Raw genomic sequence first — 288,358 nt, 5'->3', positions numbered from 1 at the left:
AGATGGTCCAGGAATCAGCGTGTTTTTACATGAGTAGAATGTGTCCTTTTATTTAAAATGCATTTCTGGGTTATTTGTGAGGCATAGGAATTCGTTCATCCCCCCCCCCCCCAATATAGTCCGGCTTCCCACAAAGTCTAAGAGACAGTGGACCAGCCCCCTGCTGAAAAAGTTTGCTGACCCCTGCATTGCACAACCCCCAATATGTCTAGACCTGTCAGCATAACCGAGTATCCTCTCAAACAATATTTTAGAACAGGTGCTATTTTTCCATGTGTTTACTGGTGATGCATCGCAATGAATAATAGAGAAGCCAGCAGGCAGAGGGGCACCTCTGGCGCACTTTCCTCACCAGCAGTGCAAAACATAAATCAAATATTGATAGAGCTTTAGTTTTCAGTTTCACTTTCCACAACTGCAAAGTTCAATAGTTTCTCATTGTGCCTTTCAGCAAGATGTCAATACTGTATTACTAGAGGGGGGGAGGGAATTCCCAATTAACCTCTCTGAAAGCCTCTTCTACCCTAGAGCAGTCTCCATCCCCATAGCAAACTGTAGATGGTGCTGAGCCCCAACTTCCACCAGCTGCAGCTAAAGGTTGACTGCGGTGGGACTTGTAGTCCAAAACAGATGCCTGAGAGCATTCATTTCCAAGCTAACTGCAACGAATGAACATTTCCTTTTTTGTTTAACACACACTGTGTTTTTATTCCCGCTTTCCTTGTGTAATATTTGGACTGTAACATTTGCTGTTATTCAGTGGAAACTTCACTGACTTTGTTAATATGGAATTAGGCCCATGGATTTTAGGCTAGTTAGCCTAATTGTTGTTGCTGTTGTTTAGTTTTTTAGTCGTTTAGTCATATCCGACTCTTCGTGACCCCATGGACCAGAGCACGCCAGGCACTCCTATCTTCCACTGCCTCCCGCAGTTTGGTCAAACTCATGCTGGTAGCTTCGAGAACACTGTCCAACCATCTCGTCCTTTGTTGTCCCCTTCTCCTTGTGCCCTCCATCTTTCCCAACATCAGGGTCTTTTCCAGGGAGTCTTCTCTTCTCATGAGGTGGCCAAAGTATTGGAGCCTCAGCTTCACAATCTGTCCTTCCAGTGAGCACCCAGGCTGATTTCCTTAAGAATGGATAGGTTTGATCTTCTTGCAGTCCATGGGACTCTCAAGAGTCTCCTCCAACACCATAATTCAAAAGCATCAATTCTTCGGCAATCAGCCTTCCTTGTGGTCCAGCTCTCACTTCCATACATCACTACTGGCTAATATCGGACCCAATAAGGATTTTAAAGCTAAAATCACCAAACTTACAGAATGGCATTTGCCAGCCTGGTAGTCTCATAGCCATGCAGGGGAATTTTTTTTTATTTGTGGGGGAGGGGGGATGAGGATCATGGCTGGGGATGGGAATGGATAACCGCCCTCTCCCCATGTGCCGCAGTCCCAACAACAATCCCTCTTCCCACACCTGTAATTAAGTAAAGATGAAAACCAGCTGCATGGTATACACCTTGTATAGTTAGCTTAAGAGGAGTTATCACAGAGGTGTACAAAATTATGCATGGTAGACAATTTTTTCTTTCTCTCATAACAGAAGAACTTGTTGTTTATAATTTTATAAAGTTCGAGACAAAACTGTCTTGCAATTCTTAAACTTGATGTTTAACTTGATCAGTTGATTTTCATATTTCTGGGTGGTTAGTGAACTGCAGGAGATGATTCTGATTCCAAAACAACAAAGTTATCAGTGTCACAGCAGCACTGCTCTGGGTGAAGAGATGCAGCAGCAAATATAATTCTGAGTGGAAATATAGCCAAACAAATTGTACAAATCAGCTAGTCAGACTGAGTCATCACATGCAGCCAACTTACTCTTGAGGTTCAGAATAACATAATAAGAATGTTTGCACATATAAAAGAATCAACCTTAAGAAATCAGATTCTGAATGTGTGTGTGTGTGTGTGTGTGTGTGCAGGAGTCTTGCAAACATAAATTAAAATTATATATCCCTTTTATTCCTCCTTTTTTTGCCATGCATGTCAAATCAGCAAATCAAGTAATGTTTACAGTGCTTCAGTTCTATAATTTAATGAAAGTCCTTGAGAATATCACATAAAGACTGGCATATTCTTTGGTTTCTTAATTCCATCTAGACCTTTTCTATGCACATACAGTGCATTTGGAGGAGCTTTGGGATCTGTCTTAGAGGGGGGAAAGGAATAAATATTCCATAAGTGAATTTTTGCTATGAAACTCATCCAAGTGATTAATCAAAATGATATGCTGAGACTCCCTGTTTATGGCTTCATATTTCAAGGGACAGAGTTAAATATCATCAAACAGTTTAGCATCTTGGCCACCAGACACAGAAATGACAGGCAGCTGCATCTGAATTATATTGGAGATGCACATGTAAAGGTCAGAGAAACCTGGTGACATTTGGAGATACATACTTACTGGAGACTATTTCCTTTGATACAGAACTAACATGTGTCCAGATTGAAAAACCTATTTGTTGTCTTATCCCACGATATAGGGGTTTCAGAAGGTTTCATCATTCTCTCTCTCTCTCTCTCTCTCTCTCTCTCCTTATTTGTAGACAATATAGCATTTCTATAGATACTATGAACAGGTTGTTAGCAAAATGTATTCTTCAAATTATTGGATTTTTCCGGGAAAGTGTGTATCTGCAATAAAAGGAGAAAAACCTGTTGGTACTAACAATCCCACATGGATGCTTTGAAAAATTTGCATGTATGAAGAGCACCCATCCTCCTGTGACAAGCCCTCAGTCTTCTTTGTGTACCACAAAGTCTTGGTTTAGTAGCCATATATCCATGTAAGAGAAGAACTGTACGTTGGGTATATACAGTATACAATCACAGGGATTTATGGAGTAGAAAGATGTGAATACTGTGAAGAACCCCTCAGGTGAGATGCATCTCCTATGCACAGAAACACTTGCTGGTACCTTGTCAGGTGTACCTCACTGGGGGCTGGGGAACTATTGCCAAGGGTGGGCAGATTTTGACCCTACAGTGAGTGCCCTGGAGTGTGATACTTCTTCCCTGTAAGAGTTATTGGCAGATAACTAACATGGGATAAATGTGTGAAATCCAGAACCACCATGCCAATATTATTGTAAGAAAGTAAGAAGAGCCTTGCTGCATCAGGCTAATAGCCCATCTAGTCCAGCATCCTGTTCTCACAAAGGTCAACCAGATGTCAGTGGGAAGCCTGCCAGAAGGAACTGAGTTCAGCTGTGGCAGCAGAACACAGCCATTGTGACTAGTAGCCACTGGTGTCCACCAGCTTTGAGTGTGCCATTTCAAAAGATGTCTTTTTGCTGCCAAAAAATTATGACACGGTAAGAATGATTCAAGGAATACAGATGAGAGTCACATCATCTGCGGACAACTGCCGCTCACCTTTTTATGATCGAACCGATAGCCTGATCCCTCCCTTGCCATTTATCACATATTACTGGAAGTTACTGAAGCAAAACCCTATTTAATAAGGTGGAAGCACTACTGAAAACATTTTCTTATAGGGAAGATAAATCCATGGGAGAATACACACCGCTTTAGGCCAATTTCCAGTTATTGGTTTGGCTATGGCAGTCATGTTTATAGGATATAAAGCCACTTTTTCAGTATACAAAGATCTATGCAATGATCATCACGCACAGAGTCAAGGGCAACTATAGCATCATCTAGATTTTTTCCTCAAGTGGAGATTGAACTGCACCTGTCAATCAATGATCATCATATGGTTGGACACAACATATTTAGCTGTGATTTGACACCTTGAAAGCAACCCCGCCCCCACAGTCCCCCGTGATGTGATGTGGTGGGTGCTGTTGTGACACCATGATGTCCTGGCATCGCATGTGTGAGCATTGTGCCTCCCTCCCCAAGCTGGATAGAAGCTTCCTGGCCTTTGGGAAGGAGGTGCCACACTTGAATACTCTAATTGACCAGGAACATTTAGGGGACAAGCCTAAATATGTGCCTGGCCTAGAGAACCAAGAAACACTTCCAGGCACTTCCCACTACAGTACTTCCTATATAGCATTGAGCCCATTTTCCTGCCCTTGCCCTCGGGGTCGTGTCCTTTGACCTACATAGCTACGAATAATCTATCCTATATTTGGGGGCCTCGGGCACCAGGGAGCGCCCCAAAGCAACCGCCCGAAGCAACCCATCCCGCGCCACTTTGCGCACAAAAGCGCAACAGGCAAGGCGCATTGGGGCGCAGGGGGCTTTCTTTTTCGGGTGCGTGTGTTTGTGATCTGGCTTCTACGTTCCCGATTCCGAGCGTAGATCCGGGAGGGTTGGCCGAGCAGGTGCCGAGAGCGAGGCATGATGCGGGGCGGCTGGTGGGGCTGGGCTCTTCTTGGGAAAACGCCCCTCCTCCCCGCGCCCTTCCTTCAGCTTCCTCCTCCCGGCCAACAAAACCGAAGACTAGCGAGCGAGAGGAAGGGTCGTGCTGGGTAATAACAATGCGCGCGCGGGGGGCGGGGGCTGCATCGGGAGCCACTTGCCGCGGCGACAGCAGCAGCAGCAGCAGCAGCGACGGCTGCCGCCCAGGGAGCCTTGATTGACGTCGACCTGCTCGCGAAGCGGCGCATCGAGCGCCAGGCAGAGCCAAACAGCCGCCGAAGCCACCGGCTGGCTCGCGCCAGAGGAGCACAAAGAGGCGGCAGCTCCATCTTTCCCAGCGGCAGCGAATCGGCCCCTCCGAAGAGGATCGCCGCCCGCCTCCGCGCCCTGTCTGCGGTCAGACGGCGCCGGCATCTGGGCAGGAGGGCGAGGAGGAGCAGGAGACCCACATGGGCATGTCCTTGGCTCGTCTGACCGCGCTCCTCGCCACTGCTTCCCATGGCAGGGAGCTGCCGTAGCTGATGGATGCCGGAAGGTGCCGCATTGCCTTGTGTGGCTTTGCAGCCTGCTTTGCTGGTGCGGATTACTTGGCTGTTCCCTTTTCGCCCCGGATGCCTTTCTCCTGGCGGATGGCTGTTCTGTTGCGAGGCGACTGAACCCTCTCTTGTCCTCGCGGGGAGCGGGAAGGGGGGTGGGGAGGAAAGGACCTGGAGGATATTTTTACCCCCTGCCTGAGAAGACCTGGGAGCGAGCGAGAGGGACATGCGACAGTCTTGCTGGTAGTGGATGAGATCACTGTGTACGTAGGAGGGGAACTGGGGTGGGTGGGGGGAGGGCGAATCCATCCCAAGCTCCATGGGCTAAAAGGGGTGGGGTGGGGGTGCAAATAAGAACCTCGGGTTTTTATTTTTTTAAAGAAGCACCCTTCAGCAGACCAGTTGCATGCCCTTAGCACCCTGTCACGCACTGACTTCTAAATCCACGAGGATCTGAGTTTCTTATTTTGCGGGAGGGAGGGAGGAAGTCCCTGGTGGAAACATTGCATTGCCACCTGATTTATTGATACAGCTCTTCTTGCTATCTCCATTGCACCAGTACCAAGGGTGAGATCACTGGTTTGCACAGAGGAGTGAGGTGGGAATATCTGAAGACAGTGGTGGTGGGGGGAGGGGGAGGAGAGAGATATCCAGTACTGATCGCCCCCAGCTTGGGGAAAGTCAGTGTACAGCGGCTGTTTGGCCTTCCTCTCTGCCATCATGTTGCTTTAACAGTACCTGCTGATCAGGGAATCTGGTGATCCAGCCAACATGACTAGTTAACCCAAAGGACAATATTGTGTGGGAGGGAGGCAGGGAGCACCATTGCCGGAGCCAGGCTATAAAGAATACCAGCTCCATCTACTTGGGCCGTGCCAAAGCCATTATTTCTGTCAATCAACAAGCAATTGCAGTGGAAGGATAGCAATTGGGGGTTCGGTTATATGCAAGGTATAGTTATACTGCAGCTTCGAGCTGTTAGTGGGTGTGGGAAGGGTGGGAATTTGAGGGCGAGGAAGAAAAGCAGCAGCTGAGTGGAGTTACTGTGAACGGGCCACCGTGGGGAAACAGGAGCTGAGCGGGTTGTGCACACTGGACGACATCAGGGTATTTGCTTTGGAGAGATTCATGCTGTGAGGCAAAGGAGCACCAAACTTGTCGGTTCTGGAAAGGGAAAGAAGGAACTCCCCCCTCTTTTTTTGGAAAGAAGAACAGACTTTGTGGCATTAGGGGCTGTCTCCCTTTTTACTTAAGAGGAGTATTGGACGGAGTGGCACAATGACTCATTTGCAGGCAGGCCTGTCCCCAAAGACGCTGGAGAAAGCCCGGCTAGAACTGAACGAAAACCCAGACACCCTGCACCAGGACATCCAGGAGGTGCGGGACATGGTCATCACCCGGCCAGACATTGGCTTTCTGCGCACGGACGACGCCTTCATTCTCCGCTTCCTTCGGGCCAGGAAGTTCCAGCATTTTGAGGCGTTTCGCTTGTTGGCCCAGTACTTTGAGTACCGCCAGCAGAACCTTGATATGTTCAAGAGCTTCAAAGCCACAGACCCAGGCATCAAGCAAGCACTCAAGGATGGCTTCCCAGGAGGACTGGCTAACCTTGATCACTACGGCAGGAAGATCCTGGTTCTGTTTGCTGCCAACTGGGACCAAAGCAGGTAAACATAAGCGTTTTGGTTGTGGGCAGCTGGGGTCAGGTGAGACACTTGCCATCGTGCTGCAATCTAGAAATGTCACCTCATCATAGCAAATTGAAATCCCATTTTGCCCCAGTGATGAAATGATGATAATATTCCTTTCCCAGCCAGCAGAATGCTGGGCGTAAGGCATCTTGTTTTGTCCTGAGTTCTCCGTGTGGCAAATTGCAGTTTTGATGATCTGATCCAGGTGTCCTGTCATAGTGGGGTGGTTTGATAGGTGTCCTTCAAATTCTTTCCAAACGCAGAGCTCAGAGACAGGGAGAATCAACATTCTTAGGTTCACATTTGCATTGGGCCAGGTTGGGCCATAAAATGTAGGAGAGGGGAACAGATGAATGGAAGCTTGTTCTTTTTGTTGGGATATTGTGGATCTTGGATCCTTCACTTGGAGGGCTGTCGGCTATGGCATTGTAGAGATCCTGCTCAGTAGGGGAAGAGGGATGGTCTTGATATACCACCTTTAATATCTTTCTGTGACAAGAGCTGTGATGCCTGTAAAGAAGCAAAAGTGTTGGCCGTTTGTCCTGACACTGACATATTTATCCAATGCAGTTTTGCCTGCTTCTGTGAAATAAGCAGTCAGCTGGGACACAAACAGAGGATGACATTCAGGAGTGCTCATTTGCATGTCAACCATAGTCTCCCAGGTCCTGGTCCTACACTATTCAACCCATAATTACTCATAATTTGCCCCAGTTTGGAGGTAATTTTTAAAGTGTTTCCCTCTGGTCATCTCCCATGTTGTAGCAGCAAAGCCTGAACTTCTGCATCAACATGGGTTGCCCAGAAGATAGAGGTACTTCTTAAGACAACATTCCACTTCTCTTGGTGTCTGCATGATGGAAATTACCCATTGTGATATATAATTTCAGATGATACCAATGAAATGTGGGAGCCAATCATAGTGGGGCAGAAAATTTGAACTCTGACTTGTTAATTCTACCACTTTGGTTCAGTGGAAGATGATGGAACTCAGCTGAGATAAGTGCTGCACACATGCTGATTAAGCACTCTGTCACAATGTTATTGAGCCCACAAGGAGCACCCTATGCACTTGATCCAACCCTCTTGCAGGTACCTTGGAAAAGCAAGGACTTTATCTCGGAGGCAAACTCCATGACTCCTGCCAGTAAATCTACTTATCCTAAAATTTATCAGATGCCTTTCCAGGCAATGAACATCAGTTGCTTAAAATGTAGTGAAATTATAATGCAAATGCAAAAGCAGTGTAGTCCTAAAAATATCTTGTAGCAGGAAATTGAATATTCATCACTAAAGAAATGCCTTTATTCTCATAAAATCCTGCAAGGCTCCATCAAGTCTCCAGAGCATGGAGACTTCCTGGCCCAGGCTGGTCCCAGTTTCCATTGTCTGGTGTGTGTGAGCACAGGCAAGGGACCAGCTGGATTCTCTGATGTGCTGGGGATGGATATAGTTTAGGGCAATGATGGGGAATCTGTGACCCTCTAAATGTTGCTGTACTGAACTCCCATCATCCCTGACAAGTGGCCACACTGTTTTGGGTTGATGGACCCTGGAGTCAAACAACATCTGTAGGGTCACAGGTTTCCCACTCCTCCTCTACAGTTAAAAGGGAATTGGCTATCAGGTCTAGCCAAGGCCTTTGCCCAAGGTTTTGGAGGGCAGGAATTACTAGGCATAAACAACCTTGAGTTACATGTTCTGTGCTGCGATTGTTCTCGTTTGCTCATTCTCTCATGTATATACTGAATGGATGGAGAAGGGAACAGAATTAGTGTGTGGCTCCATCTTCAACAGGAACAGTAAAACAACAAAATAGGCCTTATTATGGCATAGGTTTTCATTGACAACAGCTGTATTAATCAGATGCAGGAACTGAACTGAGACGGTAGGAGGCATGAGGTGAAGTGTAGTAGAAAATAAATCATACTAACCTAGTTCTGAATTTTCATTCAAACCCTTCCATTTATCAAACTAATACATGTAATACAAATGATTGTACATAGAGCAGAGAGAACAATACATATCTTGTCAAAATGACAACAGAAACAGAAACACAAGGAAGTCATATTTGCTTATAAGCACTTACACTTTGGGCGGGAGGCAGTTACACCCAGGAGTTGATGTTAAACACTGCCACCATTACAAGGTGATGGGGGGGGGGGTTAATTAAAAAGGTAAAGATGACATCATCAGGATGCTGGATTCTGTAGTGTCAGTTTTGAGCTTTTCCTGCAATTGCACATAACCATGAAATAGGCACAGCCCTGGTTAAAACCTGCTGAAGCATAATTTGTAAATTAAGCCTTTCCAAAAGGAAATTCTACTCTGTCAATAGTTTATCATTTACGCTGGTACAACCCCATGCTGTATCAGTGTGAAAATAACAGTAGCACAATCCTATATATCTTTGCTCAGAAGGAAGCCCATTTTGTGCATGTTGGGGATTACTCTCAGGTAAGTGTGCATAAGATTGCAGCCTCAGTATGTGCATTTACTTTTAAATATGTTTTGAGAGTTGGCAATGGTAAGAGTTAATTTTGCTTATAGCACACAAGTGCTACAACCACTTTACAGATGTGTAATTGTGTCTCTTTTCTTAAGGCATACAACATTTTAGAAATGGGATAAACAGTGGTTTTCTAACAGCATGCATAAATAGGGGGCATTAGGCACAGTTAAATTAATCATGGATCTCAGATTATCTTTAGAAATTAGTTATACACTACTGAGTACATAAATGTGACCCATGAGACACTATAAGAAAACTAAGTTTCAGTGAAGGCAGCTGGATATAAAACAGAATTTAATTTGCTGGCATGCTAATGCAAATTTTCTCTATGTTACTGAAAGGCAATAGTTCCTAATTTGCTTTTTCAGCTCTTGACATCCTTTACTATTTACCGTATTTGAGAAAACTTGAAGATGGAGAAGGAAGAGGTTACTCTTACTTAAATTGTGTCTAATTTTGACTTACAGACACCCTACAGTGGCCTTTGGGAAATTACACATAACTTCATATGTGGCAACATACATACTGCTTACTTTTAACCACTTGTTAAGCCATTGAAATGAGTTGGGTAAATATTTTATAGGCACTCCCAAAGTCAGCAAGTTTGAATTAGCTCTGAAACAAACTCTGGGGCTGGGGGATCCTGAAGCATATTCTCCAAACTCAGTTTGTACACAGAAATCTGAATGCATGTTGACCCAGTCCTCCCCGCTCCACACACAGTCCTCTCATGGATAGTTTTTGATGTGGTGGTAGTTGTAAAAGCACTACATTTCCTTCAATGAGATTTACAGGATTGCAAATTTAAGTGTCCCTCAGAACTGAGCACTTGGGAATTTTTCAGAATTCAAACTCTGAAATGTTGGCAAATTTCAAATTTGAGCAAAACTTCGTTTCAGCTCTACTTCAAACATAACACTTAAGTCCTTAAGGTCTATTTCAGAATGGAGCATGTGTTGTGTTTCATCACTCAGGAGAATACGTTAATGTAATCTGTCACGAGCCTGTGATGGAACTTCAAGTTTACATTCATCCGCCTTACTGTGCTGTCAACATAAATAACGATAAGGATGAGGTGAAATGTTGGATATTGCAAGTCTAGGGTGAATTTATGCAAATTGTTCCTTCTGTGGGAAGACTTCAATGCAGATGTCTTTCATCATAATTTGCTTGATGCTGCTGCTTTGAAAACAAAAGCTTACAATTTGTGATTCCTACAATGTATCATGGGGCTAATGGTTCAGATGTCTTAGCCAAGTCTGGAATCAAGACCTGGTATCCTAACACCAGTTGCTGGGTTTGTCGGCTGCCATTTACACTTTCCAGGACATTCTGGACTAACATAATGTTGGGCACTTCGGAGCATTGCTAGAAATTTAAATGCCAGCTCTCAACCATCCTTGCGCCTGCCCATCCATTTTCAGATATGCCTGAGGGATCCAGCAACATGAGAAGGGAGACACAGAAGGCATTTTGCTCATGCCTCTTCAAACCTAGCTTTGGCCCTGGTTTATCACTGAGCTTTTAAAAAAAAAATAATAAAAAAAATTGCTGCCTTAAATTGTGTCCTGTAGTGGATATTATTATTCATCAGTGGTGGTGCAAAATGAAGCTTCCTTATCTCAATGCCATGTAAGGCAAGGAGAAGGCCACTTAAGAAAACCAAGGTATCCCACGGAGATTGCATATTGACTGCTATTTTTAAGTACTTTTAATAGGTCTTTCTGGATGAACAGGTTCTTTAAATGCTCCGTTCTTTTTAAAGTTAATGGCTGCAAACCTGAAAACAGTTACGCTTCAAGAATCCAATTGACTTCCATGAGCTTTAAGCAACTCAACAGGGAGCAGGACTGCAGCCAGTATTGCTACTCTCTCTTGCTAGCTAGCTAATGAAAATTCCACAGTAGGTAAATCATGGAGAGGCATAGAGAAACATACTGAAGGAACATAGCTCAGTGGTAGCGCATACACTCTGCATGCAAATAATTCCAGATTCAATCCCTGGCATCTCCAAGTAGGTTGGGAAAGATTCCTTCCCCAAATCCTTGAGAGCCACTGCCAGTCAGTATGGACGAGAAAGGGATGGGAAACCTCTGGATATTGTTTGCACCCTGATAGTTGGCCAGCTGGCTGTGGCTGATGGGAGCGAAGTCCCATTGCATCCGGGGGGCCCTGGTTTCCAGACCCTTGAACCTAGTACAGTGGTACCTTGGGTTACATATGCTTCAGGTTACATACGCTTCAGGTTACAGAGTCTGCTAACCCAGAAATATTACCTCAGGTTAAGAACTTTGCTTCAGGACTGGAACAGAAATCGTGCAGCAGTGGTGCAGCAGCAGCAGGAGGCCCCATTAGCTACAGTGGTGCTTCAGGTTAAGAACAGTTTCAGGTTAAGAACGGAACGAATTAAGTACTTAACCTGAGGTACCACTGTACTAAGCTAGGCCAATGGTCTGACTAGGTGTAAACACCTTCCTGTGTGGATGAGGCTCAATGAGCCTGAACAAAGTGCTGGGCTTGCAGACTCTCCCCTCCCTTCCCCCTCTGCCTCCTCTGAAACTGGAGTAAGGAATTATGCTAAGTTTAGTTTCATATTCAAAAATTCTTGCCTTAGTGTTATGTACCAGCCAGGAATCCTAATTTAAAATACAGTATATTCTAGCCAGTTTACAAGAAGCCAACTTCAAAGCTTGGGCTATTATTAAGCTAGGCAAAGTTTGTTGCAAGCCAAGTAAGACTAAGATCAGACTCTTTAAAACTGAAACTATAAACTAAGAAGGGGGGTGGGAGTATACAAACCTGACCCTTCACTCGGACTCATTGAGACTCAGCCACATAGTTTCATGTTTCATACAAATATTGCTGTGTTGCAGTGTCACCCCAATCTTAAAGGTTTGTGTATTTATCTGACCACGTATAGTGAAGCTGTGATTGCCATACTTTATCATGTGCAAAATGGATACTTTGACAGCAGATTGCAAATAATATCTTTTCTTCTAGCATCGGAATATTGTTAGTTAGCTTAATACGATCTTGTCTTTGTTGGCAGGTACACACTGGTGGATATTTTGCGTGCCATACTTCTTTCCTTAGAAGCCATGATTGAGGATCCTGAACTTCAAGTAAATGGATTTGTTTTGATTATAGACTGGAGCAACTTCACTTTCAAACAGGCTTCTAAACTGACACCAAGTATGCTTCGATTAGCCATAGAAGGCCTTCAGGTAAAAACTTTTTTAAAGCATTACTCGTATATCTCCTAATCTTCCCTCCTCCTCACCGCAACCCCCTGCCCCCAGTTGGTGTGGTTCCATGCTAAAAACAGAACAAGAAGAATATAAATTCAAACAATCCAGTAATTGAAATGTTAGGATGTATATTCATTTCTCTCAGTTTGTGACCTAACTGAAGAATAATCAAGTGGTTGTTTATTTTACGGCTGAGAAACTGAGTCTCATATTTGATGGTTGCCTCAAATCAATCAGCTCTAAATTATTATTGAGGGAAGAGAAGTAACAAAAACTCCCAAAGGAGGCAGAGTTGGATTCCTGATGGATGTTGTGTGTTGTCCAGCCAAAGCAAGTTCCTCTTCAATAGTGGTATTAACTTTGGGATTCCCAAATGTGGAGTATAAGTTCATTCCCTATGAACTTGTTTGGAGTCGTCCCTCTGTGTTGTGTCTGTCTCACCTTCGCCTGGGGCACACACTAGTCTGGATTGCAGCAGCTGACCTCTTGTGGGTGGGGAAGAGCATCTAAATGCAGGGAGGTGGAGTCAGTGGCGGAGCTTCAAGCTCCGGCGGGGTGGGGCAGAGAACAGGTGGGGGCATGGCTGGCGTGCATCCTAGGGGTGTGGCATGCCACCTGCAGGGGCGTAGCGCATGTCCTGGGGGCGTGGCGTGCCGCCTGTGGGGGTGTGGTGCCCAGCGCGGGGGAGAGGCCAGCCACGATGGCCCCTCACCAGGATTGTTCCACCGGAGGCGGTGCGCTCCCCCCGCACCCCTGTTCTTCTGCCAGTGGGTGGAGTAGATGGCATTTTGGCCTCTTCCTTCTGTAACTCATGTTTTTTCACTGATATCTTTTCTAATAACACAGAATAAGTTGGTTGTACTAGTTGCTATGTATCACATGTAAGAAAACTGAAATTAACCCCCCCAACAAACTTATAATGTAATAGATGTGCTATATTAGGTTTCTGGTGTGTTGTGAGGAGAGAGACAGAACACATAACTGGATATCCATGCTTGTATGAATGATTGCAGAATTAATTTTACACTAGCCACACTTTGGCCACCGCAGGACTATGGAGATGCATTTCTGAGATAGTGAAGATCTTACTTTCAGTATGCAAAATGTCATTCCTATGCAAACTTCCCACCTTGTCTGTTTCTAAGCATTGCTCAGCACATGAGTTGAGTGTGTGTGTGTATTGCACAGCCCTGCCAGCTGCCACCATGGCCTTGAGTAATGCACAGTGGCCCTGTTTCATGTGGTGAATAAATGCTTCACAGCATTTATTTGGGAGGTAGGAAATTTGCTACTGGGACATTGACCGCTGTGGTGAAAGTAATGTCTAGATTGGCTAAAACATATCTTCATGTCCTCAGGATAGAGTTCTGAGGTGGCCTCAGTAGTTCACAAACCACATGGAGAGCTTATTGTTTGTAGTTTCAGGCTATACAGTAAACTGGCTGTCACCACACACCCAGTTCTCTCAATTTTCTACCATGTTTAGGAGTGGGGTGATTCTTGGCCTGAGGGCAACAGAAAATGAGTTCATTAGTGTGGTTAGAGGCACCACAGCACAATGTTTTCAGAGGCCACTATGCAGTAAATGGTTGTGTGATTCAACCCTGAGAGTTTGCTGATACCTTAATGCTTAATGGAGGTTGCTGTGAGCTTTTTCTTAGCCATTAACTACATACTTGATTAAAGTTATCTATAGGTTAAAGTGCTTCTCTTGCAATGTTAAATCATTGAATCATGGTACATAAGTGCTTTATGTTGTATTTAATAAATGCAAAACTATCTTCATTAAAGCAAATGTTTATCTAAGAGGGAACTGAATTTTTATATCCAAATATTGAGGTTTTTTGCCTCATTTCTTACTGCAGTCGGTTCTGCTTTTACTCGAGGAAATGCTTTCATTCCCTTACATTTCAAGCTCTGAAATGTTTTTATGACTCCTATAAAGCAAATGAGCAACCATCTCTATGAGCTTTTATGCGCTCTGATATTGCAGTCAATTTTAGCAGGGCCTGCCAGAATTTTCATCGTTCTTCTGTAGAGTTATGATCTAAAGCTACTTTCCCATGTCGATTCTACACCCAATATATATCAGGCTAATGAAATGGATTCACATGTCCCTGGACTTGACACAAGACTGTTAGATAAATGCCAGGTTGGTTGAGGAAATGAACATTTCTTTAGGGCTGGGGCAAAAATGACTCATTTCTTACCCTCATCCCTGAGTGCAGAAAGTCACTTTCCATTTCTGGAAACTTTAGACACACTTATTTGTTCTTCTGGGCACCATTTTCCTGCTTCTGTGCAGGAATGTGCCCATTATAGCACATTCTTCAGGTCTTCTAGCTTCTGCATAGAAGAACATAGGAGCAGAGCTGCACTCAGTAGCCCTGCCTCTAACATGATGCAAACTGAGAAGCCAGTCTGCTGGCATCCACACAGAGAGAGTAGATGTCTGTGGGGAAAGTGCCCCCCGTGCATACAGCTGGATGTACAAACATCTACAGATGTTCTCACTGTTTGCACAGATGTTGGGAGAGGGCTTTCCCAGAACACATGATATTAGGAGGGAGATACTACTTGGCCTGTTCCTGCTCCTGTGTCACTGCATGAGTGAGCTAGAATGCCTGAAGGGGGCTACTGTATTTTGCCCTGTTTGCCCACCCGGTTGTTTAATCTGGTTGGTGGTGGTAAGCCATGTGACATCACCATAGTATTCTGACATGATGATGCCACAGACACATTGAAACAAAATCACCCGAGCCCATAAGTTTAAATGACATTGTGAGAAAATCAGAAAGGAAATAGTGTTCCGGAAACAACCAGAAGACCAAAAGGAGCAGCATGGAAACAATGGAAATGTTCAGTTGGAACTTAAATCTGCCTCTTATGTATGTTGTTTTCCTCTTCCATTCCACATGAGCTGTGGTTACTCTTCCCTTGAAAATGCCCACCCTTGGAGTGGATAAAGACATCCCACAGGTTTTTCAAACAAAAACTAATCTAAGGAGGTAGACTTAATTATAGAGCAATCCATTACATGTCTACTCAGAAGAAGTTAGTCCCATTGTGTTTACTGTGGCTTGCTTCCAGATAAGTGGCTATAGGACTGCAGCCTTCAGTGCCCTTCTCCTGACACCTCACATGTGGATTTGTTTGGGGGTATTATACTTCCTTGAGATACATTGGAATTTGGCTTGGGGGCCGTCAGTTGTTCTACAAATCATCTGTTTGTTTATGTTCCTATTTATCAGTGTTAAAGCATTTTTGTACACTGCAATATTAATTCAGCAGCACCCACCAAAACATTTTAAGGAGCCATTCAGGACTCATGATGACTGCCCTGAATGCGCTCAAGTGTTGTGTTGGGAGGCCACTTGCTGAATCTGAATGAAAACCTTCAGGTGACAGTCAGAAAAAAAGAACATTTATAAACTGGTTCCTTTCCTTTTCTTGCCATGTGATGTGCACATCAGAAACTGGTCTATCTGAGTTACAGAGCAGGTTAGAAAAGTACAGATGGGAGGTACTGAAAAAGGAGCGTAACCAATAAGTACACACGGCGTACTTGCTGTCTTGATAAACAGCTACGCTATTTAATCAGTGGGATTGTATTTGCTTTGGCTTACAAGACTTTGCCGAGATCACATGGCAGCTGAGGAAGAAAAAAAACCTAGCACTCTAGTAAATTAATTGCTTTTACAGAAAAAGAAAAAAGACATAGAGATGGGTGGATGGGCGACTCCAATAGACTAGCACAGGCTGTTTAACACTAAGTACACCTGTATACCAAATCAGCCTGCTTAAAGATAGCCAACATTTTGTACTCCAGACGTTGCACTACAACTCCCATTATCTCTGATTGTTGTCCATATTGGCTGGGGCTGATGGGAGTTGGAGTCCATCTGGAGGTCACCACATTGCCAGTCCTTGTTCAGCAGTGACCAGATGGTGTTGGGTGGAGAGCAGTCTACAATAGCTCCTTAAGCTGCAGTTCTAACCCCACTAACCTGGAAGTGAGGTCCGTTGAGGACTTCTGATTGTGCACATGAGGATTGAACTGTTATTCCAAAAAATGGTTGGAATGCATACTGAGTGATTCTTTGGTGACCTTTTTTCCTGCAAGGTACAGAAGCACCTTGGTTGTGTGTGAGAGATAAGGGATAAATACATGGATGTGAGTCCTCCAGGATGCCCTTTTGTCTTGTCTCACTTTCTGGACCCACATGCATGATTTCCCTCTGGATGTCATTAGGCAATATTTGGTCCACCTCTACCTGATTACGTTGTACGGATGACATTTGAATTCCAGAAACAGTTCATGAGTTGAAAAATAATTTAATACAAGTGAAATGGTAGAGTTTGGTGCTCTTCTTTGAAGGACAGCTTCTTGTTTCATGGTTCTTCATTTTCATTGCTTAGCTCAGAAAAATCTTGCTCTTGGTGTAGAATGGTAAGCAGTGCCATTAATCTGATCAATTTTGGTAGTCGAGCTGCATAGAAAGCCAGATTCTGAGTGTTGTGATAAAGAAATATGGGGATTTGAACCCTGTTCTCTCAAAAACAACAGGCATGTTGGTCAGAGGTGAAGACTGAGGGCCACATTTTCTTCTAGGCTGTCTTATACCAGTGCTGGGCAAGGTGAGAAGTCAACATAAATAGATGCAAGAGGTCGAATGTTGGGCTTACGCTATGCTCAGTGCTATGGAGCTTGTAGAGTTGAGTCAGTATGGGAAAACTCATTCATTGTGTCTCCTTCTGCATCATAGGGATTATAATAAAGTGCATTTTCATGTAAAAACCTACCACAAGACTCTGAAGCAGTGCTTTTGCAAAAAAAAAGAAAGAAAAGTATATCAAATTGTATTGAAACTTTGTAGGTAACCTGGATTGAAAGTGTGGCGGCTCTACTGTTGAAACAAAAATCACACTGGAGCTTGTTTGTTTGTAGCAAATAGTTTTCAAATAGTGTAAAAGTCTTAAGCACTTACTGCTGCCTGAGCAGGGGACAATGAAGCCAGACAGATCTGATGTTGAGGAGTTCCACATTGTCGCAGTGGTCGTTACACAGGATTGGGCTCCCAAGTCCCCTCTTGCCCAGCTCCCGTGACTTTCAGGGATTAGTGAAGGAGGTCTTCTTGTTTGTACAGTGGTACCTCAGGTTACAAACGCTTCAGGTTACAAACTCCACTAACCCGGAAGTAGTTACCTCGGGTTGCAAACTTTGCCCCAGGATGAGAATAGAAATCGCGCGCCGGCAGTATGCTGGCAGCGGGAGGCCCCATTAGCGAAAGTGCGCCTCAGGTTAAGAATGGTTTCGGGTTAAGAACGGACCTCTGGAACGAATTAAGTTTTTAACCCGAGGTACCACTGTATTATTAATGCACCCAACGGCTAACAAGCCTAGTGTTTAAAAATCTGTCCCTGTTTCCTTTCCCCTTTTTATGTTATTACATGTAATTGGCCTTCACACATCGCTGAGCATTTCCAAGGAAGTCTGCTAATTAATTAAAGCAAAAATTACTTAATAGGGATCCTTTTAAGAACATACAGCTCTTCCTTGCATGAAAATATTGTGATGTTAATTAACACGTCCATAATTTCACACGCATAGGAGAAGCTCTGTGTGTCATGGCGCTTCGTGTTGTCAGTATAACCGAGTGAAGAACAGGGACTTGACACCATGATCCCTGTTCCCCCCTGCCTCACACTTCCAACACCCTAGCTACCGGGAATACTAGAATTTTCTTCCAGTTCTCAGGAACCTTTTTCAGCCCAAGGGCCACATTCCCTTCCATGCAACCTTCCGGGGGCCACATGCCAGTGGTGGGCAGGGCCAGGGGCAACAAATGGGAATGTGATTTTTGTTTCTTCACACACTTGCACACCCCTCCCTATCCTGCAACCAGGCGAGCAAGAAGTGTTCCAGCTGCAGAAAACAGGGCACTCAAAGAGGATACAAAAGCATAGCCAGTAAGGGGTGTGGCATGGGAACAAGGGTGTGGCCTGGAGAGAATCCCAAGGGCCAGACAGAGAGGCTTGGAGGGCCACATTTGGCCCCTGGGCCTGAAGTTCCCCATCATCCCTGATCTGCTTCCATATTCCCCTTTCCTGCATACAAGCATAATAACTTATCCCCACTTCTCCTCTCTCTCAGTGCTGAGTGCTTGGCATCTCCCGCAGGGCCAGTATTTAGTAGTTATATTCCCAGGGACTGATGGGTTATTTGAGAATTGTCTAGCATCATACTGATTCCCAGGTACCTCTCTGCATCTTGACGAGATTCATTTATACTTCCCCCTCACCCCTGACACCTGCTTTCCCGCCATTATGTTGTCCAGATAAGTTTGATATTTGAAAGCCTCCTTAGAGAATAGCATTCAGCATGATGCTTTGGTTCATGGATGGCTGGGACAAGGGGGCAGCCAGGCCTGTTCTGTGCTCTCTCTCTTTCTCCTTCAACTGGTTTTGCTGAGCTTACTGGCTTGTCGCTCACATTATGTCACAGAATCAAAGGCTAGAGATGAGCTAGGAGGTCAACACACTGAATGGATTTCTGTGAAGGTAGCAGTGTAGTAAAAGGTGTTTGTGTGCATGATCTATCTATCTATCTATCATCTATCTATCTATCATCTATCTATCTATCATCTATCTATCTATCTATCTATCTATCTATCTATCTATCTATCTATCATCTATCTATCTATCTATCATCTATCATCTATCTATCATCTATCTATCTATCATCTATCTATCTATCTATCTATCTATCTATCTATCTATCATCTATCTATCTATCTATCTATCATCTAACTATTTATCTATATGATCTATCATCTATCTATCTATCTATATATCTATCTATCATCTATCTATCTATCTATCTATCTATCATCATCTAACTATTTATCTATATCATCTATCATCTATCTATCTATCTATCATCTATCTATCATCTATCCATCTATCTATCATCTATCTATCTATATCTATCTATCTATCATCTATCTATATCTATCTATCATCTATCTATCTATCATCTATCTATCTATCTATCTATCATCTATCATCATCTATCTATCTATATCTATCTATCATCTACCTATCATCTATCTATCATCTATCTATCTATCATCATCTATCTATCTATCATCATCTATCTATATCTATCTATCATCTATCTATCTATCTATCTATCATCTATCTATCTATCTATCTATCTATCTATCTATCTATCTATCATCTATCTATCTATCTATCTATCATCTATCTATCTATCATCTATCATCTATCTATCTATCTATCTTCTATCTATCTAATCTATCTAATCTATCTATCTATCTATCTATCTATCTATCTATCTATCTATCTATCTATCTATCATCTATCTATCTATCTATCTATCTATCATCTATCTATCATCTATCTATCTATCTATCTATCATCTATCTATCATCTATCTATCATCTATCTATCTATCTATCTATCATCTATCTATCTATCTATCTATCTATCTATCTATCATCTATATCTATCATCTATCGATCTCAAATGGAAAGGATAGTCAGAGTGCCACATAATTAACATGTCTGTGTCACGGTGATATTTAACTATTTGAGGCAAAGTAAAAGGAGGGGGAGGGAGAAGGATATCCAGTTCTGGTTGCCATCCTTCTAAGGGAGCAATCCTAACTGAACACAATGGGATTTTCTTCTGAGCAAACATGCATAGAATTGCATGTTGTGGATGTGTAAATAAATCATGTGATAGGACTACTTTAAAAAAAAAATCACTTCAAATGAGGGAAGGGAAAATAGGGGATGTTCTAGGTGTTATAAATTGATCGTGGGTGGACTCTCTAGACAGAATCATTGTTTTTTACATCTTTGTTTGGAAACACATGTTGGGGGGGGGGAACTTGCTCTCTTTAAGGGCAAATTTAATGTTACACAAAGGCAGAAGGCAAATGCCAGAAGTTCTTTTTAAAATTATTATTATTCCATCTCTTTGGAAGTATCTTACAGCGAAACTAGAGAAATGCTAAAGCTGCAATTTAAATTTGAGTCACAGAAAATGTATTAGAAAAATAGAGCAAGTTTGTTTTTAAGAAGCTAAGCTTTCCAGTGTTGTCATTTGGTGAAGTCCTTTCTGGGATCTGCTGCATCAGATTAAAAACCAAAACCAAAGTAGGCACAGTGGTACAATACTGCAGCTCTTCATTTGTATGCTGACAGATGGGAGAATGTATTGTTCATGCCTGAGAGGGACAAGGAAGGGCTGTCTGAGTTTGCACTTACAGCAGCTTTCTCTACATTTTGAGCCTTTTTTTGTGTAAATATAGTTCTATCTATTCCCCAAAATGATTTTGTAAAAGGCTGGCATAGGCAATGGGAAAGAATCTGTATTTTATCTCAGCTATTCAATTTGTATTCATGTTTGTCTAAGGTAAACCTTCATTGCTTTTACTTGCTTGGTTTTGATATGATAAGGTATATAATTTTGAAAAGGGTTCCTGCATCTTTATCTTTGTCCAGTGACAACCTATCATCAAACACATCCATCCATGAACTCCCATTTCTTTTCAAGTCTATTGAATAGAAAGGGAAGTAATCATCACTCTTGTCAATGAGCAATTAATTACTATGGCTTGTTCTCCTGTAATGGCATAAAAAACCATGCTGATGACATTAACGGCTGTTATTCAAGCCAGGCTAATTAGCAGTTCTGGTCTAAGGTAATGTTGAGTTGCAACGAAAATCATGTCAGAGTAATGCTGGAAATATTGTCAGTTATCAGCATAGTTCTCTGTATACTTGGATGCCAAGCAGTTCCTCACTTAAGCTGACAGTTACCATGGTGAGCCTTGATCAGTTAGTATGCAAACATGCACTAAATTGTGGTACAGGAGAATAAACACAGATCTTAGATGCTTAAAGCAGGAGGCGAATAGTTGTGAACTATGTGAACAAAATTGCTCCATTTCTTTTCTTTCTTTCTAACTCATAATGTTTCCAAAGGGCAGCCAGTAGGTTCTTAAGATACATTAGAAAACTTGAAAATAGACAATTTTTAAAAGTAATCTGCCATTCAAACAACCCCCTGCTCTTTCCTGACTGCTAAATGACTGATCAAATTAGGCTTCATGTTGGTTCTAGAGCAGATTTTGGTTGGATTTTCTTAGCCATCTGAAGAAAAAGAGTCACCTAATGAACTTTCCACAATTGGATTTGCTGCTCTGGAGGCACCACACAGAGACCTCTCTCAATTGACAGTAAAGTTTGTAACCAATTGTAGGGAAGGAAATGATTTTTTTTTTAGTTCCTCCAAATCAAGCAAGCAAGCAGGTCAGAATTGTTGTAGCTTTGACCTAAAAGGCAACGTTCAGGCATATTGATTTCTAAAAAGAAAAACTGGAATCTGGAGAAAATGAGTGATAGGTTTCAAAGTTTGGTTTGATTTTCTTTGAAAAATACGAAGGACGGCAACATTCAATTTGTTCTGTTAGGGTTTATAGATGGGGGCTTGGCCTGCTGTCAGAAACTATGCGGCAATCAGACAATGCACTATTGGGGTTTTATTGCTATTTTCCTCTTCTGCTTTTCAGGAAATGGGGAGGAGGAGGACAGGTACACTGAATTGTTTTCTGGCCTGTTGGCAACCCTACTACAATTACATGGTGGGGGGTGGTTGCAAATTAGCCAGTCGAATAGATTGCAGATGGACTTGGTGGAGCAGAAATTATATAAATCTGTAGCAGGGAAATGACTTTGTAGAGCTGTGACTTCAGTGCTTAAGAAGCTGAGCAGAAATGTAGTGGTAGCAACAGAATCCAGGAAATATGCATAGATTAGGTGACACCTGGAAATAAGATTTCATTGTTGAGAAAATAGCTAAGGGTTGTATCCAATGCTACAGTTGCACTTGCTCAACAGACCTCGGCTTGTACAACAGAACTTCCTGTCGTCCCTCTCCCCTGCATTTCCTTTCCTCTCAAAATCTTCTCCAGAGCGTAGGCAGACCCTTCAGAACCTGTTTTGGGGGCACACAGAGAGAGGAGAGAAAGAGAGAGTCCTGTTGTGCAAAGAGAACTATGCATGTTCAGCACTGGACACAATTCTTAAGTACTTGCTTGTTGTTTTAGAGTACAACCTTATGCATACCTACTCATAAGTAAGGCCTTCTATATTCAGTTGGGCTTGCTTCCAGGTAAAAGTCTTCGGCTACAATCCTGTACCCCACTGCTTCTTTTTCTGAGAATATATTTATTTGTTGGTGCTGTTAAACATAGATGGTTGGACAACAACTCAGCATTTTATTGTTTCCCTCCAATATCCATTCACCTCGAAACATGGCCATGAAGGACACAATAAATCCCTCTTTTTCCTCCATAGGAATGATGGATTTTCTTTTGCTTTCACTCACATTATGATGACAAAAAGCCTCAATAATTTTTATTGCTTTGTGTAGGAGAGTAGCACTGAAGGAAACCTTTATGTAAGTGTAACAGAAGAATTATTTAATGACCGTATTATTTATTTACTAATATCTTGTGGACCCAGTCTAAGCTTTCAGCTCTTAGACTCTGCGTTCAAATGTTATGATTCCTACAAGAGGGTTTTTCTGTGTGTGACATATATATGATGTAGTTTATATAAGGGCATGTTAACCTGTCAGCATCCTCCGTTTAACAACTGCTGCTTTGAAAAACGACATAGTTTTCAAAGAGCTATATATCTACATTTATTTCTGTGAATAAAAACAAGCTGAAGGAGCTTTGTTCTATCCAGTATTTAGTTCTATTTTTGAGTTGCAGAACCCATTCAAAGACCTGTTGAGGTATTCTGTGTGTGGACACACACACAAACACATGAGACACACAGAGAGAGAACTTTGTGTACAAATTACTGAGTATAATTATTATAAATTATGTTTATATTTATACTTTTTGTTCTGCCACAGGACGCTTTTTATATGCATGTTATATGCATTATGAAAACCATCCATGTCCATTTGGGGATGAACACTTTTACGCCTAGATATTGGTGCTTTTGGTCAACCCCCACCCATATCTGTATAAAACCTTCATGATTAGAGTAAATTTAAAACTTGTCTAAATGCAAGATATTTCAATCCTCTTTAGTTCCAGTACAGATATCCAAATGAGGATGGTAATTATTTTCAAAAATCATTAAGAATCCACAGGGTCATTGCTTTCAGATATGGTGCCAAGACAATGTTTAGGCTTGGCAGTCTCCAAACATTCCCTCAGAGCTTCTTTGTTCATACAATATCTAGCAGTCATGTTTGCACCACCTACACTAATGCTGCAATGGGGGTTTCCTGCAGGAAACATATATAGCAGGGATGAGGAAGCTGTGGTGCTCCAGATATCGGTGGTTTACTGCTGCAGTCACCTGTGATCATTGTTTGAGGCTGGCGGGAATTGGAGTCAACACCTGGAAGGTCACAGGTTCCTTGTCCAAGATACATAGTGTGCAGGGCAGGTGTGCATCTCTAAATATTAAAGAACACACATTAAAGGAAGCCATGATTTGATGTTGCTCCCTTACACACGTCCACCATGCTCATTCAATTCATCCATCCAATCAACCTATTCAAGCCCTGAACAGGGTTCAAGATGATCACCATTAGATCTATGTGAGTTGGCATGTAGCATTAGCCTGAGGTTCTTTCATGTCAGTTACTTTGTGACTTTCATCAAACTTAACAAATTGAAATGACAACAACTGAGAAAACCTGAAAATTTTGTTTATTGATTGACCACTGGGCTTTCCACAACTACTCTTTGGGTGTCTCCAAGCGATAGATTTGTCCCTTAAAAAACTTGCCCTCACTAATGGGCAATATATTAATGTGATTAGATTTTCCTGTGAGGGTCTGATTTGTGAATGACGTTTCCAAAGCCAAGCGATCCTATGATAATGAACAGTGCATGACGCTCATGTTGTGTGAATGAGCTTGAAGAAACTAAACATAATTAAGTGAATGTTCAGCATCTGGAATAGTTTAGGATGAATTCATACTTGCACTTTCCAACAGCAGTAAATTAGTCCAGCATTAAAGTACCTTACTCTGGACTTTCCACACAGCCAAATCAGTAGGGAGCTGGCTAGCAATATAGACAGTAATGAGGTGAAACATAACATTGTTGGAGTTACTGCTGGAATAAAGTGATGCTGTTTGATTGCATAGATGCAAACACACAACCCTTGGTGATTTTCCACCTTTCCTTCCAAACAAGTTTCAGTATATATTTCCACAATAGAGGGTGATTTCTTTTGAATGTGAGAAGAGCTATATGGAGTGCATTTGTTAATATTTATTATTTATCAGGCATTTAGACAGTAGATTGGAACAGCTACTAATCTCTATAATTATGTATTTAAACAGCAGGCGATAACAGCTCCAGAACAACCATTAAAACCTGTCTAATCAATAGTGTGCAACTTTCTGAATGTTTACTGATTTAAAGCCCATAAACTTATAAATGTAATACTGCTGGGACAGCATTCTGTGCATTTTAAATTCAGGCGTGCAGCTGCAGATACGATCTTCAGACAAAATCTGTGCTGTTCAAATTGCTGTCAGCAGTTAGAACGGGCCACTCTGAATGCTTCAGGGAGTTCAGTGTGCCAGGAAAGTTGTTGCAGGATCACAAGGCTAATGGACATAGCCCATTTGTGTCTTCTGGGCATGCAGTTACCATCCAGCAGCCTTTAGATATCAGTCTGTCTTAGTTATGTGATTGGTGCATTTCAGCACCTCCAGGGCTCTGGACAGAGCAAGCATGGCTTGGAGTCAATAAGTGACTGCTGAAAATGAGCAGAATACTTGTGAATTCTAGTAAGCAGTTTCTACAAATCTTCCCCAAACCTAGGCCCTTATATCTATTTCTGCTGGAATTTGAATGAGGGCAAGAAATTCTGAGTAAACTTCCTTCCTTCCTCCTTGTGGGGCCCAGATTGATTCATGGAATTTCCCTCTCAGTTTTTGTCCATCTAATGGTTAGGCTAAGGATGCTAATATCATTAAGATTATAGACTCATGTAGCTGGAAGAGAATGAATCACCCCAGGACAGTACATTCACCAGCTCCCTATAATTCAGCTTTGTTGATCAAGGTGACAGCATGTCACATATAGGGGAAAAGGTGAAAATAAACGTGGCTGGAAATAATGCTAGCTTGTCACATCTTTTGTGCACAGGCCATGGAATATGGTAGATTTCAATCAACTTGACCTTTCTGAAGATTTCAAAAGAAGTACACATTTCTGGGGCATAGCCAGCATTTCACTTCAATTTATTGTGATAAGTCACTGCTGAATTTACAGTTCTTGACCCATTGTTCATTCCATTAAGCAAATGCAACCATTCCTAGTTGCCTTAAAAAAAAGAAAGTAAAAAAGTACACAGCAAGTTTTCTTACAACTTCAGGATGCAAAGAAAGATTACTTTGTTTATGTGAAGCTAAGGGAGGAATTTTAGACCAAAGAAAATAGCTCAAGTTGGAATCTAAGCTGAATTTTAAAGATAATTTTTGAAGGTGTGGATTGCTGCCATAGAATGATGTATGATCTCATTGTCTTATATGTTGTTAGTACTTCAGTTTTAGATGCGTCATGGAAGTAGAAAAGTGTTGCACTGTTGCTTCTTAGAAGAAGCTGAGACAAGGGACATTATTTTTTAATTCTATTAAATCAGAACATTGCAGTGTTTTGAATTGCCAACATTAAGTGGAGTAAAAAGATAATACTGCATTTGCAGCTTACAGTGCATTTTTGCTGAAACTACTTCTAAATATGCCCCTGCAAGCTGGAGGATATGTACTTGGCAAGCTTTAGTTTGACAATAAATTATTTCAGGAAACTCCAGCAGTAGGTAGCTTCTGTTTCTCCTTGGATATTTGAAAGGGATGGCTCAAGTGAGGTGGGAGTGGAACAGTACCCTGTACAATTGCTAGTAGATACTACCAGCATCAATTCTTTACTAAGTAGGGTATGCAGAATTACAAGCATAAATGGATTTTCTGTGCCTTCGGAGCGGAAGGGAAATATTAACTTTATACAGTCCTTATTCTGTCACCTTAAATTTATATCAAATGACTAATAAACACCAAATAAAACATGTCAATTTACTCAAGTCTTGATAGTTTGGGGCCAAAAATAAAAAAAATCACTGCTTTAAATCCCCCTTTATATAAGAAGACAGTTTCAGCCAACATTGCCTTAGATTCAGCACTTTGTCTGGCATTTGCTCTGAATACACCCTGCTGCCGCCAATCATGTGACCTTGCACCTGTTATTGACTCACTCAAGTGTTTGATTGCTGGCTCCTTTTGTCTGTGTATCTGTATGGAGGTGTGAAAATGACTTTTTTGTGTGACATGATCTCTAGGCTGTCTCAGCACCTGCATCCTCTGTCAATGGCAGATCGGCATAAGCAGAGTCAATTTGCATCAAGCAAGAGCAGTTTTGATTGTGCCTCTGCTTGTCATATGGCCTCACTGACGGAGGCTGCCTGCAGCTGGTGAGAATATGCCTCTTTTCTCCAAGGGCGGCTCTTGACTGTTCAGTGAAAAGATGGCAATTCTCATTCTGGGATTAAAGCCTCATCCTCTGGGAATGCTGATGCCGCAGATGCCATTTATTTAAGAGGAGCTTGAGCTCGCAGATCCCTTTAAGGGGCACTCTGGTGCAAATCTTTTTGTTGCACACTTGGGCATTGATCTAGCTCTGGTAATGTTATTTATTTTAAGGCATTCTGTGCCATCTTCCTGTCAGATATGACATTCAAGGCAGCTTATAGTTTCATAAAAGCAGAATGAATTTTTCAAAAAGCAACAACCCTGAAAACCACTGTAAGAACAGAGGCTGATGCCTAGCATGGGCATGCAGACAGGGTGTGTCGGGTGTGCAGTAGCAACTGGAAGGCACCATATATCTATTTATATACTGTGCCTCAGTCCTGCGTGTTTAGCAAAATACATACCAGCTCCATTCACATTCGGATGTTCATCTGTGCCCCACTGAAATGAAGTGCATCTCCTATCCAGAGCCACCCCTTTAACTGCCTGGAGATCATGTCACAATTTTTATGTAGGGTGGAGTAGAGATTAGGACTAGATGTTGCATTTTTTGTTTGCCTTTCCCATTAATGATACTGCTTTAAACAGCTGCTCCTAGATTCTTATCTGATGCTTCCAATTTATTTTGTGGCCTGAAGTATTTGCTCTGTTCTCCTTCTCCTCAGCATCTGCAGTTTTGCTGTAATTCATTATCTGGGTTGTATCCAACTAAGTCATACATAGACCCACTGAAACGAATGCACTTACATTAATCATGCCCACTGACTTCAATGGGTCTTCCCTTATCTCACCAAATTCACAGCATTTCCTTGACTTCTGCCACCTCTTACCATTTCTTGCATCGTCTGACCTCTTTGGGGTATTAACTTTTCTTACTTCAGAACCAAGAGAAAAACTCTAAGGAACTTCATAAAGAAAGCACAAATGTTCTCCCATCTTGAAATGGATGGAATGCCCCTAGCTTTTGTCTTCTCCAACGCCTCATTTATCTGAGCACTTCTTTCAACTGACATCATGCTTTCTGTGATGGTCGGGTTGGCTTGCTCTCCTAATACAGACGTTGCTTCTCTGCTAACTCTGCTCTTTTGCTCTTTGTCCTGGACTCTGATATAATAATAATAATAATTTATTATTTGTACCCCGCCCATCTGGCTGGGTTTCCCCAGCCACTCTGGGCGGCTTCCATAGAAACCAAAAACCCCACTAAAATATCATACATTAAAAACTTCCCTGAACAGGGCTGCCTTAAGATGTCTTCTGAATGTCAGGTAGTTGTTTATCGTTTTGACATCTGATGGGAGGGCGTTCCACAGGGCGGGCGCCACTACCGAAAAGGCCCTCTGCCTGGTTCCCTGTAGCTTTGCTTCTCGCAATGAGGGAACCGCCAGAATGCCCTCGGCACTTGACCTCAGCGTCCGGGCAGAACGATGGGGGTGGAGACGCTCCTTCAGGTATACTGGGCCGAGGCCATTTAGGGCTTTAAAGGTCAACACCAGCACTTTGAATTGTGCTCGGAAATGTACTGGGAGCCAATGTAGGTCTTTCAAGACCGGTGTTATGTGGTCTCGGCGGCCGCCCCCAGTCATGGATTAGCTGTAGTTTCCGAGTCACCTTCAAAGGTAGCCCCACGTAGAGCGCATTGCAGTAGTCCAAGCGGGAGATAACTAGAGCATGCACCACTCTGGCGAGACAGTCCGCGGGCAGGTAGGGTCTCAGCCTGCGTACCAGGTGGAGTTGGTAGACAGCTGCCCTGGATACAGAATTGACCTGCGCCTCCATGGACAGCTGTGAGTCCAAAATGACTCCCAGGCTACGCACCTGGTCCTACTGATGGCTCCCCACCCCCAGTAATAGACTCCCCAGTCCTCCCTGCCCCTGAGCCTACTCGCTTGATGTCATGGGCAGGCTGGATGCAAAGGAGTGGTGGGAGGTACCAGCTGGAGAACCCCCAAGGGAACCCCCAGGGGAAGAAGGCTCAGAGCCAGGAGATTGGTGGTGGGACAAGAATGGTCAGAGAGAGAAGAGGGGGCAGACTGGGAGGAGGAGGTGTCGGAAACATGAAGAGGTAACAGGATTTAGTGAGCAGGAAAAGGCGGAGATGGAGTGCAGTCCAGAAGCAGAAGCGGAGGCTGGAGAGGAGTGGGGGCAGGACTGAAGAAGCTAGGGAGTTTTTGTCTCCTGCTGTGACCATCTCCCTTCCCTTCCAGTGTTCCAGAACACGGAGAGGAATAAAGAGCTTGGAGCATGAGAGACAAGACAAAAGAGCCTCAGGTTGTTGGGGAAGCACCTGGGGGAGGGGTCTTAGAAACCAGTGGGAAGGTGGAGACTTTCAGTTCTTGCAGCTATTGGTGTTGCCCGCTCAATCTACCGGAGCCTGTCTTTGCATGCAGGGGAAGTTCCTAACTTATCCATGGTTTGAAACCCATCAGCTACCCTGGTCTAGCTGGCCAGTCAAAGCCATTTCCCAGGGTGTAGCCACTGTTGCATGCTGACAGCTTCTAGGGACCACAGATGAGAGCTGAGTAGAGACCAAGGCAGACAAACTACCCCAGAAGGAGCATGGCATGTACCCCACCAGAGGTACTACCCCTACCCCACAAACCCCTGCAATATTATCTTACATACTCTGTCCTGGAGTTTATTGGGTGTTCCCCTCCTTGCACAGGCAATACTGCTTTCACTGCTGAGAGCAAAATCCGCAGAGACCTGTGCTTCCTATTTATCTCTCTGTAAACAAGTGAGGTTCCTTCTTGCTGCTCTTACTTCCTGCCAAGTGTCATCCTGGCCTTTATGCCCATTCATAATTGCCTCCTTGGCGAATATCGCAGCGAACAATGATTTTGGTAGATTCCTTCTGTGGGGGTTCTCTTAGCTCGCTCTGAAGGGCTTTCCCAAGGGTAGCCCCCTCTTATATGGTTTCTTGCCACTTCTTCATGTTGCTCTTGCCTCTAAGCAGAACCGTTTTTCTCATCTGTTGTATTTACTTTAAAATGATTCCCAGAAAGCTTAGCCCTTCCATTATCAGGGCTTGGGGGGCATTCCTTTGGTTGGGTCCTCAGGCTACCAGCCTTTGCCAACTTGTAGTGATGGGAGTTCTCACCCAAAACATGCAGAGGCCATCAGGTTGGTGAACCTTGAGCTGAGGAGCTTTTTCTTATAAAAGGAGTCACATGAAAAGGCATACCCACAGAAACGTCAGGAGGTGTGGATAAATCTAGTTAGTTTATTCAGAAGACGTCATTTTGAACAAAGGTGAGGTTAAAAAAATTAAGCAGTTTTTTCTTGCAGATCTATCAATATCATGAAACACACGAATCAGCTTTCCAACTTATAAAACCTCATTCATCAGTAATGAAATGTGTGATCCATAGCTAATGAAATGTGTAGCAACAGCTGTACACCTGAGGGGATTGTAGAACAGGAACAGATCTGACACCTCCAACTAAACTCCTAGATTCTGGATTTTTCCATTTCTTTCATTGATATGCCCCCCCCCCCCCAGTCTGAAGGCATCAGCTGCGTGTTATGTCATTCTACGATCATGTCAACCACAGATCAACTTTATATCATAAAATAACAGGGGGAGAAGTGTGCTCTCATCCTGGGAATATGCAGTGACGAACTATACGGCATTTTAGTTTGAGGATTTAGTGGACCCATATTTAAAAGTTCACGAAGCTGAATGAGAGTTTCTGATTTGGAACTGCAATGCCCACAGGCACGTAACTCCAGAGAAATGATCTGTTGGTCAGTTTCATGAGTCATCATCGTGGATTCCTCAAGCCTTCTCTGAGTTGAAAACAAATCAGGAACACTGCTGGAGTCTACACTGTCATCATCAGCAGTGTGGTTGAAGATTTTGCATCCACAGCTTTTAGTATTGATAGAAAACAGAAAATCCAATAAACTAGCCATTAAGCTGCCATAGGAACAAAAGACACAGGTACTCCGGGTTTTATCCAAAGTACCACATTGCTTTCAGGAGAAAGGAAAAGAAAAACCACATGTGAAGATTAGCACTTGTAGACTGATGACCCTTACTGCATCAAACGGCTGATTCTGCTGTTTTATACTCTCACCAGGTAGCTTTTCCTGTTTTGCTGACCATGCATTCTGCAACTCAGGTGTTCTGTAGGGAGGGGGGGGGGAGAGAGAGGTGGATGATTCAAGAAGATAATAAAAGTCACATTTTAAACTTCTGCTGAAAAGAAAAAAAAGCAAGGCATTCCTAGGAATCAAGGAAAATTTCACATTTAAGTGTCTGCTTCACATTTAGAAAATGGGTGAAGGGTTTATATATGAGGGCTCCCATGTGAGGAAGGGCCATATATAATGGAATCATGAAATTATCATCAGAATATGTTGAGCTGAAAAGGGAAACAGTTAATCTCTTAGCAGGAAGTTTAGGAAAAAGTCAGTGGGATGATTTCTGAGAGAGGCCCTCAGAGTTGGGAAAACATCTTTGCTTGAATTGTTCATCTGAGAATAATCATGGCGCAGGCTTGACTGGAAAGCAGGGAGGTGACAAAGGGTACATGTCTACTGGATAAGAGACTTGGCTGTTAAGTTTGAATGAATATGATCCAGCCTCTTCATAAATCTTGACAGTCGGTCAGCAACCAAAATGTTAACCTGACTGTAGTACAAATATATCGTAGCATTAAAAATTCCAAGTGCTATATGCGTTGTTCCCTAATCAGCTCTTGCTGCTATATAGTTGTACATGGATTCAGCAATTACATTAAAGTGACATTTAAAAATCCATTGTTCCTTTGCACAATGACTGGTATAATTTCCCTAAGAGCTAGTGAAGTACAACTAGAATATTGCATGCAGATATGGTAAATAAGGTTCCAATCTTTTACACACCCAATATAATGTTTGTTCTGCACCTGCAAGGAATAGATCTTTTAGTGTATATTTGTATATAATAGATATTCATGTATACCGTATTTGATAGCTATGTATACATGTTTTTAGTGTATTTGCGTATGATAGATCTTTATGTATATTTGTTTAAAAGTCTGTTAATTTTATTTATATTTTGATAATTCTATGTCTACTTGTTTTTGAAGTCTGTTGATTTTATCAGTGTTTTACTTAAGGGACACAAGGCATTCTTTTTTTATTAACCGGTCAACAAATCTTGCTTTTAAAATAATCCCACTTTGCCAGGAACAACACTACCTCTTAGTTTGGTCTACCTCACTGTGTTGTTGTGAAAATAAATCAGACACTTCTTCTTTTTTTACACACACTGATGTGGTTATTATAGTGGTAGCCTAAACATCTTTACTTAGATGTAAGACCCACTGAGTTTAATGCAGCTTCCTCCTAGCTGATTAGTTTAGGATTGCAGTCTTGCTAGGAGAATGTGACATAAATAAATAAAGTTTAAGAGCATATCCCAGGAGCTGGGCATAGCAGTAATGTATGGAAATGCACACTGGGTTGAGGGGCAGTATATAGGCGTGTCTCCCCACTTATGTGGGGGTTACGTTCCCAGGTACTGTGCAGAATTGTGTATAGTGTGGAACACCACCTGAAAAGCCTGTAAACACCCTCTAAACTTCTGAAAACTATTGAAAAACTCTTTAAAAACCAGCAGCACTTACCAGACTGGCATGAATGGTGGCAATGATGTCTCTCAGCCTTCCTCATCACTGGAGGACGATGTGAAAATAACGACAAAGGGGGGTAGACCCAGTACCCCAAAGTGGGATTGCACTTGCAAAGGTTCCTGGGATTGCTAGCTGTTTTCTTGCTGTTTTCAGGCTGTTTTTGCCCTTTCCATGCCTTTTTTGCAGTTTAAACCTATTTATTTACTTATTTCCTGGCTTTGCATGTATTTGCTGTTGCACGTAAGTCAAACATGTGTCGGGGTGTGTGTGCCTGTACTGAAGCATAAATCTTTAAATAACTGAATTTATTACCTGCCAGAAAGGATATTCTTGATCATCAAAGCTCTGCTGAAACTTACGAAATTGCAGCATTTCTCTTGCTGCTTAAAATTAATACAAGAACTACAATATGTTGAGAGAAGGATGTACTTTAAGTGATAACTTGGAAAGATGTTGTAGACAGAGGCTATGATTCTACAGAGAGGATGGATAATTGTGTGCACAGGGAGAGGTGTATACATGGCCTGAGAGGGAAAAAAAAGTGAGAGGGATAGATGGACTGGAACGTAGATAGAAAGGTTCACCTAGGTTACATTTTCAAGATTTCCTTTTTTCTTTTGCAACAATGAGGCCTTGGAACTTGCATTTTAATATGAAAACCCAACATTCCAGGGTTTTAACAAAATCATTAGAAACCTGCCTCTCTGTACACAGATTCTGTGAGCTGCCAAGTAATGCAGCAGAGTCAAGTATTGCTTGTAAAATTGGTTTGCACGGTTACATTTTCCATTCTTTCATGTTTCTTTAATAGCCGCCTGTAGAGAAACAGCCAAAACCAATTTAGAAAGCAGTTCAGTAGAGAAGCTTTCTCCCTACATTTCTTATAGAAAAATCTCTCTGAGTGTGCAGCATAGACAGAGGTTCATAAATATTCTACAGTCACATTTAAAGAATACATAATGTAGTTTCAGCTTTATGATGTATTGTGAGTACTGAGTAAGTATTTACCTGTAAATCCCTCATCTCTTTTAATAATCTATAACATAGGAAAGCAAATATATAATTGTTAGACTGAGGAATGGGACAAACTACTGTGTTAATTTATTGAAACATTTATAGGTTCCCCCTCCCCAATCAAAGGCTCACAAGGCAGCTAACAACATATATAAAACAAGAATAGTGTTCATTCATAAAAGATAAACGAAAGTGAATTTGGGTACATGGATGGGGAAAACAACTTTAGATGGCAAATCTTGTATCTAGAATGAACATATTTGAACTGCTACCTAGCAGGCAAAATTGCCATCTCTTTATCTGAAAGATTGAGAAAGAGTTACTGACAGGAAATTGGGCATCTTGGTTATTGCTATCCTGAAATGAAAAATTGGAATTCCATTCTTTAAATATCACCTTACTTTTGTTCTTTGCCTTTTATGTTTAAAATAACGTGGCTACATTTTAGGATAAAGAATTCAAATGCCTTGCATTAAATGACTTAGGTGTGATAATTGCCAATAGAATATTGGATTTGGAGTGAAAAGGTCTGGATTCAGATTCACATTCAAGCATGATTGCACTAGCCGAAATCTCAGCCAAACCTACTGTACAAGGTTGTGTGAGGGTACACTTTGCGATGAGTCCACTAACCATCTTTTATATATATTATATCCTAGGACAGTTTTCCAGCTCGCTTCGGAGGAATTCATTTTGTAAATCAACCATGGTACATCCATGCCCTCTATACAGTTATACGGCCATTTTTGAAGGAAAAGACAAGGAAAAGGGTATTTTTCTCTTGTTTGTTTGCATGGTTTTGCAAAATTGTTCTTTGTTTCTAGATTGATCACTTTGATTGGCAAGCAACACAAGCAGTAGAGGCAGTGCCCCTCGTATTGAAATAAATTCCTTATGAAACACATTCACTCATTCTAAAACTATGTTTGCTTCATCATGCAATGTGCCAATGGGGAATGGCTTCTGTTGTTCTCTTAAGAGTTTTAACTTCCAAGATATTAGGAAGCTTTGCAAAATCGTAATTCAGTAATCATATTTTTTAAAGAGTAAGAACAATTGTAAATATATTTTATGTAAGAGATGAAACAGTGATACTAATAGACTTTAGCATCCAGATGATAACAGAGACTAAATAAATTCACCTTCAAACACTGTTCCTTGATCAATCGAAGCTAGCCCCGATTTTATAAGTTTTACAGTGCTTTAAAATGTTCTGAACCTAATGCATTAAGCATAGTTTAAAAATGCTGTGTGTAAGTTAATAAAGAAGCTGTCATGAAATGGGACATAATCAAATTGCCTGTGTTTTCATTTATGGGGAGGTACATTTTCACAAGGGACACGGGTGGCGCTGTGGGCAAAAGCCTCAGCGCCTAGGGCTTGCCGATCGAAAGGTCGGCAGTTTGAATCCCCGCGGCGGGGTGCGCTCCCGCTGCTTGGTCCCAGCGCCTGCCAACCTAGCAGTTCGAAAGCACCCCCGGGTGCAAGTAGATAAATAGGGACCGCTTACCAGCGGGAAGGTAAACAGCGTTCCGTGTGCTGCGCTGGCTCGCCAGATGCAGCTTTGTCACGCTGGCCACGTGACCCGGAAGTGTCTCCGGACAGCGCTGGCCCTCGGCCTCTTGAGTGAGATGGGCGCACAACCCCAGAGTCTGTCAAGACTGGCCCGAACGGGCAGGGGTACCTTTACCTTTACCTTTACATTTTCACAAATCTTGGTTATGTTGGGTGCAGCAGCATAATGTTATAAGTTGCCAAAATGTGAAGCATTGGAGTAAAATACTCCCAGGAAGCACCCCATCAATAACTGGACTATAGTATTTTGTACCAGCTGATACTTCTGAATATCATCTCTGCAGATGATATTCAGAAGTATCAGCTGGTACAGAATACTATGTTGACTAGTCAAAGTTATAAAGTCATGAATGGCTCATGTTAACTTAACATTAGACAAAAATATGACACCTGTGTTTTAACATATGGTGATGTACATTTTCACAAGAATCATAAATGGAAATCTGACCTGCTGGTTTAAAAGAGAAATGGTGGTTGGACTCTGGGGCATTGATTACTGCAGCACTCTGTGTTTTCATTGCCCATTTTCATCAGTCCAGTGTACCAATTTGTTTGATGTGGACACTAATCAAACTCCAGGAAAGTACACCAGCAGGAAAACCCACTCATACTGTATGTGTTAGGGCTTTTTTTCATCCTTTCCCCAAGAACAACTCTTGCACCACATTCATATGCTGCCTTTGAAATCCATAGGAAATTCAAAAGCAGCTTGAAATGACATGCTAAGTAGCACTATTCTTTGAAGGGAAAGAAAAGAAAGTTCCACTGTACAGGCTGGAGCTCTTGAGGGTACATGCAAAGGCTAGCTAGATGGCAGTTACTATCTAGAAGCAAAATGCGGTGTCCTGCTGTAGTCAGAGCAAGTGGAATTTGATGAAGGAAGAAAAAATAAATTCCATGACACACATCACAGATCCCACTCAGTAGGATATTTAAAAAGACCCTGGTGGGGTGCTGTGGTTTATCTTAGATTTCTGAGAAGCAGAGATGCTGTGTTATCCAATTCATTCTGGGTTTTTCTCTCCAAAAACACTGTAGTGTTTCTCAGTCATATGTCAGATTTTTTTATTTTTTAGTCTGGAAAATATGCTTGGGGATATTTGGGGGCGCTTATGAACCTTTGATTTTTTTAATATAAACACACACACACACACACACACACACACACACACACACACACTGAAAAGCCATCTTGCTGGATATATTTGCATTCTCCCTTCAGCTTCTGCCACAAAGTGTCAGCTGCATGAAACTTATTCCGGCATGAGATGCACTGGAAGTGGTCCGAATTTTAAAATTCTGCCCAGCGGGTTTGTATCCAGTGCTGTGTGAATGGAAGTCCACTTGTACCAAGAAGTATTTTTGCAACCATTTGCTTACACTAGCTACTTCAACCTAATTTTGGCAATCCTCCTTCCCTTTTGTACCCGCCTGCCCGACACCTCAGACCATACTTGAGAATGCCTGCCCTTGGAGAAGCTTTTCAGTGGGCACAAGAGACTACATTGGGTATGTGAACTTCTAATCACACTGGGTACAATCCAGTACACTTGATTTCTAATAAATTAGAAACCTTTAAGTGGTCCCAAAATGCAACATTCCTTAGAGTTTAGCAGAACTTATATACATACACATTACACACATACATTTATTAGCGAGGATCCATAGAATGAGATGCGTGCACTAGTGGGATTTTTTTTTTTTTACTTTTCCTCGTTGAACATCAGACATCCCCAACATAGCTGCTTTTTGAAAACCCTGCATGGATTTGCCTTGTGTCAGGAAGGACTGATATCCGCTGAAGGTGCTAGCTTGTAATGTCTTTGATTCATCCTTTTAACAGATATTTCTCCATGGAAATAACCTCAACAGCCTGCACCAGCTAATCCACCCTGAGATTCTGCCTTCTGAATTTGGTGGAATGCTGCCGCCTTACGATATGGGCACGTGGGCAAGAACGCTGCTTGATCACGAATACGACGACGACAGCGAATACAGTGTGGACTCATACAACACTTCTGCAAAAGAAGTCGAAAAGGACCTGTCTCCCAAATCCATGAAGCGGTAAGTTAGTCTGGCCTGTTGAAGCAGAAAAGAAGGGTGTAGACAAAATGATACCCTCCAGATTTTTGGGTGGACTACAATTCCTGACCATTGACGATGCTTGGATAGGGCTGATGGGAGTCAGAGTCCACAAAGTTCTAAAGGGCATGTCAGTAGCTATCTCTCATGTAGTTGATTTTCTAGACTGAATGACTTCTGCTGAGGGCCAAGTCAGTAGCATATGATTTCCTAGGAACATAGGAAGCTGCCATGACTCAGTCATAGTGTTGGTCCATTTAGCTCATTACTTTTGAAGCTGTCTGGCAGCAGGTTTTCAAGCAGTATTCTTTATCTACTTGGAGATATCAGGAATTTTATCTGAGATTTTTGGCATGCAAAGCATGAGCTGTGGTGCTTCCCCTATGTAATTTAGCCATTCCATTAAACTGTAATGCATATTGATGCAGTAACATTCGTTGTTTTGTATTAATGCATTTTGAAGTGGAAAAAGAAAACTCCACTCAAGGCAGCTTGCAACATAGAACATTACATTTTCATTAATGATGTAAAATACAAAGAGATCGTAAAAATATTGTCTGCCTCATATAATAAAAGCCTGCCAGAACAGAAAGTAGTGATGGACAGGGACCAAATGCACTTCATTGATTTGATTGACTATGTATTTCTATGCAACCTTCCATTCATTAGGAGTCCCAACGTGGCTTACCAACAATAAAGAACAGCCACAGCTATAGGCTACAATTACAATGTCTGGGCAATTTAGAGCTGACCCCACCAAGGCATATAATACCATTAACAAATCAACAATCACATGATCATAGGTAATTAGAAAACAATTATAAAACAGCAGCTAAAACACAGGCTAAACATTCACCCTCACCCCTCTGCACATACTGCCTCAATAATCATTTACTCTACTGATTGAAATACAAATCCCAGCAAACAAGAGGACATTGATTCAATAGAAATACCTACAAACAGAACCATACTGCAGCAAACGCCTTGTCTCCTACACACTGATCACAAAGGGGTGTGTTTGTGGGCAGCAGCCCCTCTATTGTTCCCCGAAGTCAAGCTCTCAGCAAGAGATTGGGATAAGCCCCCTCACAAGCAATCTCAATCCCAGCAACAAACAAAAGCAGTGATATCCTATTACAGATCTATAGGTGGGCTGTCCAGTAATTGGCAGAGGACACACCACATCTCTCTTCCCAGTAGCCACAGCTCATCAGTGTCCAGGCTGCTAGAGCTGCCAGTGAACTGGAATTAGTCCCCCCCCCCCTTTGCTTGTACTACCTGGTAGTCTAACAGCCAGTCAGAATTCTCTCCATCCACGTTTCATGCTCCAGCTGCTCACCACTATGGAATTCCTCTTTTGTCCCACACAGCTGTGCTTCCACACTCAGCAGGACACAGAGGGCGGCCTCTCCTTCTGATCTAAGGAAGCAGGCGGGATGGTGTGAAGTCATTGCAAGTCATGGCACTTTCATACCAGCCCCGTGGAGTGTTTTGTGATTCCAGATGTGGAGAACAACCCATTGGGACACAGATATCAGATATTATCATGGGGGAACCAAGTGAATTCCCCCTTCAGGCATTATGCTGGAAGAACAAAAGCTATGGAACTGAAACACGAATCCAGCAAAGCAAGTCCAACGAGATATGCCCAACTTGTCAGACATTGCTCATACACCTGTGCAAGCCACGCTGTGTGCTACGGAGTTCAGAAATTTAGGTGCCAGAGAAATAACCTGTCAATAACAGGTTAGACAGTATTGTTAGGAACTACATATGTGACTACATTATTATGCTGAGATCTGAAGCCATCCAATTCTACAACATCAGTAACAAATATTAAATTACATTTGAAGGAAGGACTTTAGAGAAAAAACAGCATTGCATTTCCAGTGACTGCAGTTTCTTTCGGATGAAAAAAATGTTAATGGAATGTAGCTGCATGAACTCTGAAGCTTTGTTCTCTGCTAGTTGACCAGCTTTGCTGAAGGAAACTGTCCTTGCTCAGTGATAATAGGGTGACATGTTTCCCTTTGTTTTGTCAGAAATATTAGTGCAGGCTGGTTGCCAGTCCATTTAAGTTCAAGTGCAAGGGGTGCCATGTGTCACTATCCCAAAGTATCTGTTTGAATCCTTTCTTCCTAAGCCCACAGCCTGAGCTCATCCACCCACTCATGTTTTTAATATCCTCCTTGGGCATTTCCAAGCCACCCACCAGAGATCTACAAACAATTTGTTTCATTAGTCAAGTAGATTAAGCTTTTCTGTTGCACCTCGGCTAGTGGTCAAGTTAATCTCAAGAAGCTGGCGCATGTATTGCTTCAGCCAAGAATCATTCTGCTCCATGGCTTTGGGGTAAATACTGTTTTGGGTGCCTGCTAATGCTCCTCTTGAAAAGGCCAAGTAGGGCCTCTAGGTAGCATGTGATGCCAGTTTCAGAGCATTATTAGCCAGATGGTGTGTTGGAAATATTCCACTGCCAGCAGCTTGCAGCTGGCAAGACTTTGTATGAAATCTAATCCCCTTTCCTCAGTAACAGGACGTTTTTACCTTACTGCTAGCACAAATGCATGGAAATCCTTGCTTGACTTCAGTAATAGCTAGTAAACCTATTTTTTCGTAATATTCATTGAATTCAGATATGTGTGGGTTTTTTAATCTGATATTTCTACAGTCAGTATTTTATTTTTATTTTTATTATTTATTGGATTTATATACTGTCCTTCATCACAAGATCTCAGGGCGGTTTGTCCACTTTGATCCATAGCAGTTTCACTTCTACTAGGTAGCTCCCATCCTGTGAATTAAGTTGATGTCTCTGCCCTCGCTCAGGACACATGCCCCTATAGACATCTGTGCACTGTGTTCAGGTATAAGGCCTTTTGAAACACAAAAGACCGGAAGGGAATTTAGCTCAATTGTGCTTGGAATTACTTACTCGGAACACTGGCTCTTCTCTGCTGGAGGGCAGACTGCTGCCTATTTGGTAGAGATGCTTTTGCCCCACCTGGAACACGATACTTTTGCCCAGTTTTGGGTGATGTCCCCTCCTGGTGCAGCCCCAGACCACACAGGAGCCCACTGACCTGCTGGGGGGCTTTGTGGGTACAGGGGGCTGCAGAGGAAGAGAAAGGTTGGTTGCTCAAGATGCCTTCTGTTTGCACCCACCAATGAATTCAATTCCATTTGTATAACTAATATTTCTCACATTATTTCAACACCTGACTTATTTCTGTATCCAAAATGAGCAAATTGGATGTTGAAGTGAATTAAAAGAGGTTCATTGATTTGTGCAAGATCAGAAGCCCTTAACTTCTATATGTTTTTATCATGGAGTAAGTGATCATGTAAACTTGAGGGTACCCAACAGAGTGCTCTCCAAATGTTGCTGGACTCCAAGTCCCAGCATCTTCACCCATTGGCCATTCTAACTGGGGCTGATGGAAGTTGTAGTCCACATCTGGAGGGCACCACCTTGGTGATCCCTGATATAAAGAATTCAGTGTTGTTCTCTTTGGTGAGTGGATCAGTTTCATCAAGAGAATGACACATGGATGACCAAAAAAATGTATTCTTTGTTAGTGTAAAATAATGATTGAAAGTGATTTATCTGTTAGCGTAGACAGAATTTGTATCTCAGGGTAGCATTCTGACAAACCTCAAAAAAATACATTTTGAATCTGTCCTGAGAAAAGTTTTCCAGCTTTCTTTAGAGGAAGTATGGAGAAGCTGTAGCCCTTTAGGCGTTGTTGGACTATAGCTGCCATCATTTGTGACTTAATAATGACAATTTTATTATTATTGGCTATGCTAGCAGCGTCTGATGAGCGTTGATTTCCAACAACATTTGGAGGGCTATAGGTTCCCCACCCCTGATATAGTGTGTGGAGGAGAGGCGTACATCTTTAAATATTAAATATACACTGGTTGTAGGTATCACACCATATTTCCCAAGCTATTTATTGGATACTGGCTAGCTTTTAAAAAATAAATAAATAAGTGAAGTCTACTTTCATTTGTCTTAATATCAGGCTTTTCTTTAAAAAAAAATACTTTTTTCCACAGGTCTCAGTCAGTTGTGGACCCTGGAGTGTTAAAGCGCATGGATAAAAATGAAGAAGAAAACATGCAGCCCTTGCTTTCTCTTGACTAACAATGTCTGAGCATCGAACATGAATTGGGGTGGAAGGTATTGCCTTTCGGCAACAAGCAAACCATTGGGAGGAGAATGTGTACCAGCCGGAATCCTATTTTTCATGTTAATGTAGCATAACATAATGAGGCAGCAGGTTTTGCCAGTCAGCCTGGAACATGCGAGCCCTGGGCTGGAAAACAGGGTGGAAAGGAAGAAGATGAAAAGGAGCAAATATCAATAATATATTCTGTTAAGTGCCAACCTGTTTGTAAATAGAGTCTATTCCTTCTCTCTGTATTTGTAAGTAATGGTAGGGATGTAGTACAGGAAAGGGGAAAAAAGAGTGGCTATTAAAATATGCCAGTTGAATGCACTGTAAAAGAACAAAAAGCACTCTGAGAAAAAAGAAAGAAATCAGACCTAAGTAACATTCATCCTTTTTATACAAAGCCATATTACACCTTTCATATGGACTGCTTTATTCTGCTCAAACATTTTTTCTTTAAACGAGAAGATATAGGGTCCTGCAGACATCATTGTAACTGGTGTGATGTTACCTGTCAATCACATTGTATTTCACAGACATTGCTGAGATTCATGATGGAAACTAGAAACCATATGAGAGAGAGAGAGAGAGAGAGAGAGAGAGAGAGAGAGAGAGAGAGAGAGAGAGAGAAAGAAAGAAAGAAAGAAAGAAAGAAAGAAAGAAAGAAAGAAAGAAAGAAAGAAAGAAGGTATAGACACAGGGAGCCAAGCACCTTTCTTTGGCATATAAAACAACTGGTTTTTAATCTTTTAATGCTAAGTTTGGGGTTTTGAGACCCATTTGGGTCCTGAGCATAAGGTGGGTCTCAAAGAAAGCACCTGCCTCTTATCCAGTCCCCATTTGAGAACTTGAATCCTTGACTGGATCATTTGTAGTAATGCTCAGCATTCCACACATAATACTCAGCAGCAACAGATTGATGCATTTCCAAACCTTACAAAACTGAAGTCTGAATACATATCTATATATTTTTACCACTCTCTACATATAACGTGTCATTGGTAGATAAGTATATGTAATCAAGGATTTATAAAAACAAATCATACCTATTTGGTGTGCTTAGAGTTTATTATAGATTGTATATTAAGACAATGTCATCGTTAACATAGTAAAAAATTAAGTACCGCATCCTACTTTGAGCAAGATTTAATTGTTATAAGTACGGTGTAGTACAATACCATGCTAAGGCCATCTTTTGTTTTGTGATGTAATTGTGTAGATGAAACATGTGCCATATTAGACAGAAAATACATTTTTACCTCAAAAGACCAAACAGTCCCTAAAGTGGACTGAACACGGTCAGCTGTAGTTTAGGGGTATATATTCATCTTTGATGTGTGCTGATATGCTTGTGTATTTTCGCCGTACATCAAGACAAGAATGTACCCTACAACTATACAGATCTCTGTCATCAGAATTTAATATGCCACTTGAACAGGAATGACAAGATCTCTTTCTCGCAAAAAAACCAAAACGTTACTACTGAACTCTTAAGGGCTCTGAAGAAATATATTGGAATTAATTATTGGATATTTAAGATGCCTAAGATCAGGCTTAATGCTGCGACAGATTGTGTTCCTATTGAAAATCTTCAGTTTCAAGACAGTAGAATGACTTGTTTGTTTTAAATCACCTCCATACCATTCAGAGAAAACCTTCAGATAATTTTTGGGGAAAGAGGAATTAAAATACATTCTGCCTGTACTGTCTTTGTGTAATTCAGATACTCTGTTGAGACACCATATGCATGTCTGCTATCATTGATTTCCACTGCAAGCTAGTGTTAAAATGATGTGAGGCTGTAGTGTATTCTAGACCACTTAATGCACTGCTGGATGCTCAGTTAAGATATTCTTATTTGGCTTAATTTTACTTTTCCTTATTTAAACTATGACAATAGTTTCTTTGCAGGCTAGAGCATTATGCTTGGTTACATTATTGAAGCATTCATCATTCTAATAACATGGTAAATAAGCAACCTATCTATTAAGCAGGGAAACCTTCATGGTGGGAACACTATGATGAATGCATTAACCAAAATGGATCTGTTTTGGACAGGAATGGCTTGTAGTTAACAATACCTATGCTTATCACATCCAGAGATCTTAAGTTGAAGGCTGTGGTCTTAAAACAATGACTGCCTATTGTATGATATCAATTGCCCTTGGGCCACCTCACTGAATAAACACTTAACAGGCAGCCATGGCCAATCTAGGCTATCTAGCATATGTGCCAGGACCAGCAACTGTATCTGGTTTGACCCTTGGTGGTAAGTAAGCAGCAGTGGCGTAGCGTGGGTTGTCAGCACCTGGGGCAAGAAAAGTAATTTGCGCCCCCTAACCCGTGGATTTGCGCCCCCTAACCCGTGGATTTGCGCCCCCTAACCTGTGGATTTGCCCTAACCCCAGATGTTGTGCCCGGTGCGGCCGGCCCCCCCTGCACCCCCCACGCTACGCCACTGGTAAGCAGCCTAACTTATCACAAGACTGCAGCCTCAGAGTTTTCCTAGAAATACAGCTGCAGCACCTTTAGCAACATCAGCTGTAAGAACATTGCATGTCTCTCCATGGGGCTCTACATCAGTTCCCATGGAGTAATTTGATTAGATATGTGTTCTTTCTCAATTGAAGCTCGGGTCTCTAACTTTAGAAGTTTCCTGTATAGCACTAATACCTTTTTGCATGGCTCCACAGGAATGAGCAAGCTGTTGAATGACTGGAATCCTTATGCTTCCAAACTGATAAGAGCTAGACAATTTGGAACAGAAAACATGCTAGGCAAAATGAAATGGTAATTTGTTCTTAGCTCTATAGTGGAGAAGCTTAACTGCAGGTGCAGACATTTGTAGCAGTGCCAGACAAGAGGACTCTGTCTTGGTGCAGCACACAAAAAAAGAGTCTGGTGTTGAAAACAAAAATGAAACACACCTGTAGTTGGCACCCGTCTGTCTTGGGAGACAATGGACCAGGGTTCCTTTACTGGTGAGATCAAACTGTTGGCAGGTTGCAACACTCACTGTGGCTGTAGAGACTGATGCGGGAGAGACATGCTCTGTTGCAGCTGGGGCAGATGGTGACATCCGGTTGTTCTGTTGCAGGTGCACCATGGTGTTTCTTCTCTCTGTGATCCTCCCAGAGATCATTTCTCCTATGCTATGGATACATGACTTGACTGCCTGCCTCCAGGCACTGCGGTCATCTGCAAGGGATTCCCATAGAGCAGGGTTCATGTTGCCAGACTTCATGTCATGCTCACAGACATCTTTATAGCACAGCATTGGTCTGCCAGTTGGCCTATGGAATCCAGTTAAGAGATCAGCTCACCTATTATGCAATTTCATCAAACCAGATTGGCAGCAACATATAATGCATGGCTCCGAAATTCTATGTGTGAAATGAATAATGGCATTTGTGGTACATCTTGAACTGTGTTGTGTACATAGATCTGGGTAGGTGGTGAATGAATGATCTTTCTGGTGGTTAGAGTCGGGAGATGTTGTGCCATATGGTATGTTAGTCGCTCCGAAGACTTAAGATTTGAGATCTGCCAAATGCATACAAGTTGATAGAGATAGGAAGCTCCAGGAGCCCTGGAATTATGCAGTCAGTTTCTCATTGTACAATAATATCCTGGCTGAGGCAGTAGGGAAAGAGCTAAGCAAAAGCTTTGTTGAGTGGGAGAGCCTGCTCACTTCATTATGGGCTACAGGAGCTATCCTTTCAGGACCATATGCATGCCAGTGTACCATCTGTTTCCCTATAAATCCTTGTTCTCTGGCAAAAAGCTTTTATTCAGAAAGCCGAGGGTTTTTCTGAGGGGGGGGGGGGATAAATGAATTCCAGCCTCAAATACTGTGTTTTGTATTGCTAGGGCCTGTCCCCATGATTCCTTCCATATATATGCTGTCATGAAATGGATTATAGGTGGGTCTATTTCATAGGTTGAATCACTCTCATTTACAGCAATAAAAAGATCTTTTTTCTTGCAGTGTCAGAACTAATTTGCCCAGAGTTAACATGTTCCATATTTAAGCTTCAGTCAAGTCAGTGGTGCTTAAGCCACAGTTGACAGTTTCTGAATGTACACAGACAGAACTGCTGCTGGTGTGACTGAGCATAGCTTTATTAATTCCACTTTACAAAAGCTGAATTTCATTAAGGCTGTTATCCTGGCCTCACTTACCTGGGAATAAACCCAGCTGAATTCAATAGGACTTACCTCTGAGTAGTCATGGTTAGAATTGCGGTGTAACTGACTTTTAACAGCACAATCCCATCCAGGCCTACTCATTGGATATTGGGTATAGAAAGTGGGTATAGGTTGGCATCTCTAAAGGTTCTTATTTTTGCAATCTTCATGAAACTTCATAAAGGAAAAATCAATCTTACCTCATGAAACCTCTGTATACTAAGTGGTTCGTTTTAGTTTTAGTTTTGCATTTGAATTCTTGTCTCTATGTGCAGTTTCTGAAATGCATCCCAATGTCTAATTCAGCTATTGCTGTAATGAACACTCAGATAGTCCTCTCAGGAGGTAACACCATGGTTTTACATAATTCAACCTCCATATTTTGCTGAAAATAAACTGATATGTTCCAAAGGAAGTACTCTTGCTGCACAAAATCGGGTCTTCAGAGAGCACCAGTAGATTCTAGGTGCACTGTATGTCCCATAGCCACAAATTAATTCAGCAGCAGATTTTCAGAGGTGGGTGAGGGAAATTAATAGCTTATTCCTAAGCAGGCTTCCTCCCTTTATGAATCCAAGAAGGCTTATGATGCCAGTAGAAAAAGTCCTTTAAATGAGAAAGCCAGCCCCTTTGATAGCGGTGATCTAAAGGAATATAGGACATGATAAAATCTTACTCAATTGAGCCATCCTTGGGTACAACCTCAGAAGCAGTTTAGGAACCTCCTGTATCTATTTTACATGTTTGCCTGAATTATAAACTAAAACATACTGAGAGCTAGATCCTTGGCAAAGTGATTGTTTTGAATATCACATCACGGAGCAGCCATGGCCTGGAGGTTCAGCACCTAAATCTCACATAAGAACACATGCTGCACATTTTTGTTACAGGACCAGCAATTTCACATTTGAGAGAACTCTTGGGGGGATTCCACACTGACCTAGTGAGTTGTTCATTTTATTTCTTAGTAAAGCCTACGACTTCATCTTTTGTCACCACTGCCTCAGATGCTGACTCCCTTCTCGAGAAAGTTAGTTCAGGCACAGGGATCTGCCTTACATCTTCCACAGTTAAAACAGATGCAAACAATTCATTCAGATTCTCTACGGTCTCCTTTTCCTATTTTAGCAGGCCTTTGACTCCTTTGCTGTCTAAACATCCAATTACCTCTCTGCTCCTGGTGTTTTTCTTCTTGGGGATTGTTGGGTTTAGCATTTTCAACAACATGCTTCTTAAATTATTCTGTTCCTTCCATCCATTATTGTCTACTTGCATTTCTTTTGCCAAAGTTTGCATTCCTTTTTGTTCTCATTTCGACAACACTTCCATTTTACTTCCTTGACTGCTTGTTACCCATTCTGGCATCCTCTTGGTCTTGGTGGTACCTTTCCCAGTTCTAGCTAAGCTTCTATTATTGTGGTTTTTAATAACCCCAAGCATTCTGGAGAGAATGGTAGATTTCTGCCCCTCAGGGCACAGCTGGGACCTCTGCCATGGCAATGATTCCACCCCCGCAGTGGTGGTCCCCAGCAGATATGCATATGTGCCATTCTGCCGCCACACCCTCCATCAACATTGGTCACCACCAATATGTGGGTAGCAGCTGTGTTAGGGACTATAGCTCTATTAGGTTGTGACTGTTAAATCTCAGTGCAAATCATGACTTCGTTGCCATTGTTTTTATTACCACATCTAGTTTATGTGTAGCAAAGGGTTTACTAAACCCCTTGAAACAAGGTCACATTTCAGCCTAAGTTAAGTACATGCTTACTGTCCTGAATGAAATATCTGAATTTTGACTGGCTCATGCCAAATCTCAGTAAAAAGACAGGCTTCTAAGAATACCTTTTGGTTTGTTGCCATCAACAGGCTTCTAAGATTTGTTAGAAGATTATGAGACCAGAGGCAGAAACTACAGCCAGGCAGTTTTGTGGGGTTTTTTTTTGGATTAGATGCTTGATAGCAACTGATATGGCATTAACATGGATGACAATATTAAGCATAAGTATGTTAACATGAAATCAAGCTAATGAGATGTCATTTCTTTTAAAGCTTTGAGATGTACTGTAAAGTGCCATATTAATGTGTATAGTAGTGCCTGTTAGATATATAAAGATGCGCAAAGCATTGCTTATCATATTGTGCTGGCATTATATCAAGATTTTTGTTGTTGTTTGTGTCACCGTTCTTCAGGTGAAAAATAGAAACTGAGGCCTAAATGCATGCAGATTTCAGATCTGTATTCTTTGCCAATTAATGTTTGAGGCTGGTGGAAAAAGTCAAGTGGTAACTTCCCAATTCTTTTCCTGAAATTGCTCCACGTGGTCCGATTGAGAATTAACAACACCCTAGAAAATTGTAGGAAACATTAATCATTGGCCCATCACATAAGGATGGTGGAAACGTCATCACAAAAAAGGGGAAATGCACCTCAGGGTAACTGTTCTGTCGAAAAATGGTGCAAATGTTTTCACAGAGGAAATGTTGGATGACTTGTCCATACTCTTAGTTGAGCACTGCTAGTCTGTAGTGATTAGAAGATTACTAATAGCACTGGCATTTGTGCTATTTTTATATACACATCTAACATTATGTCTTTTGGTCTCTGTGTGATGTGCAGCACAATCCTTCATATACCTTACTAAAAAGTAAGCTTCGTTGAACTCAGTGGGGCTTACTCTCCCAAGTAAGTGGATATGGGATTGCAATCAGAAGCACCTTTCACAGTCACTCTCTTTTGTGTTTTACGTCTGTGCTACCTGTTCATGTGACGTTTTTGACTAGGATGGGGTTAAGAATGGAAAGCGAATGATGCCAACAATTTACAATGGCTTTGTGTAGACCATATTGCAGCCAAGTTACCTAGAGCTGTACATGCTGGATTTGAAAGAGAAAGAATAATCTTTTTTTTAAAAGGAAACACTGGGCGGTTAATTCAGAGAGGGAAATGGAACTGATTATTTTCCAGTGTTATTAAAAGCCAGCCAGTTTTCAGATGAGGCAGCGACCACATTCCCATGTTCGTTTTTGACGAGAAAGTTACCACATAATGACATTACCTTTTCAATTTCACCTGGTGACTGTTCTTATAAAATGCACCTCCACATGGCGCCAGGTGGTATTTATCACATTAGGAAATGCTTGAGGCCTGCCAGGTGCCCCGAGGCGATATTAAATAGCAGGCACATTTATAAGAATGACCCTCCCTATGAAACTGACAGGGTAAAATTGTATTGTGATTGAATCTGGGAATTGGACCAAATCCATGTTGCTAATGAGAGTTCCGCTGAGAGAGATCTTTTTTCTTGTTCACTGTACTGACTGGGAAGAACGTATATTTATTGTACTACATTTGTGCCAAAACTGATCAGTATTAAGTACATGGAATAGAATGTTTCATATTCATTTATTCGCGCAAGACTCTTTGAAAAGTTGTAACAAACCTTTTCACTGTTTATATAAACAATATATATTTGAACAAAAATAAACAACTGAAGCTAATTAGTAAGGATGGCTTCAATTTTGTCAAAATAAAGCTTTGATGAAAAAAAATGGCTCAGGACATCTTGATTTTGTCTTAATTTTCATGGCTTTTTCCTTTTCTGACAATACTGAGAATCAACAGTTTTAAGAAAAAGTAGTAACCTTCTGATATGTTGCTTAGATGATATTAAATATAAACATCAGCAAATTTTTGAATTATTTTTGATCCAAACTCAATTTTTTGACTGGACCTTATTATATTTTTAAAAGTTGTTTGCATATCATAAATCTGAATTGCCTTCCTTCTAGAAGGAGCTCAGGGCAATGTACAATAAAAATCCCACCAGAACAGAAGAACGTATCAAATGAACAAACCATATACAAATAACTATACATTCCCTGGAGAAAGGGGAAAGAAGGCAGCATGTGATGTGCAAAAGGAAGAAGAGATTTTGGGGCTTTAAAAAAAATACTGCAGTGTTCTGCCTTGTCTAGGAACTATAGAACAAACTCTGCCTCCCTAGAAGGTGAAGCTATGGCAAACCTGTTGCTGTCTGTTGTCTTTGAGGATGGCTTTGCTGGATCAAATCAGACTCCACCTGGTCAAGCATTCACAAACAGAGCACATTGGAAATAAATACCATCTTCAGTTGTGTGTCTCCAGCCACTCTTAATCAGAAATGTACTGCCTTTGAACACAGAAGCCCCGTTCTGATTTATTATGGCTAACAGAATTTGTTTCATTGATTGCCCCAGAGCTCTAATGTTTTGACAGATAGATAATAATATCTCTCTATTAGCTCTTTGCACAATTCAATTTTTTTAACCACTATGTTTAGTTGGCCTGATCCACTGGGGCTCTTACGTTCTTAATCCAAGACACATTTTTCTCCATCCTTAATACAGTCACATGCTTAGCTGACTGCTTTAAGAATGTTGCTGATGCTATATCTGAATTCCTCTTTCCTTTAGGCAGGCAAACATTTAATTACATCCTCTTTACAACACTCATGTTTACATCTTTAGCATGCAAGATCAAAAGCATAAAGGTTGCCTATTTTACATCATGGATGTAGTGATATCCTAAATTAATTAGCTACAAAAGCATTTCTAGCTTCAGAGTTCATTTGATGTTCTCTCCAAGGATGAACCTCCTACCTACTTGCTGCATTAAAAATAAGAAAACTAGAACTTAATAATAATGTTTCATTTAAAATATGAATTTACACTTCTGAGAGACAGGACATATCTGCAGAACACAAGCTTAGGGCAAAAGTAGATGCGCAAAACATGAAATGTAAATAAACAGCACTCAGGTTTGGGGTTCAACATTCCTGGGGTTTGAAGGAGGTGAGAGGAAGAAAAGGGGATGAAACCTTAGCCTTGGAGTAAAGTGTGATCTTTCTCCCCTCTGGTTATCTCCCTCCCTCCCCTCCTTCTTGACAAGGTGTCTGAATGGGTTAACACACTGTGTACTAGATCTAGTGGCTTCCTCGGGTGCCTTGCAATCTGTGAGGGAATGGGGGGCCTTAAACTCTTTCCCTTTATTCAATCCACGCACCTGTCTTTGCCACCATTGCACACATCTTCTGTTATGCCTTTGGTAAGATTCTTTCCAGATCAAGTGTTGCATTCCCACTGTGATGCCCGAGTTCCCTGTTCCAGAACTCAAGGCAATCTGTACTTGCATAGGACTTTATCACTTTTGCCTGTTTCCTTGGGCAGTCTAGTTCAACAGCACCCTAAAGGCTCCAGCTGGAAATTCCCCCCGGACGTTAATTCTGCCTTTGAAATCTCAGATTCAAGCAAATTTCATTGTATTGCCTCATCTGCTGTTACTCCACAGCTTCTTAGTTGCAGCACTGCTCTACAGCCAGCTATGACGGTTGCTCCTGAACTTAATTCCAAAGCCAGTAGGTGGAGGAGAATTAACAGTTGCCATGGTTTATTTCAATTTTATTGGGCATTGTGTGTGTGTGTGTGTTCCCCAGCAAATGATGAGTCACCATGGAAAGAGTTCATTGCAGGTTGAAAGTTGGAAAGCAACCAATTTATACTGGAGCATATTTCTGTTCCTGAGTGTTGTGGTGGATCACAATGTCTTGCTGCTGCACTGAATTTGAAAGATGCATTATGGCAGCAATTACAGCACATGGCAAGATAATTTTGTCAGGAAGCATGATGAGGTTTCTGGGATGGGGCCATCTAAGGTTAATGAAGAAGAAATAGGTGGTGTCGCTAGCAGTTAAGAGGCAATTTGAAAAACGTGCCGGTGACACTGATGGGAGAGAGAAAACCACAAGGTGGAAAAGTCACGTATAGAACTGGGATGGAGGTCCACAGGCTGAATACAGCCCTCGGGGCAGGCCATGCCCCACTCCCAAGCTCCACCTCTCTCTGCCCCTCCTCCAATCTCTCCTTGAGAGCTTTTGTAAGTCTGGAACATGTCCTTGAACAGTGGCAACGCTCCTCGTTGCCTGGCTGGAGAGGTGCAGAAACCTTTGGGGATGGAATGTAGCCTACAGTACAAAGGAAAGAGCCACATGCACTTTAGCTTCTGACCCTGCTAACCTTTGCCTCTGACCAAGCTCTGCATTGTGTTGGGAAAGTAGCAGACATTTCTGGCGCTGATCCTGCACTGTGCTGAGCTCCCAGCTGCCTTGAAACCCCCCTGCCTTGGTAACTTGCAGGAGGGCAATGCAGTCTCACCTGCATCACACTGCTAGCTGCTATTAGCTACCATCAAACATGGACAGATAATAAGCCCTCCTCTTCCCTTTTTAATGAGAAGCAGCAATCAGGTAAGAACCATAAGATTCAAGTGTGGTTTCCTTTCCCTGATTTCTCTTGCCGCACCATAAATGTATCCTTCCTCATGTCACATATGAGGAATGGAGGGTGGCTTGCACATCCGTTGAACTCATTAACTGGCTTGAAAAGCTGAATACAAAATGCTAAGCCCCGTGGCAGTGTGTTATAATTGTGCTTTCCCACTGGGAACAGAGTTTAACACTTTGGGGCAGTCTGGCAGAGAGCCAGGGTGTTCTCTAACGAGGATGGTCAGAAATGAGTTACAAAAGAGGATAGAGGAGTCCCCAAAGATAATAGCTGAATAATATGAATCCAGCCATGACCTACCTGTGAATGTGTTAACTACCATAATAAATCTCCACCTATAGAACCACCTGGATAAAAGCAGGGAGTTTTTTTCCAGCTCTGCAAAACCTCCCTTTCTAATAAGCTGCCTGCAAAGGTTGGAAATAAAAGAGCTGCAGTGGTCCACTTCCACCTACCACTATGGCTGAAAGCTTCCAACCATTTCTCAGAGAAGCTGGAAGTTCCCAGGTTAAAAAACAGGAAAACCTAGAAAGGCATTGGAGCCTTTAAACTATTAGGGCCCTTTAAACTCGTCATGTTTTAGGTTAGGAGAGGGAAATGTGCAAGTGTACAAGCACACCTGGATTCAAAGCAAGACCTAGTGTCATACCTAGTGCTTTTCTTCTAGAAAAAAAAAGGCTGGTACCCACTATGAAGTTATTACAGTAAGTGCCACAATTTTAACCCTTGAGTATCTCCAGAAAAAAGCACTGGTCAAACCCTCTAACACATCAAGGCAAAAAACTGGGACATTGTCTTCTGGGGCCACGCTTTTTTGGGGGTGAGATTGTGGCACCCAAAATGGCCACTGTCCTCTCACGTGAAAGAACAGGATGTCCCAGTTTTCCCCAGACAGTTGAGGGGTATGCTGTGTGTGCAAGTCTCAATTCCTTCTTCTCGATTAGCTCTGTTATATTACTATTGACATCAAAGGAAATTTAGCATGCCCTCTTAGAAAGCAGTTTTATCATTGCTTCTTAAGTGGGCCTCTTAAATTTCATTTGAATTCCAAAGTGCTCTTTTACACATACATTACATGGCTTTGTACATACAACATTATATTATCATCCCTATATTGTAGATGGGAAACTGAAATGGAGAGAGTTGAACTCACTTAGTGAGTTAAAGGCAGGGGCAGGTTCTGAGTGGGAAACTTCTTGTTAACGCAGCTCTGTTGTTTACCCACAACACTATGTCAGCAGCACTTCTGTAGCCTCACCTCCAACCCCCATCACCCATGATGCCTAAAAAGGTGTTCCCCAAACTGGGAAGGCTTGTTGAGCATAGCAGTATAAGATGGTGCTTTTGGGGAAAGAAAGGTAAGTTCAAAGTGCCTAATCTATTGACAAGATAAAGAGATGAAAAGGAAACAAAGGTAAGTATCTAACTTTGTGTTTAGATTTTGTGAGTCACTATAAAATATGTCATAAAGCCACACGATTATTCCTTCGTGCTCATGTAGCAAAAGTATTGGAATACTGAGGATTTGGAAACAAGGAAGCAGTGAGGCCATGGATGCTGATATTACGTTGTTTTGTGTGTGTTATAGAAAGGCATTCCGCCTCCGCATTAGTCCTTTAATTGCCCTGTTACATTAGGTGCCTCTAAAGCAAGAGCAATAGTCCCACCAAACCTCATAAATATTAATAGTCCAGAAATAACTTTTAGGCTAGTCCCACATGAATGGCTATATTATGCAAAAGAACAGCATGCAAGCACAGACAGGCAGACTTGTGGGAGGCGATTAGAATGTACGAGCGGATCTATCCAGACATCTAAATCACATTTTCTAAATACCATTATTCATTTCAATTTCGGAGCTAGGATTTTTATGAGATTTATTGTAATTTGACTCCCCAGGTGCTAAAGAATTTAGAATGGCTGTCAGAAGCTGTATCTTTGGGGAATTGCAATCTCTAAATAACACTGAAGGGAAACGTGTTTCAAAGTAATGGGAATTACATCAAATATTACCTTGGTCCCTGCACAGCCCAACATTCATTAGCTGAAACAAACGTATCGCTGTGCTGTATTTCCCAAGGGGCCACAGAACCCCCAAAAGTTCTAGCAAATGCAACCCTATGAAGGTTGGGGGAAGAGGGAGATAGTGGTGGAGAAACTGCCGCTTCCTAAGCCATGCAGGGCTCATACCTGGCAGGATGGGGGGGGGGGGGAGACCATTCCCCCCTCCTCACTGTTGTTTTTCCCTTTTAGGATATTTTCCCTTCAGTTTGTTCCAGTGGGAGGGGAAATGTCTGAACCAGATACAAGGCCGATGTAATTTCTGACCCATTCTAGAGCCAAACTTGCCCCTGATCTGCCTCTGTCCTGGGACACCCAGTTTTGACCCTTAACGAGGGTGTGTCAGCAATGGCAGCAGAGTTTTATTTGATTGCACAGGGAAGGAATCCAACCACGGATTGCCCTCTCCATCTGCAGAAAAGGAGGTTCACCGTATCCTGCAACCTCTCGGCCACTCTTCATGGGAGCGCAGGATTGCTCTCTTAGTTGCCTTGTGTCAGAAAACAAGTACTTAGGGAAGGGTGGATTCAGATTTGCCTCCATGTTAAATCATAGCTGCCAACTTTACCCTTTTCTTGTGAGGAATCCTATTCGGAGTAAGAGAATTTCCTTTAAAAAAAGGGAAACGTTGACAGCTATGTGTTAAATAGATACCAAGGTGGAATGTAAAGATCATGTATGCCTGCCCTTGCAGCATCATGAGCATAAATCATCACAGAACGCAATAAAAGGGGTGGTTGAAGAGGCCCTTTGACAACCTGCATAGTCAGTAAAGCTTATTCTTAAGTTATCTGGGTGCTTTAGTTGATAGGCTGAAAATATATAAAGACAGCCAGGGCTTCTGTATCACTAATAGAATCATAGAATCACAGAGATGGTAGGGACCACAAGAGTCATCTGGTTGCACTGCTGGAATCTTTTGCACCACAAGGGGCTCAAACCCATGACTCTGAGATTAAGAGTTCCGTGCTCTACCGAGTGAGCTGTGAACCAACAGTGAATGTTGGTAGCTTCAGCTTCACTGCTGCCTGATAAGCTGGAGCAGCCCAAATATTCTCCTATACATCTACGCAAGGCAGAGGAACCCAGCCCATATTGGCTGCTGCTTGGTGTGGAGAATATAGGATATGGAGGCAGACACTTGTGCTAAACGGGGATCCCAAAGAAGTTTGGGTGAGTTTAAATATCAGAAAGTCCATGACAAAGAGCAGACCATAGCAGTTTAGTTGTGCTGCCAATGTTTGTGTGTGATCTTGCATCAAGTTAAGAGGAATTATTCACTCTCGTCAAGAAGGGGCAAAATATTCTAGAAAGAGTGGTACTGAGTGAGGGTTGGGAAGCCAAGGAACAGAGAAGAAAGGGAAAACCGAATCTCACATTTCTACTAACAGTGCAATCCTGCGTAAGTATACACAGTAGTAAATCCCACTGTGTTCTATGAAGTTTGTTCCCAAGTAAGTGTGCATAAAGTATGGCAGGCTACATCTTTGGCAGCTGAGCTTCAATGGATAAATACAGTGTTTGTGCACAAACTGAATTTGAGATGGACATGGCTCTTTCAGTTACTGGCATGCCTGTGGCTGCCAAGTCAATATCTTAGGTTAGTGTAAATGTTTGAGTGACAAGTACCCATTTGCACATGAATCAAGTATTTACAAAGATCCTGTTCTGAATGACATGGAAATATATGCCCTCTGTGTATGTCTTGGCCCTCTGCCAAAAAAAGGTATAGTTTCCTGCTGTGTAGGTACCGAAGTGGAAATGCGTGAGAGTTGTAAATTATAAAGCTCATGAATACAGGAAAAGGCAATCATAAAATGCATGGGATTCCACAGTTTATATCAAGTTTATGGTACAAATCAAATATATTTACTGGGCAACAGGTTTTATAAAGCTGAATAAAGACAAAAAGTCAACTTGTTCATGTCTGGCATCCTCAAACACTGTAATAAGGATGAGGCTAAAGAGGAAACAAATGTGAGATATATTGAAAAATCAGTACTAGTAGAGCAACAACCACCACCAGTAGTAGTAGTAGAAATAATTGATAATGATGAATTCTACTACTGTGGTGAATGTATCACAACTGGGTCATCATTGAGGGGAACCGTCAAATAGCTGAAGGGAGGAAGTTCCACTGCAGAGAAGGTTTTGTCCCATGTTGCTGGCAAACATATTTTCCCCATAAGCAGGATCACCAACAGGGCATCCAGTATATAAATGATATAAGCCATTCATAGAGACTCTGAAAAATTAACACCAAGTTGCATGGAATTGCATGAGGGCAGTGAAAATATCCAAAGCTCCCAACTGGCCAAAGTATTGGGAAATACTAGAAAAAGATGGAGATAACTGGAAATTGCAGAGTATGGAGAAAATGAGAGATAAAGTGCGAGATTGGTTACATTACGCTCAGATTAAGGAAGTTTTTAAACTTGACAAAAAGTTAGGGTTCCAGGTGGAGAAATCGAAGTTGGAAACGGAATTGTTAGAGCCTAAGACTAAGGTACTTTCAAGAATGTATAACTTGCTGTTAAAATGGAACACACAAGATGAAACGGTAAAATCAGCCATGATAAAGTGGGCACAGGACATTGGGCATAATATCATGTTTGAGGACTGGGAAAGGCTGTGGACTACTGGGTTGAATTTCACTGCTTGTAACGCTTTAAAAGAAAATGTAATGAAAATGATATATAGATGGTGCATGACCCCAGTTAAACTTGCAAAAATATACCACTTGTCTGATAATAAGTGTTGGAAATGTAAAGAAAATGAAGGAACATTCTTTCACCTCTGGTGGACCTGCCCTAAAGTGAAGGCTTTCTGGGAAAAGATATATAATGAACTGAAAAAGATATTTAAGTATACCTTCTCTAAGAAACCAGAGGCCTTTCTTCTGGGTATGGTGGGCCAAGGGGTGGTAAAGAAGGACCGAACATTCTTTATGTATGCAACAACAGCAGCAAGGATACTTCTCGTGAAGCATTGGAAAACACAAGATCTACCCACACTGGAAGAATGGCAGATGCAACTGATGGACTATATGCAACTGGCCAAGATGACCGGCAGAATCCGAGATCTGGGAGAGGAGACGGTAGAAGAAGATTGGAAAAAATTTAAGATTTACTTGCAAAAACATTGTAAACTGTATGAATGCTAAGCAGGATGCTTGATTATAAACAATTTGGCACCATTAAAATAGATGAAGTGAAGTAGGAAGATAGGTTAAAATGTAAGAAAAAACAATCTTTATTTTGGATAAACATTTGGTTAAATTTAATTGATAGTTAGACAGTAAGGATGGAAGTAAGGTGATAATTTGCTGGACTAATTTTTTTTTTAACATGGAAGGTAGGGGCGGGAGATGTGAGGAGGTCACAAGAAGATAAGTATGTTACGTTTTGTTATAACTTGGTTTGTTTATTATATTGTAACTTAAAAATTTCAATAAAATATTTATATATATAAAAAAGAAAATATCCAAAGCTCCCCATATCAGAATTGCTCTTCACTGCTTCCCAATCACTATAAAGTTTCATAATTCTTCACACATTTTTACAGCAAATGTATTTTAACAAGCATGCTCCTTAAAATGCTGCCAAACCCGTCAGTCTTACCCTGATGACTGAAGCATTAATTTTCAGGCGGAAGAATATTCATCTATTTTTATCTCATGGCCACTTGCTGTTTTGATTAACTTATGCTGTAAAAACCAGGATCCCTTATCCCCGAGATTATATTTGTCCTGGATTAAGGCAATTAAATGATAACGATGGTTTTGCTTTCACAAGGCTGCTGCTGACACAGATAAAATCTGACAGATCAGATCTCCGACAATGTAATGGTGTCACAATGGAAGCATTTCTGCTCCACTTACATCTGTGAGGAAAAAGCGACACGATTGTTCAGGAGGAGAGAGAAAAAGGCAGCGTATACTGAAGCACCCAATTAAGCCACCTCTTTAAGGCCAGCTTTCTGCTGGTCTGATATCCTTAGGCATGTTATCATAGCTTGGAACCTGTCCAGAGACATATGTGTTGCATTTGGAAGGCACCACACAGGTAAAATCAGTTCACATATGAGCGTGCAACATCATAGCAGCAGGAAAGGGCTTGGTCCCTTTCTATGGAGACCTATATCTGAATGCATCCATATTTCCTGAGTCTGATCTGTGAAGAGCGAAAGGCTGTGTTCACTCCACTCCATCATTGTTGTGATGGGTAGGGTGGAGGGAAGCTGTTTCTCTGAAACACTGTCTCAGCATTGGGGAGAGTGCCTGCAAGTGTGTGAGCTGCATGTGTGGGTTTGTGTGTGCTGAATATGTGGTGAGTGTGCATGTATTTGTGTCTCTATGGTGTGTGTCTGCACACATGTAAACAAACATTTGCCACAGTTATCACTGGAGGCAACCCTGGTAGAGGTGGCCAACTGGTTAAAAACAAGTTTTGCCGTCCCGGCCCTAAATTGTGATGAAACTTACCTATGGTTTGCTGAAAGGATCCTGTTTCTTAAACTATGGTTTGAAATTAATAAGGCCAGTTTGTTGAGGTTAATCTAGATCAGATCAGAGGTTTTCAGATCAGAGGGAGAGGGGAGAATGGGTGAGGTGAGGCTCATTTCTGCTTGTTCTCTAAATCAGTGTTCCCCAATCCCCGGGCCGTGGCCCGGTGCCGGTCCATGGATCAATCGGCACTGGGCCACCCGAGGAACTTCAAATCATTTCACTGTGGCGGGCGGCCGAGGCGCAGAGCATTGCGCCCTCTCAAGCCCGCCCATTGTGTGACAATAGCGAATGAAAATTCGCTATTGTTACACTGATGCTCCTCCTGGCCAATCAGGGAGCGGGTCCTCCCGCTTCCTGATTGGCTGAAAGGCAAACCTCATGCCATTGGCCGAGGAGGAGGTGCCACGGGAGGACTGAGGACTCGAGGTCGGAGACGCAGGGACTGAAGAGAAGCTGCCGTGAGGTAAGTGCATGGAGGGGGGGGGGACTCAGCTCAAAACAAGCGGGCCACGGAAAAATGATCAAACATTTACCGGTCCGCGGTGATAAAAAGGTTGGGGAGCACTGCTCTAAATGATAAAATATGATTTACCAAGCCACTACAAAGGTAACACATACATAGACACAGTAGCTCACCAGGCCCTGGAGATTTGAATTCCTTTAAAGTATCTAGGTGTTTCTTTACCACCTCTTTCCTTATCTTGAACTGCAGCTCCCTCCTTACAACATTTGTTCTGTTGGGCATTGCTTTTCTTTTGGGTGAAGACCAAGACCAGGAAAGTGTTGAGCAGTTCCACCTTCTCTCTGTCACCCAATAGCATTTCTCCATCTTCTCCATACAGAGGACCCTACCACTTGCTGGTTCTTCTTTTTGCTTCAAACATAGCCAAATAAACCCTTTAAATTATTCTTAACCTCTCTTGCAAGCCTGAGCTCATTCTGAGCTTAAGCCTGCCTTGTATTCAGCCTGCAACTGTTGGCTACCCATGTATACCCCTTCGCGATTTCCTTTTTCTAACATTTCTTATACTTGCTCTTCTGAAATCTCAGCTCATCTCCTTATGCAGCCACACTGGTTTCTTTAGATGCCTCCCACTTTTCTTTCTTGTTGAATTGTCTGGATTTGTGCCTTCAGTATTTCACCTTTAAGAAACTCCCATCCATCTTGGCCTCCCTTCTCTTTGATTATTTCTGACCATGGGATCTCATCCAGTAGGTCCTTAAGCTTTTTAAAATCAGCCTTCTTAAAGTTCAGAGTGCATGTCCAACTACATTCAGTTCCCTTACCTCTGTATAATGAAACCTAGGAGGACATGATCACTTCCTCCCAAGGTTCACAGTACTTTTACTTCATTAATCAGTTCCTCTCTGTTGGAGAGGACCAGGTCCAAGATAAATGATCCTTTGTTGCTTCTTCCACCTTCTGGGACATGAAATTGTCAGGGAGGCAACTGAGGAATCTGTTGGATCTTATATTCTTGGCAGAGTTTGTGTTCTAACAGATACTGTGTTCCAACAGATATTAGGATAGTTGAAGTCTCCCATGATTACTGTATCTCTCATTTTTGAATGTGTGGTAATCTGCTGTACGAAGGCTTTGTCCAAGTATTCAGTCTAGCTTGGCAGTCTGTAGTAGACATCCACAATTTTTACCCATATACTCTCAGTCTGCCTCTAAGGTCATGGATCTCTTCACAAGTCTACACATCCTTTACTTATAATGCTACTTCTCCTCCCTTCCTGTTTGGTCTATTCCTTTTGAATATGTTATATCCCTCAATTTTTACATTCCAGTCATGAGTCTCATCCCACCAGGTTTCAGTAATGCCTATTAGGTTATATTTGCCATCCTGTATTAAGAGTTCAAATTTGTCTTGTTTCTCACACTCTGGGCATTTGGTTTAGATAGGCCTTTGGTTTCATTCAAGAGGACTCATTTGTTTTCATTGATTGCATTAGGCCCATTCATCCCTCCCTCCAAAATATGTGTTTTTGTGATGCAGAAAGAATTGCAGCATTATTCTATTTTTCACACCACAGCAAATATATGGTATATTTATTTCCTTGCCATTTATTTCTTAGCAATTGTGATATTGCAGTAGTAGAACCAATTATAATACACCAGAGAACAATTTTCTCTTTGTGTTAAGACATTTGCTGAAATAATATAGAAAAGAAAACTAATGCATTGATTTCAATCTATACCGAAGCCTAGGTTTAAAAAATTGCTTCAATTTTAACTTTGGTGTGTGTGTGTGTGTGTGTGTGTGTGTGTATTAATGAATTTTGAAATATGGTTGCTATCTTAATTTATATAGACTACATTGTGGTAGTGGCTCTGTTTTTAAATTAATATGGCTCAGAGAGGACTAGAAATATTGAGTTAATTTCTTTTATCTCTATTATTTTATTTTGCTGCTCCACTTAGTTAACAGAGCTGATACATTTAAGCAATTAAATACACCAGTCAGTTGCATTCAGATTTTCTCTATGAATGGCTTCAATATATATTTCAGATTCTGCTCCCAATTTAAAAAAGAAGATAAAGAACAAGTTTTTCAGTCCCCTGGGATACAACCTATAAAGGACAGGTTCATGAGGTATGCATCAATTTATGAAACATATATTAGCTTAGGCATAAAATGCATGTTTGCCAATATACATAGTAGCTCTATTTCCAGTTTTGGTTGAGGTCTTCAGATTTAACAAAACAGGCATTGATTAGAGTGAATGTATTTCTATAAAACAAATACACTGTTATTTTGTAAAGGGTCTTGCAATCTAAAATTTGTTTAATAAATGAAAGTTATGAAACATAGTTTGAAGAAGGAACTGTCATCCAGCCCACACACAACATCCCTTTCAGTCTATGCAGTCTAGGTCACATTATGTCACAGGCTGACACATGATCTATCAGAGCAAAGAGTTCCAGATTCCTCAAACAAGCAAGTAAAGTGGCATGTTGTAGGAGAAGGCAACTTTCCATAGATTCTCTAATTAAGACTGGCTCCACAAGCACAACCTGCTACCTATGACTCAGCCCCTGTTGCTAAGCTCAGGACTCATTTAGGGTCATTTAGATCATCAATCCCAGCTGAGCTCCTTTGCCAGTCAGTGCTGTGGCATGAAGCCCATTGCTCTGGCATGAGTTCAGTGCTCTTGCCTACAGACCTGAATGTCTTGCCATTTGTATGTTGTGCTCTCTGCATCTGATCCAACATTATATCCCAGGCAACTGAACATTGATTGTCACGGCATCAGTTTGAAATAGAGATTCAAAACAGATGTTTACATTGCCCCCATATTGGTTATATCCCTCAACAATAAGAATCAACGTTTAACTATGATATCTGTGGCCAGCACCCTATTTGCTGCAGACTGAATTTTCTTTCATTGTAAGAATGGCTGATGGAAGCTTCCCTTGAAGACAAATAGCTACTTCAACAGGGGCAGGCAGAGGGAGAATTGGCAAAATGCTTTAACCCTCTTCCCACAATCCCAATTCTGCTCAGTTCCCCACCAACTGCTATTTAAAGAATAAAAACTCTGCATATTAAAGAGTTACACACATTCAAAATAATGTGCAGTTTGTGTTGTAATATACAGTTACTGACTTGCACTTGAATGCATAAAAGGGTTAACCTGAGCCCTGAGCTCAGTTTCCAGTTGGGAAGGGCTCAGCAGGCCACCAGAAGCATTTACCTCTTCCTTTCTCTCTGTCCTTCCTGGCAGAAGCTGGAGCTGCAGTATGGCTCACAGCTGAAAACAAACCATGTGAATGAAAAGTCTCTCTAAACGGAGATTTTTACCGCTTGCATCTTTCTGCATGATTCTTTTGTAAGGAAACAAAGTTCTTTCTTTTTAAGTCATTTGGAACCTTTCTTCTTCTTCTTCTTCTTCTTCTTCTTCTTCTTCTTCTTCTTCTTCTTCTTCTTCTTCTTCTTCTTCATTTTACTGCCAGTGGTTGGAGAATTGTTTGCTGTAACTCCTGGAACTGTGAGTAAAATTTTCAGATATTTGCAAAGCTAAGTGGCTGTGATTTATTCTAGCCTAAAACTTTTTGTGAGGAATACTTGTTTAAAGGTGGATGAGGGCAGATGTAGATCTAACCAAGTTTTAATATGCTTGGACCAATTGCCATTGTGCCAAGGCTGCTGTGAGACAGTAAGAATCCCTCTTCCAAACCTCTCCCTCCAATAGTTTGACCCTAAGTGATATTCATCCCCACTATCACCAACCCCACCAATTATTGGGGCTTGTTGCACAAATAGGGACTGGAGGGATGTGCATGATTGGTGGGGATCCTAAGTGTGGGGTTACTAACATGGAGACAGCACCATCACACACCAGGTTGTCTGAGTAAGCACCTTTCCCCATATATACCTCCTAGCCTACTGAAATTTATTTCTAAAGATCTGCTACAGAGTCTGTCAGAGTCAAGAGTGGTCAGAAACAATTAACAATTTTCCTAGTGGAATTTCCCTGTTGACTGAGATGAGATTCAACAAATTTTAGAGTACAGTGGTACCTCGGGTTAAGAACTTAATTCGTTTCGGAGGTCTGTTCTTAACCTGAAACTGTTCTTAACCTGAAGTACCACTTTAGCTAATGCGGCCTCCCGCCACTGAAACACAATTTCTATTCTCATCCTGAAGCAAAGTTCTTAACCCAAGGTACTATTTCTGGGTTAGCGGAGTCTGTAACCTGAAGCATCTCTAACCCAAGGTACGACTGTAGAGCTCATTTAGGAGTCTCTCTCTCCCCCCCCAGTTTGAGTAGGTTTAGTTGACAGCAGGTCTATCTGCATTTCAATCCTGCTGCATTATTTGTTGCTTTTCATCAAGATTGTTGCGTGATTGTTATTTTCATTACAGCTTTATTATTCTCCATTCTGAGAATGTTTTCATTGAAATGCAAAGGATATTGTTTTTCAGACACTACCACGACCACCCACATCCACACCCAACATTTGGGAAGAGTGCACTTAATGTTCGCTTAATGGATCTACCACCTAGAAGAATCAATATTCAGAGGAAGGAGATGGTCTGGTCTGTTTGGACCAAGTCCCCTATCTACTCAGCACCAGCACAACCATCTCTTTGGTGCAGAGATCCTTACATGTGGAGGCATCGATGGGCACCCTTTGAACTGAGCCAAAACAATTCTTTCCCAAAGCCTGTTCTAAAATGGAAAAGTTCAGATCACTATGTATGCATTCAGCTAAAGAAGGAATCTGCCCACTTCCAAGCCATGGCTTTATATCAGAAAGACAGAAAGAAATGCAGTTTGGCTTCAGCTCTCTATTTTTGTCTCTGGATTCTTCCATTATGTGCAGCTGAAAGTTATTTTGGTTTTGCTGTATGTCAGAAAATAACATAGCTCTCCTTAAGGGGCTTTGATTCTGCTTATGCTATTCTGGTGACCTTCAGAAAAGGAGGTTTCTTGTATTCAAGGGCAGAAAGCAATGTCTTTAGTGATAACACCAGCACATTATAGGATGCATGTGTGGCATGAAATGTGTGACTTTCTAATTGCAATTAAATATATTCAGGATGTTAATTGCAGCTGGAGGGCAAGACAGTTTGAAGGCTGCAATAAGGATTAGGAGCTAGGGCTGGTGGTGGTGGTGGGGGGGGGGGAGGAAGGCACTAGTGTCAGGGGTTGGGGGGAAGGCAGAGGGAGGTGAAATCCTAAGGGTTACAACAATAAAGACTTTATATTGCCCCCCCCCAAGATTCCAATTAACATTCTTCTTAGGAGCACCACAAGGATGCTTTCTAGTGTGCTGTGTAACTAAATTGGGGTTAGGGAAAAGAAAGGAAGGAGGACCTGATCTGCCTCCCTGTAATGCAAAAACAGCACAACCAGAGTCTTATGCCCTAAAGGGAAGAGAAGCTGATGGAAAGCAAGCTACTTAAGCGAAATCTGGAATTCTGTAGGTTGTAGAGAGCACTTTAGCTTTATTGTCTAAGGCAAGATTGCTATTATATGGAGGCAACTACCTATTGGTTCCATATAGTCACTGGAGTTAGGAGAGGTTAAGGGGAATACCTTAACCATTAGCCAGAAATCCCAAGGCCAGGGCTGTGTGTACTTAAAGAAATAAAAACCCCAACTCTTGCTGCAAGGCAGCCCAAAATGCAGTACAAAGAGGCGAATTCTGATTATTTGACCTAAATCTAAGAAAATAAGAAAATTTGCACACTTGATCTCACATTGCATACTTTGCTTTGCTTCTTAAAACTATTATTCATTGTTGGTTCTTGTTCTGTCACAGGAAGAGGCAAGGAAGTATGCAGGGTACTGACGTCCTGCCTTGCAATCATTGGAAATCTTATGCAGCCAGCCCTTTGGCTTCTGAAATGAGAGTGGATCCACTTACCTTTAGAAATATGTTCACAGCCATAAACGTCTAGAAATTCACTTTGAAATTATACACAGTCCTGCTGAAAAATGCATCTAAAGCAATGCCCCCAATCTTCAGGTGTTGAGTAGGTGTTAATTTTATTTTTTTTGTGTGCATCTTCACTTGAATGCAAGTTGAACCCTTCACATGATCAGGAAGCTTTCTTTATCAGGATCTTCAAATATTCAGAAAGTTCTGCTTGCATTCACATGAACATGAACAAAAGCTCTATTTGGACTTTTGCCACTCAACATGGGAAAGGTCAGGGACTGAGTAGGCTAGGTGATGTGCACCAGAATGTTAGAGGCGGGGCTTGAGTACATGCCTCTGTCCCCATATACCAGGCATCCCCAAACTCAGCCCTCCAGATGTTTTGGGACTACAATTCCCACCATCCCTGACCACTGGTCCTGTTAGCTATGGATGATGGGCGTTGTAGTCCCAAAACAGCTGGAGGGCTGAATTTGTGGGATGCCTGCCATATACAGTCAGAGCAGTCACATGCTCTGTCAAATGCTGAAACATGCCTTGGGTGATAATGGAGTCAAGTTTTGGTAGTATAGTTTGGCTTTTGTGATTCTGAAATACTGTACTCTTTCCTGTAGTACTGGGTGCATTAAAAAAATAGCCATAATTTAACTGGGCACCGTATGAAGAAGTGCTTCCTTATGTCTGTACTGAATTGATTGCCCCAAGTTCTAGGATTAAGAGAAGGACTTCTGCATCCACTTTCTACACACAGTTAATTGGCCCAACAATGGCCCATTGGAGCATGCAATAGGCACACTGGTGAGGAGGTCTCAGCATAAGTTTCCTTCCTTCTCCACTTCCCCTAAAAATCTATCTTGTTCTAGGGACATGCTTTGCAACAATTGTCTTGATAAGACCATAATTATTTTCCAGTGGAGACAGGAGATAAAATTATCACAGCAGTGTCCCCAAAGAACTCACACATACAATTAGTGTAACTATTAGGTGTGTCTGCAGTGTGCCCTGTGTAGAAGAGCTGTTGAGGCAGCAAATATTCATTTGCCTATCAGAGACATGAAGTGCCTTTGAAACCTGCATAACTGTTAATATTCTCAACAACAGGAAAGGGGTATTGGATTACCATTACACACAGCTGCAGTGAAATGTGTAGCTTGGCCCTGTTCATCCAAACTCAGGCATGTTTACTCAGAACATCACAAATGAAGCTTTCTTCACAGCAAGAAGTATTAAAGCTTAGAATGCATAGGTTGGAATGACATCAAAGAATACATAAGAACTATGTATGAATGTCCTTTTGAAGAATATGATGCTCTGAGAGTCCAAGTTACACTTCTCCAGTTGAACCATGAAGGTCCAACTCTTCCAAAGATCTAAAAACTGGGAATTAGAATGTCAGCTTTGGCACAAAACAGGTGAAACCTGTGGAATTGTACCTGCATCATAAATTGTCAATAGCACTGGTAGTATCTCAGAGATATTTCATTGAGAGTTGCTCCTCAATATCTTGGTATTTGCTAATCTTGTGCATCAAGATGAAAGAGGGAGGCAGCATAGACCCAAATACCCAGTTACCTGGACTATCTCCAAATCTAAACCTGTTTAGCACAGAACTGATCCACACCTTGCAAATTACCAGGATACCTGGCGGTGTTGCCCCATAAGTACAATGCTAGCAGTATTAGCAATAATAACATGCAGGCTTTTGTCATGTTTGGTGGAGGTGTCCTTTGGGTCTAATATTTGGATTGGTTCATGAGAACTGCTGCAAAATATTTTGGTGGCAACAGATATTAGCACAGAACTGGACATCTGTTTTATGCTCCAAAGGAATGGAATGGTTCTTTCAATTCCTTGCAGCTGCAGAAATGGGCACGCAACATCAGAGAATAATATTAAAATGCTAAAAATATTATAAGAATTATTAATATTTAGGAGAGTGGGCTCACAGAAAACTGGGCCACCCTACTTTCAACTGCAACAAGAGGTCCTATTTTAATTTTTCTCTATATTGTTACTTCAGGCAGGGTACTTTTTACCAACACTGAGATACAGACTTCAAATTTTCTTGCAGTTGCTGAGAGGCTCAGAGAATATTGTGTGTGAACCTGGAAGAAAACAAACAGCAAGCTATCAAAGTAAATAGCAGTCAGTTGAAAAGGCTGAATAGAGGTTAATTCAATTATTTAATGGATGTCTACTTCTGTTCTTTCCTTCGGGCAGCTGTGCTTTTGCATGTTCTGCTTTCCACTCCAGACATATCTCTTCAGAGTTCTTTCCCCTAACAGCAAGAATATTTCACCTTCCTTCCCATATACCTTAGTCTTCAGCATTATGACAGTCTTCCCATGCAGTTGGATGCCTAAATTTTGCTGTGCCCACTGGTAATGTGAATGACACATTCAGTCCAGTAAAAATGTAGGATTTTTTTTTTAAGTGGGAAGGTTTTTAAAATATTAGTGGACAAAGCTTATGAGCAGGCTGTACCTTTATTTATCAAATGAGTAGTTTTAATAATCTCATACCTTTGGCATGCAACAGGGCCTGAAATTTTGGGCAACTTATGCCCATCATTGCTGCACCTTCAGCTCTTGAAACTACTTATAAGAGGCAGGGTCTGGGTATCTTAACCAGGTCTCACCAGAGTTGTTGCATATTTTCAGACTGGGGTGGCTTGGACACACAGTCCAGTCCAAGTATAATTTACAAAGATGGGCCTCCTGTCAGTTTGCATTTCTTTGTACAGAAGGTATTGATCTGCTGTATAGAGATCTTTCCTATTTTATTGATTCAAGAGGGTTCTAGAAGCTTCTCTGCGTGATATAAGCTAGTGCAAGCTGGAAGTTTCTAGCCGACAAGCAAGTTTCTATTCTGCCTAGAAAGAGGCAGAAGGTTCTGATGTTTGGGTTATTCCTTCAGAGAAACTGAACAGCTGGTTTAAACTGGTTCTGTTATCTCTTTCACTCAAGGTCATGCTGACTATAATAATAGGCCAGAAGGAACTTGAGTTTCACTTTCTATCTTTCTTTCTGGTATGGTGTTCTGTACATAGTACAGCTTAGCGTTAAGGTTTTAGTCCTATTGTAAGTTATTGTAAGTTTAAGACTGCTGCAGCTGGATTTCTTATGGGCAGTGCCAATCCTCAATGTATGGATTTTTGACCATTATGCTCATTTGCCTTCAGTAGCAGTAAAGCTCTGCCAGATGAAATACAATTGCCCCTGTTGTATTTTTTTGGGAATCCTGCAACGAGCTACGTTTATTTTACTCTGCTAACTATACACTGGAATTTGCTCTGGATCAATATTGAGCAGAATTCTTGACATCTCCATCCTAAATCCACTGAAAAAAATCTGGATATTATCAGAGTTCGGAGGTAATTTTGTCCTTATATAACACCTTGCTCCAACATGCTGGTTAGGAGAAGAAAGACAAACCTGTTAGGGGTTGCAACCATTTTGGGCCATGGAGTTTTGAGAAAAATAGTTGCTGTGGTGCATATGGCAGAACACAAATGGTTGCCATGGGGATATGGCATAGCACAAAATGCCTCCCACATGTAAAAGAGCAGGGAAAGAATGACAAGAGCACAAAATGGTGCATTGTTGGTTTTTGTTGGAATATTTACTGAGACCTTTTATAGGCTCTGCAAGCAGTGCTGGAGTGGCAAATCTTGCTGTACAGTGCTGTAGGTGCAGCACTGCCCCATCCTATCAGAATGATGGAGATTCCTGTTCAAAAGGAAAGTGGACTTGCTTAAGGCTTTTGCTTCAGATTGCTTTTTCTCAGCACAGGACAACAGCTGTAGCAGTAAGGCTAATAGCTAGTTGACACTATGCACTGCACATTTACATGCTTTCCACAGCAGTTGAATGAGATGCTTGGAGAGGGGAGATATATTTTATAATGCAGCTGTCAAGACATTGCCGCCAGAAAGCATAACAGGTGACGTTATGTAAAATCCTATCCAGCTGTCAGATTTCGCTTAGATTTATGTTAGTTGGTGAAGAGATTGAAAGCAGTAATGGTCCTTCAAAAATAGAGGAAGAAGACCAAAGTTATATCATGGTACTGTGCATGTTTGTTTATTCAGAAGAAAGTTCAGGAGTTCCATGGGTCTTTCTCCCGAGTTATCTTTGCATAGGATGGCAGCCATGATGTTACATAATATGTTTGGGATAACATTGGTATGGGAAGGAATGTTCCACCATGTTGTGTTCTGGTTGGTTGTTAGAAAACGATTGGGGTATGTTTTAGGGGCTGACCAGAAGTTTAGAAGTTCACAGGAGGGTCAAATGTTTCGTTTAAGGTACTTTGAAGATATAAGAGTGAAAGGTGGAAAGAAGCACAACAGATTTTGGGAATCAAAACTGAAACAGCATTCTGCTCTAAGCTTGAACTATTGGAAAGTGTTAGCATGGTTGGAGTACTGTGGCAGAAAGAAGGAAGGAGAAGACCTCTAAGGGACCCAGGGAGGCAAATTGAGAAGTATTGGTAGGTTAGGGAAATGGTCCAGAACAGGCATAGCAATATCAGCCCTCAGTCACTCCAACTGAGCCCCCTGGGAGTGCCCTCAGAGCCACGTGTGCCATAGATCTGTCACATGCCCCTTAAACTAGCAACTTGCCACCAGGTACACTGGGTTTTTTTATCCCATTGCCATTGCTGAAATAAGGTTTCAGTCCAGTCCAGTCCAGTGAGCTGCTGTACATGGGTTGTGTGGGTGGATGGGTGGGTGCCATCTTGTCATATGCCTCAGGCAGTCAAATTTCTTTGGCCAGCCCTGGGTTATATAGAGAGATCATGGAGCACATAGCAGTGTAGATATAAAAACTTGTGATATTACATTTTGAAAGTTTATTATATATATAGTTTGCTCTGGATTTTGCTGTCCAGAGAATGCTTATCTGTCACAAACACTTTCTTTGAAACATTAGGTTTGTATAGGCTTGTTGAGGTTTGCTATTCTGCTTTTGCTAGGTTTTCCTTTAGCCATAAAGTGGCCCTAGAATAGAAAGGGGGGGGGGAACCCATTCACTTTCTGTCTTCTTCATCAATCATACTACGACAACCTATACAATCCATTGCAGAGTAAAAAGACCACCACTGTCTGACTGGGAAATGTAGCAATGGGATAAGTAATGCTTGAGAAATCAGTAGACTGTGACTAACTATGGCTGATGACTTTGCATGTCTCATGCGAGCTCTTTAGTACTGATGCCAATATCCACTGACACTTCCCAGCAAAGGCAAGGAAGAAGCCTTAATTTACATTGTCACTCAACATACGTCAATAACAATAACACAAAATTAGAAACAACAGTGTGGTCCGTTTGATAGAAAGCTGGGGAGACCACATGCAAACAAGAACAGGGGTTCTATAGCTTTAACAAATATATTTGATATGGAAGAGACTTTTTTTCCTTTACTTCATTTCTATTATTAAAGACTTCATTTGTTTTTCATTCTTAAAATTATATTCATTTTCTTATTAATTCAGTATTCTTTTATTTGTTTTCATTTTTACATTTCCTTGCCTTTCTCCCACACCCATAACATATTTTCCACTTCCTGCAGATGTGGTAGCAATCAGAACTGCAGCAGCCATGTTATTTAACCAGAATGCCCCAGAACAATGTAACAGACAAGGCATTGGGATGGGGGGTGTGGTGTGGTAATGGCAGCCACCACATAAAATGGTCTCTGCCTCTGTCTAGAATGCTGACATTTTTTCTCAGAACACCCCAGAATGATTAAACACTGGATATATTCTGGCAAAATAAAATAGCAGCTTCTAGGAGGCAACTGCTGAGAGGACATTGAGTGCTGATGGGGAAGGCAAGTCCACCCCTCCAAATGAGTTATGAATGGGTATGAATTGGGAAATGAAAGCAAACCCATATTGTTTCATAACATATTAAACTTGAACCAACAACAACAGCACTTTATAAAGGCCGTAGACCAGCGTAAGTAGGGAGGGGTACAATCACTTAAAATCGTTTAAAATTTAAAAATAAAGTTAAAAAAACTAAAAGGAGTATCAACAGAATACAGTGTGTGTGTGTGTGTGTGTGTGTGTGTGTGTGTGTGTCCATAAGAATCCAAAAGAGGGTAAGAAAGTCTAAAAGAAGGGTTAGAAACATCAGACAAGAGTGAAAGAGTGCAGAAGGCTAGTATATATAAGACCACAGCTGTCAGTCTACAGAGCACTTCAATACGAGTGCTCATTATATCTAGTTTGTGGCACAGATCATCATCCGTTGAATCTTGAGCGCTGCTGTGCAGAATCTGGCAACGTTGTATGTTGTAGCAAGATTGGAACTTGAACCAAGCAAACCCCATTCAACACAATTTTTTATTACTTACAGAACTATGTGAAAGGTCTTGCATTCTCTCAGGAAGGATAAGGTTGAAGCACCAGAAGTGCAGGATGGCTTGTGATTAAAAGAAGTCAGTTTAATCTTAATGTTATACTTAGCTTTTTACCTGGGTGCATGTAAATAGAATATGAGAATCAGAAAGCAGAAGGAAGCATATAAGAATGAGGGTGAGGGAATAGTCTTTGGGTGCCTCTGGATGGTACAGGAAGACATCAAGCTCATATCCAGATCTTTTGCAGATTGCAAATAAATGGATAAATAGAATTAAAAGTGTGGGGTGAACAAATACAGTGGTACCTTGGGTTACATACGCTTCAGGTTACAGACACTTCAGGTTACAGACTCCGCTAACCTAGAAATAGTACCTCGGGTTAAGAACTTTGCTTCAAGATGAGAACAGAAATTGTGCTCCGGCGGTGCAGCAGCAGCAGGAGGCCCCATTAGCTAAAGTGGTGCTTCAGGTTAAGAACAGTTTCAGGTTAAGAACAGACCTCCAGAATGAATTAAGTACTTAACCCGAGGTACCACTGTAATAAGGAAATGTGTAAATTTCCCACAGACAAATTAGGATGTTTAGTGTCATATAATCACTCCATATATAAATAAGAATGAATGCTTAATAAAAACTGGGCATGTGCAATTGTCTCCAGTAAAGTTCCCCAGAGGAGTTTTGCAAATTGCCCAGAATTGGCTTTTTAGTTAAATACATGTATAAGATATTTGTTCATGTGATCAAGAATACAAAAAGGATTGGAAAACGTTTGTAGAGTATTTTAAAAATCAGTATAAACAAATGAACAGATTAGCAGGATTTGAATAAATTCAGCAGTATAAGAGGAAGTAGGAGATAATTAGTAAGAAGTAGAATTTGGTAACTTAGAATACAGTGGTACCTCGCAAGACGAATGCCTCGCAAGACGGAAAACTCGCAAGACGAAAGGGTTTTTGGTTTTTTGAGTTCCTTCGTAAAACGATTTTCCCTATGGGCTTGCTTCGCAAGACGGAAACGTCTTGCAAGTTTGTTTCCTTTTTCTTAAAACCGTTAATACAGTTGCGACTTGACTTCGAGGAGCAACTCATAGCACGCGGTGTGGTAGCCTTTTTTGGGGTTTTTGAAGACTTTGGTGATTTTTGAAGCTTTTCCAAAACTTTTCCGACACCGTGCTTCGCAAGACGAAAAAATCGCAAGACGAAAAAACTCGCGGAACGAATTAATTTCGTCTTGCGAGGCACCACTGTATGTGGAAGAGAGGGAAAAGAAAAGATACCAGAGACGGAGAGGAAGGCAAATAATGCTTTTTTTTAAAAAAGGTATTTGTTTATGTGAATGTTTGCATTGGTGCACTTCAGATCTTGTAACAGTTGAGCCCCTATATGAGAAAAATAGTTTTACCTTGTTTATTATTACAATGCTAATGGTTATGTACTGGGTGGCGAAATTAACTAACTACATATTAATGTTTACATGCATATTGATGTATCCATTTCCACTAAGAGATACAATTTCTCACTAAATATTAATTGGTTCCTTTTGACATAATATGACATTGTTCATACAAGTAATTGCATTCAAATTATTGTTGCAGGTTGTTTTCCTCATTTTAAATTGAGATCAGTGATGCCAGTCCAATTCATTACCACAGTATTAGTCCATATTCAATACTAGGAACACAAGCTATATGGCTGAATTAGAAAAAATGAAAGTTTGGATTAAATTTTGATCCAGGTAACATTGGGAGATGGTAGCAGTCGGAATATGTTGGTCCCATAAGGAGAAGCACAGAATTAAAACTACTTGAGATTAAAGCCTGGGGGAGGAAACTCCACTTGGGTTAAATAGCTGGTGGGAAAACGTTAACACTTCCTCTTCTCTGCTTATGGTCATCCCTGCTTGAAGCAGCTTTCCGTGCTGAAAAATGGCCAATGGCTTATCATTTGTGCTGCAGAATTTGCACAAGATTGAGAGTGGTTTTTTTCCCCGTCTCTGATCAGAACACCAGTTGGCATCCTATTCTATTTTCCTATCCACATCCTCCCATTTGCTTTGTCTTTCTTTTAATTCCAACTCCCTGCCCTTGCAAAGTCATAGAAACATCTGATGTTTTTTAAAGTCACGAAAGGAAGGGGAAACAACATTCAAATGGCAGCGACAGAATGATGAAAAATGCAAGCTCTGAAATACTTGCTGGGGGGCAAGAAGACTTGCACGTGTCCCATCATCTGCCATGGCTGTGCTTAAACTGACTTTTGTTGCCATGCAAATCACAAACACCTCTTCGTCATAAATACGCTCTATTCAACCCTTTTCTTATTTGCCGAGTGGATTGCACAGCCTAGGACAGGGATTAAGTCACAACCATGGGTTGAGAAGATCTTTCTTTCAGCCTGATTAGTATTGGCTGTAGCCGTGCCAATGAGAACAAGTGCCTCTGCCACTGAAGGTGCATCTAACAAGGGCAGCTAAGGCAGAGGTGCTGCACAGTCCCCTTCGCAAGCCCATAAGAGTGATCTGCTTTGCAAATTATTACAGGCTCCACCCCTTCATCTTCTTCCACATTTTTCTAGGACCCCAGTTTGCTTTTCCCTCTGCTTCCACCACACCCCACATCTTTTTCTTAGGACTCAGTTACACAGCTGCAAATAAAACGTTTTAAATGTGTTTTAAGTGCAATATACAAATGTGACACTAGATGGTGATAGTGAGCTAAGCTAAATTCAATGTTTTTTCAAAACGTTTTTTAATAAAGCATTTTCACAGCGTTTTTTAATATGTGTGTAGATTCCACCTTAGACGTATTCGCTTTCCATTAGCTCACTTACTTCTGCTAGCACATCCTCTTCAATTTTTCTAATCATATAGGTAGCTGCTCTGCTGCAAGACCAGCCATGTTAGCCTGTTCTCTCTCTCTCTCTCTCTCTCTCTCTCTCTCTCTCTCTCTCTCTCTCACACACACACACACACACACACACACACACACACTGCATTGCAGTTTCTAGATGGGACACTTGAATGGCCTTGCATACGGAAGATATTCCACACTGAAGGATATGTATTGGATGCCTGAATATTTGAATGACCAGAAGTAGAATTTTAAATCTGATAAAATGTAAATGGTAATGGGGAATCCTCATACGGGGAGAAAATATACTTCAGAAGGCCAGGAAGTACAAAATCAGCATTTGTTTATTTATAAATGTTGATTTAATTTAAGGCTATTTGTCCCATATCTTAACAGTATTTAACATTTAGGGAAAGTATAACTATGCCTGCAAATACGAAGTATTGAGTTTTTGTGACAGTTTGTACCTAAGGCATGTTCTAATGCATAATTCATTTAAGCTGTGTCAGAGAACAAACTAGACCTAGAAAATTATTTCCTTAACAGCCTTTGAAAATCTAGAGTAATGCAAGGGGGTAAGACATGTTATTTGCTAAGTTCACAGTGGCTGAAATCTGTAATTGAATGTGCTTGCTAATTTAATTTCCTCTGCTTGTTCATGAGCAAAATAGCATCCTCTCCGATCTGCACAGATTAAAAGTGAAAGGACAGACTATTGGGGTGGGTGGGTCGGTTTGCTTATACCTTTGGAAACTAAAAAGATGTGTAGAATATGTAGAAACTCAACGAATGTGGACAGCTATAGATCGACATGGGTCCTTAATTTCAACATATGCTATGGTGGAGACACCCATTGAATGTTGACTGATATTCCTTCTCCTGTGGTCTGACAAACGTACTAGACTCACAGTGGCAGAGAGGTCAAAATGCCTGACTGTATCCCTCATGAAATGAATGAATGAATGAATGTTCATGGGCAAGCAGGGAGAGCATCACTGTTGAGGTTCAACCTCCCACCTGCCACAGCTAGTATTGTGCCAGAGGGAGTAAAAGTAGCAAGGCCGATCCTTCACTGTTGCCAGAATTGCCAAGAATATGAAAAAGTTCCTAGGGAAAAGAAAATAGAAAAAGCAAAGGGTGTGAGTTACCTCCAGAAAGACTGAAGGGAAGGACAGCAGTTGGCCATAAAAGTGGAATGAAACATTGAACCAGAAACTAGCAAATGGGTACCAAGTGTAAGTCATGTGGTTCCTCTGGTCAGTAATTATGGGGTTCCTGGGAATGGTAGTGGTTGCAACTAGGACTCGATAGTCAGAAAGACACCTCATTTATGGTGGCAAGTTATTACAGGTGGGTTCCTTGTGGCATAGTGTATGTATGAAGGTTTGTTCATGCATAGCCCTGATATTAATGACATATTTTTGGTGGAACACTGCAGTGTAGGCTGTCCCCGCCCTACTTACACACAGCCCAGTGGAGCATAAGGACGGCACGTGTTGATAGGAACTGCAGACATGTATTGGCTCCACACTACACATTGTGTAGTGGGTGGTTGATGGTTTGTGAGCCCTGGGCTTGTGTCACACAGGTCACACACAAGGTATCAGTTTCCCTTATCTCCTGTTTTCTTGCTCTCAGCTAGTCCTGCACATTTAAATTTGCTTTATCTCAGATAATGTGAATTTGTTTATTCAGACTTTGCATAGTCAAAGGGAGTAGACAATAGCAGGTCAAATGCCAAACCCCAAATGACCCTACATCAATGACCCTATATCACATTAGATATGTGAATATCCAAGCTTAGAAACATGAAGCAGTGTCATTCTGTAGTAGAGGCTCATCTATTAGGCTGAATTAGGCTGCCTTAAGTCAGACTAGTTCAGGTGTGCCACCAGCTATCAGTTTGCTCCTCCTTAGTCTAGTGTTGGTCCTTGTAAAATTCGGCAGGGAGAAGATGGAGGACAATTAGTTGGCTCCTCTTCTCATTGGCTTGGGCTCCACTTACTGCTGGTCTCTTAGCTTTCCATCCCCCCAGTCCTAATGAGCACAGGCGGCCACTGGCACTCTGAAGAAGATTTTGAATTATGAATAGTATCATTATAAGATAACGAAGCTGTATTTAACTAAAATAAATGGGAAGCATTGTTGAAATAATTTGCATTTTATTTAGGAGAATAGGCGAGGCCTTCTAAAATATGAATCACTGACAGGTTTTATAACATTGGGCAGTTTGACATAAACCAAACAGTGCATTTGTTTGTTAAATGCCTCTTTGGGTAAGTACAACCTCAAGTTTCCAAACAAGCATCTCCATCTAAAGGATGATATGCCCCCTCCCTCGTCCCCCCTAAAGTATCACAGAATTAATTACAACATTTAGGAGATGACAAAATATCTGCTATATCAAATATATTTTGAAGAACAAAGATATTAAGGAGGCATACTCTTGGAACAGAAACATTTTAGTAGTATGCCAAGGTGTGTACCAAATAACTATCCAGATGGAGAATGCATTCAAACACACAAAACAAAACAAAACAAAACAAAACAAAACATTTCCTGTCCTTGGTTAATTTTTCTTTTGAAGAGCCTTTTGGATGCAACCTTCATCACAACAAGAGCCTATTTCTTGTAGCCCACAGATATACAATAGTGAAATGAATTGGGGGTGTGGTGGGCAGGGCTGAAATGTTCTTTTGTGTGTGCGGGAGACTGTTTCTAATTCAGGCACCTGTAATCAACCACTGAGTGCCTACTAGGGCTAAATAATAATGCCCCATTGTATGTTTAAATTCCCTTACTATGAAATTAATCAGAATTTCCAAGAGAATGAAAAAGGCATGATAGGCTTGATGTCCTGAGATCTGGAGAAAGCCTTGAATCTAGTTGTGGCTTTGCCTCAGCAGAAAGTTCTGCTCACACAAGTTCTGTGTGGAAAACCTCTGGAGAGAATGGGTATGGAGTGATGACCTACAGGACGTACAGGGGGAAACCAATAACCAATAGTGATTTAACACTAAGTGCTAAGGAACATAGCATAAACCCATTGTGGGAGCTGCACAACAGCACTATCAAAACCTGATAGTGTGTCATTGTTTCTCAAAACTCAAGACCAAACTTTTCACTTTCTCATCCAGCTTATACTCAGTGTCTGCATGCCCTTCACTTTCCCTGTGCATCGTATCTCAAATTTTCTCAGCATTCCTCTCCCAACTTCAAAATGGTGATTTGTCCCCGTTTTCCCCCTCTTGCAGCCACTTTTTATGCTTTCATCTTATGACTCTGCTCCCCTCCCATTTGTAAAACATGTCCGCTTCTGTTCACTGTGTAATAATTCTCAGATCTTGTGTCCTTTTCACATAGCTTCCTAGCCATATTTATACTCTCCTTATTTACACACAAGTGCCTCTAAATCTACCAATTCCCACCATAGTATTTCTCTTTGCTTATGCTTGAGCTATTCCCAGAGTGATTCATGTAGTGTTGCTACTTTGGGCAACTGGGAGATCCATGCGGCACCTCATACACAGTGGAAGTTGTGGAAAACCAGTCTTAGGTCATATTCAAATGTTTACTTATCAATGTAAGAGAATTTTTTCCTGTTACCAATAGCTCTATTTTAATTTTATGTGTTCCTCCCCTGACCTTTCTTTCCTTTTCTTGAAGCTCTTAGAGTGCAGTCCTAATCTGTTGATGTTAATAGCTAGAGTAGGCTTAGAATGACACTTTGCTTCCTCTGTGCTAGTAGGGCAAAAATACTGCCGGGTTTCAGGTGATGGGCCACAAAACAGGGTTTTTCAAGGATGGGGGAAGCTTTGGATCTGCCGGATCCAGTCCCCCTATGGACTCCCCAAAGGGCTACATCTTTTGAATCCCTCAGGTACACCAGCACATGGCATAGTGAAAAGGTAAGGAAAAAACATCTACCACCTGCTTCTATCCTAGTCATTGTTAGCTAGCAGGACCTGATATGTGATGTCTGCTACTCCTTCCTGAACCCACCTAGGGATGCTGTACAAGTTGTCTAACAAAGCTTTATGCTTCTAATCCCTATCTCCTGTCAAAAATTTAACCATAACATATTTATCTTAAAACACTGGGACCTATATTTTCATGATGAAGATTTTGTCTTTTAACACCAGGTCTCGATGCATTCTGGTAAGCATAGTTCTTAGACAACATCTCTTGTAGTCTTTGCTCTCACACAAAAGCATATATATTTTTAGGAGTAAAGGATTTTGGCTAAAGATGTTGAGTGAAATTGTAACAATGCACACATTGAACATGACCCATGTAGAAAGAGACTCATTATATTTAATTCTTGGTGATAACAATATGAGCACGGACAGGAAATTTGTTTAGAGCTATACATAAACAAAGCTACTTTTAGGTGCCCCCCCCCAAAAAAATTCTCACACTGATAAGAATGTGCCACAGCCACTAGGAGACACGCATTTTGTTTTGCAAAATCCCTAGCAACAAATATACCCATCTTTCAAAGTTAAGTTTCTATGGATAAAACATGCAATTCAAGTAATGGTATATCAAGGTTTCAGATTATTTGGCTTTATGAAGCAACATTCAACTCGTCTGCAAAGCAAAGCAATTAATATTTCTGAGATCAAGGGCCAATGTCTGATTCATACCACTTTGACATTGTGATTAAAGCTAGCTATTTATTTCCTGGTCTAAGCCCTTCTGGTATTGGAAGGGAAAAAAGAAGGAAACCGGTTCTCAAATGCGCTATGGTACTTTCTACAGTTAAATAACACTGAGAAGGTGAAATCTTCAAAAAGCCCAAATTAAAAAGCTAAAAAAAGTTTTAACTGAAACTCGCAATAATGAGCAACAAATGAAATCCTCAGGAAAACTTTGGCTTAAAACAAGCTAAACTGGCAGGTCTTTGGAAAGCCAATTCATCTATACTACACAATAGACAAAGCTAAGAAAAAGAAATGACAGAACCTTAAGGTTTCTGTGTGTCATAAGATTGGAGGTAGATGCCATCCATCTACAAGAGGCCAGATCCTGCATTTGGGATCTGAAACCTCTGCACTCATTGTTTAGCATAGTTCATTCCTGATCTAGGTGGTCTGGTGACAAATTAATCTGACACCAGCTCTGCAATTTCACATCTTGATCAGGCACTGTTAAAAGTCTTGGTGTTTCTTATGAGGTATAAAGTATGAATTATTTCACCAAGCATGACATGATATCAAAAAGGTCAATCACTTTTGTATCTATAGATACAGTTGCATTGAGAGATATCAGAAGTGCCTTTTGCAGATACACTGAAAAGGCACTAGAGTTGTTGTTTTCCAAAACAACTTTGTTGGTTAAAGTTGTTATCCTTACTCATTTTACTTATCCATGGAAAAGTCTATAGCAAAGGAAGCAGTCCTGAAAGTCTGTACTTCCAATGAGCTATTCTTCTCACTAGGACAATTTACCATGTAGTTAAATTACTTAGGTCTCTTTTGATTTAGGCTTCTATCTTATACCCAGTGTCCTGGAAGTAAGCCCCACTGAACTCAGTGGGACTTACTTTTGAGAAGCCATCCATAGGATTGCATTACTAGGTACCAGTTCAACACATAGTGGACTTCCTCCCTTCCACTAGTGGCAGTAATTGGACTGTTATGAATTCCAGTCACTTCTAGCTTGACCTAGAGGTGAAAAAAAGAGATGTCCAAACATTGTCGTGAACTGGTCAAGTCTCTTAAGGCACAGTTTATCCGAATAATTGTACCTTCCTATAAAAATAAATGCCAGTTCTATGGTAATGTTATCTTCCTCCTGGAAACATAGTATACACAATAAAGTTTACATGTGTTAAGTAGATTTGTCTAAAGAAGTATCCTACAAACATTCATGAGGTTTGACATTGTAACTACAAGTGTATAACAACATAGACAAAACACAAATATATAGAACAACTTGTTTGCAAGGACACATTATTATTTACAGACTTACTGTGACTGACAATTGGAATAATGATATTCTGACATCCTCATCTAGACCAATATTGTGCATTTCATTTTGATGCTAAGAAATCAGTATCAAAACATAAAATGAAGATAGATTAGGAGTTAGATGTTCATTTCAAGTCTCCAAACTAAAAGTAATTAAGAGTGTAGTGTTTGTGGAAATGCAGCAAAACTGAGCATAATCTTACTTTATCTAATTGGGACAGTACTGCACAAATAAGACATATATAGCTGAGTACATAATTTGCTTCAATAATAGTAGCATAGTTTCCCATTGTATCTCTCCAGGGCCAAATAGTTACTGGTTTTTCCCATTTATACATTGTATGCTAACACTGAATATGATTTGGAATAGTTTAGGGATAATGCATATGAAAAAAATTAAAACACCACGTCCATGTCTAAAAACCCCTAAACCCTTTATCCTTCATTTAGTTCATCTCTGCTAGCCCAGCATATCCTCCATTTTTAAAAAGAAAACTGGGAAATAATTGAGTTTATCTTTACGGATACATAGAAGCAAATATATGGCAGGTTTTCATTGCATGCCTCCAAAGAGATCATCAGATTGCTATACGGTGTATTCTTTAAGGACAAAAGACAAGCTCCTGAAACAGAGTTATGATTCAGCAAATAACTTTGGCATTGATCCATTTAAATGAACACAAGCACAGATTGAGAATACTGTCACAAATTATTCTTCCTGTGCCTAAGTATTTTTGAGTGGGACATTTGTTGTAAATTGATACTTGGAAAATGCTTTTTGTTCCAACAAGACTTGGAAAACACAAGACGGAAACATCTGTAAGAACATCCCCCTACACACACACACACACACACACACACACACACACACACACACAACTTTACTTTTTGTCAAGTACTATTTCAGCACCATGCTTCCCTTCAGGAAAGGAGTACTTGGAGATTCTCTAAAATGCTGTTACATCTCCCCTCTTTTTGCCTCTGCTCCTCTGGAGATGAGCAGACAACCTTTCCAAGTGCATGTGACCTATTGGATCACATTTCTATGATCACAGGTGCCAATGGATTTCATGTGGCCCTCTGTAGAGGGCACAAAGTGCAAAATTGTCATAATGTCGCAGGTTGCGTGACTCTTATTGTTTTGGTGCCTTGGTCTTTGGCCCAGAGGTCTTTGGCTGTCCGGCCTTCCCTTTGTAGTCTGGAGCTGGAGTAACAGGGTGTTGGGATTTATGCCCATTGTATCCATTTACAAAGACACACTGATAGTAGCGGACAGCAGCTGGGAAGGAAAAGAAAAGAAAAAGAATGGTCATTAACATTTGATTTGGGTCACTATTGCATTAAAATGGCATTACAGTGGTACCTCGGGTTACATACGCTTCAGGTTACATACGCTTCAGGTTACAGACTCCGCTAACCCAGAAAGGTTAAGAACTTTGCTTCAGGATGAGAACAGAAATCGTGCTCTGGCGGTGCGGCAGCAGCCGGAGGCCCCATTAGCTAAAGTGGTGCTTCAGGTTAAGAACAGTTTCAGGTTAAGAACAGACCTCCGGAACAAATTAAGTACTTAACCTGAGGTACCACTGTAATTTGAGGAAACACAAAGTTTACCAAAGTGTAGGTTGACATTCCTACTTTACTTCTATACTGACTGTTGTTTGACTCTAACTCCCATCATTCCTGACCATTCGCCATGCAGGCTGGGGATCAACAACATCTGGAGGGCCACAGTTCCCCCACACCTGGTATATATTATATTCAGATAGCTCCCATATAAATCTATAATATTGTCAGGATTGACTTTCTTCAACATAGTTAGACCTGGTGCCATCACACCAAGGTGAATGATAACCGCTCCCCCCTGCAATCTCATCTCACCCATGCTTGTTTACCTCTACACAACAAATCCAATATTATGACCTAGAAATGACATGATCTTTCAAATCAAACTGAAATTGAACCTCACATACACCATTCTTATTTTATTAACAGAAATAAGATACAGTAAGAAAACATTCCAGTTGCAAACTCACATTTATCTTTCTTTGTTGCACTTAGATCAGTGTGTCCCTCTATAAAAAAAAGTAGTAAATGCAAGGTTCTTTAGTAAAAAGAAACTTAAAACAATATTTGTGTTTCTAGGTCAATGATGGAAAAGGGGAAAATATAAAACCAGCACTGTTTGGGTGATAGAAGGTATTATTATTATTATTATTATTATTATTATTATTATTATTATTATTATTATTCAGGCACTGCAGCGGGGTGGCTAACCTTCTCCTGAGTCTTACAGTCAGTTCCCAATTCTAGATCCAGATGACAGGATTGGGCTGATAAGTGTCTGAAAATATCAGGCCTCTAGAAGGAAGGCAGTATGTGAATGGCACAACCCCAAAACTATGTATTTACGAGGAACTCTTCCTTATCAAATATATATATGCATATATATATTTTTGCATAATAATTATTTGGACTTTCCATCATCTTCTGAAGTAACAAGGCTAAATGGAGTGTAACAGTATCCCTGGTTCCTGCAGCTAAAAGTATAAGCCCTTACCTGTATGTGTGTGTGTATCCAGTTCAGTTAAGCCTCTCCTCCTGCAAATGAGGGGAGGGGTTGTGGGCGGGAGCTGAGCTCCGCCTCAAGCAGGGGGCGTTAGCCCCCTGCCACCCACTCACCTGGCTGGCGCACCATGCCCACGGGCAAGCGCCCAACCACGTGCCTTGGAAGGGGCGTGGACTGCAGCTTAACTCGCTGCTGCGCCAGCCACGCGGCCCTCACTTCAACTGAGGTGATCCACTGCCTAAGCCAATACCTTTTCACTTGCTGTTATCAATAAAGTTGTGGCCTTTTCTTGCCCATTAACCTTACATCACGTGTCCGTCTGTTTTCATTCCACTACGTGGGGATCGGGTCCTCGAACCACAACCATGTATTATACATGTCCCTTCTCATCTGCTCTTGTTTATCATAGAATTATAGAATTGGAAGGGACCCTGAGGATCATCTAGTCCAACCCCCTGCAATGCAGGAAAATGCAGCTGGCCTATACAGGGATTGAACCTGCAACCTTGGCATTATCAGCACCATGCTCTAACCAACTGAGCTATCCAGGCCCTGTGTATCAACACAACCAGTCAAGTTTTCCAAGAAAGCTTTCTTCTTTTCTTAAATCCTTGTGCCATGCATATGTTTCTTGCATGATGCATTTTGAACTTGGGCACATACACCCAAGAAAAGATTCTCCATACAAGGGGGAACCTTTTTGTGAGTGATCCTGTGGTGAGGCTAGCCTTTGCAGCCCCACAATGCCCCTTGTGTTATTTTAGTGTTTGTGGAGGGTCACATGAACCTCCCTAAAGACACACATGCACAGGGACACACATTCTCACTCGGCTAATTATTGAAGACACACCGATGAATAATTGCCACTTTTCCCTACACACAAAAGGAAGCCAGGTAAGAATGAGGCGTCTGTACTTGAGCATAAAACATACCATATGAAGCTGCCCTGAACCTTCACTAAACCAATTAAATCCCTGCTCTGTTATGAAAACGCCATAAACTATTGATGCTGGTCTTCTTCAAAGTTGTTTAAAGACTGTAAAAAAATAAAATCAAGCCATAAATCTTGACTTGAATATAAAAAACTGTTATTTTGGCTAATTAGAGGCATCTCTGGGCAATTCCACCATGAGCAAAATATGTAATGAGTTATGTGTGTCAGAAACAGGTCACCCAGCAGACATTTTTAATTAAAGCAAAGTAGTTTGGCAGAAATGGTGATGCAGACAGGTTTTTCTTAAGAGACAATGTGAGAAAACAAAATAATTATTCATTTGTATTGACACGTTAATTGAAGACAGGATCAACATTATGGATGGAAAATTCAACCTAGTGCTAAGGCAAATGTTTCATCAGCACAAGGATTTATTGTTGCACAATGGTAAATGTCCTCCCTTTCCTCCCTGCCCTGCACCCCTGATTACTGACCCTTTATTTGGGTTAAGACATTTTCTAATGAAATCAAGCAATTTCAGTAAATCTATAGTGATGACAGGGCAGAAAACCTCCCTGGGCCTCTGCCTAGGCTGCAAAGTACTCAGCCTGGGCATTGGGAGTGTGTTCACCAGCTATTATCCCTTCTTTGAACTCTTCAAATGGTGTGTGAAGCAGACCACTGCAGCAGAAATAAGTTGACCAGGAACAAGGGGGTTTAACCAAAAGAAAGTGAGCTGTCCAAGAAGTGGGAGCCCCTGAGAAAGAAGAGGAACAGAAACTCTGCCTCCATCACTGACAAGCAAACAAACCCTGAAGTCAGGACTGGTAGTCAAGAAGCAGATCATGGAAGATGAAGATATGACAAGCAAAGGTGACAATACAGGCAAAATACAGGCAAGACGTCAAAAGGTGCTAAGACCTAACCACTCTCAGCACTCTTAACAAACTACAACTCCCAGGATTTTTTAAGGGAAGCCACAACTGTGTAAACTGGTATCACGAGTTGAGTGGGGATTTGAACCTTGGTCTAGTTCTACGTGCTAACCAATATACGGTCCCTAAAACATATACTGCTCCTTTGACCATATTACAGGGCTAGAAGGAGTCCTTGACTTTTTCTTTACACATTTTGTTTAATAAATTAATGTTTTATCCTCATTTCTGGGAAAAAACTGACTCATAAATTAAGGGTATCTTGGGGTGCAGCTAAACCTATTGATTTTGTCTTCATTTGGCAACCATGACAGGTTAATTATGGGAATGGCAGGTCTCAATGAAACATGGTTTTATTTGCTAATCATAACATTTGCTTTGTATTCTCTTTATATCAGGTCAGTTTTTGTTGCAACATCTAATTCATTGTGTAATATTATCCCTTGAGAATGTACTTTATGTGGTAACAGCTGTGAACCTTTTCACACAGCTTTTCTTTTCTTTTTGTTTTGTTATTTTATTTTATTCTTTATTTTATTCTTTCCAGATTTCTTTTTTTTTAAAGGAAGATGGAGGTCCAAAACATCTGGAGGGGAGCCAGCTGGGAAGTCTGGTTTAGATGCTACATTTATTTATTTATTTTCTTTCGATCCACACATACTTCTACAACCACCCTAGTTGTTCACTGGCACTACAGCAGGAAAAAACCCCTCAACCTCCAGGCCACTGTTGGCATATTTCAAGATGCTGGGGGAGATGATGAGCAAGTTCTACCTTGCATATAACAAAATGAAAGGTCAAAAATGTGCCAATACAATTCACCCACCTTTTAAAAATGGCAGTCCCTAGAAATACTAAATGTAACCTATTAGGTAGTGGGTTGGGGAAAGCCACCCGTTTTTGAGGAAACCCCATTATCCTCTTTTCTGTCTGGACTGGAGTGTGGTTATATAAGACTCTCTCTGTGTTCTTCTGATGAAAGGCAAACAGCATTAGGCTCTTTTGTGGGGGTTATGATGGAGGGACTTTTTTTTGGGGGGGGGGACGCTGTTCTTTACATGAGGAACACACACACACACAGCAAGAGGCAGGCATCTCCCTCCCCTGCTTCACTAATTGTAAAGGGGCTGCCATATTTGTAATCAAGTAGGCCAGTGGGCAATATTTAAAGGGTTTCTACAACGTAGAAGATGTACCTTTTTTAGATGATCAGGAAACAATAACTACCATTCTGGCCTACAATAAAATTTTGCTGGAGTCCAAAAAAGAAACGAGATTGTCACACCCTCCACACAGAGATATCCTCAGATATTTGCGCAGGACCTTAATCTAACGTTAATCTCAACCCCTATTTGGAATTGAAAATATGATTCCTGGTTGTGCAGTGTTTATACACGCCCAGTTTTTAAAGAGTGTTATTGTCCTCCATTTTACTCTGCCATAGGTTGGGTATTGAATAGATCACCTATGTTTGGGGTAGATAAGAACATAATAAAAACAAAACCAGGTCTAATCATTTCTTCAACATGCAAAGTTAACTAATTAGTCTTAGAGCCAGTAGAGGATTATATTCAGTACTGGTTTGCAAAGTGCAAAAAGATACACACAGATACACTCATTACCTCTCTGTGACAATAATCCCCATCCATTTAAAAGAATGAAAATGCCATCACTGGCTTGTGAATTGCATCATTAAGCTGTCATCTGTCAGATCTCTTCTTACAGTTTGTAAGTCTTACGTTTGCATTGCCCTGAACCTAAGCACTGGTATCAAAGTGGGTTGGAAATCTGTAGTTTTCTAACCCACTAGCCCCCTTCATGGATCACTGCCTTGTCGTGGCAAAGGGGCTTGAATAACTCAGAGAAGCTATGAGCTATGCCGTGCAGGGCCACGCAAGACGGACAGGTCATAGTTGAGAGTTTAGACTAAATGTGATCCACCTGGAGAAGGAACTGGCAAACCACTCCAGTATTCTGCCAAGAAAACTCCATGGACATAAAAAAGGAGAAGCTTTGAAAAGAAAGTGAGTTTCTCCAAGACATGCTCTGGTTCATGGGGTCACGGAGAGTCGAACACTACTAAGACGACTAAACAAAAAACCCACTAGCATAAGGGATTTAGTATGCCCAATTATAAGAAAAAAACCAAAATATATTGCAGGATAATAGGGATGAAGCCTCATGTATTTAAGGCAATTCAGTCACTGTAACATTCAATTACCTGCATCTTTCATTTGGTAGGGGTGTGCATTTGTTTCTGTGGGCTTACATTTTCTGTTTTCGCTACCAGCAAACTGCCACCAACCTTAGCAGCAAAATTCAGGAATTCTGTCGAAGCAACTGCAGTGTTCCATGCACCAGAAACCATTTAGACATGCTGGCCACATGATCCAGAAAAGCTGTCTGCAGACAAATGTTGGCTTCCTTGGCCTGAAAGCAGAGATGAGTGCTGCACCCCATAGTCGAATCTGATTGCACTTAACTGTCCAGGGGTCTGTACCTTTACTTTATTGGAAAGCCTGATTGACTGTCTGGTGTGGTCCACATGGAAACCACAGTGTCTAGAATTTCCCATTATTTCTCATGTGCAAGTGGCAACAAAACCAAACCCTTCGCTCTTCTGAAAATTAACTTCTTGTTCAAATCTCATAACAGAATAGCAGCATCAGAAGTAGTACATTTATATTTTAGGGTTAAAAATGTATTACATTTCCCGATAGGCCTATGAAGTTTTCAAGGGCAAATGACTCATTCTTTCTCAGTCCCTGACAGAATAAATAACAATATTTTTGATAACCCAAGTTGTGTTTTGTACAATACTGACATGTACTATATGTCACCTGAGAATCAAAGAAGTTTGCAGTGTTGTTAACCCTAAGCAGAACTTACTTGCTCTTGCAGCTTTTGAAATCTTGTCTGCAAAGGAAAGAAAGTTGTATGTCAGAGAGACAGAGAGAACTTGAAAGACAATTGAACAACATAACAGCCACCCTCTTTGCTTATTAATACAGGTTTTGATGAAGTTAACTCAGATGAATATATGAAGTTGTCAGGTAGTGATGATGACAATATGCCCTTGAACAACTTCTTTGATAATGTGATTGGAGAATGTTGCTTTGCCCAGGCAAACATCTAAGAAACCCTACTGTTATCTACCACGGTGGGTGCAAAGGGTAAACGTGTTTGAAAAAATGATAAGCTCCAGCAAGAGACACAGCTTCACTTGTCTTCCTACTTGCTACCTAATTCATTCATCTTTCCCTGGGGTGCAACTTTACTTATTAGAATAAAGAGCAAATGTAAAGCTCCAATTTATGCGATCTGCACTCAGACTGCAACTGATTCGTAATACTAATTTAAGAAGACACCTTTAATATGATCTAAACATGCATTAGGCAAGTAAAATGGCACATAGGTTGTTATGTAGGGCAAACAGTTGGCTTCTGCCACTGAAAAATGAAGAGAGCCATTGTTGTGAGTGGTGGGATCCTGGGCACGTACTGCACTTGGGAGTGATTATGGGGCTGGCAGATTGGCAATCCAAACTCCAAGTATAGATTCATAAACATGCACTTCATTTTTTTATTACAATGGAGTCCAACCTGCTCTGGTTGTAGCTCCCAGGTCAGCCAAACAACTAGTGACTACATCTCTTCAAAACCAGTCTCTCTTTTATGTACCACATGAACATTTCATTCCTCACAGAATGCTATGGGAGAATCCTGGATGTGTGTGTGTGAATTGCACCAACCAATAATCTATACTTTGGGAAGAGAAATGTGCAGTTAGGTGGATTTGTACTGTAAACAGCACCACTGAGGACTTCCTTCTTTTTCTCATGTGTTTTTGTAGGGTGGACAAAAGGGGAAAGAGGACACACTTTCTGTATTAATCTGTTTTGCTCACTAAAATCCATCAGGGATATAAGAAATCTGTTTATCTCCAACTGCTTCAATTCACATATGTGGTTAATAATTTCAAGTGAATAAAGCTGATTAGCAAATCCAGTAGGATCATGTGCAGGAACATAGACCACCAGTACAGTGCTGTCAAGTAACATGGGAAATCTTATCTGAGCAAAAAAATCTGGAAAGTAGGGGAGTGGTAGAGTTATCCTGGCCAACTGACATGACAGTAGAGGTGACCAGCTTGCCAAAGTAACAAACACTGAAGACAAACATGGGAAATCATCATGTATGATCCTTGGCTCAAACTGAGAGAAAGTTGTTTGTAAGTTCCATTGAATTCAAAACTAACATTCAATTATGGCAGATTATGCCCATTAATAGACAAGACCCATTCATTTTAATTGGATTTAAGAAGGCCTATTTTCTCTGGGTTGGCTAATGTTTATATGTTCATCCCTACTAATATTCAGCTTGAGCTGTACACATGTAGCCATTAGAGGACTGGGTGACTTTGGAAACTTAGAGCAAAAAACTGTTGATTACCTGTTGTCACATTGTGATGGTAGTGGGTTTCTTTTACTGCTGGGACTGTTAAGCAAAACAGAAAGATCCAATTCATTTAGATTCCCAAGGTCAATTTAGGCATTAAAGTTCCTCATTAAACCTACTATGTTTTATATATGTTGTAAGACGCCCAGAGTGCCTGGGGAAACCCAGCCAGATGGGTGGGTTATAAGAACAACATCATCATCATCATCATCATCAGTTGCATATTACCCTGTTAAGTCACATGCATTGTGCAGGTTAAAACAACAACAGCAATAATATTTCTGACGCTAATATCACATTTTGGTGCCCTGTTAAACACATTTTAATTTCTAAGAAATCATTGGAATTGGGCATTTAAACAACATGCTCAATTAAAACCAAAACACAAAAAATAAGGAAAGGGACATTCTTTTGGCAATTTGTGCAGGATAAGAGGTTCTAATCAGATACTTCACAAGAAACTATCTAAGCAGCATGATTCTATATAGATTTCAGGCCCCAGAGAGATCAGACTGGCCTCGACCTGAAGATCGTCACTTGTCCAGTTTTAATTTTAATTTGTTTGAATTAATTGTGGGATGTATCTTAATTTATTGATCGCTTGTTTTTATGCATTGTCTTACTTGTATGATGTTAGCCGCTCTGAGCCTGGCTGTGAGCCCGGGCGGGATATAAATAAATTATTATTATTATTTGTACCAATGTCTCTAAACTAGGGCTGAGCCCAGGTTTCATGTTAATCTTCATGCCAAAATCTGTATTTTAACTAGATCAAATCTTTTTCCAAACATGCCAACAAATTACCCAGAATCGGAATATGTTTGTTCACCCCCACCCTGACAACCCAGAGAAATAGGACTGTTGAGAGGGAGCTTTGTAATGCTACTGTTTAGTTAATGGCAGTAGAAATCTTAGAGCTTGCTAAAGCTTCAGGGAGATGAAGGGATACAGCTCAGGGAAGCTCCTGAGCCTTGGGAACTGTGAAGTCTCTGAGCTACTCTAGAAGTTGTAAGTTTCATAAATGCTACTATTAATATCTGACATTGTACCATCTTGTGAACATCCACACTTAACAAAGGAGGTCATCTGCAATTCTTCTACAATCTGGACATATGCAATCATGGTTACAATGTGCAGAATTATGGGGAAGAAAAAGCACATCCTGGTCTCTTGGAGCTATCATTCTTGGGTTAGAGAATCATTTAGAGATTATTGCTTAAGAGCAGAAAATGTTTCAATTGGCTGCTGAGAACTGAAAATTAAGAACATTATTTCTCGCCTTTTAAAAAGAAATAAATTAAGGGATGCATCCAATGTTATATTTCCCTAGCTGTCATCTGAAAATACTTATAAGGAATCCACCATGAAATATCACACATATCTTTCTGTTCTAGTAAAAATATTATGGGGAGTGCATTTGACAAAGCTCCCAGGAGCACCTCCAAAGTTGCTTCCTCACTAGAATCTTGTAGCATTTCTGAGGTGTTGCACTCCTTGGGTAATTAGCGGATAGTAGAATTTAAATGGAGCTTTTACAGAAGCTCTTTATGCAGCATTATAACCTATTTCCCCCCCTGATGAAGAAGTTTCTATAATGTATGCTCAAAGAAAGTCCTGTTGACAGGGCCTACCCACTTAGTGATAAAGAGCCACACTATTGTGTCTCATTCAGGATAGCTTACGTTTTGGAACATCACAACAAAGTGTGCCAAAAGCTGGGTTGGTCTGAATTCAGTGTGTGGAGATGGCACAGATTCATTTCTCGAAGCATTGGTTGATATGTAAGTTTTATTTGTGTGTGTTTTTGTGTAGCTGCCACAGGTTGGCACAGCACACATTTCCACTATATATATAAGATGTACAGAGAGATAATATTTTCTTCAACATGGAATGTAAATCAGCTCATCACTTCTGGGCTGCCATACGACCGATACCCATGCTTCACACTTCTTTCTACACACAACCCGATGACGGAGGGCGGATGACAGGCCAGATAATTCTTTTGAGTATACAGGCATAGAAACATGTGTGTTAGCCATCTCTGTTGGGTGAGTTCTGCAGGAGTTTGATTTAATTGCTTTGTAGGAAAGCTAAGCACACCCTTATTATTTTAGCTGAATATAATACTCTAGAATTTTGCTGTTCTTCCTGTCACTGAAAAGAAAATCCCACGAAATATAAAACCCCTGATTTATGGCTTACAAGATTTTATATGTAGCTCCTTGTATTACCTGTGACCTTTTTTTCTTTAAAATGTGCCTTCTCCACTTTTTTCCCTGTGTAGATCAAGAAGTGAGAAATAAAGTACAGTATAAGAAGCTGAAAATCAAAATATGCAATGCACATTGCTGATTCTTTTTTCGGGATGGGGGAATTAGCACATCTGCAATATAACGACCGTTTAAAGAAATCGAGCCCTTACCTTCTTTTTCCTTCAAAGGGGTCTCTTTTTTCTTGGCTGGGGAGATTTCCAAAGGCATAATGATTAAACCTTAGTAGCCTTGAATATTTGCACACTTTAGTTTTAAAAGCACCTGAAGGACATGTCTGCTGTGTCACTCCATCAGCAGTAGCAAGAGCGAATGTGACCAGCAGTGGCCTAGTTACTATATTTGCACCATTCTATGCCGCTCTATGGACATCCATTAAGCCATATCTCAAAACCTTCTGGAATACACATATGCTCTTTTTCAGGCTTCTGAGAACAGAGTCAATCATCTGTGTCTTCACACAAGGAGGCAGATTGAAATTAACAAAGGTGCAGTGCTGCAGGCACTTTTGCCATTCCCTGCTGAGAACAGCAGCAACTATCTGGCAGTCTGCCTTGGTTCATCCCCCCCCCCCGCCCCCACCAACCTGATTTGGCTCGTTTTAATACAGCTTGGTTCAGTGTCTTCTACAGCACAAACTAACTGCTAAGCTGCAAGCTGGGCTGCCACTAATCAGACCAACCTAGATCAAACTCCTAAGGAACTGGCGTGCCCAATCCTATGCAGAAGCAAATCCCACTGATTTCAATAGGACTTGCTCCCAATAAGTCTCGAGTTACATCTGCAGCAACTGTGAATGAATAAAATAAACTGACAGTTTCAGCCAAATCCTTTGATAAGGCAAGTCTAATCAGTTTTCATGGAGCTCAGTGGATATGGCAGTTTTTATGAGCTAAAGATCTAGAAATGCTAGGCTCCGTTAAGTCAAATGGTGAACCTGTTCTTATTGCTCAATATCTAAGGGGGGAAATGATGTTTACCTGCTACTGTGGTTTCAGCTGATGGTTCTTCAAGGAAGGTATGCATGAGTATATGGGAATAATAATAAAAAATTAGAAAAATTGGAAGGAAATAAGCGGAAGATCTTGATAATTGGATACGATGACACTTTTGTTAACATGTGCATGAGCTATTAATTTGACACTGGGCACATGACTTTCCTGGGTCCATGCATAAAAATATCACATTTTAAAGGTAAACCCCACAACCCTATGGGGTGTCGCTACCAAGCACATGTTTGGATTCAAGTCTATGTAATGCAAATCTTTAATAATGGGCCATCACAATCCTTTTCAGACTCAAAACACTTAAGTCAGACGTTATTCTCCCATGATATAATGAGGCATTGTTTCTGCTTTGGTACATATTCTGGTTTCACTGTGAACCTTCCATCTCTATCACCTTTCAGATCACTGGAAAGAAACAAAACCCAGCACTACCTTGTTCAAATACTTCTTCCAAAATAATCTTGGCATCAATAATGGCATTTCTATGATAATGAGATAATCACTGTTTCATTAGAAAAACATTGTCTCCTATTTTAGGCATCAAGTCACAACAGAACTTCTTTTAAAGCAATCAGCATGCATTAACAATTATTTTAATGTGAATAAAGCTTCTGATGTTGCAAAATTATCAACTCGTGCCACAGGCAATTAATTAAAGATAAATGGAAATAGGATGAATTAGTAATTATTTTTTAAAAAATACAGTGCTAATTAATTTCCTTGATTGCTATTATTATCTATGTGTAGATAATTTAGGGTTTCCTTTAAGTGCAAATATATTTGCATGATCTAGCACAAAGATTACAAAGAGGTTATAAATCCATAGTTAATTAACTTGATATATTTTGAAATCCTGCGCTACAACAGTATGTTGTTATACCAAGAGATGTGAAATAGTCACTACATTGATAGATTTAGTTGTATAAATATTTCTGAAGTTTCACCCTTTCACTTCACAGTGAGATGCTCAGCAAATCTTTAGTTAGATTGAGCCAGTAAAAAATGTTGGTTGTCATATCAGTAAACCAAAACTACATGAACACACTCTCTGTGTGTTTCCTAGGATAAGGCAGAACAAAGTACGCATTTTGTGGCAATGCATTCTAGACACCAAATTCTGCTCATTAAAACAAACATTCATAAGGATCGCTGCCATCTGCTGGCTCCATTGGGAATAGCACAGCAAGGATTTGCCAGAAAATTTTCACCAGTCATTCTGTTTTCTTTTTTTTCTTGTTTTGGAGCAAAGTGCTATCTGACCACAGTAATTCTCTAATGGATACACACTGTTTCTAACCCACTGGGCAGTCTGCATAAATCATAAAAAGGTATACCTACCAAGAACAGCAGCAGCTCATATTCTCTCACATAATCTATCCAAAACCCCGTTTAATTACATTTAGATTGCAGTGCGGCCAATTCTTCCTATTTTACTTAATATTGCTTTCCGCAAAGCAGTGAATCATTATACATATTTCATGGACTTTCATCGATGGGAATTGAATCAGGAGTTCTAAATCTAATCCTATGCTGTAGGCCGTGTTATTGCATTTAAATCTCGCCCTTCCTCCAAGGAGATGGGAAATTTCTCATTTTACCCTCACGTCAAATCTGTGAGGGAGGTTGGGCTGTGAAGTGGTCAGTGGCCCAAGGTTAGTGTTCTTCATGGGCAAGTGGGGCTTTAACACGAGATCTCTTTATTTTTAAAAAGGCATATGTATAAAACACCTCCTTATAAGTGCAAAAAGTGCAAAATATTCTTCTGCATGCAAATTGCATTTACAACACATGCATGCCTGCTCAGAAGCAGAACTCAGTGACCCTTCCTTCTGAGCAGAAATGCATAGGATGTGCCAAAAACTCGGGCGGTTGGATTCTGCATACTCTTTACTGCTACTAGCATTTGCTAAGTTAAGTTCTGCAATTACTACTACTATTAATTCTGGGACACGGGTGGCGCTGTGGGTTAAACCACAGAGCCTAGGACTTGCTGATCAGAAGGTCAGCGGTTCAAATCCCCGCGACAGGGTGACCTCCCGTTGCTCGGTCCCTGCTCCTGCCAACCTAGCAGTTTGAAAGCACGTCAAAGTGCAAGTAGATAAATAGGTACAGCTCTGGCGGGAAGGTAAACAGTGTTTCCGTGCACTGCTCTGGTTCGCCAGAAGCGGCTTGGTCATGCTGGCCACATGACCCGGAAGCTGTATGCCGGCTCCCTCGGCCAATAAAGCGAGATGAGCGCCGCAACCCCAGAGACTGTCACGACTGGACCTAATGGTCAGGGGTCCCTTTACCTTTACCTTTTACTACTACTACTACTACTACTACTACTACTACTACCCCACCCTTTAAACTATGCTTCCAGGGTGGGTTACAACAACACAATGTTAATATTAAAACACAATTTTAGTATTACACAATACTAAAGCCAATTTTAAACAACCCAATGTTACAGAAATGAGGTGGATCCTAAAAATATCAAGGTGTTCTTGCCAGAGAAATGAGGGTCGGGAGAGGCTTTTTTGCCAAGTTCCCTTTCCTCTTGCAGCTCCTAGTGTCACTCTCCACACTGTTCTGAATAGTAACCCCAATATCTGGAACAGATTTGGGGGGGGGCTGAAGGGGGATGGAAGTAATCAGTGAAATTGCTTCCTCCCCCCCCCCCATTTCACTTGTGGGGTCCCTCTGCTAGAGTCAGAATCTTCTGCTCTTCTTCTTCTTCTTCTTCTTCTTCTTATTTTAAATTTGTAAACCACCCAATACCCGCAGGTCTCAGCAGTAGCATAATTATCACGAATATTTCAGAGGAGTGAATAAAGAAAAACAGAGAATAGCTCTGTTACAATGCATGCAAAGTTAGTTTTCTATTGTTATAAATGTACTATGGCACATACTTTTAGTTTCTTTAGGCTTGGCTGGAAAGAAAAAGAAGAAAGAAGCATATGAGAACGGAATGAAGTGAGAGAGCTAATGCTGAGGTATAGGCCTTGGTTTGAACATACCGCACTGTGTATATTCTTGACATACATATTAGAATGTGGTGGTACCCTTTAGAAGCATAATTTTAGTTTGATATTTTAATTATTTATTATTATTATTATTATTATTATTATTATTATTATTATTATTATTATTTAAATAATAATTAGAATATCAAACTAAACAGTTCCAATAGCAAAAGGACTTTTAGCTGGGCAACAGAACTTCGTCTTTCCTCACTTGCCACCACATCTGGTCCTCCCTCAAGCCTCCAGAACAGATTTGGTTTTTTGGGTGGTGGTGCTGGCAGCGAGCTTGTGAGGAGAGGAGGGGGTTGGGAAGTTAAAACTTCTTGTGATAGTGGAATTGTTTGGATGGATACCACCCATTGTAATTATGATGGAAACAATCACTGAATATTTGCAGTTGCTCAGATACCTGTATTATTCACCTGATTTTTCTGTCCCACCTATACAACATTCCAGAGCATCTCTTGAACCCTCCAGAGCATCCTTTGTGTATGTGTGCAGGGGAAGCAGCCAGAAAAGGACAGCTGTGCAAGTAGAATTCTGCTCAGTATTCTCTGGATCTAACCAGATGCATCTGTTGTCACTCAGTGGTGTTGACCCATTCTGCTACAACTACCGGTAACTAAAGGAGTTGAGAACCTGACCAGAGTAGGGCTATGACTAGCTGGGCTTCCTCTAGCAGCCACGTATATCCTTTAAGCTCTAACACTTAAAGGGCCAATGAAGGTTTCTGATCAGGTTAGGGCCCATAACAAAAAACGGCCCTACAAATGGACCCATTATCTTTCCATCACCCAACCCCAACACCCAACTCTAATGGAAGGGAATAGCCGGGGGGGGGGGGCGCTATCAAAGCAGTCTGGATGTATTTTAGGTGGGAGCTTGTTTCTAATGAAATTGGAATGTGTCCTGTTTCAGAAGAATACTCTTAATATTTTGCATAGGTCAAATACAATTAGCAATTTTGGTATCATATATACCACGTGTAAAGATATGAGTCAAATGTGTAACAGGGAATGTTGAATTCATGGACTGTACTTTTATATGTGGTGAGACTTTGTAAAAGTGTCCAAAAATTGGTCTGAAGTAAATTTTGGAATATTCAGAATTACTGGGTGGATGATACAGATCTTTTCAAATAATCTGACGATCTTTCCAGGGTGTTACTCAAAGATTTGACTGCCTTTGTGCTCATATCCGCTAGGCTTTGAAACACTGTTTCTTTGGAAGTCCATGATAAACTGTTCTGAGAACTTCTTGTCTGACAACAGGTGATGTATAGAATTGCTGGGAAAACTTACCCATCAGCACTGTCTTTCCAAAAGACTAATCAAGCCAAATGCTTTGTATTCAACATGACACCTCTCTACCTGGTGAAAATCTGCCAGTCCTTTTTGGAAATACTTGTTTTGCTCACTCCTGTCTGACTTTCATCAGAAGAGTTTTTTCTTTTGATCTCCTAACCAATTTCTGTTGGGTTTAGTATTCCTTCCCTTGTTTCCCTCCCTTGTTTCATTGTTTAATTATGTATCAATCATTTTAAAGATATATGGTAAAAAGAGATTAAAAAGGGTTTGAATATAGAACAATCACCAAACAATCTTAGGTAACTGGTAAACATTCTCTATGGAGGTCATTAGTGATTTGATTAGAGATGGGAAAGCAGAATTCTCTCCTTATATGTGAACAAGCTGTTTGCTTGCTTGCTTGTTTTTTTGGCATAAATTTATGTTGAACAGGAATAATGCCAGGTGCCCAAGGACATATTAGTTTGCTGGATTAGTCAGCTCTCCTTCCTGCTTTGCCAAGTGACTGTGCAGCTATTACAATTTTCTTGTTTGTTTCTGTGTATCAAATGGCACTATTTGGAATGGATAGGAACTGAAAATAGACTATACATTAGGCGTGGAGGAGAATTTTGTTTGGTTTGCATTTTAAGCAAACCAATTTAATCCACACCTCCCAGACTAATGGAACATAATTATCCTTCAGATTTCACACTAGAAAGATTATGGGAATATTTCCACCAGCACAAGCATATTTACCTGCCAGATGGAATAATCTACCCCTATCCTCCCCCCATGCACTGTACTGTGAGTCGTCCCCCCCCCCCTTGAACTGATGGGGACACACACTGTGTGTAGGGTAAGCAGTGGGGGAATAAGTCCCATTGCACTAGCAGCACTCATTGTGCTGGCTCCCACTAAACAACTATTGAATCTGTGACGATGCATGTAAGGATAAAATGCATTTAGTGATGCATAATTTGGGATAAAATACACATTTAAATAAAAATGTATGTACTTTCTTTTAAAGTAATAGATTAACAGGAGTTAGAAATGAGCAGGAATGAAACTGAGGTGGAATCTACACACATATAAAAAACACTGTGAAAATGCTTTAAAAAAGTTTTGAAAAATACATTGAATTTGGCATAGCTCGCTGTCACCATCTAGTGTCACATTTGTATATTGCACTTTACAACACATTTAAAATGTTTTATTTGCAGCTGAGACCTAACACAGACTGGAAATCTTTCCGTGCTTATACATACCTGGTTTTACTTGAGGAACTTCTTTTTCATGTTTAAGGCTTTCTTGTTCTACAAGACAGAAGTAGCATGAAATAAACAAGGAGCCAAATTGTCAAATAACCCCTGTCATATGTCATGAAGAGGGTGTCACAGGATAACTGCAGGTCCCATCCCCAAATGAGCATGTACTGCTAGGATCATGTATAGAACTTCCCTATGCAGACTGTCCATCCCAATGTGTTGATGTCTAGGGATGAGCCCAGCACCAGGCCAGATATGGCAATCTTAAGATTCATGCAAGAAGGGGGCTTCTTTCTATTCTACTTCCTCTGAAACTAGATAGGACCCATTCAGGCACCAAAAAGACAATACTGTACTGTAGAAAAACCCAATATGAACATGAATTAATGCTAAAATATTTTAAAATATAAAGTTATGTATCCCTACACTACTCCTACCCAAAGCCAGTGGAATAACAGAGGAGGTTACATTACAGGAGGTGGGGGAGGGAAAGGCAGTATAACTTCTATAATCCAGATGTACATTCCAGAAACAGTTTACTAAAAGAAAAAAGGCAACTACTTCATACAAGAATTAGCAAAAGCTTATTTCTGTAAATGGAGCCCATCTTTCTATCTTAATGGGAGTACAGACTTCAAATACTTCTGTTAATCACCTTAATAGGGTAAAATAAACTTGTTAATTTTCCTTTAAACTCCAAAGCCTCAAGAACTGTAATGCATAAACAGTGGAGCCCCAACCATGGTTATGATCTAGAGAACAAGGAATTGTATAATGGAAGCAACTGGGCTTCCATTTGTGTGATAATTAAACTTCATAAGATAAGGGTCACATTACTCAAGGGAGATCTAAAGTGAATTGGTTCTGAGGAATCATAATGGATTGCCAATTAGGAATGGCATAGCAGTACTTTTTAATCAGAATGAATCTAGTTAATAAGGACCAGTGGAAGATAGATAATGCTGCTTAACTCCAAGCAACCATCAGCTGCTACTATAGAGAATGTTTATATGGCAAGGCCATAGTATCATACAATAATGGTTTGAAAACACAACATGTGTTAATAGCAAATAGATTTTTCCTACATATTTGCTTTCAAATACAGGTTTGCTTTCAAATTATCACTCAAATGCATTTGCAATTCTAGTGTTTTCAATATTATATTTAAAAATGCAGCAATTCAGATTCTGTCATGGTAAGATTTTCAAACAGAAAGAGGAGGGGAGTTATTTGAGCTGCCTTAAGAGAAGGATAAAAAATAGATTGATTTGTCAGCTCCAATTCATGACACAGTGGCAGAAAGACCCTTATAGCCCTGAGAGAAGAGGAACACCAGGGAGGTGGACAGCGTCATTTCATATTTAGTTTGAATTTTTGAAAAGTGTTGCATGGGTTTTCTGAAAGCACCAAAAAGCTCTTTGTCTATTATTGTGCTGTGGAAACCAGGAAATGTTATTGACGGGAGGCAAAATCTCTATTCCAACACCAGGAGCGTATAGTTCTGGGTCCTTTTCTGGAGCAGGCCAGAGGGAAAAGGGCTTTTTGTATCCTGCAGATTGCAGACCACTCTGCCCCAGGATGCCCCTACTTTTTAACATTTCATTTTATAAAGTATATAAAACAGATAGAGCAATCATAACAATGGATGAAAATTAAAAGTTGAGAAACGAAACTACAAAACAGGCACATAGAATGCACATGAGTTAAAATAACAAAGTCCAAGTAAAAACTATCAGTGTTATCAGATCATCAGGTATGGCTCCAAATTTACCAGGCTTGTGATGAAGACTGTATTGAAAATGATGATTCTGCTGTACGTGTCAAATAACACATTCCTTAAAGCTGCTCTGGGGTGCCGGGGGGAAACCCAAGCAATTTTGTGGAGAGAGTACAGGCAATAAAATCCACTGGAATTTGAAAGAAGGCTTGGCATAAGAAAAAACTAACAACCTCTTGCTTTAATATTCAAAGGAAGGGGCCCATCTATATAAAAAACATAAAGCAAGCGCCTTGTTTTAAGGCACATGACATTAGCACAAATAAACTTCAAAAACATACATTGACTTCTCTTTAAACAAAAACAAAAACTGAAAGTCAATGTGTTGGGGAGAAGGTGTTTTCTATTTCCCCCAGATTCCTTTCTTTAATTCCTTACTGAGCTCCTTTTGTTCTCTTCTCTAACACACTTGCCAGCTGATTGTAAGAACTGCATGCTGCAAACTGTGCACTCAGCTCCATTGCACAGCTGCGTAAATCCAACTGACAAGGCAGTTTGGATAGAGTCAAAAATATGAGGAAGCCACTGTTTTACATATTGCAGCTCTTGTCACACGTCAGCTGAATTCTAGTACGTTCACCATCATCCTCCGTGGCTTTAGATTGTACCTGGCAATTTTAATAGTGGATAGAAGAGACAGCACTAGCATATAATACCAGGGGCGAAATTGAGGCAAAGCAGCAGCAGAGGTTCAAAACTATTGCTTAGCACATGAGGAATCTGCAAGGAGTAGCAGTATTTATTTTATTGATTTTATATCCTGCCCGCATCACAAGTAATCACAAGTCACAGTGATTATGTTGTTGGACCCAAAGCATGATGCTAGGGGGAGAACAAGAGGACTAAGAAAACGGACTAAAAATGCTAGTGGGAGCAAGGTGAGATCATGGGCACTCAAAGGTGGGCAGATACCATGGGTATTGCATTCCCAAAACCAGGATTATGGAACATTTTCATTGACCAATCAATGGCATCTATGATCAGTGCCCACTCTCTTGGGGGCCCCAAAAAATTTTAAAGGAAAAAAAATCTGGATGTACATTTCCAAAATATAAGATAAAAAACAAATAAAATAAAACCTACATACAGCAACAGTGTTTTGTGTTGTGTAGGCTCCTGTGGTGTAAGTAATGGGTCCCGCCTGCTAGCTTGTTCCTTAAAATATCACTGGTGTGGTCATTTCTATATATAGGGTACCTACATTCTGCATGGACTGGTTGCATGGCAACCTGTGCAAATGCCTTTAGATACCTATTAGGTCAATAAATTACCATATAGCATTTTTCAATACAAAAAACTGTGACAATTTGTTGTTGACAAGGCGTGTTCTCCTTCATGGAGAGCACGTGTTGCGGTGGGGTCTGCTGAGCCACCCCTCTGTTACCAGGCAGGGTCTCTAAAGATGGCCTGGGGCAGTGATTGGTTCACTGGGTTGCTGGGGTAAAAGTTATGTTGCAATTTTGGTGGGAGGGGTAAAATGTTTAAATACTCTGCACACACCCTGGAGATTTCTCTTTGCTGTGTGCAACGGATCACCCGCCCACCCGCCCACCCGCCCTAGAGTAAGGGGTTGTTGCATTGACCTTGCTATGCCTGTCATGGGGTCGTCCGCCTTGGAGCGGGGGCCTGGTAGGAATTTGTCCATCTGGCAGATTGGCTGGGCCATTTGGTTTTTGCCTACTGCGTAGCAAATCGTCACAACTTGTAAGGTTGCGGTTAGGCATTTGTTATAAATTGGTGGAGGAGGGGTTAGGATAGGCTGGGCCTACCCCTCCATGGAGGGGTTAGGATAGGCTGGGCCTGCCCCTCCATGGTTGCTGAGGAAAGGGAATTCCGTTAAAGGAATCCTGGGGCTTGCCATCTTTTCGTCCAATCCCTGGAATGGGACTAGGGCCGGCAAGCCTTCGGGGAGCAGGCGGGTGAGAATTGAGGGTCTGTGACTCAGCTCCATTTCTCCCCGACTTGCTTTCCCCCGCACTGTCTTTCGGTGGTGCCCGGAAGTCAGTTCTGTCCCCAGGCGGGGGGACAGATAGTCTTAACCAATGCCTAAACAACCACTCACGGTTTTGTATTTAAATAAAGTTGTGGCCAAAATTATGCCAAAAACCTTAAACAAAAATTAAGTGTGCGTTGTGAGTTATTTGGGGGGTGGCTTGGGGACCTCGACACGCAAAGGGCCCCATTACCTTCAGTAGCTTAGAGCCTCATCATACCTAAATCCGGCCCTGTCTATGACACCTGTTCGTTGTTTTATTATTATTCTGCTATGCAATTTAGCAACTTACTTGGTGGTTTGTGTTCCACTTTCTTGCCTAGAAAAATACAAAGACAACAGTGAGCTACATTCATTTATAAAAATAAAGATTGCAGATGAAACTCATTTGAGCTTCGTAGCTTTACACTGCAATAAGAAGACGCACCGGGGGAGCATTTTGGAGACATGGTATAGCGCTGTTTCCATGGTGCCACATTGTGGTTGGAATTCCGTTCCCTCTGAAGTATGACGGATATTTGGTGTCAGCAAAATACTTCTTTGCCCAGGCCCTGTACAATATGTACAGCTATATGTGAAGTGACAATTGTCTGTCTGTTGCATTGTTAATATTACCGTATTTTTTGCACCATAACACTCACTTTTTTCCTCCTAAAAAGTAAGGGGAAATGTCTGTGTGTGTTATGGAGGGAATGCCTACGGTGGCATGCCTATGGATTTTCCTCCTCTAAAAACTATGTGTGTGTTATGGTCGGGTGCGTGTTATAGAGCGAAAAATACGGTATATCTTTTATGCTTTGGTTTTAAATGTTATATTTTAATTTATAGGGTGTTATGCACCCTCCATACTTCACACTGTGCATAGAAGGGCCTACTTTGGTGATTTTACAGCATGGGCACGTATGTAGCGACAACAGTGTGCTCATTAACACAATGCCTTTTTCCTACAATTGTGTGGGACTGACTCATGCCAAATCCTATCTCAGCTGATAGAGTCCAAATGGTGTCACGTGCTCTTAGCATATCACTACACAGAAACAGCACAAATGGTTGGTTGTGTGCACGGTTGGACAGATAAGTCTTTGTCAGCTCTGCCTGACAAAGTCCACCACGACTCATTTCTACATTAACCTGCATGGTTTATTTATGTTACAAAGGCACAATAAATAAATAACTACACATGTAGATGTGTATTTTTGATTGTATCTTTTTACAAAGTGCACAGCTACAAACATATTTTCTCTCAATATGGTCTTTTATCTGACAACTATATCTCAAAATTCTGAAAAGGGCACATTAGCACATTAATCTGGGAGGTGCAGATCAGGCTAGTTCTTATCAGAATTACAAATAAGTAATTCCCCAAGCATCCCAAGTAAAATGCCAACCACACTGAAATGGTTGGAGAATAAACAGGCATGGCTTAAGGATGAATTGATCCTTTTGCAACATGCAATATCATCCTATTACTTTGTCATACAACAGGGATTGTCAAAAACAAAAAAGAGACTCTCTTAAAATAATTGATTCCGGGCTCTTATGCCCAGATATTGGTGCCTGAAGCTCTATTTTTGAGGGTCTCTCTCTCAAGTCATCAGTTAGTACTTTTTCTATATATTCATTTCAAGTGTTTATAAAGTTGTGCCTTTATCAGAATGCCGGAAAGATATTAATATAAACAGCACCTTCCCCTCATACCCATGGACCAATGATTGGGACTCAGGATGAAAATCTTTCAGCCAAGTGAAGCATAGATTGGGAGGGCTAAAAACAGAACATATTTTTGGTAACTTGTCAGCTACTAAATCTGTCTGTCATTTAACAGAATGAATGCCTGTGTCTGTTGCACTTGTGTTCATGGCTGATGCACGCAGTGAAAGAAAGAGGATTTGTTAAGACACAGAATAGCAGCTATTCTAGAGCAGGAGTGGGGAACCTCAGGCCCAGTGGGTAATTGTGGCCCTCCAAACCTCTCCGTGGGGATCATCAGGACATTTCCCAGGTCACACCACTTTCTCCAGACCTACTTCACACCCTCCTTGAGTGTTTCTGCCTGCCTGTGGTGTGTCCTCAGGTAATGCTTCTTACTTGCCTGAATGGAGGATTGTCTGGGCTGTGTGTATAGGAACTATCCTACAGCACAAAGGTAAAACCCACAAATTAACTGCTCTGCCCACTGTTGCTTCTGGCTCTGCCACTTAATGGTATGCGGCCTCCAGAACGTTTTCCAGAAGGGAATGCAGACCTTCATCTAAAGAAGTCTCCCCACCCCTGCTCTAGAACCATTACTTTTATTCATAAGAACCTAAGGAGAACCTGCTAGAACAGGCCAGTGGCCCCCCTAGGCCAGCATCCCATTCTCCCAGTGACCAACCAGACTGTGACATAATGGGCTACACAGCTATTCAGATATATTTGGTTGCTGGTGCAGTTTAAAGAAAACGGCTTAATTTATTAATAAATTCTTTTTAGTTGTGCAATGCCCTCTGTCAGTTACTATGGCTTCATCAATTCATCATTGTTTCTAAACTGAGACAATCAGCCAACATTTCCCCCTCCATTCATCTTGGCCTTTACAACATGATCCACAAAACCAATTAAGAGCGTGCCAAAATAACTGAAAATGAAGTAAGACACATGTCGGTATACTTTCAAAAAGTATCCATCCAAAACATATAGCTACTAGATGAAGATAACTTTGTTGCAAGAATTTCAATGGTCAACAAAAATTAACACAGCTGTTGGTGTCTGGATTATTTACAGCAACGAGAAAAAGGACTTAACAGGGCACGAAAGGGTTTGTCTCTTGATACTATAATAGTTTTACATGCATTATGTCTATAAGTTGTATCTTATTATTGCAATGGCCACTGCTTAAACCAGAGGTAGCCAAATGGTGTGTTCGAAGTATTGTTGAGCTGAAATTCCCATTATACTTGCCCATTGGCCATGTTGACTGGGGCTGGTGGGAGATAGCAGGCAATGTTTGGAGGGTACCACAATAGCTATTCCTGTTTTAAACAATACAGTTGGTTTTGGATAAGCAGCATTATTATAATACAAATATGACTGAATAAAAATATACAACTGAGCAAAAATATTTTGAATGCTGGTGTCGCTCCATTGATAATGTCAGGCCCAATTACAAACTTGTGAAAAGTTGTGTCTACACAAACAACATGCACATCTAATTATAATATTGCTCTTGTCTATGCAAACATTATCATGGATGAGATTCTGTTGAGAAACTTTTGCTTTCAAAATTATTCTGCCACTTGGAAAATAAGCTCAATGACCCTACTGGGAAAAAACCTGCATGGCCAATTTGTGTATTGCACTGATACCACAGTATTTTAAAATGTCATACTGGTTGACAGCTAAGCAAAATGACATGAGTTTGTGAGCTGACATTATGGTAATACATTTGCATGACACACAACATGCAGCAATGCCAGGTCACCCACCGTTACATTTTTATTTTGGATAATAGAGGCTCACAAAATTGCTGCTGAGATGCTGAAGGTCTCCCATTAGAGAAATTAAGAACTGAAAAACATATTGTTAGATATATTGACATTTTCAAATTGAGATTATGCCCTTCAAATTGACCAGTGCAATGCTTTATCTAGAGGAATAATTCAGTCTGTAGAAAACACAAATGCTTTTTGTTAAATACAGAAGTATCCCATTACCTGCTTTAGGTAGACTGACTTCCTTTTTTATGCCAGGTTCTGAGGTAAAAGAGAAACAATTCGTTTAAAAGTCATAACTGCTTGCCATAATTCATTTTACTGTGTTCATTATTTCTTGCTTCCTAGATGTGATACTGGTTTTATATTGAGAAATTATCTTTAATTGTCAAGCATATTCAATATAAAAGTTGAAACAAGCAGCTCAGCTCATAAATCACACAATGAATTGAATCTTCACCACGCCCCCCCCCCCCCAATTATGGAAAGAGATTTGATAAGGTGGGGAATAAGCACCATAGCATCTATTTTCTTGTTGGGTGCCTACATGCTATGTAACATTGCCTTGGGTTCCCAGTTGCCCCTCCATTAGCAGAAGTGCTTCTCACATTCACCAGTGAAACCAGGGGGAGGCAATTTTTGCTGTCCTGGAAAGTCCCCCAGCCCTGATTTTTTGGAAGGCACGGGGGGAAAGGGAAGTTAGCAAAAAATATAAGTTGTGTCGGAGGGGCAACCCCAACCTTTACACAAGTTCCGCACTTGGGAAGTTAGGGTTAGGGATGTCAAAGATAGAAATAGGAGCAGAAATCACCAGCCAATGTTCACTTATTCGTCCAATGTCTAGAATTGAAATACATTTGTTGTTGTTACCACTTTCAGGCTACAAAGCTTGTTGCTTTCAGTTCACACACGTTATGCAATTGATTACTTCTTCCCACCCCCCCCCACTGAAGTTGCACTAGGTTTCCTTTGCATTAAAATGAATGGGATGGAATAACATAATGACAATGTAGGTAACCTGTGGTAGCTACCCCATGTCAACAGAAAGGGAAGCAGTTTTCCCAACCTTACCTTTCTATAAAAAGGTAAAGGTAAAGGACCCCTGACAGTTAAATCCAGTCACAAACAACTCTGGGGTTGTGGCACTCATCTCGCTTTACTGGCCGAGGGAGCCGACGTTTGTCCGCAGACACTTTTTCCTGGGTCATGTGGCCAGCATGACTAAGCTGCTTCTGTTGAAACCAGAGCAGTGCATGGAAAGGCCATTTAGCTTCCCACTGGAGTGGTACCTATTTATCTACTTGCACTTTGATGTGCTTTTGAACTGCTAGGTTGGCAGGAGCTGGGACTGAGCAATGGAAGCTCACCCTGTCACGGTGATTTGAACCGCCGACCTTCCTATCGGCAAGCCCTAGGCTCAGTGGTTGACACCACAGTGCCACCCACATCCCTTACCTTTCTGTACTGGAAGGCAAAAGTGGAAAAAGGGGTGGGGTGGGGGTACTCAAGCCAGCGGCACTGTGAAAGTGCAAGGTTGCTGGAGTAGCATGGTTGTTGACATCAGCTGGTGAAATCATCCAGTCAGCAACTATGCATTGCTCAGTGCTGGCTCTGACACCTTTGGCTTCCGCTACCACCTCATAGCTTAGAAAAGCAAGGTTGAGAATGACCCCCCTTTGTTATGACACCATGAACCGCTTCCACTAAATAAAGACACTAGACAATTTCTACAAAGAAATCGCCCACATCTTTTTGCTCATTCTATCTTCATATGCAGCACAGACCTGTAGAGAATGAAAAGGCTACATTGCAAATAGTAAGAAAGCTGTGAACCTTCTAATGCTAAATGTCTGTCACAGTCAAAGATGCACAGATGATGAAATACCTTTCATCTAAATAGCAAGGCTATAGCTGCATAGTGCTCCTTTGCATACTGTTATAAACTACATGGGAGGAAAAATAAGAGTGAATCTGTCTCCGTGGGTTTCTACAGGGCACTGAATCTTTATAGTCACCAGAGCTATTCTTTCTTTTTGCAAGGCCACTTTTAGACCCTATTTTGTAGGATCTGTGTGGTATGTCACTTATTATTGTTTTTTTAAAAAGAGAGGTCTAATAAAGCACAGCACCGCACACAAGATGCTTGCAGCCAATTTACACATAGGGGTTATGTTTTTCTGACAAAATGTCAATGTTCTGTCACAGACATTCAACATCACGGTGCACATTCAGTTTACTCTGGAAAATACTGTGTTCATATTATATAAATTCCAGCAGATAAAAATGACTGAGAGCTGGTTCATTGAAATCCCTTGTGTGGCACAAAATGGTGTGAAAAGATGCTTGCATGTGCCACTGTGTAAACAAGTTTACGTGTGAGTTGGACCTATTTGCTCAATATCTTTGAATTTCTCCGTCCCACAAGGATCACAGATCTTGGACAAATTGTACATATGTTCATAGGCATGAATGCTTGACTCACAAATGTGACATAATTTGTGAAGTGCCAGGTATAGATATTTCCATGGCCCAGATATTTCCATCTATTAGTAAGACCTCCCCTTCCCATGCTAAATGTCTCAACCTGCCCTGAGTCATAGAGTGACATAACTCCATTGCACTGAAAAGGGGAAGTCAACAATTCTTCTCCAGATCAGATTTCAAACTGAGCCAGAGAAGAATTTGGTGGGCTTGTAAATCACCTCTACTTTGGAGTGGGCTATAAGCAGGGGATCTCACCTAATAACATCAGTACTGAAAAGACAATATAATAAGAAGCTAACTTTTTGAACCCTCCTCACCACCATATGGTTATATTCTGGAAGAAAAAGCTTTATTTAAGTTGACAGAAAAGGAGTGTTAAAACATGGATTTGAGTGGGATTTTGCTTAACATATAACATAGCATGATAGTTACATTTCTGAGCAACTAGGGTCTTCCTTCATTTTTGCTGCCTCTGGGGGAAAAAATCCAATTGTCTTAGTTTACAAATATGGAAATGTTATGGTTTAATTAGGTGCACCCTGGGAAATAATATACATTCCAGCTTAGCATAAGATGCTTTAGCTGTTGCAGAATGGGTGCAACAGTGCTTTTGCTGGATTAGAATATAGCTAAAGTTGACCATGAAAGTGAAGAATGCAATATACTCCAACATCCACCATTTTTTCTATAATAGAGTCAGGGTAGCAGCTCTATAGTCAAAGTGGGTGGGCTTTTCATTATTCAGTCATTTTTGAGCCTGAACATTCTGTTCATCATAAAGTCAAAACAAGTTCATCTTATGATAGATGTTTCATTTTTGTGCCTTTAGTTTCTACAGCGAAAGCCCATTATGTAGTCCTAAAGTATGTGGAGAGGAAGACAGCTGAAGTTGATGTGTGGCTGAATGGAGGCTAAGTTGTAAGTGAGCATGCTATGTGTTTAGTGCTTACAAGACACAGAAAATGTGGTCTGGTGCCCTGTAACCAATAAACACATTCTACAGTTACACATACTGTGCTCACTTACAACTTAGCTGACGTGCAGTTCAGTTTCCTTCATTTTTATCGATTAGAGTAAAACATCCTTAAACTTTTGATAATTTCTCTGCTTTCTGTTGTGTGCGAATTTGTATTTGTCTAAACTCTCAGCAACAAAAGTAATTCTAATCTTAGAATAGTCCTGGTAAATAAATGAATAACAAGTTTGCAGCTATCAATTCTCCTCCATGAAAGAACTCATGAACTTAAAAAGGTATGCAACTTTACAAATAGCACCTTTCTCTTTGGCAGCAACTGGAGGCTTCACTTTTTCTTTTGCAGCATCTAGGGGGGGAAATAATAATTAATCCTGTGCTTACAAAATGTTTCTTCTCTACGAGAAGAAGTATGTGAATAGTTCCAAGTGTTCAGTTTTCAAACTTGCATTGTGAGGTTTTACAGCATCAGAGATCAACAAGCTCAGCTGTACTTATGAGATGATTATAATACCAGTCAATTCGTGTGCTCTGAATATTTCATTTGATGTAGCAAAATAATCTGGCCACATGAAGTGCCAATTATCAGTAATTCCTCCGACTAATATGGCTTTCCAAGCATCATAACTATCGTTGGAGGCCCAGGAAAGAGATTGGGTCAAGGAAGAAGATTTAAGATGTTTAATGTATACCATTTCCCAATTCCCATGGGGTTCTGGAGTTTTCAGGGTTTTCTTGTTTTACAGCATTTGTGAAGAACTACATTTATCCGTCCATGAAAGCAAGGAGCTTCCTGTCATGGAAGGAGAGTTGCATTTGTGGAAGGGGCCTTTCCATTCAAATCCATTCAATTCTCCTTCCACTTCTCTCTCTCTGTCTGTCTGTCTCTCTGTCTCATCCCAACCCCCATGTGTCGACTTAAGGACTTGCCATAACTGTGCTAATGCAGACTAAATATGTACTGAACGCAATTAAAAAATATGGGTCTCCACGCTTTCCTCTAAAGTCCATTCACGTCTCTCGGTGTTTTAGGTTGGAATTCTATATTTTGCTTGGTCAAGGCTAGAGTTTTGTATTTTCTACGTAATTACAGGGTACACCTATTGCATTGTTTTATTTTGCAGCAGCTGTCTTCAATGCAATTTAACCAAAGCTGGCACTGAATTTTGGCATTTAAAAATTGTCATGACCTTGACACTGCAATTATTTTAGCAATTGAATAAATAGCATGTGGTTCAAATCTTGCTAAATGTCATTTCCTGTTGGTGTTGAACCACTGACCTTTCACATGCCGAGATCAGTGATGCTTTGGTAGGAATAGATTGGGACTGATGTGTCGGAAGACGCAAAATCATTTTGGGACTTCCTGAATATCACTTGGTTGGAGTCAAAGAATGCTGTAGCTTATAGCAGCCCTAATTGCATCCGATTATAATCTGCTTGACCTGATATGGTATTTTAAATGCAAGCCTTCTTAAAGGCAATGAATAGGCAAATGTCAAGACAGATGAGCTTCCCTATATAAACTAAATGTACAAATGATCACATTCCTTGTTATCTCACATCCTATTGATACATGCAAATACAAGACTAGTTATGCTGGGTCAAGGCCAAATATTTATTTAGTAGCTTGGCAGCTTTGAATGGGACAAACAAATGAAAACCTGTAGAAGTTTTCTACCCATGAAACTAACTGTAACATGTGCAGAGGGAAGCCACAAATATATCTTAAGGTGAGAAGAACTGATATGACATAGGTTCTACTTATGAGTTGGAATGGAGGAGAAATTTGATTCGGTATGCATTTAAAGCCAAATCTATCAAATTCACACTTTCTGAAGCAATACACAAACTAAAACACAGCTATCCATTGAAGATCACACTTAACTGAATTTTATGATGCAGCTCTCCAACCAACCAATGTTTACAAAAATACATATATTAGGGGGAAGTGGGCATACAAATGAGGATATTAGTGAATATAGCATGCAAATATACATGATATTAGGGGAAAATCATTTCAAAAATGAGTACATTAGCCAGAGCTTCACATGAAATATGGGAGAAATCCACACCACTATGTTGATGAATTTTGATGAGGAATTTTTAAATCAAGAAATTGCTGATTGCTACAAAATGTGGAGAACTGAATTTAAGACTGGAAAAATGAGAAACTGAAATAAAGGAAACTGACAGTTCCTAATGCATGAGTATAATATAAGATTGGGAGATTGCAATGTAAGTGTCTCTTAGCGGTGAGCCTGGTGACACAGGGATTTTAAATTAGAATGGGAAAATGGAAGTCAAGGATATCTGGTCTTTTAACAGACGTGGGTGTTTAAATGGTTAGAGTGAGTGTTTTTTAGCCTCTGCCTTTATGAAGCCCTGAAGGCATGTCTGTCTCAATCACACCTTCACACCAACCCATATGCTGCTGTTTGACTCCATTTATGTTATATTTGGCTTAAACTGTATTTAAACCTCTCACACATGTGCAGAAATGTGCAGAAATGCTTACACTTAATTTGTGAAGAAATGCTTATATTTAATTTGGCTTAGTCAATTTTGGGTGAGCTATTTTTTAATTATAGTTTTGATTGCAATCATTCTGACTTACATCTTTGTTTTCGATTGCATGGCATTACCTTTGTCTTTCAATGCTGGGTGATGCTTTACTTCTTTTTCTTTGGCATCTTCTGAAAGAAACAAAAAGAACAACCCACCACCAAACAATTTTAAACAAATAGACTTGTTAAAATGTGTGTAAATACATATTGACCAAATGACAAGTAATTTAAGTGGGAATGAATTATTATGAGTGGGATCCAGATTGGCTGTTCTGCATAGAGCTCTTTCTGAAAAGTTCATTCTGTTTACAAAAAGCTCAGAGATCCAGTAGAAGTTCCTTACTGAACAAAGGGAGGAGAGGATCTTGCCAAGTCTGTCTTCCTCCTGCTGCCCACTTGTACCACCCCAGTGCTGCTCTGAAGGGTCCCCTGACCTTCTGGAGTAGCTTTTCAGGAGACAAAGGGGGGTGCAGAGGAAAGGAGGTATCAGTGCAAATTGCCTCCCTACCCCTTTCCTCCAATGCAAGTAGACCTTGCTTCTTCATTTAAAAACATTAAAAGGTAATACACCCAGAAGAGCAATAAAACAGTGAGGATGTCCAATTAGGTAGTTTCTGGAGAATTAGGTAGTTTCTGGAGAAGGTTCCATCTTAGGGAAGGTGATTTCTGTTGGATTCTCTGCCCCATCTTGCCACCTCCTGTTCTGGAAGGGCTACAGGGAAGCAGGAGTCAACAAAAAGAAAAATCATCCCCCCTTTTCAATAGGCACATCCCATGAACAGCATTCCAGTAATGAGAACTCCAGATCCAAGCTAAATTTCTTAAGAGGGCCTACTTAATATTGGGTTGTGACCATTAGCAAAGGTGGTACATTTGAACTTTGACTGTATATTTTTTTAAAAAAATATTCATATGTTTTTCCTTGATGTAAAAAACCCTCTGCTCTCATATACCATGCACACTGATCCTAAACACATCCTCTTCCAAGATTTCAAAATGAGCTAGTTTGTGCTGAGGGTTTTATTATTTTTCTTCTGTCCTCATGAAGAATAACATTTAAGTAGAGCATCCCAATTTATTTCTGGAAACTGCAATATTTAAAATCATGGACTAACTTAGCTTATCGATTCAGAAATTTTCTTATAACCACCAACAGGAAATATGCACTGCCATTACTAGGAAGAGCTTTATGGCAATTATTTCAAAGAAAGTCATGCTGATTACTTGATTTTAGGAGATCAAACACTTTTGGAGTCTGACTCATTACTGATGTTGCCTTAAATCCCAAGTGATCTGATAAACCAGAAAATCATGCTGGAAATATTTCAGAAGCTAATGTTGTCTGCAGCGGTAATTTAGCATTTGTGATGCTGTCTTACATGTGCAATACAAATGTGGCTGAAGAACTGGAAATAAGTGATCATGGCTAGCTCAAAAAGAGTTTATTTCGGTAATGAAATATATGACTTACTTTTTGCATATATATATTTTTAGTCTTTGCTTGATTACATCAGACTACATATATTGCCAGCAAACCTTGCTGAAGCTAACAATTTGAACTATATTTCACTTAAAATTGAAGTACTATGATTTAGGCACAAGTCTAAGCACATTTTATTGGAAGCAAGCACCACTGAAATAATTGTAAATTAGGTAAATCTTTTTAGGACAAGTTAAAACAGGAGATACATTTAATCAGTGCTTTTTTCTGGGGGGACGCATACCCCTAAATATTTTGTGAATCTAAGTTTAGCCTCATTGAGGGGCAGTATTTCAATATGAATAGGAAAACTAGAGTACCCCTAAACATTTTTTTTTTTAAGAAAAAAAGCACTGCATTTAATTATCACACATGGAACATCACTCCCCTCATGACTTTTATGGAAAATAAAAATCTAATTATCTGAAGTTTGCTCCTCCTGCAGGACAGGATATAGATATATGTTTATTTATATGCTCCTTTATACGGTGCTTTATATTTTGACTCGTATCTATCTGTCTATCTGAACATACTAGGTGAGATTCACCTAACAAGCCCTGTCACCGCAAGGCCTTCTGCTTGCACAGTGGGGTTCCCCTTTCTCCTCCCTCCGTGCCCTCCTCACCCCTGAAATGGGCTCAGTGGGGTTGGGAGAATTCCCAGAACATCATACAGGGGGAGGAGAGGGGGAAGAGTTCCATCTGGCAAGCTGCAACACTTGCAATGATGAGATGTTCACCATAACGTGACGTTGAATTATATATTTTTTCCACTTACCAATCTAACCATCAAATCTATCTATCTACAGTGGTACCTGGGGTTAAGTACTTAATTCGTTTTGGAGGTCCGTTCTTAACCTGAAACTGTTCTTAACCTGAAGCACCACTTTAACTAATGGGGCCTCCTGCTGCTGCCATGCCGCCGGAGCACGATTTCTATTCTCATCCTGAAGCAAAGTTCTTAACCCGAGGTATTATTTCTGGGTTAGCAGAGTCTGTAACCTGAAGCGTATGTAACCTGAAGCGCATGTAACCTGAGGTACCACTGTATCTATCTATCTATCTATCTATCTATCTATCTATCTATCTACTCATATGAAGTTGTGACCCAGATATTACAAGAGACAAGAAATATGAGATGGTTTATTCGTATTGTGTCCTTTTGCAGACATAAAACTCCTCGATTCCATGGAAGTTTCCATCAGCAGAAAAGGAGGAGAATTTTGATGATTTCCCCTTCTGTCTGCACACACACCCTGCACTCCCAAATCTGCTCAAGAGATTTGTGGAACAGTGTGGAAATTGCTCAGGAGACAGAAGGAGAATATGTGGATTTGCAAAAGTCACATCCTTACTTTTTGGCATATAGACCGCCTCCCCCATACCAAACAGGAAATCTATGGAAGAAAATTAGTGCAATGTGGTTTTTCTAATTGTGATGATGATGATTAAAAATCACAATTACAACTATCACACTGCACTTTTGAAATGTTGTTGAATTTACCTCATAATACGTGCTTTTTGTGTTGTGGGTTAGCAAAGGGATCAATTGTGTTATGGATAACTATGCTTCTTGCTGAGGCATACAGCATTTACTTGTTGTGCTTCAATTCATGCCTTATTTCTTGTTTCGGTAATGTTCAAGCTAAAACATTTGTTGAACCAAAAGACTTTTAAAAAATAATAATAATTCTGTGTTATTCTGTGGTTTGTTCAAAGAATGTGTTTGCGTTGATCTTGTTTCTTAAAAGGTAGAAAATGTGAACAAATAGTATATACAGGAAATGTTATTGCATAAGTGATATACAAGAGTCATAGACAATGTCATATGGCTTACTTGATTCTTTTGGTTTTGGTTTCTCTGCAAAAAAAAAAAAATAACAATCCCTCAATTCCCTTAAAGTTACTAAGGCATACAATTTATTGTTAGTTTAGGGTTAAGAATAATCTGTTTAGAAATGTAGCATTTGCAGAATAATTTAGTTGCTTCATACTGTTTCCTTGTTCACCAACACATAGCAAAAGCTCTTGAGCTCCTATTTCCTTCAATCAGATCTGACTAATTCCTTAACGCAGGTGTCAGCCCTAAGAATCATCATTGGACTGAAACGATGACAGTTGAGTATGATGGATTTCTAACGTTACCTAATGGCATTTCTCTTGGATGAAATGAAAGACCAAATATTTTTCACATAATATTTTATTTCTGTTATTGGTGGTTCATTTCACATAACCAATGTTGAAAGGAAAAGGTCACCATTATGGATGGGGCAATTATTCGAATCAGAGACACTAAACAAGGCGAGAGCCCTGCTCTGCTTGAATGCAGGTGGTCCCCTTTTGAGGCCAACACAGTCAGCCGCCCACTGAACTTGTCTGGATATAAATTGGGACTTGTGACCTGCTTCAACAAACATTTGCAGCTGAATCGTTCAGAAAATTAAGTCTACAAATCAGATCAGTTAAAATAACTAAGGCCAGAAATGTGGACCATGCCACAGGTAAATAGAATAGTATGGTCACTTCTCCATGAACAAAAATGTGGACAACAGCACCCACAGGTTTGTATAAAATTTGGAAATGCTGATTTATATGTATAGGTGCACATTTAGAAATAATTACCAGTACATAATGGTAGTTTCATTAGCAGTTTCATATTGGGGAAGACTGCATAGTATGGCTGCTTAGCCAGCTGTGCCAACTGCTGGTGAGGCTCTTTAATGATCCCTGTGTCCGCTTCTCAGTAGTGGCACCCACCCTGTGAAACACCCTCCCCTCAGACATCAAGGAAATAAACAACTATCTGACTTTCAGAAGACATCTGAAGGCAGCCCTGTTTAGGGAAGTTTTTAACGTTTGATGTTTTATCCTGTTTTAATATTCTGTTGGGAGTCACCCAGAGTGGCTGGGGAAACTCAGTCGGATGGGTGGGGTATAAATAAATAAACATTATTATTATTATTATTATTATTATTATTATTATTATTATTATTATTATTTTAAAGTGGATTTAGAACAGGCACCCATCAAACAGAGGACTGTCTTCTGCGAGGTAGGACACAAGGCCACCACAAAACTGAAGATGACTGAATGGATTAATTCCAGTCACTGCAGAAATATGATTAGTGACACAGAAACTGAATTTCATCAGAAACTTGATCCAGAATTATCTGTCAAGAAAGAATACTAATAGCTAGAGAGACAAAATCAAGATGGTCCACTTTTTGAATGTGATTTTATTCTTAATCGCTATGGCGCTCTCCTTAGATAACATCAGCTTCACTGAGTTTCTCCTTACCTTTCTCTACCACCTTCAACGGCCTATCTTCTTTCTTTTCATGTACTGCTGCAAAACAAAGATAAGGCTTTTGTAACACTTCCAGTCTCAGGAAGAGTGGCTCATGCAAGCTTTCTCAAAGCACTGAAAACGTTGCTGCTTATTTGAAAGCAACTGACATTATCCTGATATTGATCTAATCTACCTTTGTAATAAATGTTATAAAACTGTAGAGTTACCTTTTTTTGCCTTCCAATAAATCTGCAGGAAGAATGAAGCCTTGCACAGTTGCAAAATGAATCATGGAAAAGTCAGCTCTTTATCTTACCATTATAAATGCTGGTATAAAACTCTAATAACATAGGAAGCTGGCTTATGCTGAATGAGACAGCAGGCTCACTGGCTCATGAATGTCTACAATGGTTGGCCATGGTTGTCGGGGGTTTCAATCAGTTTTACCTGGCCATGCTAGGGAGTAAAGCCAGGACCCAGGTGCACCCCATACTGATTGAAGGGAGTGAGGCAGCAGTAAATCACAAAGAGTTGAAGTTAACTCTTTGTACTGTGCTGACCTCATCGCCATCTTATCCTTGCTCCTCTACCGCCCATACCCTGCTATCTAGTCTGCTACTGATTCATATGCTGGAGCATGGATTAAGGTTCCCACATGACACTATACACCCAGCTCCCAAAATTATTAAATTGCATGGAGGTCCTTTCACAAACCCATCCTATGTTCAGCTTGGCCATGGACTCAGTCCAAACACTATATATTGTATAAATTTAATTTTACTGTAAAATGTAAACAGTACTGACCTTTTGGCTTATGAACTTCTGTGGTCACTGTGAAATGAAACAGAAAAAAAACATTGTGAACATTTAATGGACCTCTAGGATTTATCCAAAACACTCTTGTTAGGGGCAGCTGTGTAAATGGAGAAAATAAATCAATAAAAAGCAACAGCTTCGAGTTGCTGCAACAAAGGTTTCCCTTCAGTTTTAGCAGAGCTTTCAATGCAAATCCTTTACTGGTTCAGGAAAGGGTTTGCATCAGAATTCCCTGCTAAAATGAAGGTGGTGGTGGGGAAAACATTCATTTTAGCAGCACCATGGAGATCTGGGTTGTGGAGCAAAAAAGCTCGTGCCATCTCTGCTTTAAGGAAAATGAATATGCTTTAAGGAAAAGGACAATGCTTGAAGTAGTAGGGCACCTGCATAGCCAGTGGAATGTCTCTGACACCTCCACTTTTTAAAAAGGAGCACTGGTAGCAAGCTGGGGAAACCCTTTCCTTAATACAGTGGTACCTTGGGTTACAGACGCTTCAGGTTACAGATGCTTCAGGTTACAGACTCTGCTAACCCAGAAATAGTACCTCGGGTTAAGAACTTTGCTTCAGGATGAGAACAGAAATCGTGCGGCGGCGGTGGCGGTAGCGGAAGGCCCCATTAGCTAAAGTAGTACCACAGGTTAAGAACAGTTTCAGGTTAAGAACAGACCACCAGAAGAAATTAAGTTCTTAACCTGAGGTACCACTGTACCTGATATCACTGCCAGGCTGAGCAGGAGTGGATTAGATGGACCCATTATCTGTCTCAATATAATGAAGCACGTGATATTACAAGAAGCCATAACATTATACTGTACATATATTTGGGATATATATTTAAATTTTAATCTCTCACCTTTTGGTTTATGAGCTTCATGTGTCACTGAAAAATTAAACAAAGAATTTCAGTGTGTTCAAACTACATATATACAACTCAGGGGGGAAGGTTGATAGCTCAGTGGTAGAAGTACATGCCTTGAAGTCCCAGGCTCAATTCCTATTATCTCCACAAAGGAGAGGGAAAAGATCCCTGTCTGAAACCTTGGAGAATTACTGCTAGTCCCGGTAGACAATACAGAACTAAATTATAGACCATTTGGTTTGACTCGGTATACGGCGGCTTCTTATGTTCCAATGTGCCATGGCTACCTGAAACGAAGCTCTCGTACCCAAGACCTCAAGAAAAGATGCTTTGACCAAAGGATCCACCAGTAAATCATCCCATTTGAAACTGGTGTATTAATAGTATTGAGGGCCACAATGTATACATTGTCTGTATGAAATTTACAGACAATTTTTTTAAAAAAGCTGGCCTGCTGGAAACACTGTGATGGGGGAAGTCATTGCAATGAACAACAGGTTATGATATTTGCTTTTTGGTTAGTTAGTTTTATAAATATTTTTATTGATTTTTAATTTCAAGCAACAAAAGTAACAAAACATATCCACACTCTTGCTGATTTGTTTGCTCAAGGAATTTAGATTCTACTTTTTAACATAAAAAGCACAGGGAACCCATGGTGGTTAGAATCTCCTCCAAATTATTTCTAGCCGGGTTCTCCATTTTAATCCACTAGTTAATTGTTGTATGGCATGCTGAATTTTATAGCATTTAGTTAATTTAAAATTTTAGCTTAGAGATAAAATAGGAGAGCATTCTGTTCTATGATAACTTTCCCCTCATGTCTTACCAGCTGCTTTGACAGGCAGATCCTTCTTTGGGAGCTTGGCTGAAACAGAAACATAAAAGGAGAAATAGTTGGTTATTGCATATCTGGAACAGGTACATTATCAGTATGTTTGAAGAAAGCAAAGATTTGAAAATATGAGCATATTTACCTGTTTCTACTGGCTTTTCTTTTTTGTGTGGTTCTACAAAGTTGGAGGAACAAAGCCGAATAAATTATTTCTATATTTTGAGGTTCACAGTGAATATTAGAACCATTACATAGAATGAGATAGCAGACTGAAATTGCAGAACTTTCAACTGCATTACTTTAGCACGTAGGCAGAAGGCCATATTTTGAATGTTGCCCCCATATAACCAACTTCTGCATGTAATAAATTGAGGAATGAATGAGCAGGCTATGCAAAATCTTTTTAATGTACTAGTTTACTAGATGCATGGAGTGGGCAACATTGAGAAATACCTAAATTGAGTTTAATTTTGTACTAGCAGTAGTTTGATTATGTCCTTGATCTAACATGGTAGAATGCACTCAAGCACTTAGTTGGATTCCACTCAGAAGTGGGGAATGGGTTTTTTTTAGCTTGAGGGATGGATAATTGTGGTGGCCATGGCCAGAGACAAACATGGGTGGGGCCTGAGGTAAAATGGGTAGATAAATAGATGTGATGTTTTGGCTCTGACTCCTGAGTGCTGAGACTCTTTTGGTTCCCCCAATGGTGTTTTTTTTTTAATGGGCTCGGCCCCCTAAATGTTCAGAGGGCATTCAGCTTTGACCTCTGGCTCTGTACGATGTCAGGACAATGCAGGATGTCATGCGAGCCATGTCAGGATGTCACGCGACACTGTATGCATGACATCAGGACATCACGTCGGGCCCCCTCAATCATGTTGAGAAGATGGCACCTCTGTTACAGCAGGTTACATTCCAACCATACAAAATTCAAAGGTTTCTACACCCAGCTGTAGAAACATTATCACAGTTCAAGGACACACTCCAGTTAGGTAAAAGGACTTATGGAACAGCACCAGAGAGGGATATGGCCTAGGGCAGGCACGTCCAACTCCCAAGTGACAGTCTACTCACAATATTAAAAAAAACAGGCAGTTTTCTACCTCCATTGTCACTGGAGGATAGACCAGAGTTGTTGAGCTTCTTTTAGGAAGCCAGAGTTGTTTTAGGAGGAATATCACTAAGGGTTTGAAGATCGACCAGGATCAACCAGGGCACCCTGCAATTGACCAGTGGATCGTGATCGACCTGTTGGACATGCCTGGCCTAGGGAAAGCCCTACGTTCCAGTTGGAGAGGCCTGGAGGGCCTTATGTAACTGTTTCTGTGTTTATTATTTTGAAATTCCTCATGTCATAACCTTTGATTAAGATCAAACTACGTGAACACTTCTCTATGAGCAGACTCTTATTCGTTGGGCTCACACCCCAACCTGCCACCAATGGCCTTTTACCTTCACACTAGGGGAAGGGATAGCAGGAAGGAGTGTGGGCCATGTGTGTACATGAAAACTGGCAAGAGAAGAGAGGATATTTGGGTGTCTGGTGAAGATATGCTTGCATGATCTTGAGGACTTGCTAAGCCAATTAGGGAGTTGTTTGTCCTTCCCCATGAGAGAAGCCTAAGGTTGTCTACTACGTTCAGGGAAGCTATGAACCAATGACTTTTTAGATCACAGCTCAGATCTTAGCCTGTATGCTAGAGTAACTCTGAGCTACCATTCACACACAGCAATAGACTAAGTACTTGGTTCTAAATAGTATACCTTGTTTGCAAACCAACCAATTCTCAACAATCTTAATGTATGTTTGGTAGCAGACATGCGCTTTAAATAACCTCTATTGTCAAAAACGCTGACATGTCATTTTAAAATCTCATCAATATAGTTTTGATGTAAATTCATAGTTTGCTGAAATATGCTTCAGGTTTTTTCTCACAGCTAGCTTGCTCCCCCTGCCTGATTCATGCAGTAATCTCATTGTTCAAGTAATGTTTTCAGTGTACTCAATATGATTGCTGAAAAACATGAATCATGGCATCACATCTGCCAGTTTCTTACAACTGCCCCTGACGACACACACATATGCTCCCCGTAAAATTATGATAGGAGTAAAGCTTTAAATGGAGTTTTGGGCAGACCACTATACATACACCTATGTCCATGTTATTAATAATTAGCGGGAACCAGATTATGTTGCTGAAGGTGCTGCAGAAAAATCTACAACACACTCTAGGCACTGAGGTTCCATGATGTCCAAACATGGTTTCTTGGAAACAGAAGCATTGGGATTTAGTGGACTCCACAGAAGGACCTCTGTTAGGCCTCTGCTACTCCCATGAGCCTGCACTGCAGTAGCCAAGGCCATGAGGAACTTTGGGAAACTTTGCCGTATGTGTTTCTGTACTGCAGTAGCCAATATGGTACCCACAAGTTGTTACTCAACTTCACCTCCCCTCAACCCTACCCAGCATGGCCACTGGTAAATAAGTGGGAAGTGGATTAAGGCATTTCTTTGAAATCCTATTCCCTCTTCTTTATAAGCCACTTTAGGCCACAAAATATGGGTATTTAAATTTTTTACAGTTCAGAGTTTATTTTATGTTTTGCAGTTTATTTTAAATCCTGTATCACTCATACAGTTTTAAATTAGATAATCCAAATCTGCAGCTTTGAGTGCCACAACTCTACAAAATTCATCTTTCAGTTTAGACATTTAATTCTTTCAAATTTTCACATTCAAATATCCTCACACATAACTTCATCGTTTCAACACTGAGGAATGAGAGCTTAGGCTGTAATCCAACCCCTTGGCTGGCAGCAGCAGGGCTTAATGGAACAGTGTCACCCTTGGTGAAGAGGGTCATATTGGACATGTTGCCAGATTAGACATCATGTGGCAGTAGCAAGGCTGGCTCAGAATCCAGCAGATCCTATGCTGGCCCAACCCCACCTCCTCCCTTCTTTGTTTTAGGGGATTTCATAGGCTATGGGCAGTGGTGATACCACCAGAGGTAGCTTCTGCCTGAGCACTGCTTGGGTAGGCAAACTGTGGTGCACTTTTGTTGGTGGGGATTTACCACTAGCAGAGGCAAGCCCCACCCCAGGCAGCACAGTTAGCTATTTTATTTTTATTCTTGCATTCCGGCAAATCATCTATCTTAAAGCAGCATGGTCCTAGAAAAAATTCACAAATTCTGGCTTATTTTTTTAGTAGGCAAAATATTAAAAAAACAGAGATTGGTTCGCATAGCCTCTGCAAGCCTACCTGCTATTGACTTCTTGGCAACTGGGGGGGGGGAGGGAAAAGGGAAATTGTTTATTTTTCTTGTATGTACCACAGTGGAGTTTTGTACAGTAAATAGTAATTGCTTTATAATGTAGATATAATTCTGCTGTAGGATGTCTTCATTCAGCTGAGAAACACATATACAATTCCCCTGAACATGCTTTAAGTGTTGATTTTATATTTCCAAAGGAAACATATACTTCAGAATGCAAGGTCTTCTTTAAAACAAAGGAATCATATGCTGTCAAGGAAGAGTAGTATTTGGACCCACAGGAGCCTGCAGTTGTTTCATGCTATGCTATCAAGGGAACAAACTATTAACGATAACTTGCAGTACATTTGTCAACTGCTATGAAGGCTATCCTGGTCAGTAAGTGGCGTGCTAATGAAGTCCCTTCTGACACACAGTGGTTAGATAAAGTCTGGGATATATCCTATAATGTGGAATTGACCCATCAAGGGTTAGTAAGCTTAGACAGGTGTTTATGGCTCATTTCTCACACATGGATAGGATTGCGGTTTGCTGTTCCCATTTATGATAGGGGAGGATTAAAGCAGAAATGCACTCACAGTACACATCATTGTGTGCACCATGACATGTGAATGCTGTCAACAAGAAGCTCTCCATATAGTCTTCGCTTTGCGCTTATTGATCACTGGCTGCTTTATAATAATTTTTGTTGCCATTAGGCTGACTGCACCCTTTTCAATTTCTGTATTAAAAGTTTTATAACTGCTGTTGAAGCCATTTGTTTGGTAATTAATTAATAACACAAAACTCTTTAAAACTTACTGCTAATGTCTCATTGTGTTGGGTAACACTGTATCCAGTATTTTGAATGAATCTATCACATTATGTGGATTGTGTGATATATATTGCTTGCAAAAACTATAATAAATCAAGTGTGTAAAAAAATTCAATAACGTTTCTGTCTTCCTTAACACAGGGGGAGGAAAATAACATTGTTCTGGTGTATTTCATTTTGGATTAAAAATGGTTAATTTGAGGACAGATAAGTACATCTCCCTCGAGGGGGGTATCTCAAAAATGATACCTCATTTGAAGCTCCACCCAATTCAGTCTTCTTCATTTTTAAAAATGTTGTCCTGACAACATGCAGGATGGACAAGAGGGGAGGTCTTCACACAACGCATAAACCAGGCATAGGCAAACTCAGCCCTCTAGAAGCTAACAGGACCAGTGGTCAGGGATTCTGGGAACTGTAGTCCCAAAACAGCTGGAGGGCCGAGTTTGCCTATGCCTGGCATGAACTGTAGGATTCGCTTCTGCAAAATATTGTGGTGACTACCAATTTGGATAGCTTTAAAACGGGTTTACACAAATCCATGGAGAACAAGGCTATTGATTGCTACTAGCCATCATTGCTGTATGCTACCTACTGGTATCGGAGGCAGTCTTCCTCTATATATCAATTGCTGAGGAGCACAAGAGGCAAGAGGGTTGTTGTACTGATATCCTGTCTGAAGGCTTGCCATGGGTATCTTGTTGCCCATTGTAAGTCTAGGATACTAGCCTAGATGGGTGCTTCTCTCTGCCCCAACCCTGCAACCAGCCTGCTTTGTCCCAGCCCCATTCAGGTAAGGTGCACTGACAGAAGGGTCAAGAGGTCTGCTCCATGGCTCTGCCCCACCACATAGGCTGTTATCATTCAATGGTCAGCAGCCCAAGTTGCTAAGTGCCTCTTTTGAAATAGAAAATACAAGGAAATTGTCAACAGGTGTTTTTTCAGTAGCTGGAAAGTCTTGGACTGTTCTACCTCTGTAGCTCAGTATGATGTGGTCTAAGTCTGTGGGTGATATTCAACCACGTTTCATTCACAGTTGGCCCACTGAAGTTAATGAACATGACTACATCATGTCTTCTAATTTCATCATGTCTACTCTGAGTAAAGCTTAGTAGAGTACCACCCTGTGTGTCTATGAAAAGGAGTGGGGCGGAGGGGAACTTGAGTGTTGGTGTCAGAACTGAATCAGAAGCAGAAAAATTATGATCCATCCAAACACGGCCCAAGAACTGATGAAGAATATAAACAATATTAAAATAGAAAAGTATAAAGAATTAAGTAGAAATTTTTAATTAAAATGGTATAGAACTCCGGCACAAATGGCGTATATAGTGAAAGGGTTTAGTCCCAAATGCTGGCATTGTGGTCAGGAAAAAGGACTATATTCACACATGTGGTGGGAATGTAATCTGGTTAAGGAATATTGGCAAAAGATTATAAAGTTAATTTCTGGATTATTTCAAATAAACATAGAAGTTAATAGGGATTTATTATTTTCGGGAATACTGGGAAATAACAAAGTAAAAAGTAATAAGCAAGAGTTGTACAAAATTATAATTTTAGCTGGAATGGCAGTTATTGCTTTGGGATGGAAAGAAAAGGCCAAATGGAATATGGAAATATGGAATGATTATGTTTTTGAATATGTACAATCAGAAATATTCACACAGATAGTGGCAGAGGATATATGGGAAAATAAATGCCAAAGACTCACAAATAAATTGGCATTTTACAAGAACTGGATAGAAAGAGGGGGAAGCCAACCCTAACATACAAGCTTGAATGAGCAGACTGTGTACATGGATAAAGATATGAAGAAGGAAGGCCTGACCGGGGGGGGGGGGGGGCTGGAGTGGGGAGGGAAGGGGGAAGAAAAAAAAAGGGGGGGGGAGTAAACCGGATGGTATTTTGAATTGATTTTGTTATGTAAGCCTATGCATTGTAGTATGAATGAATTTTGTTTTGTATTCTTTGTTTTATAGAATACATATAATAATGTTATGTTACTAAGCAAATTTAGTAAAACAGTAAAAGGGGGTGGGAAGAAGCAGAAAAATAGCTCTGGGCTCTGGAAGGCACTTTTGGGTGGGGCTTCCTCTCTGGGGATGATGAGGAGCAGTGAGATATGCTGCAAGTTATACAGTGAGTAGACTTGGGTGCAATACGTCTATTATAGAAACATTGTAAGTCTCTGGCGAATTCTTCCTCCAAAGGAAACTAGTCCCTGGTAAGCACTGCTACTGGAGCCTTCCACACTTATCAGAAAAGTTGTGTGTACATATAACATAAGTGAAGGATTTTCTTTCTTAACATGCAACACTTGTTATGACACATGTTAGGAACTACAGACACATGTTCATAGCAATGACACTGCACCATTATTCTTACCCAACACAAACCAAAAAGAACATTAACTTGCAGAACCCAGCAGATGGTGCTATGATGCAATGAAATGCACCATAACCAGAGCAGTTGATTGAATACATTGAAAATAAAGCAAGAGAAAACAATTTAATCACTTACCTGGTGCTGCTACTTTTACAGAAGCTGGTTGGGCTGCAGGAGCTTTTGCTGGCTCTTAAAATGAGAACAAATTAAAGCAATTACTACAAAGCATTCTACAGCAAAAACACAGGGACATGGGGAAATTTCAGATGAAAAAGATTGCCCTTAGCATCTCTTGCATAGGAGAGCAGAGAAAGAAGATTATTAAAAAACAAAGTGCCTATCTGCATTCTACTCAATCAAAGGCATGGAAAAAGTAATGAGCAAAAACGGTTATTTGGAACCACTTGATAATTGCTTTCATTAACAAATATGGTTTTACTATTGTATCACTCTGCGCTGCATCTTAGTACAGTAGTAGTTTTCTTAGCCACATGCAACATTTGCATATATGGCAGAAATAGTTATGGGGAAATGCTCCCCCAGAAGGAAAGCGCAACCTTCTGAAAACACACAGCATTAAGAGTTTCCAGCATTATTGAGGATTCAGGAAAAAAATACTACTACAGTCTGTTTCCTCAATCTCTAGCCTAGATTAGAGTCACCTGTGCTGTGCTAGTGTCAGAAACACATAGGTCTGTGAGGGTAATGTCACTGCAGCATGAAACAGAAGATGTTTCAGTTGCCCTTGTTTTAGTCACAGTTCTCTTTCCCTCTTTTCTTCCGCTGGAATACACGCCTTAAACAACAGGTTAAATAAAAAGAATCCCTTTCACCAGTCCCAGCCCTACCCTTATGCTGAGCGAGGCAGCTACCTTGGGCAGCTGATTTTGGGTGTCATGAAAGAGAAGCAAATTCTTTATTTTATATTATTTTAATTGCCTGGGAGGCGGAGAGACAATTGCGGGATTTTCTGCCTCTGGTGCCAAAATAACTTGACTGGCCTTGTATACTATGCATCCTCATGGCATGGGGTGGGAGCACCATTGGGTACTCTGCCTCAGGCAGCAGAATGCCTTGGGCCAGCTTGGCCATCCATTTTGTGAGGATGGAGTTAGTGCTAATAGCACAGTTCTATGCATGTTTTCTCAGAAGCGAGCCCCACTCTGCTTAACAGGGCTTATTCCCAGGTTGCAATAAGAACTGTTATTATACCTCAATCCGGTATAGGAAACCTTTGGGCCTACACATGTTGTTGAACTACAACTCCCATCATCCTTGGCCACTGACCATGCTTACTAGGGCTGATGGGAGTTGTAATTCAGCAATATCTGGAGGTATCTTCACACCATTATATTAAAAGGTAAAGGTACCCCTGCCCGTACGGGCCAGTCTTGACAGACTCTAGGGTTGTGCGCCCATCTCACTTAAGAGGCCGGGGGCCAGCGCTGTCCGGAGACACTTCCGGGTCACGTGGCCAGCGTGACAAAGCTGCATCTGGCGAGCCAGCGCAGCACACGGAAACGCCGTTTACCTTCCCGCCAGTAAGCGGTCCCTATTTATCTACTTGCACCCGGGGGTGCTTTCGAACTGCTAGGTTGGCAGGCGCTGGGACCGAGCAACGGGAGCGCACCCCACCACGGGGATTCGAACCGCCGACCTTTCGATCGGCAAGCCCTAGGCGCTGAGGCTTTTACCCACAGCGCCACCCGCGTCCCTACCATTATATTATACCTGTGTAAATAATGCAGAGAAAGGACTTTAATGAAGAGTCACTTGTTTCCCATGTAAGCCCCACTGAAACGGAGACTGAAGAACAGTTAAGCTTAGGCAAGTGCTTCCTATATGTTTAAGGTCACGGCATACACAGAAAAGCACAGATGCACAAGCTTCCCAGCTTTTCTTTCCAGTTCTTGACCACCAAGAACATGTTCAGCTAAGATCACAGCTGACATTTCATTCCCCATGAAAGCTCTGCTTTTTCGAGATGTTAGATTAAAAAAAATGAGGAAGGGAGGCAATAACTGTCAGTCACAAACAGGAATGCGGAATTGGAAATACAGTGTGAATTGATTTAGAATGGAAGAGGCAGCTGAAGTCTAAACATGTCATTTTAGAATTATAAATGGTGTCACCACCTCCTTATTTGCATCTTCTTGCAATTTCATAGCACTATCCTATGAATGCCTCTTCAGACATATGTCCCATTGAGCACAATGGAACCTGCTGTCAGGTAAGGGAATAAATGAGCGAGCTGTTTTTAATTTGAGTACATTGAATCACTATCATTTGGGTACATTGGAACAGGCTGTTTTAAAACTGAGCTATATAAAAAACAGGATGTACAACCATAACTAAAAACGAGACATACTTTTGAGGTCTTTTGTCAAAACAGCTTCTTTCTTATCTGCAAGAATAAAACACACACAGAGGAATTAGCAGTGGCATTGTACAGAATGCTATCACATATATTTACAAGTGATTTGATAACACAAATTCCCAAAGAACACATTTGGAGTCTTCATCCTTCATTTTGCAACACAGCACAACCTCAGGTAGAATGACAGCCAATAGGATTTATCTGATCATCACAAAAAGAACCATATTTATTGTTTTATTTTTTGCAGGATTCCTATTAAATGCCCTTTCTTTGATCAAAAGCAATAAAACGCCTAGAAATTTCAAGGGGAAACTCAATTATTCTTGGGTGTACGTACATTGCTCTCTGAACTAAAAATATTTCTGGGTTAATCTGCTGCCTCTATTAGCATGTTTTCTAGGAATCACTTCAAAGCATGCTAATTACCACATTGAGATGAAATTAATCATAAAGCAGCTTTCGGCCATGGGGGTCTGCTGAAGCATTCAAGAAACACTTTATAGTTGCCAGATATGGAAATTTTAAAAGGTGTCACTTGTAGTTGATATGAATCATTTATCACAATAATCTGCCATTACTGGAAGCTATAAAACCTGAATACACAGGCAGCATTATATGCAATACCAGATGTGAGCTACAATTAAATACCCCGAGCTCACTTAAAAATGTTCTGAAATATTGGGATAGTGTGATATATTTCGGATAAAGAATATATTTCAAATACCTTCTTCATAGCTGTAGTCCATACAAGTATATTTCATTGTTGACCTATTTTTCATACTTAATATCCTGATGCTCCAAAAGAGTCAAATAAGGAGGTGATGGAATACTGCATGAACACTCAGGAGTATTCTCTCTATCTCTATCTCTCTACATATATATATGAGGTTTACATAAACACAATAAAATACAATGGCATTTAATAAAATTTCCTTTAAAATAGATAAAAATGAGGTTAAAAACAAAATTATGTAGCACAAATAAAATTTAGCAGTGTTTTAAAAAATTAAGTCTACATCTCCTTTGAATATCTTAAATATTATCTTGGACTGTGAGTACTCCTCACTATACATTCATTATATGATCAGTTCCTTATTCAACATGCATTGTATCTATTGGAGAATGAGGATCTCAAGTTTTCAAAACTGACCCGTAGTGAGATACAACTATCTGAGCTGCAACTATGAAAAGAAGTTCAATCACAAATCAGATGTTTATAATGTTGCCAGGATTTTTAGTATGCTGCAAGCATTAGTAAATTACTCATCAGTAAGTCTCATTTCTTAATCCTTCACAGGTTTATAAAGTTTTGAAGTAGCTTCCTCTCGCTCCTGTCCAGTGATGTTCCACAAATACTGGAGAACTTAGCTGAATTCACATTCTGACATGAAAATAATATAACAATGAAATTATGGCTTGGACAGAGTAGCCACCTTTTGATGAAGGAATCAGCAGGCCACCAATTCAAGCAGTAAAACTGAAGTCATAGAGGTATATTGTACCTGACTGACAAAAACAGACCAGGATTTCTTAAAATAAGCAGTACTAGCGAAAGTAGTGAAACTAATTACTCTAAGAACACTGGCACATTTGAAAATAAAAGCAATGCTTTATGAGGGGATCATAAAAACTAGGAATAGTAGCAATAACATGAACGTTTTCAAGAAAGGCAAGCCACACATTAATGATAATGGATTAGCAAAATATCAGTCGTTTGGGCATGTAGGAGGAGAGAATTATATTTTGTAAGGTCAAGTACAGTTTGTCACTTTGCATCCCCCCTACACCCCCCCCCCAATTCTTACATCAAACATGATATTATTATGAACTCTAGAGAAGGGCTTGCCAATATTTTGGGGTCTGTGAACCCATTTACAAACTGAATAAACTGCAGTGGGCACCATTCACATGCCACAACTCTCTTCTATATCCCCCCAAATCCACCTGACACAATTGGACTTGAAAAAAGCCTTTTGTTGTCTAAGGAAGGCTTCTTTGAAGCATAAATTCAGCTGAGGGACAGGTGGACGATGGGACCCTGCAGGCTCCAAGGCATGGGAGTGAGGGACAGAATATCAGGACGAGGGATGTAAGTACTATCTACACAGTAATAATAAAAACAGCTTGACTACTTTTTTCCAGTTGGAGAACAAGTGGTTCTGGAAAAGAAATACTGTACAGGTAAACACTCTGTTTCTTCATTTTAACAAGCAAATATTTTGACAAACATGATCTGTCTATAACCGTGTGTGTGTGAAAATATATATATGAAAACAGAAAAGCTCAGTCTCCTTCTTTCAGCACAAGCCACTCAATTTTACCTCAGGCCTTGTTCAACATTCCTTTGAAGTAAACTAGCAGCAATACAGTAGCTGCAAATGACATCTAAACAACACACAGGGTGATAAAAACTAAAGCCCCCCCTTTGTGCCTTTCATACAACTATATCCCTAGGTGGTTTATAATAAACTGCTATGCGATACTGCTATTTTTCAGAAAATAGAGACTTGGAGCATTATTATTTTTTGCCTGAATCCTGAGTGAGTGTGAATCCCAGGTTTATGTTGCCAAGCCTTCACAAAAATGTTTTTCAGAATGTGCAATTTAGGACAATGACCGACCAACTTAGGCCATCTAGGACAGGGATGGGAAACCTCTGGCCCTTCAAATGTTGCTGGACTACAAATCACATCATCCCTGACTATTGGCAATGCTTGCTAAGGTTGGTGGAAATTGGAGTTCAACAGGATGTGGAAGGCCACAGGTAGATTTCCAACCTCTTGATCTAAGATTTCGTAGAAAGGCAACTGTCCAAGTAACTATGATGAGGTTTAACTGAACACCATTCCATTCCATTTCAGCTATCACTATAACATTTCTTTTGTTTAGTAAATAGCCATGGCCATGTCTCTCCTTCGCTATGCAAACTTGGGCCAAAGTGTTGACAGATAAACTAAATTGTTCAATATGTTTCTAGAAGATGAGCAAAAACAGGGAAATGTCTTTCTTCTTCCCTCCCTTGGTTGGAAGTTTGTATCAAGGGTTGCTTGCAGGAGTCTGGCAGTCCTCAAAATGGGTCTGAAAGACACACAGAAGACTTGCTCTCTATAATAAGGCATTGGTGTTTCCCCTGGAAATCTGATGGGGAACAATATCTGTTGGTGTTCATGCCAAGGACCTTCTGCCATCCAACATATATTGTAAATAAAACCTTGCATGACAGAACTCGTGTACAAAGTCCTGTACAACTTGGGGCGTAAGTACCTAAAAGGGCACCCCCCCCCAGTATTGACCATCTCAGGTCCTACAATCAGTAGGTGAGGGCCTGTTGATGGTGGTTCAACTGGCTGCTGCCTGGTTGCACTGATGCATGTCAGGACCTTTTTGGTGGTGGTTCCCCATTTGTAGAACGTCTTCCATGGTAAGATGCATCTGTCTCTGTCATTAATGTTAAAGAGGAAGTTAAAAACATTTCTGTTTGTGCAGGCATTTGGTAGCTGGAAGAGACATTCCTGACCATATTTTGAGGGGTGGGAACATTCCAGCTGTGAGTGGAACTGATGTCAGTTGTGGGCTTGGCCAGACCTGAAACTGAACAGTGTGCACCTGGCTTTCTCTCTCCGTTTCTGTCTCTCTCCTTTTTCTTTCTCTCTTCCCCTGCTCCTGCTTAAATAAATAAATAAATCTCCTGGCCATTCACACGAAATCAGGCTGAGGGCTATATGTGCCCCTGGGGCCACAGGTCACCCACTGTGCTGTAGAGGCTCAGGTGCTCTAATGGACTGGGAAAATAAGAACATAAGAGGAGCCTGGTGGATCAGGCCAATTGCCCATCTAGTCCAGCATCCTTTACTCACAGTGGCCAATGAGATGCCTGTGGGAAAGCCACAAGCATGATCTGAGCACAACAGCACTGCCCCCTTTTGTGCTTTCCAGCAACTGGTATTCAGAAGCCTACTGCCAGAATGCCAGACGCGCTAGAAATAAAGAGGCGCCATACAAGATATTTCACTAGGGAAGGAAGGATCATTTCCCCCTTATATTTCGAATCCATACAGTGCAATCTTACTCATACTTACTGAGAAGTTCCATTTTGTCCAGTAGAACTTACTCCATTGGAAATGTGCTTAGGATTGTGGCCTTACTGCTATTACTGACTTGCTGCAAAAATAAATTACTAATGAAATGACTGAAGTCTTTCCGACTTTCGGCTCACCGTCTACAAACCGATCAGTGGTTCCACTTACATGGTTATATAAATCTAGCATAACCACTTCCAAGTGCTTCCAAGAAACTAGATAAGCAGAAGGTTTCTAGATACAGTATGTCGGCCACATGTGTGAAATCATTTCCTGCACATTTGACACATTAATGGGGGCTTTTAAACCAATACATCATGCATGGATGGTACTTAACGTTCCATTTGCTGCCCCGAGCAAAGTGTCCAAATGTGTTAAAATAAAAGCAGCAGCAGGTGGCATACGTTGTCTGAAAAATAGCTTAGCATCTGAACATTTTAGTCAATGAGAGACCATTCTTCATATAGACCAGTCTTAAATAGCAGATTTGCCTGACTTTATATATTTGTTGCTGAGCAATGTATTTTATTTCTATCCAGCGATCTAAAAGCTAGATATCTATCTGGCCAAAGCCGAGGATGAACTAAAATTAAATCAAAGCCATTACATTTCCAAAGCAACTGTTATCAACTATACAGCAAAACTCTACATCCATGTCTGAGTGTATTTGAAAAGCCTGATAAGAAGAACTTGTTTATATTTGAGATTATGTTGTTGGGATGAAATCAAGGTTATCAAACATACATTTAGGGTTATTGTGGTGGTGGTTGGTTGGGAAGAGGCCTGGTTACAGTTATTTTGTTTTCAACTGGATTTTAATCGAATATTTTTCAGGCAAATTCAATCTAAAACTGTCTGTTTGGAGCTCTAAAAATACAGTAAGCTTTAAATTTTAAAATATAAATACAAGTGTATATTTTCAATGTGATTGCAGTGATTTGCTGCAATTTACAAGCACTCCTGTATACTTAGGCTATCCTATTCCCTGTAATGGAAGATGTAGCACTAGATGCATCTCTCTTTCTGCACTGGAAACTGCCCTGCAGTTACTGGGAAACCCCACTTGTGCAGAAGCTCCAGAAGTGCAAACGATGGACCATAAGAAAGGATCTTGATCTAAGCATTTGTTTTCCAATTAGATGCAGACTGACTGGATAAATTGTGATGGAGAAGCTGCTATTGTCCTGCCTTTGTCTGAGGATAGTAGTGGCTTCCTAAGAACTTTCAGCGCCCTTAACAAATAACAGTTCCCAGGATTCTTTGGGGGAAGTCATGGCTGTTTAAACTGGTATAATACCACTTTAAATATACAGTGCAGATGGGGCCTCTGTCTTCATTTACAGAACCACCATTTTTAATCAACAATAAGGATACTCAACACATCATAGCTATGTAAAAATGATTGCCTAGAACATTAGAAAAAAATAAGATTAGAAATATATCTGATTACTTTTTAAAATTGTAGTGATTTTTGCCTTGTTAATTTTTGTATTAATTTTATATGTGTTAATTAATAAAACATAGCAACATCCAGAAAGCTATTGCATATGACTCAAAGCAAGATGAGCAAATAGAAAGCCATTTCATTCAAATATTTTTATGAAAGAAACTATCTGTTATGTGACATTGACCTGTGTTTCTATTTTGCAGTGTTTACTGCTGCTTAGCTTAGAAAATCTTTAACTAAAAAGGAATGATTATTACTTCCCGTTACTCCAACAGTTACACAAATGGATCCTTGTATACTAGTGTTGCATGTAGAACCCTAAAACTGCACAATCTACAGTCAAGAAGATGAGGACTGAATTCCCATAATGTATTATCTATTTGATGCTGAGCTGGGCAAGTGTATTGGCAAGGCAGCGATGGCAATGGCTCACCTCTCTGAAATGGTATGGGAGAATGAGATGCTAATGTTCAATAGCAAGATGAAGGTCTACCAGGCTGGCGTGTTGAGCACACTGCTTTATGGAAGTGACTTGTGGGCAACTTACAAGCGTCAGGTGCAACACCTCAATGCCCGGAAGATTTTAGGCAGGATGCTTTTTCAAATAAGGATGTGCTCTCCCAAGTCCACATTCCCAGGATGTTCATATTCTTGTCTTAGTGATGTCTCTGCTGGCTTGGCCATGTCCATGATGTCCAAGATTCCCAAGAATGTGCTCTACAGGGAGCTGGCTTCAGGCACCAGGCCCATAGGCAGACCAACTTTGCATTACAGAGATGTCTGCACACATGACACGAAGGCTGGCAACATCAGCCCCGTCCTGTGGGAATCTCTTGCAGATAACCACAGTGCCTGGAGACATACAGGTTGTGTATGTATAGCAAAGATCAGAGGAGGAATGACCGTTGGGAGGCGAGCAGAGGGAAGAAATGCCATGGTGCATCTGCTGCAGCATAACTGGATGCCTTCATCTGCCCCAGCTGCAACCAAGCATCTCTCTCCCATAATACATCTCTCTCTACAGCCACAGCAGGTGCTGCAACCTTCCAACAGTTTGATCTCACTGCCAGAGGCACACTCCTCCATTGTCTCCCGATGCCAACAACAACAACAGTCTATTTGATATTTGCCACTATTGTTTTGTAAGTTGAAACTAAGGTCTTAGGTCTCCTACCAAGTCATGCACTTGCTTAACAGTTCAAAGCAAGCAGCGGGTTGCTTTATCACCACACGAGCTGAATGTAAGACCTTGCCTCAAGTAACAAAAGGATATAAAGAAGCCACTTGCTCAGGCAAAGTCTCATTAAAGTCAACAGGAGTACATCTGCTGAGGGTCTTCTCTGACATCTGTAAAATTTCAAAACTAAATGAAGTTTTGAGTTTGCAACAGGAGAAAGGATCTGTCTGATATTCTTTTGATCCAAAAGGGAACAAATACCTGCTGATGTTTTTTTACATTTGCAGTGGGCTTGATTGCTTTCTGCTAGGACATTGCAGCAGAATCGTTAAGAATTCTGTTATAAGTGTAGCGCAGCCTTTACTGTGCCCATTAGCCATCACAGAAGAAGAATATGCAATAATTATGGTTTTCAGTATATTATATCCCAAGCTGTCTCATTAAACCCACAAACATGCTTTGATCAGGCGGGAAAACATTATGAAAGATGTTCATTCTATGCCACAAGACTAGCTCTTCAGATCCTGCCTATCACATCTTTCCTGATTGTGTGCATCTCTATGCACAAACAGGGGGGAGTTCAATGCTAATCTAAAATCACTGTTTGTTCATTAGTGACTATTTAACTCAATTTTGGAGTGTACTGTCACATTGTATACAATAATTTGCCAAAATGTGTATTTTATGTGTACTTCAGAACTTTCACACAAGAGCAAGTATGACTAATACGGTTTCTACTGGTCCATTTTAGCAAGGGGTGTCATACACTCTCTTAAGTGCACTCTCTTAAGTGCTCAACCACATATATTTACTGCAATTATTTTCAAGAACATCTGCACATACCGCTAAGCCAGTCATTATACAACACTTCATAGAACTTAATAGCTCCAATTCATTAAAAAGAAAAAATGGAGGATGGCACTGCATGAAAAGGAAGAGAACTACAATTCCAGCTGCCTAAAACTGGGCACACATTGAAATAATCACATAATTAAGGATGCAATGGAATACCTTCCATTTATCTCTAACAACTTGTGTTGTTTCCATTGATCTCTCAAAGATGAGACATTATCAAATTCAGCAGTACATGGCTTAACATGCAAGAGCTTCAAAGGGACAAATTTCACATAGGACAAAATGGCGGAATTGTGGTTTGAACCACAAATTCTGCACCTGTGGTTTGTATTAATGCACATTAAAATGCAAAGTAAACATAATTTCTCCCCACTACTTGAAGGTACGCATGAGTAGTTTTAAAGACCTCTCTAGTCCTTTTCAGGCACAGAAAAGCATATGTGGGGGCTCAAACTGGATAGGGATGTGCCCATCCTACTACCCAGTTTGAGTCCATATATGGATGAATAGAGCTTCTGGAAAATTCAAATGGACAGGGACACAGATCTGAGCTACACAGTTCAAAAGGATTGTGTGATTCATCTCTTGCTGAGCAGTAGGGATTCAGGCTGCTGAGGACTGACTTACATGTTTGAAAGTTCCATCAGTACTTGCATGCTAACTTGAGGTTTGAAGTGGTACAGTCCAGCAGGACTTGCCAGAGTCTGGAAATGGAATGGTTAACTCTTTGTAGTCCTTGATAAGATTTGGTAGTTTTGTCCGAAGTTAGTAACTTGCTTCTAAATATTTGCAACCAAACAATTATGTGGGTCATCACTGGGATTTTTTGGTCATCACCTAGCTACCAATTTCCACTGAGAGGTGTGGTGTGTGTGTCTGTGTGTGTGAGAGAAACACTAGTATTTTGTTGTTGTGTGTGTGTGTGTGTGTGTGTGTGTGTGTGTATATATATATATATATATATATATATATATATATATATATATATATATTGCATTCCTATATCTGAAAGCAGAAAGGAGCAAAAGCTAGACAATGCCAGAAAACATCAAATGAGGAAAGCTTTGCAGGTGCAGGGGAAGAAGTGTGAAGGAATGGAGATGATAAGAGTGCTAAGGGCTAATTGTGAAGTAAGGATGAATCAGTCAGTAGTCCACAAGCTAAAACTCAAAAGGTAAGAGCATCAGTAAAAACAGATAGCCAAAATAAAAATTATGCCTTTTGTTGTTATTTGTTATCTCAAAACTTCAAATACCGCAAAGGCCTTAACCCAGTCTCCATTTCATGCTGAGCACTATAAGATATCCCTAATCATCAACTGAACTCCTTGATCTCCCTTCCTCATAAACCACTTGCTTTGGAATATAGTGATATTTAATAGGAAGAAAGCAATAACATAGGCAAATAGAAAAGCCCAAAAGAGAGTAATGGATATTTAGCCACAAGGGGTCACCAACATTTCTTTTGTGAACAAAATCAAATCTATTAACATAACGAAAGTTACATGAGACTTTAAAGAGGTCCTTTCTCGTCAAAACATCAAGAAGTTTAAAAATTGTCACAGGACTTTTTTTAAATGTGTCTATAAAGCAGAGTAACAAAGGCCAACTTGCGAGAGAATGGCTTGGCCTTTTCTCCTCATTTCCCATGTATCGGTGCCCTTTTGAAAGCTGCAGAGATTGGCATTTCAACATCACAGTATTGATGACAATATGCCTGCTGTCATGCTATGCAAAAAGGCAGCAGGGAATGCAAACACAGGCTTGTCTCTGAAGCCTGTTCTGTGCTCAGATGGCAATATGGTTGATCAGATATAGCCAATGATAGCCATGTATCTCCAGGTCATAGGACTTGTTAGGCCTAAGCTACGTAAACTGTTCACCATGTGATAAAGCCATCCTTGGACCACACCACTTCAGACTACAGCTCATGTTAATGAATGCACCCTAGTTGTGGTTGTTATATTTTTTTAAGTTCAACACTGGGGCTTTAAACCAGTCCCATAACAAACTGTTATCCATTTGTTTTGGTATTCTCTTCTTGTAATATGACCAGAAAGCACTCACTTAAGAAGATGGAAGAGATCCTTGAGCTCATGTAGTCCAATCCCATGTTCACAACAGGATTTATAATGCAGGTTGCAACTACTGCATCCCAGACAGATGGCTGTCTAGAGTGAAGGAAAGCCCACTATCTCCCAAGGCAGTATGTTCCGCTGTCAGGCAGCTCTTACCATTAGGAAGTTTCGTTCAATATTCAGCCCAAATCTGCTTGCCTGTGATTTCCACCTATTGGTTCTAACCCTGCCCTCTGAAGCAACAGAGGACAAGTCTACTCAATCAAAGAGTCAGGCTTTTGACAGTCGCTTAACACTCCAACAGCTGTGAAACAATCTGCCATCTAGACTAGCCTGTGCAACTATCACGCCATGCCCAGAGCAGTAGAAGGCTGGTCTATGTGGATTTTCAAATAGGGTTGTGCCAGATATTTGTTTTGCCGGTTATGTTTGTTTAAACAAGGCTTCCAAGTCAACAACAGAATTGTCTGGTGTTGTGATCGCTGTGTGTTTCCTCCAGACCAATTAGCACCATGTTTTTGCATTATTGAAGGTCAGAGGATTAATGTGTTTTATCTACACGAACATTTTAAAAAGCTAATTAACAATCCTCGGGTTCATTTTGTGTTGAAGAGTGAAACATTCAGTATTAGTTTACACTGCAGGAAATGAGAGTGAATAGAACGAAGACTGGAATAGAGTAAATACGAATGCAAATACGTCTCGCATTTAGAGGGAATTGGTTCAGTGATGCACCATGGATGAAAGAGCCCTATTTCTGAATTGGCAGAAATCTAAATATGTATTTGGCAATTAGAGGAACCTTTTAATGAGCCTGCAAAACAGTGACCTTTAAATACAGAAAACCAGAAGGCTGTATACAGAGAGGTTTTGAAAGGGTGTTGGCAAACCATTTTCTTTTCTTAAAAAAAATATATTTTAGGTGACTGCCTGTCAAAATAGTCTTATATTTTCCAAGGAAAGATGGCTAATGTATGAAATGCAAGAACTCATAGAAGCAACCAGCATATGTGAAATTTGGCAGGGCAGATAGCAGAAGAGGAGCAAGAAAGCTGTTATAATTGACTCCTGTCTTCACATATCTCAACCTTGGGAAAGAAATCAGTATTTTCTAACTCTTTCCTTTCATAGATTTTCTGTCTGTAGATGTCTCTGCCTTCTCAAAGCTAGTCTGTAACAACTTATGCTTTCCTCCCCTCACTTATATGAAAGCTCTTTCCTGCTTATTTCCCCATCTGTTCCCCCAGCAGAGTGTCCCCACTTCGCTCTTTACCTCCTTTGACCCCTATCTAGTATTCCAAGTCCAACACACTCCTGTGTTTGTGCCCTGGAAATTCAAAACCTCCTCCATTCCTTCCATCACACAGGCTTCGGTTGCTGCTAGTTTTTGCTTTGATAATAGTGCACAATCAATATTAAAGAGAACTCCTGCCAAGGGAGGCATTAGGGTAAAAAGTCTTCACAAAGAGACACAGCATCGCCTTCCTTTAGTTTTTTTCTTTAGCACAGATGTTGAACTGAAGGAGGTCCTCCTTTCAGCAAGCTGCATTTTTATTATTTTATTATCAGGTTCTGCCTGCAAAATGCTATATGAGGGATTAAAAAAAGAGAAAACAACTGGGAAATCGGTAGATATTTGTGAATGCAAGTGATATATATTTCATCAGTCCCACATTCACTCATTCATTCTCTCTCATCCTCCTCACAATAAAGCACAAAGACTGCACACCTACACACACTTACTCATGAGTAAGCCTCACTGAAATTAGTGAGTGTAACACAGAGAGAATGAACACACTATTTAAAGACTTGAGGCATTACCTATAAAAGTAACTTAAACACATGAGGAAGCCAGTGGAGATGAGTGTGAAAGATCCTAGGGATGTAGGACAATTCCAACAAAGATGGGAAATTAAGCAGAAATTCCTGGAGTTTCCAGGTTCATCTGTGATCAGAAATGGGAATCAACTGAGCAAATACAATTGGTGTTTGTTCACATCGTTGGCTTTTAGAAGTTCACAAATGATGCATACTTAATGGACGTTTAGACGTTTCCTTTATATTTAATTATATATTTATATTTTTTATTTAAATAAGTGTAAATTGTGTAATGGGTGTTGCATAGCTGACAGCATGACAGAAACATACTATTTGGCAGATTATTATCTGATGTATAATTTGACAGAAACCAAACTGCAACAGAATGGAAACAGTGCTGACAAATACAGGTTGGAACAGAAATCACTGCCTTCTAACACCCCTGCTAGCTCCTTTTGCATCCAGGGAGGTTACCTGAATATTTTAGAAACCTGGAAAACTTACAGGAGCCTCCACAAATGCAATAAGCTCCCTACTTCAGACAGCCACCCTCCACAAATAATAATAATAATAATAATAATAATAATAATAATAATAATAATAATAATAATAATATATTTGTACCCTGCCAATCTGGCTGGGTCTCCCCAGCCACTCTGGGTGGCTTCCAACAAAGAGTAAAAAATATATTAAAATGTCACACATTAAAATCTTCCCTAAACAGGGCTGCCTTTAGATGTCTTCTAAATTTCAGGTGGTTGTTTATCTTTTTGACATCTGCTGGGAGGGCGTTCCACAGGGCGGGCGTCACTACTGAGAAGGCCCTCTGCCTAGTTCCCTGTAGCTGCACTTCTCGCAATGAGGGAACTGCCAGAAGGCCCTGGGCACTGGACCTCAGTGTCCGGGCAGAATGATGGGGGTGGAGACGCTCCTTCAGGTATACTGGACTGAGGCCATTTAGGGCAACTGAAATGATGACAAAAGGGAGAGGAGCTAGTGTGCTTCTCCCCATTGCCTTGCTACTGAGACTGCCTTGATTCAATCTTATTCCCTATGCTACTTAACATCTATATGTTATTTTTGTGCTTTTATATTGTAAACCACCCTGTGATCTTCAGATGAAGGGTGGTATAGAAATTTAAGTGACAATGTTAATAATAAAAATAAGATGATGAAGAAGAGGATGAAGCCACTGGTTCTGTCACTAAGGGATTTGGGGAATGAGGTATTATTAATATGTGGGCTCTAATCCCCCCCATCTGAATCAGATGTAGAAATAGAGTGTAGACAGTATTGGGCAAGGTGGGCCAATGGTCTCATTAGGCTCAGTTTAAAACAGCTTTCTATGTTCCTATATTCCTAACTCTTCTTTATATAAGTTGTGTGCAGATGACTCAATGGGGACAAATCAATGTGCATGTGTCTGAGACCATGCCCTTGGCCTCCTCCACAGCCTCCATAATTAGATTTGATCTTCTCCACAGACCCCCAAATTGATTTACCAGCATGAGTTGACTGCACCGGATAATATGTGCTGATTTAATAGGCAAAGTTTCTTTCCTTTGGCAAAATCTTTTCAACAACCCATGATAAATAAATAAAAACTGTTAAACACAAGAAATATATATTCTGGAATATGTACCACAGACTCACAACTTGAATTCAGCTTTGCGTGCTTGGCTAATAATAAATATAATAATGATAATAATAATAAGTGGGTTGGCATCTGCGAAGGGGAAAAGATGCCAATTGCACCATCCATTGCACTCACCTTGGGAGAGTATCTGGCGGTACATGGAGAGTATTCAGTGGCACTGGTATGAGGAATCGGAGGTTCTGAGAGAGTCTGTTTTGACTATACACAATTTTGGCTTTAACCCCCATGCAAGTTGAGAGTTGATTGTATTATCAGCCATTAAACACACACACACAGTATCAGTCCCAACAAATACTTTGATTTAGCAACTGTTGCGAAAAGCCACAGGCCACAACACAATTAGAGTGTGGACAATGGCCTAACAAATAGACAAACCTTATTCCAACTAAGACACTTCACTCTGGCGACTCTGTTATCCTTATATAATAACCCTTCCATCTTGATTGGGTCACATCTTACCATGTCCCCCACTCTTACGATTAGTAGTTCTTTCATCTCTGTCTGCCTTTCTAATATATACACCAGGAGATGTCAAATTCCACAGGTCTTAGTCATAAGCACAACAGAATGTTGGGACAGTGGGGTGAAGTATTGATAACCAACAAGGGGGGGGGGAGAGAGAGAGAGAGAGAGAAGGAGAGAGAGAGAGAGAGAGAGAGAGAGAGAGAGAGAGAGAGAGAGAGAGAGAGAGAGAGAATATCTTTGTATTCAAATCATTGAGAAAACAATGACCTCTGGTTTTGAATTGGTACACAACCAAAGGGATGTAAACAAATAATTATTTAGCAGTGTTGCCCTCCAAGGGGCATGCACCAGAATAAGACAAACACTGAAGAAGTTTTAACGAGCTTCTAAGGTGAAATTTCTGTCAGAAGCAGCGTTTATACTTCTGTGTTTGACAGATTGCGTTCCTTTGTTTTTAGCAAAATGCTGCAAATAAAAACCAACAATTTATCTAAAAGAATCCCACAAACCATCTCAGGAAATGAGACCTAGTTGCTATGACCACACATTAAAAAGTGCAGTTTGTACTGCATTATCTGAAGGGTAAATGTGGCAAGAATTATTGCTGTATCAAATCAACAAAATAGAGAGAATTTATTTAAAGTGTGACATATATGCAGCATGTGTACCTAGAAAATATATATATATATATATACTACAGTTTATTAAATTAAGAAAAACACAGATCTGTAGGGGTGGCTTATATTGTGTTTTGGCAGATTCTTTTGGAAAGTGAGTCATAAACTGTTAGTAACTAAACAGATGAATACTTTTACTTTGTATTGCATAATTCTCTTCAAGTGGAATATGAAGGGCGAAAACTGCATTCTTACATAATATTCAGTCTTAAATACAATAAATTGTGAAATGTTGATTGTGATGATCCATTTTAAAAAGGCAGTACAGAATTGGAAAGGTACATTTTCTAAGTACTCATTTGAAAAAAAAATATGAAGCAGATTAGAGAAACAAACTAATACACCACTTCTACATCTAATTAACTATGAAAACTCATGCCATTATAGGCAAGTAATCCTGATCGTGAAGCTGAGGCTCCAATACTTTGGCCACCTCATGAGAAGAGAAGACTCCCTGGAAAAGACCCTGATGTTGGGAAAGATGGAGGGCACAAGGAGAAGGGGGCGACAGAGGACGAGATGGTTGGACAGTGTTCTCGAAGCTACAAACATGAGTCTGAGCAAACTGCGGGAGGCAGTGGAAGACAGGAGTGCCTGGCGTGCTCTGGTCCACGGGGTCACGAAGATTCGGACACGACTAAATAACAACAACAACAATCCTGAGCACATGTACTAAAGAGTAAGGCTCCATGAGGAAAGTTGTGCCTACTTCTGATTAAAGGTGTCTGGGATTTCTCTGCTGCTGCTTTCACAGAACACACAGAAGTAACTTTTGAATTTTGGGTACCTATTTAATGGTATTTTTATCCCTCTACCTTCATTTAGATTTTCCTTGGGGAGTTGCCAATCTGCCACAGCCGCACGGGAGAACCAAGGGAAGCAGCTACACTCAGTTAATTAACGTATATTGTTATAACTGCATTAGAAACTTGTGACACCAGATAGTGCTGTGGAGCAGTCAAAAATAGCCTATGGGATTTTACATTATGAGCTTTATGACGTATCTTCCTGTAACGTTTTTTTTTAAATACATGTCTAGATCCAGCCAAGGTCTTTCACTTTGAGCAAGGGCCTATTATTCCTTTTTCAGACTTGTGCCTTTTAGAAGCACATAGATGTGTGCATTGGTTAGATTATGTGGCTGAAACAGCTAGATAGTAGCACTTGCATTTAATATAGCTGTTTTCTGTATTCAATTCATTGACTGCCATTTGTATGGATTACAGTAAAATGCATTCTCCATGTCACTTTTGTTAAGAACTCTTATTATTTATGGCACCACGGTGTTTTGCTTCTTGCTGCTAGACTTACATTATTCCCAGTATAATATTTCTAGTAAGTCTCAACGAAAACATTACTATTTATTGATGTGAGCGTGCATTTAGAAAGGCAATCCAAAGGGATGATTCACAACTAATTCATATGTGGGTACAACTGTTGGAATCAAGAGACCAAGTTGTGGCCTTTGCATGGTTCCCTAGTGAGGCTGTTCCAAAGTCAACAGTTTGATGAATGCAGCTTAGTAAGTAAGCATTATAGTCCCTGGCATACTTTTCAAAGATATTTTAATCATGGGGAGGGAGGATCTCTGTACCAAGTGATTTTGCATAGGCCAGACTGAAATGGTTCACTGGGAACTTTTCCAGTGAATTTGGGAGATTCAGGGATGGATAAAACGTCTAGAAGGAAATGGGATTGTTTTGAAGAACCACTTCAAACTGCTGCAATCAGCAACCAGGTAGGCTGTCATATTTTCCCTGCAGAGGCAGTTTCAGCGTAGCACAACTGGTTCCATCGCACTGGGCAATGTGCTGCAGGGGGTGCCACAACAATATTGTAGAACAGAGTGTGAGAGGTGGGGGGGGGGGGTTTTGCCAAATTTTAGCACCATACAGGGTGCTGCTGAAATTCGAGAGCCCAAAGTCCACCACTGCTTCCAGAATGCTTCAGATGCAACAACGCTCTGTCATAATGTGGCATCACTAACTCAGGTACTGTTAGAGAAAATAGATGGTGGCTGTCACTGTTACCCAGGAAGTCTTTTTGGACAATTCTGTAAGGTTAGGAGAGAGTTCTGTTTCTAGATTTCAACGACAGCCTTTATGATTTTTAGCAGGATAAGGGTTAAATGGCTGTAGCAATGGTTTCAGTGGCATTTGTTTTTAGTGCTAATGTATTTTAAATGTTCCAGGTAACATCTAGCTGCATGGTTTTCAAATACTACATTTTGAGAGGCCTGAGCCTTTGTTGAGTTAAAATTCCAAATAAATGGAAGAACAAATAGCTCACAGTGCTAAACTCCTTTGCATGTAAATAAATATACTTCCCCTGCTTAATGAAACTTAAATCTGGGTAAATCATGTCTAATACTGAAGCTTATTATTGCTTAAGTGCAAGCACACTGTCATTTTTATTTTAGTTTTTTGCTTGTAAATCACAGCCATAGGCTTAGTAGCTATGGAGAGGCTGAATTAATTTGTCACGATTTTGGACTGGTGTGGAAAAAAAGAGCTTCAGTTCCACATAGGCAAACCAATTTTTATATATGCCTAGTAGCCATATTGTTATAAATTATATTATACTATAATATCTACATATGACATTTACATAATGTTACAAAAGCCGTTTCTCAATTAAATTTTTTGCCTTCTGGAATTTAAAATGCACTTTCAATAGCATCCTTCTTTGTGCAAGGAGCATGAGCTTATATCAACATATTGTAATGACTGGGAATGAATTTGTGTAGACACTCCCCAAATCTCCATAAGAGATCAGCTGCTGCAGGTATGAATGGCTTCCCCATTTATTGCAATACTGAAGGTAGCTCTGTGCATTTTGGGGGGCATACACATAGGAGGCTGACTCCAATTCTGCACTGAACAAGGAAGTTCTTAAGAATGCAAGAACTCTGCTGGTTCAGACCAGAGGCCTATCTAGTTCATCATTCTGTTACCACAGTGGCCAACCAGTTGTCTATGACAAGTCCACAATCAGTACATGAACACACTAAAACTGTCCTGCTTGTGTTGCCCAGCAACTGCTTTTCGGAGGCATGCTGCTTCTAATCAGTACTGGAGATTAATAGTAGCTAGTGGCTGTTGATAGCCCTATTCTTCCTGAATGTATCTGAATCTCTTCCACAATCATCCGAGTTGGTGGCCATTACAACATCCTGAAGTAGCAGAAGGAGCAACTGATGCAGTACTGCCTGAGTTTTTATGTTAGCTGATCTACTTTGGGGGGATTTAGATCCAGTCCTGAGATGACTATTTACACACATAAATTGAATTAGACTATGAAACCTTTGCTTTGGCAACTCACTCAAGGTAGGTAACATCAGTTCACCTCCAAAAACAACCATACTGGTTAATACATCCACTGACAAACTGACATGAAGGCTAGACACACATTTCACTCACTTAAGACAATGGACCATCAACCTCACTGCCTAACACCAAAATGTTATTATTTAAGTACCACAGAACCAAACAGTGTGGTGCTTATGTGGTTTTCAAGTTGACTGCTGAACAGCAAAGGCAAAACTCAAGAGTCATCTTCAATGATAAAAACATTTCAATGGTTCTAAACTACAGCAGTGTCAAAACTAAGAGCAGATGTTTCGCATGCAGAACCTGGCAGGACAGAGAAAGCCTGATGTCTAAAACCCTGGAGAGCCAACACCAGTCAGTATACCATAATATTGAGCTAAATGGCTTTACAGTGATATCTCTGGTTACGTACTTAATTCGTTCTTCAGGTCCGTTCTTAACCTGAAACTGTTCTTAACCTGAAACACCACTTTAGCTAATGGGGCCTCCTGCTGCTGCCGCGCCACCGGAGCACGATTTCTGTTCTCATCCTGAAGCAAAGTTCTTAACCCGAGATACTATTTCTGGGTTTGCAGAGTCTGTAACCTGAAGCGTATGTAACCCGAGGTACCACTGTATTCAGTATTTGCGGCATCTCCTTGGGGTCTTAATAATAAAATTAAAATGAAATGATCTCCAGGAACTATCAGCATAGCTGGTGGGTAGGATGGAACAATTTAACCAAATGCAAGTATTCTGAGTATATGGGAGGGAGACATAGCCTCTGCCGGTTCCTCCTAGTGCTCCCAAGGTAATCAGCACAGTTGAGACTGGCAGTGCTCAGCACTAAGTGCACAGATCTTAATCACCAGCCCCAGCTGGTGGATTCAGAGATCCAGCAATGGGCATTATGCACAGCACCCTTTTATGAATGAAGCTACTGTGCCACAAGAAGATGCACATGCAAAAGCTTGCATCTATATGAAATGTCGTTGCTGGATGTTTGCGGATGTCCTTGTAGCTAAAAAAGCTTAACATGTTTAAAGCAGCATGAATCTGTGAGCAGGTAAAGGTGAGCAAAGGGAGCGGGTGGCGCTGTGGTCTAAACCAATGAGCCTCTTGGGCTTGCTAATTGGAAGATTGGCGGTTCGAATCCGCATGATGGGGTGAATTCCTGTTGCTCTGTCCCAGCTTCTGTCAACCTAGCAGTTCGAAAGCACACCAGTGCAACTAGATAAATAGGTACTGCTGCAGCAGGAAGGTAAACAGCGTTTCCATGCACTCTGGCTTGTGTCACGGTGTTCCGTTGTGCCAGAAGCAGTTTAGTCATGATGGCCACATGACCCAGAAAGCTGTCTGTGAACAAACGTTGGTACCCTCAGCCTGAAGCGAGATGAGCGCCACACCCCAAAGTTGCCTTTGACTGGACTTAACTGTCCAGGGGTCCTTTACCTTTACCTTTTAAATCTGTGAGCACAAACATTCACATCTATTTCCTTCTGTTCATTAGGTAACTACGTATGTTGGTTGGTATTGTGCTCATAGTTATTCTTACGTAGGACTTGGCTTTTATGCTCATTATTTCATCTAAAGAACTGCCTGCATATGTCACTCTCCTAATAGAAATCTTCAACTGACACCTAGAAGTTATTTGTTTTACTGATTGCAAGCCTAAGCAGACCTGCTCTGTAGATGTAGAGGGTGTAGCAATTTTAAAATATTTAATACTATAAAACAAAATAAAGAACATATTAAAATGCAGTTTAGCTACAAAGCAGAAAACTAGATAAAAGTGAGAAGCATTTCTGTCAAAAACACTGAATTCATAACATTAAAAAAATCAGAATTTAATGAGCTCATAATTTACATACCTACCTAATTTAAACTTTTAATGTCTAAAAATGTACACATACAATAATGGGATTTCAGAGAAGAGAGTGACAGATTGATATTTCTTACCTGCTTTTTTAACTTCGGGGACAGCTGTCTTCTCAGGAGCTTTCTTTCTTTCCTCTTTTTTTTCTAAAAAATAATTAAAAGGAAGCCATTTTATATGCTAGAAATATGAATCACACACTTCAATGTGCATTCAACCAAGCACAAGGAAGAAAATGTGACATTCTCTGATCTAAATAGCTTCTCCCCAACTATTTTCGTTTCCTAGTCATAGAACAAGGTTCCCAATCCAGATCCCTCTGGGTCAGACTAGGGCCCTATCTGCACTATATATTTAAAACAGTACCATACCACTTTAAACAGTCATGGCTTCTGCCAAAGAAGCCCAGGAACTGTAGTTTGTTATGGGTGCCCAGAGTTGTTATGATTAGGAGACCCTTCTCCCCTCAGAGCCTCAGTTCTCAGATTTCCCTGGAAAGGGGGGTCAATTTTTAAACCACTCTGTAAATTGTAGCTCTGTAAAGGGAATAAGGGTCTCCCTGCTGAGGGAGGGAGAGGGAGGGAGAGGGAAAGAATGTGCATGCTGGAGATCCACGCGGCGATTCCTGGACCGTCCGCAAGCCGGATCCAGAAGGCAATTGGGCCTGATCTGGCCTGCGGTCCTTAGTTTGCTGACCCATGTCGTACAGTATGCTATTGCTGTTGTGAACACACCCACCCCAACTATAACTGGTTGAATAATATAATATAAAACAAGCACCTTCAAATAGCCCACCTTTTGGTTTAATTTCAGAAACAACCTTCTTCTCATGGGTTACCACCTCCTTTTCTTTTTCTACTTCTAAGAGACAATAAAAAGATGGCTTTGTGTAAAAAGGACCCCATGTACCATTTTTGGTTTCATAAAAGTTAGACAAATACGTCATAGGAGCAAAGGGGATGGAGTGTGTGTGTGTGTGTGTGTGTGTGTGTGTGTGTGTGACAGAGAGACAGAGAGAGAGCGAGAGAGAGAGAGAGAGAGAGAGAACGCTTCTGTATTCCACCCCAAGGCTCACTGGTGCTCATGCATATGTAGTGCTAAACCATGGTTTCTTGTTGCATCTTGGTTCCAAGTAATGTGTTTGTTTATTTTGAAATGTATATCCTGCTTTTCTTTATAAAACAAATGCAAAACAGCTTACAAAAAAGTTTGCAGAATACATAAAGCCCAGTAAAACAGTCCAAATCACTCAATATTTAAAGGCCTTAATGCCAGGTAGATGTACAGTACATTCCCAGGCAATACTACACAATTAGGTCAGCACTATACCCAAATTGCTTCCACATGCTTCCTTCTTTATGGGTGAAATTCAGCTGTGTCGATTCAGCAGAATCGACATCATCGTCAGAGCAAATTCCCTCCCCAGCCTCACTTAGTACCCCAAAATCTGCCCCAGAGGGTTTGAGGGAGCTATGGAGAAGATTTGGGGCATGGGGCTAGGTGTGGCAAATACAATGGGATGCTGCCACAAAGCTGCCCTCCCAACACTGGCATTGCTGTCATTTACTTGGATGGTGCAGGAGCAGGTCAGTGGTGAGGTCAGCATTGCACCTGTACATCGATGGGAGCACCGGATTGCCTCTGCTAGTCCACCCAAAAAGGCCTGACCTCACCACCACACCACCCACCCTATTCAGGTAAGTGGCAGCAATGCTGGGGTCAACAAGGTAGCTCCATTGCACTTCCCCTGCATGGGGGGCGGGCAGGGGGAGGAGAGGAAGGGGCTAAAGTGACTGCTTATCTGAATCCATCCAACAAGGCAAGTATCCATCATACAAATTCAGTTCAGTAATGATCTAGCAATGTCATACTTGTGCAGATAGCTTACCTTTCTTTTTAATTTCAGGAATAACTTTTTTTTCATGTGTTACCTTTTTCTTTTCTTCCACTTCTAAAACATGAATCAAAAAGTGACGATTTGGCTTTGCATCTTACGGAATTACAGTAGGCAGAGTTCTTTGAACATCAGGTCAATTAATTGCCACATCTTAAAACCAGAAACACCCTACCTTTTGTTTTAACTTCAGGAATAGCTTTCTTCTGTTGAACCACTTTTTTTGCTTTTTCTTCTTCTAAGGAATAAATGCAAAAGGCACTGTTTCACTGTGCATGTCTCACTTAAAATGTATAGTTCTTTTATTTTGAGGATCAGTTTCCACACTTGAGGAAAAATAAGAACTTAACAGGACCCAAACCCAGAAAGAATGCAAAGGTAGCAAATGTTACCTGGCCAAGTTGATAGCACATATCAACACAAGGGGCGGGATTCAACTAGGTTGTTGCATGTGTGGAATCTGCTTGTGCCATGGAACCTTTCCGCATTCTATTCCCGTGTCCCCTGAATCTGCTCTGAAGGGCATCCCCATGTGCATAGCCACTAAGAACTACTTTGAATTCCAGCCAATATATGCCAGGGCTGCAATTCAGTGAGGCATTTCCCTATTCATTTTAATGGGGGAAGGAGATGCCTGCATCCCCTTGCATTGACCAATCTGTTTCTTCCCTTGAATTTAATAGGACAAGGCAAGATGTCCAAATGAGAATACGGTGTGTGCATGGGGAGGTCTGAATCAGGTTGTGTATCCCCTGTGCTTTTTTTCTGGGAGGACGCAGGGGTATGCATACACCTAAACATTTTGTGAATTTAAGTTTGGCCTCAATATGAGTAGGAAAATTAGAGTACTCTATGCACTTGTATTCCAATAGGTTCGCTTATTGTTCAGGTAAGCAGTCATTTACCATGTGGTCTTATTGGAGAAACTAGACTAGCAACACTAGACTAGCAACACCTGCAACTTTTGAAAGTAGAAGATATTTATTTTGCATTATCCCCCTGCTCCCACCCTGGAACAAGTTTGATGAAGAACGTGTGTGAGCTCCTGACTCAGGCTTAGTAAACCATAGCATCTGGAGTGGTCACTGACACATTGCCAAAAAATTATAGATAAAAGAGACACAAATTTACATTAAAATGGCTTATGTATATGTATAGGTGTAAATTAAGAAATATTTACTATCCTTTTAAAGAGAAATATAGTATATCTCACTGCAGTGAGAAAGATATGGACAGTAACCTGTGTGTCTACTGAGACTGCTGTCTGAATACTAGTGGTCGAAAACCTAAAACACCTCCTCTCCTCCCCTTCTATGGTTCTTTAGCTTTTAAACTGGGCTTGGACTGGCCAGCCCTTAAAATAGAGTCAAATAAAGGAATGTCTTCAGACAGTTCTTCCAGTAGAGGACTATACCCTGTAAAACAGTATACATGCTACTCAATGTGCCAGAGTTTTACACTACTGGGCTGCAGATGGTACTTATATAATCGGATGGTCCCCATACCATTTTTAAAAACCCCTACATATAGAAAAACTAGGTGTCAAGATATAAACCAGGCCAGATTCCTTCTCCTGGACACCTAATTTCCTATGTGCATTTGTGTTGGGATAATGATGGTGTGGAGGCATTGGAGGTATCATGACTGAAGTAATATACTTTAAGCCCTGTTCATGCAACTGAATATGTGGGAAGAGGAGCATGGAATGCAAGAGGAAGTCCTGCCCCTGAATGTATTCACATCCATTCAATTAATCATGTGAACCTCCAGTGTAGATTAACACAGATTATCAGAAACCCTGTTTTTCTTTGTCTTCTCTCTCTCTCTCTCTCTCTCTCTCTCTTTTGCCGTGTGCCTACTCAAATGAGCAAGAATATGCACATAAGGTTTTTGCAGGGTTTTTATCTGTATGTGCAATACAATGCAAACCAACATAGAATACCAACCCAGCAAAAAAAAGGGGGGGCGTTAGATCCATATTTTCATTTTGGGATGTCTAGAGTAGCATAAGAAGGTGGCACAAGTGGCTGCAGGGAGGGGGGGGGAGAGAAAGCAGCAAATATTCTCATCCTCCTTCCTCCACAAGGGAACCTCCACTGGATCGCAGTGCCTTCCATGAATGGAAGAAGCCCTTTGCCAGATGGCCAATTTGGATCTGATCCAGTGTCTCCAATAAAACAAACAGAATCCAATAAAACAAACAGAATCTACATGCTCTCAGTATGCATTAGGATTTATTCCTGTGAGCAATTAATGATGCACAGGTCAAGAACTGAGCTTGCTGTTGAATTCCTGCTTTATTCATACACACATGTAGTGTATCTAGGCTAGTCATATGAAGAGAGCTTCAGTGAGAACTAGGTATCACTGATAACCTAAAAACAAAAGAAAACAACAATTTATACTACTTACTTATTGGCTTTGTAGTTGTCACATTAGGTTTTCCAACTGCATGAGCAAAATAATATAAATATTATTTAAAAAAAATATATAGTTAAACCAAGGAATAGAAATAATAAATTACAAAGGCTGAAAAAGCACAGCGTGTGCTCAGAAGCTTTAGCAAATGTGATTGAGAATATTATAAAACAGATATTTTCTCAAGAGCTAGAAACCACATAGTCATTTTGCATATTGCTTCCATAAATATAAGCAAAAACTATAGGGGAGGGTAAGGGATTGTTTAGAAACTTGACAGAATTTGCACGAAAACCAAATTGAATCTGCCTGTATGACAAACAATACAGTTCGGTGATATCTAAAATGCAATGGTATCTCCATTAAACTGTTTAGTCACATGAGTAACTCCTTCTTAGACCATTTTTCTTTTCACTCCACAGTGCATGGGCCAACTCAGGTTGATCAATTCAATCCACCACAAGTATATCTACAAGACAGATATATTCTGCATGTAAAAAGGATACTGCTTGGATTAAAAGTCCTCAAATCTAGCACCTTGGTATAAACCCATGACCTTCAGAAAGGGTCCATCGCTCTGTGGCAGACCAATGCAGAAGGTCCTAGGTTTTAACCCTGGCATCTCCAGATACCTCTGGGAAAAGAGTCCTGTCTGAAATGCTGGAGGGCTGCTGTGAGTCAGTATAGACAATACTGAGCTAGGTGGGCAAATGCTCTGAGTATAAGGCAGTTTCTTACACACACATGCTTGTTAAGGGATGCTTAATACAGTAAGCTCTGACTGTTTATGAACACCTGTTTATAAAATGTAATGTCTCCCTTTGTATGTCCAACAGCCGATCTGTACTACAGTGGTACCTCGGGTTACATACGCTTCAGGTTACATGCGCTTCAGGTTACAGACTCTGCTGACCCAGAAATAGTGCTTCAGGTTAAGAACTTTGCTTCAGGATGAGAACAGAAATCGTGCTCCGGCGGTGTGGCAGCAGCGGGAGGCCCCATTAGCTAAAGTGGTGCTTCAGGTTAAGAACAGTTTCAGGTTAAGTACGGACCTCCGGAACGAATTAAGTACTTAACCCGAGGTACCACTGTATTAGACTTAACAGCAACTACCAACTGTTCTGTGTATGACTGGATTTTTGCCAAGGCCCACTTCCCCCTGCAGCTCCCATGTTGCCTTCCATCCTGTTCTAGAAGATGCCTCTTCTGAACCATAAGTCCTTCCATGTGTGCAAGGACACCAGTTGGATTCCACCCTGTCTGTATAGTGTCCTTACATAGTTTAGTCACTATATGGAACTGGACAAGTTATATCTGGATGGTGTGTCCTGTAAGCTTTCATAGACCACTCCAAATACATTGGCAGTCCCAGGAACTTCTTAAGCTTATTCAAAGAAACATGATGTTTGGAGTAAGAAATATTATGCAATAGGTACTGATGTGGGAAGATTTAAAAACAAAACACGGAAGTATGATCTTTGGAAGTGTGGGAGAAATGTATTCAGCATTTGATGGGAACAGGGAATTTTAAGAAGGGCATATCGTGTTTTCTTACAAGCAAGTAGGCTGAAAAGAACTCATTCCAAGCTAAGTGTACATAGGCTTTGCAATCCAGGCCTCTTACATGTCTAGCCTCTTTTCAGAATCTTCCATTGCATTAGCCTGTCTCTGTCTCCCAAACATGTCATGACAGCTTCTTCTCCAAGCCTGACACCTCAGAGATGCATAAATGGGAAAAATAAAGCATGCTAACAGCCCACATAAAGAATTACTGGATCAAGGAGATTGCACACTCAGTTTGCCACAATATATGCAGCTTATTTAGGCCTTAGCAGCATTTCCAAGGGTGATCTTCTGTGATATCAAAGAACTGTTTTTAAAGTTTCCCAAACCGCATTTTCTTTTGCAGGCCCTATCCTACCTGCTACTGTGCAGAATCCCAGGTTTATGGGGAAGGTTCCTGGGAAATTGCCTGAATCAAAAAGGTGGTTTTCTAAAGTGAAATTTAACTTTTAAAAGTCACTGAGATTTATTTCTGAAGGAGTAAAGGATTGAAAGATGTGATGAGAAAAATAAGAAGGATTTAATGTTAAGCCTAAAAAGGTCAGGCATATTGTGCTGAATGGTCTTTGGTGGCTTCTGCAGCATCTCATGTTTTCCACCTGTGATGTCAAGTATCTTTTAAGAGATGGAGAGGAGGAGGGGAGTAAGAGTGCTGGCTTTCAGCCAAGTGTCCTTCAAAGTCGATTTGAGTGTAACAACAGCCTGTTGATCTGCTGGTGATGGGAAGCTCTAAATATAGCAATGCACTTGAGTTACAAGGCATGGTGTTACACAAATGAGACCCTCTCTGAAGAAATGCACTGCAAGGATCTGTATTTTCACACTTAAACTTCAAAGATGATACAGGTAGTAAGTCATATTAATGCTGACTCTGAAAGAGCTTGCCTGCCCATCCATCATCTGCAAGAGGAGGAGGTAAGAAAGGTGCTGAAAAAAAGCTATCCTCAATATGCTGTGTTGCTGGGGTAGGAGTGGGGATAACCAGAAGCAAAAATAAACTACGCAGGAGTGAATGCCAAAAGGGCCTACAAGGTGGTCTGGTTCACTTAAGTCTTTGATGCATCAAATGCTTATCTTTTGCTTCTTATCAAAATCCCTGGAAACCGTTATGGAGAGACTTTTGTGGGAGATATTTTATATATTAGCTCAGCTTTTGATAAAATATTGCTTTGAAGTTAGAAATGAAAAAGTACAGGAATATAGAAATGAAATGTATTACTATTAACAGAGTCTTTCAAAACTAATCAGCAACATGCTTTGTGTTTGAGATAGATGTCTGTCCTTGCACTAATCTATATTCATGCCAACTGCAACAACATTGTGTTTATGTGACACAGAGATATTATTAAGCATTACATAAATCTTTAAAACTCCACATTAAGACTATAATTCATTTTGGCTAGGTCAGGCCTATTTAACGGTGCAGGTACAGGTAGCTTTGTGCTACATGGTTTTGAACTTGATTTTGAGATAGAATTAAAGCCCTGTGGTTTGGGGGATATTTGTAGGAAAATACCACACATCACAAAGGTGCCCCTGGATAAGTATGATGAAAAATTTCAGAAGGATTGGTGCATGTTTTAAGAAGTTATGATGAATAAAAACAATTTGGGGGGGCTGTTTTCTGTCCAATAGACAAGACCCTTCCTTCTACATCCCTCCCAATGATTGGAAGTAAAAAGGGGAACCCTGAAAAAGTTATTTTCTAGGTGGACACTAGGCCTGACAGAAGACTACACCCCTCATTTCCTTCTCCACTGTCCTTAATTTGAGAACTTGGGAGTATGTTAACGCCCTCCCACCAGATGTCAAAGGGAAAAACAACTACCAGACTTTTAATAGGTTATTGTATTTTAGTGTTCTGTTGGAAGCCACCCAGAGTGGCTGGGGAAACCCAACCAGATGGGCGGGGTATAAATAATAAGTTGTTGTTGTTGTTGTTGTTGTTGTTGTTGTTGTTGTTGTTGTTGTTGTTGTTGTTGTTATAAAGAGGCAGTCTGAATCTAAGTTCTTTGGGAGGTCTGAAGCTCCGAGGCAGCCATGGGGCTTTGAGAGCACCCTACTTCCATTTGGCACACCTCAGAGATCATCTGTTTTGCCTCAGAAGAGCTCCCAATTCAGACCAGAACTGGGGAACCACTGGCACATGGGCCCACCAGACTTCCCCATCTGACCCACAAGGCCATTTTGGTCAAGCTATACCCACCTGCCCCTATATCTGGTATCATATATGACATCAAGTGTGGGGCAAGTAGAGACGAATCAGCTGACCGCTGGGACTTTGCCTGTACAATTTGATTTTAATCTGCACAGGCCAAAATGGGTCACCTGAGTTCACTGTGATGCCAGGTAGACAACCCTAATGACCTGACAGACTTGGCCCAAGTGGGAATGTGGGGGGTATGTCTCTGGCCTGCCAACCAGACCCTTTTCTCCACCCCTGACGTAGATATTGTTTGCATGCGGACATGCTCCTCACTGCCTGTCAACTCTCTCCGATTTATTATATGTAAAAATAGGGCATAATATGCACATGTACTGCCCATGTCACACTAAAGTAGTTTACTAGAATCCAAGCTCTGTATGTATCTTTGTACTAGTTTTTTTAGCATGAATTGCCCTGCACGATATGCACTACGCTTTCAATTCTTGTTAGCAATGAGGTAAGGGAAATTGCTGCAAATGTGAGCAGTACAATTATCCTGATATTTTACAAGTCCAACACTTGCAATAGTATGATTATATATGCATTTATCATCTCTCTCTTTTTCTTTTTTAAAAAATCCTTTAAACTTATGAAATAACTATTTTAAAACTACAGAAATATTAAGGCAATCTGCGAGCCTTTTAATGTAATTGTTAATGCTTTGAAATGCAAATTTCCCAATACATGCCATGCTGCCCCTGCCAATCAAAATATAAAATCAATCACTTTGATTTGCAAGAGAAAAAACTGTAGAATGACAAATGCTTGAAACAGCTATTGTTTGCTGTCATAGAACAACAGTCTTAGAGAACTGTATAAAGAAGCATGTTATATATATAATAAGCTTTGTCACACACATGCATATATACACACACACACACCACACAAATAACTGAAACAGTAAGCGACAAGACTGCTGTTCAGTAATGATACAATAGTTAACATATCATTCAATTTCAGACATTTCATTTGATTTTTATTCTTCAAGGGACTGTAGATTGATTGACTGAGAACATGAACAGCAGAGTTTTTATTCTCCATTCTGTATTACAAATCCACTTTGTGTTAGGCAACTGAGTCCCAGGGAGGTTTAAAAGTGTGCACTAAAAAAAATACTAGCAAACGGAATGCAAATTGCCTATAATATGCCAGTTGTCTTAGCTCAGGGATGAGCAAATCTAGGCTCAGGAGTCAAATATACTCCTCCAAACCTCTCTTATTTTTCCTTCAGGGCTTCTGCTAGGGCCATATTCCTCACCATCCCAGCTTTGCACCCTCCTTGGATATTTTGCCTGGCTGGAATGTGTCCTTAAACTCAGATAAAACCCCTTACTTGCCAAAATTTGGAATAGAGAGGGGTGTAGGAGTATGTGTAGAAATTGCCTGCTGCATGAAGAAGGGGAAACTTGAAACTTTTCAGTGACAGTCCTGTATCACGTGTGTAGCTCCCACCTCAATGCGCTCAAAGTCAGAAATGCTCTATTTTCCATGAAGAAAACTGTCATTTATCTCTCCTCTATTTTGTTGCTTTTTTTAACCTACAATTTTGTACGTCAGTTCAGCAAACTGTTTCGTTAATGCTCGCTTTCAAAGAAATAATTATCCTTCCATTTTTAATCATTATTTTGTTCATCTTTGCTCGGAGCTTTTCAAATGCAAAGTGTCACTCTTGTTCCAGAGAATACTAAATTTATATTTCTTGGTCTCTAGAGTTATTACTTGGTGCTCCATAATTCCAGACTATGCCCACACAGACTATCCCTATGATCCACATTTCTTTCTCAAACTTAAATGCTGGACTACAGCCCCAGACAACCAGCTCTACGCAACATGCTGTTTCTTTATGTCAAATTTTGTAAGGAGCTCATTTATTGCCTTCTTTTGACTCTCCATTCTTGAATAAATCCCACTGACTTCTGATAACTGAGTTCTTGGAAAGAAAATACGGCCCATTTATTTTTCTACAAGGCGCATGGATTCAGCTGTGTATGCCTCGTTCACCATTACTGCAGCTGCATGCATTAATTAGCTAAAACGATTGCGTACAGCCACCACTGATATGAAACATACATTGTTCATTCAATAATGGCTAAAACTCCTCAAGAAGATGCAGAAGTCATACTTCTCAAGAATAGAAACTAAATATTAATTTCATTACTTTTAAAACTTAAAGTAGTGATTACATCTTAAGACAATGTATATTTACTATAATGACAAACAGGTTGAAACAGCAGCATTCAGTTCCTAAAGGGTATGGATTTGCTAATAAGCACAGGAGGAGCAGAACAGTTGCATCCATCAAAAACAACAAGCAAAAAAATCTGCTTAACACCAGACAGTGTAAGGTTCAAACTGGGAATCAAGGATTGGTTTTTTTCCTTGCTCTAGCCATAAGCCAGTCTGTCAGAGGAACTTGCTTTTTGATTGGATAGATAGATAGATATAGATATAGATAGTGTATGTGTATAGATAAATGATCCTTTAAAACACGCTGATCATTATAAGAAAAGCATTCTGCTTTCATTTTCATTTTTAATGAATATTTAATGAATATTACAAAAACCAAGAATATTTTTCTTATTAAGTGGTATATAAATCTTCCTAAATAATTTTTTTAAAAATCAGAAGGGGAGATTTTCACAATGCTTCAACAAAACTTTATTACATTTTCCTCTTGCCCATCTTTCAAAGAGCGCAGGGGAGCGTATATGATGCCTGTCTCGCACACTCACACCCTGCGGCCATTTTACCCTGAGAAGTTTAGGCATATTGCTGCTGTGTAGGCTGCAAAATGAAGCCTTGGAACATGAAAGAGAATTGAGTAGCTTCACAGATATTACACAAAATTTAAAGGGAAATTGTAGGCAGAGAGTAGGCTGAAAAGATGAGGGAGATAACAGATGGAGTATTGTATTCAGTTCTGAAGAGCACAGTTCAAAAAAGAACATTATTGACAAGTTGGAAGAACTATGAGGATAATAAAAGTTTTAGAAGACAAATCACATCAGGAAACCCTGAAAGAGCTTGGTATGTTAGCTTAGAGAAAAAGAAGATTAAGAGGGAATATGTTGGTAGTTTTAAAATATTGCCAAGAAAGGAGAACTGTTTTTTCACTCTACCCACTGTGGACAGGAGAGCAATGGATTCAAATTAAAATGCGACAGATTCCAGTGAAGCATTAGGAAACGTTTCTAGCTACAAGGATGATTCGGCAAAAGAATAAACTTCTTTAAAAGTTGCAGAATCTTTTTCTTTTGGGGGGGCAGTTTCAATACAAATTTGAACAGGGTTGTCATGGCTTGCTATTTAGTTATGGCATGGGACACCTCTATTTCAGAACACATGTTATTATCGTCCAGGCAAACCCTATTATTTCTTTCCTGAAAGGGCACACTGAACAACTGCTTTCTGACTCAGGGAAATGGGGCTTTGTACTACATACAAATCCCTTCACTTCACAAAGGGTGACTATACTGTGCTCACAACATTGTCATAGTTATTATGAAGTGTAAAATATAATTGCAAAAAAATGCCCTTAAAATACGCTGCTGTCCTCCCCTCATCAGTAAAAATCTTTGAAGACACCTGCTGTCCAAAGGCCTATGTAGTCCAACATCCTGTTTCTCAAATTAGTCAATCAAGTGCCTCTGGGAATCTCATTAAACAGGACATGTTGACAATAGCCACAACCTAAATGTGGACCCTGGGTGTGAAAAGGTTGAAGACACATACAGGCTGCCTTCATGTAGAAAACAGTTCTATGACAGACGTTAAATGAGAAAATTGTATAAAGCCAGACACAAGGCCAGCCTGTTTTACAGTTAACCTATGAAGCAGCAAATGGCGACTGTTTTCAGACTGAATCCAATTGAGTCTATGCTGTCCTCCTATTCACAGAAGCCTCTTTGATCCAGCAGAAGCTTCTGTTAATGGAAGGGGGAAATGAGTGGATTTTTGAAAATTCACCCTTTCTCCTGTAGTCCCCTGTTTCACCTTCCACAGAGAGTTTCCCAACCCTCTGGAACAGATCTGGTGGTGGCAGCACAGGGAACTGCAGAAAGAAGAGGGGAATAATCGCCTTCCACAAGGGGTACTGTTGGATACAGCTCCTAAAACTGCCGAGAAAAATAATGTATCGATTGAAAAATATAGATGCTTAGAGTCAAGTGTAATTAAGTGGCACAAAACCTGCTAAAATAAGTAAATATTCAAGGCTGTTAATCTGCAGCATGCAGTCTAAAGCAATAGTCTTAAGAATGCAGTAGCAAAAATGAGTGAGGATCTACTTTTATAACTTGAACCTGTTTAAAACCCACTAAAGTTATTGGGTTGTTGTCAATACTGTGTGAGCAGAAGGCAGATTGTGCAAGGGTTAAGGCAACTGGAAGAGTCCTGTTGGAGCAGAACAAGGCCTTTGTAGTCAAGCATTTGCTTCTCAAAGTGGCCAACCTGATGCCTGGGGAAAGCCCACAAGCAGGGTGCTAGCACAGTAGCACTCTCCTGCTCATGATGCTACTCAGAAGCACAATGTCTTCGATCCTAGACGTAATATAGGCATCATGACTAGCTGCCATTTTCATTCCTGTCTCAGCTCCCTGTACTCCCCATGAAAAGTCATCCCAGAGTGGTGGAGAAGGAGAGGCAGGCAAACATTGTGGACTGTGTCATCTGAGGAATCCACCTGAAATTGGGTGGGAATCCTGCTCTACTTGATCAAGGTTCACGATTTTGAGGTGATTCCACTGCAACCTTCAAGTCATAGCCCACAATGTTCAGTAGAACCCCCCTAAACAGCCCTAGAGACTTTATGGGAAAGTCATACATTATGTGAGCTTCATTTTTGCTCACACAACACTGGATACAGTTCATAAGGCTGGCCTCAGTAAAAGCAGGGTTAGGATTCCCCATAAGAATCTATGAGTAATTTTTTTATGAACAGAAACTGAACTTGCCTTCAACATCGGGGATTGCAGGTGTCATTGCTGGGGTCTGTGGAAACCAAAGGTGAGGAGGCGGCCCTGAACATAAGACAGGAATGAGAGAGCATTGATGAACAAAGAAAACATTATTTCCAATGTAGTGCCTACTTAGGCATTCATGGAATGCACTTTCTTTTTAACAATCTCTGAGCAGCCTGGACTCTCTTCTGAATTGTTTGTGTTTATTACTAAATACCTATCAGCAATGGAATGGAATGGCAGAACAAACAAAACTCATCGGGTCTGTCTTTTAGATTGCTAAGCAAGAAATTGCAGAAGTTAAGTAAAACAGCAGAAACTTATTTTTTGAATTAATTGCTATGTAATATTTCTTCAGGACTAAATAACACAAAAAATATTTTTAAAAATAAATAAATTATTAGGTTTTACATTTTAGTATTCAACACATTTATCAAATAAACAAAGAAGATAGAATAAATAGAAGATAGAAATGAAAACAAAACCCCACCCCGTGACTTCCCTCAACTTCCCCTTCTGGTTCTTTAATAATTTGTTACTTCTGCTTGATTTCCCGCCCTTGTTTTTCATCTTTTAATTGCATACTCTTATATTTTTATTATTTTAAAACCAAATTTTCTTCAAATTACATCTTACATTTAATTAATTTTCATATTATTATCTCTTAACTTTTACCCTTGTTTTCTTAATTGTAAGTGTTTACTCAAACCCTTCTCTGAGTAAAGAACACAAAAGATCAACATAATAAAAAGCTTTCACATTCATGCCTCCTTTTATGAATGACAGTACACTTTCTTCTGCTTTTAACATAAAGGGCCAGTCTCATTAACCAATATCCAGTGGTATATTACGTATACTGTTCTGCCTAGAACTATAGCGCTATGATGATTTAATGGGCTGCTATGTTATGTTCAGATGGTGCGTTCCTCTCAGGACAGCTTTTTACATCACATAGAAAGAAGAAGGGACATGAATGAGTCCCACTTCCATTTATCACACTTATGAAATAATATGCAATGGAGAAAACTATGTATTTCCCACAGGTGTCCGTGCATCATTGGATCATTGTACAGCATGGTGGAATCTACACACATATTTTTTAAAAATGCTGTTACGTTTTGAAAAGTATATTGAATTTGGCATAGATCAGTGTTGCCATCTAGTTTTATTTGTAGCTGTATAGCTGAATCCTATGTCAGCCTGCCCCAACCTAGTGCTTTCAATACGTATTGGTCTCCAGTTCCTATAACCTCTCACCTTTGGCCCTGGTTGGGGGTGATGGGATGGTTGGGGGTGATGTTCAGGTGTTTGCCTGAATGTGTGAACTGTATCTGCGGACTCAGGATGGGCACCTACACACAAGCCTCATCCTAATGTCCCTGCATGCACCATGCGCCATGCTCAGTTCCCAGCCTTCTTGTGCTGAGCATGGGTCTTTTACTTGTGTTTGCTTGAACATGAGTAGAACTCTCCACAAAAGCTGGGTCTCCTGTTGCACAGCATTCTAGTCATGTTCAAGTGAGCTTGAGTAGAAGCCCCCTGTAGACCTTCACTGCTCAACAAGGAGATGGTCAGGAGGTGAAAGGTGTGTCTGATGGGTGTGAGAATTTAGCAATGGAGATTCAGTATGTGCCCCTCCCTCCTTCCACTGATAACAGTGTTTAGAAGTTCAGGCAATGCCTGAACACACCATATCCTTTGGGGCTTAAATAAAACAAAACTGGAAGCAACAGCTTCTTTCGGAACAGCAATCCATGGGACTAGAATATTCTTGCTCTCTGCTAGTAAATAGCTCCATCCATGCTTGGAGGGTAATTACAGTTAAAAAGTCGATTATTCACCATCCCACCAGCCCCAATTACATTTGAGATGTGTTGGCAGTCAGTCTGGCAATAAATAGTTCCTGCACCTGTTGGGTTTGTCTCATGAATCTTTCTGCGATGTGGTGCCCCCTTACTCCTTTTGTATTTTCTTTTCAAAAGAGATATATTACCCTTTAGCAATATTTTCATAAATATTGAAAACAGATGCCACTCACAAAAGGAATAGTAATACTTATGACCCAAACACCATGGTGTAATATGGATGCAGAGCTAGGACACTTTTATAGCAGAGATTTCTGCAGGGACTTTTAACAGAGTAGCAAAGTAGAACGTTTCAGAAGCTTTGCTTCTATCATCACACAACAATATTTTTTAATGCCCACATTTGTGGGAAATTATTTTGTAAATATACATTTTCAACTTTCGTTCTGGCATCCCAGCCTTCAGGACAGATAATGAATGAACAAAGGTGTGCTTTACATACAGTGGTACCTCAGGTTACATACGCTTCAGATTACATACGCTTCAGGTTACATATGCTTCAGGTTACAGACTCCGCTAACCCAGAAATAGTGCTTCAGGTTAAGAACTTTGCTTCAGGATGAGAACAGAAATCTGGCTCCAGTGGCGCAGCAGCAGCAGGAGGCCCCATTAGCTAAAGTGGTGCTTCAGGTTAAGAACAGTTTCAGGTTAAGTACGGACCTCCAGAACGAATTAAGTACTTAACCTGAGGTACCACTGTATTTTCAAAATAGATCTGACAGTTGATCTAGGATTTTAATCCGAAATTCCTAAAACTATCCTGAACACACACCAAGGCAATCCTATACACACTTACCTGAAGAGAAGAGTTTGGATTTGATATCCCGCTTTATCGCTATCCTAAGGAATCTCAAAGCAGCTAACAATCTCCTTTCCCTTCCTCCCCCACAACAAGCACTCTGTGAAGTGAGCGGGGCTGAGAGACTTCATAGAAGTGTGACTAGCCCAAGGTCACCCAGCAGCTGCATGTGGAAGAGTGGGGATGCGAACCCGGTTCCCCAGATTATGAGTCCACCGCGCTTAACCACTACACCACACTGGGAGTAAGTCCCACTGAACTCAGCAGCGCTTTCATTTGAATAGATATCTATAGGATTGCACTGTTTAATTCAATAGCTCAATCTTTAAGATAAATATTGCAAGGTAACCTATTTTACTTTTTTCCTGGACTTTTTTCTGCAGAATTTGAGTTGAGATTTGAACTGTAGAATTATATCCTAAAGGTGTATACCAAACTTCACCCTCATTCAAGGCAGATGTTTAATTACAATCAATTTAGCACACAGAAACCCAAAACACAGAGATGGAGGAAGGATGCTTATTTAAACCTGAAATACTTATGCTTATTTAAATGCTTATTTAAACCTGAAATACAGAATTATGGGAATAATTGTAGCCAATTTCATTCTAATATCCTAATGTTCAGCGGAGCTATCACATTATCATCAAACCCAACAGAATGCAGATTGGGCCACACTTTGCTTGGTGCATACTCCCCAAACCCATGCAAATTCATGCTTGTATTTGCATAAAATGCAAAACATGCAATTCCTTTAAAAATGTTATATCCAAATTTATTTTAAAAGCATGTATGTATCCGTTTTGGTGAATAAAGCTCCTACAAGAGTTTTTTGTTTCTGTTAATAACAGGAAAAGGCTGCATAGCTCAAGGCTGCATGCAAAAGATCCAAAATTCAATCCCTGCCAGCTCCAGTCGCTGCCAATCAGTGTAGACAGTAGTAATCTAGAGGGACCAATGGCCCTACTAGGTGGAAGGCAGCTTCTTATGTTCCTGTGTAATCAGAATACTATGTTCACTGGAGAATTCTAGAAGCTAATGAACCTCCCACACTTTTATACTTTGGAAAATTGCATGGAAGCTTGCAGGCGTTTGCTTGGTAAGACATTGCCACAAACATCACAAATGTTACCACTATAATATATATATATATATATATTAAAGTTATTTATTAATTTATATACAGCTTACACACCAGAATGGCTTCTAAGTGTTTTACAACTATAAAATCAATCATAAAATTCATACATAATTTATATACACAACCAAACAGTTCTATCCAAACAGCAAAACATAATGAATTAAAATACAAACAAAACAAGGCAGTTAAAAATGTATAGCAACTAAAATGGTTTAGAACAAACAAACAAAAAATAGCTGGTGGGATGCCAAAGCTGATGGCGCCTCTTGTATTTCAGCAGAGAGGTTATTCTGCAGTACTGATGCCCACCAGTGGAAAACCCACCTCTGTGTTACCAAAAAGCAATCATCATCAGGCCATAGCAAAGCTCAGAACTTTGTTGTTGCAGAGTTAAACCAGATGTCATCCAACTTTGCCACGGAGAGCTGCCTAAACCCATTCTAGAGACGCATGTCTCACATCAGAATACTTCTGAACACAATTCATGAGGAATTTTGACCCATGACTTCCCAGCTATTGCCCAAATCTTAAAAACGAGACTGGAAGGCTTTGAAAGCTAATGGTGAGTACATCAGAAGCAATTATTTGCACACATGAATTATTTGCTATAGGGAAGACTAAAGATGTCACCAAAACCTAATTACCTGGTTCAGAATACAAACCAAACAGTATTCTGTGCCATGCATTCTGCCATCAGCTGATCATACATCTCCCAATTAGCTGAATTTTAGGCCCTTATGCAAAAGCTCTGATGTTCACTCTGAAACTATCCTAGATTACTGCAACATGAAGTGAAGTACATATGTGTAGACTGTTTTTTCTTGCCCAACTCTTGTTGATTACTGTGAACTGCTTGCCTGGACCACCTTACCGATTCTTATATTACATGAGCATTTTTTCGTTTCAGTCCAGTGGCGTAGCGTGGGGGGTGCAGGGGGGGGCCGGCCGCACTGGGCGCAACATCTGGGGTTAGGGCAAATCCACAGGTTAGGGGGCGCAAATCCACAGGTTAGGGGGCGCAAATTACTTGCCTTGCCCCGGGTGCTGACAACCCACGCTACGCCACTGTTTCAGTCAAATGCATTTAGCTGTTTTCACTATTTCTATTATTGTTGTACCCAATCCAGATCTAGAACCATCTTTTATTCCTGTTTGTTTTGGGAGTTAGGGTGGTGCTTGAATTGCTAGGCACCATACTTGACAGTGTGCAGATATGGCACCATCCATGCGTACCAAAAAGACACGCTAGGAGAGAACTGTAAGAAAATAGATGAGTTCTCTCATGTCTGCATACCCCAAAAGCTAAATGCTCACTGAGGAATCCAGTTCCAAAAGGAGTTGACACATTGCTACATAAAACTCCTCAGACATTTCATATAATTGGACACCACATCCAACATGGTTCTTTCAAAGAAGGCAGATTACGTATTCAGCTGCAAATCACTGAATGTTCAGTAATCAAGTGTGAAGATATCAAGTGGACTATGGCAAGTGTGAACCATTCCAAGGACAGGTGAGTGACTTTCAGGAAAAGTTTTAATAAAGAAATTGAGCTAAAGGTTTTTTTTTGTGTGTTTTTTTTAAAAGAGTTTGATAAAAATTATTTAAAGCCCAATTAGTTTGCCCATTGCCATGCAAAGGAAATGTGATAAATTACACAACCAGAATTTAAAAAAAATTATGGAAGCTGATAAAGGGCTGATGCTCAGGAGGTTGAGTAAGCCAGTAATGAAAAAAGATGGCTGATCATTAAACTGCCACAGACTTCCCCAGAAGAGGACATGGTCTAGCACCTACAGGTGTTTGCTTTAGGGCCTGAGTATATAAAAAAAATTAAAACAGAAAAAAACTTCAACTTGGCAGATGCAAAAAGACCCCTAGGTCAAAATGTTTCTTTTGAAAGGGCCCTCTTCTATCCTGATAAAAGGCCTATCTTATGTTTCCATGTGTTATTAAATGCCTCTCTATTCACTTTGATGAGGAGACACAGAATAGAAGAGCTGAATTAATATTTTATCCATTCTTTTGATTAAATATGTTAAAGGGGGTATCCTAAGTCAATTTGCCCTCCCCTGAATAGGTTCAAAGCACAGTTTTAAATTACCTCACAACTATACTGAGAACTGAGAAAGTGGAATACAAATATCATTACAGTCCATGTCTAAATGGTCCTTGACATTAATGCCAGGCAGTATATAAGAAAAGGCTGACCACCCGCCACTAGTAACCCTGCTGTTAATAAGATTGTAGTCAATCAGATGTTTATTGGAAAAATAAGTGGTGCTCATTCATATTATAGCAGGACCTTGTGGAAAACGTATCCATTTAGAGCCTTTGTAATTTTCAACCATGTTGAAAGATCTGAAACCCTTTGGGTAATATCCCTAAGTCATACTCATAGCAGACCCATTGACTAACCACCTGATAACTCTTGCTATTTAACTCGGCACTGAAGCATAATTTTTGTTCTGTTATTCCTATCCTGCCTAATTTGCCTTAACCATGACAGCCCATCTTCAAAGCTAATGTCAACAGTGGCTGGTCCTAATCTGCTAAATACACCAAGCCTGAACCTACTAGCCATGATTGTCCAAGACTTGCAAAGCTAAAAAAAAAAATCACTCTAAAGAGAGCCTGTGCCTAAGAGGAGAAATCACCCACCTAGGTAAAAGGCTGCTTACCTCTGGGAGTTGTCATTTTTAGGGCCTCCTCAGAAAACTACCTTCCCTTCAGATAAAGATATTATAATTATAGTAACCTTTTATGTTCATTTCTAAATTGTTTGCACTGATTAATGCCTTTATCTTTCAATAAAAACATCATTTTCGGAATAACTCTGCAAGCTCAAATCTAACCCCACATGGCTACATCTTCAGGTAACGATAATGATCTTCAGAAGACCATATACATTGAGAATGCAGAAAGAAACCCAGCAACCCAAGTACACCTTCTTTAGTGGTCTTTCCAAGATGTCCACCTTGAGGATAGGAAGCACAATTTAGGGCTACTGGTTGCAGCTAATTACCTCTTTGGCATATTTCACAAATGGAGGTCTTAGAACCTACAAAATCCAGTAAAACAGGGGCATTCAAATCCTCCTTCATGGTCAGGTTTGTGACAGGAGTAATCAAAGGTAAAGCTAAGGCTTTGTACCCAGCCAAAAGGTGAATGCTGCTGATGTTGTCAATGTAGACAAAAAGCACATGGGGGCGGGGGAGGTACTTTGAAGGGAAGATAAGAAACCCATTCTTTGGTGTTGTTTGTTACTATCCAAGCAGAAAGAGCAGACAGGCAGTGCTGAGAAACATAGCTGGGTGGATGGCGTGTAGAAAGAAAAGAGCAGAAGACCAATAATATACTCCTGTTTCATGAATTGCAACAGATGGAAGGCCTATTCCCGAAGAATATACAATGACTGAAGAGAGGAGCTGGATTAGAACTGATACATGGAAAGTTAAGGCCTGGTAGAAGCCAAACCAAAGAGGGTACTCAAGTTTATCACCATGCTTTCTCAATGCATCATCTCAGTGCAATGGAACGAGGATACATTTGCAGATACTTTCTCCAAGAACATGAAGAATAAATGAATAAAGTTAACAGCCATCCACAATTTTGCTGATACAGGGAAGGCTTTCCCACCAAACTGCTAATACTTCTTAGTCTAGCTTCTCAGCTGACACCACACTTTTATTTAAATAATGGCAAGTCATAAGTTTCTGACTAACTTTGTATCACAGAATCTCAGCTTCTAACTATTATGCAGTGTATTCTCATGGTTTAAAAGTGGAGTGGTGGGTGAAAAACAAGGAACTCATAATTATGGCTATCTTTAGGAGGCTCAGAGTAGATACAACTCCCATTGCAACCCACTGTTCTGTGCAGCTCAGAACCAAGCACTTAATTAAAAAGATTATTGCTGATATTACAGTATCGCAACCTCTAATGTTCCATGAGGTCAATGTATCCTGGGGATGCTGTAATAGGACTGGTAAGCTCAGCTATAACAAGCAGCAATGCAATTAATCATTTAAATGTTTATAATCTGGTACACTTGCTATCTACCAGGGAGCACGCAAGCATGCTAATAGGATGACCCCTGCCTCCAGTATGAGGGATTAGATATTGACCATCAAAATATTCAGTATGTTTTGCTTGATTTTTTAAAAAAGAAAATATTTGAGCCACTGGTGGAGGAAGAGGAGTGCAGAGGGAGCTCACTGCCCCCGGCAGCACGATTCTGGCAGGGTGCCATTGTGGCTGCACCCCCCGCCCGTGCTGGTCGCCCCGGCTCCGCAGGCATCGTGCCACGCCCCCAGGACGTGCGCCAGCCACGCCCCCACCTGCTCTCCCCTCCCCCCCCCCGGTGCCAGAGCATGAAGCTCCGCCACTGATTTGAGCCCAACCTTTCAGAAAATTCCAGGCAGATTCTGGAAAAAAAGAATGGAGTACCATCCTCTTCCTAAACAGCAGGAGACAGGAATAAAGCATGATTGTGGACAAGTGAACACACAGATATATTTAAAAAATGCTTTATACCAAAGCAGACCCTTGGCTAATCTAGCTTTCTATTGCCTATTCAGACTGACAGTGGCTATTCAAGGACTCAAACGCCTTTCTTAACCTTGCTGTATGAGAGCCTTTAAGCTGAGCCCTGAGCCCTTGGACCTTCTGCATGCAGACTCTATGTCACGCAAAGACATTAACATGCTTTATTCCAAATCAGACCATTGGTCTATTTAGCCCACCATGATGTACTGGTGCTCTCCAAGGTCTCAGGTAGAAAGCTTTTCCAGTCCATTTTTCTTTTAAGTGAAGATCCAGTCACTTTAAAGTGAAGAACCTAGGTCCCTAGTGCAAAACCTGCACTCTTCTCTTGGGCTATTTGCACTGATCTAGAGCTAGATTGGGGCATTTATATTCTGAATAATTATATTAATATATTTTACTATAGGGAAGAAAGTTGTGAAGCATATTTAGAATGAGAAGATGAACATAAATGCATTTCATATACTGTATAGTATTGTTCCCAGTTGTGAGCTAATCACTTCAGATAATGATTGCTGATGGATACATTTTTCAGATGTATTTTCTGAATGGTGCACATAATATGTCATTTATTATTGTGCACTGCAGCCTTCTAGAATTTCAGCTTGCAGTTTACAGGATCAATTAGGCACTACTTGACATAAATCTTTTGCTCTGGTGTGAACTGTCAGCTTCACTAAGCAAATATAAATGAAGCTACCACGAAAGACCAAACTATTTTAAGTCATAAACCAAAGAGAGCAGGTGTACACAATGAAGACGAACTTTAAAAGAGCAAAGATTTGTTTTGAAGAAAAGACATAAGTTGAGACAATTGCTTGCGACACTATTTCTGGAGCTAATGTGAAGCAGCAGTGGTGAGAATTTCTATATAGCTAGAAAATATTCCGTGAATCCTAACAAGATGGATTTAATATGACAAGAAGATGTCATTTGATTCCCCAGGATTCCTTTCTCTTTGTCCCCTCTGCACTCCAGTGGCCTTCTTTGCTGACAGAAGAGCCCTAATAAGCAGCACTCTTCATCATGCTCACACTGCTCAAAAACGACAAGAGCCTATGTGCAGTACTGAAAAAAGACAGCATCTTTTTATGCAGTTGCCAATACTAGCTAATGGCAAGTTCACTAAACTGAAAAGAAAACACAGTGAGCAGGACTTCATTTTCAGGACTAAGCTATAAAAGTCAGGGCTGCTTAACTGGGGTACAATATATTAAGGTCATCATCAGCATCACGATCCCATCCTTCCTTCATTGAGCTCTGCAGGCATGCTTGGATCTTCCCCATTCCATCCTCAGAGCAGCCCTATGGTGTAGATCAGGTTGAGTGACAGTGGCTGGCCCTTGCCACCCAGTGAGAGTCATGGCTGAACAGGGTTTGGATCACAGGCCACTCTAGTTCTAGTCCAGCACTGCAACCGCAATACAACACTGGCAAGAGGTAGGAGAAAATCACACACACACTTCTGTTTCGGATGACATATCATTCTTTCTATAAGGAGCATATATATCTGTTGACAACTCACTGGTTCTGCAAACTGAGCAACTATTGTTAGAAACATGCATACATTTGGAGCTTGCTTCGGGCATTCACTTGCAGACTTGTGAAGGGGCTTTGCAGGGAACCTGTGGGACTAGCTCCACTCAGCCAGTGATGCCACACCTGCCAGCAACAGGTGATTTTCTGAATCTGAAGGAGAGCACCTTCATTACTTGCAGGGTTTCCAACACTGGGATGGGAAGCTTGTTGGGCAATCTCAAAAGATGGTGCTGGAGGACATCTATGTGATGCCCTGAACACTGGCCTATGTGGTTCCAAGAGGTTCCAACTTGCCCCCCTGCTATTTATTTAACATGAAGGAGTGTCTCCACTCCCATCTTTCAAGCCTAACACTGAGGTCCAGTGCTGAGGGCCTTCTGGCAGTTCCCTCCCTGCGAGAAGCAAAGTTACAGGGAACCAGGCAGAGGGCCTTCTCGGTAGTGGTGCCTGCCCTGTGGAATGCCCTACCACCAGATGTCAAGGAAATAAACAACTATCTGACATTTAGAAGACATCTGAAGGCAGCCCTGTTTAGGGAAGTTTTTAATGTTTGATATTTTACTGTATTTTTAACCTTCTGTTGGAAGCTGCCCAGAGTGGCTGGGGAAACCCAGCCAGATGGGTGGGGTAGAAATAATAAATCATCATCATCATCATCACCATCTACATGAAATTACTGGGGGAAATCATTCAGGGATATAGAGTTCAATGCCATCAATATCTGAGTGACATTCTTTGTCTCTCTCTCCTTTTCATCTTTCTCTAGGGAGGCTGCTGAAGTGCCAAACCAATGTCAAACTGAGCAGATGCAACAAACTGCTGCTTAACCTGATGAGGAAGCTTATCCTGTTTGATAGAGCTGATCCAGACATAGGGGTTCAATCTTTGTTGGATGGGGTGAGGAAATGTAGGTTCATATTTGGGAGGTTTCTTGGATCCAACCCTGACCCTGGATGATGATGATGATGATGATGATGATTTATTTATTTTTGTACCCCACTCATCTGACTGGGTTTCCCCAGCCACTCTTGGTGGCTTCCAACAGAAGAGACAAAAATGCAACAAAATGTCACACATTAAAAGCTTATTGTTGTTAGCCGCCCTGAGCCTGGCTTCGTCAGGGCGGGATATAAATAAATAAAAATTTATTATTATTATAAATAAATAAAAATTTATTATTATTATAAATAAATAAAAATTTATTATTATTAAATAAAAAAAATTATTATTATTATTCCCAAAATACTAATAGAAGAAGAAGAAGAAGAAGAAGAAGAAGAAGAAGAAGAAGAAGAAGAAGAAGAAGAAGAAGAAGTAGTTGTTGTTTGTTTCCACAAGATCAGAAGTGCCTTAACCGAAGTGAGGCTAGTATGACAACTGTGACTTTTGAAAACTGCCATTTTGGCATGCACCCATGTAGGCTACATAGGAAAAGTATTTGGAAATGGCAATTAGTCCAGAACACTGCCTGGGTTGTTATATTTAAAAATAAATAATGGTGGGCCACATATAGGGTGCACCTAAGCCCTTTATAGAAATAACTGCACTGGGTTCTAGTGGCTTCTAATTCATTTGTATTTGGAAGCAGAACATTTGAGGAAATCCTATTTCCATACCAGCTCTCTCCCCTCCCCCGCTATTCTATTTATCAGAGTTCTTCTTGTGTGCATCAGCATTCCCAGATGTATGCTTAGCTGAGATCAGAGAGAAGGTCTATTTAGTGACTGCACTCAGACTTTCCACCAGATAGCTAAAACCTATGTAGGAGAAACAGCAAAGAGTCTTGTGGCTCCTTAAAACTATTTATTTTTAAAAGCATAAGCTCTTGTTGGTTTCATCCCATGCATGAAGTGAAGTATTAATTGGCAGCTATATTTAGGAAGGCTTTGGGCATGTTAACAGTTTAAGATTCTGAACTGATTTGTGTTTTAACTTGCTACACTGGGGCTGTTTTTATCTCAAGAGGATGTCTATTCACACTAATGGCTACCTTTTATCTTGTTTGTACTCTGCTGCTTTTTGTAATTTTGTTCTTCACTTACTACTGTCAGCAGCCTTGAGAGGTGGGCTATAAATGTTTCAAACAAAGAAATCTTTGTCAAAAAAGATCTACAGTGCAGGGCGTAATATACAGAGATGTTTCTTTGCCCAAGCTCCACTGAACTGAATAGGAACTGGGTGCAGTTCTGCTACATTTCAATGGGGTTTGCGCAGAAGTACTTCCTGACAAATTGTGATCAAAAAAGGGTTGACACAAAGTAAGCCACTTTTTGATATTTTTTGCATAACTGAATAGAAATATAAAGAAACGTCTCTGGTGCTGGCAATTGTAATTACAGAAAGAATGGTTCGTGATAAATAATACCTGATTAGACTTAAATGATTCAGTGATTAAGTCTTAATTTTCTATGCTTCTCCTAGAATGTGCTTGAAATTATTCTGTATTATGCCTTCCCTTTCAGACAGATTTAAGAATGTGCAAAGAAATGATCTCAGCATGGTATCAAAGGAGGAAAAGACAAAATGTCAAACCAGCAAATAACCCCCAATTTTGTAATCTGCATCGGCCATCAAATAAACGAGAGCTTTGGCAAGGATACTGGAAAGCCAGTTAGCAAAGTCACATTTGGATTGGGGAAACCTGGGTAGAAATCTCAGCTCAACCAAAAAGTGATTTGGGTGGCCTTGGGCAACTCACCATTTCTCTATCTAAACTGTTGTTGTGAACATCAAAAGGAAAAATAAGCCCACACAAATTACCCTGACCTTCTTGGTGAAACAGTGGGATACAAATGTAGCGGCTAAATAAAAAACCAGGGCTTTGCAGTGACCACAAGATGTATCTGTAGCATTTGGAAGCAGCCTAACCTGTTTTAGATCCACAAATTGTCATTCCAATTTTATTTGTTACTCAGGTCTGAATCTGATCTGGTAAATCTGAAGCTTTGTTTCATTCCTGTTACCTATAATGAGGAATCTAAAAGCTGCTATAAGCCCTTTTTTTGTTTTCACGTAAGTGGATGAAACATTTAGGCAAAGTCCGCCCCCCCCTTCACCCCAAGTGAATTACGGTAAACCTGTAGGAAACATCAGTTTTAACTTACAGTCTCTTCACAGATCTCTCACATGCCATAGAAGCACCTTTTATAACCCATGTCTAACTGAGCCAGGCAGTAGCTTAACATGGAAGAATTTAAGTGCAGCCTTGAGCCTATTCATTTACACTGACTGCAAGTAATCAAAGTCAGCAACACTCTCCCATGGCAGGCAGCAACTCAGATTACTAGGAACTGAATCACCATGGGTATTTTTAAGGTCATATGAAAAAAGAACGCTCAATGAAATGTTTCTTTTAGAAGCAAACAAGGGCACATGTAAAATGTACACATATATACATTTGTTGTAAGGGAACCATATTTTTTCTTGTTGGTTTTGTGTGCATGACAGGCAGGAATTCAACGAGGCCCTAGGAGCGGGAAGGAGACCATGATGTGACTACACAGGAAACAAAATAATGATTACAGGTGAACAATCCTGTTTTCTTTTCTCCATTGTAGCTTTTGTGCAGTCTCAGATATGAGCTATATCAGAGTAGCATGCTTCCTTACCTGAAAAGCGAAATAGATAGCTTCCTGAAGAGAAAACATCAACATTACCTTGTTGCGTAGTTCCTCTCAAAGACAGCAGAGGAGGACCATTGGATGACATTACTCATATCGGACATTCTTTTACTCTCCACAAAGGAGGAATGGTAAGGTAATGGGTATTTGATAAGAGATTCTGAGATGATATTGTAAGACTCGTCTTTCAAACAACCACCACCACTTCCCCCAGTGCTAAATAAGATGCTGAATGTTTTGCATAGGTAAGAGGAGAGTAGTCTTCTGAATGCAAGTGAGTGAAAGTCTTTGTGTCATTTGGAAATGTGGTGGTGGGAGGGAATCCTGTATGGCAATGTCTTGCAGGTCAAAAAAAGTTGTATAGCAAAATAAGATGTCTCAATACCTCCCATGAGAAAATGCAAAAGCTAATTGATGTGTTTAGCATATTTTTAGAGTAATTTATCTGGGCTTGACTGTATTGTTGGGGTATTTTGCATTTTCAGAATTCTGTTAATATATTGGTATCCTTTATTATATCTTATTTAGTTATCTATTTGCACTTTTATAAATTTGTTGTATGCTACCTTATACTTTGGGGGGGGGGGGATATAAAAGAACAAGACAGTGGAAAGCAAAACACTAGGTTGTATCCTTCTGTATGTGCAACAGAACTTCCTCTCCAGCCCCCCCAACCCCCAAAATGGATACATAGGGTTACGGGAGGAAAGGAAATGGAAGTCCTGTTGCATGTGTGCAAATCAGCTTGTGCAGTCTTGGATAAATCACTAGAAGGAATTTATTTATCTTCTTTAAGTTCAGTTTTTACACAGCATGAAGAACTGTGAAATGCCCATAGTACAAAAGCAATATATTTAGGAGGCATTAATTACTGTTAACTTGGTAAGAATAAGCTAGCAAAAATAAATGGAAAAATCTACCATAATGGTGGAAGTAGTAGTATCTGGGTCCTGATATGGCGGAACAAGTTGCTTGATTTTTGCCAAGATTTAGGAGCTTCACTTTAGACATCTGGCACTGACATTTTTGGCTTCAATCCTATTGAAGGCTTCAATCCTTCAATCCTGGGAGCCAGCCCCATGAAACATAATGGGACTTACTTCTGAGCAAGCATGCACAGGATTGTTCAGTTTGGCCAGCTTTCTGCGGAACAGACATTCAAAGGTGCAATTGAAATCAATGAGACAAGTAGCTGTGGTGCTCCTGGATCATGAATAGCAACTGTTTTACATCTAACCACTACATTCATTATATAGAGGATCTGAGTTGTTTTCAAGTTTCTTCCATAATTTCCTTGCAAAAATTTTCTTTTAACAGTTTCCTAGAACATATTCAGTGAAGGGGCATACCTTCTTTATAAGTGGTCATGGCTCAAACATCAGAATCTCATAAATGGGCGTTTTGTCTAAAGATTATTTATGTTTCACATGGGCAAAAAGGCAGATTCTTTCTTCGCCATTCATTCTGGTGGTAAGCTCATCACAGAATACAGTTCATTAATTGATACATACCCTATGCACATGTTCAAAGCTGATGCCTGATGGAACTGATACCCTCAGGTACCATAAGGCTTTAAGTTCACTGACAGCTCCAGCATGCAAAACTATCTTAACCAGCAACCATCACAAATTAACAGCAGTGAACACTGGAGTGACCATATGATGAATATACTCATTGTGCTGGAGATCCCATTCTAAATTTTTAACAGATGTGTTTCATATGAACGTTTAACATCTGCATGTAACAAAAGGAGTAAGCTTAAATGTGGTGGGCTTTCTCATTTTCTTTACACTTTTGAAGATGACATAAAGAACTTTAAACCAAACCCACTCTTAACTTTACACATCTATCCCATCCTTTCTATGGCATAAATGCATGCAAAAGATATAAATTCCACGCCAATTGATGGTTAAGGCAAATGGTTTAATTCTTTCTTAGGTTTCCACTGGCGTCGCCTTTTAAATCACCATTAATCTCAATGCATGCAATTATAGAAAAGAGTATTAGAAGCTTTAATAATATAGCCATTAGTCGATATGCTTTATTTAAACTCTCTTTGCACAGGCTTCATTTCTGCTTTTAACAAATGAAAAAAGCACACACATTCCAGGAGCACAACAAAGCAGAAGCTCTCCGCGAAACAGAGAGTGCAATGATAGAGTTCAGTTCAAGTACCTGTATACAAATCCCCGTGCGAAAACATGTCAATCATATAACGACAGAATGCATATTGATCTAGCAGAACAGAAAGGGGGGGGGGGAGAGTAATAAGACACAGTTTACAGGTCTTTTTCAAATCAAGCACTAAAGAGAGAGCTTAGCACTAAAACAAAACCTTTGCCAGTTTTTCATCTCCTGCTCAAAGTAATCAATAACCAAACAGGTGGTGAAATTCATGTTTCTGTTCCTCTTTTTTTAAAAAAGTGAGCTGCCACAGGAAATGCCTTCTGGCTCTCTGCACAGTGATCCCCTGATAGCTCATTGCATCTAATCATGTAGCTGCCAGGACTAGATTTCAGAGGCAAATCTCAAATACAGGCAGATATTCTTACACACTGGGGGTGCTACTAGTTTGGAAGATCCCACCACAGCCAGGCTATTAAGGCAGGGGACTTCTGGCCCAGGGAACAAATGCTGCTCACTATTTATCTGGCTCTAGGGGTTCTCACCAGGTCACACTCCTTACTGCCCCTGCAGCACACCCTTCTCCAGTTCTCTTGCCTGGCTAGCACATGTCACTGAACTGTCACAACTGTTCTGTTTGCCTGGATGGAGAGATGTATGTATGGAACCTCTATGTGGCTAGGCAATAATCTACGGTACAGAGTCACATCTGTTGCCCCACCCACCAGTGGCATGTGGCCCTCTGAAGGTTGCCCAGTATGGAATGTGGCCCTTGGGCTGAGGAAGGCTACCTACCCATGCTCTAAGGGAAATAAAAATGGCCTATTTTGAAATATCCATGGGACGGGTTAAGGATCGTTCCTCAAACTTCTTACATTGTGATTTATGTTACAGTAAGCAACTTTTTTTATTTCATTAACTAATGACTTGGGCTATGCAAACATATAATATTGTTCTCTCTCTCTCTCTAGTCAATGTAGAAAGCCAGACAGAGCCCTGTCCTGGCATTTGCTCACATTATAAACTGGACCATGACATTCTGTGGACTGTGCCTCTCATGTTTTACATACAGCTTCCTATACACAAATGCATGCTCCAATGCAGGACAATGTGTTAAGAATGTCACATTATTGTGTGTTACATGCCATCGTTGCCTGATACTCATATGCCGGGTTATTTTCACTGAGCTGAAGAAGAGACCTGGCCATTTCCAGTATATATTTTAAATAAGTAAATAAATATGCAGGCCAATGCATATCATTTTCATTTTCAGGCACACCATCATTTTCAGTCTACAAAACACACACAGATTCATCAATGAGTATGCATGTATGAAAGAATGAGAAGAACTTACTGATACAGCAGGGAGGTGGGATGGGAGTGGGAAAGGATGCAGTAATCTGAAAGTATTTGTTCAGAAAACTAGCCAGCCAGCCTGCCTGCCCTGAAGTCTTAGATGAATTTTGCCCTTGCATCAGTGGACCCAAGGCTTCATGTGCTACCATAACGCTCCTGTCAATGGTCTGATTCATTTATCTAGCAGTGATAGGTGACAGTTTGGGAATCAGTAATGACCATTTGACTGTCAGCAGGCTTTGCAACTGACCATTTCAGAATAGTTTCAGTTTCCTCCTCTGCTACAGCTAGCAGCTTCCCCTTAGGCAGAATTTGTGATCCAGTTATATATTTTCTAAGCTTATGCAGGCCACTAAGAATTAAGCGTTCAGAGATGACAGAAAATTAACCGTATGATAAATTCATGTAACAGAAACGATATATTACTGATTCTAGTTCATTTTCATTTTTCATTCAATAAAACAATATGGGTTGGATGCAGATTTAGTTATGCCTGCATCCAGCCCTGTATTTTTTTAAAAATAAAAAATCTGCAGGTGCTACAAAATAAGTAAACAACTGTACTCAAGAGATGGAGAATTCTGGATGCTTAACTAAAGAATTTAGGTCAAGTTTATCTTTCTGAGCTATCACAGTTCCAGAAGGAATTTCCATTAAGTACTACTTCTGCACCAATCCCACAACATAGAATTGAGCTTCAGACAGCATAAGTAAAGCTTTGTGGATCACCTCCTGTGATACTAATCTGGAATAGCGATGTGTAAAACCACTGCCTTTAGTATCACTGATTTGTTTGAAGATGGGAGGGGGGGGACTCTGCATGTTCAAATAATAATAAGTAAACAAACCAAAGAGAAGTTGCACACATTGTGGCAAAGGGCTGGTGCAGGCCTGTTCGTATTTTGCATGCACTAATGCATCTGCAACATTTATTTTATTTAAAATATTTACACTCTGCACTTCTGATTGCTCACATCATGACTGAGATATCCAGCTCCAATTTGCAGTACCCCCTCTTCTTCCACAGGATGTAAGGAATAGCAGTAAATCTTATACACTTTACAGTGGGTCCAGAATCGATACTATATCTGTATGTGGAATCTGTTTTGGAAAACTACCACAACATTTGCAATCAGTAAGGATTATTTTGCACTAGCAGTTTTCTGACACAGCATTAAAATGAATGAAAATTGTGAATCAGAAGCATGGGGTGATTTCTAATATTTAAGCACACAGTCTAAATGACATGAAAGTGACTGGGGGGGGGGGAGTGAGAATCCCAATGTTTTGACAAACATTAAGTCTTAGATTGAAAATACATATACATGCCTGCTATGGAAGCCCCATTAAGTCCAATGGGACTTTCAAGTAACTGTGTGTAGGATTGCAGCACAAATGCATTTGCTCCTTCCTTCTGAACACAGAAGGAATGCCAGAGGAGTCGACAGACACCCTCGTATTTAATTAATTTTATAAATAATAATAGATTTGTAGAGTTGGAAAGGACCCTGAGGTTCAGTCAAACCCCTTGAAATGCAGGAAATCTCAGCACGTGGTCCCTTATCCAATTTGAAACCATACTGGATCCACCTTAGCTTTTCAAATATGCTAGAAGTTTTAAATAACACTTAACTGCAATAACCTCTAAGTGGCTTACAAGGATACAATACAAAAAAAAAGTAAACCTCAGTTAAAACTACAAAAACAAACTTCAGTTAAAATCCCTGCTAGATTGTTGTTTTTTTAAGAAGTATTCTGTAGGCACCACAAATTCAGTAGGGCGAGATCCTGTTTGACTTCAGGTGGAAACGAGTTCCATAAAATTGGACCCATAATACGAAATGCATGGCTTCTGGTGGGTGAAGACTGTGCATCTGAACCACAGCGTTTTGCACTGGCTGGAGCCTCACACAGAGCACATTGCAATAATCTAGTCTTGAGGTTAACTGAGCCTTGGTGTCCTACACCTCTGAAGGCACATTAAGCCATGACAGAGAGCAGTAGGCTCAGATGACCTGTCATATTCATAGCCCCATCTAGCCATGACTCAAACCAGTACAAATTACTGGTACTCAAGCTCAGAGCCCACTAGCTTTTTTGGTATGAGCACTGGACTTGTGCCTCCACATTTCTATATGAAGTATCTAAGAAAAAGACAGGCTGGGGGCGGGATGGGCTATGGAGAGTCAATAAGTCAATATTTCAAATAAAGCAACATTTTGCAATGTTTTCCTCATGTGCCACAGCTGAAGATTCATGTTAAGCAAATGCATCTTGTGGATGTAAATATCCTTGATTCAATTAAATCCTAGGAAGAAATCTGCAACTGAAAAGCTAAGGGTTTTGGTTTAACAAATGCCCAAACCTGAAACCTGCTGGTATTTGTTTTGTGCTCTACACTACGGTAAACAGAACAATTTTTATAAGTGCTGTGCAAATTTTATTCTCATGTATACCTGTTATCTTTTCACAACTAGTCATGCTGATAAATTTCTAAGGAAAGGACAATTCAAGATTGCAGGAGCCTACACGCCATGCTTTGTCGTTATTTTTGAGCAATTATTTTTTAGTTCTTCAATGACATGGAAACTGCAACAGCTTACAAATCACAGAGGCCAGGATGCCTAGCTGCACATATAAAAGATGTTCACTAAAGACAGATGCTTGAGAAAGACACAAAAAGGACAGACAGAAGCCTAGTGGGGAATTTTCAATGCTTTGAAACATATATTAATCCAATATATTAATAGCACCTCATTCTTTGAGTGAGCCAAAACAGTAATATCCATGCATCAGAGGAAGGATTGAAAATTTGAGGAGATCCTAAAGTCTGCAGAAGCACAAAATATATTTAGGGAAAAACTAAGTAGCCACACCGAAAACTGCTTAATGAGGATTGAACTTTCTCAGTGGGATGACACCAAAACTGGTGGGAAGAGGGAATGGAATGGAGAATCTTGAAAGGGCATGGCTGGCCGGCTGGCATCCTGAACAGGAGTTAAGGAATGGAATGGGTGGTCTGGCTGGAACTGGCCAGTGAAGTTGCATGTGGCTGCAGCTGGCAGGAGAGGCTAACCTGAGAGAGAAGTCACAGTGTACAGAAGAGCAAGGCAGAAAATGGAAGCTGTAGGGAAGCTAGTGTACTGCATCCGGCAATCATTCATAAAACAAAACATTCTGTACAAGAGGGGAGAATGGCTAGAGCAGGGACCCTTGTCTTTGGTGCTGATTTTAGCATTTTAGCCCTCTTAAACTCAGGGAATGCCCACTCACCAGAGACACATTTTTAAACTTGTTTCACATTAGACCAAAAGTAAAGGAGGCTGGCTTCCTAATTGGTGGTGTCGCAAAGGGACCTAGAACAGCCATGTTCTGTTCCCCTTTCGTTCTGGTTTATGAGGGAGGCCCTCTCTCTGCTGAAAGGTTTCTAATTCCTCCAACTCTCCTGATTACTGTACGGTCTCTCTCTAGCACCTACACAGCAACATGAGAAGAGCCCTCCTGGTTCAGGCCAATGGCCCATCTAGTTTAGCATAACACACCAGACACCCATGGGGAAATATGCAAGCAGAATACTTGAGTGAAACAGAACTCTCCCCATTTGAGCTTCCCACTGTCTGGCATTCTGAGGCACACACTGCCTCTAACAGCAGAGCTAGAACATAGCCACTGGGACTAGCAGTCACTGATAGCCACATGCCCCATGAATTTGTCTAATCCTCTTTTAAAGCCATCCTAGTTAGTGGAGATCACTACCTCTTGTGAGAGCAGATTTCATAGTTCAACTCTATTTTATCCCATCCTGAATCTTCCAATATTCAGCTTCCTTGGATGTCCCTGACTTCTAGTATTAGGAGAGATAGAGAAAAACTTCTTGCCCAACTTTCTCTACATCAGTTTTGTTGACCTTTGTCATGTCCCCACTTATTCGCCTTTTCTCTAAACTAAAAAGCTTCAAATGCCATAACCTTTCCTCATAGGGGAGTCGAGGAGATGTCTGCCACTCATCCTGGCGAAACAATTCAGGAGGAGCAAGGAGACCCACAGATCTTAAGAGAGTGGAATATTATATAGATGGACTGATGACATAGCTCCTTCTTTCAGCTAAGACTAAAGCCTTTCACCTCTTTGGTCTTATATTCGGAAACCCTTAGGAATGGAAGATGTGTTCCTTAAAGAAACATGTGGATTACAGAAAGAATCATTGGTCAGAGGAGCAACACATTAGCCTTCCCAGGCATTTTGGTTTCATTTTCATTTTAGATGTGCTAGAATCCAATGCATTCTTAACATTATTTTCATTCTCATGTGTTAGGGGTAACTCTCTTTTTTTTTAAGGAGTACATGTATGTATATGGACTGCTTTTAATTCACTGTCTGGATTTCTTTACCCATGCACTTCAGAGGTCCTCTGCTGCTGTCTGCTAGCATTGTTTACCTTTCTTCTCAGACTTTTCTGTAACCACCAGTGCTGTCTCTTCCTTTGCTTTGGCTTTGGCAGGCGCAACTGCCTCTGCTTTGGTTTCCTTATGCTTCACTTTTTCGGGTGCCTTGGGTTCTGGTTTTCTTTCCTTCACATCCTTCTTAGCCTTGTCTTCAACCTTTATGCTCTTCTTGTCTGTAGATTATATATATATATGTAAAAAGTCAATATAATTTTTTGTACCTGCAGGAAATGTATTTTTAGTAGCTCTTACTGTCCATGCTGCTTTATAGTTTACCATTGATTTTATGAATTGCATGTTGTCATTTGTATTAAAAGAAAAGAAAAATAGTCTCCAAAGAATTTTAATTATTCTCAACAAACTCCTGGACATATTGAAGAATAAGGAAAGGAAATATCTTTCGGAGCAACTTCCCCTCCTTTTTTCTTTTTCAGGTTCCACCTATTCTGTTACTGAATTATTATTTTTTAGACCATCCCCCCCCCCCAATTGCTATAAAGACAAGCATATTAACTTACTTTTGAAAGGGAAAAAGTAATCGACACATACTGGGAGACCCATGTCTATAGATATATTGATTTCTTGTTTGTTTTTTGAAAGCTAATTCTATCTAAACTTCATCAGGGATTTTGGTGCACGCAGACATGTACAGTACACTTATAAAACTGACAATGAATCAGTTCACAATTAGTTTCCTTTTAAATGCAAAAGTGATGTCTTATCATTTTTCAAAACTGCTGTTAAAATTAAGCCATATTTTACAGGAATCAGATTTAAATGACTGTGGCATAACTTTTGCAATAACAATAGCTTTTTAAAAATCCTATTTCCACTAGCAATTCCAGGAGCATTACACAGGACATATTTATTTTTCTTATGGGGTTTCAACTACATTATTATCATGTTCAGCTTTTCACGTTGCATTATATTCAACAGTAGCTCAGAGCACATGGCAAATGCAAATTAGTGCTGTGCTGAAACCTTTCCTCCAATTTCTCAAAACCCTTTTTCCTGTGCAAAAGGAGTTTCCATTTTTGCTGCCTCTTTCTTAGGGCAGTTTACAATTTGGGGGCATGTGGGGTTGAGCTCACCTCATCATTGTAAGGCGGCTGTGGGTGGTGTGTGTTTTTCCTCCTGGTCTGAAGAAGCCACATAGGGAAAAATTCTTCTTCGAGCTTTAATCAAAGCATAGGAAGCTGGGGAGATGGCTTCTGAGTGCCTGAGATAAGTGCACTTGCTGATTTCATATTTAAAAAAAATAAATCTTTCTGCACTGATTTCTTTAAAAGTAAAGAAGACTGCAATTTTAAAAAAAATATCAGGCACACAGCTGGCACCCTATCCACCTTCCTTTGCATAATGGAAAGCACAGGATTATCAAGAAATGGGGGCACTCAGGAAGGCTGAACAGTGCAGACCGCCAGAGATGATTTGTAGAACTGGAGAAAGGGCACTAAAAACCAACAACTTTTGGCCACTCTGCAACTAAGGTAAGTGAAAACACACACAAATAAACATGCATCCCACCCATGAGAATTCATCTGAAATTTTCCTGTCCCCTTTATTAAATTTTGATTGTATTTCCCCTCTGTGAATTGCTGGAGAATGGTCAAAAAATAGTGGGGAGATATTTTCAGCATAGCACCAGTGCAAATTACAGATGACGTGGAGTTCTGTTGCATGAGCAAAGGTAAGTTGTTTTCTCATACACTTCATCAGAAGCGGAACATACATTTAAATTCCATTTAACACCGAGGTCTCTAAGAAGATAGCTTGGGCCCCACCATTATCTGAAAAGGTCAAGGAAATGTAGGCTAGAGAGCAAGAGAGAACGAATAGAAAAGACTCTGGAAAATAAATGCTATGATTTGGCTGAAGAGTTTCTCAGAGCTAGGTCAAATAAGCTCACCCACTCCACCGTTTCTTCCTATCCTCTAAGGCTCTGGAGTTTTCTGGGCTTCGCCAATAGTCACCAAAAGCCTTAAAAATCTCCCTTTGAGATATTTGCTTATCCTCTTTGAGAAGCATTTTGCACCCAAAACTTGAACAAAATGTAATAAAACGTAAAACCATGTCATACAGTGCAGGAGACATCATGAGTCGATAATATTCTATTTTTCAAATATTCTCAAATTGGTGACCCATTTATGAATCAAGCTGAGGGGAATTCACCCATCACTAGAGGATGGTGGAGCTTTGAAGGAGGCTAGGTATCACCATATCTAATTAACTTAGGATGTTGGAGCCTTTGCCTCTACAGTATCCTAAAACCTGTGTGTGGAAATGGTGGTCAAGGGTGCATAGCTGTCAACTTTTCCCTTTTCTTGCAAGGAATCCTATTTGGAATAAGGGAATTTCCCTTAAAAAGGGGGAAATGTTGACAGCTATGCAAGGGTGTGAGGGCGAATAACCTAGAGCTGAATTTAGAGAAAGGAGAAGTAATGCCAGTGGAGAATGCATAGGCCTTGGAGGGAGTTAGCATGCATGTTCTGGATGAAATGGAAGTATCACCATCAGAACTTATTTTGAATCTATGTGTTCTCTTGGGTCAATCTCTACTCCTGGAAAAGCTGGTTGCTCTGATGCCCAGCGGTAAGTTTTGCAGGGCCTTCTTGGAAAGGGGTACTTTGTTGCATGCTTTTGCAACCTCCAGGACTGATTCTCCAGAACATAATTCTAGACACAGCTACTCAGACTAAGTCTCACGGTTCAGTTGGAACAATTCCCAGGTAGAGATGGACAGTTTCTCTCTCACCCATCTTAAGTTCCCTTAAATTTACACAAAGGTTTGTGCTCCCCTGCTACAAAAACACACCTGTGAAAAGTCCCAAGTAAATTCATCAGAATGGACAGCCATCAACATTAAGTGCATAATTCTCCTAATTTTATATGCAATTTTCACTCACATGTGCATTTTGATGTGCATTTTCTTTTAATATATCCATTTTTCTACAAGAGAACTAGATTGCAAGCACAAGTTTTGAAGGACAGCTGTGTTTCAGTTTGTGTATTGTTTTGGGAAGTGCAAACTAGGTAGGTTCTCGTTAAAATGTGAACTCCCCCACCCTTACTCCCAGGAAATTACGAAAAGGGGCTGCAAACTTAAATAAATAATTTTATCCTATTTGTAAGGGGGTTTTGTCCATCACAAACTTTACCAATCATACATATAAAGGCTGGAAGAAAATTAGATTGATGAGAAAAACCTAAAGCTTTTCTTCTTTCAAAATAAATTTAAAAATAGAACAGAAAAATGAAGAATAGAAATCGTCGTCCTCCTCCTCACAGCCCACTACCCTAGAATGTGTGTGGTAATTTTGAGATAGAAGCATCTTATCCAGGCATCTTTCCTCGCCTTGCTGTAGAAAGAAGTGAAACTGTCAGTGACAGAAACACACATAATCTGCTGGAATGAAAAAGTTGGTACAGTAAATAAAAGAGGGAAAATGAACGCCTATTTTTAGATGCTATGAAAGTCACAAACAAAGAGATGGTAAACAACCCCAAAAACATCCTGATCCTCACAAAATAGATAACTGATACGCAGGTAGAAAAGCTTTGTTAGAAACATGTCCCTGGAACCAATTTTGGAGGGGTAAGGTAAGGAAAAGGACAACCACCACCTCTTATACAATACCCACAGGATATTACCAGAAAACTCTGGATATTCCCTGTGTTTCCTAAGAAGAAGCACTTCATGAAATGGATATGCTATGTATTAGTACTGGGTGTGTGGGTGGCTGCTGGTGAGCTATGGACAAATGTCATGCAGCTGCTCTAAAATGAACACAAGCCCAGGGAAGGTTATTGCAAAACAAATTTGTTACGCTTTAAGGTGCCCCCAGGACATTTGATCATGATAGAGAAATGTGAGTAATGAAGGGATTAATAGTTCTTCATCAAAGCACAACACTAAGTACACCAAACCAAAAGTGTTAAATTCATGATGGGCAGAAAATACAAAATGGCAGCCACTGGTGAACAAAATGACAACTACTGGGAAGTTGCACATGAATTGGAAGCTGCTCATGAATTGGGCACCATGGACCAAGCCTCCTTGCCTTCCATTCTGCCACAGTTAATGACACCCAAAATTTGCTGCCTGATGTAGGCTGTTTTCACTGTGCCTCATGGTAGAGCCACTTCTCCATAAAATATAATGAGCATTACCTTTTGGGGGAAGCGGTGCTTTCTTTTTAGGCTTTTCTTCCTTTGCAGGTTTCTCTTTGGGGGGTTCTAAAAAGGAACAGACACGATACAGCACTTATACAAAAAATAGCAGCTGAAATCCATTTGTTTCAGTGGGTCTACTCTAATTTAACTGGGTACAATACTATTTACATTTTACATATCATCTATGAAAATCCACATGTGTAGTTTGGTCTATGTTATACAGTCTATGCAATGGCAAACAGCCAGGGATGCATTCACATACTTTTAAAAACAAACAAACAAACCAACCAAATCCCACCAATCAGCTGTTCAGGAGGGCATTGGAGGTGTGGATTCCGTGATTGCAATCTAACCTGAAATCTCTCCAAGGAGAGAGATCTCAGAATTTAAACTAAGTGTATAGGCTCAGCTACAGCTCATCTTTACACCTCTGTTTGACTGCAGTCATACATTTGAACTTCTTTTCAGCAGAGAGGGTTATTTGAAACAACCAGAAATTAAAGCTCAACACAACATAAATATGGATTATCACATATGCCTGTGCCACACAGACACTGATAATGAGAACTGGAAATCCTTTTAAACCCTGGTTTATCCATTGAAGTTATTTCAGACAATAGCTGTTTTGTCAATCGATAATCTCATTCCCTGCAGGGTATGAACTTTAACCCCAACTGGCCACTGCAAATACTGAAACATGATTATGCTGGAAGGAAAGTTTAAATTCGATAAGCTAAAATGAAAAATGACCGTAAGTGCTCCTGCAAATACCACATGTCCACTTGCCTTAAGCAAGTCATTTCCTTTTCAGGCAAATACAATGTAATTAGTTTTTCTTTAATTATCATCCATCAACCTTGGAAGTAGAGCACGAGTAGATTCTGTGCCTGGGAGAACCCTGTGTTTTCATGACAATTTCATGGAATAGTCATATAACGGGTACCCCATTATTTCTGTGGAATCAGTTAACATAACATTGGACAAGTTACCCCACCTGAATCTTAGAACAGGTATCATTTCCCTATCCCATGAATCTTGAAAATACACATGGGAACAACTTCATCATCATTTCCGTTTTCCAGATGGAGATCTGAAGCTGAAGAATCAGCTCAGTTCATTCTCTGTCATAGTTCCCATTCATTCCAATGAATGGCACTTGTGCAGGAAGCAATCTTGGCGCATTGGGCCTTTGGTCAATAAGGTACAATTCTAGCTATATGTAGATAAAAGTGCTTTTACTTTTCTGAGCCAATGTGAGGTATGCCCGTGAAGCCATGCACCTAAAAATGATTGACAGTGTGCACATGCATTGAAAACTTGTAATTTGTTACTCAAGTCCCTAAAGAATAAGGCAGTTAACATTTTACATAACACTTATCTATAAACAATCCGGCAATCACTAAATTAATTTGCATTTCCCCCCTCCCTATCTACTGCCACTGTTGCAACCAGGCTGGCTCATTATCTTATTTAATTAAAACCAGTGTTTCATATATATGTTTTCACCTCACTGGCCTTCCCATAATTTTGAAAGCTTGAAACTAATCAGATAGAGTTTTAGGCTTTGCACATATGAATTTTTAAATCTGAAAACAACTGCAAAAAAGTCTTTACTCCCTTGCAGCTAAAAGTGTTAGCTTCCTACGAAAAGCAGCATTGTGGCTTGATCCCCATATGGAATAGGAAGCCACCTGAGAAGGTTCGCCACCATCAACAGTCATTCATACAAATGAGATTTATAGCTACAGCAAATTCTGTTCCCAGCTGATAGGAGAAGTGTCCCTGTTCAGCAGCCTTGCAGCAAACTCTGGAGCATGAGTAGGCAAACTAAGGCCAGGGGGCTGGATCCAGCCCAATTGCCTTCTAAATCCGGCCCGCAGGCGGTCCGGGAATCAGCGTGTTTTTACATGAGTAGAATGTGTCCTTTTATTTAAAATGCATCTCTGGGTTATTTGTGGGGCATAGGAATTCATTCATTCCCTCCCCCAATATAGTCCGGCCCCCCACAAGGTCCGAGAGACAGTGGACTGGCCCACTGCTGAAAAAGTTTGCTGACCTCTGGAGTATGCAGGGTCAGGAGGTCTCAGGAGGAAAGGAAGTTTTCATAAAGCTAATGAGGTAGAAATCATAGATCATTCAGTAGGTGTCAGTCAGCAGTTCAGTCAGATGGGTGGGGTACAAATGATAAAATTATTGTTATTGTTATTGTTATTGTTATTATTTATTAGAATGTTGAACTAGGATCTGAGAGACCAGGGTTCAAATCCTCGTTCAGCCAAGAAGTTCACGGGGTGACCTTGGGCCAGTCTCTATCTCTCGGTCTAACCTACCTCACCGGATAGTTGTGAGGATAAAATTGGGAAGGGGAAGAAGCATGCATGCCATGTTGAGCTCCTTCGAGGAAAGGTAAGATGTAAATGTAAAAATAAATATAGTTCCATTGACTTTTGTTCGTGGAATGGGAAGAGGCACCAACTTACGCTTTTCCCCAGGCAGCAAAATGTCTTGAGTTTTGCCCTGGCTAGAGTGTCACACAATGGCATTGTTTCACTCCTCCCCAATCTCCCAACAGTGTGAAACTCCAGGGATCCCAGGCACTTACGCAAGGTCTGGTTTCCTCAGAATGAGGGACAGCAAAGACTGTGGTGTCATCAGGAAATGTGGTTTTTTACACAGATATACAACCTGAGCCTACTATGGAGGGGCTCGCAGCATTAACACCCCAAGAAGGTCTTGCTTCCCCCATAGTCATAGCTTTGGATTCCAGCAGAAACCAGGCATGGCTCTCACTCTCTGTCTTCTGCCTGAAACCTATCTCTAGTTTTTAGCTCACACACATGCCTTTTTCCTTCTCACCAACAGCCAGGTGCCCTCTGGCACAAAGCCACTTCTGTTGCTACCCTAATGAGCCATACCACCATAGGACTACCACCCCTATGTATGGCCTGGCTGTTCCAACAATTGAATCTTTGCTGGATCCAGGAATTAGGTGGGTCTCAGGCAGACATACAGCCTAACTCTCTGACCCTCCAAACTCACAACAGCATTTCTCTTCCCAGGGGACAACATGATAGGTTTGCCTACCATTTCAAGAGACAGGCCCTTTAGTGGGTCATAACTGGGGGCCCCCTCTGCCCCCCGGCAAATGTAGAGCTCCCTCTCAAAGTAGGGCATCATCTCTCCATATCCCTGGTGGTTTATTATATGAGTCAGAACTCTTGAGTTGCTCTTTATAGAATTCATGAAAAGCAGCGATTACCTTTGGCTTTCCCCATTTTTTCAGGTCGTTCAGGTTTGCCGCTCCTGTCAGGCTTTTCTTTCTTTTCAGGCTTCTCATGTCTTTCGGGCTTTTCTTTGTGTATCGCTACAAAAGGACAAGCATATTTAGGTACAAGATATAAAAACGGCATCTTGGTCAAATGGCACCATAGCACAATGGGGCTTTCAGACTAAGCTGAGGACAGATAGCATCCCACCCACACACCCCGGAACTGCTGCCTCTTACCTTCCCTTTATTTCAATGAAACTCTGGCATGCTTGCTGAGGGAATCCCATTTAAATGAATGGCTATGGCACAGCAGCAAAGCATAGGGGAATTTGTTCCTATCTCCTATCTATTACTGGGTTGACCTGCTGTTTGTTTGTTTGTTTAATATGGGAAAAGCTAATTATCATTGCCATTTTTTCACAACGCACTGGCGTTCCAGTATCTATTTTCCTGACAAAATTAACTACTGACAGCTAGTTTTAATTTTTAAAGTATATCCACACACACACACACACACAAATTGCTAAGCTACTAAAACACACACATATAAACCCCATAATATAAAACTGGCAGGTGTGGGTGCTAAGAGTGCCAAGAAAAACTGGCTGAGGGCCAAAACAGATGTAGCGCCATGGTCTTGAGGAATACACACACACACACACACACACACAATTTAAGCACAGGAGGAAAGCTCCCATGAGTGCCAACATAAACGTCCCTCCCAGGATTATCAGGAGAGAGTGCTGCGCTCAGGTTCTGCATATGGCTCCCAATAGGCATCAGGGTGACGATTGTAAGAAGAGGATGCTGGACTAAATGGACCGTTGGCTCTTCTTATGTCCCTATGTCCTTCAGGGGAGGCATTTTCATCAGGACCATATTGTGGGTGGAAGATTACCCCGCTTCCCCGTGTCCCATGTTCATGGCCCTGCAACCCACCACCACAGTTGTTGTCTTGAAATAAAAAAACACATTAAATGCATTTGCACATTTAGTATCATGTCTATTTCGGCCTCGAACCTCTTGCATAAGAATGTCATTTGAGCTTTTGCTACTATGCAGTAACAATAACAAATCATCTCTAAAAATGGCGGAAATGTCCTAAACCTGGGTCCAGTGCTTTCAGGGAAAATGGGTATTTATGTATTTCCCAGTCTGGCTACCTTTAGCAAGTAAAGATCTAGTCCAAATGACCAGTCAGGGAAGATTTTATAAGCTTGAAAAGAATCATAGACTTGTAGTGTTGGGAAAGACCATGAGGGTCATCTAGTCCAACCCCCAGCAATGTAGGAATCTTTTACCCAATGTGGGGCTCAAACCCACAACCCCGAGATCGAGAGTCTCACACTCTACCCCAAGAGTTGTTCCCATTTTCATTTTCAATTGTCTAAGCAGGAAAACAAAAAGGGTTTGTTGGCCAGCAACTTTTGTGAATTAGAATGGGGCTGACCACACTGACATCACTAGGATTTAGGTATCAAGGTCTGCAGCCGATAATTGCAAGAGATGGAGCTTTAGGTAAAAATCTATATTTTGCTTATTTATATATCCCTCCCTACTCACTCCTTCAGAATAAGAGGTTTATTTCGCCTGCTTGCTGTGGAGTGCTGGAAGCCTAGGGTAGATGCTTGAAAAGCAAGTGGAATGAGGGCGCGGGGGGGGGGGGGGAGCGGCACAGTAGTAGACATAGTCTCAAATGACTTAAATCAATTTCAGTCAGATCCTGATTCAGGGAAGCAGTTCAAAATGTCAATAAGTGTTTTCATTAATGAATGATCCTGTTCACTGCAGCATTATGGTGGTGAAAAATAGCATGCCATTTTCAATGAAAACTATTATCAGTGAGCAGCTTTGCTGGGGTCTAGGACTTTAAGAGAATAGCAAGTTGATACAAAACTGCTTTGTCCAACTATACCACATTAAAAAAGGCTAGCTCGGGGTGTGTTATTTTCACATCAAAGGAAAAGCAAGAGAGGAGGGCCGACTGTGAGTGCTTGTTCAAACCAAGCAAATGACGGATGTTTGTGGAGGCAGCTAATTACCCTCCAATTTTATTCTGGTTATTGTTTTTACACCCGCTTCTTAAGCACTTCACTTGACTGGAAATTAAAACCAGATATTGCTTCCTCTCTGCTGAGTCAAATGAAAGTACACAATAATGTGGCTTTCACAGAGGAATCTCATTGGTGCCACTGGCACAGTGAAGAACTGCACTCTCTGGCACATCGGCCGAGAAACACTAAAACACTTTCTCACTGGCCTGACTTGCAAAACATGATAAACCAGACCAGGACATACCAGAACAGCACACACATGTGGGTTAGCAGGGAGCTCACACCTGCTTTCTCCAGTCTTTTTTTAACCCTGTGGCATGTTGAGCTAGGCCAAGGCTAGGTCTAGTGTGTTGTCCAAACCTAGGCTCATGCTTAAGCTTGCTAACCACAAGCACAGATTCGGTTGACATGCTGAGCTCTTTCCTTGCTAACCACAAGTTGTAGTCAGGAATGAATTTTGGGTGCAGTATGTGATTAGCAAGGAGAGAGTGTAACCACATGCTTAGATTCAGATAACACACTAAGGTGAACTTTAGCTTAGCCCAACCTGGGAGTAATATATACCAGGAAAGAGCAAAGCAATTGTGAGCTCCAAGAGATCCAAGACTGTGAGCTCCAAGAGCCTGCACCTTCGCAGAAAGTCATTATTGTGTTGTGTGAACCAGCTCACTGTGTTGGAATTTGGGTCATAGCAATCTTTTATTTATAGCAGCTGTGTTCCTGTGGTTAAGGTCATCACGTTATCATCATTGGTGCCCACAGGGCAAGATTCTGGCGCAGGCATCCAGGGCCCCACTCAGCAAAATGAACAGGAGGACCACCAAGCACAGCAGGACTGGCTTACCACATTTTGAAGCCACACCCATTGACATCTGAAGAGGGACCATTTTGCTCACTCACAATACTTTCTCCTGTGCAGAAGTACAGGGGCACGTATGCACTGCAGCTATGTCCCTCAACTAACCACTTACCTTTAGAGATTTCTCTTTTTTCAGGTTTTTCTACTTTCTCTGGCTTTTCAGGTTTCTTAGCTTTCTCTGGCTTTTCAGGTTTCTCTTTGGGAATTGCTAGAAATAATAACACCAATATAGTCATGTATCTGAAATATACATATATCTTAGAGGGGAACACCAAATAATGGTGTCTGACTTGAAAACATGCACTCATAGGTTCTGTGATGTCTAACACATTGAGGAATAGTGACTTGCAGTACAATTGTAAGCATTTTTATTCCACACATTAATGCACGTGAACACATGCACACCTGCACCCTCCCTTTGCTTTACACACACACAAGCACACACACAAACAGATGGACAGACACACACTCTCATGGGTGTGCAAACAGACACAACTTGCTAACTACAATATTGTAATTTATATTGTAATTTAATGTTGTGAACTGCCCTGAGTTCCACAGATGAAGGGTGGTATACAGATTTAATTAATTAATTAATTAACAACTCCCTCACTTGCCTTCCCTCTCATTCAGCTCCCCAATCAGCTGTTGAATGGAAGAAGGCACACAGTTTTAACAAAGAGGATGAAGTTCACCATTGTGCTCTTCGAGTTGTTCCTAGCATTGCAGCCAGACAAAACAATTGCCCCTCTCCTTTCCATGCATGCTGTTCCAGGGGTTCTCCTAACTCTCACCCAAGCCAATTTCAAGGGTGATGGGCGTAAGAAGAAGGGGGGGGAGCATTATTGTACAAGTGTAAATCTGTGTGCAGAGCTTCTACTGACAGGAATGGTGAGGTGAATTCCACCTTATGATGCCACCATGTGCCTCCTCAGCCAATTGGTGTTGGGAGGAGCTGAAGAGTTCTCTAGTTGGTGTCTGAACACTGACAGTCGTTTGGCTGGCTGAGGAGAATGTGATTGCCATCTTGAGGTGCATGTTGTGGGACAGCTGGGCAACCCACAACCAGGCCCCAAAAAAGGTCTGTGAGGGCCACAGGAAGTAGGTTGCCCTTGTGTGTTTTATAAGTCTAACCTATTCTGCATTGGTGGTGGTGGTTGTCATTAGAAATTAGTTTAGCTTCAAGATGGTGAATTAGCAACAATGTTTCTTTAGTAAGTGTATCTCTTCAGGGAAATCTGCATTTTCAAACACTGCTAGCTCATGGCCTGCCACACAGAATTAACACCCACAGACAGCTGCCAGCTTACACTGGTATTGCTGCTGTTCCCTGTTTCTGCATTAAAGACATTTAAAAATCTTCAGAAGCTACTTGGGAAAATGCTCCCTCAGTAGGGGAAAGCAAGACTTTCCTGATAAAAATAACTTTCCCTTGAACTTAAGCAATATTCCTTATCACAAGAGAATGACTGGTGAGGGATGAGTCAGATGAATTTGGGATTTTAGGCAGCCTTTTCTTCCTTCTTGCAAAAGCTTCTGGCGGACAGCAGAGGACAGTTGTTGCATTATTCTCACCCTGCCCTGAGAATAAACTCCCAGATCCTAGATTTAGTTCCTCGGAGAATAATAACAACGCACCATCAATTTATAATGAGACAATAAGAACGTGCATGGAGTTTCCAGAAAGAAAACAATGGAGGGGGCACTAATGGCAACAAAGGAAGAATGGTCCTTAAATAAAAAAGGATGATTCTTTTTTTGAGAAGCTTTCTTCCTTTGCCTGCAGGAGCTTCCAAAACTCACCCCATCACAACCCATCATTTACATCCTCTGCCGTATCTCCAAGCCATTACCTAAGAGCATTTACACCACCACTAACCCAGCATGACACACTCTACTCCATGGGCCTTCTCCTAGTTCCATCCTTCAAGCCTGAATACAACCACCATAGCACTCCTTTGCCCACTCCAAGCGCTCCTTAACAACTGCCTGTTCTGGGCTCTGAAGTGCCACTTTAACATCCTAATTTTTGTTACTTGTGGCTTCAGGGACATTGAATCTAGTGAGTGGTAGTGGGTGAAAGGTGGAGAACCACTGACTTTCTTTATTTTGAAAGTCATGCTGAAGCCCCGGTGCGCTTCCATGGCCTTGCCCCAGAGAATATTCCATGCCACCAATCCAAGCGATGTCAAAATGTTTAATCATCCCTAGAATTTGAAGTCTCCTATTTTGGCAGCACCTGCCATTCTCAGATAAGCACATAGCCTTCAGACACGGCTCTTTCTGCGTCCTTATGAGGAAGTGGTGGTCACTGTTGTCCTACAATCCAAGATTAGCATATTGTGCTGTGAGGATGCTGCCAAGGCTAACCAGGCAGGCCTGGCAAACTAATTATAGCAATCCCTTATCCTATATTTGGTGGCAGGAAAAGAGATTTGCTCATCATGCCAATACATTCTGCACTTATCCACATCCCCCTCTGTTTACCCAGCTAATTGGTTGCACCAAGGAGACCTCGATGCTGCGTAATTCTTTTTGAAACATTTTTAACGGCAAACTGTGTAAATGTTACTGGTCAGTATAAGTGCAAAACTTATACAATTTTGGAATTGGTCCTCTGCATCACAGTAAATGTTTCCATTTTGGTTTGCACCATGGTTGATTTTAAGCCAGCCTGATATTTGTTTATTTATATTTGCCCATGGCAAGTTTTTAGTTCCAGCCTCCAAAAGAAAGGTCACTCTGTGTTCTCACTGCAGCTGCTTCTGTCTTCACTGGAGAGTGAAAGAGGCGAGATATTTTGCAGTGATCTCCAATGCCTTATGAACACAAGTGTCTGCAATGAAGATTAGCACCTATGAATTTTGCCTCATATATCTGGTTCTACAGGGGCTAGAGACTTGCTTTTCGAACATAAAAATGAAAGCCCAGATTCCTGGCCAGCCAAAGAAGCTAACAGGCACTTAATGCTGGGTTAGCAAGTCATATGACTGAGCTGAATGGGCTTAGAGTGCAGTCTAATATCCATTAGGGTCAGCTCATCTGGCCGAGCCCCCACTGAACTGGATAACCTATTGATTGGTGGGTAAGGCTTTTCACTCCCAGAGCAGATATTTGTGTGTTTTCAACTGTTTCTGAGGAGTTCTGCACATTCTTACAAACAGAACACACTGGGAATAAAATACATAGAAATCATCACCTTTGGGTGGAGGCTTCTTTTCAATTTTCTCATGCTTTACAGGCTTGTCTGGTTGGATTTCTGGAAGCAAAACACCAGTTAGTTCCTGGAAAGCAATTTTTAAAGTACATTGGAAAAACAACAGTGCCAGTTAGCTAGTGCACCGAATATTTGAAATTATTACCATTTTTATTTTGTATACCCTACTTTTTTCCATCCACAAAGATGCTGCTCAAAGAGGTTTGCAAATATAAACGCAACACTGATCCAATCATTAAAATACAAATCATGAAGATAGTGAAAATGGCCACAAAAAGTAAAACCCAGAAAAACATAAAGGATGGGCAGATTCACAGAAGAGGAGGTGGGCCTCCAGGTAGCCTGGTTACTTGAAGCCCAGTTTAGAACTTTACAGTATTGGTAATATCCAGGACCTTTAATTGCACTCGGAAATTCACTGGAAACAGAAAAAAGGGAAGAAAACATACAGAACATACCCATAATAATTTAAATAGAAATTATTACCTTTGGGTGGTGGCTTCTTTTCAGTTTTCTCTGGTTTTTCAGACTTATCTATGTGGATTTCTGGAAGCAAAACATTACTTAGTTATTGAAAGAGATACTATTGTCGCAGGAAGGCAGTGGAGAAAATACGTCAAAAACACATCAAAGTTACCTGGCTTAGAAATGAAACTTTTGAAATATTGAAAAAGAATATATATTGCCTAGACACAACAGTGTTCTTGATAGTGTTGCTGTTTTCAAAATCCAGTATTTATTCCATGGGGGCAGGGGGGAACAGTTCACTCTGTAGGGTCAAGCTAACAAGGAAGTGGCAAGGCCACTTACTAGGACAGGGAAGGGAAAGGCAGTAGAAAGGTAGCGGATGCACAGATGCTCCTCAGAGCCAATCCAATGCTCCGACTGGCGCATCCACACACCACAATGACAGTAGCGGAGAAAGGGGGTGCGGTGGGGGCAGTTCGCCCCGGGTGTCATCCTGAGGGTGGGTGACATTCGGCACGCTGCATGCCCATGACTCCCAAGCCTATCCCGACTCCTGAGCTGTCAAAAGGAAGGGGGAAGACCGCCAGCAAAGCAGCGCAGCTCCTCTCTTCCCCCGACAGCTCAGGGTAGAGTCCTGAGCTTTCGGGGCAAGGGCGGAGCTGCGCCGCTTTGCCGGCGTCTTCCCCCTTCGTTCTGACAGCTCAGGAGTCGGGGGAGAGTCGTGGGCGGGCAGCTAGCCCCTGTGTGCAGCTAGCCCCCCTGGGATGTGCGCAGCTAGCCCCACCCCCGGGTGCTGGAGCATCTAGCTCCACCTCTGCATACTGCCATCTCACACGCTCACCCAGTAAACAAATAATATATATATATATTAATGAATTTATTGTTTCATTCCATCCTTTAAATTTGCAAAATGGTGCAAGGATGAAATTGTGTGTTAGTGCAACTGAGCAAGATCTCTTGCCTCACGAGTCTTTAGCAGTGAGTTGCTCTTTACTCCCCCCACCAGACATTTTTCAGGTGCAGCCTCTTTTGAGCTCCCTGTTGATTTTATATCCAGGGCTATGCATGTAGAACAAACTCCATTGCAAATGACTACCATTGAGTTTTATGGGGCCATGTTCACAGAGAAGAGACAAATTCCTTTGCCGCTCCTAAGAGTCCTGATGTTCTTGGGAAAAGGGACTGATTTAAACCCACTACCACATTTGGGTTCCTGATACAACCTGACTGCTACTCAGTGGGGTCAGTTTTATAGCCGAAAAACAGCATCCCTAAAGAACTTGTAACATTTAAGGGGGGGGGAGAAATCACATCCCCCCCATCAGCTTCTTTTCAGTGCCTTTTTTAAACAGCATCTGCTTTATTCTCTATGACAAATAGCTTTAATTTTCTGCTAATCACATCATATCTTTTTTGCTGAGTTGCCAAAGCAGTTGTATTCTCATAGAAGACTTGCATGGCCAGTTGAAAGGATGCAATTTATCTCCATCAGAGAGGCATATTGTTAATAAATCCTAAATATTATGAATTCATGTTTAGAAAACTGACAGAATCCAGCAGCAGCAACGATAATCTCAGTCACCAAGGCAACCATCCTGATTCTCTATAAGATGACAGTACAGTTTATTAAATTATTGTGAGAGAGTATGTATTTTTAAAGAAGTATTTCATTGCTAAATTTTCATTAGCTACCAAGGAAATCCAGAGGGGGGGGATCCACAGCTTTCTTTTTACACTGCTGGTTTCACAGCAGTTTAGAATGTTATTTCCTTGATTGTGAATATCACCTTTTCTGATAATAGAAAGATACACATCACCTGTAGGCAAATAATTATTTTATATTCTCTAAGATGAAAAATCAATAACCTGTTCAACTACAATTTTAAAATATTGAGGAGATACGTTTCTGTAAAAGTTTAGCAGATCAGCATAGCCTTGCACTACTCCGTTTGGAATTCCCAAGCCACGGCACAGATTTTACAGATTATGATATGAAATTGTTTTCCACATGTTTCACTGTGTTGCGTGAACTGAGCCGCAGTAAAGTTCCTCCATGCGGCAGTAGAATTTCAACTACTTAAAAGCACCTGAGATCTATGGCTATAGGGCAGCATGCAAATTCAGTCATTCAATCAGTTAATTAATAACTCTCCCATTGAGATCAATCGAACTCAAAAGCACAAACATTGCTTGGATTATTCCAGTTTTTCAATACAAAATCCTGGAAGATTAGAGTTTGATTTAAAATGATGAAATATAATCTTACATTGACCAGCTCCTGCACCAATATAACATGATCTATTTAATTTTAAAGCTCATATTTGAGCATTTGGGGGTGAATTCTGACAGCAATATGTCTGTCTTGATTCCGTCATGTCAAATGCATATACCAATATAGGAAAAGGCAGAAAGAAAAAAGCCTATATTATAGAAGTAGTTTGGCAAGCAGTGATCAGAATAATTTTAGCTAACCATTGTTCCTCTCCTCTGACTGCAAAAGTGTTGGGGCTCAGTGAGTGGGAAATAACATCTTTAGCAATCTAATTAGCTTGATCCTTTTGTAGTTTTAACCACAGATTAACAAGGGTTTATCTCTATGCTGGCTTGCTGCTTTGAAGTCCTATTTTCTGTCAATTCAGGATGCTAACTGCCCCATACTGATGTCTACCAACCATTCAAATTAGAAAAGGATATCCGATTTTGCCTTCTGACATCCAAGACCCCATTCACCTGTCCTGTAGACATTTTGCTGCTGCCTTTTGAACCACCTTTGTTGCCATCACTGTTCTTGTCCCCTCGGTCTTCCAGTTTAGTCTTTTCAACATCTTCGGGGTGTTTAACAAATGGATAGTGAATGAACACAAGCTGCAACGCAACACTTGTGTACTTGGCATAAAAAGTCAACTTCTGCTGGCTTCTGTATGAAAAATGCATTGGCAATCAGCCAATGTACATTCTGTATTCAGAGCAAGCAAAGAGCAGGAGATAGAGGGCATGTGAACATGCATGTTGACTGGGCACATGAAAAACATGGAGCATCTAGAGGGTGAATAAGCATGCCTTTAGAAGATGAAAAAAACTAAAGGATGAGATTGAGAAAGAATGGGTGGAAGAATGGTGGTGGCAAAAATCTTTAAGAAACAGAGAAAAACAAAGACAAAGTGTATTTGTGTAGGTTAGCAGGGTTAATTTTGTGGTCCCAGTCACAGTGCCACCCTCCCCTAGGTAGTGACTAAAGAAAGGTGCAATAAAATAACCCAATCAGACAATGATCTGGATTAAAATGGCCATTAAAATGTAGGAGGAATTTGGCTCAGGCATTGGGTATATATCCATCCCAGCCTCCTTGAGGGAGGCCTGATACTTTTTCAGGGCCGTGTCAAGGATTATGGTTTCCCCAAGACACTGATCTACTGAGGTGACTGCCCTAAGGTCGCCACTGGAAGCTCTATGGCCTGTCTGCCCCACACTTGGCTTCTGGACATAGACTTTCACCAAGACCCCTCTAACAGTGTACCCTGATTACACTTCTGGTTCAGGACAGGGTGATGCACCACTTCACCCAAAAGCGACTGCACTGTGTAAGACACACACAATCAGCTTTTATGCGTTGACATTGCCCATCTGGGGGGGTCTCTGATTGGCCCGTTTTGAACTTAAGCTTTTGGCACTAAGTCGTGCCCTATGACCCTGCTGGCTGAGGAATTCCCAAGCGACCAGCCCACCACGTGTATTCTGGCTGCCAGGAATGGTAGGTGAGGGTGAGGGACCACAACCATTGCTCACCCAAGAAAGGGGTGAGCAGCCATTTTGGTCTTTTGAAGACACAGAATTACTTTTTTGTGTTTATAGCCCGTCAAATCTGATGTACAGTGGGCAGATCTGCATTCACGAAACATTCATGTAAATGCCTGTTATGACTCTAAGCTATCCTCCTAAACCATAACAAATGACAGAGCACCTCAACTTCCTGTAGAAACACACAATGCTATTTCAATATAGGAATTCAAAAAGCAGATAAGTTATTGGTTAAAAAAAAAAGAAGGTAAAGGACCCCTGACAGTTAAGTCCAGTCGCAAACGACTCTGGGGTTGTGGCACTCATCTCACTTTATTGGCCGAGGAGACAGCGTTTGTCTGCTTCTGCAGACAGCTTTTCCAGGTCATGTGGCCAGCATGACTAAGCCGCTTCTGGCGAAACCAGAGCAGCGCACGGAAACACTGTTTACCATCCCGCCGCAGCAGAACCTATTTATCTACTTGCACTTTGATGTGCTTTCAAACTGCTAGGTTGGCAGGAGCTGGGACTAACAATGGGCGCTTACCCCATCACGGGGACTGCCAACCTTCCAATCGGCAAGCCCAAGGCCACACTAGATATTTGAAAGGTCACTTGACATGCAGCTAATCCAGAGTCCCCACTACAAGCTACACTCCTCCATGTGACTCAGTATGATTGATTGCTTCCTTGTGTTCACTATCAGGCCATTCGGCTTTCCACAATATCCCACTGACATGATGGGAAAGCGACATGAGCTCCACCTTTGACTGGACTTAACCATCCAGGGGTCCATTACCTTTAGTTTTACACGCAGAAGATTAGAGTTTGTGATCAGTATATGCCTTCTTACTGCTGTGCTAGACGTAGTGTGCTAAGATCAAGCAGTTTGCTCTGTGTACCACAGTAAACAAAAATACTATGGCTGAGAATCTTAACTGTTCTAAAATATTTCCATTGCAGTCCTGGAACCATTATACAGTACACCCTCCCCGAATTACTTTACTTGGAACCACTGAGAAGCAAACAACCACTTTCAGGTCTTAGAAAACCCAGCAGCTCTGTGTTTACCAAAGAGATAGTCTGACTTTATGATGCATTCAAATACAAGTCTATTTTGTTTTCAGGAAGAGAGCAATACAGATTTATCATGGATTAAGGCTTTACTGCTGAGAATTTTAAGCGATTTCCCCACTGGGGTGTAGCTCTATTGAAGCCCTCAGTGATGAAAATATTAGTGCCAGCAAGTCAAACACATCCCTTCTTCTCCACAGCAGCAGGTGTTTTGATTTGAGAGATAATAGTTTTGATTATTTCTTTGTTGGGCAATAAGGCAAAAATGGGAGAACTGCATGAAAGTACTTTTGATCCCCCAAAGGGGAACAAATATCACAACTGGAGAGAGACCTGTTGGAATGTAATGTAAAAGTGCTGTCTAAAATGCATACAATATTATTGGAATGGGAGACAAAGGATGAGCAAGTAAAATCCTCAATGATACACTGGGCAATAGATATTGGTCATAATACAGACAGGGAAGCATGGGAAGGAATGTGGAATATGGATATAAAATTTACAGCATGTTATGATCTAAGAGAAAATTATATGAAAATGATATACCAATGGTATCCAACACCAGGCAAATTGGCAAAAATGTATGAATCTAAATCAAATAAGTGTTGGAAATGTAAAGAGTAAGAAGGTTCTTTTTATCATATCTGGTGGTCTTGTAGTAAGGATAAAGCTTACTGGGAAATGAAACATAATGAAATGAAAAGGATGTTTAAAACACTGTTAGTAAAAAAAACCCCAGAAGGGTTTCTTTTGAGAATTATAGGGACCGAACTACCTAAACCATATAAAAACTTATTCATGTATGCTACTATAGTGACAATAATGTTACCAGAAAACCCTATGGCCTTGGGATGGTTAAATTCAGAGCTAGCCTAACCATGTGGTGACATAAAGCAAATGTTTCAACTGGAGCTGACAATAGTGGGCTATAGTGGCAATAAGTCTCACCAGTAGTAGCAGTCAGTGTTGAAGGATGGTGGTGTTTTCCTGACCTGTCACTGCCGTTGGATACTTACCAACAGGGGGAAGGGTAAAACATCAAGGAGGTCAGCATGGTGAACCAGCAGTAGTACTGGATTGGCTCTGCTGGCGCATCTGCACTGCACCAACCTCCCTGCCACCTCATCCCTCCCTGTTACCCTCCCAGTACAGCACAGTGATGCTGGTGGCAGAAGGTCAGGTAAACACCACCACCCTTCCATGTGGACTGCTACCAAGGCTGCATTCACAGGACAGTTTATTCCATTTTCATGAGGTTTTCCAAATCATAGTAGAGCTTCCACACAATGTAAAAGCCTTTTGTTCTTCTGTTTCCTTTCTATTCTCATACCAGTAGCTATATCTCTCTTCCCTGTACCTTCCTTAAATTCCCATCTAATAATTCTGCATAACATAATCTCAGCATGTTGCCTTCTTTTTGCCTAGGGTGCAAAGAGAACAGAAATTTAAGCTACACCTCCTGTTTTAATTAAGCATACTGTTTTCTTTGACTGAACATGATAATTTCTTTGCTCAGGTGTGGTCCTTTACTCTAGATGTGCTGCTAATGGTATGGATGGATCCATGCTGGATTCATTTATGAAGGACATTCATTTTGTGTGTTTTTTTCCTGATGCCTGAAAGGTGGCCACTGATTTCAGGAAGCCTCCCCATGCACAGTTATGCACTACAAAAACAGTTATGCAGTCCTGCAGTCTTCCAAAATAAAAGTGTGTATATTTTAACACAAAGTGCTTTGCAAGAAGATTCACAAAATTGCCTTCCGGTGAGTAGTAGTTAAGAGGCAGCAAGCCCCCATTGCAGTCCACTGTAAAAGCAATTCACATACAAAAAGAAGCACAGTGCCATATGGAGATATAAAGAGAAAATCAGCTAAACTCTGAAAGCACTAAATATGCAAATTGGGATATTCTTTAGAGACGAGTGAATGGAATAACTAATTACCCAAATGGTGCCAACATCAGCCATACTGGCAAACTCTATAAAACCCCACAGGTTTCAGGAGAGCGTTGTGCTATTCTAGTGCTTGTATTTTAAGTGGCTCTGCAGTTTGAAAGAGGGATTTTGGATTTAGATAAGGATTGGTGTTTTTTGTTGGCTGGTTAAACAATTTCCATAAACATGAACATTACCAAAATGTTACTGCCACCCCTGAATATTATTTAAAGATTGTTGAAGTGAAAGGAGAATAAGAATTTTCAGTCCTAAGCAGGTGGACAGAAAGGGGACAGCAGAATGTCAACAAGGTGTTAACATTTACAGGTGTGTGACAGGCCCTGGGACAGTGCAGAGGCCGTATAGCATTAGATTTTGTTATGAAAGCAAACCATTCTCAGTAGTCTTAATGGCATATTAATTTTATTTAACATCTCCTGCCTTACACACAGAGAAATACACTTTTTCATAGAGCAAAAGATCAGAGGTGTGACTCTAATTCAGGAATGGGAAACTCGAGAGACATATTTCTTCTTGGGCAGCCTCCCAAATGGCAAAAGTGGGTGTGGCCAGACACACAGCGCTTTCCATCCTCCATCCAGGCAAGCAATGGGTATTATCACAGGACACATTCTAGCCAGGTAAAATCACTAGAGGAGGACACAGAACAGACCTAACGAGAAGAGTAGCAGAACAGGCCAGGTAGAGAGGATTGGCAGACCACATTCAACCTCTAGGTCTGGGATTCCCCAACTCTTCTCTAAGCAAGAAAGCAGATTCTCAAGAGATTAACTGGCAATGCATATCCCAGTACATTACAAATCCCCTGATCCTCCCTTTCCCCCACCACCCTGCTCTGCATCCCATTGCAGGATTCAGCACACATTGCAAATTCACTTGCAAACCCACAAACTCCAGATTACACTGCTACAAAATGGCAGCATTCTGATGTCACAAGTACCGGTGTTAGCATTCTTTAGTAAGAAGATCAAAAGCTAGGGAGAGGGCTATCATCATCATCAACAACAACAATTTGGTCCAAAGACCCACAAGGATAGGGCTATCTGCGGTCATTAACCATCTCCAGGAATTACATTTGCTACTTGTTTTGGATGTATGGAAGTGAGAGCTGGACCATAAAGAAGGCTGATCGCCGAAGAATTGATGCTTTTGAATTATGGTGCTGGAGGAGACTCTCAAGAGTCCCATGGACTGCAAGAAGATCAAACCTATCCATTCTTAAGGAAATCAGCCCTGAGTGCTCACTGGAAGGACAGATCCTGAAGCTGAGGCCACCTCATGAGAAGAGAAGACTCCCTGGAAAAGACCCTGATGTTGGGAAAGATGGAGGGCACAAGGAGAAGGGGACAACAGAGGACGAGATGGTTGGACAGTGTTCTCGAAGCTACCACACTGAGAGCCAGTGTGGTGTAGTGGTTAAGAGCGGTAGTCATGTAATCTGGGTAACCGGGTTCGCGTCTCCGCTCCTCCACATGCAGCTGCTGGGTGACCTTGGGCCAGTCACATTTCTTTGAAGTCTCTCAGCCTCACTCACCTCACAGAGTGTTTGTTGTGGGGGAGGAAGGGAAAGGAGATTGTTAGCCGCTTTGAGACTCCTGAAGGGGAGTGAAAGGCGGGATATCAAATCCAAACTCTTCTTCTTCTTCTTCTTCAACATGAGTTTGACCAAACTGCGGGAGGCAGTGGAAGACAGGAGTGCCTGGCGTGCTCTGGTCCATGGGGTCACGAAGAGTTGGACATGACTAAACAACTTGTTTTGGAAAAGATTTAATTTCCAGGTCTTTGCCTAGGCTTTTTGGTTTATGGAAATGAAAAATGTTGGAGATACAGAACACCCACTGGAAAAAAGTTATCCGGTCTTGATGTTCTTTTTTATTGAAATTGCTGGATATGTTGCTCAAGCAGGAAGCTCCAGATTCACCTCCAAGCATTTTGATGTGTCACAATATGTGGAAATGTCATTATTACAGCTGTGGGCAGGGGTGGGGTGGGTGTTATACCTTAACATTTGGTGGAACTGACTGCCATTCTTCATGCATTTACATCTTAATGATTTCAAAGAGTAATGGTAATGGGGTAATGGATTCCAATGGATAATGGATTTCATGAATCCATAGCACTTAATTTTTAAAAAGCTCTTTGGTCAATATTTATTTTTACTTTGGGACAGCAGTGTCAGAGTCTAAATGGCATCTCCTTATTTATAGCACAGCCCTATGCACGTTTACCCAGAAGCAATTCCCACTGAGCTGAGTGAGACTTAGTACCTAGGAAGTTAGGCAGGCTGATACAATAGGTATTAGAACACTGCAATATTTAAAAGAAATTACAATAAATAACTAGTGACTGTAACAAGCTTTTAAGCAGTGCTTGTGGCCTGCTTGTGGCCATAACTTTATCTATTTCTATATCTAGTTCTTTCTAAAATCATTTATCTCCTAAACATTATAACTAGTGAGCCACACACCAAGTGATGGGAATATGTAGGAAAATAATAATAATAATAATAATAATAATAATAATAATAATAATAATAATAAAAATTTTTATTTATATCCCACCCTCCCCAGCCGAAGCTGGGCTCAGGGCGGCTAACAACAATCAAAATAATCCAACATTCTAAAAACATTCATTATAAAATTAATTAAAATCAAATTGATGGCAACCATTAAGCAAAATTCTGTGCAGATTGCCAGAGGAGGGGATCAGGCTGCGCCCTGACCAAAGGCCTGGTGGAACAGCTCTGTCTTGCAGGCCCTGCGGAAAGATGTCAGGTCCCACAGGGCCCTAGTCTCTTGTGACAGAGCGTTCCACCAGATTGGAGCCGCGGCCGAGAACACCCTGGCTCTAGTTGAGGCCAGCCTAACCTCTCTGTGGCCTGGGATCTTCAGGATGTTTTTATTTGCAGACCGTAAATTTCTCTGTGGGACATACCAGGAGAGGCGGTCCAGTAGGTACGAGAGTCCTAGGCCGTATAGGGCTTTAAAGGTTAAAACCAGCACCTTAAATCTGATCCTGTACTCCACCGGGAGCCAGTGCAGCTGGTATAGTACCGGCTGAATATGATCTCGCAGCGAAGACCCCATAAGGAGTCTCGCCGCGGCATTCTGCACCCGCTGGAGTTTCTGGGTCAGTCTCAAGGCAGCCCCATGTAGAGCGAGTTACAATAATCCAGTCTGGAGGTGACCGTTGCGTGGATCACAGTAGCTAGGTCAGGGTGAGAGAGATAAGGAGTCAACTGCTTAGCTTGGCGGAGATGAAAAAATGCCGCCTTTGTTATAGCTGTAATTTGCGCCTCCATAGAGAGGGAGGTATCGAAGATTACACCCAAACTCTTAACGGACGATGCTGGCACTAATTGCACCCCCGCAAGAGATGGGAGTTGCCCCCTCAATCCCATATCGCCCCGTCCCAGCCAGAGGACCTCTGTCTTCGAAGGATTTATCTTCAACCGGCTCCCACGTAACTATCCAGCCACAGCTTCCAGACATCTGGTCAGTGTGTCTGGGGCCGAGTCAGGATGGCCATCCATCAACAGATAGAGTTGGGTGTCATCGGCATACTGATGGCAACCCAGCCCAAAACTCCGGACAAGCTGGGCGAGGGGGCACATAAAGATGTGGTGAGTCAGTCTGGGCCCCGCCCCCTGGGCCAGGTGGAATTAGCCTGAGGAGGGAGCGGCCTTCCCCAACTCACAGTGCGGCTGTATTATGGAGTTTGTGGATGACTGTCAACCCCACAACCTCTCTTCCCAGCTGGTTTTGGTCACTTTTATTTCCTTTGTTCCTCTCCCCTTCCACACTTGTTCTCCATTCCCTGCCTCATCAGATCAGTCTCTTGCCTTTTCCCACCTCCACTTCTATTTCAGCTGTGGCCTTTCCGTCTGAAGTCAGCCACCAATGTATATTTAAATATAAGCATAGAGATGAACTGTAGCTGGGTTAGAGGTAGCCCATCAAAATTTGGCTTTGCCTCCTCGCCCATTTTCTTGGCCTCTACATCCTGCAACTTGTCACTTCCCGCCCCCCTTTTACTGCCCTTGCCACCTGATAGGCCAAATTAAATATCTTATAGCTATTTTGAAATTTGCAAAATAGGCCAATTTAGCAATTGCTGTTTAGAATGCTTGGTCATGCAAAAATGGATATACTGGTTGATGATGTCACAACTGCCCTTTAACTCGGCTCCTAACAGTTTTAACAGTTCTCTCTCAGGCAAAATCTCACATGTTATCCATATATGTTATATCCACTCTACCATTGTTATCTTTCTGAAGGTAGCTCTCTTGCCCATGGCAGTGAAGCAGTTCAGCAGGGATAAGGCTGGGAAATAGATCCTCTCATTTTTGAACATCTGAAATTTTATGGTAGAAGATGAAACTAAACTAGCTTTGAAATTTGCTTACCTTTCTTTTTGACCGGTGGTTGGATTCCTTCTAAAAAGAGAGAGAGAAAAAACATACAGTAAGGTTAGTTTGCAGTTTAGGTATATTTCAATAAACTGTTCTTCTGCATTCCAGGCATAAGCTGTTCATGTGAAAGTAAGTTATATTGGATCCACTTCTGTATGGATGGAGGATGAGGTTATGCATTAGTGGCTACCTTTTGTATCTGAGACACTATGCTGAGAAACACAAGCAGGAGATGGCTATTGCTCTCACGTTCTCCACAGGCATTTGGTTGGCTACTGTGAGATCAGGATGCTAGACAGGATGAGCCTTAGGTTTCACCTAGAGGGGATCTTCTTATGCAGAGTCAGGGTACTAATTGCCAATGCTTTCTCTTTTACCATTAAGCATTGCTTTAGTATTAGTATCTCTGAGATAGTGAGATAGGAACTGATACCTGGGCACAGAAAAATATACAATAATGTATTAGGAATTGGCCAGACAATAGAACAGGGATGGGAAACCTGTGTCCCTCCAGCTGTTGTTGAACTCCAACTCCCATCAGCCCCTGCCAGCATGGGCAGTGGTCAAGGATGGGAATTGTAGTCCAGCAACACTTGGGGGCAGGGCACAGGTTGACCACTGCCCCTGCTGTAAATGAAGGCCCTATCCACCTATCTCAGCTTTACATTCCCATCTGAGGGGGGGGGGAATGCAGAAATCAGAATGGCTCCCCTTGTGATCATAGCTCTCTTGTCTGAAGTTTTCATGAAGGCGGGAGCTGAGCCACCCTCGCTCTGCTACACTCTCACATGTCGCTTGAACTTGAATTCTCATTGTTGGCTGATTCTTCCTACCTCATTCTCACTTCATCTTAGCTCAATAGATTCAATATATTACAGTACTCCTCTTCTGTGCCTTAAATAGTTGTGTAGGAGGGAGATCTTTTGGAAGCTGATATTTTCCTGTCATAGTACTTCAGGAGAAGTGACACTTGTTATGTTATACGATGTGTTATAGGGTTAGATCCAGACTCGCCTTCCATTCACAGAAGAAGGACTGAGATCCAGCAGAGGCTCCTGCTGTTCTTGAGGGTCTCCCAGCCCCCCACAAGAGTTTCCTTTGTTTGTTTGTCTGTTTGTTTGTTTGTTTGTTTGTTTGTTTTGAACATCCAGTGGGCTGCAGGGGAAAGAGGGGAATTAGTGAATATTCCTCCCTTCTTTTCTTCCAGTAGAGCATGGGTAGAGTTCTGGATCAAGCCCACAGTTTATTTCTTTGCTGGCATTCAGCTAAAAAAAATGTGGTATGTATATTCAAAATTCAAACATACAGCAAGCTATACCTGATACTACTTATTTTCCTTCTGTATAACAAGAAGAGGAGCAGAAGGCATGTCCTCTCTTGATTCTGGCAACCATGTTTCCTTTCCATCCCTGCTCAGTATATTGTATTGTGTTCTTCAATCTTGGATCCCCCATATTTTACTACAACCCAGCCAGCTTAGCCAGTGGTCAGGGGTGGTAGGAGCTCCAGTCCAACTACATCTAGGAACCCAAGGTTGAAGAACACTGGTATATTGCGTTGTCTCAAGGCCAGGTATAAGCTTTGAATGATAGCACAGGCATATTTTTGCGCTAATTTCTGTACCATTTAAATTGTCCCTCTTCAGCAGTCAGTAAGGTGTCCTGTAATATCAGGAACCAAGGCTTTTGGTGCCAATAGGAGGCTGTTCAATCTGATTGAAAACGGATCAGGAACCTTTACAGGCAGACTTTCCCAAATCAAAATGTGGGTTTGTTTTCATTTCATTCTGGTCTCCCCTCTGTTCTGTTAAGATAACAAGTCCTGACGACTTGAGCAATGAGTTCCCAAGTATTTCTGCCATGCTCTTTTGCTTGTCAGTCTGTGTATTTGTTCAAGGGACTTCGGGAAACAATCTCTCATTTTTTCCTGCTTCTTTGGGGCTTATTGCCTATAACAGCTGGAAAATAGGCAGAATCCAATATGCTTTTTCCTAATACAGTGAAGGGGGTGGAGGGAATCTGCTCTTGAATTAATAAATGCCAGGCTGCTAAAGATATGGGAACTCTGCCAGAAAAAACAAACAAACAGAGCAGTCTAATTCAGGTGTTGTTATTGCAGGTTAGCAATGCATAGGATGCTCTGAAAATGAACTCTAGTTGCAAACCCTTTGGAGCTTAGTAGCCTGGGTGCATGTATTGTCTCCATTAAGCAGTATCCCTTTGACACTCACATTCAGCAGTCCAGCTTGATACTCTGTGTGTACAGCACAGGAACAAACTATCCTGCATGCCAGGCAATGATTTTAATCTACAGAGAGGATGCTCAATTAGTAGAAAGATGTATGTAATTAGCAATAAGCACTGGCAGCATACAGCGGCATTGTTCCTGCCTAATACCCATCTAATCAAACAAAGCATGTGACCTTTTATAAAGATGAGCAAAACCAACCTTTTATTTTCAAGGAAGGCGCCACTTCACCTAAACCAAGAGAGAAAAGAATAACCAGATGAATAGCAGCATAATCATATATTAGCAATATATATATATAACTCCATCTGGGTTATCTTCATATTTAAATACACTCAAGCATTATGAGTTGGACAATGAAAATAGAAAGACTGAGAGATTTTTATTCTGATGCTTCTATTTTCATATGTAGATCAGGGAGTTTGTAGCTTTTTTGGGCTCACACATAATGAGAGGCTTAATGGGAGTTTGAACATTATACCCATGTGGGTCAAGATACATGTGGGTCACATACACTGGAACTGCCTCCCACAATTTCCTATTCCAATTGCACTCTTTGTGCTCCCCCAAAGGTACCACTCCCCCAACTCAGGTGGGGTGAAGTTGGATGAAGGGACTGCAAAATTCCCCATGTTTTTGGATCCCAAAGAGAACATTGATGCCTTGATAGCCTGAAATGTGAAACTGTAAGAACTAGTCATCGTGTATTGAGTCATCACATATTTCTTCCTAAATTTAGAATTACCGAAATCCAAACAGACCATATCCTTTTTAGAATGTAGAACAAAACTAAAAATAAAACAAAAATGTATTCCATGCTAACTCTTAAAAGGTATAGGATCTCTTTCAGATTCAGGGCTTGATAAAGTTAATCTCCCAATCCAGATTTTCTAGGAGGAGTTCATAATGTGAAATTCTTAAAGTCATAAAAGTAGCCCTGAAGTTATTGTTCTTAGCTGTCTTGGTTTTGATAAATTATGACAGGCTTTCTATAATGTTCACGTTTCCCTTTGCAAGTGTGTTTGCATTATTGCATTACCTTTGTGTTTATTTCATGATTTATACATAGTATGCTTTTCCCCAGAAGCAGTTTCTGAGATTAGACCAGAGCCTCAAAAGCCTATTGTTGATGCATTCAAAACTAAAAAATTAAAAATTCTATTTCAAGTTTGTCAAGGATTATATTGAGGAACTTCAGAAGTACACAACAGAATAGAGTCTAGTGTCAGCAAGACCTGCTGGTTAGTATTCACATGTAATTCTTATTTAAGAGCTCTGTGGTGGGGAAAACTGGGTACTACTTCAAACTGATGAATCTTATTTGGAGGAACTCATTTTTTAATTCCAGCTGGGTTTTAATGGTATTTCTTTTGAAGAGTGCTTTCTGAAGCTACAAAGGAATACAGTCATACCTCGAGTTGAATGCGCTTCGGGTTGAGCGCGTTTGAGTTGCGCTCCACAGCAACCTGGAAGTAACGGAGCGCATTACTTCCGGGTTTCGCCACTCACGCATGTGCAGACGGTCAAAATGACGTGATGTGCATGCGCAGAAGCGCAGAAGTGGTGAAACGCGACCCGCACACATGCAGTCGTGTCTTACATTCGGATCCCGTTTGCATCTCGAGGTACCACTGTAATGACTAGAATCACAGAATTGGAAGGGTCCATGAGGGTCATTTAGTCTAACCCCCTGCAATGCAGGAATCTTTTGCCCAATGTGGTGCTCGAACCCTTGACCCTGAGATTAAGAATCTTATGTTCTACTGGCTGAATAATAGGCATTACATACGTCACCTGTGACCCAAGTACCTATCCACTACAAAACTGATTATCTTTTGATGTTCCATTAACAGAGTGTCACAGTAGACTGCAGTCAGGGGTAATGCATTTTAATTACAATCCTAAAGCAATAGAAACACATGCCTACAGAGGCTTTTGATTATTTTGCCCAAGTTGCTGGCTATGCTTACCTGCATTGCAGGAGTTTTTAAAGTGAAATTAACAAAAGGTTTTCAAAAGTGCTAGTTATGTGCTAAGGAGTTCCATTAGAGTTGCACAGGAGACAACAGATATCAGCTTTTTACTTCTTCTGTTTAAGTATCCCCTGTCACATTGCAACAAAATAATCAAAAGCCTCTTTGGGCTTGCAGAGTTAGTTGTGCAGTTTCCCTGGATTCCGGCCAGTGTTTTTATTGCCTAGACCACAGGTAGCACATTAGAACTCAACCGCTATTGTCAGTTCCAGCCACAATGCCAACTACTGCTCAGTATCAAATACAAGGTTGGTCTTTGAATTCTAATGTATCCAGTGCCCATTCATTGCTCAAAGGGTATTCAAAATTAAGTAGAGAGCCTTGGGAATAGTTGCTACTGCTCCTTGAAGTTAATTCTTTGGCTGTATGCTTGCATTGTACTTTTCCAGTTTTTGTATAATCTAGCACAACTAGAGTTTTAAGTAAAAATAACAGCAACATTGTAATTCTGGCCTTCTTTCCATAAATGGAGCATTAAATACCATACAAGAGCTATTCAAATGAGATGCCAGCTGTCAGGCTATAGTGGTCACTTGGTGAATTCTTGCCTCTTAGCTATCTATTTTGCTTGACCCTACTGGACGGCAGGATAAGAATGCAGCTGTACAAAACCAATCACTTGAAAGCATCAGAATACCTCTTTCGCTCTCATCTTCATCTTCAAATATGAGGTCGGTCAATAATGAAAGAAAGCCATACACCCAGTCTGTTGTATCTTCCACTGCACCATGTACGAGTCTCAGTGGATCAGTGGTGAGCTTGTTTACAGATTGCCCTGAATGCAAAATATAAAGAAGAGAAGTTTGGGAAATAAAACACATTAATTTGACTGACTGATTTATTTTTATTGGATTTGATTTGATATGTTAATTAGATGTTCTTATTGGTAAATTTATAAACACTTTTTAAAAAAAATAATGACTGACTGATTGATAGCCTTTTGATTAAAAAAAGTTGAATTCTCTAAAAAGTTGACTTTGATGAAGCAATCCTAAATGTGTGGGTGCCTTTTCTTTTGCAGACAACAGATGTGATCCACAAAAATGTGAGCATATTTAAGGGCACCAATAATTTGCCCCTGGCCAAATATGCTAAATACACAGGCAGGTTGTTGCCTACCTGATACCACAGACCCTGTTTTGGATCAGGAAGAGTATCTTTAAAAAGTGAAGTGCCATAACAAATAATCTGGTTACCATATGACGGCTTTACTACCTCAGCTCAGTTCCTATAACCTCAGGGTAGCTAAGATCAGAAGTCACGTTAGTATAAACCCAATTGGCTTGTTGCTGAATTAGTGATTCTGCCATTGGAACTCAACTTCTAACAGATATTCTTCTTCAGTCTTCCAGGAAACAAACTTTCTTGCTTCCCATTCCACAGATGGATACAACCCGAACCAATTTGCTGTTTATTAAAATGTCACACAGATTCTATTTGCACATCTTCAGAGAACCAAAACTTTGGCCTAGACTAGAGGAAGCCTGTCTATGTATCTGGCATAGACTGGAATAAACCATTGTTATGCTTCCATTATTTGTACAATACTGTATAAAACATATGGAATGAAAAATAAAATATAATGAAAAACAAAATATGATTAAGAGACTTGTTAGTCAGCTGTGATACAACCGTGCAAAGGGAGGAGCCTGCAGAAGGCAGAACTGTGGTAAACAAAAGGGGAATAGCGCCAGGAATGGTATGTGAGATATATGCATGTACATACATACATACATACATATACAATCCTGGGTGTCCAGGTTGGTAGGTCAGCAATAAAACAATAAATCACCCAAGGCCAGTGAAGTTAACTCTTTATTCAAGGGAACAAATCACAGCTCAGGCCTAATAGTCTCAGCAACTCTTGCCAGGAGGTCTTGCCCCAATGAAGCAGTTGCGATGACTGAAGGTCCACACCTTCCCTCCACTCTTTAAGGCTCCTCTCCTGGTTCCTTCCCCAGCAGCCTTAGGCTTTGCCTTCTTGCCTCTTGTTCCTCTTTCCTCTTCATTTCTCTGTGTGTGCCGGGATACCAGAAGGGAGGAGAGCTGGGTGCAACAGGATGAAAAGACTTCTTCCACAGCCTGCCTGCACTCAGCTTCTGAGTCTGCACTGCTCTCTGCCACCACCTCTTCCTGCTCATTAAACCCTGTTGCCTCTTCTGCTCCTGACACCTCTTCCTCCCAGTCTGCTCGCTCTTCTCCCTCTGACCACTCACAGTCGTCCCACCACAAATCCCCTGGCTCTGAGCCTTCTTCAAGGAGCCTTGGGCTGCCCTGAAAATCAATCAAGCCCACTGAGTGCTCAAAAACCTTTGAGGGAAGTTCAGAGTGTTTGAAAGGAGCATTCATATCGCCCAATTGATGCATTTACTCACCCAAAGAGGTGGTGGTGGTGGGGTTCACTGACGGGAAGAGAAGTGATGGGGTGAAGGGTTGGGGTAGCAGGTGGGAAATGATTTTAAAGGTGAAGTCTGTAAGGCTTCTCCTCTTTCAAGCAAATTATAAAGGCAAAGTCATTTACTGATGGGGATCACAGGGCTTGTAGTTCAGCTCAATGATGCCCCAACAACAGAAGACATGGCCAGAATCACTTATCAGAAGTAGGAGAGGGGTGTATCTGCATCACTTGCTATCTCATCCTGTTTCAACATGGCTATTCTTCCCATCACCTTGTCCTTGGGAGAGGGGAACAAGGTAGCAGATGGTGCAGGGCTTGGAGTGAAAGCAGAACTGAAGTGGGGAGGCAGCTCAGTGTTGGTTGTGTGCCTGCCATGATACAAGAATTCAAGCAGGAGTGTTGAATTTTCAAACCCACCTCTAGTTTTTAGCCATACCAATCATCATCATCATCATCATCATCATCATCATCATCATCATTATTATTATTATTCTGCTCAAGCAAGGTAACCAAGTGCAACAGAAAATAGTGCTTCAGCAACTGCAGCTCTTCTTACATTTGTAACACCATGGACGTACTCTGGGGAGGCACCTGCCAAAATGCCCCCATATGCAAACTATTGTTGCAATATGTTGCACTTGGGGTTTCCTTCAAAAACAGCTCAGAATTTCTAGTTGGTTCAAAATTGGGCTACTGGAGCTGGCTGATGAATAACATTCAACTAGTACTTTTCCACCTACACCAGACTCATTTCAAAGTGTTTATGCTGCTCTTTAAACTCTTAAACAGCTTTGTCCAGAGTATCTCAAATACTGTCACCTTCCTGGACTCTTAGGTCATCTGCAGAGGCCCCTCTCAGGCTGTCCTCACCATTTAAGGTCCTGTTTGGTGGCAGTGGCACCTTGTTTCTAGAATGTCTTCCCTAGATAGGTTCCCCTTGCACCTACTTTATGATCCTCCACAGCACAGGTCTTGCTGCTGCCGTTTTTACACATTTTAGTTTTGTGTTGTTTTATTTTTGCTTTAATAGTTATAGTTTAATTGCTCTTCTTGTTCACCACCCAAAGGATGTTAGATATTGGGCAGTATGGAAATATTCTCATTAAATAGTCTTAATACTAGTAGAAATAAGTAATAAATTATAGATACAAGAGTCTGGTCTTATTTCCAGCAGAGGAGCAATATTAAACTCTGCAATTATGCACATACCGTTATCATTTTCTTTTTCACAATTGTGATACCTAAGTATTCAGAAAACCACATACAAATATGTTTTCTTGTTAACTGTATACCTAATGTTCACAACAAATACTAGTACCACCACTTCAGCACCTTAAGCTCCTTATGAATTAAAATATATACCACATAATTTGTGAGTTATTCGAAGAAAACCATAAAAGGTCCTCAAAAAGAGGTAGAAAATGAAGGTTAAAATAAAATGCTGAAAGAAGAAGTAGATAGATAGATGATAGATAGATATAGATAGATTGATGATAGATGATAGATGATAGATAGATGATAGAAATAATGACATATAAGTACTCTAATAAAATATGGCATAATGAATTTAATAATGTTTTAAGAACAGTGTTTGATATGGGTGCACAGTAATAAATTGGCTTCTTGCTGCCCAACAAATGGCTGATGGAATGGGAGGAGAGCCAGTCCCCACCCCTTCTAAGATAGGTATCTGATGTTGCAAACCTGACACACTAATTCCAAATCCAGTGTCAGGCTTCATTTGCAAATGATCTCAATAGCTATGATTCAACTCCAGAAACCATGTGCATAGCACACCTTTGTGCATATGGTACTTCATCCAACAAGAAAACACACACACAAAAGCCTGCCCAGTTCTACACATACATCACCTTTGATAGAATGCAGAGATCGTCAACACACTATGCCAGGTGTGGGGAACCTTTGCCCCCCCCCCCCGCTGTTGCTGAACTACAACTCCCATCAGCCCCAGCAAGCATGACCAGTGGCCCTATGTTGTTTTCAAGGGCATTAAAACGACTTTTCTTTTTTTAAAAAAAATAAGAAGATGGCATTTACGTGCAAATAAACCCTATCTATTAATTATATTTATACCACCCTTTCCCCCAATGAACTGAGAGCAGCTAACGTCTAATTCCCAGGTGTCTTCGGTTCAGCATTTGAACTGGATTTTTTCAACCATTCTCAGAGCTCAGTTACAGTGTACTTAAGCTGAAGTATTTAATGTGATTTAATGCCAATTCGCAAATGTACACATAATATTTGTTTTCTCTCCACGACGACTTCCCACTGAGTGTGCAAATTGACTCCATTTACAAGCATTGTGTTTGAAGTGCTATGAAAGTTTGCTTTGTGCTGCTTGACTTGCTATGGTTCATTCATGCATGCAAGCCCCTATTTAATTTTACAGTTATCAAATATAAATAAATGGATGTGTGACCCAGTCCTAATAGCTCCATTCTCTTCAATCCGACTACATTGGCTTAATATTTAAGTCTTAAATCTCCCTCCCGTTCTTCCTTAACTGCTTTGTGGATCGGCACTTGAGTCGGATTTACTCCTTTTACCTCAGAGCATTTAGTTCCCAACAATGTATACTGCAGCTTTATTATGGAGTTTCTATATAATTCCTGTAATTTGGAAAAACAAAAACAAAAACCCTTTGCAGCAGTTGTGCAACTCAATACGATCAAAGAGCATGACAGATATGTTTGAAACGTGGAAAAAAAATAAAATGGGTTCCTTGCCTCTAGGGATCTCAGCTTTCCCCACATCTTTGTCAATATCAAGTTGATGTATTCCTATGAGAACAAAATACACATGAAGTAAGAGTAAGAAGAGGAAAAGTTAAACCTGCCTTCCCAACCCCCTCCCCTGTTGGCTTCCCACTACCCAGTCCTTCTACTGCCTTCCCAACCCACCCCCCCCCCCCCAGGATTACTGCGCAGTGGGGATTAGGGCCCCACTTGTTATTACTCTTATGGGCATCCAGGAACACTGCAAAGCAAAGTGTCTGCCTGGAGCCATCTACCATCTTTATATCCCAAGGATACCTATGGGGCCCAAAGGCATTCTGGGAAATGAATATGATAGGGGATAGGGACCAGTGCTTCACTTTGAAATGATCCCAGCTACCCAGAGGGAGGGAAAAAAACCTAAAAATCAAAAGGAGTTTTGCTGGGCAGCAAGGATGGTATCTGTAGGTGCTGTGGCAGCAACAGCTGCTGCACTGGGAATCCCAGGGTAAGGCTACATACATTTTATATATGCCATTTTATCTATCCCCTAAATTTTCCTGGTGAATGCTACATTTCCAATCTACAGAATATTCCAGGTCAATTTTGAAGATACACTGAAGAAATGGGGAATTCAGACACAGGGCCTGTTACACATAGGAAAGCAGGGTCGTATTTCACGGCCTCGGTCCAGTATACCTGAAGGAGCGTCTCCACCTCCATCGTTCTACCCGGACACTGAGGTCCAGCACCAAGGGCCTTCTGGCGGTTCCCTCACTGCGAGAAGCCAAGTTACAGGGAACCAGGCAGAGGGCCTTCTCGGTAGTGGCGCCCTCCCTGTGGAACGCCCTCCCACCAGATGTCAAAGAGAACAAGAACTACCAGACTTTTAGAAGACATCTGAAGGCAGCCCTGTTTAGGGAAGCTTTTAATGTTTGATGTATCACAGTATTTTAATATTCTTTTGGAAGCCGCCCAGAGTGGCTGGGGAAACCCAGCCAGATGGGCGGGGTATAAATAATAAATTATTATTATTATTATTCAGTTGCAAGGTAATTGGAGCTGTTACATGTTATAAGTGAAGACCAATGGAAACATCTTCCACAATATTTGCACATTTCACCAGAAGACCAACCTCTGGATTTGGGCCAGGGAAATGCTTCCAAATTTTCCTATGGAATGAAATATTACATGCTATAAGGCTGTACAAAGTCCTTAACAGCTTGGGACCAGTTGACTTACAAGGTTGCCTTGGGCACTTTGTGTCTACTTGATAGCTTCAGTCTGTGGAACTGGCACTACTACAGGTGCCCTATGATACTCTGTGCACAGTTGTAAGAAATTATTATTTTAGTGTGGCAGCAGCTACACTTTGGATCTCTATGCCTACTGACATCAGACTTTTGCTGTACTCTTTCTAGTACATGCTTAAAACATTTTTGTTGAGGCAAGTCTCTCCAGAGACATAGATGTTGATGAATTTTAATCTCTTTTACTGTTAATTGTAATAGCTTTTAAATTTTAAAAATTGATCTAAATGATTAATGTCAATTTAAACTGTTTTAATTGACCATTTTATAGTTCTTCTAAACCGCTTAGAAGTTTTGTTACAATTAAGCTGCATATAAACTTTGTTATATACAATAAAATAAAATATGATAAAATAAGGTAAGATGACATGTTATATAGCTGGATCTGCAAATACAGGTCTATGCAGGTCTTTGTGGATAAAAGTTTATTTGCCTGATTCTCAAGGCTGGCTAGTTCTGCATTCCACATATTAGCTACATGAGATCCAGCCACCTTGGAAAATAGGCAAAGAACCAAGGAAGAGAATCATTCCACCTGAAGTTCCAGCACCTTCAAGATTCTTAATTGTCAAAATAGCTGGATGGTCCAGCATATAAGCAAGTTTTATCTGTCCCTTTGCTACCTCCAATTATCAGTACTAGATTAGGGCTGAAACAAACGCAAATAGACAAATTCACTTTCAAAATGCATTTGAAAGTCACACCACAAAGTTCACAATGCCTACAGAATCAACAAAGAGTCGCTTTAAAAACAAACCCCCCGTAAAGCAGGAATATGCAGTTGTCCCATAATGGGATTGAACCTGCAACTTTGGCATTATCAGCACTACACTCTAACTAACTGAGCTATCCATGTCTGGTCATAGTCAGAATTAGATCTGCCAGAAGTTCCATTTCTTTCTTTTTTTCTGAATTTAAATCAGACTTCTTAATTTTTTTTTAAAAAGAAGTAGATACCAACCCCCCCCCCCAATTAATTGCCAGTAAGTCAAGTCAAATGCAAGTTTAACATAGTATTTGAGCCATATCAAGCAAAATTCAAAATTTTGCCTTTAGAGAGCTTGTGCTGCCCATTTGCTGCAAGAAAATTGGGAATTTGCTTCGATTTTCTTTGATAAACACATTCAATATGGGCAAAGGTTTTCTTTATCTTCTAGAAATTGCTGTGAGGATTAAGCAATGCTGAATCTCATGAAACCCCAGATGGATTTGAAAACTAGTTCTCATGCTTATTATATCCAAATTGGATTAATCTGTTTCTTTGTCTGTGGTGTTCCATCACTGTTGCTGCAAGGACTGCGGTTTGGTCCAAAATGTGACAGCAAAAATGATTGTATATTCCCAAAGGAAACAGCCACACAAAACACACTTCTCCAACTCTGAATTATTTGTCTCACTTTTTCTTCCCAAGTAGCACAATCTTAAGCAGGTTTACCTGGAATTAAACTCCACTGCATTTAGTGGGCCTAGTCCACAGGTAGCCCAAATGATAACCGCCAGACACTGTGGACTACAACTCCAATTATCCCTGACCATTGGCTATGTTTTAGTTACTGAACTAGTAAGAGGTAGAGCCACACACTGGGGCTTCATAGTTTGAAGTACAACACACACGTTGCTCAAAATCCATAAGAAGATCTCAACATGAGCATTTCATATTGCTATTTTGCATTTTGTCACAAAGCAATTTTGTTTTAGATTCTACCACATCACCACTCGATGCAAGTCTAGTCAGTTTTGTTCCATTCAAGAATGCACCTCATATGTGTCAAACAGTTTGCCTGAATTCTCCATTTATATCGTATTAATACAAAGCTTTTTTAAAAGCCACCTTCTGCCACCTACCAATATACTTTTCTCTGTTTCTCTTTCTAGTCCTGGAAACAAAAGACAAAAGCCCCTAAAATCTTATTTATAATGAGAAATTAGAGAAATGTGCAGGCTTGATTTAGCCCACCACAGCACACAGCTCACAGATGTTCCCAAACTTTTGGATGAAGGGATCTGTACAATCCTGGCCTGACAGTGGCTGGAGAATCTGCCAACCTGACTGAACTAGAGCTAGAAGAAAGTCCTTTTTCTGGCTATGGGGAATCTGATGCAAGCTCCATATCCAGCCATACCTGAAGTCACATGGCCGTGGCAGGATGTGGGGGGACAGGTGTCTTACACAATGAATATCATTCAGTTGGGTGAAGCTTACAAAACAATCCTCATGAGAGGCTAAAGACAACCTGAATGGCAGAGCCATCATTGCATCTGAAGAACTGCTAAGTTGGGAAGGCAAATTTGAGGGCCCTGTGTGGGATTTGATCCCATGAATGCAAAGCCTCTGGTACTCCAGGCTATCTGGCTGAGGGGAGATCTATCTCTCCACCAATGGGAGCATTGCTGGCAGCAGCTTCCTATCTACTATGGCAGACTTGGCAGAACCTCCTCCCCTCCTTCCATCTTGTTCTTCGGCCATGATTTTTTACTTGGGTGTTATTTGTTTAGCTGTTTGAAGAAAGGTCATCCCTTGATGAGTATGCAAATTTCAAAACAAATCTAGAAATTCACAATAGTTCAGCACAGCCCTAATGAGTGCTCATATGGAAGCATGTAAATGACTAACAGATTGGTCTGTGCAAATTATTTTGCTTAATTTTCTAATTTTAATGAGAGCACAGTGGATTAAACCTTGGTCTTCAGTTCATTTCTGTGATTGTTAAATAATTAGAAGAGTCATATTTTAACTGGCTTTGGATGGATTGCAAAGATTTGTTTAATAATTGATTTTTTTCAATTATATGTGAAGATATCAGTATATTGAGTGCAATTAAAATAACTGTACAAATGAGGGTACTTTATGCAGACAGATTTATTTATTAGATACAATCTAATTCCCTAATAATGGCAAGCTATTGTATGTGTGAATCCTTTTAGACTAATTTCTGTCAGACATGAAAGATATTTAAAGCATTTCAATAGAGTGAGTACTCAGAAGCATTTTAGTAGAGCTCGCCTGCCTGCCTGAAATGAATATACAGTGTTTCACCTAATTAATATTTTGAAAGACTTACATCATTAATGGTATTTAAAAGAAGACCAGTGTATCTTATATGAACCTATTAAATTGAGTAGGCCATTAGAGCTATCCCATATCTTGCTTATTGAATTCCATTTAAGTACATGAAGAACACAAACCTTCTACATTTGAAAAACCCCTCAGAAAAATCAAAGGGTTTGATCAGATTAACATTTAAGGGAATAATCTGCTGACATCATCTCACAAAGAAAAATAATTCAACAGGGGTGTGTGTGTGTGTGTGTGTGTGTGTGTGTGTACATACACACATACACAAATTCTTTGAAACAACCTATGAGAAACATATATAGCATAATGTTTTCTGCTCTAGACTGTTTATAACTTATTTCTTATCTCTCTGTCTTGCCTGACACTGTAGTACCCCATCACTGGGAATGCAGAAGCTAACATCTACAGTATTGTACAATAAACTGATGGGAATATTCTAGGGGAAAGCTTGTACCTCCCACTTTCCCCAGGACACCATGTTAACCACTAATCATCTACATTTGCAGACCTAAAATAACATTCGTGATGTCAATATAATGGCAACCTCTGGATATAAATACCAGCTAACTGTACTGAATCTTTTAAAATTAGACAATATACTATTTTCAATTGTTCACTCCCACACTTAGCTTGGAAATAGCAGTCATTTAGTGGTTCTCAGAAGGACCTTACAAACTGTATCTACTTTGAAAGTGATTACCTTACATTTTGTAAGATATATGAGCCTCACCTGCCAGGGTTTTGTAATCTACCAAGTCGAACATGACAATGGCCACAGCTGACCAGGTAACAATGAGTGCAGCGACGAGTAGCCATGCTGCTGGTGAGCTGAACGTGGTGGCAAAGTCTTCTGAAACTTTCTTGGACACTTTCACATGTGGCATGGGGACTGTTCCATTCTTGTTGTCTATCACTGTAGTGGTGGACACAGGTCCTAAGAAACAGGTAAAAGAGATGATATAAATGCAGAAGTCTTGACAGTTGCACCTCCCAGCATTAAGGAAACATTTATACATTTGTAGAATTTAAGGCACAATAAAAAAATGAGATTTTGCTCTCAGAGCTCAACAATAACAAAGCTGTGGATGGAATCATGAGAAGAAAATTCAAATTGCATATATCTATAGCAGAGCTTGTTTGAAGGACTGGATCACCATGGCTTAGTTCTGGAAACTGCCTTCAGTTCCAGAACAGGTAGAAGGCTTTTGAGCATGAACACATGTTCTCTGTCTTGCCACAAATTAACAACATCTGCTCTAGTCTGTACATTTAGGAATATTGGGGCTAAGGTTCAAATTAAATGAAAATAAGTTTTATTGTACAAGCCAAAGGCCATGACAAAACCCTACACACACTGTCAGGAAAAGAAATAACTGTATATTAAAAATAGAGCCACTGCCTGAAATCTAGGGTTCATAAGCTGTAGGGCATGATTGCCTGGCACCTTTCAAGTCCTGGCATTTCTCCAGATTCTACTATAGTTTAAGAAATTAAGCACTGATCAGAAGCAGTAAGTATTTAACTTACAAATGGGCAATCTAACAGCATGCTATTATGTAAGTAAGTGCAAAGATAACTGAATTCTTATAACACGCTGATACAGCTGCTGTGTTCCATCACATTACTTCCACAGAAAATAAATTTAACATGGGGAAGATGTCTCAATTGCCCCTTGACCCTTGTATTTAACTAAAACCCTCAACAGAGTTTGATACCCCCCCAAAAAAATTCATAAAATGTTCATGATGCAAATGAAATAATGCCAAATGAAGGCTACACATCAACTTTATTTTTGACTTTTAAAAAATTGGACCCTGCCTTTTCTCTAAGGAGCTCAGTGTATTGTGGACTGCATTACACACTTGTATCTTCACAACAACTCATTGAAGTAAGGTTTGTATGAAAGAGAAAGATTGGCTCAATGTCACCCAGCAACCATCATGGCAGAAATTTCTACTCAAGTCTCCCTGGTCCAAGTCCAATGCTTTATTTGTCTCATCACACTACTTCTCTAAACATATACAAATCTAAAGTTATACATTTAAATGAACCTCCAGACTCTTGGAATAATAATTTTTAAAATCACAACACGTCTATCTAACTGGTAACCACCTAACTTCTTCCAAAATATGAGAGCTAGCTAAACTGAAGCTCAAGGCTAGATTTCAGCAAAATATAGTAAGGTAATGCCATATGCCAATTTCAAAAAAGCCATCGCCACCTGTCAGCTGGCTAAGTGATAGCTACATCTTTATGACATACTAGTATTTATCATACTTCCATTTTAGCAGTTAAGAACACTATATTCTGCACACAGTTCAAGAGTGCGGTAGTCTCTGGTTTCATTATATAATATTCCATGGTGCTAAAATTAAAATACTTAAAAGCAACAAGCAGAAGGGTACTTTCACATGTTTTTCTCTACTCTAACTACCCCAACCCCACCTTTTTGCTTTTTGTAACGGGAGTGGTGATGCCTACATACATCCACACGGTCTGCATCAGTTCTCCATTCAGTTGGCAATGCCAGCAGTCCATTGTGAGCCTCTGTGTAGCTCTGATTGGCTAAATGTTGTCGCTGTTGCCAGGATAATGACCAGTTTGAAGACCAGTAAGGCACCAAAGCTGCATCCAATCAGATCCGGCTATGTGACTTGATGGCAAAGCTTCTTAAATAGGCATTGTCATCACTCTGAATGATTTCTTTTGCCCTCTGTGAGCCACAGCTGCGCCATATATTTAAGGCACTCTTATACCACTTTAGATGATGCCTTCCCCTAAAGGATCCTGGGAGCTGTAGTTTGTTAAGGATGCAGAGGTGTTTTAGGACACCCCCTCACAGAGCTACAATTCTCAGAGCAGTTTAACAATCTTCTTCACCAAGAACTCTGGGATTCTTTGGAAGAAGCCATGTCTATTAATAAAGTGGTATACAAGTGCTTTAAATGTATGGCTGATTGGTTACACAATGATGTCAGCATTACCCGGATAGAGACTTTTGCGGTCTCTCTAAAAATGTTTTGGATTCTTCCAAAGCTTTTATTCCTGGCTTTAAAAGCTGCCAAGGAAGATTAACTATTTTCATATTGATAAAGAAGTAATCAACCCAACAACAATTATTTTCAAAGCTACAGAAAGCCCAAGAATTCACACTTTCCTACTGATCCATTTTAGGAATGCCCTAGTAATTGTATGTTTTTACATTATGCGGATTAATGCACTACCATTTAATAGTCTGCAAAAATATAGTACTAAAACAAATTCCGCATTCAAAAGATTGTAAGGTTGGGTACAGAGGGAAAATGACGAAGATGGTGTCCCACTAGAATTCAAGTGCTATTTTCACAGATTGCCTATTACCCTCAGAGCTAAAATCTTGGAAGCACTTGACTTTCTTATATTAGAAGGTGAGATGCTTATGGAATGCTTCACTATCAAATCCCTCCACAATTTTACAGGCTAAAATGTGAATTTACTTTTCTAGAAATGTTTGCTATGAGTACTGTTAGAATCCATGGCTCTTCCGGGCTGAATTTTTGAAGTGGGTAGCAGGTTGGGAGTGAAGGAAGAGGTAGTGGTGCTGCAGTTGTAGAAACCTATTTTCACATCTAAGGAAGTATCTTTACCTCTTTGTGTAAATAAAAGAATTTAGCATGCATCCTAGGGTTAAGAAGCCCTAGCAAGGCTCAAGTCCTCATGAAAATAATTTGATTCTCTGTTCAGCTCAGTATTTCAACATGCCTGCTATACTAGGGGGCGGGGAGAGTACAACATGGTACATATTGGGGCAGTAGCAGTGTGTGCTTCCAATAGGTGCCATAAGGTGGAGTCTATGGGAAAGGTAGGCAAGGTTTCTTTGGATACCAAAGGGATCATTACAATGCCCTCTATTGGCAGCAGATGCCTGCTGGTCTTGCACCAAGCCTAGGCATTCAGTTTTGACTGACAGGTATCCAGGAGGATCAAGACACCTTGAAGTCATGGACTGGAAGTCAATCTTCACAATTGGAGCTATTGTCCTTACAATCATTTGTGAAGATCACAGACTCCCTCAGTCTCGCCACAGAAGATTCTAATGGTTTTCAGAGCTGACAAAAGCTATTCTAATTGGCCTCCTTGTCAGCTCTGCAGTTCTAACCCATTTTGCTTTTGTACACAATTTCCCTTGTTCTTTGTCCTCTTTTCATCTCGCATTCCTTTCAAACATCCCAATGCTGATCAAGTGATTTGTTTTACACTCAAGATTTCTAACTTGTGATGTCGTGTAAGCCGAACAAGATTGGCATGCTACATAGCTTTTGCCACTTACATGAAATGTGGTCTTATTTATGAATGATGCATTTGGTTCATGAATACTGTCTCATATACTTAGATACAATCCATTTGCATATTTTTTTTTCTTTTCCATTTTAAATACATCTCTTATTCCATGTCCCTAAGCATAATTTTGATTCAGTCAAATTGCACCAGGAAGGAAAGTCTGCTGAGTAACAAACAGTTATAAAGATCTACTACACAATGCAAAATTACAAATCAGTAACATTACGCATTTAAAAGTTGAATGTTGGTGATTACGAGAGGTGAGTGTGCATAACACATTCTTCTTCTGCTGCTGCTACAATGGCTGCTACTATATAACAGTTATATAGGTCCATTGATGCCGGTATATAGCATTACCTAAACCAAATAACTAACGGTTTGAAAAATCTACAGGAGCCACATCTTATATTAAACATTAGGAAGCTAAGCAGGAAAATCTAGTGTTTTTCTGAAATTCTCCTGATCTGATTCGCAGCACCACCAAATTTTGGAGTTTCAAGCCCATAGAAAATAAAGGAACAGAAAGGGGCAAATCATTTCATTCCTAAGTAAACTCACCTGACTCCCCATATTTCTCCCATGGAATATCCATATGGTGTGCAGCTTTTTCCAGCTTCACTTCAAGACACAATAGGTTGAAGAGCAAAGGTGCTTGCTAGGCGGAGAGGTGAATCAAGTCTGAATTACATAGCTTGCATGATTGTTCTTCAAACATAAAAAAGGGAGTACTGGGGATAATTCAATTCTTTCCTCCTGTGCCTCAGTCTCAACAAAAAGCTCCCTTCATCGAAACTGTTATTCGGTATGGTAGGATACTCCTGTTGCCCTCATAACAAACAGCATCTTTACATGAGTATTTTTTTATATAAAAAAAGATGTAACCTTGTGCACAGGGCTACAAATGATTTCTACAACACACATCCTTGTTTATTGGTACCAACTGTTGTGAAGTCGTCACACTAAAAGCTATTATTAGTTACTAAAAACAGGGTTGGATTAATTGTTCTGCCGGTAGCACAGTGTTAGACTTCAGCTGAATTATGAAAGGTGTTATGTATTTATCTGGAGCTCGCAGTGTACTGGCTTGCTCATCACTGCAAGTTTCCCCTTGTGGTCTTCAAATGCAGGGTGTGCTCTGGGGGTTGATTTTCAGAATAAATACAGATGATCATTTACCAAGATGGTAACTTGCTAATGCTGAGGAAGTTATACCATTCACCAGGACGATAACTTGCTGTCATAAGGATATAACACTGGGAAAATATATATCATTTTGTCAGGCGGGGAAGTAAATCTCATCCATCTGGAGACAGAGCTGACTTGAGTTCTCACAAGGACTCCACTCTGTTCCCAGGGAATAAAAGGGAAAACTCAGCTCACCTTCCATCACATCTCCCATACATCCTCCCTGTAGTCAGGCTTGCACCTATCTATCATTGGGGCTAGCGGTTTTTGTTTTGTTTTTACCTTGCTACAGATTATAATCGGTTGCAATTATTTTGGGCCAGGTAAGAATTTTTCCTTCAGGTAAATCTGCCAACCTGGGCTTTTTGCCTACCTCATAGCAACTGTCACAACTTTAGTGGGTAGGGCATTGGGTGAAGCCTTAGTCATGGTTGAAGGGGAGGTTGTAAACCTCTGCCTGCATCTCCAAGGGAATGAGGTATTCTATTAAAGGGATCCTGGAATAACTTCTCCTCTCCAAATGCCCAGACAGGGACTAGGGTCATAGCATCCCTTCAAAAGGCAAACCACATGGGGTAGTACCTATTTAATGTATGTCTTGGATTTCCTCGCCACTGGTTCAACCTCTGGGAGAATCATCCAGCAGGTGGGCTGGTTGATACGGGTTATATACCCAACACCTAAGCCCAAACGCCTTACATCTGTAATCAATAAAATTGTGGCCTAATTTGAACCAAAGGATTGTTGTCATGAGCAGTCATTCAGTTACATTGCACAGAGCAGGTCGGCAGGCTCACATCTTCTGGGCATGCAAAAGTTACCCCCCCTTCCTTTTCCATTGATGGAAGTTTCTGCTGGATCAAAAAGTTTTCAATCAGCAGAGAACCATGATGCAGCCAAAGTTTCAGGTCTGAGAAACTTTACAACACTGTACAACAAAACATTAGTGTAATCCTGTGCTGCATGAGGGCCTTTGCAAATAAGGGGGTGAGCCATAAGCTCCAAGTGCCTATAATTAAAAGGACCTGAGGAAATGCGGTTGGGAAAACCTTTTGGCAACGATTGCCCATTAGAATAAAGTAGACAATACTAGGTTGCATGTTGTATATGGCAGCTTCACATGGTCATACTAATGCCTGCAGAGGAATATGTATTATGCTTCTGAGATGAGGGGCAATTCAGAATATGGTTTTATCTACTGCAGGATTAAATAGAAAATTGCACTTAACAATTGAATGTACAAGTTGTCATGTAAAATTATACACAAAACCATCTTTCCTACATAAAGGCCTAATAGGGCTTTGCATGGGAAAATCCTACACAGAAGAAATTTGAGAACTGAGCTTTTCAAGGCAGGGGACTACAGACAACACTCTTTAGAAACAGTTTCTGATCTGCTTATTGCCTCTGTCTTCTTTATTTTTAAAAGGCATTTGCATGAAAACAAGATCTCTCTTTCTAAAGAGTTCATCAGCTCCTGCTGCTTACATCCACCTGGAGTCATAATCCTGCCTTTGTGATATCATAATCATTTTCACATCAATATATTGTGAGGATTATGGTTACTTTAACTGAGAATGAAGCAGTGGGGACATCTGGTTTTTGTTTTTGTTTAAAAGCAGTATACTATTTTAATGCAAATATGTTTAATAAAAGGCCAAAAATGTAAACTGTGTGAATGTACTTTTCTTTTCTCCTAAACAGAATATTTTTCAATGGCTCCATAGTGCATTCATATCCTTACAAATTAAAAAGCAACAAAAACCAGAGATTTCCAAAACTTGATAGCTACCGTATGTCCGCATTATAGCGGGGGCAGGCAGAAAACTGATAAGGCTCTAATGGTAGATCTCAGTATAATGCACAGTAGATCATCAAGGATTTCTGACTCCCAAATATGTAACAATAGCAACTACAAAACAATGTTTGTTTGCTTTATTCCTAATTAGTCTGAAGATGAAGAAAGGCAGTAGTGGGGAGACCAATAATGGGTTTTTGTGATAAAATGACTGTGTGCTGATTCTGGTACCAAAAAGAATTTCTGCATGTGTTCAGAGGCATTCTCTGTCTTAATGCTAACTGCACATCCACCCAACACCCCCAACCACTATTTTACACCTGGTTCTGGTTGGTGGACATCAGCACTGTAATAAAAAGCAAAGTAGTTTTCAAAAGCTTAAAATCTGCTCATCCCTGATCTGAAGAATATAGGAAATATCTAATCGATGTCCTGTTTCCTAGCATGAAATAGAAGCATCCCATATCTAAATATAATTATTTATAGCCAGCAAAATTCTTGCTAGTGCAAGGGGACTTTCTCTCCACTCCTCCCCACACGTGCCCCATAATCAGCTTCAGGTGGTCAAGGGGACCCCCAGAACACTGAGTAGAGAGAGAGCAAAAGTGCAATAGGATAATTTTCAGAGAGGAGAAACACTTGCACTGGTGGAATGATCTCCTTAGTGCTATGTTGCACACAATCCTTAGTATGGCCCAAGCTTTCATGGACTCGAGCCAACTTTGCCAGATACATGGGCTTGAGTCCATAAAAGGTTATGCCTTAATAAATGTGCTAGACTTTAAGGTGCCACAACACCTTTAGATCATTTTTGCTGCAAGAGACTTAACATAAAACACCTCTCTGGAAAATTGTTTTAAAGCATTTTAGCCAATACCTCCACCAGGAGCTTATGGCCACATATATGGTACTTCTTCCCCCTGTCTAAAATAACTTTAAATCCCATGAGGTTGATAAGGCTAAGAAAAAATAACTGGCATTAACTCTCTAATCTATAAGAGCACAGTCACATATGTCTAAACCTCATCTATAACTTCCAGATGGCAAGCATACCACGGAAAAACGTGATCTGGAAGACTTTTTCCCCCCTTAAAACGATTGGAGTAGTAATTTCATGGCGCATTCAAAGGAGAATTTTAAAAAGCACGCTCGGTTTATTGTGAATGTATATGAAGATGAATACTGTTCCTATGAAGACATTTGGACCCCTCTTTTTATGCAACCGATTTTATGTAAGGGCTTTTTATGCGCTCCAGCTTTATTCAATCACTACAACTAGGGAAAGGGGATTAGCATCAAAAAGTCTTCAGACGCTATTGTTGATCCTGTCAAAACACTCTCGCACAATTGTGAGTGTATTGTATAGTCCCACACAATCATTTCTGCTTTAAATGACTGTGAAGAGAGCAAAGTCCTAAAGCCTAGGTTTCAAATACTTAAAAGAACATAATAGCAGGTTTTAGCGGGATACTATGTACACAGTCTATGTCATCTGTAGCTACATCACCTTTGGCAGGTAATCTCTGCAAAGACCACAAGATCAGCAGGATTAACAGTAGCTGGTCCAAGTATTCTTAATAGCACCTTTTCTCTTCAGCAGCATGAACTACTGTGTAGGTTTAAGAGAGCAAAGCATTTTTGAACTTTTGGATGGATAGAAAGCAGGGCTATACAGGGGGAAGAGAGAGAAAGAAATTCCAGAAGCCTGTGGTAAAATGAAAAGAGGCTCATGAATCCAGAAACAGCAGTGTTAAATGGCAGTGGCCACATTATTCAAACTTCCAACAGACCCAGCCAGCAGGGCCAATGGTAAGGGTTAACAGAAGTTACAGTCCAGTCAAAGTGGAGGGCAGAAGATTCCCCATCTCCAGTTTAGATGCCAGTATATAGTTGATTATGAAATGAAAAAGGAGAGTCAGCATTCTAGTTAGACTACATGGATGAATCTGTCAGTTTTGGTTTCTCTCCATTTCCTATTTTTTCAGTTCTTCACATCTCCGAAGAAATTTGTGGTTTGCTTTTATTTATTAAGTTTTTTAGTACTCATGAAAATTTGTCAGCATTTTTGTGATAATTTCTCTTAATATATATATTTTTGTATGCAGTTTTTACCAACATACATATTTGTAAGCAACTTTTCCTAACAGAATGCATTTTTGTATGTTACTTTCACTAAAATATGCACTTCTACACATGCTTTCACCCAGATGTAAACAGTTTCTTGTTGGAGGACTGTATTGCAAAATTCAGCAAAGTGCAGATTCTGAGCAATAACTGTTTTCTTTCACGCATTGCTTAAGAAGTAAGCAGGTCCTCATTAAAAAGCAAATGAAATTGAATTCCTCCCCCCAACATCCACTCTGTTCTTCAGGGAAGAAACAGAACTGATTCATTCTTGAATCCACCAAAGCAATTTTGCCTACTCAGTTATAGTGGACAAGATGAAAGTTTCCAAAACTTTGCCTTTTTGAACTTAAAATAACCTGCTGTTATCCTAGCTAAGTTGAAAATACTCTTCCAAAGTTTCCTTATTACTAGCACAAAACTTTCATAATAATAACTTCACCAGCCTGATAATATTATTCAGATCTTAATCAGTCTGTTTGATATTTATAATAAGAATCAAAAATCTACTTATTTATTCAACATACACCTCTGCATTTCACAGCCTACTGGATTGTGGTCATTCATCATGTCACCTTTCTTTATTCATTTCCTTTCCTGCTATATAAATAGTGCTGGACTTTGACATTAATTAGATAAGCAATAATCATAAAAAATGTGTACTTCCAGTTTTATTGAAACTGGGTTTCACAATACTGTTTTAGCCTCTCACAACTTACTGTTGCATTACAGATTTTACAGTTTACTTCTTTCTTTTCTTTCTTATTTCTTCAAAAGTAAAATAATTATGGGCTAAATCCAACCCAGATAATTTTGTAGCAAAATGAAGAGCTTTATATGTGTGGTATAAAATAAATTAACAGTAATATGGGCTATCATATCCACAAAGCAAAATAATCAGAGATTCAGTTCACAAGAGTACTCCTGTTTTGCCATAAAATTAACGAGCCATAGTCCTGAAATTACAATGAGCTTCTAAATATATGGAAAACCATCCACTATCTGCATATTCTCCAGAAATGTCACCTGAATCCAATGCAAAATAAAGTATAAAATAATGAAACCTTGATTCTCTGGCCATTTGAGCTAAAGCACTTAAATAGACTCACTTAGCTCCACCCAGAAATGAAGAGGAAGATTGAATGTGGACTTTCACAGTTGGATTCCATATTAAGCATGGAAGAAATATAGGGATTGAAAGGCCACTTGAGAATAGGGATTACTGGTAAGTAAGAAGACTGAATCATTGCATATTTCCTATAGACCCCCTTGAGTGTTAAGATCAGCAGTGGGGGCCCTTATAGTAGTTTTACCACTCTCAGACATTTGAGGGGGTACAAGCCAAGAAAAAGCATTCTCTATGGTAGCACCTTAGCTGTGGAATTCCTTCTCTGCAGAGCATCTTCACAATGTTCATTTTGTTGGACGCTGAAGACGTACCTCATTATCCTAGCCTTTTACACCTGACATATTTATTTTTGGACCCACCTTATCTTCTTGATTGTAATCGGTTTTGCCCACTTTTAATGTCTTTTTTAATTGATGTAACGTACCCTGGGACCTCACCGTGAAAGGCAAGTAAGAAATTAATGATAACAATATTCATTACTCCTATTCTTAGAAGAGAAAATTGTAAAATAAAGTGCAGCTAATCTAAAGAACATAACTTAAATGGATAAAAAGCCAGAGAGAAATATTTGCAAACAGAATGTACAGTGGTACCTCAGGTTACAGACGCTTAACGTTACAGATGCTTCAGGTTACAGACTCCGCTAACCCAGAAATAGTACCTTGGCTTAAGAACTTTGCTTCAGGATGAGAACAGAAATCGTTCTCTGGCAGCGCAGTGGCAGAGGGAGGCCCCATTAGCTAAAGTGGTACCTCAAGTTAAGAACAGTTTCAAGTTAAGAACAGACCTCCAGAACGAATTAAGTTCTTAACCTGAGGTACCACTGTATCTCTGTTTAAGAAATTGTTCATAAAGACCAGGTCATATATGTGTAACATGTTATGCAGCGAGTTGTCTTATGTTTACATAAAATACATACATTGGTGGAGACACATTTCATGTTGAAAATAGCCATGATACGTTGCACTCAAAAGGTCACGCCAGCTCTTGCATACTTAACACAGGTGTAATTAGCTCTTTCAACTTAATTATATGCTGCTCTCATCACAAATTGGGTAACTGTAAATTGCACAACTTATATGTCCTCGTAGAAACCATATACCTATTTCTGTAATGTAAGATCTTCAGAAAATTCAGAGCAGTTCATAATGTGTATCCAGATTTCATAGCTTATTATTTAGTTGCTCCTTGATTGAACAATTTAAAGAAAACCACACAATCAGCAGACCATAATAATAATGAACAATTCATTACCAATTTGATTTGCAGATAATGTCTGAGGGGATTGCAAAGTCTAGTTGTGCAGATAGGCAGAAGGGGTTTAGTTGCATATCCATCTTAAAAGAATGAGTAATGTTTGCTCAGTCTTGAAAAACAAGCCAAATGATTTCAAACAATAGGAAAATTGCAATTGTAAGGCATGGGCCCTGATTCAGATCAAGAGCATGTTCTGGATTAGAACCCTGTGACTTTTTCTTCAAAACAAAAGAAGCATGTCCCCACTTCCCCTCCCCTAGTATTTTTTATTGTAAACCGTAATTTGACCCTGTGATGTGACTCCTTTCCTCCACACCCTATGCTCTGCCTTGCCTCTTCCTTATGACATTGCGCTTGTATGGCACTTGTACAAAATTAAAAAATATATTTTAAAATACAGTTGAGTAGGTAGGAACAAGAAATTACAATTTCCCCATCACTTAGTTGTTTATAGGTTTAGATACACATGCTTTTATCGCCTCTCACTGCCAAATGCATTAGCTTATTCAAGCTGACAAGCAAAGGTATGGCAAATATAATTTTGCGAGGAACATTTTTTTAATCAGCTTTAATGAGGAAAGAAACCCCAACACATCACTGCCTTGAATAATCACAGAAAGAGTTACCTTAAATAAATTTATGCTAACTAAATATGATTTTGTAAACCCCTAGAAATCAAATCTGCATGCGTTTATGTGTGTGTTTTCCCTTAAGGCAGCTTTCAACATCAAAAGAATTTTTAGTTGATAAAATTGTTGTTGTCACTGTCAGCAGATCCTCTTCAAAATCAAATAAAGTAACACTTTTTTGTTTTGCTCTTTACAAGACAAAGGGAAAAAAACAATCAGCAGCAGCACTTTGGTAATGAATTGCTGTTGAGTGGGAGGGGGGAATTGGTCCATGCCTCCGTAATGTCCAGGACAGATCGTTACAATGAGTGTAGCAGTGGCGGCACTTGAGAAGAGTGGAGCAGCAAACATCTCCCAACACCAGCACCACACTCACTAAGAAAAACAGTGGTGAGGCTGGGAGAGCTACAAGTCAGTGGCAACCTCAGAGGTGTGCATTGCCCCAACGCAAAGCTATCTGGACCTCGCCACCACTTGGACCCAACCCATCAGGGCAAGTACAGCACTGTGGCTGTCCAGAGGCACTGCTGCTGCTCCACACACACTTTCTCACATGCCATTGCATATGGGGCTTCCTATGGGGAAAAAATTGAACTGGTTCAAGATACAGTAGGCAATAGTTAAAAGCCTTAATTCACTGCCAGTTCCCCTCTCCTACCCTGGGACTAATTCAAAGAGGTGGTTTTAACCTAAAGAGCTCTAAACACACTGGGACCATCATATCTTAAGTCTGCACCAGTCTGAACTTGCTCATTTGCAAAGATGTTCAACTGCGGCATGTCTGTAGGTTTCACCACCTTCTGGGGGTAGTAGATGGGCACCTCCTTCTGGGGGTAGTAGATGGGCACTTACAAGAACAGGGCCTTTCCTGTGATGGCCCCCAGACTCTAGAACACAATTTCCAAGCACATCCACACAGATACCTACTTTAATTTCTTCTACAACGAAGAGGAAACAATTATTTTCTCTCTCAAACCTTTGGCAGGATATATGAAGCTACGTTATACTGAATCAGACCATGGGTCTACCTAGCTCAATACTGTCAATACTGACTTGCAGCATCTCACCAGATTTCAGACAGGGTTCTCTCCCAGCTATATCTGGAGAAGCTGGGGACCAAATCTGGGATGTTCTGCTGATGATCTACTGCTGAGCTACGACACCACTACAGAAATGTCTTGTTTAATTTTATCTGCTGGTATGATTCTTGTTGTTGTTTCTATTCTATTGATTTTAATTTTTCGATTTCTTTGTCCTATAATGCTTGTATGATGCCTTGAAGACTGGTCACCAGAAAGGCTAGATATAGACAGACAAATAAATGCCTAAATTAAACTAAACCAATCTGTCCTATGCCTTAATCTTCTATCTATACCAAGCCAAAGCTTAACTCCCATCACAGATACATTCTGCAGTATTTTCCCTCCAGGGGCAACTGCAGCTGCTGCTGATGTAAAACTGTCTGTGCCCCATGAGAGAGGGGAGCTCCAGAGAATGTGTCAGTCCACAATTTTACAAAACTGACCCATCCTCGTCCTGATGATTTCTATGAGCCAAAGACCTCAAATTAGAAGTTGGGTGGATTAAGATGTCTATTTTAATGACTCCCTCCACTCAATGTCTGACTTCAAGCCAGATTGCTGAGAACTATTAGATTGCATTAAACGTCTAAGCATATGTCAGTTACATTTCTGAATACCCCAGAGACTATAGGCAAGATCTAGTGTAAGACTTTACTCGTCTCTTGATTTGTTTTGTTTTATGCCTGTGGCAACACTATTGTGGTATTGCAGCAGCATTAAAATGAATGATGAATTACTTTCATGTATCAATGGCAAAGACATTATATTCCATTTATGCGCCACAATGCATAAAATAAATAGTAGTAGTAGTAGTAGTAGTAGTAATAAAATATTATTTATACCCCGCCCGTCTGGCCAGGTTTCCCCAGCCACTCTGGGTGGCTTCTAACAAAAGATTAAAGGTACATTAAAACATCAGTCATTAAAAACTTCCCTAAACAGGGCTGCCTTCAGATGTCTTATAAACGTCAGATAGTTGTTTATTCTCTTGACATCTGAAGGGAGGATGTTCCACAGGGCAGGCGCCACTACCGAGAAGGCCCTCTGCCTGGTTTCCTGTAACCTCACTTCTCACAAGGAGGGAACTGCCAGAAGGCCCTTACCACAGTGGTCCTCTTCAGGAAGACAGGTTGTAACATGTGTGTCCCAACATTTTTGTGGTAATGTCACAGAAGCGGTCTTCTATGCATAATATCTTGCTCAATTATTTCTATTACAGCAACTAGATAAGCACTTCTCAGTTGTGGGCTAGGGACCATGGGTGGCCCTCAGCCCCCTTTCAGGTGGGCATCAGCACTGCAGCCCACCCTCCTTTCAGCTTTTTGTTTACACAGAAACACAAGAAGAAGAAGAAGAAGAAGAAGAAGAAGAAGAAGAAGAAGAAGAAGAAGAGGAGGAGGAGGAGGAGGAGGAGGAGGAGGAGTAGTTTGGATTTGATATCCCGCTTTATCACTACCCAAAGGAGTCTCAAAGCAGCTAACATTCTCCTTTCCCTTCCTCCCCCACAACAAACACTCTGTGAGGTGAGTGGGGCTGAGAGACTTCAGAGAAGTGTGACTAGCCCAAGGTCACCCAGCAGCTGCATGTGGAGGAGCAGGGAATCAAACCCCGTTCACCAGATTATGAGTCCACCGCTCTTAACCACTACACAACATTGGCTCTCAAGAGCCAGTCAATAGATCAATCTAGCTTAGTACTGTCAACAATGACTGGCAACGGCTCTTCAGAATTTCAGACAAGAGTCTCTCCCAAACCTACCTGGAAATGGTGGAAACTGAGCCTGGGACCTTCTGCACGTGAAGCAGTTGTTCCACCACTGTGTGAAAATCTTCCCCCAGATACCGGAAGCTGCCTTACACTGAACCAGACCATTGCTGTAGCCCAGCAACAGTTCTCCAAGATTTCAGTCTAGGGTTCTCTCCTAGTGATACCTGGAGGGATTGAACTTGGCACATTCTGCATCCAAAGCATGTGACCTACCACTTACCAATGTGAAGACCAGCTGTCCCCCTGCCCCCATGTACAGTATGTAGGCATGCACGGGAGTGAAAGCTGTGCAGGGGAGATAGTGAAAGAATGGAGAGGAAAGAGGAGAGGGGCAGGTGGATTGAGGGAGAAGACTAGGAGAAGCCAGGCTGCTACATGTTGTGTCTCCTCTGTTACACACAGACACACCAAAAGTGGTTCTCCTTCCTTCCCACTCAGCTGCCTGCCACCTCAGGAGAAAGGGCCAGAACAGGGCAATGAAGGCAATGTGAAAGACTTAGTACAGTGGTACCTTGGGTTAAGAACTTAATTCATTCCGGAGGTCCGTTCTTAACCTGGAATTGTTCTTAACCTAAAGCACCACTTTAGCTAATGGGGCCTCCTACTGCCGCCACGTGATTTCTGTTCTCATCCTGTAGCAAAGTTCTTAATCCGAGGTACTATTTCTGGGTTAGTGGAGTCTGTAACCTGAAGCATCTATAACCCGAGGTACCACTGTATTTAAAAATAAATAAAGAAGTAAATGTGGAATAGAGAAGAATGGAAGTTGTTGCAGGAAAGAAGTGGACGTAAAAGGAGCAGGGAGGAGGGGGGAAAGAGGGACATTTTTTGTAGGAGGAAACGGGTGCTAGTTACACATGAAAAGAGAAGGGGATAAGAAAAGAAAGGTGAATACTTTGAGCGGTATTTCAGCGAAAGGGGAAAGTAGAAAAGAAAATTCTTCATTCAAAACCTCTGCACTGACAAATTCTGCCTAAAATGACGTGGGCTCTGAACATCTGTTCAGAGCAGGTGAGCAGACTGTTGTTATATTCATGACCTGCTTGCAGGCTTTCCATAGGGATCTCTGTGACTACCATGAGGACAGGCTGGTGGACCAGGTGGGCCACTGGGCTATTTCAGCAAGCTCTTATATTCTTAGGAATCGTATCAGCAGAAAACTATTGCTGATACACACCATTGAGTAACTGGCTCCACTCCGCAGCAGCATTTTGTGACTGGTAGGCCTTACTTCAGCTTTCTCAAGTGGGCCCTGGTTGCAGAAAGTCTGGCATGACACCCCTGGGCCTAGATGGTACCTGTGCAGCTGTCAGTATATAACGAAGGGATAGACGGATAGATGCAACTAAGAATAAAACAAAAATGCATATCCAGCTTGTGAGACAGTGCTTCCATCCTCGGCATCTCCAGGTACGGCTGGGAAAGGCCACTATTTGAAACCCCCAAAAGGCTTTAAGTTTCACTGAAGACAAGGGAGCTAAATAGACCAGTGGTAGCATCCTACGTTCTAATGGTTCTTAGAAACCTAAATGCAATACACAGCCAGTGTTTAAATCTTAATAGATCTAACTACTTGGAACTTAAAAAAAAATAATTGGGGTCAATATATATCTTCCCAATAGCTTTGAAAATCTGGTGCAACCTATATGACAAAATTCACACTTCTCTGAAATGGAAATGTATTGCCACCAAAAGGCCTCCCATACTCTCCATGGTGCAAATTAACAGAAGTTGTAGCAGCAGATTGAGCCTACAGTGCAAAAGACACATTTCTTTCCCATCATTTATATCCTACCCATCTTCCAGTACATTCAATCATAGCTTTAGATTTTAAATTACTAATTGCAAGATTAAAGCAAAAGCAAATTAACAATGCAGATACTAAAATAACTCACCTTGTACAAATGCCCAACATATTTGTTTTAACAAAAGAAATAATACTTAATTACAATTTGTTTTACTCTAATTAAAGATCATGGGTAAAAGCCTCAGCACCTAGGGCTTGCCGATCGAAAGGTCGGCGGTTCGAATCCCTGTGGCGGGGTGCGCTCCCGTTGTTCGGTCCCAGCTCCTGCCCACCTAGCAGTTCGAAAGCACCCCCAGGTGCAAGTAGATAAATAGGGACCGCTTACCAGCGGGAAGGTAAACGGCGTTTCCGTGTGCGGCTCTGGCTCGCCAGAGCAGCGATGTCACGCTGGCCACGTGACCCGGAAGTGTCTCCGGACAGCGCTGGTCCCCGGCCTCTTGAGTGAGATGAGCGCACAACCCTAGAGTCTGTCAAGACTGGCCCGTACGGGCAGGGGTACCTTTACCTTTACCTTTAATTAAAGATCACTCAGATATGACACTTTATTACATTTTCCAGAATCCCCCCCCTTTTTTTAGCAACTGAATGCTTGTGTCCCTCCATGTCAGTTTTATCTAACGCAAACAGCACTCCCGTTTTTCCAGACATTTTTGAATTGCTGCTTCTCCCTTGACCCACAAGCAGTTAGAATAGGAATTACAAAGTCAAACTGTCTACAGAGCTGGCACATTGGGAATGCTTTACAGTAGGGATCAGCAAAAGGATGTCTCTAGAGCCAAACAGACACACAGACTCCTTTCTGCTCAAATCTATCTTGCCTCTGGCTTAGCAACTCATGTGTGTGTGTACTTGTCAACCCACAAGCTAGAATTTGGTGGGTAGAGAACTGTGTTCTGACAATGGGACTTGCCAGCATTCTGCTTTAGGAAGCGGGTTTGCATAGTGGTCCACAATCTTCTATAAACATAGCTGCTGGCATAGGAGCCAACTTCTAAAGGCAGAGTTTACTTTGCCCCCCCCCTAAAATATTTGAGGGGGCCGCCTCTGCCCCCCCCAGTTGATGGCCATTGCCATTCAAATTGTGTGGGTGTGTGTCACGTCTTGTGACTGATTATGTGGGGGCAGGGCTTACCTGCCCTCCCCCATATTTAATTCAAGTTGTCACTTGAGTAAGTGCTTGCCACTTTCTTCCAAATCTATTCATGAATAAAATTAATAGCTTCTTTCTTTCTTTCTTTCTTTCTTTCTTTCTTTCTTTCTTTCTTTCTTTCTTTCTTTCTTTCTTCAAAAATGTCCATAAACCTAAGCCTCCTTGAGTCAGCAATGCAAAAATAAGCTATTAGAGTGAAATAACTTTAAGTATTTTTAATGAAAATGACCTGTCCCTCTGCCCTCTTGCCGCATTCTTGCTTTTCATCTGCATTTTCTCCCACAAACACTATGTAGGTCCAGGAGACCTCTGATGAAAATATATAACTGCATCAGCTTTATTATTATTATGCAATGCTATTAGGAAATGTACTATTGACTATGAATATGAGCAAAGGTTCCTGGGCTCCATTAATTTTGCAATCTTTACAAAGAAACAGATTCAGTCCCTAATAATGCTTAACACAAATCCTCTTACATGAAGCATATTTTGCTTTCATATTTAATTAATAACGGCAGTGACTTGGGGCACAGTGCCTTGGTTTGGTGAATAAAAAGTGCACAGAATATTATCTGAGAGACTTTTCTTTATATAAAAAAAGCACAGTAATAAGCTTGGGGAAAGAAAATGGAATGATCCACAATGGAAAAGGCTAGTGTTAGATTCCATTGTAAAATTGAATATTTGATTTTTAAAAGCCTGCATTTTAAGGGGGGGGGGAAAGATTCCCCTTTTTCATTCTGTTGGATAAAATGTTATTTGTATATATTAATGGTCAGGACATATTAAAATTATTCATGAACTATTCATATTTCCCAGATAACCGTTTCTTTATTTATAGGTTCAGAACTCATTCTTTTTACCCGCTGCTTAGGCAAAGTTCTCAAGGGACTCTAAAAGTGTATTAATTGCTTAAGGCTTCCAGGATTAATATTGTGTAGCCTTGTACCAAGAACTGAACTTATTTTCAATTTGATATGACACATTATGGCACAGTCTGCTATCTTTAAGTCTTGATCATATCTTTAAGTTACTGTCTCTCGGTGGTTAGGATCCCAGTGTTTTGCTCAATCTACTTCATCCTGCACTGGATTAAATATGGAGAAATGGGACGGGGTGGAGGGGCTCCTGTTTTGAGGGATAGTCCTGTCAAGTTCTGCCCTGGGAGGCACATTTTAAAATTAAGGTTTGCAAGCCTATGCACATTAACTGACAGCAAATCCCATTGAACTCAATGCGACTTACTTCTCAGGAGACATGAGTAGGATGGCACTGTAAAAGTATCCCATAACTGCTAGGCAGTAAGTCAGCCAACACAGATAAGAGAAACAGAGAGATAAGGGCCTCTTTACTAGGGAAAGACATATCTGCCCATTTTGGTTTCACTAGGTTTTTCCAGTTCAGCTCCCTACATTTCCGCATCACATTCTTTAAAAAAGTTCATGAAATTCCATGTGCATTTTAGTGTGATTTCCCCCTAATGTATGCAATTTTGCCCAACATATACATTTTTGCAAAGCAAGTTCTCCTGATAGAAAGCATTTCTGTATGTTGCTTTCACTAATATATGTATTGCTATGCATGCTTTACCCCACCACGCATTCTGGTACACATTACTTGGCTAGAGAACTGCATTGCCAAATTCTGAAATGTGTGGATCTCAAAAAATGGCTGTGTTTCAGTTTTCATTTAAAGGGGAACTCACCTTATTCGCACTTTCAGAAACAATATACTAACTGAAACACAGCCATTCTTTGAGATTCACACATTTCTGAATTTGGCAATGCAGTTTGCATGTTGTTTCTGAAAGTGCAAATAAGGCAAGTTCCCCTTTAAATGCAAGCTGAATTCAGTTTGTACCTCATCACTTGTCTTCACACTCTACTTTTTTTAGGTGCACACATCATATTTTATGGAACAGGTTATTTTTAATCACTAACCTAAACATGTAAAGTTATGAGCAGTGCAAAGAGTATGTGATCATATAGGAGCCTACTCATCAGAGTATTTCCCTGTGGAAGCATAGAACTGTAGAGTTGGAAGCGACCCTGCGCGTCATCTAGTTCAACCCCTTGCAATGCAGGAATCTCAACTAAAGCAGAGTGTGTGCTCTGTGGCAAACTCAGCTTTGATGTTCAGCAATGTGTGGAAAGGCACATTGTCAACTTATAGGTGCAAAATGGAATTTATGAAGCAGGAAAGACAAGGTAATGTGGTCTCTAAAAAAAAGTTCTTCAGCAGGTGAAAGGCAAATTCAAAGAAAAATAAATCTTATTCACAAATGTGGGTGTAGCTCCTACAAAAAGCATGAGCACCAAACAAGAAGCTAACAAGTTATATATATATCTATATCTGCAACGTTCAGTTTTGAGATGCTTTATTTCTCCTTACTTTAATCTCTGCACTCTCTGCCTAAGCGAGCATTGCTGAGGTTATGTGACCAAGGCTATTTTTAGAGGTGTATGATGATCAAGCTTTACTAACTAGTACAAATTCCAGCTGCCGTAGAAGAGCAGCTTCTTGCCTTGAAACTCGCCCTACAGCAAAAACTGCAATTCCCTAGAAGCCAGAGATCATGCTCACAGGCTGAGTCTATTAAAAAATGTCAAGGCTGAAATCTTTTTTATTTCCAGGCAATTAGAACATCAAGATTGTTACAGTACCTTCTGCTGTAATCTCTGTCATAATGGTGACGGCAAGGAACACACTGGTGAAAAAAGTTAAGTTATACTGGCAGCTGAGAGGATGTGACCAGGGTCAGCGCTGACTTTTGCAGGAGACGTCAAATTGAAGGGTGGGAAGTCCTCCACAGTTCTGATTTTTCTTTGGGGGTCTTTTCTTCTTCTTTTTGAGCTATCTTCTTAGTGAAGCCCTCCCTCCCCACCTCCCAAGACACTAACCCCTTTCCCAAGGCAATGCTTGCAGCCCAGACTAAAGTATCAGCTCCTTACAAAAATAGCCGTGGCTCTCATCAAATCTCTAGCGCGGCTTTTTTGGCATCCTAGGCACCACGTTCAGGGACCAACTCTTTCCTTGTTTTCTGTAAGTGTCCAGACCCAAATAAGACAGCAAAGCAGGTAAAAGCAGCAGCAGCAGGACAAAGGAACTGAAAAGAACTGTTTTAAGCCCCTGCAGCTTCTTAAATATTATTACAGTTCTTTTGAGGTCTGGGTCACAAAATATGAAATATAGACTTGACTGTAATCTTATCCAACCAAGCTCAAATGTATTCTTAGCACACTCTTAGCACATTCTTTCCGGGCCTTATTTGGGTTGGGGAGGGTGCTATGAAGGCAGCCACAATGACTAAAGAAGAAAACAAACCTAGGTAAATTTCACCCTGTTAAATTGCCCGTGGACACTTAAAATCACCAAAGTACACCATTTTACCCTCTGCTGCTTCTTTTTTAGTTGTGGCTGTTGCATTAGTTCATAAGAAGAAGCCTGCTGGATCTGACCAAGAGTGCATCTATTCCAGCAACTTAATCCTTAAATCTGTGAGCCTGCATATTTAGAATGACAGCGTATAAGCTTCTAGTATGCATTTTAACAAGCGTTTGAGCAGTCAGAAAAATATTAAGCAGTGACTTCTTTGAGATTCAAGTGCACTTATGCCTAAGGTATTTTGTATTAAAAACATGGAGTTTCAAGGGTGTTAATAGATGCATACAACTCCTTATTAAAATACAGGCTGTCTAGTGTTCAGCTTTTAAGCTTACAAAAGGATCCCAGGTAGCTAATAAGAATTTGCAAAGGTATTGTCCCGATACTCTGGAGAGCCACTGTGGTCAATGACCATGCTGGACTGTATGGACAAATGGGCTGATTCATTATATTGCAACTTTATATGAGTTTTGCAGAATTAGAAAACTTTAGCTGGATCCTCTATCACTATCTCCTTTCTGGCAAAGAAGTCGGAGGTGGCCCAATACGATTATTACCCCAGTGGCATAGTATCTGCTGCAGCACTAGGGTGGCCATGTGTCCTTATTTGCAGAGAACAGTCCTCTGTTTGAGGGGCTTTTAACATGCAGCCCTCAAATGTCCAATCCAAGTTCAGTGTAAAGATAAAAAACCCTACAAAGATAGGCTGGCAGGGGCCTTGAGTTGCCCATCAGCTGTAAGCACCTAGACGGTAGACTGACGAGGCATGCAGGTAACTTCGTCACAGTTATCTGCTCTATGGGAAGATATTTCTATTTAAATAAGAGCAATCATTTCTAAATTTGCACACATTGCATGTGTATTTTTGTGCAAATGTGCACCCTCTTTTCTGTCAATGCACTTTCTCTTTTTAATGTGGTATAAGTGGTTTTCCTGTCTGGTGCAGCTTTTTCCTCCAGGCCATCAAGAACCCTGGGCCCTGGACCACACAAAAGAAGCCCATGCTCCAGCATCATCATCAGCATCATTATTATTACTACTACATGATCTCACATACCATAACATACTGTATTTTTTCGCTCCATAAGATGCACTTTTTTCCTTCTAAAAAGTAAGGGGAAATGTCTGTGTGTCTTATGGAGCTAATGCGTGGTCCCTGGAGCCGAATTGCCCGGGGGCAAAAAGCAGATCGTGCTCTTTTTTGTAGAAAGAGGGAAGGGAGTGTTGAAGCAAAGCCGCTGATCAGCTGATCAGCAATCCATCGGGAGGGGAGATAAGGGACTCTAGAGATAAAGGAGGCTGCCGGGGGGGGGGGGCGGTAAAGACAGCAAACTTGAAAGGAGAGGAGACAGGAAGATTAAAGCAATGAGGAGAGAAATTAGAAGAAAGAGAGGAGCAAAAAACTGCTCCAGCTAAGGAAAAGACACTAAGGCAAACAAGAGGGAAGGGGGTGTTGAAAAAAAGCCGCTGAGCAGCTGATCGACAAGGGATTGGGAGGGAGATAAGGCCTCTAGAGATAAAGGAGGCTCCCTGGGAGGGGGGAGGTAAAAGCACATGGATCCTCAGGATTTTTGCACTGGGTCACCCCAAATTCACCATCAGATCACATAGCATGCCCATGGCTACAGCCTGCATGAAAAAATCACACATCCACTGTTTTGTGGGGCCGCAATGGCACAAAAACGTGGTTACAAAGCACGGATCCACATGGATTCTCAGGTTCTTTGAATTGGGCTACCCCAATCTCCCTGTCAAATCACATATCATGCCTGTGGCCACAGCATGAACCACAAAAATCATACATCCACTGTTTCATTCAGAATATTTTTTCTCTTGTTTTCCTCCTCTAAAAACTAGGTGTGTCTTATGGTCAGGAGTGTCTTATAGAGCAAAAAATAAGGTCTTTCTTTCTGTATTTTATTTCATTTTTGTTAACTGCCTTGCTGAAGGGCGACATGTCAATCTTTAAAATAACTCATATACATAAATGAGAGTGCATCATCTGGAAACTGGGTTAACTGGTTCCTCCAGCCCAATACAGTACTTCTAAAATAATTCAGTAGTCCTGTAAGGACCATTGCAGGCTCTGTTCAACTGGAATAACATAAGTTGCAGCATATATCAGGGGCACCAGCAGAGAATGCCACCTGTTTCACTGGCTGGAGCGTTGGAGTGCTGCTGCCGCTGCAGTGGTAGAGCAGGCTTACAGCATCATTACCCTTGCAGGAAGATCATAGTGACATGCTCTGGCTGCTATGAGTTCTTTCTCTCTTCCATCCCCCCACCCACCTCTCTTCTGGCAGAGAGAGGACTCACGCACAGAAGAAGGCAGAGGGAAGGGGATCAGCTAGCTAAGAGCAAGAAACGGGCAAACACCCAGGAGTTTTTTTTAAAGGCCATGCTATCCTTTCTCCCACCCCCAATCCCTGGCAATACCTGACTGCTTAATGGAACTCTGGGCAGGCATTCCCTTCACTGTAAGGGACCCTACTTCCTCTTTTAGCAGTGTAGCTTGCTGACCTTTCATGCTGTGCAGCCAACATTTTGAGTGACGGAGCCCCACGCAAAAATACATGTGCATTTAATTATCTATTTAAATTCTTATTTTAAGTACACAGTTAAATGAACACCCTGTTTCAAAATAAGCATCTAAAGACATTATTTTGAGAGATTAAAAACTTCTGAGAACCGATTTGCAACATCTGAAGAAGTGTGCACATTGGTAGATAGCTTAATTCCATGCTTTAGTCTAGGAGGTACACATCAGGTCATTTGATATATATATATAGGAGTTTCAGGGGACGCGGGTGGCGCTGTGGGTAAAAGCCTCAGCGCCTAGGGCTTGCCGATCGAAAGGTTGGTGGTTCGAATCCCCGCAGCGGGGTGCGCTCCCGTCGTTTGGTCCCAGCGCCTGCCAACCTAGCAGTTCGAAAGCACCCCCGGGGTGCAAGTAGATAAATAGGGACCGCTTACTAGCGGGAAGGTAAATGGCGTTTCCGTGTGCTGCGCTGGCTCGCCAGATGCAGCTTTGTCACTCTGGCCACGTGACCCGGAAGTGTCTCCGGACAGCGCTGGCCCTCGGCCTCTTGAGTGAGATGGGCGCACAACCCTAGAGTCTGTCAAGACTGGCCCGTACGGGCAGGGGTACCTTTACCTTTACCTTATAGGAGTTTCAGAAAACCAAATTCCTCAACCACCCTTAAATCAGATTAGGTTGGATCCTAGAGGGGGGTGATTATATGGCTGGTGGAAGACAGCTAACAATTCAGTCCTAAAAATACAGTACTGCTGTAAATAGGTTGATAAAATAACATGCACCGAGTGCTGTGGTTATGCACATTCATGACCTGCTGCATTACACTAGCATCATGAACTGGTTCTGAGTGTTATGCCTGACAGCATCAGTAACAGAAGCAGCATCTTACTATAAAACTAAATTCTTGCAAATCACAGATACGGAATATTATTTAAATAATCCGATGAAACCTTTCTACCAGTTGGGTCTCCTGGAGCAGGAACAGCTGATGGGAGGCTCAGGATCCCAAAGATATTCTGTCCACCACTGGAATCCTCATGTCCTGGTACAGGAATTGAATTACGACTGACGTACAGAATGCAGCCTGGGTGATGACAAACTCTGTGGCTATTGCCAGCACAGGCATTTCAACCCTTGGGTGAATTCTTAACACCCCTGAAGATAAGGACATTTTTAACCATCTCCTTATTAAAACTAATGATTACACTGCAACTTGGGTCTGAGACTTGTAAAAGTATTTGGCTTTTAGGTGGGCTGTTGGGCTGACATAGTGTAAAATTAGTCACATACTTATCTTTAGTTTCTGAGATGCAATTAATGCCTCCAGGATTCACCATCCCGTATTTGTATATTGCAAGTAGAACCATAAGTAAATGAAGCATGTGTGTGTGTGTGTGTGTGTGTGTGTGTGTGTGTAGGCATGGCAATATCAGCTTCTCAGCATTGCAGTATATCACCAGCCAAACATATATGACACTACACCGCAATGTTGACGAAACAAGTTGCATTGGCCTCAGCCTGCGAGGCGCTGGGTGAAATTGCCACAGCTCTCACCACGGAGCTGAGGCAGTTTCACCCCAGTGCCTAGACTGGGACAAGGCAGCTTCTTTGTACGGCTCAGCTGGGGCGTGGGAGGGCTCCTGATCCCCAGCTGAGCCATCCCCGTGCTCCCCCCACTTGCACGGGAGACAGCACCAGGCTGGGGTATCCTTTAACTGCTCAGCTGAGGGGAGCAGCAACCGCACACTTCTCAGCTGAGCAGTTAAAAGATGCAGAGGGAGGAACAAGCTGTATTGGTGTCTCGCCGATGCAACTTTTTTCTGCCTCTGCACAATATTAGGGCAGAGTGGGATGGCAATGTTCGCAAGAGAAAGTCACTAGCAGAGGGACTCAGGAGCAGTGACAGTTTCACCAGCGATATGCCGCTGAGTGAAGCTGACATTGCGGTCTGCTCCTCATACTGGTCCTGGGTGATATATTGATATATCGCCCAGGCTACACACACACACACACACACACACACACACACACACACACACACACACACAGACACCCTTGCAAGGAGCTTAAGTTAGAGAGAACATGGAGTTATCTCATTTTAATCTCCACTAAAGATCTATTTACATTAGGTTGAGTCATTTGTGCAGTAATCTGATCATTTTTAAAGTGATCAGAGCTGATCATTTTTGCCACATCGGATTCTATAACCATTACCTGCTAATCACATTTCTGTAACTTCAAATTATACCACCATCCAAAGTTATATAGAAATCAGGAATGATCTGGAACTTATGGTACCTGAACATTTAAATAAACATATACATATTTTCAGAGAAAATTTATGCTTTTAAGATAGACAGAACTACAAAATTCACAAGAGCAGGAAAGACAGACCTTTGTTATGACCAACCAGTGTTCATTCACTGAAATATGACCGATTTCAGGATACACAGAACTGTTCCTCACAGCAGATATATGCCCACAGAGTGCATTGTAAGCATTGATAACGGTATTATTTTCCAAATATTAGTTGAGTTGTATTTCAATATATTATTGAAGTGTTATTGTAATATTGTAATTTTATATGCTTATATTTTGTTCACTTTCTTGAGTGGAATTGGTCCTGAAAGGTAGTTAATATGTATTTAAATTAAACTGAACTATTCCTGTAGATTCTGTGTTTATGGAGCAACACAGCCCTCTCTTTTAATCTAGTGGATGGCACCCAGAAATCAGCAGTCAATAGTCTGAAGGCAGAAGATGTGGTTTTGTTCTACTGAAGCTAGGCAGGCCTGGCCCTGAAAGTGGCCTTGGACCCATCTGTATCCCTCTGGCGAAAGAGCAGGATTTAAGTGGTGAGGGAATCTGTTAAAGTCATTTTGTTTCAGAAATAGATGCAGGTGACAATGTGAGGTGCTCAAGGTTAAAGCTGAAATTGCCAAAGTCAAGAGTCCACTCTCACTTTTGTATTGAAAACCCTAAATGGAGAGCCTATTTTATTTGGCAAGTTGTGGTCTTTGCAGAGTGTGAATGGGAGTCGTGAATTAGCAGATCCTCAGTGTCTCAAGGCAGCTGCAGCTGTTCTGAAGGAGGACAGTGAATAAAGGGCATTTTAAGAGAGGAAGAGAGAGAAAAAGGAGGGGCTAGTTCCTTAATGGCCCTGTCATTCAGTTTGGCTTATGTATTAGTGTCCCTGAACAATATGTCACCACTTGTGATTGTCAATCAACATAAATTCTTGACCACACTCCAATACAGTCAGCTCTCTAATGCACTTGAGCATTTTATAATATTGTGGTCCAAAGAAACAAATCTTTCTTTTTCTGTTCCTCATGCCCATAAAATTCCAGTTGGAAGTGTGATACCAAGATTTCAGAAGGAAGCAAATAAAACCTTTAAAAAAATACCCAGCTTAATCTAGGAACACAGAAAACTAAAATTATGTAGTGTTCCAACAGACAGGGTAGTTTAATACTATATCTTAGTTACAGTCACAGTAACCCTATTAAACAATAGCACTAAACTCCTATTAAGGTGTAAGGAAGAGCCAGGCTGTTCTATTCATCTGAACTTACAAAAATTATTAACATCCACACAAATGTAAAATATGGTAATGTAGACTATTGCCTCAGAGTTGGCACACTATCTGCCTTGCTGGTGAGGACCAGCTTGCATGTATAAGGAGCACTGATTCTACAACACACACCCATCTGAAGCTCCTTAACTATGTATCAGATAACTGAAGCAAAACTAGTTCAAATTTTAACCAACATTCATCAAAGTATTAAATTTTATTAGCATTCAGTTGTATCAATATTGTATCAATATTCAGTATGCAATAGGCATACTGAAATTAGACCCATTGAAATTGATGGACATGACTAACATAGTTTATTAATTTTGCTGTGTCTACTTTGAGTAAAATTTAATTGAATATAGCTCATGATTTCAGACAACCCAAACTGTAAATGTAAGAAATTCATTAAAAGATCCAACCCTATTTTAGTTAGGTTTAAAAATAAAAACAAACATTGTAGCAATATCAATCCAAGAGAACAAAAGCTTCATAGTAGCTCACAAATAAAGGCTGTATCATTATTGCGTAACAGAGAAACAATACTTTGAGCTCAGGGAAAAGTTCACAGGCAAGATTGTTTCAGAGTCGTTATGGTTGTGCTTTTTGTGACAATGTCCAGAGTGGCCAGATATTTGGAAAGTGTAAAGACATTTTTGAGACAAATATTTTCATTTCATTGCAGGACAACTGCTACAAATCAGGATGTACCAAATGCACAAATATAATGCTTTCAGAGGACATCTGCACCCAAAACTAACTGGTGTTTTTATTCATGACTGTTTACAGTCACTGTTTTCCCTCTCGGCTTCTCCTTCAATCCTGTTTTTACTGTTTTTGCTTTGCTACGCTGCCATGTAAGGGAGCTTGCCAGAAACCTTGACAATGACTCTATTATCCCTCCCCAACATGAACAGAACAGGAAACCCCAAGTCACTGATATGACCATGTAGTCCAATGCCACCTGGTGACTAAACTATATAGCATTATCCACAAAACACAAGATCATCAACCTAGGGATCACCTACTGAACATGAATTACAGTGGTACCTTGTGTTATGTACCATCCCCCTTACGAATGCTGTGGGTTACGCACTCTGCTAACCCGGAAGTAGATCCCTCTGTTGCGACCTTTGCCCCGGGATGCAAGTGGAAGTCGCGCTTTGGCGGCGCGGCAGCAGTGGGAGGCGCCATTAGTGAAAGCGTGCCTCATGTTACGAGCGGTTTCCTGTTACGAACAGACCTCCCGAACGGATTAAGTATGTAACGTGAGGTACCACGCACCTCAATGCCATGCAACCAGACGGACTTACTACTATGACAACACCACCAAGGAAAAAAACAAAGTCCCTTTGTGAAGACCATTCTTCCAGTATCACAATGCTCTCACTGGTCAGGAGAAGTGTGGTAGAAATAGGGGACATGGAGGAAAGGGGAGCATCAGTAAAAGCTGGACCACTCCAGGCACTGCAGACATTTCATGTCCCACGATGCTGTGATAGCATTTATAACTGGGAAATCAATGGTTTGGGTGATGCAGGGTAAAGGAACTACCTTTTCATTCCTTTGGAAAACCATGCTTAAATAACATGCTTATGGAGGAAAATTAAACTATAATGATGGTTATGAAGTATTGCCACTCTCTCCTCTCTCCTCATAGCCTTCATTTATTTTCCTTCCTTGCTTTGCTCTCTTCTCTTTCTTTTTTATTGTTGTGTTTATTGCTTTTTTGTGTATGAGAAAATGAAAATAAAAACAATTATAACAAAATAACTGTTTCCAAAAATCTCAGCTAAGCCCCAATTATAATTTCCACAGTTTATATATAGACTTTGAACAATTATTCAATTTTATTGACCAGCTAACCTGTTCTTCCTTCACACCAACTTCCCTTCTCATTTATCAGAACTAGATATTTTCCTTTACCCTTTGTTCTTTCTGGTTTACATGGGCTTTGAGCTTATTCATATGACATTATTCTCCTGTTACTATCTCCTATTACTATTCAACTTGATTAAGTTGGAGCAAGGTGATTTTACTAGGTCAATTCCCTATGGTGAGAATTTCATTAGAAAGTGCCCTCATGTGGTGAGCAGTAGTATTTAACACATTATGTTACAACATGAGGTCACAAATCGAGGGTTCTTTTGTTTTCCTTTTTTGCTCTTTACTAGATATAATATTCTTAGATCTGTTGATTGTTATTCTTTATAAAGTGCATGTACTGCCTAAAAACACTTAGCACATGGGCACAGTAACAAAACAAAAAACGTATTGTCTTCTGCATATACTATATAATATTCAAACATTAAGTTTGATTGTGCTGTCTGATAATCACCATAAGGAATATTATTGCATATATGTTTGCACTACGAGCTGGAAGGACTAAGAGGAACCAAACTGTGAAAAGCATGGCCACCTCAATTGGGGAAATCCTTAAAAGGCAGGCTAGCACTATCTCCAGCAACTGGGGCATTTACATGGGTGTAAGATTCATGAAACTCAATGGGGCTCACTTCTCAGTAGACAATTTCACTGCACCTTCAAGAGCAAATGGAGGGATTTTTGTCAGGAAAATTGCCTGCCTGCCACAATTCTGATCATGAGAGGGGATTCCACTGCTATTTCTCAATAAACCAAGCCCAGGAAAGACTGTTTCAAGTAAAACAGCTATCACCCAAGGCAAAATTGTATATCCAATAGCAAATTCCCCAGCAGACACCTCTACTTTCTTTTAAATCAATGCCAACACATACAAATTGTAGAAGGCCTTGATCAGGCATACTCACATCTGAATTTGCTAAATCCATGCAATTGCCTTTCAACCAAAGTGAAGCTGTACTAACAGGCACTTAGGTTAGGATGCCATCACAACCAGTACTAGCTACCTTGGCAGACACTTTGTTCAAATATAATTGCAGCTGGCATGCACAAACCTGCAGTGACTGCGGCAAGGACAAAGCTATAGCTTTGGTGGTGTGAGTTGATGTATAGCAAGTACATATGTGGTGAGGTATCCATCATTATCCATGGAATGCAATTCTACTAAATGCAAAGGTATCACTGTTTCCCTCCCCCATCTGTTAAACCTTTTGAAGCATTTCAGAGTCTTTATTTAAGTGTTTCCAGGCAGAGGGCCTTCTCGGTAGTCACACCCACTGGGTGGAACACCGTCCTATCAGATGTCAAAAAGATAAATAATTATACAACCTTCCGTAGACATCTGAAGGTGACCCTGTACCAGGACACTTTTAATGTGTGATGTTCTGTTCTGTTGTTGTAGTTGTGTTTTTGTATACCCTGTTGGAAGCAGCCGACAGTGGCTGGGGCAAGCCAGTCAGATAGGCAGGGTACAAAAAGTAAATTACTGTAGTAGTAGCAGTAGGAACAGAAGTAGTAAAACCACCACTAAGTAAGACTGTTGCTCAACATCAGAATGACATGGAGAAAATTCATCTGCTGCTACTTCATAAAATATATTAAGCTGGAAGCGCATTTTAAGAATCCTAAATGCTTTGACAGATTTGTGAGAGGAAAAAACACCAAACTCGTACAAACTACTTTTCAAGTTATTAATGTTGATGATTTCACTAGTAAAATGATTATATGTATAATTTTTGAATATATAAATAACCCAGTGATTTGAATGAACACTTTAGCTTTAAAAGAGCTTCTTTTTTTAAAAAAAGGCTTTTCAAATCAAGTAGGTTTTTTGTGTTTTTATAACACAGTGGAAAACGAAAATAAATTAGCACTAAGAAGCTGTTAGCTGTTATTCCCAACCAAGCCTACACAAGTTGCAATGCAATCAGTATTGCTGATGACAAACAACTATCTCTCACAAGCTATCTGAATCAGGAGAGGCAGTTCAAGTGTAGGAATGATACCTGGGAGATGGTTATGGGCTGGATGTGAGTCAATGAAATGAATCCAAAAATGGTGGTGGTGGTGGTGTGTGTTGTGGGCTCTTTGGTCTGGAGAGTAAATAGATGACTTGCTTTGGAAGGAGGAGCATTCCTTTGGAAAGATCAGGTTCACAGTTTAGGGGTACTCCTTGACACCGCACTGTTGCTCAAGGCCAAGGTGGCTTCAGTGGCTAAGAGAGCCTCTTTCTGACTCCAGCTAGTTCAATTACAGAGACAGAGGCAGCTTGGCTACAGAGCTCCATTCTCTGGTCACTTCAAGACCAGACTATTTGTAAGGCACTCCATGAGATGCTGCCCTTGTGCATAGTTTGGAAGTGGCAACTGGTACAGAATGCATTGGCCAGGGTCCTGGTGGGCACATACCATGTTGGCCTGAATATAAGCCTCACTTTTTTTACCAAATTCTGACCATGAAAAGTTAAAGTGCAGCTTAAATTTGCAACATTACAAAAATTGGCTTTCACGATATCGCTGCTGAAACAGATATACAGTAAAACGGGACGGGTGTGAGTGCCTGTGGAATTTTAAAGGAGCGGCTTGTATTCAGGTGCAGCTTATATTCGGACAATACGGTACTATTCCAGTTCTTCAAAATATGCACAGGTTGCTTGTATGTGTCCTAGCCCAATTCAAGGGGCTTCCATTGATGTACAAAGCCCTAAACAACTTGGCACCCAAATATCTGAAGAAAATCCCATATAGACCCGCCCAAATATTGAGATCTGTAGGTATTTCTGCTGCCCTGTGAAGTTCACGGAGTGGTAGTGGCGTAGCGTGGGGGGTGCAGGGGGGGCCGGCCGCACCGGGCGCAACATCTGGGGTTAGGGCAAATCCACGGGTTAGGGGGCGCAAATCCACAGGTTAGGGGGCGCAAATCCACGGGTTAGGGGGCGCAAATTACTTGCCTTGCCCCGGGTGCTGACAACCCACGCTACGCCGCTGCGGAGTGGTAGTGCATGAGACTGCCTTTCCTGTGGTGTCCCCCAGGGTGTGGAGAAAAGGAAGTCTCAGCTTCACATTCCACAAATGAAGTTTGATGCACATCCAACTGATACTAAATGGTTTAAGTCTCCAAATTACACCTAAGTAGTGAAGCTGTGGAAATATTCTAACTTGGGTCTTCTGGAAGTAGGCCTCTCGATCTCCCTGATAGCCCAACGCTATAGCATACATAGAATCAAACGAAGTCTGTGTTTTCCTGCATAGCACGGAAGCCATTCCTAGTTTTCAAAGAGAATAGATCCTGAGCAAATTTCAGCAAGTCCAGGACACTTTGGTCTAGAGAACACCTCTAGAGATGTTTTTTGGATGCATGTTTGCTCAATGTGTCTTGTTTCCTCAGGATTTCATAGAATGTTTAATTTATTTGTTTAAACTATAAAGCTTAATGAGGAAAATGAGAAAGATCATTTGGAGAGGTTTGTTTTTTGTCTGCACCTGTGGAATGACCTGCAGCAGTCCCATTCTTCTGGCAAAGCAAAAGTGGTCTGAGCTACAAATGCAGCAGAAAAATGTAGGAATGAGCTCGTAAAGGTCCAAAGTGGTAGAATGGACTATACCATGTCAAACTGCAAGTGGTAGAATCATGTTTATTAATGTCCTTTAAAAAAAAAGTCCTAAAAGTGAAAAATGAAGACAGTAAGGAGCAAGCTGGGATAGCACCTTTATCTTGCTGTGCTAGAGTTTTACTTGCATGCACATTTTAAAATTAACCCCTTACCTAGAGTCCAATTTGAAATAGCCTTTTCTAACACCTCAGGATTTTTCCATTTATTCTGCTGCTTGCGTGGATAGACTAAGTCAGTGTCCAAACACCAGATAAAAATGATAAGAGCTCCAAAGTTAAAGTCTTCACTTGTTTTGGACCACAAATGCAGAAACCTTAAGTACTCTGTTCTTAGTATACCATGAATTGTCTCAAACTAGCTAAGGTTATAAAACAAGACTGAATAAAATACTTGAATGAAAAGCACGTATGCTCTTCAGATAAAAGATGAGACTCTAGAATAGTGGAATGAGAATTAGTTATTTGCATCTCTTTCCCGTCATTACTGACCTTGATTTTTAAATTAAAACCACAGTATGTCTTCTGATTAGATCTGTAGATGGTCCAACTACAAATTGCAGGCAAATGGAGTTTAGTTGAAGACTCCTTAGGAGAATCCAGCTCTCTCTGGCAAAAAATGCTATTGCGCTTTGCCACTCGGATATTTTGTCTGCAGCTGCCCAAAGTGCAATTATTTCTTTGTGCATACTCAGGCTGCTTTGTTGGCTTTGCCACTGCAATCAGGGCAATAGGAGAGCACATACCAGCCAAGCAACAAGGGACTTGCCCTTGATGTGGATCCATGGCAGTTGACCTAGCTGCTGGTGTCTGTACCTGCAAGAGGCAGAAATTAGCTGGCATTCACTTCCCAGCAATATTGATCTAAGTATCCCCCATGCCCTCTGGGAAACCCTTTGCTCCTTGAAGTAAGACTGGGCTCCAACTGAGGAGCACAAGCATTAACAACTGTTTGTGTATTGTGCTTTTGGTTTCTGTTTCAGACAACTGTTTGTGTATTATGCTTTCAGACTCACCTCTGCACTGAAAATCAATGACCGGGTACAAAGAACATCAGGCTGATACACTGAATGCCAACAGGGTTCTGAATGGCAGTCAGGGATGGCATGACATAAATAAAGAGCAAATTTTTTCTCTCTCTTTCTCTGCAACATGCCGGGAGTCTCTAGTGATACTTTCCACCCAGTATGGAATTATGGGTGCTGCAATTTCATCTAGCATAGCACTCCCATGTCCTTATAAGCACCATTCATCCAAGGCTGCAAGACAAATCTTGTGCATCTTTGTGGGGCCCTGCAATTTAGCCACTTCATCATCAGATTCCTCTAGGGCAAGTTTGCCTGTCGTACATTTAAAAAATCAAGCCCATGTAGTCCAGTTTGAGGAATGAGTTCAAAATCTTCCCCATAACTTGTAATATCCAGAATTTCTTTTTTAAAACTCCTCTTTGTTTGCTAGTGGGGGCGGGGGGAGGTCTGTAATTGCCTTTTTGTAATTCAAAGGAAGCTCAAAGTTCCCTTATCCCAAGGCTTTCTAAAGAAATCTATTTTTAAATAGCAGCGGATCACCTTTCTTTCCAACTTCAGAAAGACCTACTAGCCTCAGATTTAATATTTTTTCTCGCTGTCTTCCAGAGCTACATATTCTTGTGAGCTTTAACAGCAAAAGATTGATTCCAGAGAGTCTGACCTTATTCTGCATTATATCTACAATATCACCAAATAAGCTCTCATGCTCAAAATGTTTTGGGACATTTCATATACACCAGTTGTTGGCATTTGTTTGTAATTAGTGCATTTAAAAAAAACAAAACCTTAAAGGCAGTCAGTAGAGACTAACTGGGTGGAACCTAGACTGGGTGGGGTGCCTAGGAGGTCACATATGGGCAGCATCCAGGAGGTCCCTGTAATGGGATGATGAGCTGCTTGTGCGTAAAATGCAAGTCCCTCAGAGTTTGGTCAAGTCCTCAAACCTCTGCCTACGACGGAGCCCCTCCAGCATGGCTCCGTCAGTCGCTAGCAGAATCCGAAAGTGGTCTCTTACGGAATCTCTTCCAGCATAAAAGCTCCTTAACGGAAACACGTCTTCTGGACTCTCGGTGTGACAGTTTCCAGTGAGGAGTGGGTGTCCCTATAGGAGGTCTTGAAACCTCCCCACTGTTTTCGCTGGAAGTGTCTCTGAGCCATCCCTCCGACTCACTTTCCCCTGGAGCCCCTCCTCTCCCCCTGCTGGTTCCCTCTTCAGCTGCTAAGTCTGTCCCAACCTCAGGGAGCCCTTCCACCTCCTGTCCTTCCGATGGCAGTCCCCTGACATCCACCTCCCCTCCAGGGCCCCCTTCACCCCCTCCCGTCCCCTCCTCTATGGGCGGTGAGGAAGCAAAGCCCCTGAAAGAACCTCCCTCATCTTCCGAAGTCTCGAACACTTCCCTCCACCGGTTGCTGTTCCTGGTCCCCAAGTACTCCTCGTCATCGGAGTCAATTCCTTCTTCCAGCTCCGACTCCGTGAATCCTTCCAGTTCCTCCTCCTCGTCGGTGGTGCCGAAGTACTCCCTCCTGAACCTTGCTACAGGCTGAGGTTTCCTCTACCAGTTCTCTTTGCCCCTGTGCTGGTCCCGGGGGTAAGGTACCGTGGGTGTAGCAGAGTCCACACAAAGAGGGGCGAGATCCGATGCAGAGAGCCGGGCGGGGAACAGGAACGCTGGAACAGAAGGCTGAGCAGGTAACAGGAACACCGGATGGTCGGGAACAGGAGGCCGAGCAGGGAACAGGAGTACTGGATAGTCAGGAACAGGAAGCCGGGCAGGGAACAGGAGTACCGGATAGTCAGGAACAGGAGGCCGAGCAGGGATCAGGAACACAGGAAGGTCCGAAGCCAACAACGACGTTGCTCCCGCAACCTGGGGCCGGGCTGACTGGGCTTTTATCCTCTTCTAAGGCCAGGGGCGGTCCCGGCCCCCAGGAGCCCCGCCTTCTCTGGCCTTAAGGCGAGCACTCCTCCTGGGGGCAACCAGTTCCCTTCGCCTCTCTGCCCTAAGCCTCTGCAGATCAGGAGAGGCCGAAGGGTTACTGGGCCCTGGAGGAGGCTCATCTGTGGCCACTGAGTCATCAAGCCCCTCTGGGGCCAGAAGGGCTTCACCTGGGGCCAGCTCCTGATGCACTGCCACAGGTGCAGGCTCTTCAGCATCTAGGCCTTGCCCCAGTTCAGCCGGCCCTGGAGGCGGGGACTCCTGTGCGGGCTGGGATTCCTCTGTTTCATCCTCCGAATCGGAATCCCAGGCCATCACAGCCCCACCAGTGCCGCCCCACACACCCAGCGGTCCTCTGGGATGACATGTCTCTCTTCGGTTGCCCCCTCCCCCTCCAAATACTCAGGTTTGCGTGAGAGAGCGTCCGCCCTGACGTTTTCTGGGCCTGGCACGTAACAAATTTCAAAGTGGAATTTGGAGAACTCCTCGGCCCATCTCACTTGTCGTTGGTTGAGCACTCGTGCTGTTCTCCAATACTCTAAATTCTTGTGGTCTGTGCACACTTGCACCTTATGTTGTGCACCAATCAATAAATGCCTCCATCTCCGGAACGCTTCGTGAATGGCGAGTAGTTCTCGGTCATACACCGTGTAGTTCCTCTCGGACTTATTCAGCTTCCGCAAGAAGAAGGCACACGGTCTCCACTCCGACTTACTCTTCCCCGGTTGTAAAAGCACCGCCCCTACCGCCCGGTCTGACGCATCTGTTTCCACTCTCATAGGTTTTTGTAAATCCACATGCAGGAGTTGTTCTTCCGAAGCGAACGCCCTTTTCAGTGCTTCAAATGCTCGCTCCACCTCCGCCGTCCAAACAAATTTCTTCTTGCTGCTGAGACAGTCAGTGATGGGAGCCGTCAGGTGGGCAAAGTTCTTTATGAGCTTTGCACATCCTTCTTCGTTTTCGGTGTTTTCCATTCCAGTACCGCTTGGACCTTGCCTGGATCCATGGCCAATCCCTTGTCTGACAAACGGTACCCCAGGAATTCCACCTCCTTGGTATGAAACTGACACTTCTCCAGCTTCACCCACAGCTGGTTGGCTTGCAGTTTGCCCAACACCTCGCGGACGTCCCTCACATGCTGCTCTTCATTCTCTGAATATACCAACACGTCGTCTAAGAAGGCTACACAATTCTTGTAGAGCAAAGGCCCCAGGACGTGGTTCATAAACGATTGAAAACACGCTGAGCCCGCTTGTAGACCGAAGGGCATAACGAGATATTCAAAGGCCCCCAAAGGGGTGAACATGGTGGTTTTCCATTCATCCCCCTTCCTTATTCGTATCAGGTTATACGCCCCCCGCAAGTCCAGTTTTGTAAAAATCTTTCCCTTCCTCACCCTGGTCAAAATGTCATCAATTCGGGGCATGGGAAAAGCCAGAGGTTCTGATACTGCATTTAGGGCCCTGAAGTCCACTACAAGCCTCGGTTTATCTGTGTTTTTTTTGTCCACAAAAAACACTGGGCTGCCCCCCCCCACCGCTCTGGACTCTCTGATGAAACCTCGCTTCAGGTTTTTGTCAATGAACTCCCTTAACTCCTGCATCTCCCTGTCTGACATGGCATACAGCTTGCCCACTGGGAGTTGGGCCCCAGGGAGTAGATTGATTTGACAGTCAAAGGGTCTATGCGGCGGCAGTTTGTCTGCTTCCCTTTCGCTGAATACGTTGCTTAGATCAGCGTATTGTGGGGGCACCTTCCCTTTGTCCGTTACTTCCGTCCCTGCCAGGGTGGCTCTGGCCCCTTCCGGAGCCCTCCCCTCTTTGCAGTGTTCTAGGCAATGCGCTGACCCAAAGGAGACCACTCTCTGATGCCAGCCCACTAGCGGATCGTGCAGCGCCAGCCAGCTCATCCCCAAAATAATGGGCGCTCCTCCCAAGGTAGCCACATTGAACGCTATTCGTTCGGTGTGCCTTGCCACTCTCATTATCATTGGAACCGTCTGTTGCCTGACTTCTCCTCCCAGTAGCTCCCGCCCATCGATCGTGGTCACCTGCAAGGGGTTACTTAAAGGGACAGTTTGTATCTGGTGCTCAGCTGCAAACTCCTTACTCATGAAATTACAGGAGCTGCCTGAGTCCAATAGCGCCTTTATCTTCAGTGGGTGTCCATTTGGCAGCTCTAGTAACACCTCTATTACTAAAGCAGGTCTTGGAGGTTCCGGCGTGGGCACTTTTACTGCTCTTTGGCCTGGCTGCTGTGCCCCGACGGTGGCAGCCAGGCGTTGGCTTTTACTTGCTCCTTGCCTTCCTCCTCCTTTTCCCCAACAGCTCCCGCCATCCCTTGCCATTCCTTTCTTTGTGGGCAAACTCTGGCAAAGTGACCTGGCTGTTGGCAGAGATAACATTTCTTGGCGCTCTTCCCCTCCTTCTTCCGCCCTTCACTGGGATTTGAAACTGCACGCGCGTGTGCGCGCTGTGCCAATTTCCATCGGCTCTGCCGGCGGGAAAGGTGGCTCTGGAATCTCTGGAATGCGGAAATCCCTCCAGCGCCCCCCTTTCCCTTCCCGCTTTTCCAACGCTCTCGCCTCCTGGCGTGCTCCTATGGTCAGCGCGGATTTGGTCAGCTGGTCCATAGACTCTGCCCTGGGCGCCCGGGAAAGTTCATCTTTCACCGCCGAAGAAAGCCCTTCTTCGAAAAGCATTTGAATGGGCTCTGCCGATAAATCCCACCCCAATTTATGGATCAACATGGTAAACTCAGTCCAGTACTCACGGACAGATCGGCTCCCCTGTTTGCAAGCCATTAACTGTCTGCGCACACTCCCTGCTCAATGTCGCTGGAAAACATCAGGTCCATGGTGCGAAAAAACTTCCTCGTGTCCTTTAGGATCTCATTATTCACTGCCATCAGGGGTCTAACCCAGTCCTTCGCCCCCGATTCGAGATGGCCAATCACAAAAGCCACTCGCGACTCCTCGTCGGGAAAGTCATCAAACTGCAGATTGAGAGCATATTGCATCTCTGTCCTAAAGGCGTGATAGTTCCTGGGATCCCCCCCAAACTTCTGCACCAATCCTGGCACATTTCGTGCGAGCGGGGTGGTTTTTCCCTTTTCTGCATCCTGAGCCCTCCTCTCCTCGAGCCTCGCCGTCTGCAGCGCTAGCTGGACCTCCAACACCCTGTACCTTTCTTCCAGGCTTGGACCCGCTCCAGCTCCTCCTGCTTCTCCGGTTTCGGCTGGGTTGCTCATGATGCCTCCCCTTGCACAAGCTGCTTTCAAGGACTTTCGGATTGCTGTAATGGGATGATGAGCTGCTTGTGCGTAAAATGCAAGTCCCTCAGAGTTTGGTCAAGTCCTCAAACCTCTGCCTACGACGGAGCCCCTCCAGCATGGCTCCGTCAGTCGCTAGCAGAATCCGAAAGTGGTCTCTTACGGAATCTCTTCCAGCATAAAAGCTCCTTAACGGAAACACGTCTTCTGGACTCTCGGCGTGACAGTTTCCGGCGAGGAGTGGGTGTCCCTATAGGAGGTCTTGAAACCTCCCCACTGTTTTCGCTGGAAGTGTCCCTGAGCCATCCCTCCGACTCACTTTCCCCTGGAGCCCCTCCTCTCCCCCTGCTGGTTCCCTCTTCAGCTGCTAAGTCTGTCCCAACCTCAGGGAGCCCTTCCACCTCCTGTCCTTCCGATGGCAGTTCCCTGACAGTCCCCATACTCCTTTCTTGAAAAAGTAGCCAAAAAGTAGCATAGCATCAGCTTCCAGCCAGAAATTCTGGGATTAGTAGTCTCAGCCCTAGTCCCTGGTAGAAACAAAGAATGCTCTACTGGGATCCTGGGAGAGCTCTCTGCAACCTCCACCACTGCCTGTACCTTCCCGGATATGCTCTTGGGTTGGGGAAAAGGGGGAGAGGACTTGCAGGATCCAGGTGAACCAAGAAGAGAGAGAGAGAGAGAGAGAGAGAGAGAGAGAACTTCATAGACTATCTAGCATCAACAATGTACTTCCCATGCATTTCAAGCCCCCAGAAGCCTCTGTTCTGGCCTGCCCTCAATTGGGAAAACTGAGTTCTTTAAAGGGACGCGGGTGGCGCTGTGGGTTAAAGCCTCAGTGCCTAGGACTTGCCGATCGAAAGATTGGCGGTTTGAATCTCCGCGGCGGGGTGCGCTCCCGTCGCTCGGTCCCAGCGCCTGCCAACCTAGCAGTTCGAAAGCACCCCCGGGTGCAAGTAGATAAATAGGGACCGCATACCAGCGGGAAGGTAAACGGCGTTCCGTGTGCTGCGCTGGCTCGCCAGATGCAGCTTGTCATGCTGGCCACGTGACCTGGAAGTGTCTCCGGACAGCGCTGGCCCCCGGCACCTTGAGTGAGATGCGTGCACAACCCTAGAGTCTGGCAAGACTGGCCCGTATGGGCAGCGGTACCTTTACCTTTTAGGTTCTTTAAAAAGGCTCAGAGTAAGAGAAAGATGGCCATGCTGGCTGAGCAGAGACCCTATATTTCTCTGCCGCAGCCATCTTCCTCTCTGTGTTTTTAAATGCTGTCTCCAGCTCCTCAAGAAAAGGCCACAAAGGAAGGCAATGCTTTCCCTATGCAAGCAAGTGTCCCCTTTCTCACAACCCATCGTGTCACAAGAAGAAAGATTTGCTGCTTCATGGTTGCCATTTCTCTCACCCACCCTAGTTTTACAATAAAAGCAAAGGGCTTTACAAGAAAGAAAACGTTTTTGCCTTCTTGCCTCCTCAGTGAATAGTTGTCCTCCTGAGCGATGGTCAAAAAAGAAAAATGGAAGCTAATCTCTCTCTTTCTCTCACTGCTACAAGCATATGAGATTAAAATGAGCTCGCATACTATGTGTCTTTCTCCACACATACAGTTTTGACAGAGAAATGAAGTAAATAAGTTTACCACATCCTGGGCTGCAGGTGAATTGTGTATATCCTAAATACTTCTATTCAATTGCAGTTTTCTTTAAAAACAAATCTAGATTTATAAGCTTTGCTGTTGCTGCTGTTGTTCTAAGTAATTAGCACTCATAATTGTCAAAATAACCCTCAATTGCAGAGTGTCTGGATGTCTGAAAAACCCAAAAGCAAATAAGGCAATTCTGAAATGATCATTCTCATATGTTGTTATTGTAAGCCTTCCAGAGAGCTTTGCTACTGAGTGGCATATAAATGCTGTTAATAGCAAAAGCAAACACACCAATATTTCCCAAGTTCAATTTACCATTTTGAAGAACTGTTACGGAATGTTTAACATTTAGGCTCAGCCCAGCAGTTTGTAATCTTAAATTGTAAAAGGGGGCTTGTTACATGATGGAACATCTTGCACAGCAGCCATCAATACTATAATATTCTGTAGTCTGCATATGTAGCTATGTTTGGACGTTGGGGGGAAAGGGTGTGTGTGCATGAAAACAGCTCATGACACATTTCTTGGATAGCTCAATTCCAAATTATTCCAGCCCGATTCTTCAGTTTCATTTATGAGGCTGAACTTCCTCCTTTGCAGTATGCAGAGTTTTTGCATACTAATTAGACTGCATCCCACCAAAGGGCCCTATTAACCTACTCATGCTGCATTCTAAAGTAAATTGCTTTTAAACTCGTCTTTGCTGTAGATAACAAATGATGATAGCTAGGGGTGTGTTATAGCGACCCTTTTCTTTCCAAATTCCTTTATTTCAGCTCTATGTTTTAAGATATCCACAGAAAACCTATCAATGTCTTGGTTATCCTCGCTTTCTTGAACAACATCTACACATGTAACAATCCTTGTTATTTTGTCATCACAAAATATCAATTGCAAACAAATGTATATTATAGCATAGGGGTGCGAAAACCATGGCTCTCCAACTCTCATTAGCCCTAGACAGCATGGTCAATGGTCCAGGGGGATGATGGGAGCTTCAGCCATGTTCCAGCAAGTGGCCAGCCATGCATGTCAGCATTTTACATGCGAAAATGCATGCACACCATCACAATTGTTCACACCATGGTTAGATAATGTTCAGTCAGCACTGAATATATCAGTTACCCTGCAACTTTGAAGTGAGTCTGAAGCCACTTCACTGCAGTGATGAAAAGGGGCTTTCTAGGAAAAAAATGCCAAGGTGAGAACAAAGCTTTTGATTTTCACCACTGCTCTTTGCAGCCTCTGAAGATAATTATTTAACCTTGTATTAATCAGCACTGTATTTCCAACTGCACCTCTTTTCCCCGCCTTCTGTGACCAGCATGCATGTGAGGGTTTGTTGTTTTTTGTAATAAATTTCATCCAGGTTTTCAGTATTGCAATACAATACAAAAAAGGAAAACAGATATAATTTAAAACAAAACACACAAATAGCAGGCAGAGGCAACTGACTCGTCTGGAAGATATATATAGTGTTACGAGTTTGTGGGTGCTAGACAGCCTACATTCCTGGAACCAGCACATGTTAGAATTTAATTAAGGCTCAGATTGTTAAAATGCTGGGTGAAAGATCCATGTGTATTAAGTTGGGTACTAGACACTTATTGTCCTGGAATCACCAGCTAATTAATCCAGGTTAAGGTTCCTGCATGAGGCAATAGCCTGGGGAATGAGCTATTAAGACTAAAAAGGTAAAGGTAAAGGACCCCTGACAGTTAAGTCCAGTCACAGACGACTCGGGTTGCAGCGCTCATCTTGCTTTATAGGCCAAGGGAGCCAGCGTTTGTCCCCAGACAGTTTTTCTGGGTCATGTGGCCAGCATGACTAAGCCGCTTCTGGAGCAACAGAACACCGAAACCAGAGCAGCGCATGGAAACACAGTTTACCTTCCTGCCAGAGTGGTACCTATTTATCTACTTGCACTTTTTGGCATGCTTTCAAACTGCTAACGTTGGCATAAGCTGGGACAGAGCAACGGGAGCTCACCCCATCGTGGGGATTTGAACCGCCGACCTTCTGATCGGCAAGCCCAAGAGGCTCAGTGGTTTAGACCACAGCGCCACCCACATCCTGCACCACTTGCATCCTTAAGACTAAAAAGGATCAAATGAACTCTGTGTGAGACAGTAAATGGGAGGGGGCCCTCCCTCAACTCAGTTACAAGATAAAGCCAGAATTTAGAGCTTAGAGTTAGGAGTTATGTGACCAGGAGAAGAAAAGTAGCAGGCAGAGCACAATGACTAATGGCTGCTTAAATCTAGGGCTGCACATATGGAAGAGGTAAGGTCCTCTTGGATTGTTGATGCTGTGAACCTCCATTGTAGGCTCAGGTTGTAGATATGTATAAGTAAACCATATATCATGAAGACACCAAAGTCTCCGCTGTGCCCCATTTCCAAAAAGACAAAAACAAAAACCCATGACCCCTGGGTAACCCCTGGAACCTTGCACCACTGTGAGGATTGGGGTGGCATGCAGCAATGTCACTGAATAGAAATGAGAGGGTGCAAATGTGAAGGAAGAAGTCAAAGTGCAGTAAGTCTTTGCTGTCTTGCAGAGCAACCCATTCAGGAAAAACTCCCCCACCCAGCCTGGACTCCTGGAAGAAACAGCAATAACTTTTCAAAGAAAATACTGTGTGGGTCATTGAAAATATGTGAGTAAAATGATTCCCCAGCCATTTATATTTAAGTTGCCCATCACTAGATTTTCATTCAGCTTCTAAAAGAACAACCCCCTGCAACAGAGTTTATTTTTATGACTAATAAGGAAGCAGGAATTGGATTTTTTTTATTATTTGAACGATCTCTTGCTTTTTACCAGTTGACCATGATAACTTGAGATATTTTCAGCTTCCAAGCAGCAAAAAATGTATTTGCTATGTTTTCAATGCAAACTGTAATTTGGTGCAAGTGTTTAGAATTCTGTTATAAGCAGCAGCCCATCTCACAGATCTGCAGTTCCTGAGTTACCCTGGTGAGAATGAATGACTGTTAAACAAGTTAAGTAGAAATCTGTGATGTAAATATGACCTAACGCTTCCAATCTTTGTTGCAAAATCAACTCATATAAAAGCTAATGGAAAAAGGAAAGCAGCAAACGAAAGTAATTACAGGTCCCTTTTCCAGCACCGTAGCTTTGCACTGGGTTACGCACACAATTTTGCATTTCAGGGCTCAGTGTGAAATTAGGAACAAACTCAGCGCTATAGCCAGTTTCCAGGAGATAACATGCAGTTGCCAATCTTGTTAAGCAAATCCTTCATATCTAGAACAGCAGCTATAAATAGCTTTTGACTATTAGTCATACGTTTCCATATAGATTCCCTTTAGAGTTTATATTATTCCAGCTCTATACATTATCTACATTAACATTATGGATTTTGCCATCACTAAAAGAAGATATGTAGTAACCACTATTTCAGGAAGCCTTCTTGCAAAGTCTGATATGAATCAGGACTAGTAGTAGTTCAGTCTCCAAATCTGGTTTTCAGTGCCAGGAATTGCCTCTTGAACACATGCATTTCAGCAAAATAGTACCCATAATCATGTAAAAACAGCTTTTCAATAGCACCAAGTTAACAATACTCATTCCTTGCATTCCCAGAAGTGGCAAGCCTTTCTTTTTATTCATTCAAATAGTATTCACATTTGAATGTATTAAGTAAAATGATTAATAAACATTACAGAGTGCATCACAAGTCAGTCCTAATATCTTGATTTTAGGACCAGAATATATGATGGGGAAGTATCTAGAATCTTCCTGTATGTTTGCCAGTGTAATCAAGGTATTTGTCCTGAATTCCAGACTCCAAAACAAGTGACAGGCCTTCATCAAATTTCTAGACAATAAACCTGGGTCCACCAAACCTTCTAGGATGAAACTAAGTGGTCCCTCCCAGCTCTTCCTTCAGCTCTTGGACCACAAGTAATCCTAGTTTAGTCTCAAATTGCCCTGAAGCTAATAGAATAATTAACTGATGATACAAAGTTATTTTATATCACAGCTTGATCATTTAGGCAACTGAACAGGCTATTTTACACTGTGTGAAATGCAAAGTCATGACACCTCTGACTGCTTTGTCAAAGCAGCCAAGTTAGTGCTGTCTAAAGATTCAGTATAGAAGGCTTGTGCAAAACTACTGGATAGACCAAGTGATAGCTAGGAGGAAATATAAAAAGAAGTGGGAGGTTTGGGACTAGCTCTCCTAAGTATAATGCTTAACAAACTGTGGAAGTTTTGTTTTCATCTCCCAGCCTCACCCTTTCACCAGTGCCTAAGAGAAGGGGTTTCCTTTTTCCTAGAACAGTGTCACTGAGGGCATGGAAAGGGCTGACTGATGTTGCAGCAGAGCAGGGATGGATAGAACTCTCCAGTTGCTAAAACTGTATTTGCTATAGAGGAGCAGCTGGTGTGCCCTTGATTGCCACAGCCTGAATTCAGTGGGACTTATTTCTGTGTAGACATGGTTAGGATTGCACGGGAAGAGGAGGGGTGCAGGAAAATACCATGAATTAAGTCCCTCCCCAGCACACTTGTACAGGTTCACAAGGGTTCTGAAAGGGGGGGGGAGAGATAAAACTGTGGACATATGGACAATTCTCCTCTCCCACTTTCTCATCTAGAGGTGCTGGCTCTGCCTTCCTCATTATTATACCTGCTCCCCGAAACTTGTAGAGATGTAACAGCCCGAATAGAGGACTCTCTTGTACTGGCAGAGACTCCTCACACATCTTTAAAGCATTTTCAGAGCTGTGAAATGTACAGGGAGCATCCCCCAATACAGAAGTCTCCTCACTTCAGGCTGTTGAACTCCAAATTGTGGAGGTTTGGTAACAATGACAGCAAAGGGGAGCAGAACTAGCACACTTCTGCCCAGATGCCTGCCCATGTGTTTCCTCTACAGTGTACGCTAAGGATGAAGGAGAAAATCCAGGTGAGCCTCCCTGATTTGCACTTTCCAAAACAACATGAGAACCCAAACATAAGCATCCTTTGACATTTCCACTTCTTTGAATTTTGCAATGCAGTTCTCCAGCCAAGTAACATGTACAAAAATGTGTACACACACACACACACACACACACAGAGAGAGAGAGAGAGAGAGAGAGAGAGAGAGAGGGCTAGGGTAAAGTGTGTTTAAAAATGCATATATTAGTGAAAATAAAATTAAAAATGCATTCTATTAGGGGAAATTGCTTTGCAAAAACGTGTATATTAGGCAAAATTGCATACAAATGTGCATATATATATATAGGATAAATTTGCTAGTGAATTTTCGTGATGACTTAAAAAAAATGCAGACTAATGTGGAAATGTGGAGAAATGAGCTTAAGAGAAACTGAGGTAATCCAAAACTGACAGATTTACCCATCCCTACTCTATACTGAAAGGCAACGCCTGAAGCTGACTTAGGTTAGGAAAGAAAGTGTGCCACAGACACCAGCAGGGGCTCATTGATCACTGTGGAAAGATATGGAGGACTGAAAGCCTAGGAAAATAGGCAATGCATGATCAACTACTGATTATATAGTTGTATTTACTGTTGTTGTGCTTTATTATTACTAAAATTAAAAATTGTTCATAGAAACTGAAGTGCCTTTGAATGGAGCCCTTTGCTCTCCCCCAATATATGAGAATCAAGTGAAATGTGTTCTTGGGCAGAAAAGCAGCAATTTCCGTAGTTGCCAGTGAATATCAAACAAGAGTTTGTGTGGTGTGCTACAGACTGTAAGCAACATCAGATTAAAATTATAGACGTGGGCGGTTCAGTATGGATGCAATCTACCTCAAAGGGTTGTTGTGAGAACAAAGGAAATAAACATGCCAAGCGCTTTGTTTGTACACTGGAAAGTGCTAGAGAAATGATTTGCAATCATTTAGGCAAGCATGACTAAGCACTCAAGTGCCTCCATTCGGTGCTAATGGCTATTATGTGCGTACTTCCCCTGAGCCTTGGTTAACAATTAAAGTTATGTAGTTATTTATGAATCCTCAAGAGTTTAAGAAGTGGACACTTATGGGTTTAGAAGCAACACAAGAGTAAAGAGGGCTAAGAAATAATTATTTCAGCATATCAGTAATTACAAAATTGGCATTTCACTCTACAGGCACTGTGAAGGAAGGAAGGGGGGAAGCAATTACGAACGTCAAGACAGTTGTTGCTAGAAATAACATTGGAGAGAGGTTAATGAAGGAAATTTCTTAAACTGTAATGCAGGCAGATTGTTGTTGAGAGTGTACTTTTAGAAAACAGTGGGCGGTATCAGTGGAGAATGTGATAACAGGATAGCGGTGGGAATTCAATTTGGAAGGAGCTGCCGCATCCTCCATCTGCACCTCTATTAAAGAAAACCCATTTTAAGACTGTTGACAATGAGAAACTCATAGTTGTGAAATTCAAAAAAATACATATGGGCAAGAGGTAGACATCCCATAGGTTGAACCACAAAGGGTTTTTCTTCTTCCCATGACAGATGGCGAGAATGTCTGCATAGTTCGTCAACGATGGTGAATCCATACATATCACAAATCAGATCTAAAGTAATATTCTGACTCAAAATATTCCGAAGCATTTTGGTAATAAGAAGTATGTTTATTGTTTATGAAGTGAGCAATTAATTTTGCATTTTCTTGTGGCTACCAGATGTTCAGTTGCAGGATCTGAAGGAAGCTGTAGGGGCATGAATAAGGAAGAATGTCAGAAACCTTTGCCTTGTTGGTTTCCAGGGTTTCGAAACTCCCTTAGCATTCATTATTTATTTGTATTTTTTCCTACATTCTCTGAGGGTAGAGGAGTAGAGTTGGAAAGAGAAGAAGGTAGAGCATAAGAGTATCAAATGCTGGGGGGGGGGTGCCAGAGATTTTGCTGCAAAGATCTAGACACACAAGTTGGAAACAACAAACATACAAGAAATGTTTTCTGCACACAATGCAGGATTTACTTTGAGGTGTAAAAACATGAGCCCTCAACATAGGATAACTGGTGGCCATTTCCTATACCAAAATTGATCCCTTGTAGAAGTGAATACTACCTGCACATCACCCTGACAAATGGGCCTATATGTTTTACTTCTACATGAGTGGCACACCACCAACCATCGTGGTTTCCTGCTATGTGTACACACAATTAGACTCATCTGCAGTTATCACGCATATTAAAAACAAAGTTTCAATTCTTGGAGAAGGCCAAAAAACTGGCATTCCTAGCACTGCAAGCCCAGATCAACTAGAGCAGTGTTTCCCAACCTTGTGCCTCCAGCTGTTTTTGAACTACAACTCCCATCATCCCTGACTAGCAAGACCAGTGGCAAGGGATGATGGGAATTGTAGTCCAAAAACAGCTGGAGGCACAAGGTTGGGAAACACTGAACTAGAGCTAGGTTCTTGCAGGTTAGGTCTCAAACCCCTTGTTGCCAAGGCGATGGTGGAAGGCAAGTACCTGAATGGGATTGGAAGAATCATCTCACTACTTGGAATAACTGCTTCACCTCCTTCACTCTACTGGAGCAATGGTCTGCGAGATTGCATATTGTTTAAGCATTGCCCTTCTCCACCAGCTTTTTCACCTTTATGGTAAATCAGACTATTGGAGAGGTGAGCCCATTATTTTAATGAATCACAATCAAATCTGCATTCCCTCCCATCCTATTCTCATACATACACCATTGATTAGTATAATACAGAACAAAATACATTGAAACCTGGCAAGTTCTTCCCGCCCCATATTTTAACATTAAAAAAACATTAAAACATAAGCTTCAAAGAAGCTCCCTCAATTTAAATATCAGAAAGGAGAAAAAATAATTAAGCGATAAAATACCAGCAAGGCAGCTATTACAACATGATAATAATTCTCCAGGGTGTTTTCAGTGGTCTCTAATCCCAGCTATAAATAGCATAAAAACAAATACTGAAGCTTTCGTTTTGCATTCCTTTTCTGTTTTATAACTCTGCGATGCAGGCAAAAGGATGCAAGATGGTGAACGTTTAGGATGGTCTACAAAATGAGCAGTAATGAAGGTAACAAGGTTCAGCTGCGCTTAATGAAACCCTTAAAATATATTTAATTTTACCATTGTTTATCTTACATTTCAGATCAAAACATACACAAGACTACTGTCTATCTGTATGCATGTTTTTCTTGGAAACAACTCACAATGGGTTTCGTTGAAATTGCTTTTCAATGCTTTTCAATGCTTTTCAATGAGTATGTAGCCTTACAGTCCTCGTTTACAGAAGGACTCTTCAGAAGACCTATTGATTTCAATGGGGCTTACTCCTAGGTAAGTGGGTATGATTTGATTGCAAATTCTGTCCTTCTTGGGAATTTAAGAAAGTTTCACCATTTTGTCACTGGTTAACCACATAGATACTAAGGATTAAAAGGACTGCTGCTAATATTTTCTGGATGTCTTTGTGGCAACTGTAATAAGAATCTTGTTTCATATAGCTGGACAAAATTGCTATGTAGTTTTCTTATAGCCACTAGGTTAGATAATGGTTGCTTGCTCCTAAGTTCTGTTTAGGACTTGGAAAGGGACCATGGCTATGAAATCTCCACTCTTGATTGTCACCATACCTGCATAACAAATCAGCCTTTGGCTCAAGTCTTTTTCACATGGAGGGCTCCCATGTGTTGAGGCAGGAGCAGGGCTTGTTCTTATCCATGCCTGATATTGCATCCCTGGGCTAGTCCTGCCCTCCAATGTCTACACATTGAAATGGTGTCTACACATTGATGTCACCTAACGTGTGAGCAGCTGCTGATAAACAAGGGCTCCACATGCATGGAACACCTACACAATTAGGAATCGGTTTCCTGCTTACGCAGTCAGGACACCGACATCAAGGTTCCTTTTCAGACATCCATACTCATTGTAAGGCTAGCCAACATTGGTGTTGGGCCAAGAACACAAGTCCTTTATACATGAGTGCTTTGCACATGTAACATGTAGCCCTAAACAGGGCTACAAACAGTTAAATAAGTGAAGCAGGAATGAAATAATCTCTGTGCACTTAGAAAAAGAGGATTAGACAGGTATTACACCTGCTACCTTTACCTACAAAATTAATTGGTTTAACCTCCTCACCTCAGGCATCCCTACTGCTGCTGAAATTGAGTGATTAACAGAGCCATTATCTAATTAGTGGATGATTTGGCTAAACTATGGCTGCTAGTGGTTTTACTTAAAAACAAAGCCTGTGACAGTCATATTTGCTCTGATAGGTATTGTTCATAGTCCCATAGAGAAACTTAGTCACTTATGAATGATCTCAGCTACTCAAAATCCCCAGTGTGGGGGACTCGTTTTGGTGTAGGCAAACTCCATTTGGATTCAGGGAAAAGCTAAGCCAACGTAGCAAGTTTTGAAGAGAGAATTGAAAGTAGAGATGTGCTTCAGGAGAAAAAATCCACCTGCTGGACCTCTTGGTGGCTTTTGATACAATCAACCATGGTATCCTTCTGGGCTGTCTTGCTGGGATGGGACTTGAGGGCACTGCTTTACAGTGCCTGTCCACACACATACCTATGAAAACGATTTATCCAACAACCTAAATGACAAGAAAGAAAAAAATTCCCTTCAATCTGCACTTACTGTACTTCCCTCCTGAAGGAGATTCTTATTTGCCCAAAAGTGACCAGAGGAACTGAATAGCTGTCTTATATGGCCTGGTAGCACAGCATTAAATATGTGGTTTTAAAAGTTGGTTTCAGAATGGGTATGGACACTGTGTGTTCTACATCTTTAGACATGGCATTAATAGTTTTACCAAAGAAAACGAACAAAACCGACACGACTTCCTGCATGATCCTCAAAACAAAGCCAAGCATTGTGTTGTATAGTAGGTGTCATCAGGAGATTGACATCTGTGTCTGTGATTATGATCTCAGAGACTCAGGCTGAGACAGAAAGCCACATTTCAGCTGCAAACATGTAGCAATTACCATGAAATGAAGTTCCTGGCACTTTTTCTTGTTTTTCTTTTTTTCTTTTTGCTAATCACCATGGAAACCTGTATTTGGTGGATTCACCCAGGAAACACTTTAAAGCATTTTAGGTTTTATGACTGAACAGTTTCTTAGAAGTATGATACTGCAGCCTTGCATTTTTGGCCAATAACCTTTGCATATATCTAGTGGAACTAAACAAATAAATATTGTGAATGCCCCCAATTGCTTCATACTTTATTCAGATTACAGAGGGGAGCTTTATCTGAATCAGAATTTCAGATTCAGAACACTCGTGTACTATGCTAATTCCCCCCCCCCCCTATTTCTTTTGGGAAGGCTGAAGGTTGTCTCTTTCTCCCATCCATCAATTTTATGCTAAATCTAAATGCACATTTCTTACTTTTTAATAAAGACAAGAAGAAATGGCCTTCTCATCTAGAACATTATTTGGAAAAAGTATTGCAAACCTGGAAATAGAAAGAACTGAATTTGTATTGAATATGGTCTTTCATGTCATTATCAGGAGCTGTGCATCCACAGAGGTGTCTATGTGGCTATTTCAGTCACAATTTTGGCGGTTTAGCAAGAAAGTCTGTTTGCTTCCACTGTTGGATGAAATTTAGCAGCATTCATTCTGCACACATCTGAATCTGTGTTCTTAATCTTTTGTATATATGTATATGCTCATGTACTTAGATGCACATAAATATGTATCTATGCATATGTGACCAGCAACGTGGAGAACTCGCCTGGGCAGAATAAAATTGTGAAATGGAAGAACTCAGAGGAAGTAGTGTGATTCTGTTTAACACAGAACTTTATTTGAAATAAAGTTAAAAATACAGACAAGAAAAAAAGACAAAGATACTTAATAATACCAATGATTTCTAATAAAGTGGGGGGGGAGAGACTCATTGAGTAAGCTTGTACCACAACTGGGGTGATATAACCTAAAGACTATTGCCCATTGAGAGAGTCCGTGTAATTTATATATATATGGTTGAAAGGTGATCAGAAGCTTAAAAGACTTCTACATAGGAGAAAAACAGTAACACAACATCTATTGTTGACATAGATTTTACTGCTTGTTGCACTTGCTGAATTAAGGAAGTACAGAATCATGATGTCCCATTGTGCTGTTGGGAAGCTTCCAAGCGCATGACTTAGCTGCTGTACTGCTGTACACAATTGTTTAAGAAAGTCTTTATGCAGGAATTCAGGATTGTTAGGTTCAAAGTTATGAGAAAGCATAGTTTTAGTAGTTACCTGCAATCTAACGTGGATAACTTTCTAACAATAATTAGTAGCTATGTTCTAGATTCTAGAACATTTGCACTGTTAGACATTCTCACTCCAAGTGAAATTATGAACAGACTAATCTACACCTGTTCCAACAATACTAACTATAGATGCATTAGTTATTCTTTTTAACCATACCCAGTCAGGTCCCAAGTTAAATAGTTTGATGAATATATGACTTCGTTACATCACATGAACCTTTAGAATAATCTTTTCAAAGGACTTACACTCTTGCACATGCCACCCAACAAAAATCTAAAACCATTGCTATTCTTTTTACAGTGAAATACAGTGGTGTCTAAATTGAAATTACTACTAGCTAAGCATTTAGTATTATCAGCCAAATAACAGGTAAAGTGTAGCAGCATCATGATGTCTGAGTGTTCCTAATATGAGAACATTTGCATAGCAAACCAACTGGGATTGCTATACTGTCAATCTATGCACCTAATAAGGGTTTTCTTTTTGTTTCAGAATAATTATGTATACAGAGATTAATGCTTAAATAAAAACAAAAAAACAGAGACATGAATTGCCATACTAACACATATTCTCTGAGAGGCACTGGTAATCTAAATTAAGTTCTATAGGGCAAAATCATATTTCCCTGTAGATCCGAATATCAAAGGAAACTGTACTTAGACGTTGCATAATGTTGACTCTTTTACCCTTGAGACAGATGTGATTGTCTTATCATTAGTGAGGAAACAGCTAGCCAGTCAGTTGGTGTCAATCAAAAGCTACAAGACATTCACAAATTAGTCCTTATTGATATATAATGATATATGAATCAAAAGCAGGAGAAGGAGCAATTTGTCATTCTAACAGCCAGGTTTCCAATTAGCCTTTTTAGCTATTATTTGCTGCAGATGCCATGCATTTTTTAAATAACTCAATGCATTTTAATTGAATATCAAAAATGCTCAGAGGATATTATATTAATCCCTACCAAAATCTTTGTTTTTAATTTATTAAAGGAGAAGCACTTCTTCTGTGTATTAAACAGAATTATAAAAGGGGACAAAACACTCTTTTCTGATGTTATTCTGCACCTAACTTCAGGAATTACTTTGAATTGCTGTGATACTGGGGATTGACCCTGGAGATCAGGCAACATTTTAGGACCCAGTTTTGAATGTTGAGTGGCTGCTGGCAGGAGTGTGTTGTGTTCAGGAGTAGAAAGCCATTGTTCTCAATGTTATGACCATAGCTTCATTTTTGAAGGTATTACAGATTTTTCTTGTAGCTTCTTTTGCTGGCCTCTGGACATCTGTAGGAGTCGATATTGAGACTAGACTTGCTAGCTGCAACAGATCCATTGAAAACGGGAACTGCATGTAAGGCACTGATGCTGTGCCTTCTCAATCCCTGTCCACCATGACTGATAAAATCTAGCAGGAGGGCATTGACTGGATGGGCCCAGAGAGTGTTTAACGCATGCTGTCAGTTGGGGACACCTGAAGGACATATTTCCAACAAAGTAACAATGAACCAGGGAAGGACACTGACAGTGAGACATGGTAGTGCCAACAAAGCACATCCAATATAATATAGAGAATGATCTGTTACAGTGGAAAATACCCGTAATTTTGTTTGCATTTGTGGAGTCTTTATCCAAAATGCCTAAATCAATATTTGACCAATATGCTTTTCTGTGAAGAGGCCATACAATAAATCCTTCCTTTTATTCCCAGCAACAGAATAGAAATGGTGTATTCCCAAGAACTTTAAAAACAGGTAAGAAATGAGACAAGACTAATGAGACAAAACTGGAATGACTGGTTCCTTTTTTACTGAGTCCTGAAAATGCATAAATAATTCTCCCAAAACTGGGTTGAAAGCCACAGAAAGGAGGATAGATAGTTAATGTTTTCTGAAAATGATTCTTCTGTTTAAGCTATACTTTATTTGGATTGTGGCTTCAGATCAGCAAACCTTTTGATCCTTTTTATTTTTTAAAAATGCAAACTTTCTGTGTGTATTGCAACAGTCCAGTAATCCTACTTAAATTATCATGAGCTGGTATTATTGTAAATTCTAGCTTTTAGAGTTTCATGTCTCAGCTTTGCAAAAGCACACAGAGTTGCCATTTCTTCAACAACTAGGACTCACAAACTATGGAAATTTCATTAAGAAATCTTTGGCATGTTTTAAAATCAACATAATGCTAAAAGAGAATGAGATGCATATATTTTAAATTAAAAAAATCTGACTAAAGCCTAAACTTTTAGCCACTGAAATGCATTAAATAATTGCATGATACTGTTGAATAATCACAAGTGGGGGGGGGGGGAATACACCAGATAAGATTTGTACAGATGGGGATCTTGCATCACTAGGAGAGATTCAAATTTTGGCAAGCAGGGAGATTTTAGAATCACTTTCTCTACTGTGAAATGAAACTTTGGAGCAGATTCCACTTACTGGCACTGCTGGCAGAAGCCTGTGCAAGGACTTGCACTAGTGTTATGGGGCTTTCCCCTCTTCTCCTCCCTCTACACACTGCCATGTCCCCTCAAATTGGCTTGGGGTGGGGAGTTCAGAAAAAAACCCCAGAGCAACATGTATGGGGAGAAGAGTAGGGATTGTTCTGTTTTCGCACAATGACAAATTTCTCCCCTTATTTTCTTTATTTTAATATTTTGGTGGACCTTTTTTTGTTATCCCTTCATGTCAGAGTTTTTCAACCTTTTTGAGTCCATGGCTCCCTTGACCAGCTACATTCCTTCTGTGGCTTCACTGTGAGGAAACAGGCTTTGGGCCTCAGAAGCCCAGTTATGTCACCCCTTGCCTGCAGAGCTGGCAGCCCTTCACCCCTTTTTGAACCCCCTCCCTTGTAGACTGTTCCCTCAGCCTCCTCTCCCCTCTCCTTGGGAGTCCCCCAGGCAGCCACCATCTCCCCTGTGTCTCCTAGGGGCACTATTCCCTTGCGGAACTTGTAGAGACATGAGAGGGCATCAGAGGAGGGAGAGAAGGAAAGAGGATCAGAGGCCAGAGTTGCCTAAGGCACCCCTGACCATCATTGAAGGAACCCCAGGGGGCCATGGCACACTGTTTGAAAACCACTGCTTTCATGTTAAGGTATGCCAGCACCTTGATACTCATTCAAGTGTCCTCTGTGTCCCCTATTATAAGTGTGTCTTTGTTTCAAAATGAGTAGAAAGCTGAACTGAATGGAGATATTCAGTTCAGTATGCTTTTGTACCAAAACAGATACCACATCTTGTGAATGGATGTGAATGAGGTTCATCACGTTATCTCATTCACACCAATTTGTCACTTATTAGTGGAGGGTTTCATTATTCAATGGCAAGAGAGGTCCTTTTGGCAGTTGCCTTCTTGCAGCTGCCATTTTTATTTCCCAGAATGCCCCAGACAGTGTGAATTCTGGCTACATATACCCCCCAAGCAATGATGGACTTCTATGGTTACAAGATGAAACCAGAAATTTTAGGGGGAAATAATCACCAAAGCCTGCATGGTCCTATCAATGCGTTTTGACTAACCAGACAAATTGATCTCCCTTCTCCTTCCCTGTGTGTACTGGTGGGGGCATGGAAGAATAGAGGGGGGGAGTCCCTCCCCCTCTAGTGGGAGACCTTGAACTGTTGTCTTTCCACAGTTTCCCATTTCATCCAAACCAGGGAACTATGGTTAGCAACTTCAGAACAAGCTAGGATATTAAGCCAACTTCAAACCCAGTTTAATATCCTGGCTTGTTCTGAAGCTTGTAACCAATTTCCTAGTTGGGCAAAAGTGATAGTGAATTAGAGCTTCCTGGTTTATTCATGGTTCATACAAAAGGAAGAGTAAAGGAGCTCAGGACACAAGAAAAAGGCTCATGCACATTTCAGCTTAATAAACCAAGATATGATCATCCAAAGCAGCTATTAGCAAATTCCTCCATTATCAGTGATAATGAGTTTTTCCCTTAATTAAAACTGAACTTGATATATGACTTATCTGATATCTTTGACTTTTGGGAATATAAATCTGAAAACTGTGCTCCACATCATCTTTATAACATTTGGTGTCAAAATACAATCACAACCTTTGAAGCAGGGTTGATTGGCAAGGGTCAACCTGTAAATAAAAGGACTAGTTCACACACTTTGTACTAACCTTGGTGAAAAGCCACATGTACAAATCTGCAGTTACCAAGTTGTCTGAATCCTGAGAAGAACTGTGAATGGATGGAGCATTAATTTACTGTCTCATGCAACTTACCTCCTTGTGCATTCAGCATGCTTACCATTATAGCGTAGCAATGGCTCACGCTATTTGATAAATATGAAAGAAGAAAATCTTAGTACTTTGTAGACTGTGGAATGTGCTCACAGCCCAGCAAGGGACCGGTTGCCATGACTCCTGACTATAAAAGCAGCTGATTATAGCAATATACTATCTATATACAAGAAAATAAAAATGAGACAGGGAAATAATCTCCATATGTTTGCCTTCTGATGGCATCAGTCTTTGTGGGATGAGCTCTCTCTCTTTTTTAGTCTTGTGTGCCTACTCCCATTTGTGCTACTCAAAAACCAGTCACTCTTCCCAACGGGATTGTGAACAAGTTCTCCATGCAATTCTGACCTTAGGATACACCTACTGGGTGAGGATAGGATCATAATTCCCTTGTACTGGCATCACTCAAAGGTGCACCTGTGAAAACAGGTGTATAACATTTATTTATACATACATACCCCACTTCTCTGACTGGGTTGCCCCAGCCACTCTGGATGGCTTCCAGCATAAGAAAAGCACAGAGAAATGTCAAACGTTTAAAAACGTGCCAAGACAGGGCTGCCTTCAGATCTTTGGAGAGTTGTGCAATTGTTTATAGGTTTATCTCTTTCACATCTGATGGAAGGGCGTTCCACAGGGTGGGTGTGGCACAGCAATATTATTGTGCTAGCACAATGCTATCTGATGCTGGCAGGACACTGCTTCCAGAAGGACTGAGTTACATCATGGGATAGTACTTTCGGTCAAGTCAGTCTTGCATTTATAAAACCCCCTCTATGTGTTATACATGTGAAGGGGGATCCACATCATCAAGGAACAGTGAAGCCACACTGCTAGAACTGGGCCTCTCCCAAGGTCCTCTGAGGTCCATACATAGGCATGGTCACCTGCAGGCAGAAAGTGCTTACGGGAGCTGAAATTTGTGATTGCTGATACATGGACATTGGGGGCAGGGGTAGTGGCAGGACAAAACAACATGATTTCAAGGGCAGAGTATGTAATGCGGCCCCACTGACCCACGTGGACAACGGACCCTCCAAGTGTCCCTGTTTTCCAGGGACATTCCTGATTTAGATAAGCCGTCCTGGTTTCTGATTTGATCCCAGAATGTACCACTTTTCCTTAGGCTGTCCCTATTTTAAATGAGAAAATGTTGGAGGGTATGGAGTTATCTGACTCCCGAACCATATGAAGGCAATCCTGTATAGGGAAGTTTTTTTAAATGTTTAATGTTGTTATGTTATTATATATGTTGGAAGCTGCCCAGAGTGTCTGGGGCAAACCAGTCAGATGGGTGGGGTATAAATAGTAAAAATATCATTACAGAATGGGACATCCCTATTTCCATCAAAAAATGTTGGAGGGTATGGGACAATCCTTTAGTCAAACAGCACATGAAAGGAACTTACATTCAATTGCAAATGGAAGTCCTAAAATTCTGATTTGAAGTAGAAAAGATATATAGCTCATTCAGTCTTATATCAGTATGGCTTGTGGAAGCTGTTGTGAAAAGTATCCCACAAGGGACCTATGGGCCAAGAAGCCAGGGCAGCATAATGCTTAGACCCTACAAACCTCCTTATATCTTAAAAAGTTACATGGAAAGGAAAGTTGTGGAAAGCCAGTTGTGGTTCCGCCATTGCTACAGCACTGCGAATTTCTAAGACTAAAGTACAGTGTTGCCTAACAGGTAGCAGGATGGGGTGACATACCATGTTGCATTTATTGATTTGAACTAACCAGCCTATCCTTGGCCTGCAGCCTTCTAGTCTGTTAAGTACATCTTCATGCTTAAAGTGCCATAGTCTCCTTTTTAGTATACACACACACACACACACACACACACACACACACACACACACACACACTGTTTACAGATATATATATTTGTAATAAATCTCCCTTTAAATTTAATTTCTAAATACAAATTCATGGAGAATGAGGTTCTCACTGGCTACTAACCCTGATGGTCCTATTCCTGCTCCACTGCCAGAGGCAGCATGCCTCAGAATACCACTTTCTGGAATGGATGGGAGTGGAGAATGCTATGGCACTCAGGCCCTGCAAGTGTGCCTCCCACAAAATATGGTTGGTCCCTGTAAATATAGGAAGCTGGACTTGCCTCATCCAGCAGACTCTTTTTATGTTCTTATCAATATGTTCTTATGTTCTTATTCATTTTCCAAGGGTGTGCTGCTCTTGGAAGATTTAATAAATAAAAATATTTAGTTAATTCTCCCCCTCCCCCGCCTCATCCCATGACAAAAGTTAGAAATGGTGTGGAATAGTGGGGTGTGCGCGCACACACACACACACACACACACACACATTTTTATACAACCAAAGAACTGACGCATCAGAATTGCTTGCAGTTGCTTTTTCTTTCTCATTAAAGAGAAGAAAAAAGAACTCGCCAATTTCCTCTTAGTAATTTCATAGATCGCCAAATTAGTTAGAAAAACAGAAAAGGAAAGAAAAGTTGTTATCTTCCCTCCACTGTATACCAGCTCTATTCTTTCTTCATTCTCAGAACAAAAGTTCAGAAGATGGTTATTTCTTTGATAGCCCAGTCATTACTGATACTTGTGTGGTGTCAGTTTGCTACAGGATTACAAGAAATTTCATGTTCAGCTACAATGAGCTTCGGGAAAACCAGTTGTTTTCTGAGCTTTAGCAGCAACCAGGTAAGTTCCAAATCATTACCCAGACTACATTATATTGCCACAAATTTATAACGGAAGGGTCCCATTCTGCTCTTCCATTTATACCAATGAAACATCTGTCATTTGCTTTTAGATGGGCTAAATCAGACCCTATTTGCACATAGATTAGCATTGAAATCTTATGCATTTCTGCTCAGAAGTAAGTCCTTTTAAGTTCAATGGGATGTACTCCCAGGCAGCCTAAAACTTTTTAAAGAGCTGCATCCTTGTATTTCTGTGCTGTGCAGTGTAGATAAGTATTAAATAGCATGAAGCATAAGGAAGACCTTTGTTATAAATGTATTTTATTTTTATTTAACAGAATTTGTATAACATATAATTATAAAAACATCTCAGCAGTTTGCATGAAATATTATATATATATATATGGGACGCGGGTGGCGCTGTGGGTAAAAGCCTCAGCGCCTAGGGCTTGCCGATCGAAAGGTCGGCGGTTCGAATCCCCACGGCGGGGTGCGCTCCCGTTGCTCGGTCCCAGCGCCTGCCAACCTAGCAGTTCGAAAGCACCCCCGGGTGCAAGTAGATAAATAGGGACCGCTTTCTAGCGGGAAGGTAAACGGCGTTTCCGTGTGCGGTTCTGGCTCGCCAGAGCAGCGATGTCACGCTGGCCACGTGACCCGGAAGTGTCTCCGGACAGCGCTGGCCCCCGGCCTCTAGAGTGAGATGGGCGCACAACCCCAGAGTCTGGCAAGACTGGCCCGTACGGGCAGGGGTACCTTTACCTTTATATATATATATATATATATATATATATATATATATATATATATAATCAATAAAAGTCAAGTCAAAAGGAAGTTGACCTAAAAACATTCAAAATATAAATAAAATCAGTAGTTAAAAATCCTGGGTGGAATTCAATACCACACTATATCAATACTTGTCAACTTTATAGCTTCCTATGAATTAAATGGCCTTCAAGGATCTTCCAGCTCTACAATTTTATACTCCAGGAAATAGCCTCCATGGAAGCAAAGATATTTACACATAGGGGGATACGGAAAATAGTTAAAATTTAAACACATTTCAACTTAGAGATCATGATGACTAAGGACTACGTCTTGCTGAAAGCAATGGGTCAAATTAGTAATGAATTGTTTTCAATAGAGCTGGGCCATGACTTATTTTAGCTGCATCGGGCTATAGTATCTCGATACTGTGTAAAGTGAACACTCTTTGTATGCCTAGTGGAGATCTCAAAAGGCTACTAATGATCATACCAAACAAATGTAATACATGTCATGGAGAGCACAGCAGTTGTGAAGGCTGGGGATTCTTGCTGACCATCCGCTGTCACCAAGATTCTTCTAAGACAGTCCTTATACAAAAAGCAGCAACACTGGCACAGTAAACATTATTTCAGAGCGAAGACTATTATCACAACAATCCTCTTATAAATTCTTCTATGGACAGCTTGTAAAGATGGAGCGTTTCCTTTTGATCTGTATGTGATAAGCATTCACCCCTAAAGCAATAGCCACATGAGGTCACTGTTGTTCATATGAGAATTCCAAGTTGAGACCTTGATAGGCAAGTTGACTTTTCCCAGTATGAAATAAACTAAGAAAGTCAAGTCGACCATGTAGCAATAAAGGAGATTTCCACTGCTTAAAGTCTGGTTTGCATCTACAAAGGATCAAAATAAGAAGCCAATGGACTAGAAAACAAATGAGAACGTGCAGTTTAACTGTCTTGAAATCACTGTATATATTTCAGGGAAATTTTGTAGAAGTATTATATTCAAATTCTGAATTTCAGTGGTCTAGTTCGCATCATGCTGAACCAAACCATGGCTTAGCATGAATGCATGAGTGTGTGGGTTCCCAGGAGGATTTCTCTGCTCCCTCCATGCAGTGATTTTGCTGAGCTAACCAAGTTTTGTTCTTAGCTTAAAGCTTGGGACTGCTAAACCACCAGCTCATGTTTAGATGACACGCTGAGCCAAGCTGTGGATTAGCTGAGTGTGGGGCAGAAGCAAAATGACTGAGAAGGAGTGAAGTAGCTGTGATCTCATCTCTGGGAGCCCACACTCTTGCATGTGTGAAGCAAGCCAATAAGCAGAAAATGGATTTGCATAAACTGCTGCCTTCACCTTGGAGCTGTTTGTATAGCCATAGTCATTAGTGTTATTGTGTCATTTGTATGTGTCAACACAGTTGCACCACAGAAAGGAGGCTAAAGAATGAGCCAGCAGCACCAGGGCACTCATGACATGGAAAGCTAGGCTAGCTCTCCAACACTGCTGCTACTATTTCTTTCTTGAACCAAACCAATATACCTGCAGATGTTCAAAAAACTGTTTTGGCTAATTATACACCAAGTCTGTTGTCTTATCTCCTTCCTGCCCACCGGAATTCCAGTCCTTTCTAACTGGTATATCATATGAGTTAGGAACGTGACATTTTCAGAACACATCGGTTGCCCTTCACTGCCTTTCACATCAGCTTAAGAAGTCAATTCTAACCTGCTTGACATCTAATTAAGGCACTGCTAATGAGGCTGTAAAAATTGGGGTCTCTAGAGAGCAGCTACTGACATCCACTGCTCCCTATATCTGAGCAATATATAGCTGTCTGGTTTTGGTCATTTACAGGGATAACATCCCCTGGTGTAACTTCATTCAATGGTAAGTTTTCAAGGTGTAGCTATCTGTTGCAAGGGAAAAAAAAGAACAAAGTAGCGAAGCCAAACAAACTCGTGTTGGATTTGTGGTGGTCTGCACTTTGTATTCAGGCAGACAGATAATATTTGTGATGTGACTGTTGTAGTTTCAGCACAGCTTGATAGGGCCATATCCAAACAGCGTTCAAAGAAGTGACTATAAACAAATGCATGCTGATGTCATTCTGAAGAATTTCATATGCCTGCAATTTTCTAATTAGGAAAATGAAAGTTATCTAAAAGGCAACATATTGTTCTATGCTAATGGACCATTATGGCATAACTTATTTACTTAACAGAGTTATCTGCTCAAGCTTAAATTCAATTTCAGCAGTTTTGGACACAAAAGCCCCATAGGCTTTTGCAATTTATGTGTCATAAAACCACATCCAAATCCTAGTCACTCTTCGTGTTTTTTTCCACCTCCCTAAAGCTTTGCTAGCAAAGCTCACATATAATGCAGTCTTTAGTAATATATTTAGATAATATAATTTTCCACTCTCAAGGCATTACTGTTGTGGCTATCAGCTCAAAAAACTCACAGCACCAAGAGTCATGTGCCCAGGCATATGCTCACATGCAATGATGAAACAAGTCAGAACAATTGGCACCTTATTACTCTTGCCTCTTGTATTCTGCTTACTTTTCCGCTGGTTTATTTCTTTGCTTCTCTTTTCACCCTCCCACTTTCTCTTGTTCTTTCCATCTCTGACTATTTCACATCTCCTTTTTTTGTTATTCTGTAAGAGTGATCTTTCCCTCCATCAGGAGCTTGGGAATGACAGGGCTGAGAAGCAGGTGATGCAGTTGGCCACAAGCCAGATGGGAACTTGCCGCAGACAAGAGGTTCCCTAACCCTGATGTAAAGTGCCATTTACACTGATGGTTCTACGTAGGAGTCCTGCTACTCCCACTGCTCTACTACTATTACTAACAGCACAATTCATATGCATAGCTACTCAGAAGCAAGTCTCCTTGAATTTAATTAGTCCCAGAAAAGTGCATACAGGATTGAAACCTAAGTAAATAATAAGGCTTGGGGAAAGGTTGAATTAAAAATACATTTCTGCAAATCAAACTGAAAGAAGCAATCAAAGATTTGGCTGATCTGCTGACCAGAAGGTATAGTACATTCTTTCATTAATGATCATGTCCCTCTGTCCTATCCAGCAGGCATTCCCTTTTGTAAAATGCTGAGCCCAAGGCAATGCACTAATTCAACGTCCTGAGTATAACAGAATATTCATCTCACATGTTTCTTAGGGCAATTTAGTTGGGCACCTGGAAAGCTTGTGTAAGGGCTATCCAGCCTTCCTTCTGTGCCATACTTTCCAGGCAAAGGTCCATGCTTTCCATGTATGTGTCTGAGAGGTATGTTTTTTTATTTTTGGTCCCAGCGCTTTTCTCAGGAAACCCACTGTTTACTGCTGAATCAGAACAAACAGCAATTTGTAGGCGCTCACTTTAAGCTCCTGACAGTTCCTTTCTAGTCGCATCCTTACCAGCCCCACAGCTGACATCATATATTATGCTGGGCCTGATCAGGCTCATAGGCCAGCAGTTCCCCACCCTGATATCATGCATCTGAGGGACCAAGATAGGAAACTGGGAAGATACACCTTTTTCACATTTGCAACAGTGACATATCACTGCAAGCACGATATGCTACCACTGCCAGAGACTACCTGAGAGCTCTTCAAGGAACAAGGACTCTGCTTTTTACTACACCTCCTAACCCTAGCTGCTATCAGGGCTAGTTGAACACTGCAAATATGAACAGGCAGCCACACAAGTAATTCTGTTCTGCAATCCCTATTTAGCCAGTGGTTACTCTATGGCAACATCCTGTCATCAAAATCTCTACACAGTTCTGCATCAGTGCAAACCTGACAGTCAGCTGCAAACCTACTCATGCTAGTTTGATCCTATTCCCATAAATATCTGTCAGTCATCCTTCAGTTCAGCAAGAAAAAGCAAGAGGGGTAGAGAATGCAGATTGGCCATTAAGAGTTCTTTGAGGTTTCTTTCTGTATACAGTACATGGAATATATATGTTTGGGGTGATGAAGGCTGACTGGTTAATATACATAACTGGCCATTGTTCACATTCCCCATACTTCATGTAGAATTTGCACATGCCATGAACAGTCCATGAAGAGTGAATTGTGCACATTTCCTGGTCAACATGCGTACTCTTGACAAATGTGTATACCTCAACAAGTTGTACATTCCCTGAACATTCTGCATAATCTCTAACCGACCTTTGGACAAAGTGTGTATCTGACTGCATTTTGTATATTCTCTGGGCAATGTGCTTATTCTCCAAAAAACAAAACAAACAAACCCCCCCCCCCCCGTCATTCAGGTCTAGGGTACCTCATTCTCTAATTTATTGTGACTCGTGCTACCCTCTTCTGTCAATCAGTTGAGCAGTGGGGGAAAGAGGGTATGGCTTCAGCCTCTTTTCCCTCACTGCCCAGTCATTCCTCAACAATCCACTGAGACTGTATGGTGGGCAGATGATTGTAAGGTTAAACCTTCCTATAATTCTGAAGATCCCCAGCGCATTTTAGTGGCTGCAGTCCCCTTTTTCCTGCTGCATAGGTGTTCTCTGAAAAATCAGTTGAGCAGCATGGGGAGGGATGCAGGAGGAAGGACTATTAAACCAGGGAAACAAAGAGTTAAAGTTCTACCCATGCTGCTCAACTAAGCAGTGGGAGAAGGGTGACCAAAGGCTGCAATGATGCCTCCCCCCTGCTGCTTTGTTGGTTGGTGAGAAGGAGACCACACACCACATAAAATTAGACACTGCCTGCAGGAAATTAGGCTACCCACTTCTGAATGAGTGACAGAAACAAAGGGCATGTTTCTTAGAGAGTATTCATACTGTCTAAAAATATACTGCATGCAGGAGATATGCACATTCCTCAATGCTTACTGGAGATTATGCATAATGACCAGAAAATGTGCATACTTCCTTCTACACAGATACATTATGTGCACATTCTGCATAAAGTATGGTGAATATGTGCAATGACCAGTTGTTAAGCACATGAACTCCTCAAGTCCCATTATCCATAACATATATGCAATGAGAAATGCCAGAAGATGGTATTTCATGCCTTAAAAGGTAAAGGGACCCCTGACCATTAGGTCCAGTCGTGACCGACTCTGGGGTTGCGGCACTCATCTTGCTTTATTGGCCGAGGGAGCTGGCGTACAGCTTCCGGGTCATGTGGCCAGCATTACTAAGCCGCTTCTGGTGAACCAGAGCAACACACAAAAATGCCATTTACCTTCCCGCTGGAGTGGTACCTATTTATCCACTTGCACTTTTGATGTGCTTTTGAACAACTAGGTTGGCAGGAGCAGGCACTGAGCAACAGGAGTTCATCCCGTCATGGGGATTCGAACCGCCAACCTTCTGATCAGCAAGTCCTAGGCTCTGTGGTTTAACCCACAGCACCACCCGCGTCCCATGTCATGCCTTATCACAGTGTTCCCCAACCTTGGGCCTCCAGCTGTTTTTCGACTACAATTCCCATCATCCTTGACCACTGGTCTTGCTAGCGAGAGATGATGGGAGTTGTAGTCCAAAAACAGCTGGAGGCCTAAGGTTGGGGAACACTGCCTTATCAGATATATATGCACTATGCAGTATGAAACTTTTTCTAAACGTTTTAAGTAATTTTTTAAAAGTAGAATAAGTTTGAAGGTGCTCCACCTTCTTTTCCAAATCCCCATTAAAATGTACCCTTCTTATAAGCGCCTTGCAATAAAGGCTTTTTTCTAGACTTCCCCTGCTCCCATTGATTAACATTGTTAAAATAACCCATTGTTGGTTTTTTTACCCAGGAGCAACTTGACACTCAGGCTATGAAAACACAGCACACTTTAAAAGCACTCCTTTGCCTACAAGAATACTGGGAACTGTAGTTTAGCCATCACACAGCTACTTTCCCCAGCACCTTGAGCACAAATTGGTTTTATCTTTGGGAATTACCTCCATTCAACCCAATTGTGGAACAGTCCGCCTCACAAGTTGATCTTACTGCCTCCCGCAAGTACGGTTAAACAATCCCTCCAATAAACTGCTCAATGACACTGGAGAGTGCAAAAATTAAATGTGGCACTGGGCTGTTTAGGGTGAGTAATTTCTTTATACACAACCCAGTGTCTTCTTGAAATCAGTCCTAAGCTATTTTTATTTCATTATAGCCTTTGAGGGAACTGGCTAAGTAACATTTTATTTCTGCTAACTCTCGATGCTTATTAATTTTTGCCCTCCAGTTGTCATTTGTAGTTTTATTGTTTAATTATAACCCCATTTAGATTCTTCTTCAATGGTATTATTACAGGAGCTGCCTTGGGGACTCTCTGTGGGCTGAAACAAAGATTTCAAAAATAAATAAATGACATATTTTAGTATCATATCATAAATTTAGTTTATACCCCACTGTCAGGGTTTGCTAAATACAAATATATTTGCTAGTGAGGTGAGAAGCTCCTACACCTGTAGACTTCCTCTTCCATGTGCAAGCTGGCAGGGCAGCCATTCATGCCTATGATGGGATGGCGTTAACATTCTTGTGGGCGTCCAACATGATTAGTTGGAATTCTTTGATTAAAGGAGATTATTACGTTTGATCATTATCCATTTAATTCTGTTAGTGGGGAAGCTGTCCTGTATGATTATTCTGAATTTCTGATTAATGGTCAGTTCTCCAAGATAAATGTCAATTATGCCAATATTCTAGTTCTCTTGGTGTTTGTCTCTTACCTCTTCTCACTAGTGTATGCAGGCTTAAATTTAGCAAATATTGTGGTTTCATTAGTACCCGAGTCTTCTACTCTCACTTCTATATTGTTAATGAAGGTGTTAAAGAAGATTGACCTATCACTGACTCCAGTGCCACTTCATCATTTTAATTTATCATTACCCTTTGTTTGCAGTAATTAAGCTGGATTTCAAGCCATGCGACATATTCATTATTTTCAGATCTACACCAATTTGAATTAACTTGGGCAAGATTTTGTTAAAGGGTTACTCTAATTCATCACATAAATCAAAATATGCATCTATCACATTACTTGCACCCAATATTTCTGTAATTATCAGGTTTGTTCAGGAGAGCCACTTTTAAAGTCACGCCGTCTGAAAAACAACATACACTATAAATAAACATGTGATCATTTGTGGAAAAATTTATAGGCTCATAAGAACATTAAACAGGACATATTTTCCCATTCATGGAGCTTAGGGTGAGAAAAGGTTTTTAAAAATCCAGATAGTTAAATTTTTGAGGAAGTATTGGAAGATTATACCTGAATTTATAAATAATGATTGGATATGAAAACTCTCATTGTATCTGAAATATTAAAATAGAGAAAAACAATTCAAAATATAATTGCCACTTATATTTGAGGCATTTACTTCTAATTTGCAGCATTAGCAGATTTCAAAGTGATTTGGGACTTTATGAAGATTTTAAAATAGTTCCCCAAAAATGTCTTACATAAAATAAATCTGATGGGGCATAACAATATGTCTGTCTCTGTCCCCAAACATTGAAATGTGTGATTTGGACCATTAAACCCCACCCTCAATGAGTTATTCATGAATTTACCAACAGCATCAAACATATTAAATGTAAATAACTAGCACAATGCAAGGCTCTTTGTACGTTCTTATGACTAGCTTAAATTAGGGGTAAAGAATTCATCAGTCCCAAAAGATCTGGAAGGATTCCACCACACAAGCCTCCATTTACAATATGAAGAGCAACAGCTCAGACCTGGGTAGACCACCTCATTTGAGAATTACAGCTGAGAGTGATATGCCTGAGCCTGTAATTCTATACTCACTGGCCTGGGTGTAAGTCCCATTGAACTAAGAAAATGCTTACAGGATTGCATTGTTAATAGGTCACAAGAATATGAAAGCTCGCTATTAATTTAGCAGGTGCATTGTCTTTTTTGAAATGTCAGAGATGAAATAACGTTGCATCTCTCTCTGCTTTTCCTGAGACACTCTAGATTTTTACATCATGTTAAAATGATGCATGTGTTGTAAGAAATGGGCTTGAAGACAACTAATGACTAAAGGCACTTTCTATGGCAGCTGAAAAAAATGTTCTTCTTTATTGGAAAATAATGA

The 288,358-nt window shown here is 41.0% G+C and overlaps 2 protein-coding genes, 2 long non-coding RNA genes and 1 other non-coding gene across 19 annotated transcripts; 3 read left to right on the top strand and 2 right to left on the bottom strand.

Annotated features, from left to right (window-relative positions):
• Nucleotides 1-5,258: 5,258 nt before the first annotated feature.
• On the top strand, nt 5,259-42,071 carry CLVS2 (clavesin 2). Its single transcript, XM_028723303.2, has 5 exons — nt 5,259-6,594; nt 12,180-12,354; nt 34,274-34,384; nt 37,033-37,253; nt 41,334-42,071. Exons 1-5 carry the CDS (start codon nt 6,206-6,208, stop codon nt 41,419-41,421), a joined length of 984 nt encoding a protein of 327 aa, XP_028579136.1. The 5' UTR covers nt 5,259-6,205; the 3' UTR covers nt 41,422-42,071.
• Nucleotides 42,072-58,659: 16,588 nt separating this feature from the next.
• Nucleotides 58,660-64,133, top strand: LOC144327160 (uncharacterized). 2 transcript variants are annotated; one of them, XR_013392071.1, is made up of 4 exons: nt 58,660-58,989; nt 61,043-61,126; nt 62,488-62,522; nt 63,461-64,133. It is a non-coding gene; the product is annotated as an uncharacterized LOC144327160 (long non-coding RNA). The 2 variants fall into 2 exon arrangements; XR_013392072.1 differs by lacking the exon at nt 62,488-62,522.
• A 14,301-nt stretch (nt 64,134-78,434) lies between these two features.
• On the bottom strand, nt 78,435-241,664 carry TRDN (triadin). Of its 14 annotated transcripts, none has more exons than XM_077926026.1 (41): nt 241,121-241,664; nt 225,088-225,184; nt 220,940-221,143; nt 215,836-215,889; nt 211,328-211,465; nt 208,859-208,888; nt 206,405-206,434; nt 195,211-195,270; nt 194,707-194,766; nt 191,620-191,715; nt 188,586-188,690; nt 185,324-185,389; nt 181,147-181,326; nt 175,404-175,463; nt 159,714-159,779; nt 150,987-151,022; nt 148,750-148,812; nt 148,569-148,631; nt 147,476-147,541; nt 146,764-146,826; nt 127,236-127,271; nt 125,003-125,056; nt 118,527-118,559; nt 118,379-118,417; nt 117,544-117,570; nt 116,677-116,703; nt 115,882-115,929; nt 114,421-114,444; nt 111,183-111,230; nt 108,839-108,886; nt 105,303-105,341; nt 101,903-101,929; nt 97,841-97,888; nt 95,173-95,193; nt 92,255-92,281; nt 91,427-91,462; nt 91,236-91,280; nt 88,999-89,043; nt 87,437-87,463; nt 82,146-82,184; nt 78,435-81,391 (listed from the first exon to the last, which is right to left on the bottom strand). In XM_077926026.1, exons 2-41 carry the CDS (start codon nt 225,119-225,121, stop codon nt 81,246-81,248), a joined length of 2,358 nt encoding a protein of 785 aa, XP_077782152.1. In that variant the 5' UTR covers nt 225,122-225,184; nt 241,121-241,664; the 3' UTR covers nt 78,435-81,245. The 14 variants fall into 14 exon arrangements, with proteins under 14 accessions (XP_077782152.1, XP_077782151.1, XP_077782154.1 ...); XM_077926025.1 differs by having other exon boundaries at nt 111,183-111,233; nt 241,121-241,663; XM_077926028.1 differs by lacking the exon at nt 105,303-105,341 and having other exon boundaries at nt 111,183-111,233.
• Nucleotides 83,156-83,230, bottom strand: TRNAI-GAU (transfer RNA isoleucine (anticodon GAU)). The gene has a single exon. It is a non-coding gene; the product is annotated as a tRNA-Ile (tRNA).
• Nucleotides 152,639-167,373, top strand: LOC144327270 (uncharacterized). The gene is made up of 3 exons (XR_013392259.1): nt 152,639-153,470; nt 163,913-164,086; nt 166,907-167,373. It is a non-coding gene; the product is annotated as an uncharacterized LOC144327270 (long non-coding RNA).
• Nucleotides 241,665-288,358: the final 46,694 nt, after the last annotated feature.

Source organism: Podarcis muralis, chromosome 3 (genome assembly GCF_964188315.1).
Source record: "Podarcis muralis chromosome 3, rPodMur119.hap1.1, whole genome shotgun sequence".
In the NCBI taxonomy this organism is placed as follows: domain Eukaryota; kingdom Metazoa; phylum Chordata; class Lepidosauria; order Squamata; family Lacertidae; genus Podarcis; species Podarcis muralis.
The sequence above is the reverse complement of the archived record's forward strand: the minus strand, read 5'-3'. Positions and strand labels throughout refer to the sequence as shown.

Coding starts and splice junctions, on each gene's coding strand:
- CLVS2 (XM_028723303.2), top strand. CDS start 6,206: ATGACTCATTTGCAGGCAGGCCTGTCCCCAAAGACGCTGGAGAAAGCC. Junction 12,355..34,273: donor TAGCCATAGAAGGCCTTCAG/GTAAAAACTTTT, acceptor ATTATATCCTAG/GACAGTTTTCCAGCTCGCTT. Junction 34,385..37,032: donor AGGAAAAGACAAGGAAAAGG/GTATTTTTCTCT, acceptor TCCTTTTAACAG/ATATTTCTCCATGGAAATAA.
- TRDN (XM_077926025.1), bottom strand. CDS start 225,121: ATGGATATTCCATGGGAGAAATATGGGGAGTCAG. Junction 195,271..206,404: donor ACCACCGGTCAAAAAGAAAG/GTAAGCAAATTT, acceptor TTTTGCTTCCAG/AAATCCACATAGATAAGTCT. Junction 151,023..159,713: donor TGCAATCCCCGATGTTGAAG/GCAAGTTCAGTT, acceptor TTGCTCATGCAG/TTGGAAAACCTAATGTGACA.